Source organism: Ursus arctos, unplaced genomic scaffold (assembly GCF_023065955.2).
Source record: "Ursus arctos isolate Adak ecotype North America unplaced genomic scaffold, UrsArc2.0 scaffold_1, whole genome shotgun sequence".
NCBI classification, from domain to species: Eukaryota; Metazoa; Chordata; class Mammalia; order Carnivora; family Ursidae; genus Ursus; species Ursus arctos.
The window spans coordinates 37,963,910-38,181,298 of NW_026622763.1; the positions used below are offsets into that span (position 1 = coordinate 37,963,910).

At 39.6% G+C, this 217,389-nt stretch overlaps 1 protein-coding gene and 2 non-coding genes across 10 annotated transcripts; 2 read left to right on the plus strand and 1 right to left on the minus strand.

Annotated features, from left to right (window-relative positions):
• The first annotated feature begins 49,606 nt into the window (after positions 1-49,606).
• Positions 49,607-49,678, plus strand: TRNAA-CGC (transfer RNA alanine (anticodon CGC)). The gene has a single exon. It is a non-coding gene; the product is annotated as a tRNA-Ala (tRNA).
• Positions 49,679-49,953: 275 nt separating this feature from the next.
• TRNAG-GCC (transfer RNA glycine (anticodon GCC)) lies at positions 49,954-50,024 on the minus strand. The gene has a single exon. It is a non-coding gene; the product is annotated as a tRNA-Gly (tRNA).
• A 29,880-nt stretch (positions 50,025-79,904) lies between these two features.
• On the plus strand, positions 79,905-216,538 carry GPD2 (glycerol-3-phosphate dehydrogenase 2). 8 transcript variants are annotated; one of them, XM_048214013.2, is made up of 18 exons: positions 80,139-80,245; positions 117,699-117,808; positions 136,105-136,276; positions 151,128-151,252; positions 152,529-152,626; positions 153,654-153,817; positions 183,390-183,554; positions 184,361-184,505; positions 190,848-191,041; positions 201,780-201,914; positions 202,166-202,341; positions 202,890-203,021; positions 203,949-204,107; positions 209,571-209,683; positions 209,768-209,846; positions 210,041-210,139; positions 213,185-213,306; positions 215,240-216,538. In XM_048214013.2, exons 2-18 carry the CDS (start codon positions 117,707-117,709, stop codon positions 215,241-215,243), a joined length of 2,184 nt encoding a protein of 727 aa, XP_048069970.1. In that variant the 5' UTR covers positions 80,139-80,245; positions 117,699-117,706; the 3' UTR covers positions 215,244-216,538. The 8 variants fall into 8 exon arrangements, with proteins under 8 accessions (XP_026348555.1, XP_048069970.1, XP_057173844.1 ...); XM_057317861.1 differs by lacking the exon at positions 80,139-80,245 and adding exons at positions 80,603-81,001; positions 99,844-100,011 and having other exon boundaries at positions 213,185-216,538; XM_048214012.2 differs by lacking the exon at positions 80,139-80,245 and adding an exon at positions 80,603-81,001.
• The last annotated feature ends 851 nt before the right edge of the window (positions 216,539-217,389 follow it).

Sequence of the window (217,389 nt, forward strand, 5' to 3'; positions counted from 1 at the left end):
ACTTATTAAAGTATTTATACATATTATCTTAAATCTACATCTATCATTTTGCCAATTAAAATTAGGACTTTAATTGCAATTAAGTAATTTAATTGCCAATTGAACAGCAAAATTGCTAAGTGACTAATTTTAATGCCTATTTTAATTACCAATCATGACTGGGGAGGGAGCTAATCAAGTTACATCAAGCAGTACCAGAGTAATGATGTGAAGGAAAAAAAAAAAAGTAGAACAAACATTCAAGGCTACATGCTTTAAAAAAGGAAACATAAATTAAATAAATGCAAACACAATCTTATAAATGTATAAAAATACTGTATTTCAATATCTGAATACAGAACATGAAAGAGAACAAGATTAATTAAAGAAGCCCCTGTCAATCTTCAGTCAAAGTAAGGAAAACCAAGTCAAATTTTTATGTGGTATTTACATGGCACTCACACTAACCCAGATAAAAACAAAGCTGCATATAGCTGAGAATAAAAGACTGTTTCCTGCTTGGCTGGTTAAATATTTACAGATGGACAGTTTTTAAAGAATTCTTTAAAAATGAAATGCTATAAAAGAGAGAAACAAGTTTTCAATGCAGCAATGTAGATTTTAAATTTGCAAACAGGGCCAGTGCAGTGGGACTACATACCCTTTCCGGATAGCTCTCCTCCCCACCCCCACTCACTCGAATGCAGAGTTCTATTAGAGGCCTAATGCCTATCCATAACTTGTCCCATGTTACAATGAGAAACACATAAATCTTCCCTATCTTACATATTCTAAAATACATTCATGAGTAAAAGATAAGAAAACAGCTAGGATTACATCACAATTAAAATTACATAGAGCATGGGGAATATACCCTGTCCTAAGAGTTATTTCTTAATTTTCAGTTAAAATAAACATGCCAGCTCAAGATAAAGGCTGTAAACCAGCAGGCAACCAGAAACAGTGGTGAAAATCTTCTTGGCAATACAAGCACATTTTCAAAAGTTTTCATTTCCAAACTAATTCTCAAATTACCAATATGGAAGGGCAATATTGAAAGAGGAAAGTGAATTTGAGAGCTCAAAAAATAGAAAGTGATTCCCTGGTAGACAATAACAATGCTAGTACTTTCCAGCTATAGGGATCGCCTTGGCAGCCAGCCACCTCATTTAGAGTAACAATGGACATCCATCAAATCTTCGTTTAAAATAAAAGTCATGATGCAAGATACATATCTTGTTTTTATTACTGTATGTGTATACCAAAAATATACATAGTTTATGTCTACAAAAGGGCCCGGTTTCATTCATGAACTACATGCAATGTTATAACTTGAGAAAAAGCAAATAGTGCTGCTGAGGATTTTATTTACTAATGGACTTGAATTCTGAAATGAAGCACAGCAGGACTTTCAGCCTGGCTTTTGAAGGAAGAACACGTTAATAATCATGGGGCCTAACAAAAGGCTGCAATATCTGCTCATGACAATAACAGCTTTATAAGGCGAGTTCTGTGTGGCTGATTAAAGGACACACTCACTGCCTATTCCGAAGTCATGGAGATGGAATCATTATTGACAAGCTCACTTCTGATCAGGGTTAAAACACATTGAGTACTGGTGAGAGAGAAAACCTTAGCCATTAAAAGATTACCAAAAACAGCCCCCAGCAACGGTTGCCATAACTCAGATATATATCTTAATGTGTTCTGTATAAGATTTTCTGCTATATAAATACACAAAAAGTCTTATATTATTTGATAACAATTACCAACATGATTGCACTAACCCAAGCACTAGGTAACACATCATCATCCATTTCAAAAGGAAAAAGAAAAAATAAGGAGAAATATTATCTTGTAATTTCAAAATGATTCTGAAAGGACATGATGTATAGACAAACTTCCAGGATGTTAACTTTCTGAAACTTGATGTGACTGAAAATATGTACTTGTTTAGATTGCTTAGGTCTATTTTGTATATTTTGTTAGTCCATCAGTTCACATGAGTTAATGTGGTTTACGTATTGTCAGAAGCAAAATCTTTTAAAAGATGGCACATCCATAGCTTTCAGATACCACTTAATAGGTAAAAGTAAAAACATAAAAAAACAAAAAAAAATGTTTTCATAAGTTATTTACTTTTTTTACCCTTATTTCTTGTTTTCCAGTGTTGCCTCTCTGCATTATCGGAAGAAAAAGGAGGGGTACACTAAGAGACAACCATGTTTATAACCTGAAATTAGAGGCAATCAACCATTTTATTAGTCACCAGGATATTTGAAATAAGACCTGTGAAATATTACAGAAACATTCCACTAGGATCTAAACAGTGACTTCAGTATGCTGTCACTGACATGTTGGGGGAGAAAAACAAATGACCACATGGACGATCCAACTACATACATAGGGTGTATTGGGGGGGGGGGGTTGTATATAGAATCGTTTGGCTCCTTATATTTCTTATTTCTGAGGACTGTTTCCTGTAAGTTACTTTCTTACGTTTAAGAATAAAGTTTATTTTTCAAAAAAGAATTTCAAATAATTAATGGGTTTAGGAGTTATATAGAAACAACTCACAGAACACATATTTCTTGTACGAGTTCTTTAATTTTCTGGATTCCAAGAGTATGGTGTTCCTAACTATTACTAATTCTTAAGTAACCAGCATTGGAAATCATATTTTCCCTTTCCCCATACTCTCATCAATTAGTATTTGGTTGGCTGACTGGCAATTTCTAAGACAACAGTTTTGCTAAACTTTATAAACTTTGTATCATTCAGAGGTGGGAGGGGGGAGGAGGAAGGCAATACAGAAAACAGATTTTACAGCCAGAATGATTTGACAGGGCCCCTCAAACCCCAAATAGATGTTATAGAATTTGAAATGTAGCTCTGTAGCTCAATTTATACCACAGAAACTGTGAGATGCTCTCTCCCTGTTGTTATAACGTATCAGGTCAAGGGATATAAATTGTACCAGGTAATTCATTTTGCCGTTCGGAGAGTCATTAAGTTCCTCCCAGAATATATGTGATTGATATCCCTGGAGGTGAAAGGCTAAAGGAACCATATGGCAACATGTTGCATTCCGTATGCTATCTGCCCATCCGTGCTTAAGCTGCCATTAGCAACATCTGTACCTTACGGAAATCCAGCTGCGCCGACGACGGCTGACGGAATTGTACTTGGGGGGGAAATCTAGCTTAGCGCCATTAACTTGAGACTTAGAGTCTACCTACCAGGACGGATGGAAGCTTTCACAATTACACGAGACGACACAAATGCTTTATTAAAGTTTAATTTTGAACTCCCAATTAGCGAAACTGCATTACAAATCGATTGCAATTTTCTAGAAGGCACAGCAAGTTCTCTGCCTGCCTGCCACGTGCGAGAGGCTCCAGAGCAAGCTCTCCCAGCTCCCGGCAGCTGAGAGGGGCTGGTTCAGAGCCGGTCTCCGCAGCCCAGGAAGTCCCTAAAATCCCCGCCAGCCCCTCCTTCCGCAGGGTGGGGGCGTACCGGGCCAGACCCGCAGGGAGGGGCGGGGGGAGTCCTCTATTATCTTGGTCTCTCGGGAGGAGCCTCATCTAGTCAGTCACGCAGAAGTTTCTCTTTCGCTCTTGGCGTTACACCCCAGATCGGCTTCGTGCGCGCGGGCCAGCGGGGCGGAGGAGCCGGGAGACCAGAGTCCCAGCAGGGCTGCCCGGCGCTCGCACCCACCCCTGCTCCCCTCCCCCCACCCAAACAAAGCCCCGCTCCGGGTCCAGGATACGTTACCTGCGCGGCGCTCCCGGCCCCTCGGTCACCGCATCCCCCGCTGGCGCGCCTTGTGCGGGTCCCGCTCCCCGGGACGCACAAAGTGGCCGCCCCCGGCCGGCTAAATCCCCCTCTCTCGTCATCTTGGGGGGAAAGGGGGGGGGGACGGGGGAAGTGGAAGCGGGGAGGCTGGGACCAGGGAAACTAACTGGTAAAATTAAAAAAAAAAAAAAAAAAGGTAGAAGCTGCTGGTTTGGGGGGGTCGGGGTGGGGGCTGTCCCGGCCAGGGGCAGAAGAGGCCGGTTACCTTTCGGAGGGTCGAGGGTGGGAGGGAGGGGGTCAGGGAGCGGCCGCCTGCCCCCCTCCCCCGACCCCCAGCGGCGGCGGCAGCTGCACACACAGAAGCCCATTGTCACCGGCGCCCGGCGCGCAGCCCCGCGGACTCGGCCCCGCGGCCAAGCGCGTCAGCGGCCCCGTCAGCCGGGCCGGGATCCGTGACGCGCGCGCAGCCAGCTCTATAAATAACCCGCCGCCGGGCGGCTCGGGCGGCTTTCCAGTGACGCCGGGGCAAGGCGCGGGAGGAGGAGGGCGAGAGGAAACAATAAAGCCGCCCGCCCGCCTCCCCGGCCTCCCTCCGCCCTCCCCTGGCAGCCCCGGGCCCTTCCCGCCGCGCTCGGCTTTCCCCGCCCCGGCCCGCCCTGTGCGGAGCGCCGCTCGCGGGTGGGAAGGGCCGAGGCGAGCCCAGCCCCCGAGTTTAGTGAAGGGGTCGCTGTGTTACTTACTCCCGGCTCGATTTCTACCTCTGGAGGCTCTCTCCGCTCTCCCACACCCGTTCTAGTACAGGTAGGATGTGTTTGTGGTGACAAATCCTCAGTTCAAAAGCAAACAAAAACCTTCCATCTTAAGTGTTCTGATGTAGCATATTTTAAAGTACATGCCTGTGTTCGCATCTCCTAGAGTTCCGCCTACGTCCCTCTCTATATATGGCTCATATCCTTCCTTTCTCCAGACTCCACCAGGATTATTTATTTAGGCTTTTGTGGAGCCAGGGCCATATTCCTGTTTGAATTTGGGAAGTTGTCTAAAGGGTGCCCAGTAAGGAACAGCCTGGGCATGGCTTTCAGGACTCATGCTCTCAGTCCCAGAGCATTTTGCGTACCTTTTTGGCCTCGAACGTAGCACAGGCCTTGAAGGGAGCGCATTTGAATTTTCCAAAACTCTACCACCGTTCAACGTTCTGGAGTTTCATCAAGGCTTACACTTAAAAGGGGCTTTCTCGGTAGGTAAATTTTTTTGTGGGGACTTCCTGTTCAAGCTTTCATACTTAGGCCGGTCTTTCCCATACCCCAACACTCCTCTTACCCATTAAGGTGTTCATATACAACTGGAGGTAGTCTGTTTTCTTGTAACCATCAATTCATGGACTAGTAAGACAATTTCTCCTCCTGAGCAAAATGTCTCAGATATGTGACCTCCAAATTTTCTGGGATGCTCATATATAATTTACAGACGGAAACAAAGTTTTTAAGTGACCTGGGATGGATAGAGCGTTAAAAGGATGAGGAAATGGTCGTTGATTCTCAAACAAGATAAAATGAGGTAGTGAAGGGTTCACTCTGCTGGGAGTTGGAAGACTAGGAAATTTGGGTTTTAATTAGGTCCTGTTTGTGCCACCTTGCAGAAATTACAGCCTTGCCCTCTGCCTCAGTTTCCTTATCTTCCAAGTGGAGAAAGCGTGGCTTCTAAGACCCTCTCAACACTAACATTCTAGGATGCTAAAGGACATAATTGTGTTCAGGTACATAGAGTTATTAATATGAGTACCTGTGTCTCATGGGAAAAGGATAACCAAATATATAATAATTTGGTCTTCTGACAATTTTTTACTTTGTGCATTTTTCAAAAAGAAAATATATTAGGGCCACTTCAGAAAAAGAATGAATTCAACTATATCATTAAAATTATCTTAAGAGGAAAAAATAGTTTTCACTATATGCTTCATTTATATGACATAAGACATAATTAGTCTGATGATGTCTTAGGGCCTTTCCAACACTATGTTCTCTCACAGGAGTGAACGAATTATGAGTAGCAAAATGTACTAGGATTACTTTTCTCCAATTTTGCCCCCAAATCTAGCTTACATAGTTTTTAGGAGGAGGTTTTTCGTTGCAAGGTATGAAATTGTTTAGCAGTGGGTGGTATTTATGAGACAGGCAAAGTCTTCTTCTGATTGACCCTCATCATTGTCAGAATCTGCCTTAATCTTCTGTCTCCATGTTGGTGAAGGCAGGAAACATAAAAAAGGCAGAAACAAGTTTAGAGCCAAAACATTTGCTTCACGTAGACACCACCAAAGTGTGATCACAACTAAAAGTTAACCAGTATTTTCCCGGTTCCAAAAGCACATCTGTCTCTCTTTCCCGTAAAATGTTTCATATCTCTAATTTCGTCTTAAAGTTCTTTCTCCTGCAGCTTACAAAGAGGTATTTTTCTTTCACTATTACTTTCCTGAAACTTCCAGCTTCTCACATAGTTTTAAATTAAAACTCTTTTGCTTCCTTCTTATAATTTTTTAATGTGATAAGTTCCATTCTCCGTTATCCTTACCCTTAAAAATTTAACAGGAGGAGAATTAGGGTAAAACTGAAACATGTCCAAATTTTATGAAGTGGAGAGGCACAGGCGCTTAGCTCTGGAAGCCGGGAGAAATAAAGTGAAATATCACTTTCCTTAAAACAAAAGGAAAAACAAAAACAAAAAACCTAAAAACAACCACGTTGAAATTTATGAAATAGGAGACTGAAAATATGGAAAATCTTTCATTGGATCTCCTTGATAGCACAAAGCTTGTTACAATTTTTTAAACATAGCGGATGTTTTAGAATATGGACATTTCTCAATATTTCTGACGTTTCTGTCTACCTGAGGTTAAATCCTTTTAAAAGACTCCTCACAGTAACAGTATTGAAGAATTTATTAAAGAAACTACTGTGCACTCTTGCCTTATTACTCAGTTAATCCTGCTCTCTATTTAGAGAGCGGTGCCAGCCAGGTTGAGCCTTCGAAGGAATGAGCACAAATATTTGCCGTATCCTATGCAGTATAGTTTTGGGGATAGAATTCATTTCAGAAAATATCATTGAAGTTATAGTATAAGCAAATCTCAGCAACTTTCAAATGGATAAATAGAAGGTTAGCAAGAAAAGTGATGAGGGATTCTCAGCATTCCAAATGAAAGGAAAGGAACAACCAAGGTTATAGACCTAGGAGTTTTCTGCATTTAAAACTCCAAGAAATCAAGGCAGGCAGTGTTCTTCAAAAAAAAATTTTTTTTTAATTTGAGCAAAATTAACAGAAATCCCAACCTAGTTCAAAATACGTACATACATACATAAAATATGTACATACATACAGCCCTTCCGATAAGGCTGTCCTGAATTTATTTTTTATTTTTTAGAGGGAGGAGGAGGGAAGGGACAGAGAGAGAGGGGGAGAGAGAGAATCTTAAGCAGGCTCCACCCTGAGTGTGGAGCCTGAGGCAGGGCTCTATCTCACAACCCTGAGATTTTGACCTGGGACGAAATCAAGAGTCTGACCCTTAACCAGCTGAGCCACCCAGGTACCCAGGGTTGTCCTGATTTTAATGGTTCACCCCAAAGTGTACAGACTTTGGTAACTCACTGATCGAGATCCATTGCAAACAACTTTTTTTCTTCCAGTATAAATTATAACATCAAACCAGGATTTGTGAACAGTGAGTTTTAACAAATTCCTTGTGAGGATTCAGTGTCCTAGGCCTTATTGCCCTTTGATCCATTCCTGGTTTTTTCCCTTTTCTGATCAGCACAGGGGGCTGACCCAGCCAGCAGTTGTTTCCCTCCGTTTCTTAGGAGCTGCCTGCCAGCTGGGTGTGACCAATGGAAAGCCAGAGCAGGAGGATGTCCCACCTGCCCCTCAAGCTCTAATTCCTGCCAAATGCCTCAGGACCTCTGACCCTGGGCTCCAGTGACATTGTCTTTTCCTTTCATTCCCCCAGTGTTTGGACTGCAGTAGCTCCATCCTGTTGGAAAATCACTGCCCTCCTTTTGTTTCTCAGCCCTTCTGTCACCTGTTTTACAGATTCCTTGAACTAAGTTCTCCCTGTGTTGAATACTTAGAGTAGTTTCTGTTTTCCAGGTTGGAGCCTGACTCCATACATCCTACTGAAAGGCACTATTGGCTGATATACATGGAAAAATCCATTATTCCTTGATTTTCTTTTGTTAGAAATTATTAGTTTTTTATTTTATTTATTTTTTTAATCTTTAAAAAAAATATTTTACTTATTTATTTGTTGGAGAGAGAGAGAGAGAGAGGGAGAGCACAAGTAGGGGGAGCTGCAGGCAGAGGGAGAAGCAGGCTCCCTGCTGAGCAAGGAGCCTGATGTGGGACTTGATCCCAGGACCTTGGGATCATGACCCAAGCCGAAGGCAGATGCGTAACAAATGAGCCACCCAGGTATCCCATAGAAATTATAATTTTTTTTTTTTTAATTTGAGAGAGAGAGCGAAAGAGAGAGAGCATGCGTGGGGGTGGGGAGGGACAGAGGGAGAGGGAGAAGCAGGCTCCCCACTGAGCAGGGAGTCTGATGCAGGGCTGGATCCCAGGAGCCTAGGATCATGACCTGAGCCCAAGGCAGTAACCGACTGAGCCACCCAGGTGCCCCTAGGAATTATTTTTTTTATTGTGCTATTTAGAAGTGCTAATAAAGGGTTCAGTCCTCAGAAAAAAAAATTTTTTAATTTCTTAAAATTTTGTTTTTCAAATTTTTACTGTTCACTAGCCAGAACAGGGCTAATACTTAGCTGAGCCTGATACATAAATTCCATGCTAAAAAGAAGGGTAGCATATAATACCTGTCAAGGTTTAATTTATATCACACATCTTCTATAAGGCCCACTCATTCACCAGCTTATTTGTCAGTGGTTTCTCTGTGCTCTTGTATCTTAGAGACAGAGAAAAAAAGAGAGAGAGAGAAAGAGAGAAGAAAAAGAGAAAGAAAAAAACTTCCTGTATTATTGATTTGAAATATCATGTATGTGGATCCTTCGGATAACGTTTCAAGATCTAAATTATCTATGTTTTTTTTTTTCCTCCCTGTATTTTCTGCTCCTGTTTCTCTCCTCCCTCCCCCCCCCCCCAAACAGGTCTCCTTCTGGGTGTTCATTGTTCATAGCCAGGAAGAGACAAAAGGAAGGGCAAACAAAAGTGATCTATAAGTATTTTTGGCTTTGTTTTATAAAATCCTGAAATTTCAAGGGGAAGAAATTCCAGGACACCCCTAAGTATCTTGAAAAAGCTTCAAAAGGAAAAGGATTTCCTTGAAACCGAAAGAAGGATTTTCCTGGGGACATATAAGTGGAGAGAGAAACAGAGACTGATCAGCATTTCCTGAGGAGAAACACAGAGCTGGGAGCTGATACTGGAGAAGTTGCCCAAGAAGAGAACCAGGAGTTGGCAGAAGAGTCTATGAGGTCATGCTTCTAGCATCCAGGTGTACCATGGGAGATGAATCATTGCACAGATGCCACCTGGACCTCACTCATCCATGCCAGGAATTACTCTAGTTCTTCTTTCCATTGACCATTAGCACGCAGGTAGCCACAGTGAGTGGTCAGGACTTGTCTGGGAGCCACCAGGAAGCATCTCTCTCTCTCTTTGTCCACTGCACTTCAACACGGAGAGATGTCAACTGCCACCCCACAGCAAGAGTCTGCTGGAGGACAGAGCCAACACAAAGTGGATCCAAGAGATGGAGAAGGAGAAATTGGGGCCTGAAGACATTTGAGCCTGGATCAAGCTATTCTTGGAGCTAAACCTATCATCACATTCTCAGGTTATGTGAGTAAATCAGTTCTCTTTTAGTTAAAGCCAGTTGGGATTGAGTTTTCTGTCAATTGCATTGGAGAGAGTCCTAACTGATACACTTGTCCCTAATACCTTTTCAAGGGCTTAGCGCTGGGACATACTAAGTACAGAACTCACCTGATGACTAACAGTGGATGCCTACCTTATGATACCAATTTATTCTGCTCCTGCTGCTGGGCAGGGCAAGGGGGAACTTAGTATTATCACATAGGAAGTGGCATGTTAAAATCAAGTGGGAATGCCCATTGTTGGTTAAATTTCCAGGAAGGATGAAACTCTTCTTGCCCCATAGATATTAAACCTTTCAATCGGTACAACATAGAATTCAATGGTCAAAGCAGGAGACATGAAACATAGCAGCCTTTGGTCCCTGTATATCTCCTACCTCTTTATTACACCCTGCCTCTAACATCTAGTGCTAGCCAATTAAAAATAGTTCCCCAGATTGCCCATGCTACTTCCCATATTAGTAACTTTGCACAAGTTCTTTCTTCAGGCTGGAAGGGATTTCTCATACTATCTACCCTTCAAGACTCAGCTTGTATGCCCTAGCCTCTGTGAAATTTTACCTGATACCAACACTGCTCTGCTCCTCACACTTGCCACCCCCACACTCTAAAATCGATCACTTACTGTTTCACACTGTACATCCTTCTATTGTGACCTGTATGCAGTTGCTTATTTCTCTCTCTCCCCTCCTGGACTGAGCTCCATGAAGGCAAGCATTCTCTCCAATTCTTCTTGGAATTTTTAGGGACCTGACCATTAGCTATCAACAATTCTTTGTGAATAGTGGGAATAATTGAGTACATGAAATGAGTGAATGTAGAAACAGAAAGAGTCATACATTTTTATAGCTGGGACCTTAGAGTTCACTTAAGCCTTGTGATCAAAATATTTGTCACAGTAATAGGAATTGCAAAGTTATAAATTCTAAGAGAGTGGAATGTTAAATTTCATTAGAACTCATCATATGATAGCATCCTTATTTTATTTTTGCATAAATATAGCAATATATTGCAAAGTTTAAGAATTCTTGTTCTTTAAATTTGGCAACCTTTCTTCTCTCTTTTAAATTTAAGATTTTTCTATTCTAAGTGTTTTACTTCCTATGCATGTCTGTTTGCTCCTCAGACCTACACAATATTTGTGATTAGATAATATTTTATTATAGCCAAGAACCAAAACATCAGTTCAAATAGCACATGAAATCAGATACTTAACAGAGCCAAGCTAATTATAGTTGGAAAAAACCCTCCATCCACCCACTTTATACAAATACACACACACACACACACACACACACACACACACACACACACATTCATATCCATACTCTTTAATAATTCCATGATTTCAACATCTTTGTGTAGGAAGGGAGTTGCTGTCACTTGAAAAGGTTACAGTAATGCATCCTGTTTCTTATAGACCTATAGGAATCTGGGCATGGTTAGAAGCAGAAGGATGAACAAAGTGGAAATCGACATAACTCTGCATAAAAATGTAGCCAGTTATCTCCATTTAGGGTAGACTCAGTATAGATTATATTTGGGGAAGTGTTTCTTTTTTTTAATGTGAATTGTCTTTGATAATTATTATTTGCCCTTGGGGGATATGTTTGTGTAGAATCCAATAGATGATCAGGAAGAATGAGGTGGCAAATCTTCACTGCTACAAATAGGCAAAAACTGAAATGCAAATGCTCCAGGGACTATGCTGTTAGAGACCTGTGTTGCTTGACTCAGGCTTTGAGAAAAGTATTGCTGCGAATAGTATCCTGTGGGTTGCACTGGTTGGGAAAGGGGGGTGAACCCTCCATGAGATTAAACTACCATGAATAAGGTATAGGGCAGTGAAGTTACAGAACTGTAGAGCAATGAAGGAAGGTGCGAAGATGAAAGTAAACAACGGTGAACCTTGAGACAAGGAGCGAGGCTAGGAATCTGGGTATGTTCTTAGGGATCTCTATGTAAATATTTTACATTAAGTTCTTTGTTGCTCTTATCCTTTGAACTATTGGAAGTTTTATTTTGTGAAGTTTTTAATCTTTATGTTGTAATTCTCTTCATTTGTTTCTAACCTTTAGTTGTTCTTAACACCTGTACAGACTAGGGCGGTGGTATGTGGGACAATCAAGGAAAGGAACAGCATCAGCAAGTGTAACCTTCTGTACATCGCACCTCCCCAAGGCCATGGTGTTGTGGTTCCAACTTTTGGCAGCAGCGGGGAAAATAAGTAGTGATCGGAGAAGGAGCATGGAGGAGGCTACTGAAAGGGCTATGGAAGAGCAGATGACTCAGGAACAGACATGGGGGTGGGGGGTGGGGGGGCAGGGCGTTCGGGGCTGGGGGTTGAAAAACCTGCTTTGTCAAAGGAATCAGAACTTCCTGTCCATTCTCCCTTGAAACACTGCATTGCCAAGCTTCCCCTGCTCCCCTCAAATCTGGCTATTTCTTCCCTCTTGCTTCAGCTTTCATCATTTTTTACCAGGATTTTGGCAATAGCCGCCTACATTGGCTCCTGTCACCAGTTGCTTCCTTGCTCTGGTCTGGTTCTCCTCCCAAACCTCACCATGGCCGTCTTTCTAAAGAACGCTGGCCCATGACCTGTGCTCTGCCAGGACCTCCCATAAAAAATCCTTCTTTCCTTCTTTCTGCCTGTTAATTGTCCTCAGGATTTCATTTGAAAAGTTGCACCTTTCCTTTGGCGACTTAGGTATTTAAAGCTAACAGATTACTTGTTTGGTTAAGAAGAGCCATTAAAGTCATTTGTCATGCTCGATGGATTCCATTTAAAGATCTACCCATTTAAAGATTACGCAGATTTTCAGTATCGAGACAGATGGCACCACAGTAGAAGCAGTGATGTCCTTGAAAGTCTATTTTGTTTAGGAAAGTAAATGTTCACATAATGATCAAAAGGCTCGTGAGATACGCTTCTTTAACAATTTTATAATTCCATCAGATATTTCTGGTCATAGAGGAATCTGGGTGGAGAGAGATGGTAATAAGGTGGAGACAGTGGTGGGGTCAGTGAACACAGATTTTGGATACAAATGGATTAATTCTTGGGCATGGCTCTTCCCCTCTGCACCTCATCTTTATCCTGTTACATCAGGGGCTTAATAGCACACACGATGCACTTAATTTCCTGAAAATTAGTTATTTATAGCATTTTAAAAAGTCTTCTGTGAAGTTAAGTTCATGCCTGAATTTTTTAATGTGCATAATGATTTTGTAAACACATGGGAGAGAGAGGAAGAGCCAGGAAATATGCCCCTTTATGCATCCCAGTAAGTCATGCCATTGAAAAGGGGCCCAGACACAGCTTTGAAATCCAGTCTGGAGTTCCAATTATCCCTCTCTTTTCATCTGCCTTGTCTGTCGTGATTGAATGGAGAGCGTAAAGCTGATATACAGTCTTGTCCTCATCTGGGTTGCAGGGAAGTACACCATTGACGTCTTTATACATGTCATTAATATAAAATTTCTCCTGTATCAACGATGATGTTATAATACATTCAACTTTGGTATTTAGTTTATATGCCTTAAATTCAAAAGCTCTTCACCCACTGCTGCCCACATATGCTGACAACTGTTCTGATCCCAGCAGGAGTAACAGATTTTATTTCTTAAGCATTTTCAGAACTACAACCAGAGTGTTATTATTAGATGAAAGATCTCATACTGGCTTTGCGATAGAGAAAAGAGAAAGAATCAAGATGAAAATAATCTAGGCTATTTAAAAATGCCCCACATTTTCAAAATTGTAGTTCAATTTAGTTTTCAAAGGTAACATATTCACATGGATCAAAATTCAAAAGGTACAAAATTGTATACAGAGAGTAATTTCTGTCATATCCCTATTCCCCTGCCATCCAGTTTTTTTCACGCTAAACTGATACTATAAAATGTTTGTATTTTCTCCCAGAGATAGTCTACGTATATACAAGCAAATGTGAACACACATATGTGTTTAAGTATATATCTTGTTTATTTTCCCTTAACAACTTACTTGGGAGATGAAATACATATAAGGCTTTTAAATAATTTTTTCTGGTTGCATACTATTCCATCGTAGGAATATACATATATTATTTTACCAGTGCCACGTGAATGGATATTTAAGTGGTTTCCAATCTTTTGCTAGATATCCCTGTAAGATATCCCTATACCTATATCATTTTGCCTGTGGACAGGTACTTCTTTAGCATGAACTCCTAGAAGTTGAATTTCTTGGTTAAAACTATGTGTTATGATTTTTTTAAGGAATATGATTTATTCATATTTCTATTGTGATAAAAAAATCAGAAGGGGGGCGCCTGGGTGGCACAGTCGATAAGCGTCTGCCTTAGGCTCAGGGCGTGAACCCAGCATTATCGGATCGAGCCCCACATCAGGCTCCTCCGCTATGAGCTTGCTTCTTCCTCTCCCACTTCCCCTGCTTGTGTTCCCTCTCTCGCTGGCTGTCTCTCTGTCAAATAAATAAATAAAATCTTTAAAAAAAAATCAAAAGGAACAAATGAATACATTTTGAAAAATAAGTCTCATACCAGCTTTGCCTAACCACACACTTCCTTTCCCCAGAAGCAAGTATGTCTCCAGTTTCTTGTATATCCTTTCCAAGATTTTATACACACACAAGCACAGACACACACATACCTCTATGGGCAAGAATGTGTCTATAGGAGAATTTAATCTGTTTAGTCAGATTTGTATTTTATTATGTACTGTAGTCTACAAGGAACAGAAGACTCTTGCAAAAATGGCTGAAAGGATTCAGTGTAACCATTTAAGTTAGGAACATACTCTTTTATTGCCTCATACACCATCATCATTTAAAGTGATAATTCCACTAATTTTCTCTGTGCACATCTGTTCTGTGTAGAGGGAAAGGAGGCTATAAAGAGCCCTGCACTGTCCTCAGCCAAAATTTGTCTGATGAGATCCAGTCTCGAGTTTGCTCTGTATGCCTGGTAAAGAGCAGTCAATCTGTAATCCTATCCTCCTTGTCAAGGGCTTCTCTTCCTTTCTCTTAGGTTGGATCCCCTATTTCCTCCAGCCCATGTCATCCTCTTTTTCTTAGTGTTCTTCCTCACTCTCTTCTCTCTCTCTCTCTCACACACACACACGCGCGCACACACACACACACACACACACACACACAGAAGCACACTTTCTCTCTCCCTCACACTATATCTTCCAATAGCTGGAGACTAAGAGTGTCTAGGAAGTAAATTTTTTTAGATCTTGCATTTTTAAAAAAATCTCCTTATACTTTCCTCCCAGTGGTTGATAATAGAGTTTTAGGTGGGAAATACTCCCAGAAATCTGTAGGCATTGCTCCAGACTTACTGCTAAGAAATACATTGCTGGGTGCCTGGGAGGCTTAATTGGTTAAGCATCTGCCTTCAGCTCAAGTTATGATCCCTGGGTCCTGGGATTGCTCAGCAGGGAGCCTGCTTCTCCCTCTGCCTGCTGCTCCCCCTGCTTGTACTCTCTCTCTCTCTCTCTCACTATCTCTCTGACAAATTAAAAAAAATAAAATCTTAAAAAAAAAATACAATGCCATTGTGATTTCTGACCCAATTTTTTCCTCTTTGGAAACTTTTGTGATCTTTGTCTCCAATATTTTAAAATTTTCTAATGATATGCTTTGATGTGATTTTATTTTCATCTATTATATTGAGCACTGACTGGATATGCCTTTCAATCTGGAAATTTGTCTTACAGTTGTGGAGAATTTTCCTGATTATTTCACTAATTATTATTATTTCACTAATGATTTCCTCTTGAATGCTCTTTTCTGTCCTTTGTTCCTTTTCAAGTACATTATATGTGTGTGTGTATGTATATACAAGTATATATATATTTGAATTTGCTATATATTTTTGAGAAAATTTCTCAACTTTATTTCCCAACTGACATTTTTTTTACCCAATGTGGGTCTCGAACTCATGACCCCAAGATCAAGAGTCGGATGCTCCACCGACTGAGCCAGCTAGGTGCTCTGTAACTGACATCCTTATGTACTATAAACTTTTTGTTTATTTTTATGGTGTCAATATATGTATGACATAAAATTTACCACTTTAACCAATTTTTAGTGTATAATTCGGTGGCATTACTTACATTCCCATTGCTGTGCAACCATCACCGCCATCCATCTCCACAACTTCTTCATCTTCCAAAACTGTAATTCTATACCCAATAAATAATAACTCTCCATTCCTCCCTTCCCCAAGCCTCCTGGCAACCACCATTCTATTTTCTGTCTTTATGACTCTGATAACTATAAGTAACTCATTTAAGTAGAATCATACAATATTTGTCCATTCGTGTCTGGCTTATTTCACTTAGTATAATGTCTTCAGGTTTCATCCTTGTTACAGTGTAGATCAGAATTTTGTTCCTTTTTAAGGCTGAATAATTTTCCATTGTATGTATATACCACATTGTTTATCCATTCAGTGAATGCTTAAGGTGTTTCCATATTTCGGCTACTATAAATAATGCTGCTATAAACATTGGTGCATTGTATTTTTATTTATATTATTATATAATTTTCAGGAGTTTTCTGAATGTTCCACTTGTATTATATTTTGGGTTTTTTTTTTAAGGCTATGAAATCTTAATTCTCTGAAGATATGAATGTTAGTATGTGTATATGTGTATGTATATATAAATATATAAATTTATACCTCCCTGCATGGTATTCATTTCTTTCCAAGTTGCATTTGTTTGCTTGTTTATTTTGGTATCTTTTCCATGTTAGAGTTTCTTTTTGTTTTTTTTCCAGATGTCTTGTAATCTTTGATTTTCTACTCTTGATTAAGAATGAAAGTCTAAAAGCCAATAGGGAGCTCTTAATGCATATATGTATATGGGGCTTACTGACCTTGAGCTTTACGGCAAGGTGATCTGGGAAGGCTGTGTGTTGGACATCCTTGTTAGCAGTAAGTTGGGATGGACAGGTTCCCAGAGAAAAGTCCATCTACCTCTTTCCTGGGGGGTTGAGATCTGGTTGCCATTGTCCTGGGAACTGACTGTGGAAAGGGTTTGAGGGGATATTTTCAATAGAATATTCAGGTCTTCAACTGTGCCTGGCCTCGCTCAATCCAAAATAGAACCATGGACTTATCCAAGGTTAGGAGAGTCAGTCTCCCACTGGTATGGAAATCTAGAGAGATAATTGCTTCTTCATCAGCTTTTACCCAGTTCTTCAGCACTGACCTTGCTTCTTTCACTTTCAGTTCCACAATTACCTAGTGCTACTATTTCTTAAACTTTCTGAGGATTCTGTTGTGTTAATAGGAATTCTCAGCTTTCCCCTTTACAGCTTAGTTTCCACTCTGTGAGGTCTGCTAAATCAGTCAGATTTCATCCACCTATTTTTCTAGTTTTCAAAAGTATGTCGCTGTTACCTCATCTCTTCCTCCCCATCTTGTTGTGTCTTTAGAAAAATGCCTCTTAGGTTGCTTTCACAGGATTTCCTGAAGTAGTAACTGTTAATGTGTGTGTGTTCAATTCTTACTTTAACCTTGAACTAGCCCAGCATATTTAATGCTTGTCTGGAAAAGAGGATAAGGATCTCCTTGATTCACCAAACTTCCAAATGATGTAGGGATTTAAAATTTAGTTTTATGCCAGGGGTGCCTGGCTGGCTTAGTCAGTTGAACATCTGACTCTTGGTTTTGGCGCAGGTCATGATCTCAGTGTCATGGGATTGAGCCTGCCTGGGGCTCCATGCGGGTATGGAGCCTGCTTGGGATTCTCCCTCTGCCCCTACACTGCCCTCTAAAAAAATTTAATTTTATGCCATTAACCTAATGCTACCATGTTGAAAATGCCCACATTTCCTCATTTTAAGATCATAGAAATTGGTTTGTATTTCCAGAACTAAGGCATTAAAGTTTGGGCCTAAATCACATGAAGTGCCCATTCTGAAAAGGCAATGGATATGTCAGTAAATAAATCTATTTATTTTAAGTTGCAACTTGCCTATAACACTCTATTAGAAGGAATAATCATTGAGAAAATTGTATTTACTTAGGATGGATTTAAAATTATAAATGAGTTGTGTTATTTGGTCCCCATTTATCAAGAAAATGGGCTCCTCTTGGTGGTCTTTTAGACGAAGTTTCAGAATATTTTCTTTGAGGTCATGGCAATTGGCCAAATTAGTGTTGCAATAATTGAAATGAATCTGTAAGAAAAAAAAACTTAAAAATAAAAATGGCACCTGTTTATTACCCAGATATATCTGTTCCCTCTGCTTCGTTTTAGGCATAGCTATTTAATTTCCTGAAGCAAAAAACAAACAGATTTTTCACTAATGTCAGTACTGCAGAGCTAGCATAGGACAGAAGAGCCAGCTGTACTCGATTTCGTCGTATGCATCATCAACAAAATTGGCAGCTAAGTTCTGATTTCAGAGCCTTTATGGTTAATGATGATCTACAAGCTGCGCTTGATTTTCAGATACAGGACTGATCTTTGCTGACAGAAAAATCTATTTTTGATTTGTAAATTGAGCAAATTTGATGCAAGATTATTGATGTAGGATAAACGCAGATCATGAAGATATCATTTTTAGACTCACATTTCTACCCCTAAAACCACTTCAGTTTATTATTATTATCATCATCATCATCCTTATCATTATTAGCATGACGACGATGGTAACTAAGTATTTAACTAAAATTGCAGGGAAGTTTTGTGAATGAGTCATATATCGACAAGTCTTATACTAACTTACGAATGTGACTGCAATGAAAGGAGCAACAGAACTAATTAGCAATCAATTCTATTAGCATCCCTGTTCGGATATAAGGCTATTTCACAACCATATGTTGCAAGTGATCATGAGTAAGATCGCTGACATTATATAAAGAATGTGGGAGCAAATAGGTGCAAAAGAGGGGAAAAATGCTTCCTTGATTACGAGGGCTTCGACAACAGAAATTATATTTCTGTCCTTGCTTAAAGAAGCTACTGTATTTTTTTGAGTTCATACGAATCATTTTATCATACTTGCCAATGGTGTACCATTGAATTTTTTTGAGAGGCAGCAGTAATGACTCCGTGTAAAATTATGTAGCTGTAACATCTTATCTTAGATGTTCTTTTGTCGTGGTCCCATTTAGGAGCCCTGACCATACATACCCAGTTCTTTCATGCTCCCTGTTTCCCAGAGATGGTGCTTCCTACCCCTTGCTCTGGTTTGCCCCCTCCTTATTCCATACGTATCACTCCTTAACCTTATCATAACTTACCTGTCTTTTGTCCCATCCGCTTAAGATTTTACAGGGATACATGTGTTAAGAACTTGAAAATGTTTGTTTTTTAGATGTGTTATCCTTCTAGGAGTAGAGATTTGCATTTTAAGAGCAACTCTTGAAGACCTATTGCCAGAAGTTGAAATGTCACATTTTTCTGTCTGTCAAGAGTGGCAAAAATCCATATCCTACAATAACTGGCTTTTACTTATTGATTTTACCCAGCTTAAAATGTGTGTTTCTGAAGCATAATGAGATAGAGATTAAGATCAAGGGCTTTGAAGTCAAATGGATCTAGTTTTGAAACTCAACTCTGCCACTAACTAGCTGTTAGTCACATTTTACTTAACTTTAAGGTGTGATACCAGTACCCACCTCCTAGGGCTGTTGTGAGAAGTAAATGAATTAATGCATGAAAATGATTACTATAATGTTGAGTAATAGTAGGGGTGCCATAATCGTGAACTGCTATTATTATTTATGTAATTGATGTTGTATAATTCAAATATTCTTTCTAAATTATTGATTTTTCTTAGTCTCCAATTAGGATATGTATCCATATATAGACATCTCTACATATAATCCTATATAAAGGATATATATATGAAAATAAAGGAGGGATATATAAGGCACCAAGCCTTGTTCAACTTTGTTTCCCCAGGACTCTGCATATAATAAATAATTGGTACATAAATACGAAATTTTATTCAATCCACCATGAAATGTCTTTGATTACAATATCAATTTACTATAAGGCAGAAATGGCTTACATAAAGAAAAAAGATTGTTTTTCACACTTACGTATTTTAATTGAAGCAAATGGTTTTTTGTGTTTATCTTCAGTAAGATCAAATGAAGCATTCTTTTCAAAGACAGGCCCATTCCTTTTGTCATCAGCATAACAGAAACCTCACAAGTATAAGCAATAAGCCAGTATCCCAGCGCCTCACTTACTATCAAGAGACGTATTAGATACTTTCAGATTACTAGCAAAATACACCAAATTATACTCTAGGGGTCTTAAAGAATTAATATCTCCCTACAAAGTACCCTGGTCTGTTATCAAGGAACAATTTAAATATTTGGGGAATCTGTTCAAATAATATCAACAAGACAACAGCAGCATCAATGATGTTTGGTCCAATTCTGTAGGGTATAATTAGGGCTGGGAGTTAAAAAAAAAACTTTTAAAAATGGGAGTGAAAACCTGTTGTTCAAGAATCATTAAAATGAGCATCCAAGAGGCCATCTCCAGGTATAGAGTTTACTTAGTATCTGCAGTGAACTCAACCCAGGGGTCTTTTTTAATTGTTTCTATAGATTGAGTTCAAAATACTGTCAAAATGAGTGACTGACAAGTGACTCCAAATGAGTCTGATGCAAAATACCAGGCCCTCAACTAGATAATTTGAAGTCTAACAAAATCTGAAAGACTGATTGTTTGGAAGCTATTGAATCATTTTTATTTTTATTTATTTATTTTTTTTAAAGAATTTTATTTATTTATTTATTTATTTGACAGAGAGAGACAGCCAGCAAGAGAGGGAACACAAGCAGGGGGGATGGGAGAGGAAGAAGCAGGCTCTCAGCAGAGGAGCCTGATGTGGGGCTCAAACCCATAACGCTGGGATCACACCCTGAGCTGAAGGCTTAACCACTGCGCTACCCAGGCCCCCTGAATCATTTTTAGATATCAAAGTCACCAAACCTACTCGTGACTGAGTTCTGGAATATAGATATGAGTGGAGTAAAAAAACCTTGCCCCTTCCCATATTTACCCACACTTGCATCTTCTTCCTTGAGAAACACAGTCAATGTGTTTGCACCTCTGTGAATCTGTGTCTTGCCCTTTCCCCTTGAATTGGAGTCAAGTCACCAGAGTGAACAACACTGGTGAAGTGGTACTCCCAAGCCTCCTGCTCCAGGTGAGAGCCATTTACCATCCTGTATTACACTGGGGCCTTTCAAAAGCAGATGCACTCACCAAAACTAATGCTCCTTGCCCCATCACAGTAGTTCCATGTGAAGGTCTTCCCACATTCCTCAAGGCCACATATGGGAGCTGAGGAGCAAACAGATACTTGGCAGCCTCGTATCTTTCACTTTAAACTGGCTATCCTCCTCTTAAAAGATATAAAACATCCATTTTGACCCACATTTCTGTTTCTTACCTAGCTCACAATCAGAAGCCCAGGCTCACTTTGTTACCTACTCTTTTCATTACCCGTGGGCCAAATCCATCCCACTGCCTGTTTTTGTAAATAAAGTTTTATTGGAACACAACCACACCCATTTCTTTACGTATACTGTATTGCTGCTCTCACACTAAAAAGGCCATCTAGCCTGCAAAACTTAAGGTATGTATTATTTGGCCTTTTTTATTGTTTTCTTTTTAAAAATTATTTTATTTCATCATGGTAAGTGTACTCCTTAATCTCCATCCCTAGTTCACTGATTCCCCCCCCCCCCCCGCCCCTACTTCCAACACACCTCTCCTCTGGTAACCATCAGTTTGTTCTCTATAGTTAAGAGTCTGTTTCTTGGTTTGCCTCTCTTTTTCTCTTCCTTTTTTCATTTGTTTTGTTTCTTAAATTCCACATATGAGTGAAATCATATGGTATTTGTCTCTCTCTCAGTTACTTACTTTGCTCAGCATTATACCTTCTAGCTCTATCCATGTTGTTACAAATGGCAACATTTCATTGTTTTCTTATGGCTGAATAATAGTCCATTGTGTGTAAATATATACCACATCTTCTTTATCCATTCATCTATCCTGGACACTTGGGCTGCTCCCATAGTTTGGCTATTATAAATAATGCTGCAATAAACATAGAGGTGCATTGCATGTATCCCTTTGAATTACTGTGTTTTTTTCTTTTTTTTTTTTTTTTTTTTTTTTTTGTAAATACCCAGTAGTGCAATTACTGGATCGTGTGGTAGTTCTATTTTTCATGTTTTGAGAGACCTCCATATTGTTTTCCAAAGTGGCTGTACCAATTTGCATTCCTACCAAAAGTGCATGAGGGTTCCTTTTCCTCCACATCCTCACCACCGTTATTCCTTGTGTTGTTGATTTTAGCCGTTCTGACAGGTGTGAGGTGATATCTCACTGTAGGTTAGATTTGCTTTTCCCTGATGATGAGTGATGTTGAGCATCTTTTCATGTGTCTGTTGGCCATCTGTATGTCTTCTTTGGAGAAATATCTGTTCATATTTTCTGCCCATTTTTTAATTGGATTTTTTTGGGGGGGGGTGTTGAGTTGTATCAGTTCTTTATGTATTTTTGATACTAAGCCTTTATCAGATATGTCATTTGCAAATATCTTCTTCCGGTCAATAGGTTGCCTCTTAGTTTTGTCGATTGTTTCTTTTGATGTGCAGAAATTTTTTATTTTGGGGCCTTTTGTAGAAAAAGTTTGCTGATCTCTACCCTATACATTCATCCTCATACCTCTGTGTAGGTCCACTTATCTAACCTGCTATTTTACTTCTACTGTCAGCTCAAGCCCTTCCATTCTGACACCTTGGGCTAACAGTTCATCATCAGCCAACTTGTCTGCATCTTCAACTTCATTTCTGAATGTTGTCTTTGCTATCTTACTGTAAGTAAAACCTGCATGTGCCCTGTTAAAATCAGTCCTAAGGCCCTAGAGTCAGTGTAGGCTGTTTTCTTTTACATCCTCTGTAACTACAGGGCTGATCTTGGAATGGGTGTTCTTCTTCCTTTCCAGTGACACTTCCAAATCTATTCTCTTCCCTCATCCTTCCAAACACCCGCTCTTTGAAGTTTGTGTCATCAGATTTTGTCACCTATCACCCCTCCTCATTGTTGTCATCTAGAGAATTTAGTTGCCTTCTTATTTGATAACTTCAGCACATGGCTCATTGTCTTTTTATTATTCTGCCATTATTCTCCAGACTTCCTTCTTACTGACTTCAAAAACACATGGATGATACATTTAATACCTTTGACTCTCAGTTTCTGGACGTCCTCACCCTTCATTATCATTCCCTTCTCTCTGCTACCCTCTCTCATCTGGCTGAGCTTCAACTCTGGTTACACCTGATAGACCCTGTGAATACTGATGGAGACACAATAACTGTGCTGGCCAGTCTCACTTTAAATTCTGGCTATATGTCTCAAATGGGTAGTCGTATTAGGATTTTCCAGAGAAACAGACCAATAGAACATGATCAATCAGTCGATCGATAGATTTATAAGGAGTCGGCTCATGTAATTATAGGAGTCTGACATCTGGTTAGCAAGTGGGACACCCAGAGAGTGAACGGTATAGTTCCAGCCCATGCCTGGAGGCCTGAGAACCAGAAAAACCAATGATATAAGTTCCAGTCTGAGTCAGAAGGAAGAAGACTCATGTCTCAACTCCAAAATAGGCAGATTGAGCAAATTCTCCCTTCCTTATCTTTTTTGTTCTATTCAGGCCTTCAGTGGATTGGATGAGGCCCACCCACATTGGACAGAGCAATCTGCTTTACTCAGTCTACCTAGTCAAATGTTAATCTCATCAAGAAATAACCTCACAGGCCCATTAAAGAATAATGTTTACCAAATATCTGGGTACCTCATGGCCCCGTCAAGCTGACATATAAAATTAACCATTGCAGTAGTCAAGAGCAATCTTATTTCTTCCATAGGACTGTTGCGTTCCCACTTTCCAAAGTGATCATTTCACATCTTGTCTTTACTTTTTAAATTTCCTAACCCCTTTTCCTCTCCATACTCTCAGCGTATAACATCACTTCATTAATCATTTAGAAAATGGAAGTAATCCATTAGGAATTCCCTCGCCTTTCCAAACTCAAACTGCCTACCTGACTCTATACCTATCCTCAGCCTGCCTTGTTTTATTGTAGAGCCCATGTCCCGGCTGCTATCCCTGGCTTGCCCTTCCAGTTGTGCTCAGGATCCCCTTACCTTCTCAAAGGCTTGGTTTATCAATTATGTCTTCATCCTCTCCTGAATCCTCACTCTTTACTCAATTACTCCCACTGTCATAAACCACCTCTAGTAACTCCTTTTTTTTTTTTTTTTCCCCAGAGAGGGGAAGCGTGGAGGGGAGAAGCAGAGGGAGAAGGAAAGAGAGAGAATCTTAAGCAGGCTCCACATCTAGCATGGAGCCCAATGCAGGGCTCGATCTCACAACCCTGAGATCATGACCTGAGCCAAAATCAAAAGTCGGACACTTAGACAACTGAGCCACCCAAGCACCCCAGTAACTCCACAACCACTACCATGACCATCAACAACAACACCAACAACAATGACAATAGCAACAACAGCAGCAAAAGACCCTTACTTCACCTTACCTTCTCTCCCAATGGTCTCTTTTCTCTGCTAGAGTGTTCCCCCACACACACCCAGAGGGGTCTTCCTTGTCCACCCACTTAAAAGTAGTCACACAGTTACTCTCCATCATAACATTCTACTTGAAGTCTCTATATTGCATGTATCACTCCCTTCCATATATGTATGTTGGTGGTGTTTGTTTACTGTTTTTCTCCCCGCAATGATACATAAGCTCTGTGAAAGCAGTTCTCTGTCTTTTTGCCTCTGTGTTATCAGCATATATGACAGATATAAGAGAGTCCTAAATAATGATTTTTTGAGTGTTTGAATGAATGAACTATTTCCTTCTTTTTCCACTTCTACTACTAGACTATAAGATTCACAAGGGCAAGGACTTGTCTTTGTGTCTTACATGCCTTTGTAGTTGGTTTCATAAACACTTGTTGAATGGGTGAATGAATCATTGATATAAATGAGCAATAACCTAAAGATAAAAGTTATTAATATGATGTTCTACTTTTAAGATTTGCATTGGCATTTTTACTTTAAAAAAATCAGAATGATTTCTTTTAGGGTTATACTAATTCCTTTTAAACTGCTAATTTGTGTGACTTATCCATATGCATCTAAATTAATTTTTCTAACTTTAAGGCTTATAAATAAATAAGTATACATATATGTATGTAGATGGATGGCTATATATACACCTACCCACACATATATAAAACATATGTTAGTCCTGTTCTAAGAATCTGCCAAACTTTCTTGGTAAGACTTGCCAATTGCAATCATGTGACAGGATGACAGTTCTCTTCTCTGGGAGAAGTCCAGACTTCCAGTGTCTGGGACAGAAATAATATAGACCAAGAAACATATATAGCTGATGATGGATGATTTTGGCTCCCATAATGTGAGGTTTGGTCTTATTGGGAGACTCTGAAAATCATTAGACCAGAAATCATTTTTTATTTCTACACAGCTAAAATTTTTCCTTTTTGTATTTCTGTATGCAGGCATATTGCAAAGACAATTTCTGGTCAATATGGGTTTATACTAAACTCTACCACTCAATGATCACATGAGATCTTTTTGCCAGTGTAGCTGCCTTATTTTTATCAGCATAGTAAATATGTATCCAAATATACCCAATTACGGATTCTTTCCTGTTGTCGATAATGTAGGACAGCTTAAGACTAAAGATGTTTTCACTCTTAGGCAGAATTGATTCAGAGAAGATGACTGGGACAGTCAGTGATTGCATTTATGAACACAGAGGAGGTAACAGTAAGGAAGGCTTTCAGCTGCAGGTAACCAAAGAATCAACTAGCAGTGATTTCAACAAATTCGGGCTCAGTGGCTTAATGACATTAAGGCTGCCATCTCTGCAATTCTACTGGCCTTCCCCTCAAAGTCAAAAGATGACTATAACGCAAATGTGTCTGGCACACTTGTCCCAGCTAAGAGGTGTTTAAATGAAGGAAGCAGGATGTGGTGTGTGCACGTGAGTTTCTCCTTTTATACTAATCAAGGAGAGAAAACCATTCAATAGACTTCTCTTTACGTCTTATTGGCTACAACCTGGTCCCCTGACAGTGCTTAGACCAACTACTAGAGCCACCTTTCCCAAGGACTAGGAATTGTTGCCTGATTTCTGAACAAACTGGGGGTTTGATTTGAAAGAAGAAAAATGGGAATGGCTTTTGTATGGGTAAGGAATAGAGTCTCCCACAGAGGGCCACCAAGACCATTTATGCTTAAGAAGAAAATCATGCTTATATAGAATCTTGAATTCAAATAGAAGTTGGCCAGGTAACTAAAGTTTGGAAAGGTTGAAAAGAATGAGAAAGCAACTTCTGCAAGTGTATGGAACAAAGAACTGAAAAGAATTAAATATAGCCGGGCATTCTGTGCATGTAGAATCAGAGAGGAGAGACTCCAGAGTTTGGCAGGAGTCGTGTCATGAAGGCAGTGTGGAAGCGAGGATACAAGTTTTCACACCTTCAGGCATTCATTCTGAGGTTGCTAAAGTAGCAAATAAATACCTGTCTGGGCTTTCCCTCCATACGTGGCTAAGAAAATCCAGACTTTTCGGACGACACAGTCATCTCCCTATTTTGAAGAAGAAAAGTGAAAGCAGTCATTACTTAGGATATCATGTTCCTCTTCCTGTCTCTCTCTCTTTCTCTCCGTCTAGCTAAGTCTTGCTTGGAGATTTTTTAGCTGTTTGCCAAACCAAATTGTACTCAATGGTTATGGAGCCTCAGAGGCTTTTCCAGCTATATTGCCTCTACTAAAATCTTTGGGGGAAAAATAGCTGAATGCTTAGAGTGAAACCTATCCTGCTACTTTGATCATTGTGGATTAGACCAAGGGATCAGAACCTTGCTGGGTAATAACAAACCAATATAATCAACCTTCTCACAGTGGGAAGATTAACAGAGTGAGGGATGGATGCCAGAAATGGTAATAGCAGAGACAAGGTGCAGAGGAGGGAGGAGTGGTGAGAGAGAGCTAGAGAGAGAATAAGAAAAGTGAGCAATAGCTGGGATCTAGCAGTTAACACAGTAAGTCTTTGTTTTTTTGTTGTGGTTTTTAAAAAAAATTTTAAAGTTTTAATTTTAATTCCAGTATAGTTAACATGGAGTGTTATATTAGTTTTAGGGTACAATATAGTGATTTGGCAATGTCATACATTGCGGAGCACTCGTCAGGACAAGGGCACTCTTTAATCCCTATCACCTATTCCACCCACCCCCCTCTGGTAACCACCAGTTTGTTCTCTATAATTAAGAGTCTGTTTAACATAGTAAGTCTTTGATCTTGGAAACTGGGTGAAGAAAAGATCATAGAAAGTGTCAACTATTGAATAGTTCTTTAGTGACCTGGATCATATCATTATCATCATTATCATTATCATCAGACCACAGGAATTTTTGAGCCTCTTTCCAAAATGCAATGGAATTCTGTTGCCCCAAGTAATATAATATATTCAGATAAAATTACTGATGAAGATCGCCACCAGGTATTATTTTGAATTGAGTTGAATTACTCTCTATCTTCCAGGGTAAGTATGTAAGGTGTGCAGTCTTTAGGAGTAGTCATGCCAGTGTTTCTTTTCTGTAAGCTTGTGGTTAATGGCTCATAGAGAAGTCTTTTGTTCTTTCCTGGGTAGTTCTGAATAAGAAAACAAGAGTCAAAACGGAACCCGGTAGCCACAGAGGCAACAAGAAAGAGAGAAAACATGTTTAACTACAAGAAGTTGAGGGCCAGAAGAGACACGATTCATGGGTCTGTCAGGCTGGGGAGTAGGGCCTGAAGTTCAGTAGAAGCAGACTGGAGAGCAGGAGAGACACATCTGGGGAAAGAAGGCAACAGGGACCAGTTTCAGCTAAAGCAGTTCTGTCTCCTGGAATGGTAGTTCTGCATGGTGGTCACTCTTCAGAATTACCTGAAGTACTCTTGGAAACCCATTTCCAGACCTTACTCAAGTCCTGCTGAATCAGAATATGACTTATGCAGCTGGCCCAGCGCCCACCCATGGAGCTTTCACCTGCCCACAATGAGAATATCTGTGCAATGATGGCGACAGTGCTTTCTCGAAAGGGACTACCTTTAGTTCTCAGACCATGGCCATCCTAATTTTCACTGGAATAGTCTTCCGTTTATGGAATTGTTATGTAAAAACATGGTACTTTTTAAAAATGTTCTTAGCAAAATAAAAATTAGCAAAACTATTGCTCGGTTTTGACCTTGGGTAATTTACCAACATCACTAGTTTCCCGACTTTAAAATCAGGATGATCAAATGTAACAGCATGGTTTTGTGCAGATTAAATGAGAGAACGTATAGAATATGGCTGGCACACAAACACTGAAAATTTTCCTACAATATCAGGTGAGATACTTAGGTTTGCAAAATTTGGTTCCCCCTGCTTACACAATACAGCTGATTGATCGTTCCAGCTAAGTGAAACATCATAGATCTTTTAGATCTTGCGGTGGGCATCAGGTTAAACAGGACTTTGGTTTTACTTCTCTGTGATTCTTTCTGCTCTGCCCACTTCTGTGTTTTGGTTTTGCCTCTGGGCTAGCTTCTCAAGGCAGCTGCCAGGATCCACCCAGTGAGAAAGAAAGCTCTTTCTGGAACCAGGAGCAGAATTCCAGTCCTAAGGAGATTGGATCAGCCCAGAGCCATGACTGTGGCCAGGAAACGCCATGCACTGACAGCTCAGCCCTGAGTTAGTCTGTTCCTGAACTAGTAGTGCAGGTGCTAAGGGAAACGGGATCGTCCTCATCAACTCGACACACCAGCACCAGTCCCTGAAGTTGGAAATGCTGCGAATCCCATCAAAACCTGTGGCCACACAGTGGGCAAAAGGAGAATTAAAGCCGGAAGAATTCCCCAAACCCCCCTGGTAGCCTTAGTCCCAATATACTCGCTGTTGTTGGCCACCTGCATACGGCAGCCCCTTTCACACACGCTTCCTGCCTGCTCTAAAGTGCTTGGGTTAAAATGAAAGAAGCTGCCAGCACTGTCTTTAAGGAAAATGTTATTTACTTTACTTAATACTTAGAAGTACTAAATGTTGCTACTGATGTTTGAAAAATAGGCAAAGTTAGAAGGGAAAAAACAGGTCCTTCTCCTACAGAAGATAGCCATCATTAAAATGTAGTGTCTTTGTGCTGTCTTTCTCTTACGAGGGAGCATATTATGTTACATACAAATTTTTTATGTTTACATTTTATTTTAAATTGAGTTTTCAACTAAAAATATATATGTATTATATATTTTATATATATATATATATATATATATATATATATATATATATATGTTCCCTGATTATAAGAGAAATACCTAGTCAAGCTTTCAAAATGAGAAAATAGAGAAGTGTAAGCAAAGGAAGGAAGGAAGAAAAAAAAAGAAATAGAACGAAGGAATCTCATTGAGATACCATCTCTATTTTTCCGTGTGCATCAAATATTTGTTTTATGTAGTTGAGGTAGAGCTATTTATACTTGTGTTTTAAGCGTAATTAACAAAGAAATGCTCATTTGTCTTAGATGACAGATAATATTTACCACTAGATGGTTTATTAGTCTTTCCCAATTAAAAAAAAATGACTCAGGTAATCAATATGAGTTTTAAAGATGTGGAAACTCATAACTCAAGCCTCCTAGCAATAAAAATGACCACTATTGTTATATGTAGTTCTATTTTATGAAAAGGAGGAAAGGGGCTTATGTATGATAATTCTCTCAGTATGGCTCACAGCTTAGTAAATAGTTCAGCCATTTTTTTAATTTTAATTTTTAGAAGTAGTATATGTGTATAATTTTAAAAGATAAACAGACACAGAAGCTTTCTGCTCCCCCCTCTTATGTGACCCACCCCTCTCGTCCATCTCCCCAGCAATAACCACTTCTGGTTCTTTTAACTGTGTCTCGTAGACTCTGCCATCTTGTTTCTTGATGCTTTTGGTGCCATTTATAGTCACTGGTTTTAGACATTACTCACTACCTCCCAGCACTAACAGATGAGGATTTAGCCCTCTCCCGTGACCCCCATCCTCCAAATATTATTATACCACACTTTCTGGTTAAGTCAATATAAATTGTTTACATTGCCCTGTCCATATAAATATTGTTTATAGGTAAATATGTAATTTATTTATTTATTTCCTTTTTGTCTATAACTTCGGTTATCTGGGTTATTTATAATCTGGTTTTGTTGTTGTTATGTTTGTTTTACTTGCTGTACATCTAGTATTATTTACCTCCCAGAAATCTTAATTTTTTTTTTAAAGATTTTATTTATTTATTCGACAGAGATAGAGACAGCCAGCGAGATAGGGAACACAGCAGGGGAGTGGGAGAGGAAGAAGCAGGCTCACAGCAGAGGAGCCTGACGTGGGGCTTGATCCCATAACGCCAGGATCACGCCCTGAGCCGAAGGCAGACGCTTTAACCGCTATGCCACCCAGGCGCCCCCAGAAATCTTAATTTTTAAAAATTAAACTATCCTACTAAAGTGAAAAACATCAGTAGAGCCAAACATATCAAGTTCTCCTTGTTTGCTTGTTTTTTTGTGCTATCCCCTCACCCCTCTGCCCTCCTATTCCAATAACAGACACACTATTTTCTAGGTACACCAGGTATTTCCCCTGGCCACTCTTTTGTGTTGACTATTTTCTGGATCTAAGATTTCTCCTCTTTCCATGCCTCCATTTTTATGGAGCAAATTGAACATTGGAGGGCTCTTTTCTGAGAACTTGCTTGCCTGATAAACTTTTATTTACTCACATTCGATTGATAGTTTGGATAGGTAAATAATTCAAGGCTAAACATTTTCTCATGGTGCATTTCCCTACTCTTCTGGCATCTTGGGTTTGCCCTTGCCCTTCCTTGAATGTGAACTCTGCTTTCTTTCTGGAAGTACTTACCCTAAGACAGGTGTTCTGAAATCTTACCATTCCATGCTTTGATGCCTGTCTCTTTTCATTCATTATACCAATAACTCACTGGGAACATGTTCACCAGTAACAGGATTTTTTAAATATTATTTCTTTCATACTTCCTCTTATCAATTTGCGTGTGTGCTCTCTCTCTGTATCGCATTCTCTGTCTGGAATTACTGTCCTGATTGTGGACCTCCTGTGTTACATGCTCAGTTTTCTTATTTTCCCTTTCCTATGACTAGTCTTTTTGCTTTTATACTATTTTTTAAAATTCCTGTATAATTAACATACAGCATTATGTTAATTTCAGGTGTACAACATAGTGATTCAAGAACTCTATCCATTACTCAGTGCTCATCAGGATCAGCATACTCTTAATCCCCATCACCTATTTCACGCATCCTCCCATCCACCTCCCTTCATGTAACCATTAGATTGTTTTCTGTAGTGAAGAATCTGGTTTTTTTTGGTTTCCCTTTTTCTTTGTTTCTTAAATTCCACATATGAGTGAAATCATATGGTATTTGTCTTTCTCTGACTGACTTCTTTAGCTTTAGCATGATACCCTCTAGATCAATGCATGTTTTTGAAAATAGCAAGATTTCATTCTTTTCTATGGCTGAGTACTATTCCATTGCCCTTTGATACTATTTTTTTCTGGGTGATTTCTCCAATTTCATATTCTAAAAATTCTGTTAAGTTTATAATCATCTGCTGAGATGTTTTTAAATTTCTGTGAACTTTATTCTTTTCCTTCTCTACCTCTTTTTCTTCAATAATACTTTTCTTGATATATGGATACATAATCTCTTAGCCTCCCGATTATATTATTATATTATATTATACTGTATTAATTATATATTTTCTAACACAATTTTTCAGTCCTCCACATTTCTGTTTCTTCTATATTAAATTTTATCTTTTTTTTTTTTTAAAGATTTTATTAATTTATTCGACAGGATAGAGACAGTCAGCGAGAAAGGGAACACAAGCAGGGGGAGCGGGAGAGGAAGAAGGAGGCTCATAGCGGAGGAGCCTGATGTGGGGCTCGATCCCATAACGCCGGGATCATGCCCTGAGCCGAAGGCAGGCGCTTAACCGCTGTGCCACCCAGGCGCCCCTTAAATTTTATCTTTTTAAAAAATATTTATTTCTATTTTACATTTTGGGGATTGCAGTCACATTCTCAGGGTAGTTGATCTTTTGTCTTTAGAAGCTCCACTTGCTACCTGGAGGCCCTGTGCATGTGTATGTGAGGGGGATGGTTGTTGACTTGAGGCTTTACTACTGTAAGATGAAAGGAGAAGGACCTAGCTGTACAAATCTCAGTATTTGTTGGCCTTTTATTTTGGCTAGGTCCTTTGTATCAGTTTTCTACAACTGCTGTAAAAAATCAGAAGTGCCTGGGTGGCTCAGTCAGTTAAGTGTCCGCCTTCAGCTCAGATCATGATCCTGGGGCCTGGGATTGAGCCTCACGGTCTAGCCCCACTTCCAGCCCCACGTCAGGCTCCTGGCTCAGTGAGGCTCAGCCTGCCTCACCCCTCTCCCCCAGCTCGTGCTCTTTCTCTCTCTCAAATAAATAAATAACATCTTTAAAAATAGGTAAATAAAAATGACCACAAACTCAGCTACCACGGATTAAACCAACAGTGGTTTATCTCATAATTCTGTAGTTCAGAAGCCCAAAATGGGTCTCACTGGGCTAAAATCAAGGTGTGAGCAGGTCTGGGTTTCCTTCCAGATGATCTATAGGAGAATCAGTTCTCCTGCCTTTTCTCCTTTTTAGCAGCTGACCGTATTCCTTTGCTCATGGACTTCTTCCATTTTCAAAACCGGCAGGGGCTGGTCCAGTCTTTCTTAAATCTCATCACTCTGACTCTGACTACTGCCTCTCCCACATTTGAAACACCTTATGGTGACTACTTGGGGCCACTCAGATAATCTAGGAGAATCTTCTTATGTTAAGGTCAACTGATTGGTAACCTTATTCCATCTGCAGCCTTAATTCCCCCAGGCATGTTTGTATTCACGTGTTTGGGGGATTAGGACATGGACATCTTCAGGAGGTCACTATTCTGCCTACCACACATTGCAGTTTCCTGTTCGATGATCTCTTCTGGGAGCAGAGCAAGGAACAGGGCTGAGATGTTTTGGTATTTTATAGCAACTTCACACATTCTCCCTGTTTTCTGCCAGGGCTCCCTTCCCTTTCTCGGATGTACATTGTTTCCTGGTGTGTGGGTTCTCTAAGATTTAATTAATCTGGAAAATGAATCTCTGACTCTTGCCAAAGATAGAAATCCACCCAGAAGTATGAAACCTGCCTGGGAGGGTGATAGTTCCCTAGATGGGAGGAGTGGTGGTGGTAGTGCTGTGTGGGCGGCTGAGTGGCTTTGTACTACAGGATAAGGGGATGTGGGACCCTAACAGCTGGGGTTTGGGGTGTTTTTTGTTTTTTGGTTTTTTTTTTTCATTCCCTCAGGCTTTCAGATAATCTTTCCATTTTTCAATTCTAGCCACCACTCCCACCTTTTTAGGTACCTAGTATATCCCCAAGCCTTCTTAGGATTCATCTATCTGCTTTCCTTCTTCCAAATTTACTGACCTCTCTTCAATAATTTCTTCTCACATTATTTTTCCTCCTGGGCTTAGATCTTATTTCATTCCTTTATTTTTATTTTAGTGGGATTTTTGGACGGAGCAGAGATGAACAAATGGAATCATACTGAGAGGTTGTTTATCATTTTTAAACAAGTGATAAAACTAGAGAACAACAGATATTATTTAAGTTGTCACTAAACATGGAGAGAGGTTCTGTATAAATTGAGAGGTACATATTTGCACATAAACATTTGTATTTGGCTAATTGGAAAAGAGAAGTAAAAACGAGAAAACAGGAAAGAACAGAATAGGGAAACATTGCAGATTGGGATTATTCCAAAACTGCAGAATTAATCTGATATCACATTTTCAACTGGATTAATGAGTCCAGACCATGTAAGAAAAAATGTGCAATTTCTTTCATATCACTACTTCTGCATTTTTGAAATCTTAATTCTGAATCATCTCTGAGTTCTTGAGATTATAACTCCAGGGCATGATATTTTCTGAGATGAGGCATATCCAAGAATCCCTTTCTTTGCCCTCATGCCTAAAAGACACCTTATGCACATATAAAAATTTTTAGTTACTTTTTTCTTTAAATCTCTTTAGATGTTTCCACCTTGTGTGGGGAAAGTGGTGTTATGCAGGCATTTCATGAAGCTGACCTTTTGTTCCTTTCTATAGAGCCTGCCTATGTGCTTCTGAGACTTTTTTATCTTGAAATCATAAATGTAAATAAATTTGGGTCATACGCTATTAATAGTCTAAAAATAATAAACAGTGAAAGTTACTTTAACATACATATTGACACAGTTCTGAGATTAGACTAAAATATGGAACAATGTTATAATCAAGGGTTCTTTGTATAAATACAAATTGTCCTGCTTAATGATCTGTCCTAATTAAAAGCTGTCTTAATTTTTAAATGAGATCCTCTATGGATTCACAAGTGGGATTATAAATTAAAGGCTGGTTAAAAGCTGAATCACTTAATTATCTGGAAATTTCTTACTTCAAAATTGTTTAAGTCTATGTAACTGATTTACCCTCCTTATTTCAGAATGTCAAAGCTGTAAAGGCTAGTGTTTACCCTTTTTGTAGGAGCTGACATATGTGTGGAGCTTTAGATTTTATTACAGAGAGTGGACGTTGTTAAAATCCTACTTGGCCATTTTATAGACAAAAAAAAACTATTTCATCTGATGTAATTATCTTTTCCACTTTTCACCTTCTTTTCACTTTGGAGAAGTTCTCTATTCAAATCACAAGTTCTATTTTGTTTCTTCCTAGTGCTGTTGTTTCGGGTGTTATTTTTATGAGCTAAACAGTCCTTAAAGGCAGGACCAGATGTCATTCATTTTTATATTCGTGGAGCCAAGCCCCAAAGTTAGCTTGAAAGACGGAGTGTGGATGATCTGTGGGTTGTGTGTGTTGATAGCAGAGCATACATTTAAGCTAGGAGTCACAGTGGCCTTCCTCCTACCACTGCATATTCCTCTGGTCTCCCAGAGCAGACTGTCTGACCTCTGGCCTTAGTTGGGAACTTCTTATCTAGAGGCGTGGATTGTAATCGAGCGTATGCAGAATATTTGCCTTTGGGAGGCCCATTGCCGATGTCTCCATGGTACTGCCAATAGCGTATTTGACAACGTCTTGAGAGTTTGAGGTCAGGGCTAGGATGCCTGTTGTGAAGCTGTAGTACAGTTGAATCACAGTTCAATATAATGCAAGTGCTGAAACCTGCTCAGGAAGGTGGGATTTACCTGGATAGCAGGACTGGAGAATAACATCAGACAGCAAATGAATTGCTAAATTCTCTGCACAGAACATGACAGATTTGGATTCATGTACCCTAAGAGAGTCTTCATCATTATTGAGGCACTGAAGTTTTAGGGGCGTCACTATTCTCTTTATATTCTCAGGGTGTGTGTATATGTGTGGTCCCTGGAAAGACTGACTGGGAAAATTGAGTGTTAAGTTTGTGACGTGGTTGATGGCAACCAAAACTTGTCAAGTGCATGATGACAAAGTATTTCCTGGAACTAATATATATATATATATATATATATATATATATATATATATATATATATATATACACACACACACATATATTATATATACACACACACACACATATACACACACATATATATTATATATACACACACACATATACATATACACACATATATTATATATACACACACACATATACACACACATATATATTATATATACACATATACATACACACACACACATATATATTAAATATATATTATACATATATATATATTTAATATATATATATTAAATTGCCCTGTATGTTATCCCTACTGAAGATTTTAATCTGCTTGACCTCCATTCTCCAATGGAGAATTTTTTGATCATGGTCTCTGACAGTTCCTTTAATGAACAAGTGAAGTCCTGTAAGTAGCTTGAGTATTTCAATAACCATCAACTAAACTTGTAAGTAGAAACATCTATGTAATGCCTGGGTCATTGACTTTACCTAACCAAAACAAAGTAAATAAAGAATCAATCATCCTGAATTACACTCTAAATATTTGTTTCAGCTTCTGGCCTTGCCCCAAGCCTGCGAGAGATCTGGTTGGTGTTTATGAACCGCCTTCCTGATGGGTGGGAGCAAGCAACCCTCCTGCCCTCTCCCAAATTGCTCCTCAGCAGACTTCTCTGGTCTTTTCTGTACCTTTCTCATGGAAGAATTCCAGGAGTGTGATGGCTCAGATTAATCTAAATCATTTGGAAAAGTTTTCATTCAAATCCTAACCTCATGATGAAATGTATATCAAAACTGAATTTAATCACAAATAACAGCCACAGAAGAATCTTTAAATACCTCCTACTACAGGATTATTATTTTATGATGCAAGTTGAAATTAAAGGCATATATAAAATTATTCAAGGCAATAAGAAATAGAGCAATCAAATAGGGGCACCTGGGTGACTCAGTTGGTTAAGTGTCTGACTTCCCCTAGGTCATGATCCCAGGGTCCTGTGATCGAGTTCCGCTTCAGGCTCCCTGCTCAGTGGGGAATCTGCTTCTCCCTCTGCATCTGCCACTCCCCCTGCTTGTGCTCTCTCTCTCTCTCTCAAATAAATAAAATCTTTAAAAAAACCACACACACAAAAAAAGTAAAAATTCAAAATAGTAAGTAAAAAATAAGGAATCTCTCTCAAATTTCTCCCAGAATTATCCTATTTCTGTATGCTGTGGATCTCATGTGCATAGCCTCCAAAATCTATGGCATCTATATTCCTGGTAACTGATCTATAAATTTTATTCAATCAAATGAATTTATATATATATATGTGTATATATATATATATATATACATATGTATATATATGGCTAACATATATTACTTCTATGTGACAGGCATAGTTCTAAGTGCTTTGCATATATTTACTATTCAATCTCCATTTAGCCTTTATCATTACTATTTAACTGAGGGCTTCAGGGGGGAGGGGGGTGGGGGAATGGGATAGGCTGGTGATGGGTATTAAGGAGGGCACGTATTGCATGGTGCACTGGGTGTTATACGCAAGTAATGAATCATGGAACTTTACATCAAAAACTAGGGATGTACTGTATGGTGACTAACATAATATCATAAAAAAAATATTATTAAAAACAATTAAGGTGCAGGGGCGCCTGGGTGGCGGTCCTGGGATCGAGCCTGGCATTGGGCTCCCTGCTCAGCCAGGAGTCTCTTTTCCCTCTCCCTCTGCTGCTTCCCCTGCTTGTGCGTGCTCTCTCTCTCTCAAATAAATAAATAAATAAAATCTTTAAAAAAAATTAAGGTGCAGAAAGAATAGTAACTTTCTCAAGGTTGTACAGGTAGGATGTAGAACTAAGATCCAGTCCCAGGCAATCTGATTCCAGCATCAAAGTGCTTAATTACACACAATTATACTTCTCTAAAATTCTTAATTTGATATACATATTTATCCAATCCTATAATTTTAAATAGAGTTTCCTGAGTGGAAGGTGAAAGCAAAGGAGAGCTGTTCAAAAATGTTAGGATCAAATGTTATACTGCTTTGTTCATCAAAAAAAAAAAAAATCTTTCACTTCCCTCACAGGTATAAAGAAATGTATCCTCATCCAGATACATTAAATTGGGTGTTCCAGAAATGGGTTTGAACTCAGAATCTTTGATGATCACAGATAAAGTGACTTGGGAGAACCTAATCTAAACAAATTGATCTGAGCTAAACACAAAGCTGAAATGAATGGTACAACCTAGAAATGCTCTCTGAAAGGCTAAATCTTCGGATTTTTATGCTATGTGGAAGAGGAGTGGGTTCTGTTCATAGGACAGACTTCGTGCAACATATGTTAAGAAAAAATTTGGAAGCACTTAAAAAAACACAAGTTGGAAGCTCAATCTTGCAAAAAAAGGAAAAAAAAAAACCTTAAAATATTTTGGAGCTTTTAGGAGAAAGTCAATATTAAAATTAGTACGAACATGAGAAAGGGCTTTATGAGTCGAGTGACTGTTGTTTTTCTAAATGTCAGCATGGAAACCCAAACAGAGAGGTGAGTTGGGTCCCTGGAAAGACTGACTGGGAAAACTGAGTGTTAAGTTTGTGACGTGGTTGATGGCAACCAAAAATTGTCAACTGCATGATGACAGAGTATTTCCTGGAACTAGGGGCAGCTTCCAGACTTATAAACAAGGATGATATTGGGGGGGCCTATGCTTTAAACCTGGATGGGATCTATATGTGGCAATATTACCAGCGGTTTGAAAAATGTTCCCAGACAGAGGTCTCTGGCATTTGGAAACCATTCGTCGATGGTTTGAGCTGAGCTTTCTACTGAATTGACAATCTTTGTGTACAGCACAGCGAAACAACCAGCTTTAAAGCGTGACTTGCTCTCTGGTTTTGTCTTGACATCATGGAAAATAACCAAGTTTAAAACATAATTTGTACCCTGCTTTCATTTTAAGGTCGTGATCTTGAAAATATAATACTCAACTATTAACAGAGACTAGGACTTACTTCGTTACAGCTTTTAGGGTTTCACCCTGAAAATTATATTTAATTGAGTTCTTACCTTTAATTCAAGATTATGTGCTCTAAAGGTGTGACCACCTACTTTAAGGAAAGCAGAGAAGTGTGTTCTAATTCAAAGTTACAAACCTCTCTGAACCTTAGTTTCTCATCTATAAAAAGGAACTCTTGGTCTAAGCCCTCTGGAAGAATTTATGGGTTTTTTGTTGTTGTTTTTGTCCTCATGATCAAACTCAGTTGTTGTTGATATGACCTCCTTCGAGTGACTATTAGTTCCGTTAGAAGGGAAGAGAGTATATAATGTGTATAATAATATATGATATATATTATAAATAAAATATTACATAATAGATAAAATAAATAATATATATATAATTCTCTTAAGTGAATATGATGCTTAAGAAATTTACCACACTGTACACTAAATGAGAAACCCTGTCTGTGAAAACTAGAAAAGCAGCTTACCTAGCTTCTCCAATATGCTTCTCCAAAACATTTTATTCCCCACAGAATAAGGAAAGCACTTTGCAAAATATCTAAAACACCAGCCTGAATAGTGTTGTGACTCCTTCTAAAGCCTTGGGTGTTTCTGGCTCATACCTTACCATTTATGTTACCGTTTACAGAAACAATGAAGTGTTTTTGTTTAAAAGTCTTTCCCCTCTAATTAAACAGAGATGGAACTGAGTCAACAATGGAGTTCTGGAAACTGACAAACTGAAAATGTCAATAAGCTTTTAGAGACATGCTCTGTCTAAAGATATTAGGAAGTTGCATTGATCCTGAATTCTTAAGAAGAGAAAGAGATCTATAGATCAGAAAGTAGGCCTTAAGAGGAGCTGGGGAACCTTAGCCTGATCATGATTCTTTCCCCTTACAAAGGCTGGAAAGAGAAGGCCAGGGCTTGCCAGATTTTCAGGGAAGAGGAAAATTCCACACTCCTTTAGTTATGCACCATTTGCATTTTCTCTATAGTATCCCCTAACCCTTTTGTAAAATAGAAGAAATATGTTTAGCAGAAATCCCTCAGCTCTCAGAAAGCAGAGCAGTTTGGTACAGTGCAATGATTTTGTCTTTTATCTATTTTTATACTTGGGTTTGGGGAGGGATTCTTTATACATTAACCACAGAGCAGTCTCCACGTCCATAAAACTTTTACCTAACCCAACAGATCTCATATTTTATGGTGATGGTTGCACAACTTTGCAAATATACAAAACCCAATGAGTTGTGGCCTTTAAGTGGGTGAATTATATGATATGGGAATTATATCTCAACAAAGTGGTTATAAAAAATGTTAGTGTGTGTAGCTTCGGCTGGGCTCTGGGTACTTGAGTCTCAGCCCAAAGGGCAGAATCTTTAGATGCTAAGTCCAGGCAACTGTTGCTTAAACAAACATATCAGGTGACTCCAGTGAGATGACCCAAAGTCCACATTTTTTTAAGGAAAACTAAGAGATGATGTGTTTTGGTGCTTACCCTAACCAAGAAAAGAAATCCCACCAAAGTTCAGAATAACCAATAATCAATAAACAAGTAGCCTTCCTTCAGAAATCATAAATTTGACCCAAATCTTAATTCCCCCCTTTTAATGCAAATATTATTAGTATTGTTGGAACCAGGATAAATTTTTACTGGAGTTAGGTGACGTGTCCCCTCAGATAACTTACATGAGCATTTAACAGGCCACAAAGGAATTTCCTATATGCTTTCTTGCTTAATCCCCAATTCTCTGTCAGTTTTGTCTAAAAATTGGATTAATGTGTATCAGCAGGGAGGAGCATATGTGAGAGTGTGTGTCTGTGTGTGTGGAGAGAGAGAGAGAGAGAGAGAGAAAGGAGACATATATTGTGTCTCCATGTGTTTGTGGAGAAAAGGATGGAACATTATTTTAATGTGAAAGTACAAAATAGGATCATTTATTAATTTGTATGTGAACTGTTAAAAGAAACTAACATGTATTGGATAATTACTATGCTATAAATCTACTTCCCTCCTGTCACTAACCCACCCACCCCCTCATTCCTTAAAGACATGCTTCTGGCTCACTGCCTGCTTCACCCAGACCCCACTATTTTCCTGAGGTGAATTAATGTCCCTGTGAATATCTAAAGCCTCTCAATTCCTTGATCATAGCTGTATTAACCTTCATCTCCACTCCATCTTACATATCCACTCCCAGGGCAATGTCATCACCCTGACTTTGAAATATTTGAAATATTAATTCACAGATCCCACTGACCACAGCTCTCTCAATTTGACATCAAGGAATTCTGCAAGCATCTGGTCGACCCATTCTTCTCTTCACTTCCTTTCAGGAAAACTCTGAGATTTTATGTTTATTTCTTCAGTTCCTACCCTTATGGATTTCCGAACTTCCTGGCCCCATTGTCCTTTTGTTGAAGGCACCTTATGGAATCTCTCCTCAGGCAATCTGGCATTCCCCTTTCTCTGTGCCTACTGTGGGCCAGCAGCTCTCTGCAGTCCTCTCTCCGACCTCATCTTGGTCTTAATGCTGCCTGGAATCCTTCCATCTCCTTTAGAATTTTCCCATTTTCATCAAAACTTTAAAGTCAGTATCTTGGCCCTGAGACCAAGTAGATGAACTTTCTTCTTCACAGTGAAAATTGAAGCATTTTTCATGGAAATGTCTTCAATTTACTATCTCCAAATCTATGAAATTAACCATATCCCAGAACCCATCCTTCCCTGCTTTTCTTTTGCTACCATACGATAGGTATGTCTCTCTTTTACTTAAGGGTGACACTTCAAGTACTTTTCACAAATCTTTGTTGTTTTCTTCTCTTCCTTCATATTTTCAATAAAACATACTGAATCTTCTTCTATCTTAAAATAAAAACAAAGCGAAAAGGGCTTTCATATCCCTAGGCGCTCTTCAGTGTACCATTCTTTCATTGAGTTGTTCAAATTAGAAGCTTTGGAATCATCATTTATTCCTTCCTTTTCCTTCTCTTCTATATCCAACTGATATGCAAGTCCTGCCTCAATAGCTCTTTGTTTATTCAATTTTAGCCATTCCCAATACAAAGGCTCTAATTCAGTTTTGTCCAATAGAAATGTGATGTGAGTCCAGTGTGTAAAATTTTCAATTTTCTAGTACCCACAAAAGTAAAAAGAAACAATGAAATTAATTTTAATAATATATTTTATTTAATCCAAGATATTAAAAATTGTTATCATTTCAACACGTAGTCATGATAAAAGATTATTACTGAGATAGTTTGCACTCTCACTTTAGATTAGCCACATTTCAATAGACATATGTTGCGGATGGCTACCATATTGGACAGTGAAGCTTTAGATCCTTATCTCTTGCCTAAGTCCACCATTTCTTTTCTGATGCCAGGAGGAAGCTTCCAGTGGTTTTCTTGCTTCTTATTGCGGCCCTTCCCATATGTTCTATATACTACAGCCAGAATAATTCTTCTAAAATTATGTGTAGAACTCTGCATGGTTTCTCACAGAGCTCTGAGCATTTCTGGTATTTACAAGGCCCTTGCCTACTTTCCATCTTCAGCTCTTCCTTTTCATGCTCCACAGTACAGCATACACCCTCCCCACTAAATTTAGTTTTGTTCCTTCAAGCCATTATGATCTTCTCGACTTCTAGGCTGTTGCATATTCTGTTTCTTCTGATTAGAATGCTCTTCATCCCTCTATCCCTACTCATCCCCGATAGGCTAACTGCTGCTCGAACTTCAGGCCTCCCCAGAAACCTTCTTTCATCTCCTAGAACTGGGTGAAGGGTTCCTTCTGTGTATTCATATGGAACTCTTAGTTTCTTCCACCATATCCTTCATTACACTATTGATACTTTCTTTATATTTGGTGGCCTCCCCGCTGGACCCGAAGTACAGTCAGAACAGGGGCAGCACGAACTTTGTCACTTTTTTATCCTTAACTCTGAACATAGTGCATATTATATGGTAGGTGATCAGTATATGTGCATTGAATAAATGAATGAGTAAACGAATAGATGTAATGTTTTTTAGTACCAGAAAAGAAAAAAGAGAATCTTTCTTATTTGTAAATTCTCCTGTGATTTTAAAGGATTTGTGTCTCCTGTCCTTTTTTGATTCTTTGGACCTCATTAGTTTCCAGATGAATTTGGTTCAGAAAAAATAGTTTATTTAAGGTCGGTATTAAAAGGTAAAGAGCATGAAACAGCTCTTTTGCTAGAAGAAAGACAGGAAAACTTTCCACAGAGAGTAACTGAATTGCATAGCATATATTAAAAGAATTAACATTCAATTTTGTAGTGAAATAACTGTTATTAATGTCAACCAATGACTTCCATGTCACTAAATCTAATGGACATTTTTTAAAAAAAGATTTTATTGATTTATTTGTCAGAGAGAGAGAGAGAGAGCACAAGCAAGCAGAGTGGTAAGCAGAGGGAGAAGCAGGCTCCCTGCAGAGCAAGGAGCCCAATGCAGGACTCAATCCCAGGACCCTAGGATCATGATCTGCACTGAAGGCAGATGCCTAACTGACTGAGCCACCCAGGCATCCCTCTTAATGGACATTTTAAATCTTGGATGGCATACCTGATTTCACAAGTGACAGTATTTTAAATATTTAAGTATTTGAAACTCCCTTCCAATACATTGTTTTCCCACTGGGATCCTTGACACCTTATTCCTGTGCTTTTCCTCCCGTCTCCCTGGCTATTCCTTTTCATTCTCCTTTCTCAGTCTTTACATATTAGAGTTCCTGAAAGTAGATCTTCAGTCCCCTTTGTCTCATTCTCTGCTCTCTCCCTAATTAGTCCCATCCAGTCCCTGACTTTACAGTCTCTATACCGATGTTTCTCAAGTATGTATTTCAATGCCAGACCTGTCATCTCCAAATCCAGTGTCTAAATATCTACTCAAGATCTCCCTTTGGAGAGATGACTTTACCTCAAATTGAACAACAACAACAACAACAACAAAAATAGAATTAATGACCCCCTATAAAGTTTACTGTCCCTCCAATGTATTCTCTTTTATTGAATGACACTATCATGCATATAATTGTTTAAACCAGAGCACTGGGAGTCTTTGACACCTCCTTCTCTCATAATCCTTATTTCCAATATCTCCCTAAGTCAGTCAACACTTAGTGAGTTAACATCAGAAATATTTTACCTTTATAAACACATACAGAATTCTTAAAGTATATATGTATTATATATTACATATTATCATTATATATACACAAATATATATACATATAAGTATATATGTAATTTTTCTTGAAGAGCTATGTAGTTTTTCCTGGCAGTCCACACATTTATCTAAATGTTGTTAAGGGTAGAGGCATTCTTATTATCCTTTCTGCCTTTTTGTACATCGGGGGAGAACTTTTAGTTTCCCAAGTGAGGTTAAGGGCAATGTCATAGTTGGCATCTGCTTTGTTAGTCAAGAGAGACAAGAAATATGAGCATTTTGGATACCAGTTAACATTTACATCCTGTTCCTCCCTTCTTAAGGAGTTGGTAACATAATAACAAAAGTTTGGAATTGGAGGGGAGCAGCATGAAGTACAATCTTTGGGACCTGAATGTCTGAATCCAGGGGGAAAGCTATGGCTTCTCCAATCCTTTAAGGATAGTTAAAATACAGAGGACCTACTGAGAAAGAGTATCTCATTTGGTGTTGTTGCTTTTATCTCCCTTTCCCTTTTGGTAATAAATAAGCAGCAAAGTTCTATATCCTTTCTATACCTAGAATTAATGAAAAAGATAATTGCTGGCTGTCATTCTACTTGTCTAATCCTGACCTTATTGGCAAGGCCAAGAAAGCCCCAGCCTAGTGTTACAAGACTGACAATACTGCTTCTCATCAAAGACATATGGGCCACATAAGTCTATATCCTTAACCTATGTTCTAGAAAGAATCATTCTTTTCATTAATTGGAATTTAAGTTCTATGGTGAGAAAGAGAGGCTCCAAATAAAGTGGCTTAAGCATGAAGAAAGCTTCTTCCTCTCTTACAAAAGTCTAGATGCAGAGAGCACAGGGTGACTACACAGCTATTGGGATCCAAGCTGCTCCCGCCTACCCAAGTGTGGACATTAAGTTTTACCCTTTACTTTTCTCCAACCCCCACTTAGCCAGATTTAGGATTTAGTCATAAGAGTAAGTTCTACTAATAGGATTGGAGGGGAAATAATGTTTGTTTACAAACTCTGGGACATGTCCTAAAAGGAGGAAGATGTGCCTGTTCCCTCACGCTACTGCTCAGGAGGGTAGGAATGTCATTTTTTCTGGTGCTCATATATGTAGCTAAAAGTCAGAAGATTTATTATAGGAAGGAGAACAGCAGTCTGTGGCACATGCATAGAAAACATTTATTCAGCCTAGAGATACAGATTGAAGGGTGAGATACGCTTGGTTTGACTTCTGCTTTCAACATCTGTACCTATGTGAACGTAGACAAGTTTAAATGTTTTTGTTTGTTTCTTCCTTCAATACTCCATGCAAAACTCCGTTATAGAATTCATCAGGTTGTATCGCAATTTATATCTGTGTTCGCCTGTGCTTTGTTTAGCTCTCAGCACATAGCTTGTGCTCCATATTCTTGTAGTAGTTATTGGAGACTGTAGACGCCCTATGGATATGACAACTATTTAATACTTTCCTTCTATATTCATTGCTTTCATCCACCATTTTCCATCTCTTTTGGGTACCATCTTTTTTCTTTTCGGATTAGTTATGCAGTCTGCATGTGTAATATCCCTCTGGCACATCCCATTCCACCGTTAACATGTTCCATTCCCTTATGGACCTCCCCTTTTTAAAACTTTATTGAGGCATAATTTACATACCATAAAATTCACACATTTTAACTGTACAATTAAGTAATTTTTGGTAATTTTGCTGAGTTGTGTAAGCATCATAATAATCCAATTTTAGAATCTTTTAGAATATCTTCGCTACCCCAGTAGAATCCCTTACTCCCATTTACCCTTAAACACTTTTTATTTTTAGAAAAAAAAAAAAGCAGTTTCCCACTTGAAATTGTAAGTCAGCATGCATTATATGCCTGTTAAGAATTTAGTGACTGCTGGTGCTATGGACAATTCATATAGAATAATATACAATACCTAATCTCAAGAGGTGAGCTAGTTGGCAAAATAAGACCTCTGAGAACACCATAAGAAAATACGTATCCTATTTCCAGCTTTTGTGAATAGGCCAGTACTATAAGACTACAAAATCTATTATGAATAGATCATCTGAATTTGGAAAAATCTTTCAGACCCCATATAGATGTTTTTTTTTTCTCCTTCCTGTCTTAAAACACCCTTTCTTAAACTGACTGACCATTGATAGTTTCCAGAAGTATGGGCTTTTTCTAACATCTCTTCTTTAAATGTCATCTTAAATATGTACCTCCTTCTGTTTCCATCTATTTGTAACCAGAATCTAAATTATAGAATTTGCATCTTTCTAAGTAGGATCTAAGTTACTGTTCAATAAATACTTCTGATTCTAAATGCGAATCATGATCACTATAATTTTTCACTTTGGGATACTTATTGAAAAGAGTAATGTTTATTAACTTTCTCTGAATTAAATGTAACCAGTAGCTTTTTTGGCCCTCAGGTTGTTATTAATGATAATTAACTGTGGTGATGAAGAATTACTAATAGTTATGATCTTGAGGAATAACATAATATATATTTCAAAGCACTGTCTATTCCTTTAGGTGTTGAGTAAAGCAATCTAGTCTTATTTTCATCTAGGAAGACACAAGCAGTGGGCATTCCCAGGTGCCAAGTTCAGATTACTCTTCTCCCACCCCTTTCCTATTCCCCCTTGGGCTTTTCTAACGGCTAGCAAAGCAGCAGAGATGCCTCACCCATAGGAGACGGGATATATGAGGTTCAGAAATGCTTGTTTTTAGCGCTTGAACACCTGCCTTCACCAGTTTTATTTTAGATGAAGGAAAATAGGGAAGAGAAGTTGGAATGAGTCAGCTTCTTTTCATCCTCTAGCAACACCAATTCCCAAGTGTGGGGGGCTCTGGAGTCCTCTGCTTTCAGAGTTATGACAGGCTTGACTGCTCACACAGCAGGGTGGAGAACCTGAGAAAGGGTGAACTCTAATGCAGTGGTTCTCTGCTTTGGCTGCATATAGGGCCACCTGGGAAGCCTTGTAAAGATCTCATGCCAAGAATGGGTCGGAATGGTCAAATGAGTATATTTGAAAATGGGATTCAAGCATCAGAATTTTTTCCTAAAGCTTGCCAGATACTTCCAATATGCAGCCAAGGTCAAGAACCACTGGGCTAGTAATAGACCTCTCTTGTTTTTCTCCTTCAGTTTTATTGAGATATAATTACTATATAACATTGTATTCATTTAAGGTGTACGACATAATGATTTGGTACATGTATATACTGCAAAATGATTAAAAGAGTAGGTTTAATTAAATACCATCACTGGTCACCTCTTGTTGACATGCAAACAGCCCTCAAGCAGCAGTCCCCAGGCTTAGCTGCACATGGGAATCATCTGAAATTTAAAAAAGATACTGATGCCTGGGCCCATTCCTAGAGATTCTGATTTAATTGGTTTGGGGTTGGGCTCTAGCAAGCATTAGCATTTTTCAAAGGCTCTGCCAGTAATTCTAATGTGCAGTCAGGCGTAAGAACTGCTGCTTGACCTGGGAATAAACACCTTAGCTCACAGTCAGCTCTGAGGGAAACGTGCTCTGTACCTGCTGGCCACAGTGCCAAGAGCTGACGCGAGAATGTGAAAGGGAAGGCGGAAGCACAGCCAGAGATACACGTCAACTGCTTCAAAGTGGGAGCCTGGGGTCAGTCCTTGTGAATGATGTGTGTGTGTGTGTGTGAGAGACAGAGAAGAGGAAGACTGAGAAGGGGAAATTTGTCCCCAACCAAGAGAAATGAGAAATGGAGGGTAGAAGATAGAACTGAGGTTTTTTATACTCTAATTTTGGACATTTGGCCAGCCTCTCTTCATCTGTGAACAAAGTTGGCGCAGTTTTATATGCATAAAGCATATGCGATCCAAGTTTTCCTGAAAAGACCCCCTAATCCAAAAGTGTGCCTCCTATTCACCTTTCCCATCAACCACAGTGGCTGAAAAAACCCAGTGAGTGAGAGCCTTTTTTTTTTTTTTTTTAAAGATTTTATTTACTTATTCGACAGAGATAGAGACAGCCAGCAAGAGAGGGAACACAAGCAGGGGGAGTGGGGGAGGAAGAAGCAGGCTCATAGCGGAGGAGCCTGATGTGGGGCTCGATCCCAGAACGCCGGGATCACGCCCTGAGCCGAAGGCAGATGCTTAACTGCTGTGCCACCCAGGCGCCCCAAGCCTTTTTTTTTGGGTTAAACCAGGCCAGTAAATCAACTGGATACCCTCTGTTGGCTGTAGAGCTTCATTTTCTCTATCAAATGCACTTAGGCCTTGGAATGATGGAATAGGAGTGAGCATTTAAAAAGAGCCTTCTCTGGGCTTAGCTCTGAAATTTCAGAATTGCCTGAGAAAGAAGGGAATTGTCCCAGAAAGGGAGTTTCCTCAGGTGATGGAGAAATAAGCCCTAACTTGAGAGAGGGCTACTAAAGAGGACGGTAAGGGGAGGTCACTAGAGGCCAATGTACTTCCTTTACAATTAACTAAATGCTACAGTTGTAATTTGCCCTGGTGAAAAACTCAGGGGTGGAGAAATGGTTTTATCCCTGTTTCCCAATTCAGAGTCAACTGAACATATTCCTCTTCTAGTGCCTTAGGATGGAATCTAGGGGTTGGTTTGGAAATGTTCTGGCTTGGAGCAGAGCTCCTAATGGCTGTCTACTGACGTGGTTTGTTTTTTTGTTTTTTTTGTTTTTTTGGACATTCTGTATTATTGTATTAGATCAGCATGTGGCTTGTTCTAGTCAAAAACAAAATCTGATTATGAGCCATTATTTGTTTAAATTACTGTAAGCAAACACAGCAACTTATTTATTTTTAATCCAAGAGTTGATTATGAAGTTTGTGGGTTACTCACAATTATTTTGAAACTTCTACTCTGTTTTTTTTTGCGTGCTGACCATTTCATTTATGAGAGGTACTTTGCTGCAACTGAAGGGAGTAGAAATTCTAGGCCCTCACTGTGCTACCTGTTGGGGTCTGCAGTACAGGTCGGCTGGAAGTGACAGCGATCCAGCTCCCCAGACACCCAATCTCTCCCATCAGGGTGCCTGAGGCTTCTACCACCGAGGCTTCGCTTGTCTGGGGTGGTGTCAGTTTGAACTGCACCCGGAAGGGTCAAACACACATCATCCCACTAGAATGTAAGTTAGCTCATTGTATTATCTAGCACCCAAACAACTGGAGAGAAACAATTTCCAAGGCAACAGGACTCAGGATATATTTCTTCATTTGGGGCTGGGAGCGCGATTAGCGGTTAGGGAGCATTCAGAGGACATTAAAGGAGGTGCTCAGTGATTTACTTTACTAACTTAACATGTCCATCAGTCAGATGGATCCAAAGTGTACATATCAAACAGAAAAATTCGTCCAGAGCAGATTCCCTGCCCCAACTTTATCATCATTTATATATAATTAAGCTACAGAGAGGGTGGCGGTGTCATTTTTTTTTCCAGTTTGGTCCCTATGGAAAAGAAGAGCCCGTTGCAAAATCATTTACACCTGCAAGAGGTGGCTGTAGTAACTCCTGCATAACCCAGTTGATGGGGAGTTAGCGTGAACAGGTCGTTTACCTGGGATGTGGGTTTATTGCGGGGCGGGGGTTGGGGGGAACAGGTAAAGGACCTACAGGTCCCAGCACTCCACTTCAGGAGCAGGTCTCGGCGAGCACCAGGGCGACGCTCCCCGCGCGGAGCGGCGGGCGTGCTGGGCCCTGGGTTGCGACTGCGAGTCCGGGTGGAGCCGGCTGCCCCGCGGCTGCGCCCTCTCGGCCCCCGCGCCTGCGCGGTAAAGCCGCGGCGGCGCCCAGCCCTGGGGCGCTCAGCGCGCGAGCGTCCCGCCACCCCGGCGGGGCAGGGCGCCCCATGCCTCCCGCTGGGAGCTCGGGGCGCAGGCGGGAGTGCTCGGAAGCTCGTCTCGCCTGCGTCCCAGAAGCTAGCTGCGTCAGGTCTCCAAGCACCAAGGAAGCGGCTTCAGACGAGGGTGGGAAGGGTAGAAACGTGCTGCAGAGGCACTCACCAAAGTAAACTTCAGAAACCTTAGTAATTTGAGCAGCGCGAAAAGGACTGAATGAATGCCTTTAGCAGAAAAGGGTTTCTCGGCTGGGGGATGTAGCTCAGTGGTAGAGCGCGCGCTTCGCATGTGTGAGGTCCCGGGTTCAATCCCCGGCATCTCCAAACAGCCGACGTTGCTTTTCTTTTTTTATTCTAGAGCACTATACCTACCTTTTGCTTACATATCATAGGGTGCTCAATAACAGTTTAAAAGTGAGGCCAAAACAACAAAACTCAGAGAAACGGCCTTTCCAGTGGTTGTAAGTAAAAGTGAAACCGGAAATTACCCTCCGTACATTAGTCTTCATTTGCATAAAGTCAACTTTTGGATATCGTTACTGAACTTGCTTTGGGAACTTAACCTACAGGGGTGAAAAATAAAGTAAAAAAAGCCTGATTGCATTGGCCGGGAATCGAACCCGGGCCTCCCGCGTGGCAGGCGAGAATTCTACCACTGAACCACCAATGCTCATGGGAGTGTAATCCTTCTATATTTTAATAGAAGAGAGATCTCCATGTCTGTGCTAATTCTCTTTGTAATTACATGTTTCTGTATTCAATATTAAAGAAAGCAGTGATATTTGTAATCAAATAATTATAATAAAATATTGGGAAAACATTAACATTTACCAAAAATCCTATTACATTAACTTCTGTTGAACTTCATGAAGTGATTCTTCTGAAGCTGACCTTGGTGAGGCAGGCAAATGAAAATTTTGTTATGCATGTACAGAATTACACAATTACCTAGCTGTATCTTCAGACATTTAGAAACTTTACATCAGCCCCTCCCTAACTGTCTTTTAGCTATTTGGACAAGTACATGATGATATTTGTCAGGAATAGGGCGTAGGGATGAGGGAGCTGTAACAGAAACTGGGACCCTGATCCAAATTATAAGAGTAAATTAGAACTATGTGATCTGAACAAGGAAATTTGAAGCATTTGTGATTCTAGCCAAATAACCTAAATTCTCTGAACTGCCTCTTCCTTCATTGTGAATAACTTGATCATGGGACCTCTTTCAACTTAGAGTTGAATCAGTATGAATCTGAGCCTTTACCCTTAGTTTCCATAGAAAGTAAAATCGCAAACCATACAACCAAAATATATGAGAGAGAAACCAAAGTGAAGGAAATACATTTATGGAAATGAACGTAAATATAAGATAGAAGGCTCTGGATGTACACGTCATTGGCCCTTTATCTGTGAGGGGGAAATTTCCAAAAATTTGCAGGATCTTTGATGGCCAAGGAAGATTTGGGGGGGTGAGGGAGAGAGGGTCTGAGAAAATAACAGTAAACATGGTAGCAGTGACTATGTGCTGGGCTATGTAAGGACATTACACATGGATTCGAACCCAGTGAGGTAGGTATTATATACCTCCCCTTAACAGTTGAGGGAATTGAGGCTCTTAGAGGCAAGATTGGAACACAGGTAGTATCAAACAATCTCTGGTTGCTTAACCACAGCCCTGTCCTGCCTACAACAGAATAAATCACTGTGTATTGCACAGGAAATACTGCACGTAGCTCAGGACATTATATATGAAAAATAGTAGAGTGGAGTTAGAAAAAATCATAAAAGGGTAGAGAATGATGTAAGAACTTCTACATTAAAATTGATTTTTAAGGACTTTTTAGTGTGTGGATACAGAGCAAAATTTGAAGACAAATACTTTGTGAAGTTATTAAGGCATAAAAGATATGAAGAGATTAGGGAATCAGTAAATTGAAATTGCAATCTTAAGTAACCTGTGGAAGAACAAGGTCAAATCATTTTACCTCTCAGAACTTCAGTTCTTTAAAATGAGATATTGAAGAGAGATGTGGTTTTCAAATTACATTCGGAAGGGCTCTAACTTTCCAGAAGAGCCTCAGGGCCATTGGGTGGTGGGGCCCCAGCTTCTTTGCCCAAGCCCCTCACTTGCACCGGGCCATTTTTAAACTCTCCCATTTATTTGCATTTGGATCACAAGTCTGAAATAACAGCAACAACAAAAACCCAAAAACAAACGAACAAAAAACAAAAACAAAAAACTTTGAAAATCCCTGGACTAAATGACCTAAGTTCCTTCAAACTCCAAAATATTATGATTCAAAATTAAAACAGTTTAAAAATCCCTCAGCACAAGAAACACTACCAAAAGTTTAGACAGATAGAAGGGATCAAATAAGAAGTAGGGCCTAATGGCAGACGATTTTAGTAGGCTATCAAAGGCCATTTTACATTTTTTCTTACTGAAAGTCCACATGTGTCTACCTAGTCCCAGGACCAGATGTGGTGCACTAAACCAGTTATCCCATTGTCCTTTCCAAAGATTGGTCTAGGATGGGTTTGTGACACTTCCTGCCAAAGAGAGGGAAGTAGAAGCTAGGGGCTTCTGGGAAAGATGGTATGGAAGATTTCTTTTGTCTTTTCTTTCCTGCTCATAACATTCCCATATGCGATATAATGCTTGGAGCTGCCCCAGCCATTCTGTGACTGGAAGAGAGACTGAGAATAATCTGACATTGCACTGTCCTAGGATTTTCTCCATCCAGACTTCTGGTTAGGTCAGATAATTAAAGATCTTTATTGTTTAAGCCCCTTTGAGTTGGACATTTTGTTACACACAGCCAAAAGCATTCCAGATGTGTGTGTGTCTTTTTAGCAGTTCACTTATTTCTGGTAGAAGTCTGGTACAAGTCTGTTTTGTAGAGAATTGATACTTTGGGATTTGGGTGAGGTTAACTTTCTCCTTCATATCTGTTTCTCTGTCACAGTGATAGGTATGTGAAACAGATCCAGCCAAATATTTTCCCTTGTCACTGTGTTTAATTTGGAGATAGACATGTGGCCATAAGGGGGACAACTTTTCAGAACTTACCAGAACTTTCTTTCCAGGGCTACAAAGACTACCTCTCTGCTCAGGTGAGCAAATGGGTGGAATGTATAGCTCGGTTTGCTGCTATCTTGCTTGTCCAAGAAAGAAAGAGAGAAATACACATCCCCAATATGACACTGAGCCCCTAGAAGCAACCATGCCTAACTAGAACAAATTCTGGACTTCGTGTTTATGTGAGTCGGTAAGTTGTCCTTAGAAAATAAGTTGTCTTTTTCTAAGTAGTTAATTATTTATATTTCTCGCATCTAAACAACAAAAAATAAGAAACAATTTTACCCAAAACAGTAAATTTAGAGAACTCATTATGCCTGAATGTGACATAGCCTGAAAATATGGAAGTTTAAGAAAATTTAAAGAAATGCATCTGTGGTAGAATTACAAGAAGACAATAAAAACCATGAAAAAGTTAGTAGGGCGTATCCCTAGCTTGTTAGAAAAAGGATACTTTTGCAGCAAGGAAAACCACTGAACATTTTTTGAGCAGCGTAACGATCAGAGTATTTGACAGGTTCATCTGGCAACAGTGTGCCAGAGAAGTAGGAGTAAGAGAAACTAAAAGTCAGGAAGTTCACTCAGGAGGTGCTTACACATGGGAGTGGAGAGCCAAGGACGTCCTGAACCAGGAGGAAGGCTCTAGCATGAAGTTCATGGTAAGGCAGAAGGAAGGGAAAAAGGCATCTAGCTTAAGTGACTAGGAGAATAATGGTATCGTGTAGGAAAGTCAGGAAGAAAAATGACTGGAAGGAAAAGGGTGGGGCAAAGTGTTCACTTTGGGCAGCATAGACTTTGAGGTAAATAGAGGGAGATGACATCTAGATCTAGAGAAAGCAAGGCTCCCGAAGTGGAGTGGGGACCTATGGCACAGAAATGAAAGAAAAGTATTTAGAAGTGGAGGAAATCACAGACAGAGGAGAGCTGAGGGCAGAGCCTTGAGAAGGTCTGTTTTTAGGGAGTGGTAGGAGTTGGGGAGCCAAAGGTAGAGAAGCAGGGGAGTGGGTTGTCATGGAGTCTGTGGAATCTGCGAAAATCTTCTTCAGGCAGGCAGAACTTCCTCTTGCTAAGCCTGAGTAACACATCATGACAAACACACCCATTGTTGAGTTTCAGAGCTGTGCTGTGTACTCATCTCGTTTCACATCAGAGGTGCTGTGGGGGCAGTGATTTCATTACGGCCAAGTGTGGAAGGATCTCAAGATGGCCAGCAGTGTCTTCTGGGTGGCATACGCTAGCACTTTCCCTAGAGCGCTGAGCAACCTTGCTCTGATGAGGGGCCCCTCCCGAGGCTGGCAGAGAGGAGAACACAGGGAGTGCCCTGGAATGTTACACAATCACTTCTCTTAGGAAACCTCTCATTGTGACAGCCCAGTGGGGCAGGCCGGGACTTGTAATTTGCATCATAGCACCTTGGAAAGCTTGCTCAGGGCACCCTAGTCCCAGGTTGGTGTTGGCTCACCATGCAAATATGGCCAGGCTTCTATCATCTGAAGAAAACAAACCTGTAAGAAACGGAAATAGTTCATATAATACGTAGCCACCAAAGCAATGCTTTTTTTTTTTTCTTTTTTTCTTCTTCTTCTTCTTTTTTTTTTTTAACTTGTGAGTGATTGTATTGATTTAATACACACCGCTTATTTCTGTCCCAGGTTACAAACTAGCCCTGGGGAAATGGTGGAGCCAGTCATTTGGATTGCCCTTTACTGGCTGGGAATTAAATCATTACTTATTCCATTTTAGAATCACAAGTAGTACCCCAAGGCCTACTTTCCTAAGGATTAAAATCAAGGCATGGAAATGAAGAATCCAGGTGTAATTCTCAGATGCATGCAGATGTTGCGATGCAGCAATTTTTCCTGGAAAGCTGTCACTGCAAAATCATCCTGCTCATGATATGTTCATTCCTAGTCTTCCAGCCTGTCCAATTAGTCAACAAATCTGATTTGCCCCTTTTAAAACAGCATCAAATCTTGCTCTTCCTCCTTGGGCCCATCCCTTCTGCCTAGTGCAGATCCTTGCAGATCCTGACATATCAGCTCACTTCCTGGGTTACCTGGGAAACCTCTGCTCTCCTTTGCCATCCTTCCCGTTGCCGCTAGTTCAATGTCCCCCGTCCCTCTCCTACTCCTTCCCTTCCTCCCTTCCTTCTGTTTCTAATTTCCTTAATTTTTGAAAATTCAATCATTCCTTTATTGCCGGTTCAAAATTGAATTAGTTTCAAATTCATACAGCGTCTTCAGGGTAGAGGATGCGTGGGTGTGAATTCTTTATCCTTCTCTCGACGCTCATTTCCGGTGCAGCATTTATTCAAATACTCTTGAGCTGTGCCACTTGGCCACGTACCACCTAATGGCAGAAATGGCCTTCTCCTCCTTCCCTCTCTTCTTCCTCTCATGTCATTTGGTCTTTTAAAATACATTTTTTTTTTCCCACAAGGAGCCCATGCATATGGTACAAAATTCAAAAGGTATATGAGTATGGGTTAAAAAGCTTGTCTTCATCCCACCCTCCACCCCTTACCCTTATTTCCTGGGTCCATTTATTAGAGGAAGCTGCTGTCATCATTTTCTTGCCTTTCCATCCACAGATACCATATGTAGTTACAAACATTGCATGTAGATTTTATGCACAAATTTTCCACACCATACATACTGCTGTGCTCATTGTTTCTTTCTTTCTTCCTTCCTTCCTTTCTTTCTTTCTTTCTTTCTTTCTTTCTTTCTTTCTTTCCCTCTATTTTTTTTAAAAGATGAATATCAGAAACTGTTTCTTCTATACAAGTGGAGCTACCTCTTTCTTTTAATAGTTCTATGTTCATATCCAACTGCCCTTCACTGGCTAGGAATTAAAACATTATTTATTCCATCTCACAATCAAATTGTGCCCCAAGGCCAAGTTCCCTAAAGATGTAGAATCAAGGCAATGGGAATGAAGGATCCAGCTTGAAGGCTAAGATGTATGAAGATGGCAAAAATGTCCATTGCATGAAGGTAATGTCAATACCTTAACCAGTTCCTCAGCAGAGGACATTTAGTCTGCTTCTGATCATTTGCTGGTAGAAACAACACTGCAGTGAAGATCTTTCAACAAATGACATTTTGTTCATTTATTGAATATCTACAGGATAAATTCCTAGAAGTGCAACTGCTAAGTCAAAGGGTGAGCGCATTTTAAATTTTGATACATATTGTGGCATTATTCCCAAGAAAGGTCTTATTTCTTTAGACATTGTTTTCATTTTATCACTCTTTTGCTCACAAACTTCAATGTATCCTAATTTCAACCACATCTTTTAAATGTTGCTAGATTCAGGGCGAGCTTCATTGGATGTGCACCTGTGCGTTCGTACAGAGTCTTGCACTTAGCTTTGTTACTCTGTTGTTAATTCTTAATTTTCGAACAAGGGGTCCTGCATTTTCACCTGGCACTAAAAATTATGGAGCCAGTCCTAGCTAGATTCTCCAGACTCCCCACCTCTCAGGCCCGTTTTAACTACGGCTGCCCCCTGTTATGCACAGAACACAGCCTGCTCATGCCTCACAGTGGTGGCTTTGTTCAGGGGACTTTCTGCACTCTGGACATTTCCCTTACTCTCCCTGCGTCTTTCCGAGGGTAGTTTCAACTTGATCTCCATTCGGGAATCCTTACTCGATTATTCTAACCATCTTGTATTTTCCTTTCTCTCTCTGACTCCAAAGCTCTGCCTCTTTCACTCTGCACCTTGCTGCTTATCAATTCTGATTCTGTCCCTCAAATGCCTTTAACAGTAGGAGAGTCATTTATTTCATTTGGGCCTCAGTTTCCTTGGGTGTAAAATGAAGTCATTGTTCTAGGTCGCCAAGACTCTTCTCAGCATTAATAATCCGTGAACTTTTCGTATTGCTTTGAAAGATGCTGAGCTTGAGGTTTTAGACAAGTTATACAAGGTTGACTAGGTGAAAACACACAGTTGGATTCTAAGAGAGGTCATAGCAGAGTAAAAGGGCACTAGATTATAGAGTCATACGTTTGGATGGAGAAGGCATTTTCTAATTACATTTTTAAAAAAAAGTTAACGAAGACACTCAAGTTAAAAGAGATATCTGGGGTGCTTCGCTGGCTCAGTTGGTAGAGTATGTGACTCTTGATCTCAGGGTTGTAAGTTCAAGCCCCATGTGAGGTGTGGAGCCTATTTAAAAATAAATCAAATCAAATAAAAATTTAAAAAAATTAAAAAGGAGATATCCTTTTAGACCCACAAGACCAGACGATATTATAAAGCTGCACAATGCTGAATGTGGGCAAACACATGAAGACGTTTGACCCTGTGCACCACTGGTGGGCATATGGGTGGGGACAGCCATTTCAGAGAGCAGCTGGTACCATTTGGGCACATTAGGTTTGCATATAAACCATGGACTAGTATTTCCACTTGGAAATACTTGTATATGTAAATTCTTATGTAGGTCAAATAATTTCTCATAGAAGTCAATAAAAGGACTTATACCAGGATGTTCATTGCACTGTTACTTGTGGAAGCAACCCAAGTGTTCTCTAGGAGAGTGGACAGGTAAATTTAATGGTGCACACCATGACTGGCATGCAGCATGTGGAAGGAATGGCTTAGATGTATCACAGAGCAACATGGCTGCGCTCAGAAACGTGGTACCTAGTGAATTATATAAGCTACAAAATGAGATACGACCATGTAATTTACATATGTTTAAAATTGTGACGTCAAAACAATACATGTTTTGTAACGTCCCTTGTAAACAAAGAGATGTATGTTAAGCACAATATAGTGATGGCTTATAGGGAGGCAGAGGGGATGGGATAGGGATATGGGAGTAAAAGTGAATAAATAGGTGATAAAACGAAGAGGTATGGTCCCAATGATAATAGCATGTCTGAACAGAGAAGTATGATTAACTCAATTTTAGACAAATGAGTTCCTCCAACTCAAAAAAATGATGAAAAGAAAAAAGTAAAGCATACATGGTATAAAAATGCAAACAGCACAGAAAGTAGAAAATCAAAAGTTAAATTCTTCTTCCATTCGAGTATATTTTTCTTCCTCATTTCCTGGAATTAGTTCTTGAAGTTCTCAGCCATTAGTAATTTCTAGTTTAACCTATTTCTCTCTCACATCCATTTCAGCACAGGCAGATCTGCCCTTGCTATAATAATGACAGAGTCCTCCATGGTAGAGAGACATGGCATAATTTGATCAATCCCTTATTGATGGACCCTATTTACTAGAATGTTTTTCATTTTCTTATTGATTTTTCGGAGTATTCGTATATTAACAAACCTTATTTGTATTTTCCTTTTCTGAGCTCCTACACTATTTCTAGTCCCTGTATCAAAATTGAGCTCAAATTCTGCTATTTCTATTTTTTACTGTTACTGATAACTTCCTAATACATTGCATTTTTGGTCAGGGAAACTTTATATAGTTATTTTGTTTGTTTGCATGATTGTGTTTCAGCCATCTCTAACACAATATTGGATGTAAAGTCAGTGTTCAGATTTTCTGATCGACATTGGAAATTGAATACGCAAAGTAACCTATCAAGAATCATCAATATATATGAATAATAATTTTTTTTTTTTGTAGATAAACCCCAACTGAGGTCTGGAAATGTTTAAAAACAATCACTCTTTCTCTCTCTCTCTTTTCTCCCCCCTCTCCCTTTCTCTTTCTCATATCCTGGAAAAATAACACTGAGCATTCCTTCGTCAAACATTGTAAAATTACTCCAAAATTATAATAGAAAACATGGTACTTTTGGTATAATTTATATATCACATGTTGTTATGTGTTGAATTGTTTTCCCCAAAATTCATATGTGGAGTTCTAACCCCTGGTACCTGTGAATGTGACCTTTTTACTTATTTATTGAAATAGGGTCTTTGAAAATGATTGGAACGAGGTCATAGGAGGGCACTAATCCAGTAACACTGGGTCCTTATGAAAAGGCGGGATTTGGACACACACACAAAGGGAGAAAGAAGTCCATGTAAAGAGGAAGGCAGGGATGGGTCAATGCTTCTACAAGCCAAGGAACACTAAAGCTTGCTAGCAAACCTCCAGAAACTAGGAAAAAGGCAGAAAGCAGACTCTCTCTCACAACCCTCATAAAGACCAATCCTACCAAGACCTTGATCTTGGACTTCCAGGCTCCAGTACCGTGAGACGGTACATTTCTGTTGTTCAAGCCACACAATTTGTGATACCTTTGTTGCTGCAGGCCCTAACAAGTGAAAACATCAGGTTCTTAGAAGAAGAATCTCAGCGGTTACAATACTGCAGTATTCATTTTTTTAACTTGGCAGAAACCAGTATATATGTTTATTAATAACAGTAACTTCATTCTTAATATGAATTACTGCCTTAGATATTAAGCAACACAAAGCTAGACCAAACAGTGATCTGATAACAGAAAAGTCAAAAAACTACTCAACACAAATAGGTAGGAAGGAAAACTGAATTCCACAAATAAACTCTTCTACAAAAGTAACACCCTGGTTACCAGAGGGTTAGTTTAAGGAAGCTTAGTAAAAGTATTTAAATAATTTAATTCAAGAAAGTACTAGTTCCCTAAAGAAATTACTGTGTAGCTTCTTTAGGAAGACTCAGAGATGATACAACTGACAACCACTTTTTTGTAGAGAGAGACAGAGAGAGAGCGAGAGAGCTCCCGAGTGGGGTGGGAGGGGTAAAGGGAGAGGGACAGAGAACCTTAAGCAGTTCCACTCCTAGCAGGAATGGACGTGGGACTTGATCTCACGACCCTGAGGTCACCACCTGAGCCAAAATCAGGAGTTAGATGCTTAACCGCTTAACCGGCTGAGCCACCCAGACATCCCTGAAAACCACTTTTTTAATAATAGCTTTCCCTTTAGACAAGTTTTTAGAATAATTACTCATCTAAATGTTTCTAGTTCTATTTTCAGGATTATTTTAGGGGTTAGAAACATTAAATATAATTAAGGGTCATGAAGGGTGGCAGAGATAGGCATAAAACAAGGACACAAAACTTTCAGGACAGAACGAAATATTTATATTTTCACTTTCAATCATGTAAATATCATTGCAAATCTATACATTTGTTTTGTCACATGCTTTGTTTATTGCTCATCCTAGCTTCACAAATTTTCTGATTTGCTCTTAAATGTGCTGTGTCCATTTATAAATGTAACTCAGGTTTCACATGTCTCTTCAGCTGTGCATACACGAGTGCACACTCACGTGTACATATGCACACGCACACTCACTCATACACATGCATTGCCTTTTTTTTTTCCTCCCAAAAGGAAACATGAAGGAGAAATAAATCTACAGGGATGTGTGAGAATGAGGCAGATGAGTAAGACATCCTTGACTGTACATTTTTATATAGCTTTGTATTTTAAACCACTTAAACATATTCAAATAAGAATATTTAATAAGAAATAATGAGGAAAACCAACCCTAAAATTTGACTGTAAACAGAAATCAGGGAGCTTAACTGTAAATAAAACATAACCCACATGTATGAAAGAAAATTAACTCAAATAACATTCGAACACAGTACTTTGACTATGTATTCTGAGGAAATAAATGGCAAAACACATCTTGAATTTTACATAGTAGATGTGTCATTAATGGTGGTATTGATGACAAAAAAGAAAAAAAATAGTGGTATTGATGAATTGATTCTGAAACTCTTTTATATGTACCATATGATAGTGCAAATGAGTAATATATTGATGTTCTGTGGTACTAAGTTTCTCACCTTGGAGAGGGAGATAAAAATATAGATTGAGGGAATATGAGAAAAATTCTGTTACTGAATTTGAACTGGAGATGATCACTAAAAAAAAATCATGATTAAAAAAAGGCTTTCCCTTGGTTTTGTCAACTGAAAGAGCATGGGAAACAATGGCGCTCTAATATCCAATGAGCCTACCTCAAGACCCTCATGATGTATTCTGGTATTGTGGGGGTGGCGGTGGGGGTAAGGGGCAGAAAACCTCACCATGAAAAAGCATGTATGCTATTTCCACCTTTTTGTAAGGACAATAATGTATGTAGCTGTAGGGAGAGAAGGGATTGTAATTGTATGAAAGAAGGGATTATTGGACTGGTATTGGGGTGGGGTAAATGCACCCTCTGTCATTTACTGGCTATGTGAGCCTTAGAGGGTTACTTAACCTTTCTGCCTTAGATTTAACATCTATTAAATAGGTACAACAGTAGTTCTGACCTCACTGGATGAGGTGCATTTAGCTCAAGTGTGCCTCTCTAGTCCAAGACAAGTATCCCCAACTCTTTCCCAGAGACACATTTTTTTCCTTTTGATGTATTAATAGCATTGATAACGTTGGAGTTGGTTATAGCTCTTCTGCTTCTTGTGTAGGAGATAATTTTTGCTGCCTGTAACACATCTTATTAAAATCCATCGGATGGTCAGACTGTCGTTTCTAGGTTACATTGGAGCATAACATGTGTGCTAAATAATGTGAAGCGGCAAGCGGAGCCTCCCGACCAGGGGTGAATTCTCTTCCAAGAAGTCTTTGCTTATTCACAACTAGAGTCTTCATGATAAATTTAGTGTAGGAGATCACAGAAAGATCTAACTTTCCTATGTTGGAACCAGCCCGTCCGGTGCCCACACCCTGCTAGTGCTGGCACTCCGTAGATTCTCCGCTCCCAAATTCTGGCTTCTCTGCTTGTGTATTCTGTTGTTTCCTCTTCCCTGTGGTCCCCAGACTTACTTTTAGAAATTATTCCCAACATCCTTACTTCCTGCTACTCCCTTTTATGGGTAGTTCCTTTAACCCAGTGCTCCGGAGGCTCAGTTCAGCTCAGTTTCTAAGGGCCCAGATTGGATGCCATTGGCCTGGAGAATAGGACTAAGGCAATGTTTTATACAACTTTGTGCCCCCTCAGCATTATGGAGTTAGTTTTCTTGAAGTATGTGTGAATTAATGGGCAAATCCATCTTTTGAGTTGTTTGTAAATGTCTTGAGATTTTTACATTGCTTTTTACATCCAGGATTGTGTTGTCCTAACTGTGATAACATGGAACTGAGCAAGTGATCTTTTTTTTTTTTTTTTAAGATTTTATTTATTTATTTGAGAGAGAGAAAGGGAGAGAGAGTGTGAGCACGAGCAGGGGGAGGGACAGAGGGAGAAGCAGACTCCCCACTGAGCAGGGAGCCTGATGTGGGCTCCATCCCAGGACCCTAGGATCATGACCCTAGCCAAAGGTAGAAATTAACTGACTGAGCCACCCAGGTGCCCCTGAACAAGAGATCTTAATAGAAATGGACAGATTTTACTTTGGTTGAACACTAAGAACCTATAACACATTTGTCTTTAGTTTTTATTTACACTCATTTACTGCAAGGGGTTGTATTGCAAAGTCATATACCATTTGACTTTGCTGTGCTCCTTAACATTCATGACCATCTTATCTTGAGTTTATGCTTAAAAGGTTAATATTGCTATTAGTTACTTGGAGACCTCTTCATTCTTCCCCTTTCCCTATTATATAGATACAATATTTACCCAAAAAGGATATTGCACCGGGGAAAGGAATATTCCATTTGGTCAATTAACTGAATGTCTAACACAGACAAATTATTTCCAATTTAATGTGATTTTCTTTCCACTTCTAAGACTAATTTTATGTAGTGGAAGAAAAATAATAGGGTTGGAGAAGAGAAGTAAAAATACATAAAGTACTTTTAAGAAACAAGTCTGTTCAGCTTGAACTAACGACAAAATAATTCCCATAAACTAGAACTCTTCTAGTTAACTGAAGGAGAAACTAGGGCTTAAGTAACTTGCTTAAGATCTTTCAAAAAGTAAGTGAAAGGTTGAGATCCTAATCCCAGAGCTTATGTTCTTGACAACCTGGTCTATAACACACCCATAAGATTTACTTGTTGTTTGATTTGTACAACTTTTCAGTCATATTAAATTCTGTATATTAAAGAATGCGACAATGGACATTTCTAGCAGTTTTTCCTTTAGCCCCAAATAACTGGAAGACATCAAGCCAATAGATGTCTTCTTCTATGACCTTTAAGGCCATTAAACCTGAAGTTGTTCCTCCGAAGGGCAAGGATTCCAAGTGTATTTGCCATATTCTGACTCCATGAGCCTAAATTATAGAACCGATACATATTATAAAAATAGGATTTTTAATGTTTGAATCATTGGTAAGAATTCTTCCTATAGCATCTTTCATAGGCGTAAGGAATACTTTGTCTGCCCAGAAAAGCCAAGCCCATTCAGATAGTAAGTATTTTGCTTGGCTCAGTTTACCATCCTGAGTGAAGTTGCTTGTCTGAGTCTGTTGAGAACACTGGGATCGCAGGAGGCTATCACTGGCAGTGCCGAGGAGTAAAGACATAGACTTTATCAGTCAGCCTTAGGAAGTACTTCAGACAACTGTCTGAAACACTTGAGGCATGTTTTCATGGTTAAGAGTACAGGACCTGGGCAGGCTACCACGGTTTAAATCCCGTCTCCATCTCTAGCTCTGTGAACATCAGCAGGGCGTTTCTAGCTCTTTCTTAGTTGCTTCCTTGGTAAAATGGGCGTGCAATTGTACGTATCCCACAGGGTTGTTCTGGGAATTACATGGGCTAAAGCATACACAGCTTTTCCGCAGTGACTGGCACATAATAAATTTAGCTCAATAAATGTTAGCTACTAATAAATGAGAACCAATACTGTAAGACCTGTGTCTAGCCAGTATAAAGATAGGCAACACGATTATGAGCATAAATAATATAAAACTGAGAGAAGAAACCACATAGTAGACCCAATCTATTTTCGCTGAGTGTACAAAAATGGCAGTTTGGCACTTCATCAATATTTCATAATTTTTACTTGTACTTTTTGGGGCTGTTTTGGTAGGTGTGATGTCAAAATTAATAATCTTATGTCCCTTTATATTTACAGTATACTTGTGGTCACAAAGTACGTTCAAGGCATTTTGCTCTGCACCAACTCTGTGTGACAGGTAACATTTCCTTGTTTTACTAGTAAAGAAACTGAGGGTTGGGGGAAAAAAAGGTAATATTTTAAAAAAGGCAGAACAGGAATGCAAACAGTTTTTTTTTTTTTTTAATTCTAAATTTCTAAATTTTCTTCCATGGGAGTGTGAAGAAGGTAGATAAAGTGACTTATATACTTAACACAATCAGCAGAGAATATGCAGTTGGATTTAGATTGCCTCAAAAATTCAACCACTTCCGCTTAAATAATTTGCAGTGTTAAATGTAAAAGTTTTGATGCAAATGCACAAATCACTTGGAGACAAAGCTTGCTTTTCCCTTATAATTGAAAGACAGGGTCTTGGATGTCATTCTTGCTGTTACTCAAATTTAAAAATTGTAAGACAAATACAGTGAACCTAGGCCATTAATCTACTCTTATCTTAGCGTTCTAAATGAAACTGCTTTCAGAAGTGCTGTTTGAAAGCAGACTAATAGTTGTTGAACACAAACGACACACAATTTGCTACTTACCCATGTACCTCGTTCTTCGAATTTCATAGAAACGGAACGGTGAACCCACTAGTTCTGTCATAACTGATGCTGAAGCACAAGGACAGAGAATCAATGTGAGGCTAAACATTCACATTAAAATGTAAAGAATTAGGTCTATTACCTGAAAGTACTCAGACGCTTCTTCTACCGAGATATCTAAATGTGTTTCTATCCTAAAAAATACGTGTACCCTGAATAGCTGAGATATTCACATGCTTTCTGGAAAAAGCGTGAACCAAATGATCTCAAGCTGCTTTCCAGCTCTTTAGCTCTGTGACATTTCAGTGGCTTTAGCAGCATCATATTATTGGTGAACTTTATTAAAAAAGAAATCAACTTTTTACATTCGGAGCGGATGAGAGCTGAAAACTTTTTCAAAGGTTACTTCGTACGAGCATTACTTTAATGAGTACTTATTTTCTAAATGATTGTGATTTCGATGCCATTTGCATTTAGAAAATGGGGAATGTTATCAGTTATCCCATATATATTCTAAATAATGACAGTCCCAGGAGGGATCAATAGGTCTTTAATATATGATGTTAAATAAGGACATAAAAATATTACATAATATTTAACTAGATTTAGGAATGATAATATGATGATAAGCGCTCCTATTCCCCACGTCTTTTAGACAGTGTAATGACATATGTGCTGTTATTCAACTGTGGAAAAGTGGAGCAAGGAGAAAGTCTAATCCAAACTCTTTACTTTTCATTAATTATTCATTCATTAAATATTTTTTGAGAGCTTTTATGTGCCAGACACTCTTTGGGTCACTATGGATGCATCTGTGAACGAAACAGAAGTCCCACCCTCGTGGCACTAGCATTCTCACATGGGGACATCAGTAAAAGACACCGTAAATGAAAGAAAATGTGTAGTACTCTAAATAATGATAAGTGCTGTGGAGAAAAAAAAACCAGGGAAAATGTTGTAAGGAACTGAAATTGTAAAGAGGATGGTGATGGAAGGCCTCACTGAAGAAGAGACATTCGAGTGAAGACCCGTGAAGGGGAAAGGTATTCTTGCAGACAGAATATTAAGTGCAAAGTTTTCAGACTTTGTCCCTGCAGTAGAAGATGCTTGCCTCCCTTCCTCCCTTCCCTCCTTCCTTCTTTTCTTTCTCAACAGCAAGGAGGTCCTACGGTTTGAACGGAATGAAGGAGGGGAAAGTGATGGGTTAGGGAGATAAATGGTAGGTAGTGGTCAGGTAAGGACTTTGGTTTTTCCTCTAAATGATATGGGAAGCCATTAGAAGATTTTAAGCACAGGAATGTCCTGATTTTACTTAACAGTGGTCTGGCTGCTGAGTTGAGAATACAGTGAATGGGGGCATGAAAGGAAGCCATGAGTCAAGATGAAACATTATTTCAGTAATCCAAGCAAAAGATGATGGGAGCTGGGACCAAAATGTAAGAGATAGACTCTGAATATATTTTGTAATGAGAACTCAAAATTCGATACCACCGAAGCTGAGAAAAATCTAGGCCTGCAGAGGCTGTGGCTTGACTAAGAATGGCTGGCCTATCCCTTACCGGCAGAGCTGAGAGTGGATTTTAGGTCTTCTACCCCATTGCATATCTCGCCCAAAACCTCACTTGTATAAGAATTGAAATAACTCATCCTTTGAAATCACACTGGAGCATGAAAAATATTATTTAAATGAATGTGTCAGAATTCATGGTTTAAAATTAAGTGGGAATATTTCAAAGGGTCCCTATGTTTTATATCAATTTGTCCTAAAGTTCAAACTCATTTGCTGGACATACTGGACAGGGTAGATCTGGAGTGATTTTTGCCTGTTTATCTAAGTAGTTAACATCTGACTCTATTCCTTTACTTATTCACTGGCTTTTAAAATGATTCTTGAGTGCCTATTAAGATGCCAAATCCTGGCGGCTTAGCTACTACCTGACTTCACTGACACCTCCAGGTTGTCCTCAGACATTGTTGGTCACTCTCTCCTTTGTACTCCTGGGCACTGATACAAGCTCTCTTGTAATGTGTACCACCCTGAATTACATTTATTTATTTTATTGCCTGATTTGCTCATGAAATTTTGAGCAATTTGAGTTCAGGAACAGAACATAAGTTCATTCTTAGAACATAAAGTTCATTCTTAGAAAGTAGCATAATGCTTCGCTCACAGTAAGCGGTCACTGGAGGGTGAATTAGTCAGTTTTACTCAGAAGAATCTGGCTTTTCGGGACACTTTCTGTTTTTTTCTTTGATCTCATTTTTTGCAAGGTGAATGACCAATAAAAAGGATCACTGAAAAGTTACAAAATATTATTTGATTAATACCAGTAATTAGGTAAGCTCTGAGATTTTGATTGCATAAAATTAAACATATGCCAGAAGATGAAAATTATGGTTGGTTTGATGCTTTGGGGCAAAGTCTTAATGAATTGGCAATGATTTTTTCATTTGTATCTTGTGTATTCCCGTTCCTAAAGAAGCTGCTAAAAATAAGATTTATTCCTGAATTTATCAAATATTCACTGAGCACCTATTATGTCAGGATTTTCCAAATGCTGTTAGTTCACAAGATGCTTTTAGATGGTATAGGGGCATTTTTAATTTTTGTTTTATTTTTAAATTTATTTATATTAATTTGTAATTCATGGAAATTATTTTTATTTTTTTATTTTTATTTTTTAAAAATATTTTATTTATTTATTTGACAGAGAGAGAGACAGCCAGTGAGAGAGGGAACACAAGCAGGGGGAGTGGGAGAGGAAGGAGCAGGCTCCCAGCAGAGGAGCCTGACATGGGGCTCGGTCCCAGGACTCCGGGATCACGCCCTGAACCGAAGGCAGACGATTAACTCAGAACTGAGCCACCCAGGCACCCCCATGGAAATTTTTTTTTTAAGGATAAGTTTAGATTAAAAAGTAAGTTGATTAAAAAGTAAGTTAAAAGTAAGATTAAAAGTAATTTAGATTAAACGGTAAGTTGAGGAGAAATGTCACATTAATCATAAAGGAAGTAAAAATAGTGAGGGACATGTACAGATATTAAAAGTTTGAAAAATGTTATACCATGAGTCATAAAGTGGCAACCAAGAGATTTCTACAGAGACTCCTCTCTGACCAGCCAAATGGATTGTGAAATATTTTAGCTGATACTGAAGCTTAGTTTCACAAGGAGATGATAGCATTTCTTTCTGGTATTAACGAGAAAAGGATCAGCATTCCAGATCTTCTTGTTACTGTTGGCTTTAAATCTCCACATGTGAGAGACATAAAGCCTCCTCACTGATTGATCTGATCTGGATCTCTTTCATTTCCCATATTTTCCCTTCTGTTTTTCTTTTTTCCTTGACCTCTTTTGTCTTTTAAAGTAATCATTATTCTCCGTATCATCAACAAGAACAAGTTCAAAGACATAGAAGAATGTGCTTAAATTTGCATCATGAGAAGGGGAGATTAGTCTCCTACCATCTCCTTGAATTTTACCTAAGTAGTTTTATAGCGAAATGAGCACCAATACAAATAATTTTGAGTACCAGTCAAAAACTTTTAAGTGCTCTATAGTTAATTCTGTCTTTTTATTGTCGTCGTCGTTGTTGTTAATCAAAATCAACCATTGCCTTATTTAAAATAAAGCTTAGAGATGAGGACAACTAACATTATATTTTATGTATTGCATTCTTAAGGTCTAACAAACTGCAACTTTTCTGTAAGTATATTGGAAACACAAGGACTTATGGTATGCAAAAGGTTTACTTGATCCGACATAGATTTTTTTTTTCCCCTTTGGGTTTCTTTCAAACCCCACCATAACTATCTGAAATAATTATTTAACTGATGAAACTTTTGACATTCTAACAAATGGTCATGTTTGATTACAATGTCATTGTCTCCAGCCAGATTCCTGTAAGAGACTAACACGATAACATTTGTAACTCAATAAGATGTATTTCTACCAATTTTGCACCTCTTAAAATATCAACTGGTGATGCTAAATAAAAGCTCCATCATTTTCCCTATTTGCTTTTAGTTTCAGCTGCATAATTTTACAATTTAAAAGGGTTGGTCAATAGAAACTGACAAGAGAAATAAACCCTAGCCAATTTGATTTCATTTAGCATCTATTGATCATACTTTGAGCTGTTTAAATATTTCTTGCTGCAACCTCCCATAAAGTCATTTATACCTTGAAAAGAGGTAGAAATTGATAAATAAGCTGAAGGGGATAACTAGAGTACTGTTAATAGATCATTTAGATCTCATTTTTCCTCATTATATTTCCTGTAATGTTAGTGAGGGAGTCTTCTATGCCACTGGTTTATGCTTTGGGGATTTTTTTCCACCTCAGATCACTCAAGTAATGCTGGAAGGATTAAGGCTACAGGCTGCATCTTCTCCGTACAAGGACCTGCATGATGCTTTTGCTCCTTATATAGGAAACACCCTTTGAGCAGCAAGGATAGACAGCAGAGTTGTTCATCATAATGTAGTTGAGGATTACCTATATTTGAATTAGCTGAGTGTGGTGGTGCTGGTTAGAGTGCAGATTTTTAGTCCTCAACCTGTTTTTATAGAGACAAAATCTATGGAGATACCTTTTACTCCTAGGGGCGAGCATTTTTAAACAAGTGCTCCAGGTTATTTTTACATACACTAAATTAAAACAACAATAACAGCCACAACAAAGTTGCAGTAAGTATCTCATAGTTCTGTACTTTTCCTGGTAGCAGAGAGAGGGCTAAGTAAGTATTAGAAGAGTGGGCTAAGAGGTAACAATGGTTTGCCTTCCTTGAAAATTTGTCTGATACTGTGGAACATAAAAATGTGCATATTAGTATTTCAGAAAGTGCTCCAATTCCTTATTTTTGAGAGTTGAAAGAAAAAAACCCCAACCTTAACCTTTATATAACTTATCTTAGATTAAATGCAAAGTTCTCTTTAAAAACTAGCTGTCCTTATAATTTAGCCCAAGAGATAACTTGCCTTAGAGTATGACCTTGAAACAACTCAAAGATAATGAACTCCTTCCTGTTCATGTCTTTCTATCACTTTTCTTCCAATCTCTTTTCTACTTCCCTTTAATACCCAGCCCTGCTATCCTTTCCATCTTCCTGAAAGCTTTCCTTGGGCAAGTTAGTAACAGATATTAAAAAGTTTTAAAAATGTTCATCATCTTTGGTGCACCTAGGTGGCTTAGTGAATTGAGTGTCCAGCTTTTGGTCTTGGCTCTTGGTCTTGATCTCAGGTCTTGATCTCAGGGTTATAAGTTCAAGCCCTGTGTTGGGCTTCATGCTGGGTGTGGGGCCTACTTAGAAAAAAAAGAATGTTCATCATCTTTGATTCAATAATTCCACTTAAAAGATATATCTTTAAGAATCAATTGGAAGAGGATTAAAAGATAGTCAAAACAATGACTATAATACAGACCGAAAGCCATCTTTATCCTTTGAATGGGTGATTGGCTCAATAAATTATAATATATCTTCCCATTGAAATGCTATGTCACTGGTAAAGATGATGACAGATTCATGTTTATTGTCATAGAAAAATGTTCTTGATATTTTGTTAAATTAAAGAGGATTTACAGAACATTATGTTAATAGTAGTGATCATATTTAAGATAAATACCATATTTAGTTCACTGATCTGGTCTAATTGATTAATATGGAAACTCTTAATAAATATTTGTTGGCTGAGTGAATATGTTGAGTACTTTATATACACCAGGGATTGTTCTAAGAAGTACACTTCTTCCAAATCATTATTTTTAGAATAATCCTCTAGGGTAGGTATCATTACCCATATATTATAGAGGAGAAAACTGATGCTCAGAGCGATTAAGCAGATGTTCTGAAGTCATGAAGGTATTAGAGCAAGACCCGGTTTTGAATGATTTGATTCAACCAATGTCTTCACACATTTTTTGGTTTTTATTACTTTAAAAACTTGTCCATATATATCCCAGAAAACGTTCTTAAAATGTTTATAGCAAGCTATCAACAGTGGTTAATTGTGATCTGAATGGTGGGTGATAGGGATGTTTTTCCTCTTTTGTCTATATATTTTCACGGTTCCAAAATGAACATAATAATTTATTATTTCTGTAATAAAATACCTGCATTAAAAAATAACTTTTTGGTTGCTTTCACCACCATCACCAATAAAAAGGCTTTTGTCATTTTTCTTTCTGGAAAGAACAAATCATTCCCTTTGCCATACTATATGTCAAAACCCAGTTCTGCTACTTCTTGCTCTTTTCACTTTTTTATAATAATTATTGTTTTGATGTTGTTCTTTCCAACTCGACCAACCTGGAGAGTGTATTTTATTTGTCTTTGTATTTTTAGGGTTAATTGGGTGCCTTCGGGACCAGACATATATCCAAAGAGATTTATTTAATTAAAAAAGAACCTTAAAATAGTAAAATCACTGTGAGTCATTTTATTTTTCTTTGTCCCTTTTCTTGTCCAGTAAATATTATGTTTGTTCCTAGTCCCTGCCATGGCAGAGTGAGTCTCCACTGCCCTTAATCTCCTACTGCTAAGAGCAGTAGCCACTAAGTGTAAAAAATCAAAACAAAGCACTTTCCCATCTCCCTGATGGAGTAAAAGCAGTGAAGCCCAAATAATGCTTAGTTACCAAAAGCCACGCCAGGTGTCTAATCGAAAGGGTATTGATTTTAGCTAGTAAATAGCCCTTAATATAGTTGGAACCTGGGATGAATATGCAGCCGGTAATTAGCTAATAAAGCAAACAAGGGCTGGAGAGAACGTGGCGCAGTTGGATAAGCAGCAGCCTGTCATCCAGGAAGCTTGCCTAGGCCTTGGCCCTCCTCATATGGAGGACTCCGGTTACCTGTAGGACTCCATGCCTAGTGTTTTCAGCCATTAAGTAAGGAAAAAACTATAAACCTATCACAGGGTATGAGATACAACTAAAAGCAGTTGTAAATGTTTCGCAAATATTACCTGCAATAGACATGCTTCCTGAAGACAGATGTTGCAATTTAATAATCTTAAGTGGGAAGGTTTAATAACTATTTTAGATCATTAGGATAATGTTTAGTGCCCTAGGATAATTATTAAACAATTCTGGTTTGCTAAATCGTCTGATACTCCAGAGAAGCCCATAGCTTGATTAATTCTCACTTTATCCTCCAACTGCTCAGTGAAACTGCAAAGTGGCAGAGGCCAGTCGGGAATAAAAGAAAAGCAAGAGTGAGAAAAGAACCAAACTGGCCACATACCACTTAGAGAAAGGAGAAAATCAAGGATGGAGGGTCAGAGAGCTAGGGTGTAAGGAAAAGAATTAAGGTACAAAGGCTCTAACCCCGGGATGGTAACTTAGAGGCTGAGAGGCCAACTTCCGTAACCCAATGCATTACAACAGGTCTGCACAGAGATGTTCTTTATTTGTTTTTAGTTATCGTTGCTAATATTTTCTTAAGTGGCAAAAGCATTTTATATAGAAATTCCAGATTCCCAGTTCGTTTTGAAAATTCAGAGTCCCTTAGCTAGTAACACTGGGCCTCATTCCCACATGACAATAATGGACAAGGGCTGCGTTAAGGCCGCTGCTTTTATTTTTTCTAAAGATTTTTATTATGAAAATCTCAAGGCCTACTAAAAAGTAAAAAGAAAAATAAATATCTATTTAACTACTGCCACGTTCTACAATTGTTAACATGTTGCCATATTTATTATAGAATTAAACACGTATATCTAAACATCTCTATTTTGACTGAACCGTCTTAGAGTGGATATATTCCTTCCTCCCAAATACTTTGGCATGCATTTCCAAAAATTAGGACGGTTTCCTACACAACTACAATTTTTCTAAGGATTATTTATTTATTTATTTATTTGAGCGAGAGAGAGAGAGAGAGAGAGAGAGAGACAGCGCGAGCATGAGCGGGGGGTGGGGTGGGGGGGGAGGAACAGAGAGAGTGGGAGAAGCAGACTCCCCGCTGAGCAGGGAGCCTGATGCCAATGGCTGGCTTAATCCTGGGACTCCAGGATCGTGATCTGAGCTAAAGACAGACGCTTAACCGACTGAGCCACCCAGGTGCCCTACAACTACAATATTATTATCATACTGAAAAAAATTCAATCGTAATTCCCTAATATCATTTTCGCTCAGTCCATATTCAAATTTCTTTATTGTCCCCAAAATGTCTTTTACACTCATTTTCTTTTCAAGCCAGGATCCAATTAAAACACATGAATTGCATTTGGTTGTGTCACATTAGTCACTTTTACACTCAATCAGGCTCTCTCCCATCTCCTCTTTTCTTTTCTCCTATGACGGCATCTTGTTGAAGGGGTCAGTTGTCTCATGGGTGGGAATTCATTTCTAAAGACTTGATGAATTCTGGTTAAACATTTGGGGCAAAAATAATTCAAAGGTCACCATGTGGTGCCTCATGCCAAGAGGCACGTAATATCTCTTTTCCTGGTAGGTAATATCAAGTTTGAGTTAAGGTAGTGGCCTAACCTCTTTGGAGGTGGTATGCTCTCTCCAGTTTGCTGCAGACTTCCACCACTCCTTATTCATCTTACATCTAGGCCGGACTCATTTTAGCTTGCCTGGGAGGCATATGTAAACTTTGACCTAAAGTATATCACCTGCTACAATCAGGGCTGGGGGAAGAGCATATAGCACTGCAGCCCCTGGAAGGGTAGACTAGGGCCTGGTGCCAAGAGGCCTGGAGAAAATGTGGCACAGTTGGAGAAGCAGCAGCCTGTCACCCAGAAAGCTTGCCGAGGTCTAATACCTCCTCATATGGGACATTCAGGTTGCTCAAGGAGCTCAACAAATATCCATTGACTGACTAAAGTTACGAGCACTAAGTTAGAAAAACTGCAAGGAAATTGGGTGCAAGGAAAAATTCAATAGCTCATGTTCCTGTACTATGTGTGGTTTAGGGAAGCCTTATGCCCTTAGATGGGTAGCACAGACTGCAGAGGCTCCTGGGTCATCACTAGGGATACTTGTGAAAAGAAGAATGCAGAACCAGGATTGGGCAGTCACCCCCTCTCTCTTCCCTCCCCCAGCCAGCTGCCCCCCCCTGGAAGTTCTGGGGTGCTGCAGCCCATCAGAGTGATCTCCCAATTACCTAGCTGAGTCTTTATAGCCTTGCTTCACTCAGTCACGGGGTAAGTGCTGGCCCAGGAAAGGAATGACCATGAGTGAAGTAGTTCTCTGCAGTAGGGGCAAATTCTGAAGAAGTTGGCCGAAGATGCTTCCAGCAGCTGGCATACTAAGTTCTACTTGAAGGAAGATCTAGGTGCTGCAGCAGTCTGTCTACTACAGACCCCAAATTTAAAATTTTGTTCTTATCTCTAAATGAAGCTCTGTGGACAGTTACTGAGTATTCCTTCTGCCGAGCATTGGTTGGCTAATTGTAACATTCAGATGACACCATAATTTTTTTAAAACGTGTTCTGGCATGTCTTTGCTTACTAGAAACCTCAAAAAAAAAAAAAAAAAAAGTCCAGGCATCTCTCAAATTTTAGAAGATTCTGGTACTGGTTGGATGTACCCCAGGTAGAAAACTGAGTCCATTTACGTGGTTGTAAATTGCTTTGGCATCTTGAACGAAAAATACCTTGTAAATATCAGTGGTGTATTGAAGGGCTGGCTCCACAAGGGGAGACTGGCATTAGTGCCAAAGGGAAATAAATGAAGGAAGCTGTATTAGTCTCCCATGGCTGCTATAACAAAGTACCGTAAGCTTCTTGGTTTAAAACAGTAGGACTATCTTCTCCCATGGTTCTGGAGGCCAGAAGTTCAAAATTAATATCACTGGACTAAAACCAGGAGTCAACAGGGCCTCACTTTCCCCGAAGGATCTAAGGGAGAATTAATTCCTCACTTCTTCCGGCTTCTGGTGGCAGCTGGCCTTTCTTGGCTGTGTCTCCATTACTCCAATCTGTATCCCTGATCTCATTGTCTTTTACTCTTCTGTCTGTGTAAAACCTCCCTATGACTTTTCTCTTGTAAGGATACTCCCGATGGTGTTTGGGATCCACCCTGATAGTTCAGAATAACGTCTCCATATCGAGATCCTTTATTAAATCTGCAAGCCCCCCACCCCGCACCCTGTACCATTCACAGGTTCCAGGGAGGCCACTAGTCAGCCTACCGCAGGATAGCTTTTAGGTCTTTGCTTTAGCACCTAGGCCTGGGAACTATTTGCTTTTCATCTGGCTGAAAACCAAGCACATAAATTGTGTCTAGGGTGAACATAATGATGGTGAAGCTAGACTTTCACCCTGCAGCACTTTGAGACTCACGGTGGGAAGGCCAGCCTTGTGAGAGCAGGACTTTCGCTCTATTTCAAAGCCACAAGAGAACCACGTTGACAGTGAAGAGCACACGCTCAGGAAGAATTGTCTTCCTTCACATTTGACTATTGAAAGATATTTTTAGGACACACATACTCTAAATTTACTAGAAAAAAAATTTACATGTCCTCACACCAGTTTCTAGCTTCTTATCACATGCCGGGTTTGTCTCAGTTCTTAGAAACCTGACCAGGGTTAAAAGTTAGTCAGAAAGGGAAGGGGATTATCTATTTATAGGGTGGTCTAGAGAATTTTAAAATAATAGATTCCATTAAATGGTCAAATTTCCCCTTGATGGAAGTTATGTTGAAACAGTCTTTCCTGTTTCATGCCCCCTGGAAAGAGCTATTTCAAAAAACAAACTTCAGTATGGAACCCAGTGATAACAGAACAAAGATTTCTCTACTTCCCTATCATTCACTTTTCAGCTTCGCGTGATGCTTTTGCTGATAGAGGAGGAATGGAGATTCACTTTTGAGGCCAAGGTATTTGCTGAGGGAACAGCACCTGTTACTCTCTGGCTGGAAATCTGGTGTGTAAAGTCCCTTCCTCTTGGCTTGGCAGAAATTAGGTCAATGCCCACGTGTTTCAGGCTGCTGAATTAAGACACAACATTCTCATTTTAAAGCTAATCATGCACAGACATAAGCCCTGACCACTGTTATTGTTCTATTATTGCTATTTGGATTATTCATTTCTCAAAAAAATCACCTTATAGCATTACAACCAGTGGTTGAGTTTATTTGAATCATTTATGCTGATCGTCAAGCCATTTCCAGGTTATGTAACAGGTATTCAGATGTGGAACTGAGCAAATCTCTGGTTTCTCAGGCTGCTTACCCTTGGCTCAGCCACCACGCACTGAATCATCACCAGATTTACTCTGAAGAACCCAATATTCCATTTTGGTTCAGCTCCCACATCGGAGCCTAATACTTACTCATGTTCTCTGCATGAGTTTCTTGGGACATTTCTGTTTACCCACAACCTTCCTGCTGCTTTTAAATAGGAGGCTGTGTTCCAGAGTCAACATTATTCAATTTACATCATCAACATTTGAAAAAGCTTGTTTTCAGGGCTGCTCTGTCCTAGGAACACAGTGCATGTCTGCCTAAGGAAGGAGTTCGCATTTCCTTTACCCTCAAGGCCTTTAAATCTTAGTAAGTTTCCCAGTGCCACTTTATATTGATGCTTTAAAAATTTATTTTAAAAATACTTTCCCAGATTCTTATAAAGCAGAAATAAAATTTAAAGTACCCATTTAAAAGTATATTTAGTATTTTTATTTCATCTTTTCAAGGATCATATATTCACCTCATTCTTGATCCTAACTCTTTGAGAATCACTGAAATGGGAAGATTTTCTGTCGGCTATTTTTAGATGTCTCTAATTCTGCTTTTGAAAATTCAAATAACAAGTAGGCAGAGGTCTACTAAACAAGCTGCTCTAATTGCAAAGCCCCCACATTACTGGTCTGGTCCTGTGTAAGGATTTGTTTGAAGATTTTTGTGGACGGCATTGTTAATCTTTTAGAAACTCTAGTATCAGTTTTTTTTCTTTGTAAGTGGTCAACTTGTAGTCTTTGTTTAATGTTTGGTTATCTTCTTACTGTTTGTAACTATGGTAACAACAGATAGGATTATAGGTACATACAGTACTTCTTAAATTATGTAAAGGACAGATAGTCCCCAACTTAGGATGGCTTGACTCAATGATTTTTTTGACTTTACCATCATGCAAAAGCGGTAAACGTTCATCAGAAATCTTACTTTGAATTTTGAATGTGGATTTTTTTTCTTGGACTAGTGGTCTGTGGTCCAGTCGTCCTTCCTGATGCTGCAGTGGCAGCCAGCTGTATGTAGCTCCCCTTCAGCCGGGTAATCTCTAGGGTGAACAACAGATACACTTAACCACCATTCTGGACCCATTCAACCATTCTGTGTTTCACTTTCAGTACAGTATTCAACACATTACGTGAGATTTTCAACATTTTATTATAAAATAAGCTTTGTGTTGGATGGTTCTGCCCAACTGTAGGCTCATGTAAGTGTTCTGCGCACCTTTAAGGTAGGCTAGGTAAGCTATGTTTTGTAGGTTGGGTATGTTAAATGCATTTTCAACGTACGACATTTTCCACCGATGATGTGTTTATTGAGACATCATAAGTTGAGGAAGATTTGTACTAAAATAATATAACTGAAGAAATATGTGAGTATACCTAGCAATCAGAGCTCAGACTAAAGGTGTCTTGGCCCAATTTTGGACCAAGAGTCAGAATGCCTCTGATTTATACCCTTAGGGAAAGGAAATGAAATTGGTGATACTTTTGTTGACAACTTATATGTCAGGCTTTTTATATATATTATGCCATTCAGTCCCAGGGTGGTCATTTGCTAGCTGTGTTATCTTGGGCATGTTACTTAACAATTTTCCGCCTTATTTTCCCCATTTTTGTAAAAGTAAAACAAAATAAAATGAGGAAGCCAAAAACTCAGAGCTATTCTGAGGCTTAAAGATTACGTGGAACTTTGTAAGCACAGGCCCTGGCACAGAGTAAACACTGTTATGACTGTTCACTATTAACGTCCTCACTGATAAGGAAACAGGACCTCAGAGACTAGAGAACTTAGGTTAAAGAACTTGGAAGAGGGTTCACTTGAAGCCCATACACTGTTCTCTATACCAAGTGGTTTCTCATTTTAATCTTGGCTATATGTTTAGCTAATCCTGTAACCTTAGGTAAGTTACTTAATACCGTGGGGCTGTGGTTTCATTGTTTGTAAAAGAAGTGTGGGAGTTAATAACATTTATGGCCCCTTTCAATCCTTATATTCCATAAATATTATTATGAACATTGGTGACCAATGAACACTTGGGGAAAATTTGTTTCTTTCTAGAAATGGGCAGGGACTAAAACAGTTGACCCTTGGCATACGGTAGATGGTCATAAAAAGTGCATGATAGTATCACCAATGGAAGGTTCTCCCCACATTGGGGAAAGTTCACCCCCAGCAATGGCGTTTAAGATCTCCTAGCAGCAGGCAGGCTACTCTCTAGGCTTGGGAAAGGAAGAACTTGCTCATTTTGTTACACTAGTGTACAGGAAATAATCTAAATTCTTCTGATAACACTACAACTGCAAGATAAATGAATGGTGGGCAAACTCAGGCTTTGGTAAGACAGGAATGATATTGAAGAAGGGAAAGCTTTTCAGATTTTGGTAGCTATGGGAGACTGAAAACCCATGGCAGTCCTGAAGTTTTCTTAGGCACACAAGAAAAAGAGTTAGGTGGCACCAAAGTTATTTGACACCCTCAATCTGAAAGACGGTAAACATAATTCCATTCCAAATGCTGAGTCATGCTTATGATGACAAGGAGAAACACTTAAGACTTTAATTTTCCTGAGATACTGGTCTTTGGTAGATTGCTTTCTGCTGAAATAATTACTTCATGTTTTTAAATTGCTTATGGTAAGTGCTTCCCCTCCTACACCCTCGCAAAGTTTTTTCCCTTTTTAGCCCTCAACCTGTTTGTTTGTTATTGTTTTAATTCCATGAGCAGAAAGAAGCTGTAGCAAGTAAATGTGTGTAGGCAAGATTTTTTTTATTGTTTGTGGATCTAATGTAATATTTAATCTGAAGAATAATTCCTAAATTAATGTTTATCCTCCTTTCCCCACCAAATTATCTTAATAGTAAAAAGAAATTGCTTTAAAAAAAAAAAAGAAATTGCTTAAGCATATAGGAAGTTACACTCCTGTTAGATAACCCAATCAGCAACCAAACTTGCAGTTGAATTCTTGTCATATTAAGCAAGACGAAGGGGCAGAAGTAGACAGGGAACTACTTTAGTTACTCATAAATAGTATCCTAAGTTTTAAAGCATCATGTAAAAGGCTAAAAGGAACACTTTACTTTAATATTGTATTCCTTCTAGAAAATATTGACGGAATACATAGGGAATAATTTTTGGTTTTATAAGTTTCTGTGGGTCTTAAAGAAGAGTATCATAAACCCCTGCATTTTGAAATTATCTAGTGTTTATGCTTAAAAATTAACAATTTTTTTACCACTTTTGTCTTGAACAAGTGGATGCCTAAGTTATGCTGAACAATGACAAATTACCATGTTTTATGCAGTAATTGGAAGTAACTTTTATAAAAATTTTCTATCTTTAAATTATTTTTCTAGGCTGTAGTTAAGATGAGGTGTATGTATAGAGGATGGGGAAGTGGAGACAGAGGTGGGTTGCTTAGAAAAAGGAGATCCAGAGTAAACTGTAGGCTTATCATGGTTAAGTTTCTTAATCTCTCTTTCCCTGAACCCTCCCATACATACCTTTTCCTTCCGTGCCTTTCCTGAATTCCACCACATGTCTAGTGTCCTTCTGCTTTCCTCTGGTTGCTTTGGGCCCCGATTTTGGCAAATGAAATCATGTTCGATGCTTCTGACTTTTCTCAACCCCTCAAAATTCTCTATCTTCTACCATATTCTATTCCATTAGGGTCTGACTTGGGTTTAGACTATTATGGATGGTCAGAGGTTCTTAAGAACTGATTCCCTACTGACTTGTTAGCTAGCAAGGTGACCAGAATTTGTGGGAAAAATAAACAGTAGACATGATAGGGTCTGGAACAAATCCTTCACCTAAACATTCATTTCAAATCAATAAACACTTACCAAACTCTGTTATGTTATAGGCACTGTGCTAGGCTACCAGAGTACGAAAGTAAATAGGTGGTCCATTTTCCAAGAACTGATCTGTTCTGGGAAAATTAGTGGGAAGGAAATCTAGGACTAGCACCACAATTCATCCAGATTATTCCTTTTCTGTGTAACGTTGCTCTTCTAGACAAATGTTTGGGATTTGAAAAAATGTGAAAGCGTTAGTTTAATACAGGGGTTCTCACTGGAATCACTGGGGGAGCTTTTAAACAGTTGTTTACAAGCTTTAGTGTGCAAGAGAATCACTGGAAGGGCTTGTTAAATCAGATAGCTAGGCACCAGCCCCAGAGTTCAGGAATCACGTAGTTGGGAGTGAAGCCGAGAATTTGTATTTCTAAGTTCTTAGGTGATGCTGCTGGCTGCTGGCTCCCTTGGCTACTCTTTGCGAGCCAGTTTTAAAATGTAAGGATCTCCAGGATCAAGATTCACTTGATGTGGGAGTGGGAACCTGCGCTTGATCATTTTATATCCCCCTTTCCATTCTAATATGTACCCAAGGTTGAAAACCACTGTTTCACTGTAGAGACTTTTCCTGAAGTTACTGAGTTTGGGACCCAATCAATCTACACATTCCTTTATGTCAATTACAATAGTTTTGCCGCATTTAAAGAAATTGACTTAATAAGTAATTGGCTGACAAAAACCCACCATTGCGATTTGGGTTCAAACTAATTTGTCCGCCTTCCTTTGGAAGGCCTTTCCAACCCTCCCCTGGGTATTTTTCAACACCAAGGTAGAAACCTTATTTGCAAAACATCCACAGGTTGTGGCAGGAAAGGTCTTAAAGAAATGGGGTCCATTTGAACCCCATCTGCGCCCTCCCTGGGTCCACTTGCGCTTGCCTAGCCACTTGTAGTTCCAAGTGAGCTGGGCATGCTCAGTGGGCAGGGTCGGTTTTAGGGGGTGCATCTGGGAAGCCTGCTGCTCTGCTGCGGGGCTCTCTGCCTCCCCCCACCTGTATGAGGCTGGGCCTGAGGAGCCAATGCTAGGCGTCCCACCTTCTGGCGCTTGGGCTTGGCCTTCCCTGCGGGTTCCCACGCTGACATTCAGCGGACAGGTCAGGAGGCCGAGCAAGCCTCCAAAAGCGCGCGGGGGAGAGCCCGCGAGAGGGCTTCGGGCTCTGACGGCCGGGTCCCAGGGGTCCACCCGTTTCCTAGAAGCGTTTCTAGGCCCAGGGAAGCCTTTCTGCTGAGGAGGGGAAGCCAGATTCGGGGGCGGGCGGCGAGAAATCAGGTAAGGCAGCCCGTCGGCGTGCAGGCGGGCAAGTGTCTCCTCTCTCCGGGACAGGTGGCGAGGGCAGCCCGCGTGGGGAGGGCAGAGGCAATCGGACACCTCCCCCATGCTCCCCGGGCCTAGCCTAGCCCAGGCCTTCTCGTCTGCCAGGCGGACGACAAGGCGGGGCGCAGGGCAGGATCCGCAGCCTAGGGCGAGGGCCGTCGCTACGGCGCGCCGCCGCCCCACCCGGCGGGACCCGCGGCCGCGTGTCCCCGTCTGGTCACGTTCATTGGGCGGCAGAGACCTCGGTCGCTCGCCACCCGCTGGTTCGCGACGCCTCACCCCCCCCCCCCCCCCGAGCCCCGGCTCCGGCTCCCGCCTCCACTTCCGCGTTTCCCCGCTGGGCCGGAGAAGCCTGGGCCGGAGAAATCCGGGCTGGATGCGGCGGCCGCGCCACCCGGGCCAGCCCCTGGGGAGGGAGGAGGAGCGGGAGCGGGAGGAGGAAGTCGCCAGGGAGGCGGGGGCGCGGCGGCGCGGGGCGCGTCGGGTTACACTGGCTCGGGCTGCCCGGGAGTGACAGCCACGCGCGCCTCGCCGCGAGGATCAGGGCCGAGTGTCTGATTCGGGGGGAGGCGAGACTCCGCCCCGCCCGGAGGAACTGTGTGCTCCTGCTCTCCCCTCGCGCGAGAGGATCAGTCTCAGGTGTGTGCTTCCTGGGAGACCCCCTTTCCCCGCCCCCAGGTCACAGCGGAGAGCGGTCCCTTTCTGACCCGGGTGAGTCCTCTAGGACTCCGGTGTTGGGTGGGTGGTGGCGGGATTCTTGGGAAAGATTGAGAATTTCTCCCCAACGACAGAAGGTGGACTCGTTCTCATGTAGGGTTTAGCTCTCTACATTTTGGAGGGGGGTGGGATAGAATACATTTTGGGTGAGAGTTGGTATCTAATTGAAAAGTGTCCTGCAAACTTTTGGCTTGTGGATGTCGCTCCTCTGATGAGAAGGATTGTTGCTCCCTTCTGAAGCAAGGGAGGGAAAGATTCTAGAACGGGGCTGGGGCTCTCTTTTGAGGACCTTAGGTGCTGGAGTGTGACAGTTCTAGGAGGAAATGGAAAGTGTACCCCGATGAACTTAAAGCAGCCTCCTCTCTCCACGTAGTAGCAAATAGATTTGCATAGTGCTTTGGCTGAATGGTATAGCCCTGTGAATGAAGTGTTGCTCTTTCCACTTGTTCTCTAGACTGCCTTCCACCTTATGCATAAAAGCATTCACTCCCCAACAGCCTTCCTTGAGAGTGTCGAAGTAATTTACAAACACAAATTCTCAGTCTTAGTGACATGGGCCAACCCACGTTACACATCACATTATACATATCATGAGAGGCAGCATAGAAATAGCTAACAGTAATTTAGTGGACTTATAAATAGTCTCGTATAAATAGGTGAGGGAAGGAAGGGTAAGTTACACCCTTTGTTGCTTTAAACAAAACTGTTAGAATTTTGCATATGTTTCAAGTTTAAGAGATGGGAAGTTTATTTTTGGACTCGGGAGGGTAATGACAATGGCCACACTGGGGCCAGGCACTTCCTGACTGCTCCCAACTACTGTGGTCTCTGAGTTCTACAGTTCTTGCAGGCTGTCCAGTGAGAGCTGGGTGCCATTGCCCAATGGATATCATGTGCGGCCTGGGGAACTTTATGATGTGGATGTTGAAACCCTTTTGTGTTCCTCATAAGGACATATGTCAAGTTACAATGCTCCCTTGATTTTTAAAAATCAACCTTTCAAATAAAGCGGCATTACCTTAGTAAAAAATGGATAAAAGATGGAATTTTAGGTTTGACAAGCAGCATAGGTGGAGCTGTCCATTTTGATTTCTCACACAGTCACTTTGTAAAGAAATTCTGAGCAGCATTAAAGTTCTACTTTTTCCCCCTCTCTGATTTTTTTTTTTTTTTTTAAGAGAGGGAGAGAGAGAGCAGGAGAGGGGCAGAGGGAGAGGGAAAGAGAATCTTAAGCAGACTTCACACCCAGCGTGGAGCCAGACACAGGGCTTGATCTCATAACCCTGAGATGATGACCTGAGCCAAAATCAAGAGTCAGACGCTTAAGCCACTGAGCCACCCAGGGCTCCCCTGCCTCCCCCCCACCATTTATTGAAAGATGTATTGAGGCTCAGTAATTGACAAGAGGGCTACAGTTACCAATTGTCATGGGTTTTAGCCTCTCCCCCGTTAGTTCTTGTAACTATCTAATCTCGTTAAAGCTATTTAAAAAGATTTGATTATCACTGTATTTCTAACGCTTAGAGTGGTGACTAGCTTGTAGTAAGTGCTCAATAAATATTTTCTCAACGAATAACTGAACTATGGGACAGGCTCTAGCTGAGTGTAGCTGGGGGAAGAAAACAAGACCTTGGCCTTAGGTAATCTATTCAAACTCACTGAGCCTCAACTGTCTCATTGGCAAAATATGGATACTAGTATATGATATAGCACATGTAAAATTGCTAGTGATGTACTTTTTAGTAGGTAGACTTCAAAATATTAGCTTCCTTCCTTCTTATATATTTTTCTTTTTATATTCAAAAGGGAAAGATTTGGGCAAAGAATAGATACTTTAGCTCCTGCAGGTTGTGCATGAATTATCCAGGCATTATCCCCTTTCCTTTGTGTGTGTGTGTGATTGAGGGCGAAGCTGATTAGTGGCAAGCCCTTATTACAGAAGGAAACCATTTTCCAAATGAGTATCTAATTTCTCCTTTTTTTTTTTTTTTTTAAGATTGATTTATTTGGGAGAGAGTGAGAGCGAGCAAGCCCACGAGCGGGAGGGGCAGAGGAAGAGAGACTCCCAAGCAGAGTCCATGCTGAGTGCAGAGTGCATCATGGGACTGGATCTCTTGAGCATGAGATCACGCCCTGATCTGAAACCAAGAGTCAGACGGTCAACCGACTGTGCCCCGCTGGCACCCCTCTCCTCTTTATTTTTTTTAATATGGTGATGTTTCTGCTTAGGTTTTTCAAAACTTGGGTCATTCTGCTCGTCAACACCAGGACTTTACTAGGTTGTCCTAAGCACCGAAACAACACTTCAGAAAGAGCATTAGAGCATATAAAACACATTTGGGGCGCCTGGGTAGTGTAGTCGGTTGTGTGTCCAACTCTTGGTTTCAGCTCAGGTTGTGATCTCAGGTCATGATCTCAGGGTCATGATCTCAGAGTTGTGAAATTGAGCCCTGCGTTGGGTTCCGCACTCACCCAGGAGTCTGCTTGAGATTCTCTCTCTCCCTCTGCCCCTCCCGCTTGTGCGCTCTCTCTCTAAAATAAATAAATAAATCTTTAAAAAGAAAGAAAGAAAGAAAACACATTCGGCTTTGAACAACATGGCTTTGAACTGTGTGGGTTCACTTATATGTGAAGTTTTTTCAATAAATACAGTACAGTACTATAAATGTATTTTCTTTTCCTTATGATTTTCTTAATAATGTTTTCTTTTCTCTAGCTTACTTTATTATAATACAGTATATAATATGTATACAAAATATGTGTTAATCAACTCTTTATGTTATCAGTAAAGCTTCTGGTCAACAGTAGATTTTTAGTAATTAAGTTTTTGGGGAGTCAGTTATATGAGCAGGGAGTCGGCACCCCTAACCCCTACATTTTTCAAAGGTCAACTGTATATTTAACACTTGGCTTCTTGAATGAAGTTTTCTTTAGGCTTGTGTAGCATTACATAGTAGCAAGTGCTAGAAAAAGAAAAAGTTTGGTTATCTTGCTTTTGAGAGAGTTAGAGTTTGTTTAACAAGGTTAAACAACTAGGGACCAGCATAAGATCTTGCATAATCATATACCCATTAGTAGAATGTTGACTTTAACTGTGAGGTTATGCTGGGGAGATGTTAATATGGGCTCAAATAGTTGAGACAGTTTTGTGGTGAAGAGAATGTCATTTCAGCAACAAAGAGATCTATAGTTTCCTGAAGATTAAGGCAAAGAGAGGTCATGATTGTATCAAGAATGTTTGCTATTTTGTATTTCAGTGCATTAAAAAGTCAGCACAATCCTATGCTTTCAAAAATGAACTTTCTGTGGGAAAGTATTAAAAACCTACAGTAAAATTCTGTATGTGGACTAAGTATTACTTTTCACTGTATCTCTTAAGTTTTAAAGCTCAGGATTAGAGTTACAAATTATAACTCTTCATTTTTGCCACTTTTAACACACTTACATAAACATGTATCACACGGCCTGCCTGTTACTTTATCCAGTTGTGTGTAATGGGATATATTTTTCATCTGATGTTTCTGGTGAAAATTACTAGTCATTAGGTGTGGGACCCCCACACCTGGCTAATTTCAGGACTGTTATTTGGGAAGCTAGGGAGGCACTGAACGGAACTAAACTGAGAAGATTATTAATGTGTTTCTAGATGCTCATCCAAATACTTAGATAATCCCATCAGGACTCATCACCTTTGAAATAAGAAGAAGCCGTAGTAATTGTGTCCTAGAGGAAGAAGCAACTAATGAAGGGTGTGTTGTACATTTCCTTGTTGACATGATGCTGGAAAGAAATGGGGGAGGGAAAGATGATCAGATTCAACTTCAATGAGAAAGACAAAGGCTAAGGTGGCTGCAAGCCAAGACATCTGTGGCAACTTCAGAGTAGACCTCTTCCTGTATTATCTGACCAGAGATTGACCTCAGGAACTTTTAAGGAAAAGGAAACACAGGAGCTGATGCTTTGCATACCTGAGGATGTTTAGGAACCGACTGTGGTCAGAGTTTGTCCAGAACTCTGATTTTGTGTCCTGACATGGATGTGACTATGGTTTTTTTTTGTTTGTTTTTTCTTGTTTTCCAGGATTTTCATCTTTTGTTGGAGGTTCTTACTGGCTCTTTGTGTTAAGTATTTCTTCTTAGATCATATCTGTGTTCTTCTTTCCCATTTTTCAGTTGAAATATTTATCTGGTTCTTTCAAAATCAGATTTCTGATTTATACAGCAGATAAGACATGGTTTCTGATTTTAATGAGGTCAAGCTGTGGTTTTGTTAGTTCACTAAAATTAAGAAACTAATTAATAGAAAATTTTTTCCTCCTAAGTAAAAATTTATTGTGACATACATATTAACACAATTTTAAGACATTATTTGGGAACTTTTTTTATTGTTCTGGCAAAATGAAATTGTTATTGATTCACTTTATTTTTTAGTAGTGAGATCTGGGGTGCCTGGGTGACTCAGTCAGTTAAGTGTCCAACTCTTGGTTCTGGCTCAGGTCATGATCTCGGGGTCTTGGATTAAGCCCCATGTTGGACTCTGTGCTCGGTGGGGAGACTGCTTCTCTCTCTCTCCCTCTGCTCCTCCCCCCACTCATGCTCTCTCTCTCTCTCTTTGTAAGATATATAAATCTTAAAAAACAAAAAATAGTGAGATGTTAGGGTGCTTTTTAAACAACGACTTTAATTTAGATTTTTTCAAGCCTCATATTCTTTAAAAAGTGACCTGTCCTCTGTGGGAGCTCATATTTGATTACCCACTTACATCCTACTTTAAAAAGGTTTTATAATATAGAGAGGAAAGCAAACCCCACAAACCATAACAGAGAGGTTGGTTTCTGAAAATGAGTTTTCTAGAATTTGCTACTATCAAATGAGATGGCCTCCCAGTATGACTTGGTGACTTATGCTTAGAAAGCTTTATTACTTACCTTGTATCCACTAGTGGCCACTAAGGCCAGATGGTTTTATGCAAGAGGAACAAAAGTTTATGTTCAAAGTAAACATTTTAGGAACACTTTAGTTAAGATTTTTTACCATTATTATTTCAATAAGATACAATAAACTTCTAAATGCATTTGAGAAGTGATGAAAATAATATAGCTTAGGGTATTAGGTTCTCAAAAGCTGTTTTCCTTTTATTTAAACTGGTTAAAGAGAGGATGTTTGTTTCATTGTGGTAGTGTCAAAACCGCTTTGATCATACCACTTTCTGCTCCACTCTTCCGTGGGTTACTCTGACCTATTGGATCAAATTCCAGATATTTGTCTTTGAATTCACAGACCTCTCTAGTCGTGCTCCAATATTAAGGTTGTGTCCTTATCTTCCCTGTGATCCAGCCACACTGGACTACGTGGAATTCCCTAAATCTGTCTTATTCCTACTGCTGCTCCTATATTCATGCCCTTCCTTCTACTTCACCTTTTTGAAATCTTTCCACTCCTTAAATGTCCTGACCATTGACTGCCAGTGTCACGGTGCTTTCCCTCACTGCTCCAGTCAAAAGTGTTTTGTAAATTTCCTAAATCCTTCAACTGCTCCTGTGATGCCAGTCCTAGCCTCTGGGTTTCTCCTTTGTAAGCTAATTATTTGAAACCATGTGTCATTTCCTTTTCTGCAGATCATGCAGAGCAAGGGCTCGTCCTTACACAATTTTATAGATTTCACATGCCCAGCCCAAATGCCTTGCACGTGGGGAACACCTAGGTAAACAGTTTTTGAATAAGTGATCGCCTTATGTAATTCTCCTATCCTTTAGTTACTCAGGAAGCATGTGATAGAAATGGGTTGGGTATGATTGGAGAACAGATAACCTAGGCAGGTGCATTCCAGATAATCAGTTGAACTAGATACTTTAAGCTTTCTGTTTTCCAGGCCTCCCCTTTTTCTTTACACATTTGGCACTTTTGATAGCCAAAAATACCGTATTTAGGAGGAGGAAAGGAAATCACTGTGGGTGAAGCAAAGTTATGAAAACAACCCCTGAAGAAAATGAGTGGAGGAATCTGCAAAGGAGAAGGTTATTTAGGGTCCACTGAGGGCTCCCTTCTTTTCACCAATTTCTCCCTTCTCTCCCACCTGCCCACCTAATCCAGTCTCTTAGAAAAGAATCTGGAAAATTAATCCATAAAAAGATGATTGATAAAATTAACTTGTCACCTTATCAGAAGTCTCCAGATTCTCAAGGGACAAAAACCTTGACAATCATTTATGGAAGTGAGGAGAAGGAACCTTCAGGGAGCACTGTTTCCCTGAGCGTCCCTGCAGTCACTGTCTAAGCCACTTAAGTGTGGCTTTGGTCAGTTTCTGCACATTTCCGTTCCTTCCTCTGTACAAGGAGGTAGGCTGCATGAATTTTAAGCCCATGAAAGCATGACATATTTTAGAACTCTTGTCTTGCCAAAGGTGAGGCCGGTCTTGGTCAGTGGATTCTGTTCACTGCTGGACATTTGATCTAACTTTTCCTCTTCCCCAAGTTTGGGATCTCCTTACTCCCAGTCTCTCCAGATGTAGCAGTCATATGCGGAGGATGCTACATTCTCTGCATCTCCCCCCTGGCTTATGCTCATAGGATCCGTTACAGCAAGTCTATTTCCCTTCCTTCTCTCATCACGCGTGCTAGTATTAACCCCTTTCCCTCCTCCTAGCGCACCATTAAGTAGCTGGGATATTTATCTAAAAGAAATATGGATTCACAGAATTGTAAAATAGGAAAGGGGTCAGAGATCTAACCCAACTCTGTCTTTTTATTATGAATAATAAATAGTAATGACAAGTATCGTTTACAGAGCAATCACCATTTCCTAGGCACTGCGCTAAGTACTTGGTTTACCTTATTTCATATAGCCACAGTGAACTGTTATTATCAGTGGGGAAACATAGTTCCAGAGAACTTAAGTGACTCACTCAAAGCCACATAGTTATTTCCTGGTATGACTGAAACTCCCTTGAAAACTGTGTTAAGAAATAATAGATCGGCGATGGGTATTAAGGAGGGCACATGTTGCATGGAGCACTGGGTGTTATACGCAAATAGTGAATCATGGAACATTGCATCAAAAACATGGATGTACTGTATGGTGACTAATATAACAAAATAAAAATTATAAAAAAAAAGAAATAATAGAATCAAGGGATAATCCTTCCAGTATGTCTGTAATGTATTTCCTGCTTTTCGCTGCTTTGGATTCCACTGCTTGACTCATTGAACTTTGCCTTTTAACACTTCCACTTCCTAATATATTACCGTATGGTTTCAGCAGTTTTCACCGGCGATACTGAACTTGTTCAGACATCGAATTCATAGCACAGTGTGCCTGCCTAAAATAGTATTCCGACTTCTGGGAACCCATGCCGTTGTTAAAATCTTCTTTAGTGTTAGTGCATGGGGAGACAACCTGCAGCTTGGTGCTAATCTGCTTTTCCCCCTCCTGCACCTGGGTTTGTGAATGCTACTGGGAAAATGAACACAGTCATGCAAACTGGAGGTCCATACAAATTCACGTTCTCCAGTATCAGCCATGAGGCAGTTCTTTCACCTGTTTTTAGACTGCACCTTATCCCATTTTCCGCCATAGCTTTACCAACCTTCAGCATTATCTTTGAGTCTCTTGCCTGACCTGTGCATTTTTTTTGTGTCAAAGTGCCATGGCATTTCAATACTCTATTAAGAATTAATATAATGTTCAAGAATAAATCTGATTTAAACACATAGAAAATAAGCAAAGTTATTTGGCCTCTTATTTGTTCATTCATTTGGTTATATTTACTAGATATCACTAAGCATCAAAGATTTCCAGATTAAAAACCAAGTCCCATTATTTTTCAGTATTTCAAGTCATTTTCTTATGTGTATTTCTGCCTGAGTAGGATAAAATAGGATAAAATGCGTTTTATAGTTTGAGCTGAGCTGATGAGATTGAAATTTTATTTGTTTATTTACTTATTCATATTTAAATTCAAGTGAGTTAACATACAGTGTAGTATTGGTTTCAGGAGTAGAATTTAGTGGTTCATCACTTACCTATAACACCCAGTTCTCATCCCAACAAGTGACCTCCTTGATGCCCATCACCCACTTAGCCCATCCCCCACCCGCCTCCCCTCCAGCAACCCTCAGTTTGTTCTCTATAGTTAAGTCTCTTAGTTTGCTTCCCTCTGTTTTTATCATATTTTATTTTTCCTTCCCTTCCCCTATGTTCATCTGTTTTGTTTCTTAAATTCCACATAAGTGAAATCATGTGGTATTTGTCTTTCTCTGACTTACTTCACTAAGCATAATATCCTCTAGCTCCATCCACATTGTTGCAAATGGCAAGATTTAATTCTTTTTGTTGGTTGAGTAATAGTTCCTTGTGTGTGTGTGTGTGTGTGTATAGTGTATATATATATATGTGTGTGTCTATATATATATATATATATATATATATATATATATATATAGACACACCACATTTTCTTTATCCATTCATCAGTCGATGGACATTTGGGCTCTTTCCATAGTTTGGCTATTGTTGATAATGCTCTTATAAACATTGGGGTGCTTGTGCCCCTTTGAATCAGCATTTTTGTATCCTTTGGATAAATACCTAGTAGTGCAATTGCTGAGTCATAGGGTAATTCTATTTTTAATTTTTTGAGGAACCTCCATACCATTTTCCAGAGTGGCTGCACCAGTTTGCATTCCCACCAATAGTGTAAGAGGGTTCCCCTTTCTCTGCATCCTCACCAACATCTTTTGTTTCCTGAGTTGTTAATTTTAGCCATTCTGACAGGTGTGAGGTGGTATCTCATTGTGGTTTTGATTTGTATTTCCCTGATGATGAGTGAAGTTGAGCATTTTTTCATATGTCTGTTAGCCATCTGAATGTCTTCTTTGGAGAAGTGTCTATTCATGTCTTCTGCCCATTTCTTAACTGGATTTTTTTTTTTGGATATTGAATTCGATAAGTCCTTTATGTATTTTGGATTCTAACCCTTTATTAGATATGTCATTTGCAGATATCTTCTTCCATTGCATTGGTTGTTTTTTAGTTTTGTTGACTGTTTCCTTTGCTGTGCAGAAGCTTTTTATCTTGTTGAGGTCCCGGCAGTTCATTTTTGCTTTTGTTTCCCTTGCCCCCGGAGACCTGTGCATTTCTTTATCAGATGATTGTTAGTGGTTAGGGCAAACTAAACTGTTGGAAGGATCTGAGAGTACATAAAAGCACATATGTGACAGATGTTTATTTCTTGATCATAGCATAATCTTGATTGGTGAGTAACTTTCCTCTACTTGATGATTTAGACACCCTGGAACCTTTCATTGACTCTGCTGTTCCTTAGGGCTTTGTTTTCGACTTTATCCAGTTAGTGGAAGGAGAAAGAGAAGAAGTATATCCACTTTCAAACACTTGGTCTTACAATGAATGTATCACTTCCTCAGACATACCATTGGCCAGAAATCAGGTGCACAACAAAGGGAGACTGGAAAATGTAGTGTAGCTGGGAGCCAAAGAGATTGTGGGTTTTTGGTGAAGCTATTCCCTTCACAGTGCTTTGCATCCTATTATACTGAGAAAACAGAGATCAGAGATATCATGTCAACTGGTAATATTTTGGTCTCCATCATTAACTACCAAGTTAGAGGTAGAGTTATTCAAAGTTGGTGCTTTCACCAGTTCTCAGATCCCCCATCCTTTTAGCTACCTTTCTCTATGAAATTTCTCCATGTTCATCTGTATTTTGAATATTTACAAGAACACTCAAGATTCTCCCATCACAAAAACACACAAGACTGAAAAACGAAACTATTCCCTTACGCTGTACTACCCTCTAGCTACATGCTCACTTTCTCTTCTTTCAAGCTATGTTTCTCCGAAGTATATTGTGTATGATGTTTTTCTGTTTCCTCACCTTCCATTCACTTCACAACTGTTGCAAATTTGGCTTCTACCTTAGATGAATCTGTTACCGTATGATTATTGGTGTCCCCCTTATTGGCAAATCAATGGGACCTTATTAGTTGAAATGCCTGTGATTCTGCTCATTCCCTCCTTTGTGAAGTTGAACTTTCACTAGGCTAATATGACACCTTGTTTTTCTTTTGGACTTCTCCTTGTGGATCTCTTTGGCAGGTTCCTCCCCTTGATATTAGAGTTCCTAGTGCCTGTCCACTGTCTTCTCAATGTAGAAGCTCTCTGCACCACCAAGTTCATCCATATCCCTGATTTCAGGAATTCCCACATCGACATCTCCAGGGGCATCTGGGTGGCTCAGTTGATTAAGGGTCTGCCTTCTGCTCAGGTCATGATCCCAGGGTCCTGGGATCCAGCCCCTGCACTGGGCTCCCTGCTGGTGGGGAGTCTGCTTGTCCCTCTGCCTCTCCTTCTGCTCATGCTCTGTCTTTCTCTCTCTCTCAAATAAGTAAATAAAATCTTAAGAAAAATCAACATCTCCAACCAGACCTCTTTCCTGAATTCAGACTCAGTGGGCATTTCCACCTGGATATCCCACAGATAGGACTCACCATCTCCCTCCACCCTTCGTAATGCTCCTCCAATGTTTCTCCTCTCATTGAAACAGCACCACCATCCTTCCTCCCCTCTATATCATCCATTCATTTGTTAAATTTATCATTGACCTAACATATATCAGGCATTTTTCTACAAATTAAGATTACAGTGGTGTACAAAACAGGTACAGTCTCTGCTTTGTAGAGTTTCATTTGCGGGGGCGGGGAGGAACGGAAAGGGAATAATATTGATTAAATAAGGAAGAGACATATGAGATGATGAGAACTATGTGGTTATTTTGAATTTGGATGGCTTGGGAAGGCCTCTCTGAGGAGCTGACATTTGAGCTGGGTCCTGAATAACCAGAAGGAGTTAGCTGTGCAAAGATGAGGAGCAGAACATTCCAGGCTGGGAAGATAGCTGGTGCCAAAACCCTAATTATATTCTTGATGAATTTGTTGGGCTAGGAGGGAAACCAGGATAGTGTTGTATCCCTGAAGTTAGGAGTTCAAAATGTTTTAAAATGATGTTTCTGTGTCAGTTATAGAGATTGCATTTGGTGAAATTAGACCATTTATGTTATTGATTATTTTTAAAAAGATTTTATTTATCCCTTTGTCAGAGAGAGAGAGAAAGAGAGAGAGAGAGCACGAGCAGGCAGAGCGGCAGGCAGAGGGAGAAGCAGGCTCCCCGCTGAGCAAGGAGCCTGATGCGAGACTCCATCCCAGGACCCTAGGATGATGACCTGAGCCGAAGGCTGAGCCACCCAGGCGCCCCACCATTTGTGATTTTGATACTTTGACATATAGGTTAAGTAGAGAGAGGCTGGGGCAGAAGCTTATTGAATTGAGTTGTGGAAGCAGAGACAGTGCTTACAGACAACTCTTCCAAAAATTTTTGTTGTGAAGAGACACAGAGGGGTGGAAAAGTTCTTGGAAAGAGATATTGGCTAGGGAAGGGTTTGTTAGCACCACGGAGTAATACAATGAATTTAAGCAGAAAGGAAAAGATAGAATGTTTAAGTAGGGAGGAAAAACGGATGAAGGCAGGAGAGAGTGGTGGATAATTGTCAGAGTACAATTCCTGAAGAGCCAGGAAGGGAGGAAATCCAAGGCACAAAGTAGAGGTTAGTCCTTACTAGGAACAGGGACATCTCATTTATAGTAAAAGGAAGGACTGCAGAAAGAATGGGTACAGAGGCTGATATGTCATGGTGTGGGTGGTGGGAAGTTCTTCCCTAATTGCTTCTACTTTCCTAATGAAGTGTGATGATGTTGGGGTGGAGAGAGGTAAAACAGATTTTGGAAAAAGGGGAAATAGCTATTTTGAAACATTCTGGGGAAATATAATAGGATTGCTGGTCAGTGTAGATCGCCCATTGAAGATTTGCAGCCATGAATTTAAGTTGAGGCTGTTTGGGGTTGTGTTTTGTGCTAGGCAGTTTCTTCAGCTGTTAGGGGGAGGTGTGGAGCGGGTAGATAGTTGGGCTTAACCAACTTGGGGATTTGCCAGGTCAGAGTCAGGAAGAGAGGAACAAGTACTTACAAGGGAGAGGTTACAGTGATGGACCTTGACCCGAAGCTGGGCAGAAAGAGAAGTGAGGGTGTAACTGATAGTGGAAAAAATGGAAGGGTCAATGGACTGGGAAGCCAGATAATGCCAAGAAAATGGGGATGGAAATACCAGAGTGGATGAGCTGGAGACAGAGAAGGTAGTGTTTACCATGTGGGATGCTTGAAGCTGACATCTCCAAGCTGGTACGAGTAATCATGATGCCAAAATCCAAGGTTATGGCAGGGTGGGCGGTGGCTGAGGCAGGGTCAAAAAGATCATCAGAGGTGCGGTGATGTAGAGACTGGGGCCTCCACGTAGATGCAGAGGACAGCAAGAACGAGGACGCATGTTTGGAAAGGAAACAGCCAGGTGCTTCAGGTGCAGTAGATGGGAGCCACAGCAAGAAGGGATAACAGGTGGTAAAGTCTAAAGACATGAACTTAAAATAGGTAAGATTTGAACGAGGATAGGGACGTTGGAAGGTGTACTGGGCAAACACTGAATTCATCTCCAGGCTAGGGGATTTTTGAGATTGAATCAGGGCTGTTACTCAAAGTCTTTACAACTCAAATGGCATGAGCCTAACATTTGCAAGCCTTTGGTCTGGGGGGCTTTTGGGAAGATAGGCATTAACTCTTTCATCGCTTAATCATTGGAAGGTCCCAGGAAAGGGGCTAGTTATGACCCAGATCAGAGGTGTTTTGACGCCTTAGCCACGGGTACAGCCATCCCTGTTTATACTGGCTGAACATCAGACTTCAGTTTGAGAGTATTAACAGCCTACTCTTAATGGGATGCTAGGAAAATGGTGTTAATTGGCTTCAGGCTTCAAAATTCAGGTTAAGTCTTGCCTTCTCCATGTTTTTAGAACCTTCAGAGAAGGGGACATTTTGGAGTTTGCTGAGGGTAGAGTTTGAGTTCGAGAGGACAGAATGGGAAGGAGAGAGGGCTGAGAAGGTGAGAAATGGGGCAGATTGGGCTTCCGGTGATGAGCGAGGTATAGAGGATTGTGGAGCATGCTGGGATTGGTCCCTGTGGTGTCTCGGGGAGGCTGGGTGCAGACCGTATAGCAAGGGTGAGCAAAAACCTGCTCAGACTATCTGTAGGCATCCCCTCAGGGCTCAGTGGCCAGTTGGAGTACAAAGGCTTCCTGGGGAACTGCTCCCAAGTAGCCAGAAGCATCAGGTGCTCCGAGGGCATCTTCAAGACCAGATGGTGGTGTAACCCCTGGGGGAAGTGCTTTCCATTATGTGGCAGAAGTTAAGGAGTGCTGCCTGGGGGTGGGGGGCGCAGTTATTTTAGCAATCTTTCCTCCACAACATATTTAGACTCTGTGCTTTCCACTCCATTGTCACTGTCTTTAGTTTAATTTGGACCCTTAGGAGTTTGCGTCTGGATATTCACATCCAGTCTTCTGATTTCCTGCTCCCAGAATTTCCCTGCTCTCAGACTTAAGTCCTTTTAGTTTATCTCCCTCACTGCTTCAGGGAATGTGGAACCCGAGAATGGTCTTTTAAATTCAGATGTGATTCTATCTAATCCTACTAGGAATGTTGTTAAGGATTGATATAGCATGTATAAATTGATAAGCATAGTCTTTATAACAGAGTATGCAGCCAATAAATATGCTTAAAAGCCTTCCTTGGCAATCTGTTGCCTGCTGGACAAAAGCCAAAATCCTTTGAGTGGCATATGAGATCTCCAGAGATGCCCCCTGCTTGCGCGTATGGTCTCCTCACCTCCACATTTAGGGTTCCTGCATACTGTCCTGTGCTCTAGGCATACCACACCCCCTTGTTCTTGAAACTACAGTATTCATTCATACCATCATGTCTTCGTTCATGTTCACCTTAGACCCAGTGAACCTTCAACATCTGAGTTAATGATTGCTTTCTATACAAACCTGCCCTGATGATGTTCCCTACCATGGCTAATTACCCCCTGAGCCCCTCGTCCAAACCTTATTGGTATCACTTGTATTTGTTTTAGAATCTTCCTCTCTAAGCTGTACATTCCTTAAAGGCAGAAACTATAACTGATTCATCTTTATTTACTCACAGTTTAATATAGGAGGTGCCCAATGAATGTTTGTTGAATAAATGAAAATTCAGTACATATTTGAGTTTACATATTGCCTTTCTGTTGTGAAATCTACATTATATTTTTCTGTATCCTGCTTTTCTTTCCTTCAGCAGTGGGGGTGAATGTTCTGATGAAGCAGAAGATGAATGCACTAGAGAACTGGTGGCCGTGTAGTTAGGATGGGAGGCAGACGTCATCCTGTGTTCTTTTCTTTTATGCAGTGAATTGTATTTACTTAAGTTATCCAGTGATTTTGTTCCCCACTGTCATCGTCTTGCGCTGAGTTGTAATTATTCATTTTTTTAGTTGCGCACTCAAAGGAATACAGACATCAGACAAACGTGGTTTTGCGGTAGCGTTTAAGCGTGATCGGTCGGGCAGTTTCCAGTGCCCGCTTGCAACTGCACAGTTGGTGTGTGGAGCCTTTTGGAACCTTGGTTAAAATGCCCAGTTCCTTTTAGGCCTCTTCAAACCCTGGTTTCCTTCATCCTATGCAAGCTAACCGATTACTTATATGTAACAAAGAAATGAGAGAATGTAAACCAGACATCAATAGTAATAGCCTAGTGAGTAAAGGGTGAGAAGGGCACGTGTGAAGTGTGAAATGAAGTGGTAGTGGTGTCACTCCTTAGTGTAGACGGGTAGGAATGGTGTGTGGAGGGGAGGGCAAAGCTGCATAGAAGGGCAGTGGAGGAGTCTGGGGGGAATGGAGGGGATTCTGTGGGCATGGGTAAACGTGGCTGGGGGGATGCAGTGAGCTATTGGGCATGGCTGGCATACGTTGAATGAGTGACCAAAAAAGAATGACCCTTGTTCCCAGGTTCTTGCTGTGAGGTTAATCAAAGTCATGGTACAGATTTTTACATCCTGAGATCCGGGGCATCATCCTAGAAGGGATACATTCTTGAGAAATAGCTTTATTCTTTTTTTTTTTTTTTTTTAAGATTTTATTTATTTATTTATTTGAGAGAGAGTGCAAGCAAGACAGCACAAGCAGGGGAGCGTCAGGTAGAAGGAGAAGCAGGCTCCCCCTGCTGAGCAGGGAGCCTGATGCAGGACTGGATCCCAGGACCCCGGGATCATGACCTGAGCCAAAGGCAGACCCTTAACCGATGGAGCCACCCAGGCACCCTGAAATATCTTTATTTTTTGAAAAAATATTGACTCCGAGATTGTTACGATAGCATTTTGTTTTATATTAGTATTTTCTCTGAGGCGGATGGTGTTTAGGGTTTGTGATAGGGCCAGAAAGCAATTTCTCACCCTCTCGGAACTAAAAATAAATACCAAGAACTATTCTGAAGAGAGGACAAAAAAACACTTGTGTTTTGGGTCAAAGTTGTCCCCAGTGACTTGGGTTAACTCAGGCCACACACCTTTGATCAGGCCTCTTACGGGGAATGTTTTAAATGCATCACATGAACGACTGGAGATAGCTGTAAGACCAAGGCCTGCACGTGGTTGGAGCCTGATCTAAAGTGGAAGAGGCCCTGGCCTCCCTGTGGCCTCTGTAACAGGTAACCCTTGGCCTGGAATTAGATCTGCGTTAGGTGTTAGGCTTTACAGGGTTTTATTTTTGATGGAACACTCATAAATATCAGCATACCTTCTGTTCGGGGGGACATTTATTTTGGGAAGAGACGCTAGATATGCCGGAGAGGCCTGCCTACAGTGTGTTCAGGGAAGTGATGGGATCAGTTTCCCTAGTGTTTGAGTCTGAAGTGCATTTGCTTGGTCAGAGTCAAGTGCTGCGAGGCTACAGCAGCTTTATGACCCCTTGTAGACGGGCTGTTTTTGTCCTCTCCTCTAACTAGTCTTCTCTGTCACCCCAGTTTGGCCTTGCACATGTGAGGAACCCATTGAAGGTGCTCAGTAATATTATGTATTAGCAAGTGGGAGTTGTTGATCGTACACGTGTTTTGACACCTTATTTACATTATCTCAAATTCTCAGCCTCACTTGTGAAACAGATAAGGTTTTTATGGATGAGAAGGCGGAGGCTTACGGTCAGGCCCACATCCAGGAAGTGGCTTAGTCGGAATGCAGATCAATGCTGTCTGTCTCTGATGGCCCTGACACCAACTGCCTTCTGCAGAGAATATTCTCCTGACCCATCAGGGATAGCATTTGCATATGCCAGGGTCAGCACCCTGTCTCTGGAAGGACACAGAGCATTAGCAGTATTCCTGCATGTGACCACTGAATTGTCACAGGGCAGGGAGAGCTGGGGAAGGTTGGCCCCTGTAGGTCCTTCCTCTGTGTCTGTGGCCTTCCTTCAGGGCCTGGCACGGGGGGAGCTCCCCAACGGGCGTGTTGTTGGCTGAAGAGATTCCACCCTGACAGTTGAACCCCGCGGCACAGTTCTAACAAGTTGCATCAGCTTTGCAGGTGTTGGTTTGATTAGTTGTTGGGATTTCTGATGCTGTGTTAAACTTTAAATCCCTGAAATATGAAATAACTAAAAATTCAAGACTAGTTTAAGTGTAGTTTAAATAGTGTAGTTTAAATAGTAGCTTAAATAGTTCATGGTGTCAGATGTTCAAGGCAGATTCATTCTAGTTAGAGTGAAGACTGTTCTTCAGAATAAGGTAGGTGAACCTGTGACATTTTCCAGTTCTGGCTTCAAGATTCCTAATAAATGGTAAAGGCAAAGTATCCTTTTCTTTTCTTTGTGTGGGTCTTTTACTCTAGTTCATTAAAGATGAGAAAAGTTGCGTAACATGAAAATCACTCGAGTAATGGTCAGATGATATGGGATTTAGTCAAATGTCCGTTATCTGTCTGCCTCGTGCTCTTTAGGTTCTCACTTTTCCCTCCTTCCTTTCTCCCCCCCTTCTTCCTTCCTTCCTCCCTCCTGCCTGCCTGCCCTCCCTCTCTCGCTTGCTTGCTTGCTTTCCTTCCTTCCTTCCTTCTTTTTCTTTTCTTTTCTCTTCTTTTCTTTCTTTCTTTTGTTCTTTCTTTCTTTCTTTCTTTCTTCTTTCTTTCATTCGTTCGTTCGTTCGTTCTTCTCTCTCTCTCACACAGTTTTACTTCTTAATAGAAGAATAATACGTGCTCATCTTAGAAATTTTAAAAATGATGCACACAAGGAAGAAAATAAAAATAACTTGCAACCCTCCCATTCAGAGATGAGGATTTAAACATTTTTGGATATATCCTTCTAGTCTTTGTACATGCACATATACTTTATTTTTTCACACATATACTTCATTTTTAATTTTTTCATTCAAATTCTCGTTAACATATATAGTAAAATTGGTTTCAGGTGTAGAATGTAGTGATTCATCACTTACATACCACATCCAATGCTCATCACAAGTGCCCTCCTTAATGCCCATCACCCATCTAGCACATCCCCCATCCACCTCCCTCCATTAACCTGCCGTTTGTTCTCTATAGTTAAGAGTCCCCTGTGGTTTTCCTCCTTCTCTGTTTTTATCTTATTTCATCTTTCCTTCCCTTCCCCTGTGTTCATCTGTTTTGTTTCTTAAATTCCGCATGAGTGAAATCATATGGTATTTGTCTCTTAGCGTAATACCCTCTAGCTCCAGCCACATTGTTGCAAATGGCAAGATTTCATTCTTTTTGACGGTCGAGTAATAGTCCCTTGTATATACACCACATCTTCTTTATCCATTCATCAATCCACGGACATTTGGGCTCTTTCCGTAATTCGGCTATTGTTGATAATGCTACTATAGACATTGGAGTGCATGTACCCTTTCAAATCAGGATTTTTGTGTCAGTTGGGTAAATGCCTACTAGTGCAATTGCTGGATCATAGGATAGTTCTATTTTTAACTTTTTGAGGAACCTCCACACTGTTTTCCAGAGTGACTGCACAATTTGCATTCCCACCAACAGTGTAGGAGGGTTCCCCTTTCTCCACATCCTTACCAACATCTGTTGTTTCCTGAGTTGTTAATTTTAGCCATTCTGACAGGTGTGAGGTGGTATCTCATTGTGGTTTTAATTTGTATTTCCCTGAGGATGAGTGATGTTGAGCATCTTTTCATGTGTCTGTTGGCCATCTGAATGTCTTCTTTGGAAAAATGTCTATTCATGTCTTCTGGCTATTTCTCAACTGGATTGTCTGGTTTTTTTTGGTGTTGAGTTTGATAAGTTATTTATAGATTTTGGATACTAACCCTTTATCAGATATGTCATTTGCAAATATCTTCTCCCATTCATTGGTTGTCTTTTAGTTTTGTTGATCTTTTCCTTTGCTGTGTGAAAGCTTTTTATCTTGAAGAGGTCCCAGCAGTTCATTTTTGCTTTTGTTTCCCTTGCCTCCGGAGTCATGTTTAGTAAGAAGTTGCCATGGCCGAGGACACAGAGGTTGCTGCCTGTGTTCTCCTCTAGGATTTTGATGGTTTCCTGTCTCACGTTTAGGTCTTTCATCCATTTTGAATTTATTTTTGTGTTTGGTGTAAGAAGATAGTCATTTTCATTCTTCTGCATGTGGCTGTCCAATTTTCCCAACATCATTTGTTGAAGAGACTGTCTTTTTTCCATTGGATATTCTTTCCAGCTTTGTCAGAGATTAGTTGGCTGTAAGTTGTGGGTCCATTTCTGAGTTTTCTATTCTGTTCCATTGATCAATGTGTCTGTTTTGGATGCCAGTATCATACTAAGTTGTATTTATTTATTTATTTATTTATTTATTTATTTATTTATTTATTTTAAAGATTTTATTTATTCATTTGACAGAGAGAGAGACAGCAGCGAGAGAGGGAACACAAGCAGAGGGAGCAGGAGAGGAAGAAGCAGGCTCCTAGCGGAAGAGCCTGACATGGGGCTCGATCCCAGAACACCAGGATCACACCCTGAGCCGAAGGCAGACGCTTAACGACTGAGCCACCCAGGAGCCCCTGAATTGTACTGTCTTGCTGACTGTAGCTTTATAATATATCTTAAAGTCTGAAATTATGATGCCTCCAGCTTTTCTTTTCTTCTTCTTTTTTTTAAAGATTTTATTTATTGTGAGAGAAAGAGAGAGAGCAAGAGTGAAAGAGAGCAAGCAGGCAAGGGGCAGAGACAGAGGCAGAGAGAGACTCTCAAGCTGACTCCATGCGGAGCACAGAACCCGATATGGAGCTTGATCCCATGACCTTGAGATCATGACCTAAGCCGAAATCAAGAGTTGGACACTTAACCAACTGAGTCACCCAGGCGCTCCTTGCTTTCCTTTTTAAGATTGCTTTGGCTATTTGGAGTTTTTTTGTGGTTCCATACAAATTTTTAGGATGTTTGTTCTAGCTCTGTGAAAAATGCTGGTGGAATTTTGATGGGGAGTGCATTAAATGTGTAGATTGCTTTGGGCAGTATGGATGTTTTAACAATATTTGTTCTTCCAATCCATGAGCATGGAATGTTTTTCCATTTCTTTGTGCCCTCTTCAGTTTCTTTCATAAGTGTTCTGTTATTTTCATGGCATAGATCTTTTACCTCTCTAGTTAGGTTTATTCCTAAGTATCTTATGGCTTTTGGTGCAGTTGTAAATGGGATCGCTTCCTTGATTTCTCTTTCTGTTGCTTCAGTATTGGTGTATAGAAATATAGCAAATTTCTCTATGTTGATTTTATATCCTGTGACTTTGCTGAATTCATTTATCAGTTACAGCAATTTTTTGTGGAGTCTTTCAAGTTTTGTACATAGAATATCATGTCATCTGAGAATAGTGAAAGTTTGACTTCTTCTTTGCCAATTTGGATACCTTTTATTTCTTTCTGTTGTCTGATTGTTGAGGCTAGGACTTCCAGTACTGTGTTAAATAACAATGGTGAGAGTGGACATTCCTTTCTTGTTCCTAACCTTAGTGGAAAAGCTCTCAGTTTTTCCTGGTTGAGGATGATATTAGCTGTCACACATATACTTTAAAACAGAAATACAGACATACACACACAGATTCTGTTATATCTACTTTTTTCTCTTCAGAATTAATTTTTACTTCCCTATTACCCCATCTCCATCCAGAGTGTAATTTAACCATGAAAGAATTAATTTCTAAGCAATAAAGAAATTCTAGAATGTTTAACTTATTCAGGCTGCCCTCTTATATCTAGAACTTTCTTCACTTTATTATAATTATTACCAGCATAAACATGTTGCTTTTTCAAGTCAGAATGGGGTAAAACGATGCTGATGGCAGTCATTAAGTTGGCATGGTGAGTGATCTACCCCCATTGTCCAGTCTGGATGGGGAAAATAGCAAGGAGCCTGGAGAGCTTAAAGGCCAGGGTTATGGGATCTAGCAGTGCCACGAAAAAGGAATGTACAGACAATGTCAGTCTTCTATATGGGGGTGACGGGATGAAGTCCAGGAAAGTCAGGTGGCTTTGTTCAGGCTGAGATTGTCATAGGGTTGGGGTGTGACTCGGGTTGTTAACTGCTCATTCTGGGATTGCTGCAGAGCACTCGACTGCCCCAGAATACGGTCTGAAAAACAAACCATGCTGCTGGCGGATGCCAAACTAATGACCCAGGGGTTGGCATAAGTGCACTGGGTGAGGTCAGGCCTGAAGCTCGCTGCATTGATACCAGAACCTGGAGTTTTGACAGGAATCCTATTAGAAGTGCTATTTTGTGAGTCACTTGCCTTCTTCTTCTTCTTCTTTTTTTTTTTTTTGACTGTCTGGTCTATCAATTTTTAAAAAATATTTTTGTATTATATTATGTTAGTCACCATACAGTACATCCCAAGTTTTTGATGTAAAGTTCTATGATTCATTACTTGCGTATAACACCCAGTGCACCATGCAATACGTGCCCTCCTTAATACCCATCACCAGCCTATCCCATTCCCCCACCCCCCTCCCCTCTGAAGCCCTCAGTTTGTTTCCCAGAGTCCATAGTCTCTCAGGGTTCATTCCCCCTTCTGTTTACCCCCCTCCCCTTCTTCTTCCCTTCTGACTGCCTCATGGTTAGAACACAGGCTCAACCTATGGACTAAATTTTTTGGATTAACTTTGGGTTTCACTTAACATTATCTCAAAATTTATGGTTGAGAAGAGACTGTTGAGCATAAATTGCTAATGTGCTCTGCTGATTTCCATCAGCTATGTGATTTGACTGACAACAGTGTGAGCCTAGCCCGCTGGGGTCTGGTGAATTACATCTGCTCAGCCAGAGTGTTTCTTGAGCTGGAATTGAAATGCATGGCCCTTTAGTTTCCAGTGTGATGCCAACACTCAGGCAATTGACTTTTGCTCTTCAGTCTCCAGCAGGGGGAATATTATGAAATAAAATGGGGAGAGGCCAGGCATCCTCAAGTTTCAAACCCATAAATATAAATAACTGTAATTAATCATATGCAGTCTCTTGTGTCTATTAAACCTATACTCAGTGGGTCAGTAAGTTTCACACAGCTCTTTAGCTTCCTGCCTGTGGTTGGTGGCAAATATTCCGGGAGCCTCAGCTTGTTGAGATGTGACCCAGGGTTCTTTTCCAACATGGGTCCAAAATCAGTTCAAGATATAATGAGTTGTGGGGGGAAAAAGTCACCTGCAAAATACCCTAGCCCAGGGGGGAATAGAAATAGAAAAAAAGATGTCTGGTTTTGGCATTTGAAAGGCTCTCTCAGTAGACACTCTCTGTTCTTTGTTACCAGCTTGCTAGACTGAGTGGTATGGAGCAGTCTTTCAAGTGTATAAGTTCAACAGATATTTATATTCAAGATTATCCCTGAAGTATTTGTTTTCCTATTACAGAATACTGTTTTTGATTGTGGTTTACATTTTTCAAGATTTTCTGATGTGACTTGTTAACTCTTCCTCTCTCTTTCTCCATTTTCTCCTTTTTTCATACTTTCATCTACTCACTATGAACATGGCTAGTGATGTCCTTAAGAAAAAATGACTGCTGTAGAGGCACCTGGGTGGCTCAGTTAAACCCCTGACTCTTGATTTTAGCTCAGGTCCATGATCTCAGGGTCATGATCTCAGGGTCATGAAATCGAGCTCCCCACCGGGCTCCACCCTCAGTGGGGAGATTCTTTCTCTCTGCCCCTCCCCTACACTTGCACACACTCTCTCTCTTTCTCAAATAAATAAATCTTTATTTTATTTTTTAAAAACATTTTATTTACTTATTTATTATTTAGAGAGAGAGAGAGAGCAAGGACAGAAGCAGAAGGAGGGGCGGGGGGGGGGGGCGATAGAGGGAGAGAATCTCAAGGAGACTCCCCACCAAGCGGAGAGCCTGACTTGGGGCTCTATCTTATGATCCTGAGATCAGGACCTGAGCCAAGATCAAGAGTTGGAGGCTTAGCAGGCTGAGCCACACAGGAGCCTCAAATAAATCTTAAAAAAAAAAAAAAGAAAAATGACTGCCTTTGCTCTTATTACCCTAAAAAACATCTTCTGCAGTGTAGCCAGGGTTGGTCTTCCTTCCTCCCTCCCTGTAAATGCCATTGTATCATTGCACCGTTCAAGACCCTCCATTGATTTTTCTATTTCTGTCTTGTCAGAATAAATTTCTTGCTAGGAGGAAGTCACATGTGACTCAGCACATCTGGTCCCCTGACCTCATCTGGAACCCACTGCCCACATCATTCACTGTGCTGCAGCCACAGCGGCGTTTCAGTTTCCAGCAGAGGTCAAGCTTGCACATGCTAAGTGTCTTTGCACGCCTGTCCCCTCTGTAAGGAAGGCCCTTCTTTTGGATCGCTGAGTGGCTGGCTCTTCCTCCTCAATTTCGCTTTTGCAAATCACCTCCATGAACATTCTATCTCGAGTAGATTCCTCATATTCCAGTCACTCTCTCACCTAATATTACATCTTCCTTCCTTCCTTTCTTTTTTTTTTTTTAAAGATTTTATTTATTTATCGGAGAGTGAGAGAGAGAGAGAGAGCACACATGCGAGAGAGAGCATGAGCGGAGGGGAGGGGAAGAAAGAGAGGCAGACTCCCCGCTGAGCAGGAAGCCCAATTTTGGGGGGGGGGGGCTTGATCCCAGGACCCTAAGATCATGACCTGAGCCGAAGGCAGATGCTTAACCGACTGAGCCAGCCAAGTGCCCCTCCATCTTATTTTCTTCATAGCACTTGTCATTTTCAAAATACTCAGTTTGCTTCCATTTGTTTATTTGTCGTTTCCCCCAGTCCATTAGAGCAGAGAACTTGCCAGCCCTTAGAGCAGCACAGAGGATACAACAGGCATTCAGTCAATCCCCGTTGAACACACGTTGCAGGAATGAATGCCCCTCCTTTCATCTTCCTTACTCGGGTCCATCGTTCAGTGATACTGTCCTGAATATTTGTTGAACTCTTGCTTTTTTTTCTTAGAGTGTACAATTTTTATCTATTACTCATCAGCAAAAAGTGTGCTTTTCATAAGCCAGTTTCTAACAAGGATTTTTAAAGTTTTTTTAGAAGTGGCAATTAGATTCTTTTTTGGCCCATTTATCTGTAAACTTTTCTTTAAATCCAGGAGAGTACCGAGAAATGTTCTAATTGTTTCCAGAGCAGGAGCAAACAGGTTTGTCACATTTTTTTTTTTTCAAGATAATGTGGATTTGTTCAGATGAGGCAAAATTGAAATACAAATTTTCTTTTTTTTTTTTTTTTTTATTGCTTGCTATGAAGACATTTTAATGTTACACTTTTGAAATACAAATTTTCTTTTCCTAATCTTGGACTACGTGCTTGTATGTGATTGGAAATCCTTCATCTTCGTAACAGACTAGTGCCGTTTGTGCCAGTTCACATACTGTGTGCAACAAACTTCAGAAATTACCTGGTGAGCACCACTGGCCTGGAACATAGGAAGGAAGGGGGAAAAGGCCCTGGAATAGATAGAGCCAGAATGTTGAAAATCTAAGTGCTGAAATGCTAATAAGTTGTTCCTTTTCCTTGCTCAGGGTTACTTACTGGTATTTTCAGCATAGTTTTAGCTAACGGGACTCTCATTTTTCTGACCGCAGTGGTACCGAGTTAGAAGTGAGCTGGAGAGCTCAAAGATCTAAAGGGAAAATGACCATTAGGCTGATAGTTTGGAAGAAACAGGAAAACTTGCATAAAGCAGATAGAAGCAGAATTCAAATGGGAACAGTCTGTGGCTTCGGGCCACTCAGTAAAGAGGTTAATGGTGTTCCTTTTACTGTTCCTGAGGGCATCGCCCTTACAGCGTAGTCTAATGTATGTAAGGATGGCTCTAAGTCATCAATAATTGAATTCATGGTTAATATATTCTTTAAAAAGACAAAGTGAACTTGCAGTTTTGAAATATTATAATTCAAAATAGTTTAGACTTTTTTTTTTTTTTTTTTTTTTAACTGTGAACTTCACTCAGAGCTCTTAGAAGGCAGGGATTTTCATGTTTGTTCTCAGTTGTACGTCCAGTGCCTGGCACATGTTGGGTGATCAGTCAATAATTACTGAATGAAAAAATGCAAGCTTTAATCACCCAACGTCTCTAAATAAATAGGACATCAAGGAAGTACCACCTTTAATGCATAAAGGTGTTTTCCCTGTACCTATTGAATGAAGAACAAGCATAAAATAATACACATGTAGAGTTAAAATAGCTCTGGATATTTTCAAAGACACTTCATTTATAGAGGGAGCAAGGCTCAGCAAATTCAGATGATTTGCCTGACTTCACAAAGCAAGTTACAGGTAGAGACTGAATGGCAAGGCAAGTCTCCTCCACCTCGCGTTCTGGAATACACTTGATGATTTTCTTTTTTTTGTCTGGTGTTTTGAGATTTGAAAGAATATAGAGGTTTGTTGTTGTTGTGTTTTTGTTTCTTTTCTTTTTTTTTCTTTTTAATTTTTTTTTTAGCAATAGCAACTTTAGAGAGAATATTGAGTAGAACCCTTTATCTTCTTTTGTGCATGCTGTTAAATTTTAGACTGTCAAATGCTCAGGTATTAGCTGAGTAATGTTGGTACACAATATCTCATGCACAGTGACTAGAGTTGTTTATAGCCTAGTACTTGAATGCATTCCGCTGAAGAGTGTGTGCCAGTCCTTTTAAAGAAGAAAAGAAAAATCTAAAAAGGAGAGGCTTGAAGAGGATCCCTCATTCAAATGGGGAGAATAGGATCTTATGACCGAGACTGTTTTAGCCAAGAAGCCTGAGCTGGAAATACAGATTTGCTTATTATTTTGGGGGTGAGGGGATGAATATTTACAAAGTGTTGCATTACTTGTACTCCATACTTTTTAAAAAAAGATTAATTATTAGTTTTAAAGATTAATTAATTATTAATTTATTTTAGAGAGAGAGCATGCACACACACAGGCCTGAGGGTAGGGACAGAGGGAGAGAATCCTCAAGCAGACTCCCTGATGAGCGTGGAGCCCTATTTTGAGGGGCGGGGGCTCCACGGGGCGATCCCACGACCCTGAGATCATGGCCTGAGCCGAAATCAAGAGTTAGCCACCCAGCTGAGCCACCCAGGTGCCCTCGTATTAGATACTTTTTAAATAAATTTTTGTTAGAAATACGAAGTCTGCAATCTGCCTTTCCTCTTGTCCAATTTTTATTTCTTTTAGCGTCAGACTTTTTTTTTTTTTTTTTAAAGATTTTATTTATTTGACAGAGAGAGACAGCCAGCGAGAGAGGGAACACAAGCAGGGGGAGCGGGAGAGGAGAAGCAGGCTCCCAGCGGAACAGGGAGCCCGATGCGGGGCTTGATCCCAAGACACCGGGATCACGCCCTGAGCCGCAGGCAGACGCTTAACGCCTGAGCCACCCAGGCACCCTCAAGGGTCAGATATTTTTAGGGAGTGTGATCACTAAGCTAAAGAATACAATACGTGTTTATTTTGACTATAGTATATCTTAGATTTTCTTTGCATCTAAGCTGTGTGTGTAATTTGACCCTTTGTTGATAGGTACATTTATACATGAAGTGGATTATGAGATGTGCAGGGGAGTGAATTTTAAATGCAAATTTCAGCAGGCTGATGGGTGGGGGGTTGGGGGTTGGGGAAAGACTAAGGGGTGTAAAAAGTGGTTGGCTTTATTTCCTGGGGATATTCTCAAGTTCAAGGAAACAGAATAACTGGTCTGCCTACCACAACATACGTGGCCTCTGTTACAACTCTCTGCTGTGTTTTGTTCCTTAATAGAGCAGTAATACAGCTGTAATCAAATTTAGAAGTCTTCTTTTTTTTTTACAATGTAAGTAAATTAAATTAACTGAAATTATTGTGCTATAACTAATTATCATAAAAATTATCAGTCATTGTTTTTTTATGAGCTCAGGATTTCATAAACTATCTTCAACAAGTATTTCCTAAAATGCATTCCTAATGATATGTATAATGCAATTGCAACTGGAACTTTTGAAAGAACTGGTGCATTTTCTTCTCATTTGGTGATAAAAATAATGAACAAAAGCTAAGTAAATCAGTTGGCATCAGCATTTTGAAGTAAGAAAAAAGCCAACTTTTTGAAGTTTTGTTTGTGCTTATTACATTTGAAGGCAGATTGTCAAACCTTCTATATTGTGACATTAAAAAAAAGTTTTCAGGATAATGATCTTGGTCTCTTTAAGATTCTTTCTGAATCTTCAAAGAAAAGTGCCTATATTCAGGATGTAGTGTTTCCTAATTCATAATGCTACATTTAATAAAAGTATAACGTATTGGAAAACACCAAAAGAGATCTTTGATTAAGATCATACAAATAGAAACTCAATTAGCTGAAGCACTTTTTTTTAATAATAATATTTTTTATTATATTATGTTAGTCACCATACAGTACATCCATAGTTTTTGATGTAAAGTTCCATGATTCATTACTTGCGTATAACACCCAGTGCACCATGCAATATGTTGAAACACTTCTTTTTCTGAACATTTTATTTCACTGAAATTTTCTTAGGGTGTATTTCTTTGGACTGTAGAGTTAAAGTTCATTATCATCCATATATGTTTTTAAAACCTTTTCATTTGACTCACAATGCCTGTGCACTGTTTTATGGACCTAAGCCCTTTTAAAATACATTTATTTATATGGTGAGGTAGATGCTTTTTTTATGAAGCATGTTGGGGTGTGTATTCAACAGCCATGATTGTGATGACTTTATAAGGCTTTGTTATAGTTGCAATAAATTTGGATGAGAGGCTTGATATGTTTTAATGTAAAAGCAGATATTTTGAACTCTATTGTTTAGCATGCAATTTATTTTATAACAAAGGGTTATTTTTTCTTGTCTTAATTACCGAAGTAGATTTTACAACAGCATTTAAAGTCTAAAAGAGTTTATGCTGCTGAAGGAATGTGACCCATTTTTCTAACTCAACAGTAGTGTTAGTAAAGGGGGCAGAACTACTGAGAGAGGCACGGGACTAGTGTGGTCTGTTTGCCTAAAGAACTTTTTTCTTTGATTCATTGGTAACATTCTTTCCTCCCCAAGGCAGAATTAGAAGTGTTTGTGTCTGCTGTACTCTTTTAAGTGAGGATTTCTTATTATATATACGTAAATGCAAGTTTCTTTAGTTTCATACTAGGCACTTTATGCACTAAATTCCTAAAACTGACTTGTGTCTTTATAAGGGATGGGCGTTTGGGGGGAAGGAATGCTCTAGATTTTCACTTATGAGGGGCATTTTATTTTATGCCTTTCAGGATTACCTTAAATTACATATATGGTAAACAAAGAAAATTAAAGATAGGATTTTACAACTCTAAGCACAAATCTATTAACATGTCCAGGATGATAGAGTATATAGATTAATTTTAGTTTTAAAATGAATTTAAAATAGAAAACAAGTTCACTTGCATGAACTAACTAGTTTTTCATGATTTTTAAAAGCAATTCTATGGAAAACAAATACAATAGAAATCATTCCATTATGAATTAAACAAAGATCATTTGTATTTAATGACTATAAATCTGTTATTGGCTGAGATGGACTTCATTGATTACTTGTAATTCTATAGTGAACCTCATGGAAATAAGGGAAAAGGGTCAAATTTGTGACTCTACTACCGGTGTGCACTTTAGAATTGGCAGAAAACATAAATACATAATATGGCAGTTGCCTTGGAAACACTATTTTTTTTTAATTGAGTCTTACATAATAAATGAGAACTAGAGTGTGAGCGTGTCTCCTCACGTTACTCCAGGGCCCTCCTTTCTCTCTATATGTTTTCACTTCAGACAAGTTTGTGAAATAAGTGCTTTAATTGGTTCTGGCTTTGCATATTAAGTTAAACAAAAATTGCACACCAGAAGGATTCATGTAATAGTTTGAGACAAGTTTTTTATAAACAGAAACTTTTAACTGGCTCACTTTAAATGGTTGTTGACCTTGTTTTCTTTTTTTTTTCACTTGTGCCTTTTGCTTACATTTCTTAATCTCTGATTTGAACCCCTGGAGTCAGCTCACCCCTTTTCTGTGCCAGCTCCTCCCTGTCAAGCTTCCAGGCTCCTGCCCTCCTTCCAGCCTGCCGACCAGTCCTGAGCCAGCCAACCTCTTTCTCTGTCATTGTAGCTGTGCGTTTCTTCCTAGAATGACCTGACTGACCCAAAGGGTCCTGCAGAGGCGAGTGGGAAGCTTTTCCAAAGTACTTTGTGGCTGGAAGCTACGTGAACCAATATACACATAGCATTTGTCTTCTTTCATTTTCTCTTCGTTTCCTGATTTTGTTTCTCTTTTGTCTTCATTGAAATACTCTCCCTTTGTTAAGATTTTCCCCATCTTTGGGTTGAGCCCTTCTGGCATGGGATTTCCTGGGGAAGTTGATTGGAAACAGAAAAATGGCCTAAAGCGGTCTGGTGTGAGAGAGAGGGACAAGGTTGGGGTTCGGACGCTGGCCGGCAGCGTGTGACCGTGTCGCTCTAGCTTCCTCACCAGCTGTGGCCCAGAGTTTTGGACAGCCAGAATCTGAGGTTTCATTATGTTTCTAACTCCTGTGCTGACTTTTACTTGGTACTTTCATTTATTTTGTTTTATCAGAATACTCTTCTTAGTGATTTAAGAAAAACCCTTTCATTTGTCCTTTGATATTCTGTTCAACGTATGTACTTTTTACAACTCTAGGTGGTCACTGTTACTGTTATGTTTGTAGCTTTTAAAATACTTATAAATGTAATATGATATTTTACCTTTTACATACACACACATTCATTTATTTCCATTGGGATAATCTTTTGTGGATAACTCTTGGGTCCATTTCCTATCCAGTCTTGGCTCAAACCTTTTTTTTTTTCTTAAAGATTTTATTTATTTATTTGAGAGAGAGAAATAGCAGCAGAGATAGCGAGAGAGAGCACAAGTGGGGAGGAGTGGGAGAAGTAGGCTCCCTGCTGAGCAGGGATTCGATTCTAGGACCCTGGGATCTTGACCTAAGCGGAAGGCAGATGCTTAACCCAGGAGCTCTGCCCCAAATCTTTTTGAAAGTCTTTAAAGCAACCAAAAAAGGACAAATTCATTTTCAGTTTATGGACTAGGGCTCCTCTCTTTTTCCAGGGAACAGGCTGATGGGCCTGCGATGTTGCTTATTTTGTGCATTCGTGTCTGGCAGCTTTCAAAAAGCATGCTTGAGGGCTGACTCTGTGTTTCCGTGGGGTTCCCATACTGCTGTGTAAGACGTTTGTGCATACGAGCGCCTCGGCTTGGCTGGGGAGGATGTGCTTGCAGGCAGAGTGCTGACCCGCATCCCCACTGTGGAGTCAGCCCTGGGGAAAGAGAAGGTAGTACCTGGTGTGCTGTGACTGTTACTTGTCCGTGTAAGCGCTTTCGCAGCGTGTGCTTGGAGTGCCTGATTCAGGATGTACTTTCTTATAGGGAAGTATAGAAAACATTTGATGTATCACCGACTGGAATCAAGGGTCTGCTTTGTTGAAACGTGTCTAATTCAAAGCACCCAGACATCTTGACTTTTATACTTAGAACTGGGCTGCTGGATGGGAAGGTGCTTCTGTGCTCACTTCTTCTTTCACTTTGCTGTGGACTTGCTGCCAAGTTCCATGATTGCAGACTTCCTCCGTTGAGGTCCTACACCCTTATTTTGTAAGATTCACGCACCCTTCCTGTAAGTCACTGAATTTGTATGCAGGTGGCCCCTGAGGCCTAGTCTTCCGAGTTGTGCAGTTGTGCCTTCTGTGGGTTTGAAAAAGTGTCATGCCTCAAAATAGATGAGGGCATGGTTTTCCATGCACAGCTACAAGGTCGGTAACTGTACAATTGAAGTATAGGGAGCTTCTTGCTGTCTTTGGACCTGCATATGCTCAGGTTAAGGGCTTAGAGAAGTAGCACAGGCTATAGGTCGTCAGAAGGGCATAGAAAGCCTTTACCTCTTGCTGCATCTTCCTAGGGAACACATGTCCCAAGGAATGCGAAGCTTGTGGTTGAAATTACTCTTCTAAAAATGATCTTTCAGCTCGATTCCACCCCTGCCCCCTTAGCATGGAGATAGGAAAGGAAATTGTTATTTCTACACAAGAGGCCAGAAGATAGGAGAGTTTGTAAAGTGAAGAGACCCACGGCTCCTTCCGCAGAGGAGTGATAAATCCATTTGGATGGATTTTATTTATGCTTTAATTAAGAGAGAAGCTATTTGGTAGGACAGGGAGAGGAGTTTGAGTACTCTATTTGGAGAATTCAAAGGCTGGGAAGCATGCTCTTATTCTGGAATAACTTTGGGGGTGGTTGCTGAGAGTCCCCTCAGCCTTTCTCCAGGGGTGCTTATTTCTTGTTTGTAACTCTAACGTGTGTGGTGAAGTTATTCAAATACATGATTTCACCTGGAGAGTAGCCTTGCTTCAGAATGGGAGGAAGCAGATGTGGTGGTGAGCGCCCAAGGACCATTTGAAATAGGATTTCATTGTTGAGGCCATTCTATAATGGGAATCCCAAAGGGTCAGCTAAGAATTCGGTTGTGCCGGGTAAATTGCAAGGGTAGCAGAAGCATGGCTCAGCAAACTCCGAGAAGTGGCAAACCCAGTGTTTGTTTGCCAGCTGCAAGCACATTTTGTCGTGTGGCAGTGCTAGGCACGAGGTTCCCCGAACGAGATCTTTAGCTCTGATCACTCTTGGGACTTTGAGACCATCTTTCGAATTAGTGTTTTCATTTTCTTCAGACAGATACCCAGAAGTGGAATTGCTGGATCATATGGTAGTTCTATGTTTTGTTTTGTTTTTTAAAGATTTTACTTACTTATTTGCCAGAGAGGGGGAGAGAGCACAAGCAGGGGGAGTGGCAGGCAGAGGCAGAGGGAGAAGCAGGCTCCTTGCTGAGCAGGGAGCCCAATGCAGGACTCAATCCCAAGACCCTAGGATCATGACCTGAGCCGAAGGCAGACACTTAACCAACTGAGCCACCCAAGAGTCCTGGTAGTTCTATGTTTAATTATTTTTTCTGTGTTTAATTTTTTTGAGGAATATCCATACTGTATTCTATAGTGGCTGCACCAATTTACAGGCCCCCCATGAGTGCGTGCAGGTTCCTTTTCTCCACGTCATGAGCCCTTGTTCTCTCTCCTCCTCTCTCCCTCCCGGCCCGTATGTGCACGTATGTTGATACCTAATTGTGGTTCCCATTTACATTTGCCTGGTGATGAGGGATGTTGAACACCATTTCTTGTACCTGTTGGCCATTTGTATATCTTCTTTAGAAAAATGTCCATTCATTCCCTTTGCCCATTTTTTCAGTTGTATTGTTTGTTTTGCAACCGAGTGACATGACTTCTTTATGCGTTTTGCATATTGACCCTTACCAGGTACATGATTTGCAATATTTTCTCCCATTCTGTTGGTTGCCTTTTCATTTTGTTGATGGTTTCCTTTGCTGTGCAGAAGCTTTTTAGTTTGATGTAGTCCCACTTGTTTTCTTTTGCTTTTGTTGCCTGTGCTTTTGGTGTCAAATCCAAAAAATCGTCATTAAGACCAATGTCAGGGAGCTTACCCTCTATGTTTTCTTCCAGAAATGTTACGGTTTCAGGTCTTATATTTAAATCTCTAATCCCTTTTGAGTTTATTTTGGAATATGGTATAAGATAACGGTCCTCTTCCTTCCTTCCTTCTTCCCTCCCTCCCTCCCTTCCTCCCTCTCTTCCTTCCTTCCCTCCCTCTTTCTCTTCTTTCCTTTCCTTTTCTTTCCTTTCCTTTCCTTTCCTTTCCTTTCCTTTCCTTTCCTTTCCTTTCCTTTCCTTTCCTTTCCTTTCCTGTCCTTTCCTCTCCTCTCCTCTCCTCTCCTCTCCTCTCCTCTCCTCTCCTCTCCTCTCCTCTCCTCTCCTTTCCTTTCCTTTCCTTTCCTTTCCTTTCCTTTCCTTTCCTTTCCTTTCATGTGGCTGTCCAGTTTTCCCAACACCATTTATTGAAGAGACTATCCTTTCCTCATTGTATATTCTTGGCTCCTTTGTTAAAAACTAATTGGCTATATGTGCTTGGGTTTATTTCTGCACTCTCTATTGATCTATAGGTCTGTTCTTAGTGCCGATAAGTTTTTAGTGCCAATATCATACTCCCGATTAATATAACTTTGAAATACAGTTTGAAATGGGGAATTGTGATGCTTCCAGCTTTGTTCTTCTTTCTCAAGATTACTATTCAGGGTCTTTTGTCTATCAGAGTATTAATAACACTCAATATACCATAACTAGTTATAATACAGAGTTATAAGACAGACTTTGATATTAATTCTCCAAATTGATTGTAAGCACCTTGAGGGCAATCGATAAGTTCATAGATGTATTTGGTTGACTGCCTTTTTATTCAGGATTTTTGTAGTTGGGCTGGTGTTCCCCTTGCAAGAATTGGAGAACTGGCACTTGTCTGTGCAAATGCAGGAGCCAGTCCTGAGTCAATGTACGTACAACTTAATTCATAGGCTATTAAACATGGACATTAGGCTATGATAACTAAGCTAATCTTGGGGTGCCTGGGTGGCTCAGTTGGTTAAGCATCTGACTCTTGGTTTTGGCACAGGTCATGTCTCAGGGGCCTGAGATTGAGCCCCTTGTCAGGCTCTGTACTCAGCATGGAGTCTGTTTGGAATTCTCTCCCTCTGCCTCTGCCTGTCTCCCTGCTCACACACTCTCTCTCTCAAATAGATAAATAAATAAATAAATAAAATCTTAAAAAAATAAGCTAATGATTTTTCTACCTCTAGTTTCTCATACTTTTAGTTGCAAAAGGTAAAGATTTATTGGTACTTTTTCCCCTTTCTTTGCTAATTTCCCTGTTGCAGTTTTGCTTAGATGGAAACAATCTTTCCTCTTCGTAATCATTGTGAAAACTTTATGATGGAATGTAAGTGGGTGCAAGTTTTAAATTTCTTTTGTTTAGCGATAAAACAATGTTCTTACATTACCATAGATATTTTGTCAGAGGCTTCTTCATTGCCTTAGGGAAATCCTAATGCCAAGGACTGTACACAAGGGGTGAGTGTTTGAGAATAGGGCCTTCTTTTAGGAATAACAGCAAAACGTGGTGTGGCCCTTGGGGAGAAGTTGCTATTTTGAGAGCAAAAGGCAGGGCAGAACCCATCAGTGGTTAAGAGTACAGACTGAGTTGTGGTTTTGTCACGTACTAGTCAGTGACCTTGGGCAAATCCCTTACTCCCTCTGAACCACAACTGCCTCTTTTATGAAATTAGGGTGTTGTGAGGGTGATAGGAGTTGATGTATGTAGAATTAAAAGCACAGTGCCTATTACCTAGCAAATACTCAGTAAATGTCAACTATTGTCATTATAACATCGATGATGATGACGATGGCAATGATTATGATGATCTTAGGAGAGTCAGGTGAAACTGATTCTGTTTTGTTTTTGAATTACCTGTAAGAGTGATTTATTCATTACAACTAGTAGGTGATCTTACAGGTGGATTTGATCTCAATAGAAATAATGATCCCCTAAGCATAGGTTATTTTATAAAATTACTGGGAAAAAGAAACTCTTTATTGATTATAGTTAGTATGATCGTTGACCATGAAAAATAATATAGTAATGCAGTTTTTCATTAGTATTAGTGGCTCATTGAGAAAACCCATGAAAATATCTCCCTTAGTGAGTTTTGGTTTCAGGAATCAAATTGAAGCCCTATAATCAATTGAGCAGGGAATGCGGGGACCTGCACAATTGGAAAAATGAGCCCCTAACTGAAGTGGCTGAGGGAACACCTCTGCTGAGACATTTTCCTTGACTGTGCTACATAACATCCCTCAGCTGTTTGTTGATGTGTGGTATCCTTTGTGAGGTCATCGGTGACATTATCAACAATTCAGAAGCAGTGATACTGAGTTAAAGTCCATCAGCTACAAAACTCACATCCAGGGGACCACCAGGCTGCTGTCTCTATGGGGCGGGCACATGCATTGTTTAGGTAAATAGAACTAGGTCTCTATTCTCTGTCCCTCATTGTCAGGGGAACCCTGTTAGCCTGGAGATAGCACGCTACCTCTGGACTGCTGGGGTCTCCACTGTCGTGTGATAGGCACCCATGGGAACGTGTACAAAAGCGTTACGAATGGCGATGGTGGGCTATGACAAATGCGTGCCTTCCAAGTCGGCCTAGTTGAGGTTTTCAGTATCAGAGCAACCTTGGACGTAAGGGTTTGCTTAGGGTTGACTGAATGATGAATGGAGGTCACTAGCCATCATACATACCAATTGTTTTGCATAATTTGGGGAAGAGGGTACGTTTGATGAAGAGAGCTCCAGCAGCAGAGAAACATAGGCATGCAAAATATTTTTTTCTGGTGAGAATCTTAATAAAAAAGATGAGTCTTAGAATTTATTAGTTTGTCAGATGGAGTGAGGTCAGAGGAAAAGTAAAATATTCAGAAATGCCAACTTTTATTTTAGTATATAATTTATAGTATTCCAAAATGAATTTTCTATAGAATCACAGTTGCCAACTGCACTGAAATTCTTTGATTTAGTGTAGTTATGCTCATAGATTCTATTCATCCTATAGGGACCCAAACATTTTAACTGTACCATAATTTACATTGAGATACTATATGCTCTTTATTATCCTAGGTTAAAACTGACTTCATCTTCATCTTACAAGTCATGAGATACTTGTAGAGTATAAGGTATGTTGTCGAGACAGGTCTGACCTCCACCCATTCAGGAAAATAGGGCAGTGCTTCCCAGGGTGCGCCAGCTGCTATGGTGAATGAAAGTCTTAGGCAGGTGGAAGTGATATTGAGCAATATCAACTCTAAGTTAGAATTTTTTTTTTTTTAGGTGGTCACACGGTGTTATCTTTTTTTGTTTAGCTAAATAGAAGCTGGCAAGAGTTCTTTTGGTGGAATTTCCATTTTTGTGCACTTTTTTGTGTGTTGTTCTTGAAAAAGTTAAAGGATATTGAAGCATTCAAAAACACTTAAAAATGTAATGAGTCCAATACTGCAAATACACATGCACAGACACACACATATATACTTAATACATATATATATATATTTCAAGGTGAGAAGAAAGTCAAGAGCTAACACAATGCAAGACTTTATTTAGAAATATATAGCAAGGGGCACCTGGGGGGTCTCAGTCATTTAAGCATCTGACTCTTGATTTCCCCTTGGGTCACGGTTCATGATCTCAGGGTTGCACTCTTCGCTGGGCATGGAACCTGCTTGGGATTCTCTCTCTCCCTCGCCTTGTGCCCCTCCCTTCCCCCTCCTTCTTAAAAAGATTTTATTTATGTATCTGAGAGAGAGAGTGAGTATGCCCCAGGAGCAGGAGAGGGGGGTAGGGAGGGTCGGTTGGGGAGGAGAGGCAGAAGGAGAGGGAGAAGCAGACTCCCCACTGAGCAGGGAGCCCAACATAGGCCTGGATTCCAGGACCCTGAGATTATGACCTGAGAGGAAGGGAGAGGCTTCACAGGCTGAACCACCAGGTGCCCCTCTCCCTCCCTCTCTCTCTCTCAAACAAACAAAAGAGTGCTTGATATGGAGAGTTTCCCCTTGAAATTGCGGTGCTGTGCAACCCTGGCTAGAAGAAAACTTTTTTTTTCTTAAGTTCCCTTAATGAAAGGAATTATAGCAGTCACTAGGAATTATCTTCTGTCGCTTTGTGAAAGGATCAAGGCATGGTTTCCTTTGACTTCAGTCTGTCAAGTGTAGACGCTTAAGGACAGGAATGCACAAGCGTTGGCTCTGGGCTCTGGTGAGAGCTTCATTAGGAGGGGAAAGCCCAGGAAGGGAGTTGTGCCACCATCCGAGTTAAACTGCGCCAAAGAACCTGAGGTGAACGTGAGGCTCACTGTCTCCACTGGTGACGGCCTTCCACCGTTCTCCCTGTGGGGGTTAGCAGTTGAACACATTGGCAAGTTCGGCATGCAGATTTGTGAGTCACGCGGTACCGTTTCCTTTCATGGCACTCTTCACTCTCTACTGTGTAAAGATCCTCAGTTGTCTCATAATTTGCTTTTCTTTGTTTAATTCCTGTTGGAAGGTGACTTTTGTGTGGTCAATTCCCTTGTCTCCGTTTTTTCATGTGTTGTTTTTGGCCCATGATAACTTCCTTATTTTATGTTTTGTTTTCTAGCTTAACATCGTTTCAGAATCTTGCAGGGTCCCTTTTTATAATGGGGATTGTTATCTGATAAAAATCCCAATTCACTTCTTTCTGTTTCCTTTTTGTTTTTCTTTGTAGGCTAAGAAATGGCGTTTCAAAAGGCAGTGAAAGGGACTATTCTTGTTGGAGGCGGTGCTCTTGCAAGTATTCTAGGCCTCTCTCAATTTGCTCATTACAGAAGGAAGCAAGTAAGTAATTATGCATGTATTGATTATACTATGAAACTTATATCTGTTAAACACCTGCACATGGGGCGTGTGTTTGTTAACGGTTTTGTTTAGAAATTACTCTCTCGACTTGATCTGACAGACACTAACTTGGAGTACTACCTTAAAGATCCTTGACAACTCTGTGTGTATCATTTTTTTTAAAAAGTAAATTTCTTTATCAGAAAGTGTTCTATTATTTCGCTTCTATTTTGGCACTCTGGTTTTTAAAAGAGTGCCTCATTTCCAAAGGCCAGTGTTTGTTCATTTAGACTTTCCTTGTCCAATTCATCCAAATGTCTGGATACCTTCTGTGTTCCTGCCAAAAGTTTGTCTTATTAGAAGGCAGGCAGGCATCTGAGACAGGAAATGGAAAAGGGCCTATACAAAAGGCCCAATGCTGAATCTTGGCTTTATTGCTTAAAGGTTTACTAACTTATGTAGCATTACTTTATATTTTTACACATCTTTAATGGGAGATCACATCTTTAATGGGAGAGCACCATGAAATGAGATTGGTAGAAAGTTTCTGAATAGTTTAAAGTGCTCAGTTCATTTTCATTTTATTATTTTTTTTCCCTTTGCACTACAACTATGCCGAGTGGATGCCAGGAAATGATTTTGGTGACTGGTTTTGTTCTTTTTCGGCTTGAAATACTGGCAGCTGCCTCAGTACTTAGGATTTCTAGCCTCCTGTTCTCCCCTCCCCATGTCTCTAGGGCATTTTACGGTATCAGCTCCGTGGTATATTCCCGACTCACAGAAGGAGGTAAAGGAATTTGGGAAGCTGTTTGCAGCTGGGCTATCTATTCACTACGCATTTCATACCTTTTTGGAAGAGCCTTTATGCCATGGCTTGTCTTGCACTCGGTTTTTTCTTTGTGCTCCGAGGCAGCGGAGCCAGCCACATTGCTTGGGGTCCCAGGTCCTGAGTGAGAAATACTACTTTAAAAACACCTATTGGGAAGAATCAATTTGCTGGCTTATAGTAAAACAAAACAAAACAAAACAAAAAAAACCCCGAAAAAAAGAAAAAAGAAAACAGCTCATTTTTAGTGCTTCCTCCTAAAGATGGAGGGAATTGAATACGTTGTGTTAGTCTTTTTCATTCTTACCTGCGAGCACATTGCCCTTCAGGTTTCCGCAGCTGGATATCTTGCAGGCCTTAATTGACTGACGTGCTCTGAGGCTCGTGCTCATGCCCGGGTCATGCTGGATGCACTGTTCCTTTAAAAATATTGCCTTGGTTGCTTAAAATCAGGGTGAAAAGATGCTGCTTCTGCTGAGGCTACTTCAAAAGTGCAGTTCAGTTTGGGACATGGGCTTTAAATGGATTAAGTTACTTCTGCCATCTTTACCAGGCAGGGCTGTCCGAAATGACGTTGGCAAATGCCGGAGCCAAAGGTCACAGTAGCTAATATGATGAGTTGTTGCTAAATCTGAACGTGGTCTGTGTCTGTTAGCCGCAGCAAGCATGTTCTGCTGCACAGTTTATAAGTTCACTTCGGACTTCGGTCTTACCGTTTCATAGGTTTTGCTTCTTTGATTTTTCGTTCATCTCATAGAATAAACAGTCGATGCTGTCTCTAATCATCACATTAGGGGTGAATTTTAGTAAAATCAAGGCAAAACAAGGATCTACTGATTTCTGCGTCATTTTGCCTTTTTCCGCTTCCTAAGTTAGACATCCCGACCACTGAATCGCCAAATGAAACGGATACTAGCAGTTTCCGGTCATTTATAATTTTAATCTGACGAGCTGTTTTGAGAAAAATCACCATGGGCATATTCGATCAATGAGTTGCGTAAGACATTCATCCAAGCGTGTGCGTTCCTTTGTGGTGATTCCTGTCCCTTAAAGCCACTGCCATGAGCGTATTTTGGGTAGCAGGCTGGGATGTAGCCATAGGGATTAGCAAAAAGGAGAGAAAGGAGGTGAAGGGGGGGAGAGGAGACAACTCATTTGAGCCATTGACATAAAATGACCAGAGGCCTCAGCTGTCCTCTCTCAGAAAATATCTGCCAATCAGAGCCATTCTGGGGTACTTTCCAATGGTCGAGAAAAATCTGCCCCCTGATACCCATTATTTGGCTCCGTTTTGTAGAAGCTGTGTCCTTAAATGTGACTAGGCATGCTCCATTTTTCTGCAGAGCAATGCTCAACGTATTGGCTTGTGTTTTTGCATTTTTTCCCAGTTTTCTAAGATGGTTCTAACTGATAAACTGTCCTCCTTTAAGAATCAGTTGGTGTCGAAAGTCCAAGATACTGACGTATTAGAAAGCCATCTGTCGAGTTCAAGTTCAGGCACATTTTGCTGGCATTCCTGCACTTGCAGCTCTGTCTCCCCTGGCTCTTAGCTTGTGCTCATTTGATATTCTGAGCACAGAGCTTCCTTTCTAAAATACAGGCAGGGATTGTATTCTAAATACAAACGGATTGGTTCTAAAAGTTGGTCAATTGTTAAAGCACATTTGACAGAAAAGATAGTGATACGTGTAAGTGTTTAGGTGCCAGGTCAGCTCACACAAAACCTTTTATATCAATTCTACAGTTAAATAAGCTTGTATTTGCAAGGGGGATAATGAAGGAATGCTGTTGCAGATCCATTTTTTTGATTAAACAGAAAACACTATGAAATCAAATAAGATATTGTTCATTTACCTTTTACCTAGTTGCTCGAATAAAAGCCCTTGTAGGTGAGGAGCTAGAGACAACTGTGGAGACCCTAGCATTTCTGGAGACAGGTCGGGGTCAGAGGTGATAGCATGGTTGTTTGGTTTTACATCATAGTGTGGCTTTCCCTCCATACCAGCAAGCATGTTATTAAAATTTGTATTTTGCTTTTCAGTGATCAATAGTGTCCATTGTTGACCCAAGAGAACCATAGAGATTTTTTGCTTTTAAGAGAAATAGATCAGAGTTAGAAGGGATGGCCTAAGGAGATATTACTATTATTTTTATTTTCTTCTGGAGTTGGAGCAACCTACGTTTTCCTATTACAATGAGGAAGCTGATGAAGAGATGAATACTGGCTGACTCTTTTTGACTGTGTCCTCCTGCAAGAAAGGAGGCTCGTGGCCACAAATGGCATTCCACTTTCCAGGCCTCCCTTCAGTTATGTATGTAGGATTTTTTTATTTTTTTATTTTTTTTGAGTGGTCTTGGAGAGGCTTCCTATTCATTTCATTTTCCTCCTTTTATTTCCTCACCCACAAATAGGTGATTAAGTTTCTTCAAAGCCTTCTTGATTTTCCTCTCCCCAGACCAGCTATATGCCAAGGGCCAGGAGGCTGAGTAGTAGCTATAATCACAGTGAGTATATAGCACTGTCTTAAATCCCACCAGGAATGCGGCAAGCAAACACCTCTGGAGTGGCGTGCAGATTTCTGAGAGCAAGTTATTGGTCATTCGCTATTTAGTATAGGTCAGTTTAATAATAATTTTACTTGAAAGGAACTTGGAGGATATCCGCTTTTCCTCTTGGGACAGGATGCTCTTTCAGTGATTCCCTCATATCTAGTGAAAGAGAAGTATCACTTCATGGGAGAGTCTCCTCTTCTAATTCCAAGCTGATGAGAGAACAGAGGGGATGGAGAGGGGAGTTGAAATGAGGAGAGAGGGTTTCGGGTATTTTCAGAGCCAGTAAACGTGAGGCGCGGAAGTGGAGAGTGTTAAACCTGGGCTGCATGAAGGTTCCTCAGGTAGGTGGGAAGAATGTGGGTGGCTGGGGAGAATGGGGACAAAAACAGGGTGGGCGTGCAAAGATTTAACTGAGGGTTGCCCCAGACTTTTGTGTTTCGTTGTAGACCAAAGGCATTTTTTGAAACTTTTTTTTTTTTTAACTCAACGTTTATTTCATACCTTCTAGGTCTAACTGGAAACACTGGTGTGATAGTGTGGGCTTCTTTTTAACCCCAGTGGTGTGGTTGATGTAACAAAGATCTATTTAGGTCTGAGGGTGGGCCCTCTCACGTAACACATGCTCGGTTTGTTCCTTCCATTACCCACTCTGAAGGTGTAGTGGGCTTTGTGAGCCAACTCTGAGGCGAGGCCTGAAAACCACTGAGAGCTTTCTCAAAGCCCGGATGTGAAAGTTCTCTTCTTTTTTTTCTGTACCATACGAAGGCAGGGAATGAGCTTCAGGTATGGAAATCAAGGTCTCTTTTCAGTTTGAGGAGTGATTATATCAGAATCCGGGAATTCAGGGATTCTCATTGATCGAATTTCCTTCATTCATGAGTGATAGAACCTAGCATGAGGGTATGATCTTGGCAAAGATTGCCCGCATCCAACTCTTAGCTCTACTGAAGAGCTAAAAGACTACGGACAATTTTCTTAAATTCTCTGGACATCATTTTTCTCTGTACCTAGAACAGTGGTACTTCCGTCATAGGAATGCTGAAGTGCAATAAAGCCTGGTAGAGTTTCTGGAACATAGCAAGCTTTCAAAAAGTCCGAGCTAGTATTAGATCCCCAGGTGATGAGAATATGAAGTGTGGTTTTAAGTAGCAGGAAAGTTGCTCTTGTCCCTGGTGATCCTGGCATTCTGGGTTACCTCGTTAAGACTTTGAGATCAGCAGTATGTCCTTCATCTGAGGTTGTAGGAGAATGGCCAGAAAACAGGTATCCGGACACCTTCTGTTTTCTCTTCTCCTTGCTTCCTGATCTGATGATGAGCCAATAATCAGGTGGACAATCCCAGTTATTAACTTAAACTCTTTTTCTGTTGCAAGCAATAACTTATTTGAAGTTCCTGTTGTTTCTTTTTCTGCTTGGGTTTTTAGGAGCTATGGCAGACTCAATTTATATGGCTGATATGTTTCTAAAAGTTATATGAATATAGCATTTTTGGTAAATTAATTTTACATGCTATTTGTTGGATTCTATGGTGAAACATTCTAAACACCAAAATATTTAAAAAGGCCTGTTTTTTTTTTTTTTAATTCTCTTGTACCATTTTAGCTTGATGTGGAATGCAGTTAGGCTTATTATTTTCCAAAGTCAATGATGTAGTAATAGTAGTTATTGACAGGATCTTCACGCTTTGCAAAGCAGCCTCTCACTTTGTAAGAGACAGCAATTTACTACATCTGTGAGTGGCCTACAAAATACTAGGATTCACTCAGTTTTGTGTATGAATTAAGGGAACATGAAAAAATGATAGTGGTGATGTGTTAGGTGAGTTGAATTACAGGTAAAACTGTATTACCTTTGTTGCTAGTATCATCAAAATTCAGGAGGAAAAATACATATGCTAATGAGAGGCAAAGTGATGCATGAATAATTAAAATCCATAGGAATTTCGAGAACATTGTTTTAACTTGTAATTTCAGTCTCTTCTCAATACATTATTTGTAAGAGATTCTAATAAAGGAGAGCTTTTTGATTGATAATACTAATGACTCAAAATACAAAAGATAAGATTGGAGAAGGAGTAAAAATAGAATGATCATCTCTAGGGAAAGTAAGGTCTACTTTGGGACTTATTTCAGTGGACCCCTGAATGAACAGATATTTAGCTTCCTGGATTTATCTGTTACACAACTGCGGAGGGGTTTCAATGAGCCTGTTAATGTGCACAGGTTATGAAAGTTTTCAGAACTCCAGGTCCTTCATAAGGTAAGGTTAATGTTGCCGACTCCCAGGCTTTTTCCCCCTGCCAAGCACTGAGTCAGTACATACAAGCCAGTGATGACAGTACCTGACACAAAGCAGGTCTTCAGTATCTAGGACTTTCCCTTTCTCTGATAGAGGATGTGAACATTTGAAATAGACCTCGCCCTGTTAGGCATAATTAGAATGCTGAAACACCAGATTTCTTTACATAGCAGAGCTTTTGGTTGGCATAATGGGCCTTATATTAACTGCCGGACAAAGAAACTGGTGGAGGATAGAGAACCGTGAAGTTCGGATGAATATCTCTCGAAGACAAATAAAAATCATAAGCAAATGCTGGTGAAGGACGTGGAGCAACAGGTACCCTCATTTACTGCTGGTGAGAACACAAAATGGTACAGCTATTTTGGAACACGCTGGGGCGGTTTCTTACAAAACCAAACATATTCTTACCATATGATCTTACCAGCAATCACTCTCATCCGTGCTTACCCAGAAGACTTGAAAACTATGTTCACACAAAAATCTGCACAGGGATGTTTATAATAGCTTTATGCATAATTGCTAAATCTTGGAAGCAACCAAGATGTCCTTCAGTAGGTAAGTGGGTAAATAAATTGTGGTGCATCCCGACAATGGACTATTATTCAGTACTAAAAAGAAGCAAGCTATCATGCCATGAAGACACATGGAAATAAAAAATGAACTCCGCTATGGAGTTCTCCAAAACTACTGGGAACAGTAAAATGATCAGTGGTTACCTGGGGTGTGTGGGGGATGAATAGGCAGAACATACAGGATTTTTAGGGCAATGAAACTACTCTGTATGATATTATAATAATGGATCTGTTTTGTTATGCACTTGTCCAACCCCATAAAATGTACAGCAGCAAAAGTGAACTCTTAAGTAAACTATTGACATTATAATGTGTCAGTGTAGGTTCATTCTTGGTAAAAAATGTGCCATTCTGGTGAGTGATGTTGGTAAAGGACATGTATATGTGCAGGGCAGGAGGGATATGGAAAACCCCTGGATCTTCCTCTCCGTTGTATTGTAAACCTAAAACTGCTGGAAAAACAAAAAAGCCTTTAAAATACACAAATACGTAAATAGAACTTTCATAGCACTTAGGACATGATGTCAATTAAGAACTTTTAAATTCTAAAAATTCCACTCCCACATGACTTTTCAGTAGTATCTTTGATTGGATGTAACTATTTGATTTTTGAACATGCTTAATATCTTTAAGAATTTAACCTCAGTTATAAATATTCTTCTGGTTCCTAAGCTAAAGAGTTATCTGTGGGATTGAAATCAATATAAATCTTCCCGAGCACTGATGTAGCTGAAATTATTACACGACACGTCTGCTTTATGTTTATCAGATTGCTTTTAACTTTGTGAGTCAGTGCCAGCTACCAGACTTATTTGTTCTAAGTAAATAATCTTCCATGTCCAGAAGCGTTTTTCATAGGTTCATTGTTTATGAACCTTTTTCTTAAAAAAAATATTACGAAGTTCTGAAATAACAACTGTTCTTAAACAGTCTTCATTTTTGTTGTTGTTGATGTTAGGTGTGGGGTACTGTTGTGTTAGTGTGTTAGATACCATATGAAGAATGCATATTAAGGAGGAGAGAAGGGACTAATGGTTAAGTAACAGGCTCCTTGGTCCCACCTGCCTGCTTGAAGAGCTATTGACTTCAACGTCATGTCAGATATAAAGGTAGAAATGTCTCTGCACTGTGGTTTAGTGGGACTTGTGTTTGGCGATCTGTCGTTTTGGAGCTTTGTATGTATGAATTTAATTTTCTGTAAATGATGGGTCCGTATCCACCAGGGTAAGATTCTGACCTGTGTATGGACTGTATGCAAGTTAGGGGAGTTGTGAAACTTGGGTTGTAATGCTAAACCTATCCCATAGGTGTGTATTAATTTGAGCATGCTAATTGGTGTAATAAACAACCCCCCAAATTCACTGGGTTATCACCATGAAGGTTTATTTCTTGCGCACGATCCAGTTCAGTGAGGATAGGTGGGGGACCTGTTTCTTGCAGTCATTCAGGGATCTATGTCTCTTTATTCCAGTGGCTGTGCCATATTGTAGGGCCTTTGGACCCACTGGATCACTTCCAGCCAGCTCTAAGAGGGTAGGAAATGCAAACCAGCATCATTCTCTTGAGGGAGAGAAAAAGTTTCAAGCATCCAGCCATTACATCTGTGTCCTGACTTTAGTTTCTAATCCAGTTGACAAATGAGGTGCATTTCTTTTGATGAGTGTTTTATTATTAGTGTTTATGCCATAGACTATACCGTTCACTTGCTTCTTTTATATAGAATCCTGTGCCTAGATTCCTGGAAGAACTGTTTTTCTCCTAGAAACACAACTAAATATGTTGGGGCTGTGTCTGATGTCTAAAGCTTCCTGAGGATTCTGAATACACTATATTTTCCATAAGGCCAGTTTGAACTATTCTTAACCACTCTATATGGTTAACCGTTTCTTCAGAGGCATGTTTCATCAAAGCACTAAAATTATGCAGACAGAGCTGGAAATGTTCTTTGAAGAGCATCCTATCATCTTCCTTATAATTTTGGTTTTTATTTAACACTTAGCTCCCAAAGTGGGGCCATGGCAATATCTTTGAGTTATAACTCACATCAGGCCTTCGAGGAGTTTGGGATGCTATTTTATTGCTGGCATACAAAATCAGCGAGGTTAACTGTACTGCTAGAGGTCACACAGTGAGTCAACGACTGAGCTATGATTAGCGTTGACAGCTGGTGAGCTTCTAGGCTGTTGCTAACTGAGCAACATTGACATTCATTCTGATTTGACTTTGCATTTCATTTCAACTATTTATTCATTTTGAGGCCTCTTTAAGAAACTTTTTAGGGATATTGTGGGACTGAGCAAACTTCCTATAAATGCTTTGGGGAGAGTCCTTTAGCTCCCTTCCCTAATCCCCATCTTCCAGCTTAATAGTTAAATTATGTTTATGTTCGGAAGGCTTCCTGCAGGTAGAGTTTCGGCAAATTAAGAAGAAAATAGATGCTTTAAGTTAGGCAATGTTAATTTTACTCACTTCCTTTATTTTGTAATTTGTGGTTTTTCAACAAAGAACTTCTGAGATCTAATTATATGCTTGCGAGTACAAATAGAAACGTTATAAGAAAGTATATATTTAAAGAAATAATTCACAGAGAAATGGAAAGTGTGCATCATAAATTTGACCCAGAACTATTTTGAACATCAAGTTAAAATGCGGCCAAAGGCCATCTGGCTTGTCAAGCTTGCGAAATGATCATTTGGCTCATTGGGTCAGCATTTTATTTACCTGCAAGGGATGGGAGAAGGATGAACCCCCTGTATCCACTTCCAGAGGTATGTGTTAGGGAAGTTTTTAAGGAAAAGTGCTATTTCATAGAACTTGACTGCCCAGTGTGGCTGCCCACAGGCTGGCCACTGCCCCGAGGACTTCTGAGTTCACTGACGGTCATCAACAGCTCCCCGCACTGCTGGTGCCAGAGAGGCTGACTGATCGAGGGGCCCAGGTAACCTACATACATAGGCAAAGAGAGCCTAGCACAGCTGAGGTCATGGAATTTGGTGTCAAACCTGGGATCAAATTGTGATTCTCTCAGTGACTTGCATAAGGAATAACTGAACTCACTGTCCTCAGTGGTCAAAGAGTGCCTCCGTTCTGTGGTAATGATGAGACCTATAGGAGCTAGCTCATTAGAGCGTGGGGACCGGGAGCAGCAGCCCCAGAGCCACCTCTTCTCCCTCTGGCTTCCCTGAGCTCAGGCTTCCTCTCCAGATCCTCTAGTTCTCAGCAGGCTGTTGGAATTGAAGAGCAATATCAAGTTGAGACTCCTCCAAATATATTGTTTCTAAGATATTTATTTGAAAACCAATAAAACATATCCCCCAAACCTCAGATCATGTTGCCAATTATGATGTGAATTTATCTGAAGTAGATTCAGACAGAGCCAAAGGGTTTTCCCTCTTTTTCACCTATAAAAAAGTTTACAATGTAATCGTTGGGATATCTCATGATTGCTATTAAGAGAGCTTCTCTGTGATTTCTCAAATGAATTGCAGCCACGGAAAGGCTGGATAGCACCTTCAAGGTGAACTGGAGCTCTGACCTCAGTCACCCCAGAAGGAAGGACTTGTTTTCTCTTCTCTGGTCCCCATTGGAGATGACAGTCTACCCATTAGCAACTGTTCCTGCAGAGTAATCATCAGGCCCTCACCGAGGATGTTCACAGTGAGAAGTGTTGCTTACTGTCATGTAAGTACAAGAAAAAACATCATTGTTTAGAATCACAAAGTGATTCAGGAGGTGAAGGCCATTAAAACATGTTAAGATTCGCTGTAAGGAGATGCAGGTTGCGTCTTCTTTCTAGGAAAATACAAATATTGTTGGTCTTTTTCAGTGACAACAAAACGCAAAGCAATTTCCCTTAAATCTAACAGTTCCATTAACAATATGTGATTGAATCACATAATACGGGAGTGAGAGTGATGGTTGCAGTGTGAAGTGATTTGCATGAAACTCTACTTTATACTCCAATTATTACTGTACATGATTACAGGACAACCTGGTTGTTAATTGCCTGTGGTCTTTAAATATGCACTTCTTTCAGAAATAGACACTAATTATTAGATCTTGTTTTCGGTCTCACCTGAAGTTGCAAATGTCTAGGATTTTTTTTTTTTAATTTGCAAGTCTAATGGTGCACAGACATAGTAAAACTGATCTCATTCTGAATCCTGTTCTCTTCTCTGGGATATGAACTCTCCAAAATTATGAACTTGGCTTTCATTTCTCTGTAGGTGTTCACAGGTACCAATCTCTTGGCAAAAACTACGTGTTTACTATCAGAATTCTGGAGAAATTTTATCTTTTTAAAACGTCGATGAACATTTGCTTACCAGTTTAAAAAAATGCCTACTTCCCCATAGACCATCATAATTAAATATCAGAAATAACAACATCGAAGTAATATTAAATGTTCTCCTAATTCCACCAGGATAAGAATTTTTTTGTTGGGGAGCTCTGGTTGGAATTCTTGGGACTCTCCATCCTTCTGGCTTCAGTGGCCGAATCCTAGTATTGGGCTTAGTCTCTAGGCCAGGGTCGGCTGACTTCTCTGCCTGCAGGGGCTAGACTGGGTGAGATAAAAGCATGAAACCAGTGAGCAGGAGCCCTGGACTTACAAGAACGCACAATCCCTGCCCAAGGGCAGTAGCTGCTGTGCCCTTGCAGCACATTCATCTCAGAAATCATTGTTATGGGAAACAGAGCAATTTTTAAGTATTGGCTATGCAACTCCTGCTTTTCAGAAAGTAGTGTGCTCAGCAAAGAAAGCCATTGGCATGACTTCTGGTTTTAGCACATGCTGTTCCCACTTCCTTTCCTGTCATTGTTACACATCTAATGCCTCTTACTCTTTCTTGACTTGATGTAGCTGTAATCTCGAGGAAACCTTCTCAGGTCTGGATGAGGCATGCCTCCCGTGGCTCTTGTAACCTCTTCTCTATCTTAAATCTGCCTGTTAAGCAGTATTATGATCGAGTCATTATCTTTTTGTTTTGTCCTCCAGTCTATAGACTTCCCGAGGACCTCTAATACATGTTGATGGGATGAGTAAGTGATTGTGGGTCAGGTGTTTCTTATGGACACATGAGTTTTGGTCTCTCAGATGATTTAGGGTATCTTGTTGTTCCAAAGTTTTTCCCGGAATCTCTGGGTCAGTCTTTTAATGGGGCTTATCTCCTAGATTCCTGCTTCATCAAACTGCCTGCAAAACAGCTGGTCTGAGAAGATTTGGAGCACAAATACCTCTGTTCTTAAAGCACCTTGTTACTTACCACCACTGTCTTATCCTGGCTGCTTTCCTCGTCTTTATTTGCCATCAGCCAACATATTCTACGGAAGGTAGAGTGCAGATGTGTTTTTGAGACTCAAAGCCATATGAAGCCATATGAGTCTCTCTCTTGTCATAATTATAAGTAGGGCCTTAGGCTGTGTTTACTGCCTCTAAAATAAACTTGGTGCTTAGCTTCTCAGTTGCAACACTTCCCGGCTTTTATGGGAAAAATATAAACAAAAATAAAATGTTGTTTTAAATGTAGTGTCAGAAATTAAATAAATTACCCTCAATAGTGCTGTGTCTTTTTAAAAAATTTTTTTGGAAGAACTCTTCAGAAAAGCATCCACAACCAAACCAAACCAAAAACCCAAAAACTTCCTGCATTTGGTAACCGGTGATATCTCACCTATTCTAACTGATAAGTCTGTCTCTTTATTTTTTCTTCACATTTTATATCGTCCGTGTGGTGTAACAGTATAAAACCCAGTGTGTGGGCAGGCTGTGGAGGTGCAGTTCCCGGCTCTTCCCTATATGAGCCGCATTCATCACGGCCCAATACTTGGCTTTCGTTTGTCTCAGTCACTTCTTCTGTGAAACGGAGATCATAATAGCACTTCACTCATGCGGTTATTGTGAGGATTAAATGAGTAGAAAAAAGTAAAATGTTTATAATAGTGCCTGACACATAAATACTATATACACACTTGCTTTTTTTTTTAATCGAAGAATAATTGACATATCGTATTGTATTAGTTTCAGGTGTACAGCATAGCGATTCAGTATTTATGTACATTTCAAAATGGTCACCACAGTAGGTCTACTTACTATCCATCACCATACAAAGTTGTTATAATATTATCCACTATATTCCCTGTACATTGCCTCCCTGTGTCTCATTTATTTTATAACTGGAAGATCATACCGCTTAACCCCTTCATCCCTTTTTGCCCATCTCTCCTACACCCTCCCCTCTGGGAACTGTCAGTTCGCTTTCTGTATCTTGGAGGCTTTTTCCGTTTTGTTTGTTTGTTTTGTTTTTTAGATTCATATAGTGTTTGTCTTTGACTTATTTCACTTAGCATAGTATCCTCAAGGCCCATCTATTTTGTCACAAATGGCAAGATTTCATCCTTTTCTATGGCTGAGTAGATATATATATATACATACATACATATATATATATTATATATAATGTGTATGTATATGTATGTGTGTGTGTATATACACACACACACACATATATATAATGGAATATCTCTCTCATACACACAAGCACATGCACACCCCACATCTTTGTTGTCCACTCAACTAATGTTTTCATTTTCTTCAGATGAATACCCAGAAGTGGAATTTCTGGATCATATGATATTTCTATTTTTTAATTATTTGAGGAACCTCCCTACTGTTTTCCAATTTACATTCCCACCAGCAGTGCATGAGGGTTCCCTTTTCTCCACATCCTTGCCAACACTTGTTATTTCTTGTATTTTTAAGAAGATCTTTCTTTCTTTCTTTCTTTCTTTTCTTTCTTTCTTTCTTTTTCTTTCTTTCTTTCTTCATTCATTCTGGAGAGGGGGTGGCTCGAAGGGAGAGGGAGACAGAGAATCTTAGGCAGGCGCCATGCCCAGTGTGGAGCCCAACTCAGGGCTCAATCTCACAACCGTGAGATCATGACCTGAGCCAAAATCAAGAGTCGGACACTAAACTGATGGAGCCACCCGGGCGCCCCAACAGCTTTATTTATTTTTTTAAAGAAGGCTCCATGCCAGCGATGGAGCCCAGTATGAGGCTTGAACTCACAACCCTGAGATCAAAATCTGATCTGAAATAAAAATTCAGATGCTTAACCCACTGAGCTACACAGGTGCCCCTTATATTTTTTGATACTAGCCATTCTGAGAAGTATCACATGATATCTCATTGTGGTTTTGATTTACATTTCCCAGATGGTTAGTAATGTTGAGCTTCTTTTCATGTACCTGTTGGCTATCTACACATGTCTGCTTACTTTTATAAAAGTCAAGTTTATTGAGGTATAATTTGGGGTATAAGTTATATTATGCAGTATAATTCATCCTATATAATATACAGTTTTATTAGTTTTGGCAAGTACATACAGTCATATAACCACCACAACAGTGAAATTAGAGAACATTTCTATCCTCCTCAAAATTTCTCTCATGTTCTTTGTGGTCAGTGTTTCCCTCCCCCTGTTCTCAGACCCTGACAGTCACTGATCTGTTTTCTGACCCTATACTTTTGCTTTTACAGAAGATCATGTAAATGGAATCATGTCATATAGCGACTTCTGAGTCTGTCTTCTTTCGTTTAGCCCAGGGATTGGCAAACTTTTCTGTAAAGGCCCAGGTCGTAAATGTTTTAGGTTTGCAGGCCGTACCATCTCTGTTGCAACGTCTCCACTTTGCTATTACAGTCATGGACTATCCATGAATGATTGGGTGTGGCGATGTGCCAATAAAATTTGGTTTATTAAAATAGACGGCAGCCAGATTTGGGTGGAAAACCATAATTCGCTGACCCCTAACTTAGCAGAATGCATTTGAGATCCATTAATATTGTCAGGTCTATCAGTGGTTTGTTCTTTTTATTGTCAATTATTGTCCCATTGCATAAATACACCACAGTTTGTTTAGTCATTCACCAGTGATAAATAAAGCCACTGAAACATTCGCTACAGGTTTTTGTGTGAACACAGCTTTTGATTTCTCTTGAGTAATTACCCAGGAGAGAGTCGCTTGGTTGGATGGTTAAGTATGTGTTTAGTTTCATAAGAAACTCAACTTTTCCAAAATGGCTGTATTATTTTGCATTTCCACCAGCAATATAAGAGAGTTCCAATCGTGTTGTATCTTCAGCTGCACTTGGTATTGTCCACTTTTTTTTTGTTGTTGTTGTTAAGTTCAACCTACTCTAAAAGACTGTGAAGAATCTTAGAAACTGCAGTAAAGATGCTTGCCTATAATCTAGCTTAAACCAGAAGCTCTTGAAGGCTTTTACACATGGAAATGGCATTATTTGGGTTTTAAAATGACGACCCCACCTGCACTATGGAGACTGACTTGGAGGTAGGCATGGTGAATGTGTAAAGACCTGTGGGAAGATACTGTATTAGTATTGGGAAAAAGGAACATACCGTGACTTGAAAAGTGGCAGCGAAGATGAAGTGACTGGGCCTGAGACTTTTTTAGGAGGCGGAATTGATAGCACTCAGTTATTGATCAGGTATGGGACTTAAGAGAGTGGCACAAGCAAGTAGATGCAAAATGGCACCTTCCCTGATGAACATTGACAGGGAAAAAGTTTCAATTTTGAGAAAAATATGAGACATCCAAATGGAGGTGCCAAGTAGGTAGTTTGATGTCTGGGTTCTGGGATAGGGGAGGAAAATTGGAAGTCAGTGTGATATAAAGTTATATGACTATATGGAGGTAGAAGAAATTCTCTAGAGTTTCTCTGGAGAGAGACCCAAGGGGAACCTAAGTGTTTAATGTTGAGGAGTAGAGGGACCTCCAGAGGAAACTAGGAGAGTGTGCTTAAGAGAGGCTGGAGAGAGAGAGAACTTAGCTCAGACAGTTGTCTCAGAGGCCAAGGGGAGTGAACAGAAAGTTGTGTGCTGAGGGGACAGCTAACATGAGGGATAAAATGTGCTGACTGGATTCTGCAGCCAAGTGGACATGAGTCAGTTTTGGTGGTGGTGGTGGTGTGTATGTGAAAATGCAGATTAGAAAGAATTGAGGAGTTGGTTGAGTGAGTAGGAGGTGAAGCAGTAGAAAAAGCAAGGGTATATAGGACTTTCCAGAATTTTTAGGATGGTAAAAACATATGTAAGAGGCGTTTTTTATTCTTAAGGTGAGATAGGATAGAGTGTACTGGGGTGGGCGGGGGGGGGGGGAGGCTGAGACAAGGAACAAAGATGGAGAAACAGTGCAATCCATGGAATGAGAAGCCCACAAGGCATGAGGGGTGCCTGTCAGACCCAGCATACTTCCTAAGGAAGAAATTCAGTTCAGTTTAATACTCATAGGTATGACCTGTTAGCAGAGTAGAACAGGGGCCTTTTAGTGTTACCGAGTTCTTTTTTCTTTTAATTTATTTTTTAAAATTTATTTATTTTGTCAGAGACAGAGAGCGAGAGTGAATGAGCACAAGCGGGGAAGCGGCAGGCACAGGGAGAGGGAGAAGCAGACCCCCTGCTGAGCAAGCAGCCCCATGCTGGCCTCGATTCCAGGACCCTGGGATCATGACCCGAACCGAAGACAGACGCTTAACGACTGAGCCACCCAGGGATCCCTAGTGTTACCAAGTTCTAATTACGTATATCATGATATAGTCCTTAAATTTATTTCTTGAGTATTTCTATAAAACTTACCAAGCAGAAAATGTCAGCATTTTTTTTTTTTTTTTTTTTGATGTGTGAAAATGCTCTGGCAGTTTAGTCACTTGTCAGTCTTATGTCCAAGTACTACCCATCTGTCATGGCCCAGTTGAATCTTCAGAGGAAAGACCCTTCCTCCCTGACCAGAACGGTCATAGCCTGGTGCTTCTTTGCTTCACTTTGGTATTTGTTCTTTCTACGTACTTTTATATCTGTATATACTGCATATATATATGTATATATATGTATATGTATATATATGTATATATATAACTCTTCTTCTTCTCTTCTTCTTCTTCTTCTTCTTCTTCTTCTTCTTCTTCTTCTTCTCTTCTTCTTCTCCTCCTCTTCCTCCTCCTCCTCCTTTGATGATAGAAGGCAAAGCCCATGACAGAAAAATGTCATGTTCCCCAAAACTAGCAGTGACATATATTTAGTTACTGTAAATGTATGTAAATATGTATGTAAATGTAAACATGGGGCAATGATTATTAGTAGATAATTGGAGGAGTTGTATAAAGGAGAATAAGATTTTTGTGGCTTGCATCTGGATTACACAGCCTGAAAAATTATGGCCCCTGATTATAATCTTTTATTTTTACGAGACTTAGTAAAGTGTGTTTTAGAAGCTCCCTTTTACCTTCCATTAAATGAGTAAATTATTTAATAAGTAATAACGACAACTCTGTGGTGGTACTTTACAGTTTACCAACTGCTCTCGTATCATTCATCCATCACACTGAGGATGACTCAGAGATGTGGAGCTAGAGACTTCACAGGGGTTTATCCTAGTCTACGAAGGAAGAAAGCAACGCCCAGGGAGATAATGTGTCAAAAGTCACATACTGGTAAACAAGAGCGCTGAGACCAAAGCTAGGACCCTTGGATCTGGTTTCTTTCAACGTCCTCTATGGCTTCTAGATTTATTTTTGTAGAAATTCAATTGGCCCAGTAATAATTAAATTCAATTTTAAGGAACAACTTGGTTTATTTTATTTAAATGAATTAAAAAAATCACTAACCAGAACAATATCTTGTTTGGAGCTACAGTCTCCTTTTCTTGAACAGGCTTTGGCCTTGTGGTTCAGAACTTCATATGTGGCCCCTACAGCAGACTGGGAAAAACACTGCCAGTGTCACACTGATGCTGTGATTTAGAGGAAGGAAAATAGAAGTGACATCCCTGTGGATAACTGTTAGAGCAACACTAGCCAGCACTGTTCACTATAGTGATTAAACCTAGTATTAGCATTTTACTTATCTATTTTTCTGGGCTTTTTATTCTAATTTCTGCCAACTACTTTTCTCTTTTTTTAAGACCATCATTTTTTGTTAAGGACAATAACTCACCTTCTAATGAAAGAAAAACTAGAAACAGGGAAGGTCATTATCCTTTGGGGGGGCTATAGCTGGCTTTAATTATTTTATTGTTAAAGCTTTCAAAAATTGAAATAGTGTAAATATATAAAATCTATAATTTTAAATTAAAACATTTCATGGGGAAACCTCTGACTAAAATCCTTAAAAAAAATATTTCCATTGGCCATAGCTGATCATTTAAACAGGATAATAGGGGCGCCTGGGTGGCACAGTGGTTAAAGCGTCTGCCTTCGGCTTAGGGCGTGATCCCGGCGTTCCGGGTTCGAGCCCCACGTCAGGCTCCTCCTCTATGAGCCTGCTTCTTCCTCTCCCACTCCCCCTGCTTGTGTTCCCTCTCTCGCTGGCTGTCTCTATCTCTGTCAAATAAATAAATAAAAAAAAGATCTTTAAAAAAAAAAAATAAACAGGATAATAACTTTCATTAAATGGATTCTTTTTTAATTATAGTGACCGAAACTCATAGCCCTCCAAGCTCTAGAATCTATTTTTGCCAGGGGAATTAAGAAATGAAGAACATATACTTTTAAGAAATTGCAGAAAGGCATAAAGTGCTTTTTTTCCTCCTCCTTTCAACACTTTTAAATGTTATCTGAATGAATTACTGCTAAGGGGTAAAACATTTCCTTCTGTTCTCCTATAAATTGTCTTAGACTAGGTATTTGGGAATTGCTGTACAGTGTGGGAAATAGTTGAACCTGGCTGTTTATGAAACCAAAACAAGCAGTTGAGCTATTGAATCTGAAACTAGGTGTTCCCTGCCTAAATAGTTGTGGCTTATTAAAACAAACGAACAAAAATATGCCCCCCCCCCTCCCCGAATTGTAAGGACTTTTCTTTTCTCCAGGGCAGTTCGTCCGGTAGCTCCGTGTGAACTGTGGACCAGGGTCTCGCTTTGGCCTTGCTGGTCCCCATCACACAGCTCTACTTTCAGTGTCCTGTAAGGTGTACTGCATGGGCGCGCCCCACGGAAAACTAAAAGCCGACTTTGGATTTTCACACCAGGTGAACCTGGCCTATGTGGAAGCCGCGGAGTGCGTTTCCGAACCTGTGAACAGGGAGCCTCCCTCCAGAGAAGCGCAGCTGCTGACTTTGCAAAACATGTCTGAATTCGATATCCTCGTCATTGGAGGAGGAGCGACAGGGTGTGGCTGTGCGCTGGATGCCGTCACCAGAGGTGAGTCCCCACGTGGGCGGATGTTTGCCAGATGGAGGTTTCCTGCCCTGCCACCCTCGCCCCCAGTCAAACATGCGGTGTGCATGCTAGGCTAGTGAGGTCACGTTTCTGTTGTGAAGCACCTTCATAGTTTCTTAATCTAGGCACTTGCACAATTTTACAATTAAACATAGCTGGTATTTTCCACGCAAATGAATTTCTTTAAAAAAGAAAGCTTTCGGTTCCTATGAATTCGTGAAGTTGCTGTTCTTGCTTATTTCTTTCTAATCTCCTAAAGTTAAATACCTTTTAATGAAATAAAAATATTTGTATATCATCTGAAATCGCATTTATGTCAGCGAAGGGTAGAAAAGAGTTGTTAAAATGAATTAATCTATTAAAATCATTCTTTTTGTTCCTGTATCTCTTAAAAGCATTTCTTCCGGTGAAATGTGGCCTTCCGTTTGGGAGACTTGAGTTTATGTGAATTTATGATGGAAAAGACCGTTGCTGACCTGTAGTTCTGTCTCAGGCACCCAGTTGGTCAGCATTAGGAAAGACATGTTGAAAAGCTCTTTAAAAATGGAAACGTGACATGTAAAGAAAGACATTTTAGTATGGAACACCAATGCTCTTCCATATGATAAATTTAATTAAACAATTTGATTTTTGCCTGTAGTTAGTGTGGAGGTTGGGGTGAAGGAGATCTGGGTACATGTCCTGGTTCAGCAGCTTTATTAGATGTGTTTAAACACACACACATGCAAATTCCTTAATTTCTATAAGGTTCCTCACTTTTCAAATAAGGAAAAAATACCTTCTCTGAATGATTGTTGTGAGCATTAAATGTGAAATCATGAAGATGGCTTAAAACAGTGCTTGTCACACAAAATAGAAGCTCAGTAAATTATAGGTAGTATTTATAGCTGCCATTATTATTATCATTATTATTATTATTATTATTAATTTTAAGTAGGCTCCACATCCAACGTGGAGCTTGAACTCCTGACCCTGAGATTAAGAGTCACATGCTCTACCACTGAGCCATCCAGGTGCCCCTCTAACTGTCATTATTAACAGGAAGGCAAAAGACTTTTATTTTTTTGATTATTATTTTTTAAGATTTTATTTATTTATTTTAGAAAGAGAGCACGTGTGTGCACGTGTGTGTGTGTGTGTGAGAGAGAGAGAGAGAGAGAGAGAGAGAGAGAGAGCTGGGTGGGGGGAGGTGGGTGCGGAGGGGGAGGGACGCAGTGTGGGGAGCCCACATGGGACTCCATCTCATGACCCTGAGATCAGGACCCGAGATCACAACCTGAACCGAAAACAAGAGTCAGATGCTTAACCAGCTGAGCCACCCAGGTGCCCCTAAGGCAAAAAGACTTTTAGAACCAGTTGTCCTGGAGAAATAATCTTTGTGGTATCCTTAGATGTATCCAATTGGGCTGGGCACTGCTGCAAGGAATTTTGACTGTGGATTATTTTAGTTACTGTATAAGGGTCAATATTTATTGCAGTGTCATACTCAACGGTAATTATTTATTCCATGGAATAATGCTTCTCAGATTAAGTTACTGCCATATCCACCCTAGACTTATACTTAGTTGCCTTACATACCTGGTAGAATTTAGTCTTAAGAAATGAATAATTTTGGCAAGATTTCAGCACATGTGCCGTGAACAGGAAAGTGTCCTATGTTTACTGTGATAGCATAGGACCTGCACTGAAGTTTTAATCCACAGAGACTTCACGGCTTAGGTCCTTTTTGTCACTTCTACATAATGATAAATTCAAAAACAGGCCTTGGAATTTATTATTGTGTTGTCAGGCAGGCCCCAATTTTCATAGAATTCCGTTTTCATCCCTGGTTCATAATTTGTGCCGCATTATCCTCGGACATATTAAACCAGCTGGAAAGAATGGTTGCAGTTATCTCAAGGAATTAGAACTCACCTCTCTCCCCTGGAGGCTTGGGGAGGAGAGTGGAAAGGGAGGGCATGTTTGTAATGTAATGGGAGGTCTTATTTGGGGCTCCCCCTCCCAGGAGTTAGAATTGATCCGGTGGCAATTTTCTGTCCTAGCAGGTCATTTCCCCAGTAGGATTCAGAAAAATATAATTTTTTTGGTGCTTCCAGTTATGTTCGTGTTATGGACTGGAATATATAGCAGTTTTTCAAAATTTTCGTTCCACAAATATTCACGGACTGCCTGTTGGATGCATGGCAGTATACAAGATACTAATGAGAATGCAAACTGGATTGACAGTTGACACTTTAAGGTGCTCACAATTCTGCTTGTCTGTATAGACTGGATTACATTATGGAAAATATGTGCTTTTCAAAAGGTGTATGGGCATTATGGATATATAAAGCTGAGGGGCGTTGTATCTGCAGAGGATGGTCAGGAGAAAGCAAGCTGCTATTTAGCACAGGCAGAATTTTAATAGGCAAACATTGCTTGGTGATAATGTTGCAATCTGAGGGCACGAGCAGGAGGAAAAGCATGGAGTCAGTGCCTCTGGGAGACAGCACGTTTCCCTTTGGAGCGTGAACTGTTAGAGGAGGATATGAGAGAAGATGGGGAGGCAGGACTGGGCCTGGTATGCCAGAAGAAGGCCTTTGGACTTCACTGAATAGGCCACTTTGAGACGTTGAAGAGCATTAGATTTGGTGATGAGGAATGGATAGGCTGGCATGGGCATAAGCTTTTAAGACAGACAAAATAGCAAGGAGGTAACTTGATGGTATAGTAGGATAGCAAGAAGGAAGGCAACATGTACAATTGTTTTCTTCCTTCCTGCATCCACCTACCCTCCCTCCCTCCCTCCTTCCCCTCCTCTCCCCTCCCCTCCCCTTGTCTGTCTTTCTTTCTTTCTTTCTTTCTTTCTTTCTTTCTTTCTTTCTCTTTCTTTCTTTCTCTTTCTTTCTTTCTTTCTTTCTTTCTTTCTTTCTTTCTTTCTTTCTTTCTTTCTTTCCTTTTCCTTCCTTTCTTTCTTTCTTTCTTTCTTTCTTTCTTTCTTTCTTTCTTTCTTTCTTTCTCTTTTTCTTCCTTTCTCTTTCTTTCTTTTGAGAGGAACGGTCTGAATTATTTCTGTGGTCTCAGAGGAAAAAGCCTGTACAGAGGAGAACCTTAATATACAAATAATAGAAGGCAACGTGTGGAACAAGGATATCAACGATGTGTCTTAGGTTTGGCAGGGAGGTAAGGGACATCTCTCAGGGACAAAAACAAAGGGTAAAGATTCTAAGATATAAAAAAGGGAGCTCGTGTGACCATGAAGAACTGCTTTTCTTCACACAAAAACAAGGAGAGATGTTCCACTTATGGCTAGGAGTAGGGGACTTCCATGTAGAAAAGATTTAGACCTGCCATACAGAGAATGTGATAGGGAATAGGGGTCACTTTGCTGTGGTTAGAAAATGGAAATTTGTTTTCTATGCAGGATACTTGTGTGTGTGTGTGTGTGTGTGTGTGTGTGTGTGTGTGTGTGTGTGTGTCTGGTATTGCTTAGAGCAGAGGAAGAGAAAATGCACAGAGTAGAATGCAGAATGGAGAACTGACTGGATATTAGTAATAGAAGGAGAAAATGAGAAAAGATTCTATGAAGGCAGAGGGGATTGTTTAAATGGAGACCTAGAACTGGTAGGGGAGTTGAGGGGTATTGGAGAGCCAGGTTCCTTCAAAGAATTAGGGTAGGTCGCAGGACTGAGGGTAATGATAAAGAGGTGACCCCTATTCAGTGCCTTTTCTTCCTTTTCTCCTTTTAAAAAATCTCACTTTCTAGATTTGTATCTTGTTCAAAACCTAGACAAGATTATACTATAGTCATTACTTTGTAGTGTATCACTTTCAAATAACAGTATATTTAATCATGTCTATGCTGTTCATTCTTTTTAATGGCTGAAGAATTCATCCCAAGGATGTTCTTGTGAATGATTCTTTAGGTTTCAAGGTTTTTGTTTGTTTTTCCTATTCAAAACAAAACTGTGAGTCAACTACTGATCCAGCTCTGAGAATAAACAGATTAATAAAATGTGGTTTTTGTCCTCCAGGGGCTTACAGTGTGTTCATCTTTGCTGAACAATTGCATTTGGGGGGGGGGGCAGTGAAGGACATTCGGTAGTGATGAGCAGGTGACCATGGTCCTGTGAGGATAGTGATGGTGATGATGGTGGTGATGATGACTTTGGGAAGATAAGAGGTTCCAGAGCCTGGCTGTTGACCAGATTTTAAATTTTTATAGTTAGTAATGATTACCTGAATGTCTTATTATATATATGGAGCTTTATATCTATGGAATATCCCTTATAAGAGGGATGGATAAACCTTAGTTTGTATTTCTTTTATTATGCTGGTAGCCCTTTGGGGGGGTAGGATTTATAATTAAAATGTATAGAGATGCTGAAGTTAATCTGTATTTATCCTTTTACTACAATTTCTGATCATATCAGTAGCCCTCTGAAGTGTGAAATAATCATGGGCATTTGGTTAATGAATTGTGCATTGTTGCTGTTCATTCATGGAATTTGCTCTTTTATTATATTTGATGCTTCACTTAACAACAAATTTTGCTTTCTCTGTGTTTGATATGTTTTTACCAAATTATTCCTGATTGTATCCATTAATCTTTAGTCACATTTGACAAAAATAAATTACTGTGATCTTTTAAAGTTACCAGTAATAATTAGATTTTTCAGGACATCAAAGTTTTGGGGGAACCACTAGATGTTAAAGGGCTTGTATAGAAATGTTTGCACAAGCTTTTTGATGAAACACTATGGCCAAATGCAATTTTGGTAATGGATAAACAAAGACGGCAGAAGGCAGAGGAAAAGTCATGAAGTCTTCCTAATGAACATTTATTTGCATTCTTACCCTCTGCATTTTCTTGGGAATCAATTTTCATCTGTTTCATTTGGGAATATGATTTTATAAACATAATATGCACAATTCTCGTCACGTTCTTCTGCAGGTTTCCAGGATCAATAGAAATCGCTTCTCTGTTTAACACTGGGTCCGGTCTCTGGGCAGGAGCCCAGCCTTGAAGTGCAGTTGGAGGGGCTCTGCCCCCAGGGAGAGCTGGAATGAGGAGAATCTGATAAATACAGTCACCCCCTCAGGGTTCTTCAAGGTGTTTTTTTTCAGTTCTTTTTGTTCTTTTATGTGACTTTACCTGTATGTATCAGGGAACACCTAGGGCATTTTTGGTTTAAAATCTGGCTTATAAATTTAACCTTTATAGCTTTTAATTCAAATTCCAGAGAAGACTGCCTCTTGCAGGAGGGAAATGTTAATTCTCTTGTTCAAAAACAGATATACATACCTTTATGTTTATGAATGTATGTGTCTGGTAGTTCCTCGGTTCTCGGTTTCTGCATGTCTAACGCAGTATAGCCCAGTGATTAAGGATACAGGTTGTGGAATTAAAATGAAGTGGGATCTAGTCTTGGCTTGATCACATGCTAGCGTTATGAGCTTCTACAAGTGTCTTAACCTTGGAGAGAGCCTCCAGGTTCCCGGACATAAATGAAAGAACAATGACACTTTTCTGCCGAAGTAAAGGTTTATGAGAGGGCGGAGGTGTGTGCATTGTAGAAAAAGAACAGAAGAGAGAGAGAGCCAGGGAAGATAGCGTGTTCTGGGAATTACAGGTCTGCACCCTCACCCCCTTCTGCTTCCACCCCGCTACCGCCATGACAGAGAGAAAATCCTATTTCAGGATAGTAGACTTGCAACAGGTGAAAGTTTGCAGTTTTCTGAACACTACTGGTTAGACCAGACTGCAAAGTCCTACTAAAATTTTATTGGAAATTTAATGTAATTTTAATTAATATATTGCTTTTCTTTGACAGGAGTTGGGGGCGGGACGTGAAAAATAATGCTAAAGTTTATCTGGAAAACTAAGCCTATGAGATTTACCAGGTGAATTCTGAAAAAAAAAAAAAAAAAATGATAGGGGTGCCTGGGTGGCTCAGTTGATTGAACGTCTGTCTTCTGCTCAGGTCATGATCCCAGAGTCCTGGGATCAGCCCCCATCAGGCTTCCTGCTCAGCAGAGAGTCTGCTTCTCCCTCTTCCTCTGCTGTTTCCCCCGCTTGTGCTCTCTCTCTGTGTCAGATAAATAAATAAAATATTTTTAAAAAAGAATAATAATAGAAGGAATAAAGATCTATCAGATATTAAAGTGTATTCTAAATCTACTTCAAATAGTTTACTAAGAAAATATTGAGATAAGTGGAACAAAAGAGCCTAGAAATAGACCTAAATATATCTAAATAGATCTAAATACCTAAAATTCAGAATATGGTAAAAGCAGGGGTGCCTGGGTGGCTCAGTCATTAAGTGTCTGCCTTTGGCTCAGGGTGTGATCCCGGTGTTCTGGGATCGAGTCCCACATGAGGCTCCTCCACTGGGAGCCTGCTTCATCCTCTCCCACTCCCTCTGCCTGTGTTCCCTCTCTCGCTGGCTGTCTCTCTCTCTCTGTCAAATAAATAAATAAAAACTTAAAAAAAAAAAAGAATATGGTAAAAGCAGCATTTCAAATCTGTCATTATTAGTTATTTAATAAGTGGTGTTGGAGTATCCACTTCCCAGGTTTTTATATGTATTTGAATATGTATATGTTCTTATGTGTACATAGATACACGCACATACACACATAAATACATATGTATATATATATTCTATTTGTCATATTCCAGGTGAACCAAGGATATAACCCATAAAACACCATAAACCTTATTAGAAGAAAGTATATGTGAATATTAAAAAAAAAAATGGAGTAAGAAAGGTATTTTTAAGCAGGACACCAATAGAGCCATTTTCCTTTTGGAAAATTTTGCTAAATCTGATTTCCTAAAAATTAAAATTTATCTGTGGCAAAAATATAATAAACACATGTGATATTGGGAAAATATTTATAACCTAGCAGACAGGGTTTGTTTCATATTGTTTTCAACTTTTCTATATCCTTTGCTTTAATATGTCTATGACAGACAGTGTATGGCTGGATTCTTTTGTGTTTTTTTAAGAGTTTATTTATTTATTTATTTATTTATTTATTTATTTATTTAAGTAATTTCTATACCCAACATGGGGCTTGAACTCCTCACCCCAATATCAGGAGTCATATGCTCTTCCAACTGAGCCAGCCAGGAGCCCCTGGATTTTTTTTTTTTTTTTTTAAGGCTTAATAGATAGACTCTATCTTTATTTTTTAATTAAGTTTTTAATTTTGATTCCAGTTAGAATCTGTCTTTAGGTGAATTTGATCCATTTAAAGATAGATTCTATCTATTAAACATAAAGAAAAAAAATGGAACTTGATCCATTTCCATTTGTTTGGATCCCACATGCATTTATTTTGTATTTTTTATGTTACATCTTTTATTTTGCTTCTTTTCCTTCCTTCTTATCAGTCATATGAAACACTTTTGTGTCACTCTGTTTCCGTATCTTAAACTTATACATAGAGTCCTTTCCACACTCGAGTCCCATCAGAGACTTTTCCCAGAGTCAGGTCGAGGCTCTCGACCTGCATTGATATTGGGCATTGTGCAGACCAGTTGTTGAGCCGGCTGGTGATTAGGTAGGTGATACTTTCTGTGTCTGTCTTCCTACCTCCTAGGTATGTGCCCGCAGATAGTCCACAGCCCTGGACAGTGGTCAGCAGAAGCATATCCACCATCATTCATAATGGGTGAAGCCCTTCTTCAGTTCCCAGCATTCAGGTGGTCAGTCTGGTTTCCTCACCTCTCCTTACCAGGGAGACCTGTATTCCTCTTGCCCTTCAGGAATTGAATTTTTGGTTGCTTTTGCCTGTTTTAGACCCAGGGCTCAGCAAGACAGAGGCTTTTGGCCTAACCAGTCTGCTCTGAGTTTCTGCTACATTTCTGATCCCAAGTGTGTTTATTTTTGAGTCAACAACGTTCTTTATACATAGAGATCATTTATCCTGTGTTTGCAGACAAGGAGGAGTTCAAAGCTGAACTCCTAACGCCATATTGATCAAAATTTTACTTACAGCAATTTATAATAGCAAAAACCTGAGGTCTGGTTTAATAAATTGGGTACATTCAGGGGCGCCTGGGTGGCACAGCGGTTGGGCGTCTGCCTTCGGCTCAGGGCGTGATCCCGGAGTTCTGGGATCGAGCCCCACATCAGGCTCCTATGCTGGAAGCCTGCTTCTTCCTCTCCCACTCCCCCTGCTTGTGTTCCCTCTCTCGCTGGCTGTCTCTATCTCTGTCAAAAAAAAAAAAAAAAAAAAATTAAAAAAAAAAAATTGGGTACATTCAGTTATTGAAAAGAGGTTTATACCTATTTTCAGGGAAAATGGCTAAAGTGTCATAAATTGGAAAACAAGTTGTGAAGAATGAATTTATTATGTGTTTAAAGCAAAAGGGTACACAGGTTGTATACTTTCTTTCTTTCTTTTTTTTTGGTTGTATACTTTCATAAGCATATTAAGTTTTGATAATACATACGGGATATTTTTATCATTAACATTGGTTTTGTCTGGATTTTGTAACCAGGAAGCCAGTGATGTATTAGTGTCTCTTTTCATCACTCTCAGTTGTTTGGCTATTCCTCCTCTCTTTGAACACTGGCAGTTTTTATAAGAAAAAAGTAAAAAGAGGAAGCAACAACAGCAACTCCCTTCTTCTCTCGTAACTGTATTACTCTCATTAATGTTATAGCTTAATGCGTTTTGGTGCCTCCATACTCTGATCTGTGTGTACTTCAGGAACATAAAGTATGTTAATGATACATTCTGCTGCAACGTGGTTATCTCCATTAATAGTTTATCTGTGTCCTAATACAAATAGCAATAGTATTAAGTAACCAATCCAATATTATATAATCCTGTAAAATGTTAACATTCATTGTTAGAAAAAACTAGGCCAACGCATAGGATTCATATTGCTGGGGATTAACAAGCCGGGTTTACTCTGCACTGTAGCGGAGTGCTATTTTTTTTGGAAATCCATCTTTCATATAAAATGTTCAGCCTTTGGGTTAGTCCCTTGTCTTATTAATGGCGTTGGCTTTCTGAAATCCAAAGGTAAGTGCCCAAAGCTTTTCTAAAGAAAGATAAACTTTCCTTTCCTTAAACTACATCATTTTTCCTTCATGGGGTATGGGGCTTTAATACTTCTGCTATGGTACTAATGTACAGAGTGTCTGCATTTTTTGATTTGTATATTACCTTGGTGTCTCTGCTAGGTAATTCACAGAAATTACTCTCTCCTTTCTATTTAAAAATATCTAAATAATGCCATATCCGAAAATTTATTCTAATGAAATAATTAAAAATGCAAAGAGTTTAAATGAAAATATGTTGCGGTACTATCTGTGATAGTGAAGGTATGAAATAACCCAAATGTTCAAAAATAGGGAATTGAATATACATCATTCTAAATATTTAATGTTATCCTATTCATACATTAAAAATAAAATTATAGTAAAATATGTATTGACATGGAGAGATGTTTACAATAAATAACGTTAAATGAAAAAATGGAATATATCATATGATCCTATTTTTGTAAAAATGTACATATGTGATTATATACGTGCATAGAAAATGGGAACGTTTAAATGTTCACAAATGTCAGCTGTGGTTATCTCTAAGCAGTGCGATTACAGGAGAGTTTTATTTTGTTCTCTTTACTTCTCTGCATTTATTATATTGAGCATGTTTTCATGCATAATAAGATAATCAGTAAAAGGTATTAAAATATATTTCTGTTCTGTAGCATGTTGTGAAAGTTAAATGTCGTACCATTCTTCCCCTTAGAAGGTAATTACTCCTCTGTATTCATGCAACTGTCTTGAGCCACAAATTGGTGTAGTCGAAAGTGCTGGGTAGCTAGACGTTCTCACTCAGGTCTGCAAAGGCAAAGCTGTAAAGGGCTGTATTTAGTTCCTGCCCCTTGCCACACATCCCTCAGGACACAATCTGAACTTGCTAAACGATGGGTTGAAGATGATGTTGACTTTATTCTTCCACTGTCCTAACCTTGTTATCCCACCCAAGATTTCCAGAGTAATTTCACTCCGAATATTAATACGTCTCCACTGTCATGAAATTCCTCTGAATACCCACTAAAAGTAATCAATAATAAAAAATAAAATAATAAAATAACAGTACCACTCCTAAATGTTCTGGTTCATCTCAGCAGTGATAGAGCTCATTGCTTTCCATAAAAGGTAACTGCTAAAGAGAAAAGAAAAAAACAAAAACCATTCCTCATAAAATCTTCAACTAGTTTAGTTGAGTTACTGTAAATGCACAGAGAGGTTAGCCCTTCAGCGCCAAGCACGAGGGGAGGCCATTATTTCTACTCTGAGGGAAGATCTTCCCGAGCTCCTCAAATCCACAGCCAGGAGCAGTTGCTTGAAGCCTGGGTACATTATTGTTGATGTCCTTCACACTTAATTATTTTACCTAAGAACACAAAGTGTTAGCATTAAATGTCACTTAAAAATACTGTTCATTCTCTTTAAGAAGGTAAAACAGTACCTGTTTTCACTTCCCTGCTTTATACTTAAAGTATCGGAAAACTGAGCTCTTAATTTTGGATCAGTAATTTTTGAGGGGAGGACAGTGTTGTATTTTTGAGGGGTGAAACAGAAAGGAACATATTAGGTAATGGAACTGTGTAAGGTTATAATAAGGCTTTTAAAATTTCATTGTCTTTGCTATAGTCGGTTAATCAGTTAACAATATATTTCTGAGAAACAGAACTTCTAGTAATGTCTTGATTTTGCATCAGTTTCCTCCTCCCTCATTCCATTGTTCTCATTCAACAAAAATGAGAATACATTTAGTGTGTAATAGGAGTTAGAAATTTAAAAATATTTTCTTTTTTTTCGAATATCTAGGGTTTTTTTGGTGTGTGGTTCTGAAAACTTTTGGTAATACTTTTAGGTTACATGGTGCTTGAATATATCAATTTAGCTATAACTTTGGGGGTTCCATTTTTATGTTTTTTTGTTCTGGAAGAAGCAGTATCATTTTGCTCCAGAAATTCTGGTGGGTAGCTTGATGATATGACACTAGAAATAATAGGACAAGCAAAACAGCCTGGTTTGACAGAGAAGCCCATTTTAACTTTTGTTGGTATTCACTAGGGTTTCTCACATAAATACATGTGAATAACTTTTTTAAATGTCCAATACTTGCAAAAGCAGTTTTGAGGCTTTAAAGTGTTAGCTCTCACTTACATATCCTGAAATATCCTCCTGAGATGGCTTGCTAATTCCTAGAGTAGTTCCCTGCCTCACACTCTGTCAGTTTAGGAAAGAAAAAAAAAAATCCATCCTGATAACATAAGCCCATGAAATTCTCTTTTCATATCACTCCATTACCATCTTCTGTCTTGTGAGGAAGGACTCTTCATTGCCCGGCTCCTGCTGTTTGGCACACATCCCCTAAATGGTCTGCACCCATCTCTTCTCCCCCTCCACCCCTACTCTCCCCGCCCCCCCCCCCGAGAGATCTTTCAAGAACATTAATCTGATTTTTCAGCTTAAAACACTTTGGTGGTTCCCCTGACAGCACAATCGTGTTTCTCAAAACAATATCTGAGAATTTCTGGAAAAAAATTGAAATTCTATTCTTTTTATAATCATCATAATAAAAAAAATCAACCAGCAATACCCTTCTCAAACTGGATAACTCGGAGCTGAGAACAGTGTTCAGGTTTCACACTTCTGTGGCTTTGATGCCAAATCTTGTATTTTCTGACAAAGCACTTGCTTCTCAAACCAGTCCACGACTTGGAGCCCTGTTCTCAGAGGCATTTTCCTTTTCAGGAGACTCAGGTGTTATTTACTTGTGAGAAACAATTGTCCATTGGACAGTGTCCAAATTCCCCAGGGTGGATGAAAGGCCCTTTGTGATCTGCCTTTTACTATTCCTGCCCCTGGATCTCCTTCACATTGTCCCCAGCCCCTGAGTGACAAGCGGGCCCCTAGATGAGTTGGGCCATCTCAAGCATTTGCCTTTCTCTTGCTTCACTACCGGGTTGTTTTTTGTTTTTTGTTTTGTTTTGTTTTGTTTTGTTTTGCCAGTAATCATTCCCTCCCTTCCTATCTTGAACACACACTCCTCCATAAACTCAGCTTTTCTTGAAGACCCCAACCCCAGGTGCAATTAGAAACTTAGACTGTGCTTGCAGTTATAATCACACAGGGACTCGTGCCATCAATAAGCTACCCCAAAATTGAGTGGCCTGAAACAACCTTTGCTATCACACAGTTTTGGTGGGTCAGGGATCTGGGTGTGCCTTAGCCTGGGTTCTCCGGCTCTGAGTCTCAAACAGGCTGCCGTGCTTCCTAGCAACTCCGGTAGTCGTTGCCACGATTCACTTCCTCACTGGTGGTTGGACTTAGGCCTCAGTTCCTTGTGACCTGTTGCCTGGGGGCCTCCCTTAGTCCATGGTCTTAAAACATGACCATTTGCTTCATCCTAGTAAGCAAGAGAGGGCAAGAGAGAGTTATGGGCAAGACAGAGAGAGCGGGAGTCACAGTCTTTTGTAACCTCATCACAGAAGTGGCATGCTGTAACGTCGTATTCTGTTCATTAGAAGCAAGGTGCTAGGTCCAGTCCACGCTTCAGGGTACGGGATTCCATGCCGGGAGGTGGGGATTACTGGCGACAGGCCCAGGTGGGGAGCCAGGGGCTGGACGGGAGGGCTCTCTCACTCTCATGTCCCTGCCTCTCATGGGGCAGGCATCTTGGTGCCATGACTGGGATTCCAAGGTTAAATGAGAGGTATAGTTTAAATAATCTGGCTCTTAAGTGCCCTTTGAAAGTCAATTCCCTCACCTGATTTTCAGCTGAAGACACAATGGTCTATTTTAGCGCAGGAAGATCTCTCTGTTGGACTTTCTAAGAAAAGGCGAAAAAACTCCCCCAGGCAGAGTCTTCTTAAGAGATTACAAATGTAATCTTGACTATGCAATTTTAGGTTTATATCCTGATTTTAACTTCTTCTTCTTTTTTTTTTTGTTGTTGTTTTAGGAAAATAGCGCTCTTTTTTTTTATTATTATATTATGTTAGTCATCATACAGTACATCCCTGGTTTTTGATGTAAAGTTCGATGATTCATTAGTTGCATATAACACCCAGTGCACCATGCGATACGTGCCCTCCTTACTATCCATCACCAGCCTATCCCATTCCCCCACCCCCTCCCCTCTGAAGCCCTCAGTTTGTTTCTCAGAGTCCATAGTCTCATGCTTCATTCGCCCTTCCTGATTTTAACTTCTAACCCAGAGTAAGAGAAGAGTTCTCTGTATCTGCAAATCCAGCGCCTATAAATCTGGTGCACTTACTTGCCGCTCTCTGGGCTGGGAGCGGCTGACAGCTTGGTCCGTGCCGAATTCATTTCTCACGCCAGCACTTTGCCTGGCACTTACGTTCTCCATATTCTTTTAAAATATATGTGCTAACTTGACATATTTTCCTGTTTTTTTTTTTTTAATACATTCAGTACTGAATTTACTAAGCATATCTGATAGAGTTTTCACCGTCGAGACTTTAGCAGATTTTTGTCCGGCATAAATGCTTCAAAAGTGTGACCCGGGGCCACAGTACCTGTAATTTCTGTGTTATTTTGCAGTTAGTTAGAGCATTAGCACTTTTGCCCTTGAATCAAAGTTCTCTGCTTTTCTTCCCTGGTTTCCAAACATTTTGTCCTTTTGAGTCAAGGGAATCGCCCTGATTTTATCATGACATTTGGGTACAATATTTAAACTGTTAAAAGTTATAAAAACGACCCTTTGGTATTAAATGTAATAAATGCCTCTGAATTGAATACATGCACAGATTCTCTTATATGAGCTTTGCGAGCCCAAACTTCTCTAGTTACATATTCTCATTGTAATTGGATTCTATGACATTCTCTCATCCCCTATGAGTATGCCAGGCATTGAACGTTCCTCATGGCTTGGCGTTGATGTATACGTTGCGTCGTTTGAAGTGTGGGTTTCATCTCTAACTGGTGTATGGCACTTGTAGTTCTGTGGGTCCTACCCAATCCCGAAGCAGCAGGGATGGCTCTGTAAGAAAAGAAAACAAAACAAAGCTGGTTTCATCCCTAAGAGGTTTACTGCAACCCTCAAAGAAAGGGGCAGAGACATGACTTCTAGAACCAACCTCTCTTTGCTCAGCCTCACCTTTACTGAGAATATTGTCTTGTCTTTACTCATGGATACTCTGCACTGGGTTTATTTGTCCTGGCTTGTATTTTTCTTTGTAATTCTATAATACTGTGCTTGCGTGTCTTAGACTATAAATCCCTCAGTGTCAGAGGTCATTCTCTTCCTTCTTCTTCCCTTTTGATGCTTTTGGTCTCCCCCCCCCCCATTTTATACCCACTCTAACACCACTCCAGAAATAGCAGCCAGCACATAGGAGGTCCGATCTAGATTTATGGATGATGTGTTAAACTGGAGACGAGGGGCTGGAACATGTGAGAGGCTTGTAGTAAGGGTGACTGTGAGTTCCACAAGGCTTTGAAACAACACTGAGTTAACTCTGCATGGGTCAGGATGGGTGCCAGGCTCTCCTTTGACCCTCTAAATGCCCCGGAGTATGTTACTGCCATGAAATTGTACTGTAATATTTTCTAGTTGTGCCTCATTCACAGTTTAATACGCTTCTAGTTCTGGTTTGACTTTTCCCCCAGGAAGAGGCTAAAATCTCTTCATTATAATATAGACAGTGTACTGCACTTTGAATACAAATTTATCCATGTTCAGAGTCATTTTTCTTGTGATTGTCTCTACCCTGGAGAAGTGCCTTTAATGAATTACATACAAATTGTGTAATTTAAGAAGTTAATTTGGTTTTCTGGTTACACAGGACTAAAAACAGCCCTTGTAGAAAGAGATGATTTCTCATCAGGGACCAGCAGCAGAAGCACTAAATTGATCCATGGTGGTGTGCGGTATCTTCAGAAGGCTATCATGAACTTGGATATTGAGCAGGTAATTGTGTATGCTGGTTGTTAAACAAAAATTGCGACTATGCTTTTTTCTACCCAATTAAATCAGGTGTTTTTTTTTTATGGCTTTTAACATTTCTTCCTGTTGGAAATACCTATTTAGTGTGTATTCTGCTGGAATATCTTTCAGGAGAGGTGTGCCGGCTCTTTCCTGTAGCATCATGTTTATGGGTAATCAGGGGCTTTTTCCATGCAGGCATGTCAAGGTAGCAAATTTACAAAATCACCTTTGGATATGTTGCGTTTTGACAATCGTGATGGTTTGTTTGTTTGTTTGTTTTGCCCACGGCTACCCAAGTGCTACTTTCCAGGCAGTTTCGGGGGGCCGTGTTGTAATACAGGAGTGTTAAATTGAGCCTCTTAACTGTAACTGCTATCATCCGCTCGTATTGCCACTGACATGTTCTTAAGGAAAAGATGATCTGAGTCATGCTTTTCTTATGTCACACTTTATTGTGTCCAGTCTGCCACCATTTGAAAACTGCCAAGGCAGTGTGGAAGATGACATTTCCCAGAGGGGTAAAAAAAATCAGTTGAACCTCCCTATCTGCTTCTGGTACATGAAAAACACAGCAGTGCTAACTTGACATTGTCAGTTTCGAATGTGTCCTCTTTTCTTCTGTGTCTCTTCGGCATCATGATGGATGCAAAGAAAAGAGCATGGGACCTAGAGTCAGATGACTCGTGATGTGTTCCAGCTGATTTATTCAATGTCTATGAGCCTCAGTTTTCTCATTTTTAAATTAGTGTTACAATAGCAATGCTGGCTTTTCAGAGAGGCATAACGAAGACGAAAGGAGTCAGAACAAAAGCTTTTCTGTAATCTGTAAAATACTGTGCAACTCCTAAGTATTATCTCTGCTTGTGTTAGTGGAGGCAAGGGGGGAACATTTAGCGTGAATTTGAACAATCTGTTATTTCCTACACGGGGAAATATTATAGAGGACTGAGAAGGCGGACAATACAGAGAATGCAAGATAAATTGTTACAATAATCTTGTAACTCAAGTCAGGAAAAGATCTTACACCTGGGAACTCTGACAGCATGTTTTTCTCCTATGCAAATACAGTTAAGGTTTCTAAAAAATCTTTCAGGTTGACAGCATGATGTATTATTAGAAATTTGATTAGGAGGGAGCTATCCTCACTCAGAGGTAGAGAGGTTTCTGTGTATCAATCAGTTGGCAGGGTGTCTATTTGCCATTTGAAAATATTATGATCTGTTACTGCCAAACTAATTTTCTCTGTTTTGCTTTTCAGTATAGGATGGTAAAAGAAGCCCTTCACGAGCGTGCCAACCTACTAGAAATTGCTCCCCATTTATCAGCTCCGTTGCCTATAATGCTTCCAATTTACAAGTAAGCCTTTTGATATCATCTATATACTATTTGCTTAACTGAGGTCAATAGAACAACACCGTTTTAATGGAAATAGTCCCTCGATGTGTATTTCTTAATGTACTTTTAATTGGTCCTAATCTTTAATCCTTTTCAAATGTTTGCCTTTGTTGTGTATAAAAGTGTGGCTTTTCCTAAATTACCCTTTTCTGACCCGCCTCTAAGGGCTAGATCTCGAAGGCCGAGGAGGTTATATTCTGTGTTTATAATGAGTAGTTTCTTACCCCAGTTTACTGATAGTCTCTAGAAGAGCAACTGCATTTGCACTGAGGAACAGAAGAGGGTCATTTGGAAACAAAAATGCAGAGTCAAAAAGTATCCTGCTGCAAAATCTGAACCTAACATGGGTCAACTACAAGCCTAACCCGTTTTCGCTCATTTTAAATTTCCAAATTAGCCAAAGCTGAAGTTTGGTTTCGAGGTGTCAGATTATGAATTATACAACCCAGTTTTCCTGATGTTGGTAGAGCTGTCCATGAACTTGCCTTAAGTTGGAATGCCGGTAATATGAAACAGTGGTTTGTGCAACTGCCAGCCACACGAGAGTTGTGGGTGCCTAGAAACAGATTTTATCATTTTTGTCCTAAGATAGCTTAGGACATCTTAAACCAATGAATCTCTACCCCAGGTGCACATGAGAGTCACCCAGGCCCCCAACCTTCGTCCACTTAAATCAGTCTGTAGACAAGGGAGGCCCAGGTATCTGTATTTATGGTTGGTGCTCCCCAGAAAATTCTCGTATGCGGCCAGATCAAGGAGCACTCACTGCTTTAGGGATGATTCATTTAAAGTCTCGCTGATTCATTTACTTATATAATTCAGCTCAGTTGGTGTCAAAAACAGTCATGCAGTTCCTCCTGTTTCTTTTGCAGTAAGTATACTTCTAGATATCCATTGCTTTTCTTAAATGAAAAGTATAACTTAAAGTGGCATTCTGTAGTGTTCTGCCAGGTGTCTCAAGAAACCTTTCCCCCTATTTATGCTGTAGGTGGTGGCAGCTACCTTACTACTGGGTAGGAATCAAGCTATATGATCTGGTTGCAGGAAGTAATTGCCTGAAAAGCAGTTATGTCCTCAGCAAATCGAGAGCCCTTGAACACTTCCCAATGCTCCAGAAGGACAAACTGGTAGGAGCAATTGTCTACTATGACGGTATGTGGTTTTTCTTTTTACAAGATACTTTTCTCTTACTCATGACCCTTTTAGTATGTTTTTAACGAGATAGTTTTGCATTCTTAATTTTAATGCTGATCTTAGACAACACACAAACGTGTGCGCGCGCACACACACACACACACCATTTTGTCTAATACTAGCTGAAAAACTACCTATGGCATTTTGCTTTTAATACTGTTTGTTTTTGCATATTCTTTTTCTTCCTTCATTTCTACCTGTGTCTCATGGTTGGTTTGGTTCATTTTCCATCATTATGAATCTGGACCCCACCCACATGCCATTTAATGTGTTATATGTTTGCCAGTGAATACTTGCCTTATGAATATATTATAATGTTGAAAGCAGCTGAGGATCTGTTAGGTTTTCTAGATGAAACCTCTATTTTCAAGGGGTTATAAACCTAGGGAAAAATGCCCCCTGGGCTGAAACTGACATGTTTGTATTTTGCGCAGGACACAATTCTTGAACATATAATTTATGTGATGAAGGTAGATGAATACACATTGCATCTGTTAAACCAAAGCGCCAGTTTTTATTGCTTACTTTATTGTTGTTAGATGTTTTCTAACAGTAACATTATCTAATATCCATATGCCATGTGTCCCATGTTCATTCTTTGTATGTGTGCGTGGGTGTGCGTGTATGTGAACTCGATACTTTTACACACTTTTATTTGAAGGAACTAACCACTTAATATATCTCCAGATGGGCCACAGTACAATACAAAACAAAACAGGAAAAGCCATTTCTGAAATTTTACTATAGTTTTAAAGGGTGTATGGAATTGGAAAATAGTTAAGGGATGGATGTCCATTTATAAAATAAGTAGCTGGACACAGATAATTAATTGTACATCTTCAAAAAGTCTTAGAAATCTTGGACACAAAGGACAGCTTAGGCTCTGTAGCTCGGTGGGTGGTGGTTGGTTTTTTTTAAATCCTATAATGTGATCTTTTGTGTTTCATGTTAGATATCTAAACTCTTAGCACGAAGAAATGTTTTTTTTTGGTTTGTTTTCTGTTCGGGTTTTTTTTTTTTTTTTGGTCAGGAGACTTTGATATTTATACTTCATGTTATGGGATATACTCAAGGCTACCCCCACCTTTTTTCTTCTTCTCAGTGTTAGATTTCTGAATCAATTTAGCTGTCTGTCATGCTTTCATGTATGAATGCAGAATGTATATGCACAGAGAGGGCGACAGGGACAAACTCAAGAAAATGTCCTAGGAGCAACAATATTGGAAAAACGTTAAGGGTCTTAGACAAACATTAAAAGCTAGAAAATTCACAATTCACGGTGCTTTCCAGCATCTAAGCACCACGGGGGGGGCACTTAACTACTTTTTTGGTGCCCTTGATTGAGCCTACATGTTAAAGGACAACCTTAACTGTGAATTTGCTTTCTCTGCCTCAGACCCTTAATGTTACTCCATTGTAGTTTAATGGGTGATTACATTAAAGAGGATTTTGGTCCAGCAGGAGTAAGAAGACATTCTGCAGATGGCATTCTGTCCATCCTGACAAGGAAGTGTTTGTGCCTTTTGCCTCACGTGACTCATTCTGCCTGCATAAACGCTCTGAAATACTTGGGCGTTTTCTTTACCACGTGATGTAGCAAACACTCACTAGTTTTATTTTTTAGCTCGTGCATGTCTGAATCTCCCTGAGAGGACTGTTAGTGGATGTTGTATCTGAATTTGTGGCATCCTGTTTTTGGGTTGGTCTGATATTTTTAGGAATTATAGATTGTTGTTGATTCTATACAGAGAAACCAAAGGAAATCTATGTCACGTGTGCAGAAGAAACATTATCCAGTTAGAAGCAAGAGGAAGAATTTCTTTAAAATTGGTTTTCATACCTTGTTACCACTTGCAAAATTATGAAGTTAGCAAGGATTATTGAAAAATATAAAAATTATTATTTAAAATCATTTCTAATTGGTATTTGAAGGTTGACTGTAAAAATCTTAAGTCTTGAAGGGGTGAAAATAATTATATTCTAGTCATTTGAAATATACATATATATATATATATATATATATACACACACACACACACATATGTGTGTGTGTGTTTATTTATATTTATATTTTTATCCTCGTTCTGAAATGATACAGATCCAGCCATGTCATGCTTGAGGTGAGGCAAAACAAGAATGTGAGGCAAAGTGTAATGTTATGGTTTCACAACTATAGTCACAGATGGGGCAACTCCTGTTTTACCTGATGGTGTGATGAGCAAATTAAATATCAATGAAGGAGTAAGGTAGAAGGAGCAGATAAGTAAGGGCATTAGATGCAGTAAGTGTGTGCTCAGAGAAAGGAAGGAATGCCTTACCCCTTGACCAAAAAATAACATTATCATCCTGCCACCAAAGTATTTCAGAGAGGAAAAGATACCTGAACATTTACTATTGCAAATGAAGTCTACACATTGTAATTTATAAGATAAAACTTTCTTAACAAGAAAAAAAATTCTTCTTTATAAATGATCATTATAAGAATGTAATAAGCTACCCCCAAAATTTCAAAATGCACTTGGGCTCTTTGAAATAACTTTTTTTTTTTTAGTTAAAAATAATTATTAAGGTATAATTCACATAACATTAAATTAACCACTTTTAAGTGACCTGAAATAACAATTTTTATAACTCCCAACTTGGGAGAATCTTGATTATGGTGAAACAGTGGCACACATAAATAAATTGAATTTCTAAATGCTACAAGAAGTTTGGATATCTAAAAACTCTTATTAGTAATTCATTATACTGTTACTTCAGCATCACTGAAAAGTGAAATATAATGGTGTGAAAATACAGTCAGTCTAGTACACATTGCCGTGAACTTAGACCAGTGGCTGAGACAATCTTTAACCTTCCTCAACACTGAGATGTTAGGGCTGAAGGTGTTCCCTCTGAAGTACAAAATGTACAAAGATCAAAATAGTTTTCTTAATTATTCATAAGAATAGTTCGTCCTGCATAAAAAGTGATGGCCATCGCATTTGATTAAGGCAAGATTTGTTCCTCCACTAAAGTCAATGAGGGCAATAAAATAAATTTCACATACTTTTAAATGTAGTAATTATAGTGGCTATCATGTGCTTGGCATAGGTAAGATCCATTGCCATATTTTGTTGTTAAATTGCTGAAAAACAAACTCACCCATATGGAGGAATAACTACCGTCTTTTTCAGTAAAAAAGTAAATGTCAAATTTCTCAGTAAAATTCATATGAAGGGAAGTTGGGATAGGAAGTGACAGATCAGGTTATATTTTCTTCTTATCTTCTGTCAGAGAAAAAAAACATAGAGTCATCTCACTGATTTTCTGAAGGAGACACAATCCTGGTGTCTCCTACCTGTTTCGTGCCGTCTGCTACCAGAGAGCCATCAGCTGAATGTTGGCTGTGGCCATTACCCCTAGTAAGGTAGGGAAAATGGTGGCTAGCGCAACTCTTCAAAGTCAGCAGGAAGTGTTTAAGGCATGACAGGCTTGGGTGTCTTAGCATGCTGGGAGATATGAACTAGCTTTGGGAGGGGGAGTGCCAGTTTCCTAAGGAACTTAGTTTGTCTTCCTCTGTCAACTTGACTTCAATCTCCCTGTTCCCAGAGTATGATCTTTGGTGCCATTCTAGTTGGACTCCAGTTATCCAATCCAGTGCACAGAAAATGGGATGTAATTAAAAATCATTAAATATTTAAAACCATTAAATACCGCCATTAAGCTTCTATAAGATGAAACTGAAGAACAAAATTACAGCTTTAAATTCTTCTTTCTGAGAGTCAAGCTGCTGACAGAGAGAGATGTCTGTTATTTCATACCCAGTGATGTCCTGAAGTATTCCTTATGCACATATGAAAATAGCTACCTACAGGAAATTACTTTAGCTTTCCTAATGTAAATAAAAGTTGGTTATATCCATGTTTCAAAGGGGGAATTAAAGCCCAGGGTTCACTAGAATATTCATTTTTATTCCAGCCTAAAACTCAATAGCATACAAATAGATGAATTCAGCTCGTGAGAGAGCAAAGCCAATTTAATCTCCGGCTCCCCTGAGGTAAATGTAGTTCACGGTCCTGCCCCCACCCCAACCTCAGCTATAATCCCTGGCTCCTGGAGGTAAGAATGCACTGAAGTGAGGAAAATTCTGCAGCAGGATATAATGATCCAAAATGACAGGGACAATAATGACAATGAATTTCATGTCTCCCAGTCATGAGCTGGAGATGCTTGACTAGGCTGACTTATACAATTAAATTGTTACAGGTACAGCAGGAGACGCAGTTAGCTGTGTGCTTTGGGGAACGGTGCCTTTGGCAAAGGGCATATTGTGGAATCCAGACTCTTTTGTTAGGAACAAACTATTACTCCTCTAGGCACGCACCCACAATTGTATACTGTAATAAAAGAAATCCTGGGTTAAAGACAAGTCTTTTAAGGTGTTGATTTTATCTACCATGAAAGCTAAAAAGAAATCAATTACCCAATAACACAAAGGTGATGTTTTGTTTTGTTTTGTTTTCTTTTTTGGTCTTATGCTTTTGTTTTTGTTTTTCCTTTGACTTCCTGGAACATAAGTCAAATCTAAAGATGGTGCCTTTAATCCTCATTTAGAATATTTCAGATATAGTTGTTGAGCTAATTGGGTGTTATCAACTTTAAATCTCACAGACACATTAATTTCTTCAGAGTAATAGAAATAGGTTGAATAAATAACCAAATGATGTGGATGTACAAATAAAATAGAGTACCATTATGCGAGTTTGGGCCCTGTGCTCCTTAATACAATGGCAGGGTTGCTACAGTGATCTCGAAAGCGGAGTGTGTGAGCCGTGCAGGGTGCACAGGACCAACCACTCGATGTAGAAAGAACAGATTAGAACTTCTACTTTGCAGCATTACTATCAAATTCCTTATAAATGTCGGTTTTTACATATGGTTCAAATGTCTATAATATGTGAGTACAAGGATATATATATATATATATATATATATATATATATATGTACAATAGTGCAGGTATGCAATTTATCAATAATTACATATTGAGGTTATATGCTGACATTTACTTTACTTTTGGGACCCTAGACTTAATTTTTCTTTTTTGAACCACTGGGTTAGTAATTTGTCATCATTTTATGTCTTTGATAACTGACTAATTTGAATGTTTTCAAGATAGATGTATTCAGCTACAGGAAAAATTCCCCTGAAAGAGTAAACATCACCAAATCCATTCCTTCATTTCCCAAGGCCCAATTTCTCTGAACTTTGATTGAGGGGGTCTAAAAAACTATCAACAAAGAGGGAGTCTTATCTTGGGGACCTCAACATTATCAAAATTTGGCATGATACATTAAGACTTTGTTTATTGTTTTTATTTTTATTTTCCATCTTAAAATAAAAATATCATAAATTCATTTTAACATGTAAAATAGTTATATTCGCCAATAATTCTCAAGGCTCCTAATCCTTTTTTTAGATCCTTATTATTGTACACACCAAGGTATAAAATTATGTAAATAATGATGCATATAAAAGAATACATTTAACATATATACAAAGACCCTGGAATCCATAGACAACCTTAAAACTGAGAACATTACCAATACATTGAGGCTATTTGTGACTTCAAATTGTGAATATTCCTCATTTATTCCTCTTTGCTCTTTCCTAGAAATTACTGCTATTATGAATTTCATTATTAGAGTTCCTTCTTTCCCTTTTTTTATCTTATGTAAATATATTTGAAAACAACCTATTGGTTAGTTTTGTTTTTAAATGTTGTAGAAGTATAATAGGATGTGTTATATAAATTGATGTAAACACTTTGGAAAACAAACACTTCTAATACAGTTAAGCATACACCTACCTTGTGATTCAGTAATTCTGCTACTAAATATATACCCCAGAGAAACTCTGACACTTGCCCACTCGGAGATATGTACAGAAAAGTGCATAGCAGCACAGGGTATAATTTCAAAAAGGGAAATAATTCAAATATCCATCCAGAGACAGATGAATAACCCATGTATTAACATAATGGAGTAAAACAGCATTGTAACTCAGCTACACTGAACAACGTGGATGAGTCTTAGAAAACGAATGTTGGAAATGGCATAATAGCTCATCTCACAGTTGCAAAGCATTACAATCATACTTGAAAAGTGCTTTCCAAAGTGCTGTAGTGTAATTAAAACAATCAGCGACATGGAAGTATGTGATTTAGGCTTACAAACTTATTGAGTTTTGAGCATCACATTACGTATCTATGGATTAGGCCTTTACTACCTCACTCACAGTGTATTTTGATATTTAAATGATTTAATAAATGTAACATAACTTTATCAGTATAAATCACTATTTAAATATTAATTGTTTTATTTGGGTAAATTTTATGGATATTCTACAGTCCACCAAATTTCTACTTTTCATGTCACAAAACGAAGCATCAGTTCTACTTTATATATATAAAATTTGCAGATTCTTCCAGAAAAAAATTTTGCACAACATTCTTAGGAGTAAGGAAAATTTTGTGCATATAGATATGCTCCAGCTAAACATATAATTTTTGAAATTGAAGGGTCAAAAAGTACAATATTTTAAAAGAACTTAATCTTAAATTGTCTATCTCTTAGGCATTCATCTAGAACATATTTAATATTTCTTCTTGTGCATATGTAGTTTACACTTAGAAGTTAAATGAATAATTTTTATCTTGATTTTCTGCTGTCATCTTTTCCATTGTATTTTTCCTCTTGTTTTCTGTGAGTTAGATAAATGAAACTGGCATCACTGCTCACATAGCAGGCATATTCTTTTGCCCCTGAATTCTGCCTTTTTGCTATTCAGTGTATCTGGATACCAACTAATGCTAAATGAAGTTTGACATGTACCCCTAAGAAACAAAAGTTATAAATTGTGGCTTCAAAGGAAACCTTGAATAAATAGGACACATTTGTGTCCACCCAGGCTAACATCTAACATATGCTTTAGCTTCCTGATGATGAGACAGAGCAAAATAGCCCCTAGGAAAGTTTGCAATTGTTTATTGCTCCCTTGACCAGCGTGTATTAAATACCAAGCTTTCATCCCCTTATAATTAGTTTGTAAGAAAATCAAAAGCACACAAAACTAGATCTGATCAGGTGTAACATACTGAGATAGCAATAGTCCTCTGTATTCTACCCTCTATATGCAAGTTTAAAAACAGTGCAAAATAGTAGGATTTTTTGCATATAAGTTGTTTGAGCAGATAGTTCTGGTGGGTTCACAGCAAGCTATCTGCCTCACACTCTGTTGCTCCACTGACCCATTGTCTTTTAAATTGAAGTATAGTTGACACACAATGTTACATTAGTTTCAAGTGTATCCCAATTGACTTTTTAAAAAAAAGTTGCAGGATCAAAGGCAAAAGCTATTGTATCAAAAATCTCCATGCCTCTTCCTCCCAGTTGACTCATCTATCTTTTCTTTTTTCTTTTCTTTTCTTTTCTTTTCTTTCCTTCTATCACGTATCTATCTATCTATCTATCCATCCATCCATCCGTCCATCCATCTATCTTCTGCTATTTCCTCCAAATGTGATGAGATATTTTTGGATTATTAATTAAACTCATGATTAAATATATTTGATACGTGTCAGTCGATTATTCATGCCCAAATTGCTCTACCTCCTCGAGTTGGTTCCTGAACCCTATTAATATGCTGTCAATAGTCTATGATGACTTCTGTGCCATCTGCTCCAAGATATTTCGGGCTCATCTTGAAACCTTTCTGCCCGAGACCTGAAAACAACCATTTCTCTAATAAACCTTGACTCCTTCCTGAGAAATGGTAATTAGAGACCATAATCTAATTGCTGTAGATGTTCATTGTTATGGATTAGTCATTATTTCTAGGCCCTTCAGTAGAAAGAGTTACAAAAAATTTTTTGTTTGAAGAAGAAGAGCATAATGAATTCTTAGATATAGTTTTACTTCAAATTCAGGAGTACCTGGCTTTTATTTAACCTCATCAGTCATACCTCCAAAAATATTATTATTAAAACCAGTTCAAGATTTTTGTTGTTGCAGCTCTTGTTTGTAGTGTGCATGCCAATGGGAATATAGATACAAATTACTGCTTTTCAAAGCTACTTGAAATAGTTCCTATCAGTGTGGTTATGCCATCTACTGAGAACAACAAATCAATTTAATTTTGTTTTAGATTATTAGGGATCAGGGCACCTGAGTGGCTCATTCGGTGAAGCAACCAACTCTTGATCTCAGCTAGGTCTTGATCTCAGGGTTGTGAATTCAGGCCTCGTGTTGGACTCCACACTGGGCATGAAGCCTACTTAGATTATTAGGGATTTATTTTTTTAAAACTGTGTTTTTGTTTAATAATTATGTAAAAATACAAGGTTTCTAAGTAAAAAATAGAAACAAGGACTGTTCAAATAAGGTTCACTTCTTTCTGTTTCTTCTACCCTATTCCCTCCTTTTTAAAGATTCCTTTTTTAAAGAAGAATTTTAGTATATCCTTTCATTGTGTGCATGCATATGTATGCACGTGTGTATATTATACGTGCATTTGTATTTGTTCCCTCTACCATTTATTTATTTATTTATTTGAGAGAGAGAGCTTGAGCAGGAGCAGGGGAGGGGCAGAAGGAGAGGGAGAAGCAGACTCGCTACTGAGCAGGAAGCCTGGCCTGACACGGGGCTGGATCCGGGGACCCAGGACACCAAGCTTGATCTCAGGACTCTGACTGAGATCATGACCTGAGTCGACGGCAGATGCTTAACTGACTGAGCCACCCAGGCTCTCTACCATCTCTTAGCTAACAATAGTATCTTGCAGTTTTCACCTAATGTAGTGAGTATTTAATTCCATAGTATTATAAGGAAGCACGAAGTTTTGAAAAGGTGAATTTAAAAAGCATCTAGGACCCACATTTCATGGAATTAAATTTTATACACATATTAGCTTAGATCAAAATATATCCATCAGTACAGCCTTAGCCATCAGTAAGCCAGATTTTCAAGTTGTTTTTCTTCTGTGAATGAAAAGTGAAATCTTAATTTTCTTGGACACAACAAAACAATAGCACATCCATTAGTTTTATCTGCATGGAGAGCTTAAAATTAGGCTGTCTCAAATGGTATCATTATCATTATGTAAAATATGCTCTATTTGTTTAAATTTGCTAAAACCTAGTTCATATCATCTGCTTGTGTTGAATGCCAATCTGTTTGGTCAGACTAAATGTTCATGTTAATTACAGTCTTTTAAGTAGATTGGTCTGTTTTATCCTAAACATGAAATTATATATTTCTCAGTAAAATTTTACTTTTATTTTCTTCATGTTAATGGTACACTTCAAAATACTTAGACATGAAATAATTTATTGTAGTTTGCAGTTAAGATTTAAAAGTTAGAAGGGTTTTCTGCTTTTGCTTTAGAGACATTAGGAAAACACATGCCCGAGAAATGTAAGCTATAGTTTGACGTGCAGTATATTGAAGCTTAAAGTCCCTAGCCGGTGCAATTTTCTCAAAGTAATTCTCCTTCAGAAATACAATCCTAGAGGTTACATTTAGAAAGAAGGGAGAAGGAAATAATTGCTCTTGGCATGCAGGGAAATAAATAAGGAATAAAAAGCTATAATGATTGGCTTTCAGGAACTGATTTCCTTACTACTTGACTGTATGACAGTGTAATGCCTCACATATCTGTCGGCAGAGCCCCTAGGTGCCCACTGATGTGCCCACTCTAGCATGTTTTCCAGCCTTCTTTCAAGGGGATCAAGAGTCTTTGCCCAGATAAATGTTTAGAAAAGAGAGCAAGCAAAAAACAGCAGTGAAATCCACTTTGGAGTTGTTCTGTGCCCAGTACGCAACAGCTTTCTTAGTGTAGTGGAAAGCCAAGCTGGTGTCTAGCCTCACAAGAAACAGCAGTAATAAAAACATTTCTGCAATAAAAAAGTCCCACACTTTAGTTTCAACTACCAATTCTACAGCCAAGCCCTGGTGACATAATATAGAAAAACTGAAAAAAAGTCAATGTTACATAGTTCTTATAAATAAAACTAACACCTTAGTAGATTCTCTGGAATCAAACAGAACACTATATTAGAATGTGAATTTCAAATGGGTTTCATTATTACTATTAATACTTACTCATATCACACTTTATAGTAGTTAAACACTCTTCGGATCATTATATCCGCCCACAGAAAACATGAACCACACAACACCTACTTTTCTTTTTAAACTTAGCTCTGCACATTAAATACACACACACACACACACACACACACACACACACAAACTGACTTCCCATGCAGCTTACATAACTACTGCTCCTTTACTATCCAAAACCAAAGAGCTATTCTTGCATTCAGTGGAAAAGTATGACCGATATGTAATTTGCTATCTATTCAGAAGAAGAAGGCTTTGAGAAGAAAATGATGAAAGAACACAATAAGTAGATAAACAACTTTCAGATTAAGAACAAAATCAAATAACTCGTGCTTTATATCTTTATGTCAGAGATAATTAATATATAGCTCTCAATTAACTTGGGATCGGTAATTCCAAAGCCTCTGAGGAAACTGGAAACTCCATATTTTCCAGGAGTTTTATTTTATTTTTTTAAAGATTTTATTTATTTGTCAGAGAGAGCACAAGCAGGGAGAGCTGCAGGCAGAGGGAAAAGCAGGCTACCCACTGAGCAAGGAGCCCCATGCAGGACTTGATCCCAAAACTCTGGGATCATGACCTGAGCTGAAGGTGGCTGCTTAACTGACTGAGCCACCCAGGCCCCCCCTGTCCAGGAGTTTTAAATCCTTCCACTTTTTAACCTGAGAAATACAACAATGAACGCACTTGGTGATTCATGCAGTTTTACTTTCCTTCACAGAGGACAAAATTTGAAAGACAACTGAGAAGAGGCCTCAGAAAGGTCTCTCAATAATTTTCTGTGTGCAAAGAGCACTGTGAGCTACCTGAAATCTGTTTTGATAAAAGAAGGCGTTTAAATATGTTATTGTTGAAAAAAGTACGAAATAGAGTCGGGAGAAATTCACTATTTCTACTGCCTAAACAGAATACAGTCAACCCAAATTCTTTTTTTCAACAGTAGCCTCTTCAAACAGCCTCTTCAAGCAGTATTTAAAAAAATAAATAATAGTACACACTAGTTGTAAAAAGTAAATATTATATAAAGCAAGATTAATATATATTTTTACCTTTACCTCTATCTTCTACTTGTATGTTTCTTTTTCTCATCACGCTTTTCAGTAAGACTAGTATCTTCATGATTCTTAAGCATGAATAAAGAGAGAAAAACATTTATCCACTCGGTCAAATCTGTTTTTTTTAAGTAACAAAAGACCCTATTTAAAAGAAGCTAAGCATAAAAATTACTAAGCATAATGCAATAAACATACAATTGAGAGTAATATCTAAAATACATAAACACCAAAATGCAATTAAATACCTCACTCACTAAGGTTTAATTATTTTCATTTGCTACATTTATTGCTTTAATGTAACTACCTTTGGTCCTTCTTCTCACCCCTCCCCAAATGAATAGAATTGACTCACTCTCCAAATTTTAATTTAGACAACACTTACCTAAATTCCTTTGCTTTTGGTTATTAAGTGTCTTTGTTCCGCAAGCCTCTGGCTGCCTCTAGGTGTTCCTGGGGGCCTTCTGTGTGCGGGATGGGTCTGTGACTGACCTCTCCCCCCGCCCCCCATCTCCTCTAGTGTTCCCCATCCACCAGATTTTGAGTAGGTACTTTTCCCTCATTATTTGTACTTTTTGAGCTACAAATTTTAGACTATTCCCCCCTTTAATTCACTTTGAATTTTGACATTTTAACCATTTTTCACAGATACTAACTTGAAATTTTAGAGACAGCAACAGAGCTAGATCCTATCAGCTCTTTCATTGAAATGACTCTGCTGGCTCCATCAGCAGATGCTGGAGAGCAATACTGCCCAGAAACCGGAAGAAACCAAGTCACAGGACAAGTCGCAGAGATTCCGAACGTAAACAACAAAGTGATAGGAACGTAAAGGCTACGGAGCAGTAGAGAGCTTGCGGGGAAAAACTATTCCCTAATGTCCACCTCTCCCAGCTGCACGTGATATAGAAGTTGTATTTTGTCTAGAATCGGACAGAGTCGCACATGAAAACCCGTTGCCATAAAGGTTTCCCAGACTCACACTGAGGGAGAGCTGTAGCACTTTGTGTCGGGCGGGTGTCTGTGTGTGGGTCCTGAAGTTGCCCCCAGACTTTCAGGTCGCTCCCCCTCTGCCTCCGCAAGAAGGGAAGTCTCCGAGGGCCGAAGGAGGCAGCAGGCACTGAGCACAGACGGCTTCTCTGCTGGTCGGTAGGTTTGGGACCACTGTCATTGCTTACAGTTTTCTTCGTGTCCTGATCAAAACAGGAGTCCTCCAGAAAATTCGGGGCTATCGCAGCACCCCGGAGCACTTCGACGGATCGTGGTGGCCTCTGCGTGTATATTTGGTTAATCTATTAGAGGGAAATAAAAGCTGAGCAGTCTTACTTTCCTCCATCAACTCCTGAGCTGTGAGATCCTCGGAAGGAATGTTGGAGAAGGGCGTGAAAGCAGGAATGAATCTGCGTCTCCCGTGTCTGCTGCTGAAGCAGCTGCTCCCGAATTGTAGGGTTTCTTGCTCATCATCCGGCCTTTTAATCCACTCAAGAATCTGACGCTGTCAGGAGGGCCTCAGGTCTGGATCTTCTAACTCCTACTTGGTTTTGATCCATCTGCCCTCTAGAAGTTAGTGAAAAGCCCCAGGATGTGGAAAAATGGCTTCCCTGTAGACCGCTGAACTCCCTGATGTACGATTCTTGGGAAGAAGTTGAGCGAATGTTGACGCGTGTTACTTCGGAGTTGAAGTGCGCCTCCTACAGGCCTAGGCTTGCGTTGTGTTACCGCCTTGCCGGTGTAGGCTCTGAAAATCAATGTGAATACTTTTGAAGGTTTTCTTTTCTTGAATTCTGTGCTCTGTTCTTCCTAAAGTTTGGCCTTCACATTTTAGTCTTGGGATGTTTGGAATGACTGTATGGGAAGCAATAGTTTGCATAGCAAGTTGAAATAATGGGATTCATTATTAAGATTCATATTTTTCTAGACAGGATAGTATTCTTAGTTGTTTTTTTATACAACTAGCAATTTTATTTATTTATTTACTTATTCAGTGTATCCTATCTTAGCACCATGTCTATAGGTAATACGATAGGTACTAGAGATATAAGAATTACACAAAATGTTTCCTTTCCTCAGAAAGCTCTTTGACTGCTGGAGGATACAGACAAGCAAACAAGGATTTTTTAATACTGAGTGAGAAATTCTGTGAGAGGCACACACCTAAGGTGGGGGATCTAGAAAAGCTTCCTTGAGTAATAATTTGCTAACTTGAAGATTGTGTAGTATAACCAGGTCAAGTCAGCGGGGGAGGATGTAGCCAGAGGCATGAAGGAACATGGAACACAGGAAGCAGCTGAATAGAGTGTGGGCTTCTGTAAGGTGAGTAGAGGTGTGGAGGAGCGAGTAGAGCCTCTATCGTGGAGGAGCAGGTATGCCATGCTGAGGGGTTCACTTTGGATTCTGCAGGCAGGGGGCATGCAGTGAATGAAAGCAGCATTTGATTCAGGGAATTCAAGACCTAGGGCACATATTTGAGTGATTACTAGGAGAGTCTTGGATGAGATTTTATGCTGTTGTGAAGGAAAGGAACCCAGGCTGAGAGTGGAGATGTAGGAAGGAAAAGGCATAATACATGGACCAGTATCCATCTCTTTGCTCACACTTCCTGAACAACTCCACTCTCCACTAACTAGGTTTTCTTATATTTTTGATGGTGGTTTTGTGGCTTGACTTTTTTTATTTATATGCCTGCCCTTTTTGGTCTTTTGTTAAATCCTCCTCAATTTGAAAGTGAATTAATAAACTAATGTCAAATGGTTTCCAAATTCTGTCTGAAGAATAATCTAGATCTTTTAAAACTTGAGTAATGTGGGCTGTAAAAAATCTGTAACTGCCCAACTGGTTTATGTCAACATTTTGGAATGAATATCAGTCTTTAAAATGGCGTTAGAGATAGAAACCTTCGGGGGAGTGAAGAATGCCTGGTGCATGCTAATTTTGTACTTATCCAGGTGGAAGAGAGAGAGGAATAGCCAAAACTATAGATAGAACAAAGGGATGTCAATTGCAACCTGGTCTCAGTTTGGGTTTAGCTCTCTTCACTAATCCCGTTTTATCAAAATGTTAGTGATTTACTTATTTATTTCTACCCTGAGTCATATTAAGATCTTATTTGACAAATCGCATTTTGATTTATAGTCTGTGCTTTTGGCATGTGCTTTCATGGCATTAGCCAACTCTAGACACATACTGAATTCATTATGTACCTTATGTATGTAAGTAGTAATACTTCCTTTTAATGAACATACGGTCACATCAAAGTGCTGTGAGGTGGTTTTACAAAAGCGTCTTTGTGTAGTGTTCTCAGAAGTTCGAGATGTGTGTTAAGGTGAAGACTAATACGCTGTATTTCAAGTTATATTTTAGTGGAGTAATACATTATAATTTTGCCCTCTCCTTAGGGTGAATAGACTGCTATAGTCTGTTTGGGTCTTTGATACTTAAGCTTAAGTTCTTAATTAGAATTCAACATTTTTGACGTTTAAATTTTTGTGAACAGATGAATTAGGAACTCATAAAATAAAATTGACTTTGAATTTGTATCCTGAACTGGGATATTGACAAAGGGTAGATGGGTGACTTTTTTTCTTATTTTCTCGCAGGTGGTAAGAAATTCACAGAATCCACTTTTATATATAGCTGTATCTGTGGCAGCACGAACCCTTGGCCATGTCTGCTGAAATGTTTCTTGTCCTTACAATATGGACAGCCTTCAATAACTCTGAAGGGCAGGGCTCTCCCAAGGCAGGTTGGTGGAAGAAGTGAAGCAGGAACAGTCAGGCCCGGCTGTGAGCAGTCTCCCAAAGGGAGTGACTGCTGTCTTAGCACCCCTCCTCTCATTCCTTATCAGTGCGCAGGAGGCTGACTGAGTGAAGTGATGGTCTGAGGAGTCAGTGCATGACAGCATCCTGGGGATTCTGTAGGAGAAGTGGTGTGTGTGTGTGTGTGTGTGTGTGTGTGTGTGTGTGGTCTGTGGAGGACACTGGGCACCTCCTTGAAATAAAGAGATAGAGACCAGTCCTTGAAGGAACAGTAGGCAAAATGTCAGAGCTCTGGCCAAGCAAGTTGAGATGAGAGCAGAGTTCTAATCCAAGTAGGAACCCGGGGGTGCAAGCAAGATACTGGGCAGGCCTCTTACGCTTGGTGTATATGGCAGGAGACACCGCAGCCTGGGAAACACCAAGGATTCCCTTGTCTACGGGTTCCCCGTAGGCAGATAAGTTTGTAGGCAGCTTCTAATTCTGGAGGGATGAGACTCCTTACATATTGCCAAGTGTGATCGGGATTGACTCAGGATTGACTCAGGGACTGCTTAAGTCTGAGCTAGTGAGTTGAAGGTTGCAGTCGTTAGAAGTGGGTGAGGATACCTTGACTGTCTCAGATAGAAACTCATTGGATTTTTCTTTGATAATAACCACTCCCTAACATTTCCAGGAAGACTTTGAGAATTGCTGGGAATATGGGCAAGAAACCCAACTCACTGAAGCATGGTATTTGACTCTGTTTTTCATTATAAAACCAAAGTGGAAACAGTAGTAATTGTCTTGATATGTCCCAGCCTTGTATTTAAAAGTTGTAAGTAAAACTAATAAATATATTTTCAATTTGGTGTGGCATTGTATGATATCTAAATTTATTATTACTATTTTTTATATTATATGAAATCATTAGAAGTGTAAGGCTGTGCTTAGTTTTTGTTTGTTGGTTTTATTGTTTTCTTTTCATTTGAAACTTACTGTATGTTACTATTCTGTAGCATTTCAGAGACAAAGGAGAATTTTTTGACATTTATTGAGATCTTTTGGTGAGATAACTATTTTAATGGTACTATTTAATTTTAATTTATGCAGTTGTTTATCAGAAATGAGTCTATAGCCTATTTATTGAATCATTTCATTTTTTCCATTTTCTTACATATTCAATTAGTGCAGATTATTTAAAAAAATATATTTATTTATTTGTCAGAGAGAGGGAGCGCACAAGCAGGGGTAGCAGCAGGCAGAGGGAGAAGCAGGCTCTCCACTGAACAAGGAGCCCGATGTGGGACTTGATCCCAGGACCCTGGGGTCATGACCTGAGTGGAAGGCAGACGCTCAATCGACTAAGCCACCCAGGTGCCCCTATTTAGTGCAGATTTGAATAAAACTGTCTAGAATATTGGAAATGTCTTCTCAAGTACAGGGGGGCATTGATTAGATCTGTGGTCATTTTTTTTTCCCCATCAAGGGAAAATTCTGAGCAACTTGGGATGGAAATGTTGACAGCACATGACCAGGGTAAAGGCAACTTCACCGGAACCAAATTAACTATACATTTATCATTGGGAGCCTCCGTCAGCATAATGGTGGTGCTGGCAGCAAAAATAAACCAACTTCCCTCCCTCCCTTCCTTCTATCCTTTCTTCCTCTTTCTATCTTAAAAATATAAAAATATAAAATATAAATTTTTTCCAGCTTTATTGAGGTATAAATAACAAAACTGCAAGATATTTAAAGTGTACAATTTATTATTATCAAAATGTGCAAAGATATACAAAAGTGGAATAGGATTTTGAACCCATATGTACTGTCTCCAGCTAGAACAATTGGCAACTCACGGGTAATCTTAGTTAATCTAGTTTTTTCCTTTTCCCTTCTCTCTCTTTCTCTCTCATTCTACCTTCCCCCCAGAGCAAAGGTCAAATCCCTACCTCCCTCTTATTTTATATACTGAGAATGATTTTTACATTTTTCAATGGTTAGATTTTGTGGCATAAAATTATATAAAATATAAAATTTAAATGTCAGCATCCATGCTCATTTGTTAGGTATTGTCAATAGTAGAGTTGAGTACATCAATAGGGCTCATATGGCCTTTACAGAAAGTGTACCATCCCCACACCTGGAACATTTTAATGTATATTTAACTTATAAGGGCATGGGCATTCTTTATTTTTTTTTTAAATAATATATAGCCATTATCATAGCCAACCTAATTAAAGACAATTTTCAATATCATCCAGGATATCCATGTTCAAATTTTATATGAGATGTAGTTTGGCCAGCTAGAAATTGAAGTATCATTGAAGGATAGAGTAATGAAACAAAGCTTCAGTGTGTGCGTGTCAGGAAATGGATTTTTTTAAACTTAGAAATGTGCGTTTTCAAATGAGATAATGGAATGCTGTTATCTAAGTTATTTTTCTAGCCTTTTGAAAAGTGTGGGTAGTCATGCTGAGTCACTGACAACTTACAACTCAACCTACTTTCTACAAGTAGAGTATCTTTTTTCTTAACTATGGCTAGTTTATTTTTCCTCCTTGTGTTTAACTTTCCAGAGGAACAAATCTGTTGGCTTAAAAAATATGGCTGGAGCATCTGACATAGTATTTGATGTTTGTGTGTGCAACATTGACGTAATTTCATTGATAACTGTATTGGGCATAAACTTGGTCTTTTTATCCAGGATCTATCAAATAGTCTAGTAGCTGTTAGGGGGTAGTTAAGTGGCCTTAGCGGAAGGACTCTGTCAGGCTGAGTCTCACAGCCTTTACACCTCAGTCTTCTGCCTCAGCATGTGATCATGGCTGTAAAGGTTCAGAGTACCTATTTTTTTCATTTCTCTCAGGGTGGTCAGCCTCTGTTATAACAATTGGTGGTCACTAGTCAAACTCACAGACTCTTGAATTATAAATTAATTATCTCATTTTATTTTTAGTGATTTATTTATTTACTTTAGAGAGAGAGAGAGAAAGAGAGACAGAGCACGAGTGGGGGGTGGGGCAGAGAATCTCAAGCAGACTCCCTGCTGAGCACAGAGCTGGAAGTGGGGCTCGATCTCAGGAACCTGAGATCATGACCTGAGCTGTTGATCGCTCAACTGACTGAGCCACCCAGGTGCCCTTAAATTGATTATTTTAGACAACAAATAGTTTAGTACCTTTCTGCATGCCACGTACCATTGTGCTTGCTGGAGGTAAATTGGTGGTGGTGATATTGGGGTGGAAAGAACTAAGTCCCTGCCCTTCATTTATTGTTTCCTATGAGAAACCAGACATCCCCGTAGATCAGATGAGTCATGATTGTTGTTGAAGAAAAAAAAAAATTCCGGTAGGGCAAACTTTTTGAATATCCAAATTAAAATCAGAATTTTGCTTAGTAAATTATTAAATTTAAGTAGAAGTGATTGAATATTCTTACTGTAGTTTGAAACATATCTGTTAAAGATATATTTGTCAAGTGAGTCTGAAAGTTTTGTTTTTATAAGTAAAAAGAATTAAATTCTTGTTTTCCTTTTTTTAAAGTTTCAAGCCCCAAGTAAAGTTTCTCAATAAACATCGAATCTGGGTCGCTAAGAGATACTGTGATAACTGAGGAATGTTAATGATTTGGATAACAAAAGACTATCTCAAACAAAAGGAAAGGGAAGATAAATTTAGTAGAAAGAAATGTTTATTAACAATACTAGCTTCATTCTTTTTTTTTGTTTTTGTTTATTTGACAGAGAGAATGAGAGAGAGCAAGCAGGGGGAGCTGCAGGCAGAGGGAGAAGCAGGCTCCCACTGGGCAGGGAGCCTGACGTGGGACTCGATCCCAGCACCCCGGGATCATGACCTGAGCCAAAGGCAGACGCTTAACCTACTGAACCACCCAGGGGCCCCTGGCTTCATTCTTATAAGGCTCCCCGTTCACAAATGCTTCCACATATGGGTTAATCGGATCATTGCAATTGCTCCAGAAGATCGGCACAGAAACTGGTGTTAATTCTATTTTGTAGATAAAGAAACCCACTCTGATGGGCAAAGGGACATGCCCAGAATCAAATCAGCCCTGAGCACATAGGTCCTGAACTCAGGTGTCCTGGGTCTCCCAGCGCTCTCCCTCGGCGCCTAGAATTAGCCTGCTTTTCATGTGAATGTGACAGTCCACATTCTTTTCAGAAAATCAGGACATCCGGCTCTGGTCAGACTGATTTGATAACAATTTGATAAGGTGTGGAATCTTCCTGTGATGAGAGGGAGAAATCTGATAAGATACAGGACTCAACCATGCAACCGATAAAGGTTCTCAAAAGGCGGCTTCCAGTTAGAATTCCCCAGCTGGCCCTTAGCACACAGCTCCATGTATTTATTATGTAGCTCACACTTGGAATCGCCCCAGGGGCAGGTTGAGCCATTCCAGCGGGTTTGTAAAAAGTTGTGTGCATGGACTCACACACAAATGAGGAGAGGGGCATAGAACGGGGGTGCTGTGTAAGGGAAAGGACTCTCTTCCGCCTGTCCATCTATGAGAGGTAGATCCGTTTCCCACTAAAGGGCTTTCTTTGCCTTTGTTTCAGAATTCGATTCTCAAGTTTTCAGTCGGTTTACTTGAAATTTTATGATCGCTGTGTATAAAATCGGTGGCACTGGCAGGAACGTGAGAGATCACAGAGTTCCACTCTGTGGCTCAGCGATGAGGAAACTGAGGCAGGGGTCAGGACTGGCCCAGATTTCTAGGCGCAGGCCAAAGATAAATCTGGCGGAGTTAAGTGGAAAAGAACTTTCTGAGAGGGCATTGAGCACCAGGCACAAATGCTGAGAAAGTTGAAGACATAGCTCGAAAAATAAGGGATCCAAAGTGATTGGCGGCAGCCAAAGTCACGGGCGACATCTGTGCCTGCAGGGGCGCATTGAAGACTGACTGCGTGTCACCTCCCGCTCTGCCTCCCCTGCACACGTCTCCGCCATCGCTGTCCCTAGAAAGCGGTGCTGTTGCTGCTGCTGCTGCTTGCCTCCACCTTCAGACTGGATTCCCCACGTCCTGTTCTCTGGGTCACCAACTCTAGGTGGAAGTCTGTGTGCAGAGTCTCTGATGAGAGCCAGGTCAGAGGCTTGGGTCCCAGTGGACCTCCTTTTTCTCCTGTGGGAGGCGTAGCCTTAGTCCCTCTGAGAGATTTATATGGTGGGGGAAGGGGGCTCAGATGCTGGGAAGCAAGACCAAACAACATCAGGACAATTATCTACTATAGAAACACACCCAGTTAGTGGCTGTTTGAGGAATTAGAGCCTGGTTCTTTTGACTTTTCCCAATTTATAGCAAGCGTTGATCTCCTTTGTAAAAACTGGCAGAAACTCCCTATTTTTGGGAGAAAATGAAGTCGTCTGGATTAAGATTTGGTGATTCTGATATTTTAAAACTTTTTTTTTTTTTTCCTGTCAACGCTGTTTCCCTCTGGATTGAAAACCGTTTCTATCCTTTGTGACATCCAGAAGAGAACACTTATTCGTCCATGGTAAAAAGTGAAGATAGAAAATGAGAAAAGAGCAAACAGTACTCACCAAGTGCAGAGATCAAGAGATTAGTGGTCACATAATTTCAGGAAAAGTTTGCCACATTGATGAGCGGTAAACCATTTAAAACTCAAAAATAAACAGAGCTTTTTTGTTTTTATTTTTGAAGTATTTCAGGCAATAGCCACATCTTTCAATTAAGCTGTAAAACAGTCTTGACTTTCCAGTAAATTTTTTTATCTTTTAATAATAACAGTTAATTTTGAGAACTATTATGTTGTAACATATGCTCCTTATCTTACTGATTGCTCACGTTAACCCCCTGTCCACCCCATTATTATCCCCCTTGTACAGAGAAGTGAATAGAACCTAGCTGAAGCGGCTAGTGTGAGGTTTCCCTGTTGGTAGGGAATGGACTGGAAGGCAAGTACACATTCCTGTGAAGGAAGCCTTGCAAATCTTCCCCTAACACAGGAGAGAAAAGAAGATGGGTCTGGAGTGCTATGCTTGGTGACACCTTAGGAACACGGCAGAGCAAAAAAGGAAGGAAATGTGGTAAGGGTTGGAGACTTTTTGGAACTTGTGACTTTTCCAAGTTAGACTGTAGATTTGCTCTTGTATCTCAGAATCGTGGGGCAGCTGGACCAATCTTGTTTCCATTTCTGTTCCCTGTAGTGATACCGAGCTCAAGGCCTGGCATGCAGTAGGTGTGTAAGAAATATTGGTAAACGGAGTAAACGTCAAGCGTCCCCAGGACAGTTATCTTGGGTTAAGATGCAGTTCCTCCCAGACCATAGACTCAGTAAATGAAGGCCCTCACCCTCGACGCGAGATATTCTGAGATCACTGATCAGTGATTTCCGTGCATTTCAGAAACAACCAGAGAAGATTACCTATGGCTTTAGGCCACATATTGTATGGTTTATAAAAGAGTCTCTAGAGTGTGTCTTGCTGACCGACTTTACAACTTCATTTCAACTAATTTTTGTCTCATTACTTCTTTTCTCTTTTTCTCCCTTCAAAGTACAGAAACTTATTTGGGGCCGGTGCTAGTGGGAGAATGAATTGCCCTGGGGAGGGGTCTTTATTGTAAATCGATGGGTAGAGCATTTTTGCACAGATAGAGCTGATAAATACCCAGAACCTTCTGTTTATGGTTGAAATGTGGTTTTATTTTTGTTCAACTCCAGCTAGATTCCTAAGTATCTGAAAAGTAGAAAACTTACTCTTCATTAGATTCTTTTAAAACTTCTTTCAAGAAAGGAGAGTCCTGAGGGTATAGAAACTTTCCGTACTTAAATATGTCACGTTAAGGTACCTCACAATGTTTCGTTTACAGGGGGCCAAAGACCACAGATCCACGCTGATTGCTAATTATTCAGATTGTAAATAGCTCGTTCCAAGAACTTAGGGTGAGACAAAAGAAACAGGAAGGAACAAAAGGCCCACGATAATGAAAAGGATATTGTGAAGAGAAAGGCTGGGTAGAATTATGATGCAGGTCACATCCTGTGCCTGTATTTAATTGTACCTTTGTATTTAATAATAAAAATGATTACATGCTCAGTGCTAACAGGTGTCCCTTCCTGAGAACGGTAGTATGGATAAGTGACAGCAAATTATTCCAATTCATAAACTTTGAATATGATGCTTTTCTTTTGAGTTTCTCTGGTCTATACTAGAAGACATTTTCTGCAGAAATATACATCAAGCCAGGAAGAGTTTTAAACTTAATTCCTGATAAGTATGTATAAAATATAGGTGAATACTTTAAAGTTCGAATGAAAAAAATTACTTTACAGGCCCTATTTAATGAAATGGGGCTGTGCTAATGCCATGTCGCATTTCTGGTAGTTTATGCTTCATATAAGCTTTGGATATAATTGCAAATTAGCAGTGATTAAAGTTTATAGTTGGTGGTCTTGCTGTTAGGGCTTAATTGCCTTCTCTGCATTTTCTCTACTTCTTGCGAATCTGGGCTGCCTTTCCTAACTGCCCTGTCTAAAATATAACCCCTGCCCCAGGGAGTTGCTCTCCCTGCCTCAGATTTTTCCCTCTATTGCCATTATTGCAATGTCTAATTGTCTTAATAGTTGATTTTAGTTGATTTTATCTGTCTTCCCATTAGAGTGTGGTTCCATAGAGCAAAGACTAGGGTAGTCCTGTTCTCCCTACTCAGTGGAGCCCTAGGCCTCGCATCACGCCCGGCTCCCAATATGTACTCAATATTTGTTAAAGGGATCTGCCACCTGCTGTCCTAGTCATAATCAAACCCTTGCTTGCTTTAACTTTATCACTGGCCTTCTCCTTCTGCTTGGTTTTCCACCAAAGATTGTGTGATAGAAGACATCCTGTTTCCATTGTGTACTGGGTGGCTAAGTAGAGAGACAATAGTCCCTTGGTTCAGTGGAGACCACAGCCACAGTGAGGGTAGAGTTGAGTGGTTGGCAACTGTTCCTAGAATCTCTTGGCCTTGAGCACATTCCTCTTATTTGAGTACTCCCTCACCTGTGATTGTGTCCTATAATCATGTACATTTACTCATTTATTCATTCAACAAATTTTGGAATATCTGCCTACGGTAGGTACTGGGAAAGCAAAATTGAATAAGATTCACTCTGTTCTTTTAGGAACCTACTATTAGAATCAAGGTTTCCTAGAGCTGGAACGACATCTATTTAGGTGTCTGTTGTAAACCTGGTTTCTAGCACAATTTCTGACACATTACAATTTTTTAGTACAGATTTGCTCAATAAATGAGTGAGTGTTGAAATGCAGATATTTAGAAAATAGTTTGTGGTGTAATAAGTATATGTTTACAGTGTCATGGAAGCACAGAGGGAAGAAGGCTATTGTGTCCAAGAGGAGTCAGGGAAGGTTTCATGAAGGAAAGATGATAGGATGTTTCATGGAGTAGAGACACCACGAGCAAAAAGTCAGAGGTATGAAGAGCAGAGTTTTCTCTGAAGATGGCGCTATTGTCAACCTGGAGATTTAGGGTCAGTGTGAGGAAGGAATGGACATTGAGGCTGTCAGAATCGTCAACTTCCTTATTCAAGTACCCTATGCTCTAAATTGCTCTGTGGCACAGACTAATCATCTTACCACCATTTATTTTATACCATTTCTATAGGAAATTGAATTGTGTCCTAAATCATCATCTTAGAAGGCAGTCTTGAGGGGCGCCTGGGTGGCTCAGTCGTGAAGTGTCTGCCTTCAGCTCAGGGTGTGATCCTGGAGTCCCGGAATCGAGCCCCGCATCGGGCTCCTCTGCTGGGAGCCTGCTTCTTCCTCTCCCACTCCTCTGCTTGTGTTCCCTCTCTCGCTGGCTGTCTCTATCTCTGTCAAATAAATAAATAAAATCTTAAAAAAAAAAAAGGCAGTCTTGAAGATAGAACCTATTTTTAAGTCAGGACTAACTTTATTAGAAAATTGGCTACATTGCCTGTATGTTATCTATTGCCAAAATTCCACGTACCAAAAACCATAAAACCGCAGGAGCATAAAAACAATTAGGCTTTGTTGCTCATGCACTGGAGTGGTCATCTAGGTGGTTCTCATAATCTTGTCTGGAGTTGGCGCTGGGGTTCTTCTGGTTTCCCCTGAACTTGCACTCCTGCTTGGAGGTGTTGATTGTCAGCTGATGCAGAATGGCCTTGGCTGGGATGACTAGGGCAACTTGCCCGTGCCCCTCTTCGGCCTCCTGGTACTGGCAGGCTAGCCTGGGTATGTCCTTTTTGTGGCATTGGCAGAACGTCCTTTTTAAAATCACATCCCCTGATATTCCATTGACCCAAAAAAACCACTTTCACGTGGCTGAGTCCAGAGTCAGAGTGGGAGAGGACACTCAAGATGGATGGCAAAGGGCATGGCGACAAGGAGGTGTGAAGAATCGGGACATTTTTGGCAGTCTACTGCAGATAGCCCACAAAAGCCAATCAAATCAAGATTTCGCTTTCATTTTAGAACTAGTGGAACAATATGATTTCTGATTTTGTTTTTATGATTTACTTTATAAAACACCTGTCTTTTGGTTTTTATTAATGCCCATTCTCTTTTCAGACATGCTGGGCCAAAGTGAGGGAAACCAGAAATGAGGAATAGGTGAAATGAAATCTTGAAAGGGATAGGTAGCTACTGAGGATTAGCCGTTCCGTGCACTGTAGGATTCCAGGGGGGCCAGCCCGCTCCTCTCCTCGTGTAGGACACTGAAACCCAGGGGAGTACCCTGACACATGTGACCCAGTCCTTCCAAGCCCAGAGCCCTTCTCCACTGTATCTGGGAAGGTACGTCCTCCCTAAACTGCTCCCTGAGTGCCCCTGATCCCTGCCGCTCCCCACACAAATCATTACTTTTCTAAATAGTTTACTTTTGGGAATTGCGTTGTCACAATTTACCGTGAGAAGTATGTTCTCATTCTGAGTTTTCCTTTTCAGTTTTATTCATCATATGACCTTAAACCAGATTTTATTAAACCCTTAGACACACACACACACACACACACACACACACACCCCTCTTTTCCACTCTGCTTCTACTTGCACTCTTCCCATCAGAAAGGCACATTTTAAGTATAATCATTCTATTAAATCAGCTCGAGTTTAGTAGGTTGGCCTTTGAATTACCTTTGCCAGACTGCTCAGGAGAAGCTGCCCAAGAGGTCATTGTGACACTGTCAGTCTGACACAATGAAGCATGCCCTGGGGATTTTGTTAGGAATGGGATTAGAGCTTCAGGGAAGTGTTCTTTCTTTCAAGCATCCTTTTCCCCCTGCTAGCAGGAGCCATGTGATTGCAAGAGACCCAGGCCAGGCACAGGGAGATGGGAGGAAATGTTCTCAACATTTCAACAGTGGCAGTGTTTATGGATGCTGAAGTTATGGGCAGGTGTTATTTTAATTAAAAACGATTTTTTATCTAACAGTTAGACTTTCTGTACAGACTCCTGGGTCCGTAGTTATGGCTGTGCACTGTAAATGGCCGTTTAAAAAGTGCCCTGTATGAAAAGAAGACTGTAGGTAGAATTTCAGAGCGTCATACAATGTTAGATCTGAAGGACCAAGAAAATGCCAGGTAATTTGTTACCAAGGGTTTTTTTTTTTTTTCGTATTTACTCGTTCTTCACATCCTTTCCACATTCAGGGATTCTATCTCTTTTTTTCAGTTGTTTTGCTTGTTAACTTTGTTGCCAAACTTTGAAACCCTCTGAGGAGAGCAATACTGCTATGTCTTCAAAATATTTACATTTGAGGCCAATCTTTTAGATGATGACATTCTAAAATATTTTTTGCGTAAAGTTATCTCTCACTATCCTAATAGCAGGGCCACTGAGAATTAAGAAAAAATTCTTCTCTGCCACCACTGACCTTCATTCTTTTCAGTAGGTTGATTTAATATTGTGTTTTTCTAAACAAGGGAAAACAGTTAAAGTTCCACCTCTTATGTGCTTCCGTGAGTTCAGTATGTGCACATATGTGAGATTTCAAGTGCAAAAGGAGAATAGAGAAGGGAACAGATTTTCAGAGTCCCCGTCTGGGTCCTTGCGTAAGTGCCAATGTAAAGCTATGCTATTCACTGATCAGTGAGTAGTATCATGTTGCCTGGCTCTCAGGAAACGGATTGGAAAATCCAAACTTAATAAGCAGATCAACTGGTTGGGGGGGGGGTCGAGATTATTGTATCATATTCCAATGACATGCAATGTTGTCAAAACTTTTTTTCTCCAGACATAAAATTACAGGAGGCATATAGATACCTTTCAAAATGTCAGTAAAGGGGATTGGAGGGGAATTCAGTTAAGAATAGTAAAAATTTACCATTTCTCCTGGGAAGCACGCACTGAGAGCATCTGGGTATCTCAGGGTAAAGGGTGAATTTAATGTGGATAGGGGAGGACTGTATCATGAATCCGAGGAGGTAAATGAATTAAGCTTAATGTCTGGGTGGATGTGTGAGCTCCTGGGCCCAGAGGAAAGTCAGATTGCTTACTCCTCAATTTTTAAGAACTTACCGTAGCTATGTTTGAACTCCCCTGCAGAGAAAGGGGAAATAGGATGAGTGTTGAGGGAATCATTCATAACCATTTCTCCCCCTGTCCCACTTATCCAACTTAAATATAAGGGCTAGTTTGGGTTTAAGTTAAGATTTTCCACATTTCTGGGGTTTCTCTGCTTCCCTCAAATTTCTTGCCACCAACTTTCTGATGTCTGAAAATTCCTTTACATGAGACAAAACATTCCATAGTTAGAGGTAAGACTATAGATCAATAAAGACTGCAAAAATTTATGAATTTATATAAAATTGACATAAATCTATAAGACTGTATATCTAAGACTATAAATAAACCTGTTTATTTAACTCACCGAATGGAATTTGGCTAAACTTAACACTTACTCAATACCTGTCTGTGCTTGGTACTAACAAGGGGAAAATAATGATGAACAAGAAAGGCTTCCTGCCTTCCCATGACTGGGGTGAGGAGGTGGGAAATCATACAGGGATTACGCTGGCAGGTGAGCTCCCGGAGAACAGAGATCACCCTGTATCTCTCTCACCAGTGTGTTCCCTGCATTGGTCTCTGGGCTTGAGTCATAATCAAGCCTTATTATTTTTTAAGTTGATGGATACATGGGTAAATATACCATAAAGCCTATAAAAAAAGGTAGATACAGGATATAATATTGGCTCAGAAGAAGGGATGAACAACTTTGCCTTGGAGGGACTCAGGGAAGGCAGGACTTCAAGGGGAGATATTTGAACCAGATCATGAGGGATGAATAGGAGTTGTCTGAGCTTCCAGAATAGTATTGCAGCCAGAAGTATTAGTGTGGACAAGAAGGTGGGAAATGGCAGGAATGTGGAGAAAGTTGCAAAAATGTGACCATCCTAGATACTAAGAATAACGGGGGAGGAAGAATTGTGGCAGGTGAGGATCATAGCATGAGGGCCTTTGTTCCTAAGTGGGTGACACACTGGTTCGAGTCCAGGGCTGCTGGGTAGCAGGGCGGGCGTGGAAAATAGAAGGAGAATAAGGACCAAAGAAACTTCTTCCCTCCTCACACTTTTAACTGAGGTCGATCTTGTTTACCTGACAAAGTACTGGGATTTGGAAGCTAATTAGGGGGGCACTTCTTAGTATAGAAGCAACAGAGTTTGATACACTATACCAGTGCTGTTCTGATGGGATTTTATGTTTTGAAAAGGTATTAAAAGAGAGATTTTAGATTTTCGAAGCTTTGAGTTTTATCATTAGATGACTGTGTAATAGGTATACTACTTTACAGAATAATCCTTTCAGTTAACAAATAGCATTTCTGCCTGGTTCCTCTGGACAGTGACTTCATATAGGATTTAAAATAGTTGATTTACATGTGGCTTTCCAGAGACGCGTCCTGTGTGTAAATCGAGGCACACCTGGTGGGGTGTGAGTTTTCCTACCATACGCACGTCACTTGGATTTCTTGTACCACGCATAGGGTGTTTCATTGTCACGTACATAAATCAGTGAGTAGGGAAGGCTTGGATGGGATGGCTACTCTTCTTTCGTTTAGATGTGTCGTCTCTGTAGTTTAGAGAGATCTGTACTGGAATTCTTAGTTCCGGTTTGTTCGCATGCATGTAACTTGCTGGAGCACCTTCCAATTTGAAGTGAGCCCTCCATTAACAGAAGTTGGTTTCTTAGACTTAACTTGAAATATAACCACTGACTGTTCTAATGGCAACTTTAGGGCCATGCTGAATTGAAATCGATGCAAGTGCTGCCAGTCTTTCTTCCCACTTACCCATCAGCTACTCCCACTCTCGTTCCTTTCTTCCCCTACTTCCATTCTATTAATTTCTGGGTAAAACAAGCCCTTACTCTGCATGGCGAAGTTCAATGTATGTTCTCCACTGATAGAGGTTTTACTGTAGAGGGAAAGGTTCTTGGCTGATCGTGTTAGTTTGGCAGTTTTAGAATAAGATGTTTGTGGGGGAGGGGTGGCAGAATCTTCGGTCATTGATTCTCTCTTTATAACTTTGCCCTTTTAGCTGGAACAGATTACCTGTGCGGGGCTTCTGGCCCTGCACAGACTGAATCACAAGGAAGAGACTTTACATAGACCATTTATACTAAATGTTTGGTACGCTGGCAACATAAATCAACAACAATATCCATTACAAATTCATCCCTTTATCAGTATTATCTTGATAGAGCTGATCCCAGTGTGTGGGAATTTGAACCCTGATTCAATACATCTAGCCCTGGGTAATTAATTATTCAGGGCACAGAGAACCTGGCCCCTGCAATGTAGAGTAATTCTTCCTGGTCAGCGTGAACTCCACTGGCAATAATAAATAGAAAACGTCTCTAGTGATGCCAGTATTTTAAAGTGATTAATCATCTTCCCCCCCTCTTCGGCTCCCCCTTAGTTTTCTTTAACTAGGATTTTTCAGCAATAAATCTTTAACAATACAGGTAGGAATTGTTCTGTAATTAAATTTTGCCCTGCTTAATTTCTTACCTTTTATGTGTGTTTTAAAAAAAAAATGTCACATTTTAAGGAGCTCTGATCAAAAGTCAAACCAAGAAAAATCCTTTTACAGAATACTGAGAGATCCTCTATGGAAGATGAAGCTCTTGATTTTGAATATTAGAGAGAGCACATACTCCTAAAAATTGTTCATCGACACCAGTTGGAGTGTCAGATATTCTGAGGTTTTGAATTGCTTCATTTGCGTGCATACGGGTTGTCTGTATTGGGAAAAGTCTGACATATACATATGTTCCCAAACTGCGAGAATAATTACTTATTTCTTAACTTTCAGATAATCGATGTGAGCTCTTGTAGGAAAGGGATATTTTTTTTGCCCTTTTTGCGGTATACAAAGTGCACTCGGTGAAGTGGCAGGTAAATGCCTGACCGAGAATGACCACGTATTTTTAAATCATGCCCTATAGAGCTGACCAGCCATCATGTATATTCCGGGTGACAGGGACAGATGTGACATATCTGTTTTGACACACTTCTGTACCACCAGTCTGTGGCTCGAGGTGACTCCTGTCCCTCCTCTGATGCTTTCCCCTGCTGCAGGACAACACAACGACGCACGGATGAACCTTGCCATTGCCCTCACTGCTGCCAGGTATGGGGCTGCCACAGCCAATTACATGGAGGTAGTGAGCTTGCTCAAGAAGACAGACCCCGACACGGGGAAAGAGCGAGTGAGCGGCGCGCGGTGCAAGGACGTGCTCACAGGTATGCCGAGGCTCGAGCAGGGAGGGATTTCTTAGCATCTTGCCTTGCCTATGTAATGACTGAATTATAATTTTTCTGTCACTTCTCTTTTATTTAAGCCAGATTTCAGAGTCATATTAATTATATTCCTTATTGTCAACAATGACTGGTTTAACGTGAAAATTTTCCCTTGTGGTACTTGGCAATTTTTCCCCTTTGTGTTAAATAATAATAATGATAATAATAAATGCCCACAAAATTCCCACAGCTACGAATGCATTCCATTTGCTTTACAAAAACATGTTATTAATAAAATTAAATAAATGTGCCAAGTTTCAAAGTAAGTGACACAGGCGGTGCATTTATACGTCGTTAGAGTCAATCACTTTCACTTTGGTTAGATTTTCATCCTGATTCTATGGCCATGGAGTCAGAGTCTCAAATTTACCTCGTTCCCGGAACCAGCCTGAGAAATACGTTGTCTCACGGCAACGCCGTTTCCACAGTTGAGCTGTAAGGAGAACGCGGCTTAATTACTCATCCCACTTTCTTCATGTTTGGCACGCAGGTGCTGGGCACTTTGCAAACTAGACAGAACTGCGCTGAAAAAGTGGCGTGCTCTCTCTTCAGCTTGGTCTTGTTTGGGTCAGTGGACTCAGGCGCGAGCCGTGTGTGTGGCTTTTCGGGAACTCGGGCTGCTCGTGTCACTTAGTGTGCTGTGCGATGTACTTCGCCATAGGTTAAGTTTATAGGTGAATTAATAATCCACGGCATCCGTGAGCGGAGAAACAAATGGGGCATGTGATTGATGCTGCTTTCTTTCACAGGGCAGGAATTTGATGTGAGAGCCAAATGTGTTATCAACGCCACGGGACCTTTCACAGACACCGTGCGCAAAATGGATGATAAGAACGCCACGGCTATCTGCCAGCCCAGCGCCGGGGTCCACATCGTGATGCCCGGTTATTACAGGTAAGCGGATGCCGGCTGGGCGCCGTGGCCCGAGTGGGGGCCGCCGGAGACCGTCGCATGTAGCCTTCCAGCACACGTCTCGGAATGATAGATGGTCTAACTTGCTGTTCAAAAGGAGGAGAAATAAGCAAAGGAACTCTTCCAAGACACAAAATACAATCCTTCCGTGGGAATTGCTTAGCTCTTAAAACTCATTTCTCGGGGTTAAAGGATTTGGGACCTATTTTTGTACTTTCTTCAGTGTACTCACCTTCAGAGACCGGGCCTTAGTATTTTTGAGTTTTAATTAAAGTATTAAAGGTGAAATTGGTAAAAATTTCCATGAAGGGCATATATTAATGGAAACACCAACAAATTAATTTCATGAAATACTCAAATTTGCTCATGAAGAATCTGAAAATGAGGATCACGCAGGTATTTGTATGCTTAGCGCTTTTAAAACATGTTTTGAAAAATATGACAGCAAGTAAAAATTGGATATAATTTCTAATCTACCGTATTAACAGAGATCATTGTCAGTGGAGAAATGGGTATGGATAGAGATGGGACACAAATAGCCGTTAATGGAAAATTATTGAAGTTGAGTGATGGGCACATTAAACTGTTCTTTTTTTACATATTTTGGAAAATTTTAACAAATTAAAAAAGAAACATTTAGATGGCTTTAGTTAAGAAATTGATAACGATTAGCTCTAATGTACATGTCAAGACTTCTGTGGAAAAAAATTCATGTGACCATGCCAAGAGTATGGAACATGCGTACTGTTTTTATCTCCATATATAGTCAGTCTAGTAGGCAAACTAGCAGTTCTGTATAGAGTAATGATCTATGCTCCAGCTATGCATTATGATACTATTTGTAGTCAAGAAATATTAGAAACTGCTTCCCTTCCTAACCTTAATAGAATGGATAAGTAAATTATGGCATAGCTGCAAAGGGAATATTACACAGTCACTAAAATGGTAATTATAAGTAACTTTAATGTTTTATGAAAACACTAATGATAAAATGTTAGTTTAGAATGAAGGATACAAGATTATACACTGTACAGGTATATAGAAGTACTAAAGGTGATTATTTCTAGGTGATATGATTATGGGTGGCAGTTAAAGGTGGTAATTTCTAGGTAATGTGGTTAGGATGAGAGTTATCTCTTCTGTATTTTAATAGTCTTCCATTAAAGGTCATATAAATTCTTTAATATTTGGTAAAATGGATATACAGAATCTATATTTTATTTAATGTCTGCATTCTCCTGGAATGCTATCCTGCTATGTTCTATGATGCTGCTGCTTTATTATCAGTTTTTCGGTAACTAAATCTTCCTGAGGAGAGTCCAGGAGACACCTGATTTGTACCAAATTCACTCTACCAAGAAAATATTACACTTCTATCAAGAACATATCAAAGTCCATTTCTTATCCACCAAATTCCAAGACTTCTTTCTCATTTTCTAAATGTCTGTGTGTAGTAAGTAGAGCATCATTAGTATTTTCACTTAGGACTAAAGAAACCAAGGTGTTTTCAGGCTTAATAATAAAAATGTATGCAGCAGTACTTAATAGAGTTTTAAAAACTGTTGATCAGAATTTAGTTAAATGAAAAGGAGAGAAGTAAATATTTGTAAATATGCAAATATTTCTTACATATAGGAAGTTTTCAACAATAGTTCCATTCATAATTATGTGTGTTCATTTTGTATGGGATTAAAAATATGCAAGGCCAGCTAGTTTGTAAGTTTTTTTGAAGGGGTTTGTTTTTTTTTTAAATATCCTTTAGACTATAGATATAATACCTAAACTATGGACACACACATTATCATATTTGTTTGGATCTTAGTAAATTCAATACAATCTCTTGTGTATTATGTTTCATGTTTTCTTCACTATTGTCCCATAATATCAGAGTACCTATTATCCCTTATGTTAATTTTGCCACTTAATAATGAGAACATTTGGGACAGCCATTTTATTCTGTAAACCTTAGTTTACCCATCATTAAAATGGGGAGACAGAGGGTAAATTAAGGTGATACCTTGGTGTGGAACTTGATGTTCATCACTTTACCTCTTGCTGACTGCGTGACCTTGGCAATTACTTCTTTCAGCTTCTGGTTCCTTATCTCATGATAGTATCTAATTTGTATACATTTTGACAATGATCCTTTGATTACTTTCTATCCATTTTGTCAGCTACTCTTCATGAAGTGTCTGGCACATATAGTGACCAGTAAGTATTTTTTGAATGAATCCCAGTAACTTTTTTGTAACTTGCCCAAATTGAGATTGTTGCTTTTTTCAAAGTCAAAAGTTAATGTAGCACCTATAAGGGATATTTTTCATATGGAGAAGTTAAAATATGAAAACAAAATATGATTCTTCATTTTAGTGTTCAGATAACCCATGTATGCAAAAGTAAATAAGTAAAAGTAATCACTCTAGAAAAAGAGAAAGATACAAAACGAAAAGTGAGAGTCTCTCTTCTTCCTCATGTCCCACCTTACCCCTCACTTCAGTTCTTCTCTGGTAATCAGTAACACTTATGATTCCTTCATAAAATTGTGTGTTTAGACTTGCACAATTGTCTATCCTTTTAAAAATTTTACGTGAAAGAGGTCATGCTACACATATAGTTCTGTACACCTACTTTATAATATCCTAATAACAGAGTAGCTAGGTGCTTCAAATATGTATCACCTGGATGTAATATTTTCAAAACGGAATGCCTTTCTTAATCCCCCCAAGTGTATCATTGGCTTCAAGTCCCCTCCCCGTAAGTCATGACAGTTAGTTACCGCTGGGTCTGCTTCAGACGCAGTAAGGGATCTCATGCTGCTTTGGGAGAAATGAATGTCCCCGTTTTTAGCACCTTCAACTATGACCACCGTACATCCTGCCGGAAACCTTAGAGGAGTGGTTTGCAGCCCAGGTCCTATTCAGGGTCTGTTGCAGATGAGCCCCTTCGTTTGGGATTGTGGCCTAGATTCAGGGTTTATCCCCTCTTAAGGTATCCCAGAGGGATGGTTTTGCTCTCCATATCCACTCATTCTCTTGGGTGGGGTCAGACTGAAATGGCTTTCTGGGCTCATCAGTTAGTCAGTCACACTCAGTTATAGCTCAGGGGTTCGACTAGGTCCTCGGGGACGAGTCAGGCCTTCTGGGGCTGCCCTATAAACTGACTGATGGTACCTCAAGGCCTAACATTTCCACTAGAACCTGATCAGTTTAGAAACGCAGTGAGTTCAGTAGCCACTGATTTGTTGAATGTAGGCTGCTAAAATGTAACACAAAGACCATGTGTATACCTTGCTGGGCTGTTTCGGGAATATCTTCATGTCATTTTTAAGCTTATGACTCTAACTTACACGTGCCACGGTAGCAACTTTTTCGTTTGGATTATTTAAATTTCAGAAAACCCAGCACACAGAAATCATTTATTTTTAAAGGTACTCTTTAGCTGACATTAAGAACAAATCTGCAATTTTCATCAGAGTTGTGGCTAGATGCTCTTTCAAAAGCAGCAACAGTGCAACAAATGACTCAAATACATGAAAATAATCATCTCCTCCTTCTACCTGTGGATGCCTTTTACCACTGGCAAGAGGTCAATTTTGTTTTCCTATATTGCTGTGTGCATACTGTTAGCTCTAACACTGATTGCTAAGTAGTTAACAATAAATTGATTTCAGTTTAAATAAGGGTACTTCAGGAAGGCAGTGGTCTGCATGAGAAAAATGTTCATTATGTTTAATCCTAGACACACACATAAATTAGCAGCAAGCTTTGCCTCCTGATGTCAAGTGAATCATACATATTGAAAAAAGACCTCTGCCTCCCTGGGCTGTATATACCATCACTGTCATTGATATCCACTTTCAAACTTTAGCGTGACCTTGCAGAATTAATCCTTCATAAGAAAACAAACTTTTCCCGAAGGGAGAGTATGAATTAGGTAATTTAGAACTGATGAAAGGTATTTCCAAGTGGATTCTTAAATTTTTATACCATTCATTAGTAGCTTTGTCTTCCCTCTGTGCTTGTTAATTTTATGTTTGACACATATGTCTTCGCTTAAGCAGTTGATTCTCTACGGGTTCCAGTTACATGTGTGTTGGTAACCATCACCTTCACCCTTTAAACTCCTTTTATTGCACTGAAAGATTTTAAAGGATTCCGTAGTTGTGCTTTTCTAATAGCATTTCATGTCTAGGTGGTTGACTATTATAATTTTATACTAAAGTTTATCAGGTTTATTGAGTTATTTAAACACATCCTATGATATCTGGTCCATAAAATGATCATACATAAAATATACCAACATATAGTGGATTCCTTAAATATTAGGATATGGAATTTCTCCTTTTGTTTCAGCATGGTACCGTTTATCACATTGAAAGCTTGAACTCTGAATGAGTTAATTCCCAGTCCCAAAGTGACTGATTTAATGTAAGGGCCTATTAACCCAGGATCAAATCAGTTGCTTACAAAATATGTAACTAACTGGTTTAAGATTTTTTTTGAGAATCTTAGGACAAACACAAAGCAAAAAAAAAAAAAAAAAATGTATCCTTGTAGTTTTCAATATACAAAAATGAAAGTAAAATTATTTTGTTTAAGTAAGCCTGAGTGAAGATGAGATCTTAGCTGGAGGCTTAAATGATTGACACACACGTCTATGGTGCTTTTTTGCATATGCTAAATAGAACTGTGGCCCACTCTCTCCACGTCTCTCAAGTGTGCTGTAGACAGTGTTTCTTTATACAAAGGATGTGTGGAAATGGCAGCATTTCATGGGACTGATGGGTGTTTGCAAAGAAAGACTCTTACTCCTCGTGGTTTACATAAAGAAGATGCATCAGCTAAGCTGACTATAGATTTCTTTTTTTTTAAACAAGTTATTTTATAGATCTTTATTTTTTAACTTATTAATTTTTTTAAGTAAGCTGTATGCCCAACGTGAGGTTTAAGTCACTACCCCAAGATCCAGAGTCCTGAGTTCTACTGACGGAGCCAGCCAGGGGCTCCTAGGTTTCTTTTTCATAAAATAATTATTTTGGTTTGCTTTTAAGCAGTTTAGTCTCTCATCCTTACACATTTGAATCAATAGGAGTTTTTTTTTAAACATTTTTTTCAAGGGCATGATAAACATAAAAAGTTGGTTGCCCTTTAAAATTCGTGGGTGTAGGAGGGGCTTGTTGAAATATATTTAAACCAAATGGAATTGTGTTTTCTATTTAAGAAATTTCATTAATGGAAGCTGAAAATACCGTCAACATTGGCTTGCTGTGAGAATTCAGTCGCTGAGGATTTGTAGGGACTATTTGAATATGACACTTCAAGATTGTCCCACCCCTTATCGACTTCTCCAAATTTCTTTGAATTGTTAATGAATATATTAAAACAACAGTTTCTGCTGATTTAATGACAGAATTGGACAGGTTTTGTTAATATGTATTTATAGCTGCCTATTATTTCAAGTGTGTTTTATACTTCAGTTTTAGAATATTAAGTATGTGTTTAGTGAAAATTATTGACTAATATTTTGGGAGATTTTATGTAATCTGTCCAAAGAGTCATCCTTGAACTTTGATTTAATAGCATAATACCTTAGCCTCGTACATCTGTTTAAAGATTGTCATTGCTAAGATATCCCTCTCCTTTTGACCTTGTCCTGATGCATTGTTATTTAGGTAGTAGGAGAAAACTGAGCCCTTTTCTCATTGATGCACTTCTTGAGGTTTCTATAAAATTGAAGTAAAGTGAGAAATCTCATATTTGGTGAAGTGGTGTAAGTCCATCTAGGTTACAAAGGAGTAAAGAACTTTTTGATTACATTTTAGTTTCTAGAAACTTAGACCCCTGGCTTTTCTCATGTACTTCTGAGACCTTATGCTGAAAGATGTGTCAAATGTCAAATGTCCCAGGAAAATACTTTTCATAGACTTGAAAAAAGGTTGAAGAGCTCTCCTTAACTGACCATCATAAAAGGAATTAGAGACATTTATCCCACTGACATTATCTGATGTGAATGGTCCAAGGAATATAAAACCCCAAACAATTGGAAGGCGAAGTCCACTTTCTTAATTAAGCTTGCGTTGTTGAAATGGGGAGGGTTGGTTCTGCTGTGAATTTTATTATCATGCTTGCTCCATTCTTCCTTGTTACCAAAATTATTATTTTCTTTTGGGAATTTCTAGGGCAAAGCATTGACAGTAAAAGTAACAATTCATGTGTTTCTTGTTTGCTTATATGACAGTTAGTGAATAAAGTAGTTTTTAGAACGCAGATGAAGGACTAAACTTCTGCTAATTTCAGAAATGTATAACGCTTCTTTTCACTTCAGCCCCGAGAGCATGGGACTTCTTGACCCAGCAACCAGTGATGGGCGAGTGATCTTCTTCTTACCCTGGCAAAAGATGACTATAGCTGGCACTACTGACACTCCAACTGATGTCACACACCATCCCATTCCTTCGGAAGAAGATATCAATTTCATTTTGAATGAAGTGCGTAACTACCTGAGTTGTGATGTTGAAGGTAACTGACACATTCCTCTGAGTTTGTTTTCCTTCTTTTATACCTCCCAGCCCATCCTAGCTCTCGCTGGTAACTGCCACAATCCCCAGTCTGACTCCTCTTCCCACCTGGCCTGCTCTACCTCTTCTGTACTGACCCCTTCTTCTGTAAGATTTATGGGGCCCAAATTAGAACACAGTGGGAAGAAGTTGCCTTTGTTCCTCTCTACTTTCTGCGTTCACATGAAACTCGTACAAGCCCGTTCTGGTAGTTTCTAATGGCTGTGCGTGAGCCATGCATGAGCTCCAAACACACATGCTCTCTGAGAAGAGAATGAAATGTTTGCATCGGGATTTAATTTCTAGAGTTTAGGAAGATCTGATTTACAGATACAGGATATCCATAGGATATAATTAATCAAAGAAATGAGAGGATGTAGATATATAGTCTAAGAAGCTTAGTGAGCTTTACTATATGAAAAATAGAGTGTTGACAGTGGATTTAGCTAAGAAGGGTAAGTATGCTTTCTAAATTGAAAAAGCCAAAGTTTATGTCTTTTCCATGCTAACCTGGGCATACTGTACTTTTAGTTTGGATGTCATAGTATTTTCTCCACTGTGTGTATATAACGAATATTCTTTTACCCTGGCTAGTTTCAGAAGTTTTCCAACATTATCCTTCTGTATTTCTTGCCTCGGTTAATAGCCTCACCACCCAGTCATGCCAGCTAGAAATGGCATGCTCATCTTTGGTGATCCTTCTCTTTCCACATCCAGTCTAGTTCCTATCTATGCTCACTCCGAAGTATCATATAAATCCCCTCTCACTTCATCGTCCTGGTCACATCTGCATCACTTCTCACTCGAGCAGTTACATGGGCCTTCTAACTGGCTTCCAGAGGTCAGGTCCCTCTGCCCCCCCCAGTCTGACACTTCCATCGGTACCCTCCTTCCAAAACACAATTCTCATCATCACCTCCTGGCTCAAGAATATCCCTTGGATGTCTCCTCACTGACTTTAGGAGAAATTCTAAACTGTCTCGCATGGACTCTAAGGCTGTCACGACTTGTCTTTGCAGCTTTATATTCCACCACTCCACCTTGATGCATTTTATAGTCTTGTCATTCCCAAATCAGTTCGTGCATTTTCAACCTCATGCTTTGTTTAGGATAAAACTTCGCTCTGGGATGCCCTTTCCCCCAACTTCTCATCTTGACAAAATACTGTTTCCAGTTCAGAAACCACCTGTCATTATCCTTTGTACTTCGGTAGGACGTTGGTCTAGCGTATTGCAACGTTCTATTACAGGTAAGCGTCTAAGATATAGTCTCACTTGGAGCTCCTGGAGGGTTCTTTATTCAGCTACCGAGCTTGTTGTCTATCTGGTATGCTACTCATAATTGTTTTGAATTAAAATGAATTAGTAATAGGTGCTTTCAGGGTTTTTGATGTGGGTAGCAGTTCGAAAATCTTTCTATATTAAGATAGCAATTTTAAGATTTTTGAAAAATGGTCTTCATCTATTTATATCAGGAATCTTCTGGAATGTTGGCTTCAGTGGACGACATGCAGAGACACAATTTTCTTCTTGATGTGACTCACTAAAATCTATGAATCCTTTTTCCCTAAAGGATTTTTTGTCATCTTGTGATCACACATTTGCAAATAAACAAACTGCTTTAAAAAAATGGTCCCGAGGACTCTCCTAGTTTAATTGAACAATCCATACTGTATAGTTTTAGTACCTTCTGATTTCAAGTAATAGATGTAATTTCATTTTGAGTAAAGTCTCTTTGGGTATCTACATTAATGGTACAAAGGTATTAACTATGTGGAACTGAGATCTATGTTGGTAATGTTTATACTGTCTCTCTCAGACACGCCCTCACATAGGGTTATTTGGGAAATTGTCATGCCTTGTTTAATATCTGCATTTCAATCCTGAAAATGCAATGCGATTTTAGCTGGATACTTTTTTTTCCTTTTGAAATCTAAGAGGAGCTTCATCTGTATATGATTATACTTTAATGTATTGATTATTGTTAATGAATCCTGCTTTGTTTCTCATTTGCCTGAGTATGATATTTGTTAAAAGTGGGTTTATATTGGGCCCTACGAGCAGGAAGTTTAGATTGTTGGAGCAAGAAGTAAAATTAATTCAAGAGCAGAGAGCTCTATCTTGACAGTTTCCAAATTCTTAAAGTTCAAAAGCAGTAAGATGAGAAATCTAACTGCTTATATGTGCTGAGAGGCTGGATGTGCTGGAAACAGGTATAGGTTCCAAAAGGCCGCTGGGCCCATATCGTAGGTGGGGATTTCCACCAGTGAAATGAGCCTTGGGCTGTAGCAGGCACGGAAGCCTGCACCCCTTCCTCACTTGTATTCTGCCTGTGAGTGCACAGGAGACTTATCAATACCTGCTGGGACCGGGTTGGTCCATAAAAGTCTTGTCAGTTCACATGCCTTTTGGTAGTCAGGTTGATGGGTAAACCTGGCAAAGCGTTTGTTTGTTTGTGGGGTTTTTTTGCCAATTTTGATTTTTGGTTAAAGTGGCCAAAGTTCATATCTAAACACTATAAATCAGGCCTGTCTCCTAGCAGTCCAGGGACTCTTGGGATTAAGAATTCCCTGGGGACCAAATATCTGGGGTAAAAGCAGAGGTGACAGCTCTTCCATGTACTTCATTCGTTTCCCTGCGCACACTATCACACCTTTGCTACTTCAGCTTGCTCTTTTTAAAACAACTAATTAATCAACTAATTAATAATGATTCCTTATAGTTTTTTTTTTAATTTATTTGTGTTTCTAGTTGACCAAAGGCCTCAGATTTGAGGAGTTACCCTCAGTCTTGGAAGAATGCAGTTTGCTACTGTATGTCTGAATCTTAAAGTGGAGACGTTTAAATTTATATTTTTTCCAAGGAATTTTGGTGTAACCCGATTTCTCTTCCATTATGATGAAATGTAGAGAGAAAGTCAGCTTCAGGCCCTACTCACTTCTCTGACTGTAGCCTGGTGCAGCCCATCTTTCAGTCCTTCCACGTGTCTGTAATGGGTAATACATGCTTTGTTTTCGAAAACTCTACAATTACTGAGCAATTTTTAGGCTAGACACTCTACGGAGCATATTGCCTATATCATCTCTTTGGTTCCTCATGACAACCTTACCAGGTGTATTTTGCAATTCCCACTTCATAGACGTCGAGACAGAGGCCCCATGACTGCAAGCTTCTTGCCCACGTTTGTGCGTGTCGGAGCCAGGATGAGGACAAGTCAGGCTAGCCGCAGTACATGTGCTTCTGAGTACCACATGCTACTCTGACTGGTAGTTCCAGGTTTTATGATGTGATAGTATATCCACCAGGGAGTGGATTAAGTCCGTCAATTCATTTCCTGGAAGCTGCTAGACGCTTGTTGAATGATAATGACCTTTGCTCTGGACCGGCCTCATTTGGATTTGAATGTTAAACTAGAGGAGGTTTCCTATCTCATAACTAATCCCTTGGGCCAAGCAGCCTTCTCTGCAGATTAAAAAAAATAAAGTTTGTTTAGGTCCTAGAGCAATAGTTTTGAAATGTTTTGCATTCACCAGGGTTGACATAATCATTTTAAAAGGATTTATTAAATGGATGAATAAGTAAAATTCTGACAACAGTTTCTGAGCCTCCCCAAATGGCTATATCCTTAAGGAAGAAAAAAAAGTGTCAAATCTTAACACTCCATGCTGTTCTCAGCAGCTGCCACACTTCTGCAAAACGCGTCGGAACCATTCTGAAAAGCATTTTGCCTGTTGGGAATAAGACCATGTCTTCTTTTACGATTTAGAAAGCTTTCCATTCACAGGCTGAATTTTCTAGATTACTTGTTTGTTCTTTTCTGAAATGGGTAATTGATAGTTGTGTGGTGTGTATCGGGTTCGGAAGAAAAATGATCTTTTGAAAAATGTATCATTAAGTCTGCCGGGTAGAGGTTAATCAGAAGGCTGCAGTGGTGAAACTAAGCTATGACTTAAAGGGATTGAGAGAGACAGAAGATTTGCTGAGTGCTTTATCCAGGTAGTTTTTCTGGAGTGTTTCTCTAGGCAGCGTCTTGAGTTGTACACAGGTTTTCACATATGCAATTAGTAGTGTTTATAGATTGCCTGTTATTCAATTAACAACCGGGCTGGCCGTATCAACTCACTGCAGACCTGCCTTTTCACTGCCAGAGATTGTACCAGGGTTATCAACTTACACAGGCTTGGATGTCTTCCAGCTGTTTAATTATAGTGTCACACGCTTTGCTTTTTCTAGTTTCATTAGTTTATAAATGTAATATGGTATCTTATTTCTGTGATTAACACTTCATTTCAGCAGGTTAAACATGCTGGTAGAGAAGTATTGATTTCTGACACTATTTCCCCTGTGCTCATTTAGGTATTTTCACATGCTTTTTATTGATTTTCTGAAAGTGGCAAACATGAGAAAGAACACCCCAAAACGTATGGCTAAATAACTCATGTGAAGCAAAACCGCACATCGAGCTCTTAATTGTCACTTCCTGTGGGCTTCATTTTCTATTAATTTTTAAAACAAACACTTGTCTTGCCAAGGTGTTAAGAGTAAAAATATTCATTATAATTTGAAACAATTACACAGCACTTAGTTTTTTCAACCAGCTGTGGAAAATGTCTATTCAGCTGTATTATTAATATTTTACTCTTTATATATTATATACTCCAAAACTGGAATGAGTTATTTATTGGGATTGCAACAAAAATAATCCTTGAACATGATGGTAAAAGGACTACCTTTTTGAAAATATTGCCAAGTATTTTTATACACTGTAGAGGTGCTCACATGGGTTTTTAAACATCTGGGCATTTGGCACTTAAATAGTCAACTGGGTGCCCTCTGGGTGAGCCGTTCTAATAAATGGTGTTTAATGAGGACTTCCCTCAACTCCCGTGGTAGTGTTGTTTCCTGTCATCTTGTTTTATTAAAGCATTTATTTATGTTAAAAGAGAATATCCAATTGTTCAAATATATAGATTAGATACTTTGTACAAAGCCTGGGATACTGGCTCAGAGGCCCAAATATTGCTTTTGATTTTGTAATGTAGGCTGTTCTTGTTTGATACAAAAAAGTTCAGAGAATGTTTTAATAGGCCACTTCATATTTATTGATCACTATACAAAACCCCTACTTGATGTAGGATTTGGGGTGTTGAGAAATATTAGAATTGACATTGCTAAAGACTTTGAACACGGTGAGAAAAATGAAACAGTAATGAAACCTGGTTTAGCTATCTTGGCCGTATGAGAACCAGAAAAATCAAGATGAATTTTTGAGCTCTGAAGCATAAAAGCCTTGACTTGAGTGATTTTCTTCACATATTATACCTTGGAGAATTTAAAGTAGGTGATGTCCACTGCGTGCTCTTGGCTACAACCTGAACCCTAGGAGTGATTTCTGTTTAAGAACTTGAGGGTAGTACTTAGTTTAGTAAATACTTCAGTATTTAATTTAGTAAAAGTTGGTACTTAATTTAGTACTTTTCAGTACTTAATTTGGTAAAAATATCTTTTATTTCTTGGAACTCATGAGATTAGTTGGAGAGGAGGATACTTTGAAATGATAAATATGGAACATGTTAGGACAGTAAAGTATTTGGGGGGAAGCATGCTATTACAGCAGATTGTATTCTCATGAGCAAAGGAAATACGGTCAAATTTCACTGAAAGGATGCTCAATTAGAGATGTGGGTAAGGGCGCCATGGTGGGAAGTACCCGGCTTGATGATCCACCAGGGCAAGTGTGAGATCCACTGCTTGGGGATTTTTATTCTAGAGCTGCTTTGTGTAATATGATAGCCTGTGCATGTGCATGTTGTGTGGCTTTTTCATTTTTAATTAGTTAAAATTAAATAAAATTTGAAATTCAGTTCCTCAGTCACATGAACCACATTTCAAGTGCTTCATAGGCTCGTGCAGCTAGTGGCTAGTGCATTGGACAGTGAGAGGTAGAGCATTTCCAGCACTGCAGAAAAGTCTATGGAACAGTGCCGCTCTATGGAATCGAGATGCATTTATACACACTTTTAGAGAAGGAAATACTCGATTTAAGAGAGTCATTTAGTTTGTATTTTTTTTTTATAAAATAAATGTCTCGTAAAAAAAAACAACAAAAACAGAAACAAAACCCTCCAGATATAAGGAGGCTCAAGAGGTGAGAAATTCAGTGATTCTGCAATGTCTAAGGTACACGGTCCTTATTTCACTCTGTCACCCTCCAAAGTGGCTTCAACCTGGGTTGGTTTCCGGCCAACGCAGCTGCAGCAGTTTCAGGCAGAATTAAAAGATAGCTTAACGATTCTCTATTCTGTCTACTGCTTTGGAATCTCTTTCTTCAAAGAACTTTAATTAGGGTTTGTTTAACAGTGTGCAAGGTTTCCACTGTGGGTGAATAGGTGATAAGGAGAGAAACATGTTAGTTCAGTTGGTTGCTGTCTTTTATACAAGAGGTTAGAATTCATGTTTTATGTGCTTAGCTATGCTCTGCCCTATGGACATAGATTATGCCTATGCCCTGACCAGTCATTACTTAATTCCAGGGGTGGAGAGGTGCAAGCACTATATCCCTCAGCAGGAAATAGCATTTTGAATAATCCACAAAAATCATTAAATCTTAAGGTTGGGAGAAAACTGATAGATAACCTGATCCAACCACCCTCTGGTCTAATAACATAAAAATCCTGCAGACCAGAAAGACTGATTCATATTTTAAAGATGATTTAAACTTTGATTATCCTGACGTGTATCCTTTTAGATAAATTTAATCCCAACATTCATCTGACATAATTCTGTGTTAAAGAGCTGAATGCTAAAATATAAAATCAATGAAGTTTCCTAGCACATTATAAACTCTTCTTGGTAGTGTTTTCTTTTCTTTTTTGAGTATCAATGTCCAGAGTAAGGATTAAAACTGGTATCAGTATACATAATGTTTTATTTAATATTCCCCTGTGAAGGGAAACCTCAGCTATTTTAGTTTGGTCTTTTTGTTGTAGACAACACAATTTTGCAGATGTGTTTTTCTGCCTGTTATACCAGAAGAGGTAAAGCATTCGCCACAGAGACTATTTGCATATGCTTCAGATTTACTCTAGAGAGTCTCATTTTCCATCAAATAATTTTAAAATCAGTCAGAGGGCTTTAAGAGTCGAAGCCAAATTCCTGATCAGTGTGGCTACCTAAGGAATTTCACAGACACGCTCTGCAGACTGTGGTGACCACAGTGACGTTCTATGTGGTTGGCTAAGTTTTATTTTTGACTCAGAGGGCTATTTGAACTCTAATGGAAAATAGTGGTAATTTCCTAGTTAGGTTTTTTGTACAGATTAAAACATTGCATGATTCGTGTGGACGTTTCACAAGACTTTTGTGGAATTGCGTGAAGCAAGAATTCACCCTTATTCCATGGAAGCCATCAGGATAAACCTAATTAAGAGAAGGCACATATCAGAAGGGCAGGTTTAGAAATGAAACCTCAGCATTGAGACTCTGTGGGTCTCCAGTTAGCGAGACTGGACACCCTCAGCTTTCTGCACCAGCCCTCGGTGTTTCCTCTTCTGTGCTTCTGAGGCGGTGTTGAGATATGGATTTGATTAAACACACTGCAGACGTGTGTCATGTTAAGAGTAGGGCCCTCAAGGAGCTATATTAAAATATGCCAAATTTACCTTAGATGAATTTATCTTTACCAGAAATCTATTTTTTTTTATTTGAGGTCAAGAAGGAGAGATTATCTGTCGTTCAATATTATTTGTTTTCAGAGTCTTTCCCCTGTACTTGGTTAGGCAACTTTTAAAACAATTTTTTTGGACTTTTATAGTCCTTTGAAGAGTGTTTGTGACTCTTTCCATAGAGTCTGCTAGATATTTTCTAGATACTTTTCAGGTGGTGCCGTGCATAAACACCAGAGGTTCACTGTACCAGGGCGCACTCCCAAGGACTGAGTGGGATCTGAAATCCACACTGTCCACTGCTCACAAAACGCTGAATGAGATATTTTAATTCGAATGAAGTTTGGGCATGGTATGGGCTGGTAAGGGTCCTGATATTTATGTCTTACATGTAAAATATTTCCTTAATTTTCTGAGACTTGAAATATGTCAATTTTTAATTTTTAATTTTTTTTTAATTTTTATCATTTTGTCATTTTGACCATTTTTAAGCATACAGTTCTGTGGCATTAAATATATTCACATTTTTGTGCAACCATCACCACTATCCATCTCCAAACCTTTTTTGTTCTTCTCAACTCTGTCCCTTCAGTAAGCACTAACCTCCCATACCCAACCCCCCTACCCCCTGGCAATCACCATTCTGCTTACTGTCACTATGAATTTAACGACTCTAGGTATCTCACATAAATGGAACCATACAATATTTGTCCTTTTGTGAATGATTTATTTTACTTACCATAATGTCTTCAAGGTAGGATGTGTCAGAATTTCTTTACCTTTCAAAGCTGAATACTATTCCATTGTATGTATAGACCACATGTTGTTTAGCCAGTCATCTATCAGTGGTCGCTTGGGTTATTTCCATATTTTGGCTGTTATGAATGATGCTGCCGTGAACATGGGAGTGTACAAATTTTTTGTACTTTCAGTTCTTTGGGGTGTATGTACCCAGAATTGTCATTGCTAGATAATATGGTAATTCTATGTTGAATTTTTGAGAAACTGCCATGCACTTATCAATAGCGGCTGCATCATATTACTCTCCCATCAGCAGTGCATAAGGCTATCCCAATTGCTCCACATCCTCACCAACGTTTGCTTTTTTTTCTGTTGTGTGTTTGGTTTTTTTTTTTTTTTTTTTTTTTTGCTTTTTATAATAATCATCGTAATGGATATGAAGGGGTATCTCATTGTGGTTTTCATCTGCATTTTTCTAATGGTTAGTGATATTGAGCATTATTTTATGTGCTTATTGGCCATTTGTATATCTTTTTTGGAGGAATATCTTTTAAAAGCCTTTGCCCATTTTTCAATGAGGTTGTCTTTTTTAGTTACTGAGTTTTAAGAGTTCTTATGTATTCCGGATACTAACTCCTTGTCAGAGATATAATTTACAAATATTTTTTCCTACTACATGGGTTGCCTTTTCATTCCGTTGTTAATGTCTTTTGATGCACAAAAGTTTTTAATTTTGAGGAGTCCATTTTATCTTTTTTTTTCTTTAGTAGCCTGTGCCTCTGGTATCATATACAGGAAATCATTGCCAAACCCAACGTCATGTGGATTTTCCCCTATGTTTTTTTCTAAATGTTTTATAGTTTTAGCTTTTATATATAGGTCTTTGATCCACTTTGAGCTAATCCTTCTGCATGTGGATATCCAATTTTCCCATTGTCTTGATGTTTTAAAGACAGTCAACTTTTCATCAGTAAGGGGCGTGGCTGGGAATAAGACGAAGGAGGAGCTGATTCCAAGTGTGGTCAGAGCAAACTTGCTCTTACTTCTCTGTTATCCAGGCATAGACTAGCTGATCTCTGAAAGTAAGGGCAGCAGGACCAGGTAAGCATTCACCTCCTCCTCATCTACATCATTTGGCAACTCTTGGGTGGGTGCATGTGGTCAGCTCCTTGATGTGGAGAGTGGAGAAGAAAAGGACTAAGCCATTCCTGAAGCTGATTTGGATAAAGAAGAGTAGATTCTGAAAACTCTGCCCTCGGGTCTTGCCCTTGGCCCTCCTGGTACACCAGAACCACAACGAGGCTACTCTCCCTAGCCGTCTTTAGGTCAGTAATGAGTGCTGGGCAACAGCTGTCTCATTCTATTGTGAAGTCCAGCGGTTCTTGGTATACAGAGGTAATTGTATTCTGACAGAGTGTAAGAGAAATTTCATGGGATCTGGAATATTCAAAGGCCTTCCATACACTGTAATAGAAGTATGGTGCGCCCAAACTGGGAGGAGTCAGTATGCCTATTTCTGAGGCAGGTATAGGGATAATGGGATAAGGGGCGGGGCGGGGGGGAGAGATTGTCTAAGAATATGAACTTTATAATCGGGAAGAACTGGGTTCTGATGCTCTTCTAGCGTTTATAAGATGGTTGCTTTGGGCTGGGTGGTTAAACTTTTTCAGGTTCTTTATTCTCATTTCTATGGTAAGAATAATAATTACTGATGCTATGAGTCTTTGTGAGATTAAATGAGATGAAATGTGTATGTCAAGTGCTTTGACAAGCCTAGGCCTACTATAAATGCTCAATAAGAGGGTAGCGTTGATGAGGGGAGAAAATACCCTGTTTCGGGCTTGTTTGTTTAGTGAGGGTCTTTGTCTTTCTTGAGGAGAGAGGGCTAGGTTTATTCTAGGAGGAAATGTAACAAGTCACAAATCTATCCGTTTGTCTTTGTTTTGTTTCTACTTTGTTGTTGCTGTTCCTTCCAACTATTCTAGATCCTTCCATCTGAGGGCTGCTAACATGTTTCTTTTGTTTCCTCTTTTGGTAGGAATCAGTGTCAGTGATTTTCATGTTATTTGCTTTTTTTTTTTTTTTCATGCAGATTATCTTTGTAACCAAATAATTCTTTGAGTTTTTGTTGTACTTATCCACTCGGTTGTTATATGTCAGGGCTTCTTCTCTCTTTCAAAGCCCATATTCATGTATTCCTTTACTGAATTCTCTCCTGCTTATTAACTGTTTCAGAGAGTTTTTGTTGAAATATCTTTAAGTAATCCTCTCAACCCTTCCCATTGATTCTTCCCAGTGAGAAGAGGGGACGTCCTGGCAGCATGGAGTGGTATCCGCCCCCTTGTCACAGATCCCAAGTCTGCAGATACTCAGTCCATCTCCCGAAATCACGTCGTGGATATCAGTGACAGTGGCCTCATCACTATAGCAGGTGCTTTATATTACCTCGTGTTTCGGGTGTGCTTTAGACAGGACCCTGAGTTACACCGTCCCACCAGAATCTCTCCTGATGCTAATGAACAGGGAATGTTTTTGATGATTCTGAGTAAAGTCTTACACATTGCTTTGCCCTATTTGTTATAAACGACAGGTGAATTGTGTTATGAATCAGTTGGCAAATGGATCATTTTAAGAAAAACAAGGAGTGGTAACCTAATGAATTATTTATCTAATTATTTGTAGGTGGCAAGTGGACGACGTATCGCTCTATGGCAGAAGATACCATAAATGCTGCTATCAAGGCTCACAATTTGAAAGCGGGACCAAGCAGAACAGTTGGGCTTTTCCTTCAAGGGGGCAGAGATTGGAGCCCCACCCTCTACATTAGGCTTGTCCAGGATTACGGGCTTGAAAGTGAGGTGGGCGCGCATCGTCCTGTTCTTCACCTCATCTCACTCTTGCCTCGCACAGAACTGGCAACCGGGAGGCCTCCCTGATTTAGAATTTCCTTTTGCCGGGTTTGTTTCTGTCTGCATGCTGTGGAAGCGAACTGAGGACAAAAGCTGATCATACTTCTCTTCATTTGCCTAGAAAGCAATGCACATACTAGTTTCTATTTTAAAGTCTGGGGTTGGTTTGGTTTGTTCTCTGCAGACAGAGTATCATCCACATTCTTTCTGTCTCGAGCCTCAGGAAGGCTGTTCTTCAGAAGTGACATTGGGGGCAGAGTGAAGCAGAGCTTCATCAGTCACTGATACAGTGATACATGCGTGGCCGACTTAGTGCTGGCCTAAGCATTCAGAGCCCAAGTGGTTTCCTCCCACAAAATCAAAATCTAATACCCTCCTGGAACTATTAGTTACGGGCTGTGAAAAACTGACAGGATAAGCGTGTGCCTTTTTTTGCTTCGTGCCTAGAAGGTATTGATATTCAAAGTACCTGCCTAATGTAGATTTCGTTGTCCTAGGTGGCACAGCATCTTGCCGCCACTTACGGTGACAAGGCTTTTGAGGTGGCCAAAATGGCAAGCGTAACTGGAAAAAGGTGGCCCATCGTGGGAGTGCGTCTTGTGTCAGAATTTCCATACATTGAAGCAGAGGTATGTGAACGGCTACGCGGGAATTTCCTATCTGCTGTGGGATGCTGGTCACCTGTTCCTTTGTCGTTGTCTTTAAAAATTATATCTAGCTAAGTTTTCATGCCCGTTTGCCAGCCAAAGCCTTTAGCAGAACGTTTGCTCAGCCCAGATCCCTTCATTTATAAATCTAAGTGTTGATTCTGAAGTGATATTGACAGTGGTAATGATATTAATAGAAAATCCGTTATTTCTTCCTCCTCCACAGAGCTATCCCAAGTCTGGTGACTTCACAGTTGTTTGCCTCTTTTGTAAATTTGTAGCTCTTCAAGTTTATACCACTCACGCCCTGGCTGATGACATATCTAGGTTTGCACTTAACTTTCCAAAGATAGAAGCTTTGTTTCTCATCAAGTTTCTACGTTTTGTGAAACCAGAGACCATGCTTTATATGTCTTTATGATTCATTGTACTTTAAAGCACGAATGTCCAGTAAGCCTTTGCTTGTTGATTGACCGCAAGCCCTCTGTCATCTGCACACTGTGAGACAGAAAACTCTGGACAGCCTAGAGAGATGAGACCATACTTTTTCATACTTGTTCTTTGCGTACTTGGCTATGTAAATTAACATTCGTCTTATGTATAAGCAAAGTGGTAAGTGATTTACTGTGGACGGTAAATGAGAAACGATGCAGTTTGCATGTTTGTGCCAGGGTCAGGTCAGGGAGAAGGCATCAGCTCTTTTCCATTTTGTCCCAATTTACAAACCTTCTTTGGCAGGTGGGCTGGGAACTTGTATGACATCATTATTTGTCTCATGCCTAGTAGAGAATGGGAGTATACAAAGAACAATGTCACTTTCCCTAAGCGTGAATTTTTTTTAAGCGAAATTTTATTTCTTCTTTTTAAGAAAAGGCCCACACTAATAATTCTGCTTTAATTTCAACTTAGGTGAAATATGGGATTAAAGAATATGCCTGCACGGCAGTGGACATGATTTCACGGCGGACTCGCCTGGCCTTCCTAAATGTCCAGGCAGCAGAGGAAGCCCTACCCAGGATTGTTGAACTGATGGGCAGAGAACTGAATTGGGATGATTATAAAAAAGAGGTATTATATAGAAGTCTTTAAAACCACAGTTCCTATTATAAACATGTCATGTCTTGGTCTTTTAGTAGAGGCTAGCATAGTTTTCAATGGGAACTTTCGATTTCTTGCCAGTTTCTGTGTGTGCTGGGGGGGGGGGAAGGCGGTGTTTAATATTGCTAGGTCTTAGGAAACTGGAAAGATATTCTGGTTTCAAAATGTGTTGCTTATTTCTGGAAAATCTCTTACAGAAAAATACTCTTAAATTTGTGGTCACAAGTCCCAAAAAAGTAGGATAGTAATGCTTGTGGGTAGAACCTTTTCTGGTTTTCATTGAGAAAACTTTTAGAATGTATTCTATAGTGAAATTCACACTTGTGCAAATTTGTCTTTGGTAGGAAATAGTGGTTTTATTTCCTGACCACTAAATGCTTATTGATTTGTGTCATTTGGAATTTTGTATTTATATCCAAATTGAAAAAAAAGAAAGGCAATGGTGCTCAGATGCCCACACGTACAGCCCTGGGCTTGTTGTAATAAACAGAAGATTTTCATGATTTTTAATTAAACCAAACTGCTATAATATGCAGAGACATTTTCATGTATTTATACAAAAAATACTTTCTGTGCTCATTGGTTCCGTTCCTTCCTCCCCAGGCTTTCTTGAACCCATTCCATTGAAGCTTGTTTTTGCCCCTTTGCTATAGCTCTGATCACGTTCGCGGATGGCTTCCATGGTGCCTGACATATACTTGTCAGTTCTTGGTCCTCCTTTTACTCATGCACTTAGTGGCATTGACACAATTGATTTCTCCCTCCTTCTTGAACTACATTCTGGAATCCTCTCTGTCTTAATCTACTTGGGCTGCTATTACAGAATACCACAGACTAGGTGGCTTACACAATAGGCATTCGTTTCCCTCAATTCTGGAGGCTAGAAGTCTGGGATCAGAGTGCCAGCATGGTTGGGTCTAGTAAGAGTGCTCTTCTGGCTTTCGGAGAGCTGCCTTCTTGCTGTGTCATCACAGGGAGGAGAGAGAGGAAGAAAGGATAACCCCATTCTCAAGACTCATCGAAACCTAATTACCTCCCCAAAGCTCCATCTCTAAATACCATCACATTGGGGGTTAGGGCTTCAATATGTGGATTTTGGGGGGAACAGTTCAATCCATAACACCATCTCTTTCAGATCTCCACCTGCCTTCCCCAAACCACCACCACCATCACCACCACCAGCACTCCTACCACTACTACTACTAACCTCTCCGTGTCAAAAATAGCTATTCCACCTTTTGGTTCCTTAGGCCTAAATCTTAGTATCATACTTTACTTGAATCCATCAGCAAACTCTATCATATTTATCTTCAAACAATGGCTTGAATTCAACCCCTTCTTAACACATTCAGTTGCTATCACCCTGTTTCCAGCTACCATCATTTCTTTCATGGTTTATTAGAAAAGCTTCCCTCCCACAAGGCAGTGTTCTTACTTTAACAACTGAAGTGATTCTATTAAAACGTAAGCCAGATCATTGGATATGTCAGTCCAAATGAAGTTCAGAGGGAAGGTCTGAACTAAAGATATAAATGTAAGCCATCCCGCTGGATGAGATCATATAGGGCATTTGTCTAGTTAGATAACAGCAAGTTGTTCAAGCACAGCCCTGGAGCTCTCCAGAGTTTAAAAGTTGGGTAGATAAGGAAGACTCCCTGAGAAAGGCAAAGTGATAACTAGCGAGGTTGGAGAAAGTGTGAAAAGACTGAAGAGAGAATTGTGTCCTAGAAGGAGAGGAAGAAAATATTTCAAGAAGAGGAAAGCAATTTACTGTATCAAATGATGCTGATAGACTAGTAAGAAGAGGACTGATAATGAACAATTACTTTGCTGAAACACCCTCTGTTTTACTCAGTGTAAAGCCCAAGTCATGACAGTGGTTTACAAGGTCTCCATGATCTTGCCACCACCTTTCTGGTCCTTTTGGACTTCCCATCCATTCACTCCCCACAAGCTGAGTTGCTCTTCCTTATTTAAGCCCTGTTGATCCCTCTGCCTGAAATGTTCTTTCCCAGATACACTCATGGCCTCTGCCTTCACATCCTACTGGTCTCTGCTTTAAAGAGGCCTTCCTTAACTGGCTTAAATGAAAGAGCACCACCTGCCCATCGGAATGACATTTTCTATCCCTCTCCCTACTTCATTTTTCTCTTTGGCCTCTATTCCCATTTGATGTACTATGTATTTAGCTGTTTGTTTATTTGTTGTCTGCATCTCATCCTGAAAATAAGCTTTCCAAAGGAGAGGACACTATCTGCTTTGTTTCTGTCACCTCAGTGCCAGCCATGGTAGGCCCTAAATAAATAACTGTCGGTGAGTGAATGAACATAACTGAACATCTGTGTCCTATATGGAGGGTGGAAGGAAGGTTTGGGCATAGGTCCTGTCCTAAAAGCATTCTCATTCTGGTGCAGATTCCCAGAAGTGCTCACGTATCACAGTCACCTGGAAATGTAGGGAAAAGAACAGATTTTGAGGCTTGACTTTAGACTGTCAGATTCAGGTCTTCTGGAGTGAAACCATGGCCCTACATTTTAAATTTTTTCCTGTAGTAGTTTTAATGCAGTGTTTATAGTGCACTGAATAGCAGAAGTCATTGGCTGAAGAGCTCCTTAACCTGACCACAAGTCTGTCAGGGGTAACCTTTACCCCCATTTTATAGTTGAGAACACAGGCTCAGGGAGGAAGTCTAGTCAGAGTTAATACACCTAGTAAATTGTGGAGCTGGGGCCGAACCCAGATACTCTGATATCAGGGCATGCGCTATCCCCCCCGGCCCTGTTGCCTCTGCATTGGCAGGACGGGTTGTAGTTCTTCCGGTGTTGGGTTTTGATTTGACGGACTAAAGCTATATACAGAGACAACCCAAGAATGAAACTTGCTCCTTTGTTAATGCCAATCATTTTTTTTTTTTTTTTTTACCATATAGAAAGATTGGGGATAATGTGTTCCTGTAAAAATTATGGTTGGAAAGATTTGAATATGCAGGAAGATAGCTGGTGCCAGGAATTCAGGCTGTAGGAGGTAGGAAGGAGGAAGAAAATTCTGTAAACTGGCTGTGTTTGGCCCTCCTGAGGAAACTAGATTTAACTTCATTCAGTTCAAGTTTTAGGAGTGGATTCGTGTGCTCAGAAATATTCTCCCATCCCCCTCAACAAAGTAAGAGAAATAAAAGACCTAAAGTTATTACCTAGTGTCTGAGCCATAGGAGTATTAATGAGACCTGTGGATAGTCTAGAGAGAACAAAGGAGAAGGAAAAAAAGAATTAAAGGTTAGAAAGCTGGACTTCTGAGAAAAGGTTAAAAGCATTGGGATTATTTAACCTGCAAAAGTGAAAACAGAACAAGGTGATAAATAACTCTCTGTAGATGAATTGTGGTTGTTTTTACCAGTCAATACTTAATGAGTGACTTGTATACTGAGCATTATACCAAATATTTTAGGGGAATAATAAATAGCTCATAGTTTCAAGGATCTTGAAATCTAATTGAATGGTTACAACCAATATATATCTTGAAATGTAGGTCTATTTTCAAAATTGAGAGAAAGATTTAGAGAACAGCTACTCAAGATCAAATCCATCTGCATTGGAAGAACTGATTAAGGAAGAAGACGTTGTCTAGGGGCACTGGGGATTGATAGAGGAGTTGGTGGGGACATTTAGAGAATGGGACATTGCCAAATTGTGCTCCGCCAAGGTGTAAATCAAAAGATGACTACACGGACAGAAGAATTTGGGAAATTCTGAGTTCAACAAATGAAACTATTTTCTTTAGCATAGATGATTTGGTGCCTTTCGAATGCCTATGTGCATTGTCAGTTTCCAAAAGGGAACTTATTCAGAGACAGACCCACCTCTCACTCTTTGGAAGGGCGGTGGGGAGGGAGAATAATACTAATCAGGATGCATGCTGGGAAACGCTGCCATAGCATTTGGTGAGGCCGATTTTATACCTTCAGATAACGCGTACGTTTTCTTGAGAGACTTTAAAGAGAAGACCACTTATGTCGACTGAGAGAGGCTTACAAAAAGAGATTCTTTCAAGATTGATTCTTATGAGAAGGAAAAAAGGGGCAGCAAGTGAAGAAACGAGACTGTGACTCAGAACAAAGCCAGCTGAGAAACACCACATTTAAAACGGATGGAAGACAGGTGCTCCACAATGAAAGCGGATCCTGGACTAATGGGAACGTAGGAATAGAGTGGTATCAGGAGTCGACTAAAGGTTGGGGAGAAAATGCTAAGGACACCGAAAATAAAATTTAAAAATCAAAAAGAATGCATGTAAGGCCTAACCTAGATCATCGCATAAAGTACTGGCACCATATTCGTGAACGCTGGAGAAAAGGGAGAACAATTCAACTCAGAGTTTAATACCAAATTTCTTTCCTTCTTTTTTGTCAAGGAGAATGGTTTTCCGTGTGAAAAGAGCAAAATAAATATTGGTAAGAGGAAATAGATATTCAAATAGGAGGCTGTTCTAAATGAGTTTATCTGCCAGCCCAGAAAAATGATATCTCTGGGTACTCAGAGAATTTGCAGATGGGATTATTTAACTACCGTTGAGCTTTAAAATATTGTGGCAAATAAGAACAGAACCAGAAGACAGAAGGTGGGCAAATGTAGTACAAAATTCCAAAAAGGGAAAGGAAAGAAAAAGACGGTTTGTAAACTGTAAGCCAGCAGGAGAGTGCCATGAAAAACAAAGACAGTGTTCTCACCCCTAGTTAGCTATCTGCTTAGGCTGGGGACAGTGGAAAGTGTCGAAGTAACCGTTCGGAGAGCATGTTTCTTCTCATGACTCTGTAACTTCCACCCAACTCCCAGCATCCTTGTGACGAAGCTTCAGCGTAGCTAACCCTGTGATGTCTGTGGATGACCGTGCATGCCACATTATAGTAACTGTTCACCACCTTTAATTGCTGTACTTGTCACCAAACCACAAGGATTGGGTTCTCTAGATTTGGTTAGACCATATTGGGTGAGAATACTCTGCAGGAGAAGAAAACGAAATATTAAAACACACAACAGCATGAATGAATCTCAGAATTATTGTGCTGTGTGAAAGCAGTCAGACACAAAACACTACATACTATAATGGACCCTTTTATGTGAAACTTGAGAAAAGGCGAAAGCCCTCTGGAGACAGGAAGCAGATCAGGGATGGCCTGAGGCTAGCAGATCAACTGAAAAAAAGGACCTGAGGAAGCCTGGGAGGGTGATAGAAATGTTCTGTATCTTGATCGTGGTAGAGGATACACCAAACTGTGTCTCTCAAATAGGTGCATTTTACTGAATATAAATGATACTTCAGTAAAACTGGAAGAAATAAATTGTGCTGGTCAGAAAAGTGAGAAAGAAAAATAAAGGAGAAAAAAAATCAATAATTCTTTCCATAAATCTTTGAACTTTGTGTATGCCTGTGTTTTAGGAGGAACTTGAAACAGCCAGGAAGTTTCTGTATTATGAAATGGGCTATAAATCTCGATCAGAACAGTTAACAGATCGCTCTGAAATTAGCCTCCTGCCTTCCGACATCGACAGGTACTTCTAATAAGTTTCCGTATCTCTCTGTTTTGAGTTGACCTCTGTAGGTATATTTTTCCAATGCTCGATGTTGTGTTCCAGGTACAAGAAGAGATTTCATAAGTTTGATGCAGACCAAAAGGGCTTTATTACCATTGTTGATGTTCAGCGTGTATTAGAGGTAATATATTTTTTTTGGTTCAGTATCTTTGCTAGCAGAAAAACATAAAAAACTCGATCAGATCCTTTTTTCTGCATCTAGTGCTTTCTATAAGTAATTTTCTCCTGTGATTTTTGAAAGGTTGGTAGCATTAAGAAAAGGGCATGCATCATTTTTAATTAAGCCTCATTATTTTGTGCTTTCCTTTTATTTAGAGTATCGGCGTCCAAATGGATGAGAATACACTACATGAAATTCTGAATGAAGTAGATTTGAACAAAAATGGACAGGTTGAACTCAATGAGTTTTTGCAGGTGAGCTGTGGTGAGGGGAAACAAGCGTATCTGCTTTTTATCTTTTGGTTGTGAATGACTGTTCGAGAATGGATTCTTAAGTCCACATGGTAGTCGCTTCATTCTGTAAAAAAGAAGGCTTGAAGCCAGCCAAGTTTGCCTCTGTCTGCCCTCAAGGATCAGGCTTTGCACGGTGCATTTCTTTTTTCTTTCTTTCTTTCTCTTTCTTTCTTTCTTTCTTTCTTTCTTTCTTTCCTTCCTTCCTTCCTTCCTTCCTTCCTTCCTTCCTTCCTTTCTTTCTTTCTTTCTTTCTTTCTTTCTTTCTTTCTTTCTTGTAGTTTTCCTAAGACATTCTGTTGGGTTGGGCAATTGAGATTAAATCCAAGTTAATTATGGCTGAAAGGGCTGAATAAGAAGTTGCTTTTTAGAGAACTATGTCATGGACTGCCACTGCCAACCCATTCTTTACGTACTTCAAAGGAGGCACGCCCCATATTTCTAATGTGGAAAGTAATTTTTTTTATGAAGTTAAAAAAAAATCCTAGTTGTATTGATTTGAAAATAGTTACTAGAGACCCTGAAATGTAATTATTATATTCTTATGTTATAAAGAACCTGAAAAGCAAAAGAAAGAAAACCTGTATTTTGGGGTCATGACCCCGTAATTCAAGCATTTCTATTTTTACTGTTCCACTTCCCCAAGGCTCAATTGTTTAATCGTAACCATGAAGAAAGTAAATTCTGTTATTCTAACTTCAAACTAGATGTTACGCATCATTCCTTAAAAGTTCCTTAAAAGAAAGAAATTTAATAAGCCCATACATTATTTGTAGCTGTCCATAGGACTCTGATCATATGAAGAATGCACTGGTCTCCAAGCGGCCAGGTTTTTTTCCACATTGCTTCTTGGGCAGGTATTTCAAATGAATGCCAGGTCTTGCTTGCACCCTGGCAATGATGAATGCTGAACATGAAATAAATTAATGCTGGGGATTTTGGTCAATGTCAGCCCTTTCTTCACTGTGTCAAGTTAAACAAACAATATCAAGGCAAAGGAAATGGTAATTGTCTCTCTGGAGATGAGCTGCAGATAAGAGCATTGTTGAATCTAAATGCAGAAAATTTTCACAGGTTGTGTCCAGCATTACAAAAAAGAATGTTTAGTTCTTTAGCTTACTGTTTAAGTAAGTGAACATTTGACATGGAGTTTAAAATATATGCTGGGGAATTAGAAACCATTTAATACATTTGGGGGGGTCTAGTTTTTTTCTCGACAATATTTTATTGTTTGTCTCAGAATTTTAGAAAACTTTTCTTCTAAGAAATAGTTTATGCTCCATTTCATGCATGTTGTAAATAAACAACAGCATTTAAGGTTGAAAGACCTGGAGTTTTAGAAACAATAAGAATCTAATTTTATGGATCTGCTATGTGGTTTGCGTTTTAAGTAATTTTCTTGAGTGCAATAGAATTAAACACATAGAAAATAATTTAAACCATCTGCAGGTTTCCTTGTGGAGTTTTTAAATAATTATTTCTTGTCCACTTCTAAATGAAAGAGACTATTCATGCTTCTACTAAGTACAAATACACAGTGTAATTTTCAACTTAAAAAATGCTGACCGTATTTCTCATGAAATATATTCACACCCAAATGATGTTGTTGTTTTCTTCTCGTAATATGGTTTCGAGATACTTGTAATATTTAAAGAAAACTGAATTTTTAAAGGTTGGTACCTCATATAATGTTTATGGATGGATCAAGAAAAACTCTAGCTCTATCAGTTTTGTTAGCTCCGATAAACTTAAAAGGTCTTCATGGAACCATAGACAAAACAATAAACAATAAATTGTTCTGTCTTTGGATGTCAGCGTTCTTTATGTTACACCATTTGTCAGATGTAAAGTATGTTTTTTAGGGCTGTTTTTTTGTTTTTGTTTTTGTTTTTGAATAAAATATTGTTCTTTTCTGAACATAAAGAGCCCATGTTTATCCCATTAAATACCTTTTTGAATCTAGATCTGTTTTTTTCAATAATCATGATGGAAGGATCCCTGCAGATGTTGCATGGTTACATGACTTTATTTTTAGGTCTGGGCTCTAATGACCCTCTGCATGTAGGAGTCCATCTCTAATAAGCAATGGCTTATGAAACAGCTTTTAATAAGGTCATGAAATTCTGATCCAGCCCCTTGGCAGATGCCTCTGACGCTTATTCAGAGCCATTTTTAAGAAATGTATCTCTGTAGGCTAGAGAGTATAACCCTAAAAATATTTTGAGAATTTTTCCTGACCCATGGCTAAGTCAGTTCTTTTTCAAATAAATAAAATACAAAAGATTGGGGAAGTGAGATCAAGAAAAGCAAATAGTTAAAACCACATCAACTTGAGAAAGAAAAAAAAAAAAATCCCCATGCTCATAATTGCAAAGTGCCTTCCAGATTAAAGGCCTTTGCCCGCTGACTGCATGTAATTTCAAGACTAATTCTGATTTTATCCATTGGATAAAAATGAATTAACTAAAATCTGGGCTGTGGAGTGCTTTTAATTCTTAAGGTAGATCTCTGGGTCCATTTCAAGGACTTAAATGTAAATTACTTTAAAAAGTCTTTAAGGAATTTGGATTTAAGGGACTTGAAGTTGTCAAGTACAGTAACACTAAAAAAGAGTAGTTAAATATAGGTCATGGTTTGTCTTTGTTCAATCCCTGAGATTCCTTTTTATGATTTTTAAATGAAATTAAAGATCCAATATTTGAGTTGCTCAAAAAAATATGTGCCCTGAGCGCATGAAAGGGGCAAAAAGTGATGCATTCAATTTGCATTTTAAAAGCACGCTGGTTTGCTAGGTAGGCATAGTTTTTGCAGCCATTAAATACCTGCCCCTTTCCTCCTTTTTGAAATGTTCAAAAATCGTGTTCTTCTTATTGGAGCTGTAATGCCTGCTATGGTCTTTGATGGGGCACTGAATCGCCTCTGCCTGCTGCAGAGGTAACCCTTAGAATGCGGCGAAGAAGGGAGGAAGCATGCCTGCCTTCTGACTCTGTTGCCTATTTTCTCTTGAAGCTGATGAGTGCTATTCAGAAAGGAAGGGTGTCCGGAAGCCGGCTCGCAATACTAATGAAAACTGCAGAAGAGAACCTCGACAGAAGAGTCCCCATTCCAGTGGACCGAAGTTGTGGAGGATTGTGAGTCTGGGCAGTAAATCCACAGCCAACAGACATAGGAACAACACATCATCACGTAACAACCAGAAAGGACTTATACCACTCCAAACTAGTGGCTATGGATAGCTGCCTTTGTTAACACTGGGAAACATTCCAAAGCTTTAGGACGTTGATGTATACCCTTTATTTATAGTTGCCATTCAATCTAGCTTCTAAGGAGCGTATTTTATCTTTCTTCTCACTTTCAATGCACACTCATTTAATGTTTTGCATCCATTTTGTAGCCTGTTAGACTGGACATACTCCCTTTTTGTTTGTCTCTTCGTTTATTCTGAATCACTCCTAGGGACAGAGCATTTCGGCCGAAATTGAAAGGAAGCTGGAAATTTCGTGACATGCACAAAGCTCTGGACATTAAGATTGTAGATGGGATTTGTTCCTAACAGCAATTGAGCGGGGAGTGACCTATAGAAATGATAGTGTTTCTGGAGACCGCTCAGATCCTTCTTCCTGGAGATGGTCTGCCTTCCCCATCCAAACAATATTGTGCGGTTTTATAGCCAGGGTATGCCTGGCAAAACCAGAGAGGGAAGACAAAGTTTAGATATGGTTACAAGAGCGAGTCTCAAAGAGAAACTCTGAACGCTTCCAGAATCACAGGTGTAAGATAAGGATAGCATTGACATTTGCTGGGAGTTACACTGATAGTTTCAACTCAGCAATTCAGTTTTTTTCCCCAGTCACTGCTGGTTTTTCTTTGACTATTATAGTTGCCAGGAAGATCCTTGCTTTTCATGTTTTAAAACCAGCATTTAAGTGGCAAGTTGGATGTAATGGGATGAGACTAAATTTCTCAAATCCTTACAGTAGTAATAAAGTTAAGGATTAAAAATCTGTGTGTGTATCCACATAGGATAACACGATTTTCCATCCCCAAATCCTAAACTGTGGAGCGTGTGCTGTTGTCAAACATGGCCTATTTTGCTTAGTTTATTGCATCATTTTGGGGGAGTAATTTCAAACAGAGAGTAAAAGAGGATCGAAGTAACCTTTAGTTAACTTTAATTATAATTATTTGTAAAAAGGCCCAACGCTGCAGTATTCAAGCTCCTTTGGGTTGCTTAAAGCCTTTCTCCTTCGCTACTCCGTGGAAAAGTTCTCAACCACAGAGAAAAAGAAAAGAAATAAAACCTGGCACAACACATACCCACACACAGACCCCTCCCCCACCACACACACAGAGACACAAAACAAAAATAAATCTGCATTGAATTTAACAAGTAATGCATTGAGTTTAATTTGGTATGCTTTTGCAATCCTTCACTAGCATTTTAACTGATCACCTGAGTATTTACCCACTGCGCTTCCTCTTGTGACGTTAACTACCTGCTTTCTTATTTTCTAAGATCAGGTTGTGTATGTAATAGGAGATATAACCCTTTATTTAATGGCGGGCTTTAACTGCACAGACCTGAGATCTTAGTGGGGTTTTTTGTTTTTTTCTGTTTTTTTTGAACTGGTCCATAAAACACTTTCATGCTGTAATTTCTGTTTACGTGAACACTGTAGAATACCTTTCTGCCTCATTCAAGTGGGGTATGAGCCTGGATGTTAACACTGGAGGTTCACTCACTGCCTAAGCCCCCACCCCGCTTCAAAGCATTCATTTGTTTTTAAATGAAGTTTAAACTTGCCACTTCCTAAAGGAAAACCTAAAATGGAGCAAGGGGTGCTCCCAGGTATCACTGTGAACATTTTTCTTTCAACGTGTGAGCATTTTACGCTGCCTTTTAAAAAAAATATTGGAAGCGTGTGGCTTTGTAATTTAGTGTTTTTTTGTTTTTGTTTTTATCAAGATACGAAGTTTCACTCTTTAGAACCCGGTGACCCTTGGTAGGAAAGCTGCAGATAATGTGCCACAGTACATTTGTGCTCTCTCTTTCTCTCTTTCTAGTTAGATCAAGATAACGAGAACTTGCGCCCTCCCTGAACCCTGAACCCATTACAGTAGGGACCGGCTTTGTAGGCTGACTGGCCTGGGCCGAGCTGTATTTGTAAAACAGGCCTGGTTCATGCACGCTTTGCTATGAGTGAAGTTCCTTTAAGGACAAAGAAAAGCGCACTTTGCTTCTTTTGAGCGTCTCTGCTTTTGCTGAAAATCTGCTAATTCTAAAACATACGCTCTTTCACCAATCCCAGAGACTCGTCTTGGAAGGGAGCTGGTTCCAAGTCTTTACTGTGAATAAAGCACCCCCGCATTTTTGTGTGCGTTCTTAATTAAACCTGTACAGCTTCTGTACCTGATTCAGAAAAGGGGAACGGAAATGGAGGGGATTAGCCCCTTCAAAACCTAATCCACGCACAAGAGAAATTTTCTATCCTTTTTGTACAATTGTGATACTAGATGATTCTGTGGGGGTGGGGAGGGGGGGTGCAGAGATTGTCTTTATTATCAGCTGATTTATTTCAAGAGCCTTTAAGGGGATTCGGGTGAAGGAACCCCCAGCTGTGGTGAAGAGCTGGTGGCTCCCTTAAATAGCCCCAAACCACAGTCCTAACAATAGTGACAGTGCTGGATTGTTCCTTAAGCCAAGGTTGTCTGCCTCCTAGCCCTCATGCTGTTGGCCATATTCTTGCTTTCCATCAATTCATACTAAGTATAACTTTAGGATTTCTGCTCTTAAATGCATGCTCCCTATTCTGCTTTAGTTTCTAGCTTTGTTTTGTCTTTTCCCAAATATGTAGCTTAGTCTTTTGTTCAACCACCAAAATCTCATCATGACTTTTACTCAACATACTGTAAGGATGATCATTGATCTTATTTCCTTTTTTATGTATTCGTAAAGATTTCTGGCCTATGAATGTAATAATATTGAAGTCAGTGACACTCTAACTTGCACTGTTTTGCATTATATCAGCCCTTTTCAGGGAATAAAAAAAGCCCTACTGTGTTTTTAAAGACGGTCAAGTACAGGCCGGCGCTGGAGTGGCTATGGGCGCTGCATGCCTTCGGCTGAGGCACTGTCTTGTAGTGTGGTGGGTTATTGTTCTAGATGGGACTGTTAAATACTGTGTTTGAGGCTGGGTTGTCATTTTTATAACTGTCTTGGTGTTTTATCGCCATTATTTATTACTTTTGATATACAGAATGAGCTGCATGCATTTATAGAGCAATAAGAAGATGTATTTAATGTGCCTTGTTTTTAACTGAATAAGAACTGAAAGCACGAATCAATAAAACTGATTAAAATGGTCCAGTTGCTGGCATTTTGATGTTACTTACAGTCAGAGAAATAACTTTGATTACTGTTGAAGTTTAAAAAAGTTTGTAAATATTTCCACAAACTGTTTCTTTTTACTGGCACTTACACACGAATTCTTCTGGCTAGGACTTTTGTAATTTTATCTCAAAAGTGAATCTCTGCATAGACAGATGTAATTTTATGAGACTGCCAGAATTATTTGTATTAATTTGTTGCTGGAGCCTTTAGGGCACGACTTCTGTATTTGTGCAATCCTGTTCTAAAATTGTATTCATCCCGTTACAACTCCGTTGAATTCTCTTTTTTTTTTTCTTCCCTTTTTTTTTTCCTTCTTGGTCAACCAGAGCTTTTCAGCCCAAGCGTTCCCAGGCACACTGATGAATTTTATCATAACTAAAATCAATAGAAATGAATGGGAAAGATTACATAATCCATTTTGATCATCTTACATGTCAAGTTAGTGCAGGGTTGCCAAGTGTTGATAAATGCTCTGACAGAAAAAATGCTATATATTTTCATTGTCGGTAAATCAGTAAAGCTGTTATCAGTTTTAACACAAATTTTATAATGCCCATGTTATTTTATAGGTTTTAATTTACACATGTATATGGAGCATATTCTCCATTTGTGGTTTAGACGTGCTGCCTCCTGGTTTTGCATGCTCAAAGGCGTGTGTGAGTTTCCGAAGGTTCTTTGAAATTGTACAGAATACCCCAAAGCGACGGCTCCCGGACAGACTTGTAACAATGAACTGTTTGTTCAGTGCCCGGAAAAAAATATATTGCAGCTCAAAGCATTGTCCAGTGATCTAGCTTATCAAATTTTATAGCACTTTAAAATT

Excerpts from the sequence above, each read along its gene's own strand:
- GPD2 (XM_026492770.4), top strand. The coding sequence starts at position 117,707 with ATGGCGTTTCAAAAGGCAGTGAAAGGGACTATTCTTGTTGGAGGCGGT. Across the intron at positions 209,847-210,040 it reads ATGTTCAGCGTGTATTAGAG|AGTATCGGCGTCCAAATGGA; the intron begins GTAATATATTTT and ends CCTTTTATTTAG. Across the intron at positions 210,140-213,184 it reads AACTCAATGAGTTTTTGCAG|CTGATGAGTGCTATTCAGAA; the intron begins GTGAGCTGTGGT and ends TTTCTCTTGAAG.